Genomic DNA, 258,992 nt, shown 5'->3' with positions numbered 1-258,992 from the left:
TCCCGCTGGAACAGAGGACCTTGGTGGAAACCATTATGACAGTTGCTAATATTTAACACCCCTCCCCTCTTATATGGAATTAACCGACTCGTGACGTAGTCATGCAGGTAGGCGGGCCTTTTGGTGGCTTTGCCAGACCTGCGCAGTTCAGTCGGATGGTGTTCCTCGGACAGGTCGGATGGACCTGTTGGCTCTACAGCTTTGCCTGGTGGAAGCTCCTGGAACCTTTCACAGGCCGTGGCTGGAGCTTCTAGAGCCGGTTTGCTCGGAGCTCGCTGCGGGCCTGCAACACACCCAGATAAGTGCCCCGGTGTCTTCGGACTTGAGCTGTTTGTGGAAGGAGTGACTTCTTGCTCCTTTTGGGTAGGGCTTTGGCTAACTCATGCAGGAGTTACCTCTGGTTGCCTAAGAGAGGAGTTGGAGAGGCGACCACGGAGTTGGTCAATGTGCCTTCTCCAATTCCGACTGTCCTCGAGCTCTACGAGATAAGAGCAAGGCCCGGTGATGCCTATCACTGTGGCAAGAATCCACAGAGTTCCCCCGGTATAGTTGTGGGCGTAAACTGAATCCCCTATGCTAAAATTCTGAATTTTGCTTGTTGAGTCTGGGGGCGATGCGGCAGAATAATTTGGGTGTAGCCAGTCTAAGTGGGACCTTAGCCGGTGACCCATGAGAAGCTCGGAAGGGCTTCTCCCCATGGTAGCACTTGGCGTGATCTGCTGAATTAGGAGGAATTGGTCAACCCGTGTTTGCCAATCTCCCAGGCCCATCCTGGATAGGGCCTCTTTTGCAGATCTCACCATTCTCTCCGCCTGACCATTGGAGGCCAGATGGAATGGAGTGACCAAGGCATGTCTGATTTCCTGTGCTGCTAAGTAGGTCTCAAATTGCATGTCCATGAATTGGGGCCCGTTGTCAGAGACCACGACATCAGGCAGGCCGGGAGTGGAGAAAAGTCTCTGTACTGCCTTGATGACCGCTTCTGCTGTGGTAGAGGTCATGAGGACTACATCTAGCCATTTCAAGTAGGTTTCCACAACTACCATAAATGTCTGGCCATGAACTGGGCCAGCGAAGTCTATGTGCACCCTAGACCATGGTGCCTGAGGCCGCTCCCCCTCCTTAGCAGGCGCCTCTGGGGGAGCTGGTCTGGACTCCTGGCACGGTGTGCAGGTAGCTACCCATTCTTCTATCTCCCTGTCCATGTTAGGCCACCACACGTAACTCCTGGCCAAAGACTTCATCCTGACAATTCCAGGGTGCCCTACATGTAAAGCCTCTAATACTGCAATGCACAGTTTGTGTGGAACGATGACCCAGTCCCCCCACAGCAAACAGCCATTAATAACAGACATTTCATCTCTTTTACAATAATACATTTTGAATTCAGACCCAACAGGCCCCTTGGGCCACCCCCTCCACCCCCAGTTCAAAACTTGTTTGATCGTGGAGTCTCTTGCAGTGGTGGGCAGCATCACTAGATGAGACAGGACCAGTCTCTAAGCAGTCAATGATAAGGACTGGCATCTCAAGGGTAGGGTCTGCAAGCAGTTCAGGCAGTAGGCAGCAACTCAAAGCATTGGCATGCCCCAAGGTTGAGCCTGGTCGATGGATGAAGCGGTGGGTGTAGGCCATGAAGAAAAGTAATAGGCTATGGGTGCTCAGTCCCATTGGACATTCTGTGGCTGCGGATGGCTCCAACGCCAAATGGGGAAGCATCGCAGGTTAAAACAGGTGGCAGGGTCTGGCTGTACTGGACTAGGAAGGTGTCCGCTGACAGCAGTCTTTTCACCATGGCAAATGCAGCTGCCTCGGCGTTGCCCCAGAGCCACTTCACATTTTTCTCCAGGAGACAATGAAAGGGCTCAGCAACGGTGGCTTTCTGTTTAAGAAAGACACTGTAGAAGTTAAGGAGCCCGAGGAATACCTGTAGCTCAGTCTGATTGCGAGGTGTAGGGGCATCCTGGATTGCTTAAATTTTTTTACAGGTCGGGTGAATCCCAGAGCCATCGATGAGGTATCCTAGGAATTCAACCCTTGGCACGTTAATTTGGCATTTTTCTTTTTTGAGACAGAGGCCTCTGTCTCTAATTCTGGTCAAAACAGTTCTTACGGATCTGGATGGATGACAACCGACTCAAGCTCAACCCTTCCAAGACGGAGTGGCTGTGGGTACCAGCCCCCCGGTTCAGCCAATTAATCCCATCATTGGCCATTGGGGGCATTCATCTTGCCCCCGTGGAGCGGGCGCGCAATTTGGGCGTCCTCCTGGATGCCCGGCTGTCCATGGATGACCATGTGACAGCCGTGGCAAGGGGGGCGTTCCACCAGGTTCGCCTGGTGCGCCAATTGCGCCCCCTACTGGACCGGGATGCCTTGCGCACAGTCACTCATGCGCTGGTGACGTCTCGCTTGGACTACTGTAACGCTCTCTACATGGGGCTTCCCTTGAAATGCACCCGGAGGCTTCAGTTGGTCCAGAATGCAGCCGCGCGGGTAATTATGGGGAGTACTAGGTACTCCCATGTGACACCGCTCCTGCGCGAGCTGCACTGGCTTCCTGTGGTCCATCGGGTGCGTTTCAAGGTTTTGATAACTATCTTTAAAGCGCTCCATGGCTTAGGACCTAGTTACTTGCGGGATCGTATTCTGCCCCATACATCCCTGCGACCAATTCGCTCGCACAGAGAGGGGCTCCTCCAGGTGCCGTCCGCTAGACAATGTCGTGGGGCGGCGCCTAGGAGTAGAGCCTTCTCTGTGGCGGGCCCAGCCCTGTGGAATGACCTCCCCCCGGATATTAGGAATACCTCTGACCTCCGCTCCTTCCGTATTAAGCTTAAGACCCACCTATTCCAAGCAGCTGGCCTGGCTCAACTTTGATCTAACCATATCGCTCCTGACGGGTTTTTAACCGGGTATTTTAATTATATTTAATTTTTAGGGGTTTTATATTTTGTATTTTAATTGTTTTTATCAATCGACCTCCTCCTTGTGTATGTCTCAGTGTATGTTTTTGCTTTATGTTTGTTTTGTGTACATATTTATTTCGTATGTTTTGTTGTACGCCGCCCCGAGTCCTTCGGGAGAGGGTGCGGCTAAGAAATAAATATATTATTATTATTATTATTATTATTAAACGTTTGAAAAGTTGCGCCTGATTTGCAGCTCATACCAAGATGTCGTCAAAATAGGTGACGACTCCTGGGATCCCCTGCAAAAGCCGTTTATGTCACTTTGGAACAGTCCAGGGGCGATACTAACTCCAAATTGCAGGCGGTTACATTTGAATGCACCCTTGTGCGTCACAATGGTTTGGGCCTCTGCCATAGCGCCATCTACAGGCAATTGTTGGTATGCCTGTGCCATGTCTAATTTAGCGAATACTTTGCCGGGGCCTAAGGAGTGTAGTAAATGCTGTACAATGGGTACAGGATAAGCACTTTGTTGTAATGCTTTATTGATTGTGCACTTGTAGTCTGCGCAGATACGGACAGACCCGTCAGATTTGACAGGTGTCCCTATAGGGGTCTCCCAGCGTGCGTGATCTACCGGCTCTAGGATTCCCTGGCCTATGAGCTTGTCAATTTCCCGATCTATTTTAGGGCGGAAAGCTAAAGGTACTCCCCTGGGTTTTAGCCGGATGGGGACTACGTTGGGGTCCAAATTAAAAGAGAGTGGGTTTCCCACATACTTACCTAGACTGTTGCCAAAGATATCCTCGAACTCCTTAAAGAATTCTTTGGCGCTCTCATTTTTTAAAGCGTTGATACTGGTCACTTCTAGACCCAGGGCTTCGAACCAGTCAAGCCCCAGGAGGCTCTGCAGGTCACCACTGACCACCATCACTGGAAGCTGGCCACTGAAGTTTTTGAATTGCACCCAGAAGGTGTCATGATGGGGACTCGGTTCCCCTGGTAGTCATGAAGGTGGATGTCAGGAACGCGTAGATGCTGCTTCTTCAGGCTAGGGATAGCCTGCTTGAGTGTAGACCATGGCATGATGGTCAATGATGACCCTGTGTCGATCTCCATCTTGCATGGTGAGCCCCCGATGAGGACTGTGACTTTCAGCTTTTTTGGCCGCCTTGTGCAGACTTCACCAATTGAGGTGTGGTAGGTGACTCTGGTGTCGCCTTCTGAGTGCCGTGGTGGCAGCTGCCATGCCCCTTGGTTAGGCCTCTGCTGGCGATTAGGTCAGCTTCTGGGCTTCTAGGTTGTCATGGGGATGGGGATTTTGCAATTTCCTTCCCCCAGGAGTTGGGTGGGAATGGAGTTTTTGCAATATCCTTCCCCTGGAGTGGGGTTTTTGCAGTATCCTTCCCCTGGAGTGGGGTGGGAATGGGGATTTTGCAATATCCTTCCCCTGGAGTGGGGTGGGAATGGAGTTTTTGCAATATCCTTCCCCTGGAGTGGGGATTTTGCAATATCCTTCCCCTGGAGTGGGGTGGGAATGGATTTTTTGTAATATCCTACCCCTGGAGTGGGGTGGGAATGGGGAGTTTGCAGTATCCTTCCCCTGGAGTGGGATGGGAATGGGGAGTTTGCAGTATCCTTCCCCTGGAGTGGGGTGGGAATGGGATTTTTGCAGTATCCTTCCCCTGCCATGCCCACAAAGCCCACAGAAGCAGTGGTAAGAAAAAATTGAATTTCACCACTGGATTGAACCCCTTGTAGTTAACAGAAGTAGCCTGCAATATTGTATTCTAACCATCACAACTCAATTATGTCTTGATGCTAGCCAACTTTTGGCAACATCTGCTTGCTTGCTATCTATAACCTTCCCCCATCCTGGCAGCACTACATACAGATGGCTCCGACTGCAATTTGTTCAGCAACATATGCATGTTTTGGACCAATTTGTTATTAATATTGTAAGTCTGATCAAAATGGCACATTTCTCATCTCTTTATTCTTAGTAGTTAGAGTTTCCAACATTTGTTTACATAAGTAAAAAGAGCAACATGAAGCTATAATTGCACAGTTGATGGCAGCAGTTAAACGAGATCAGCTCTACAGAGCACTGATAGCAATCAAGGGAAATTAATGCCTGCTTGTTCTGACAGATAACACACACGCCTTGCGGGATTCTCTGCTTTGGTGCCAGTGCGGGGGACTCCTTTGGATGTATTCCCACAAAGCCTCTCTTTGTAATGATGCCAACAGTTCAACTGAGGACCTGCCAGTTTTATCTGCGGTGATTTTGGCAGGACACAAAATCCAGGAATCGGTGGGGGTCAAACGTCTCTGTTTGGGGGATGCTCAATTTCTGCATCCCCATCTTCTGTATGACAGTTCTAGAAACATTTCTTTCATCGCCAATCCCTTCGCTGACTATAGGCAGGCAGCCAGGGGTATGGAAGAGATTGTAAGTGAAAGAAGAAAAGTTGTCAAGGGAACACAAAGGGGTGGAGAGAAGTAGCAGTATTTCATATACAGTTCATATGTGTGGCCCTTCTGCTCTATGGACCAACTGATTCTCTTTCCCTGCTTAGCTGGGGCATGGAGAATGGGGAGTGGGGCAGGAGACATCTTCCCTAACTTTCACCTTCTGTCCTGCAATGCTCCAAGAGGAAAAACATGCTCACATTCCTTGCTCAACAATAGCAATAGCACTTAGACTTGTATACCGCTTCACAGTGCTTTCCTTTCTTTTCTAAGCAGTTTACAGAGTCAGCATACTGCCCCCAACAATCTGGGTTCTCATTTTTACCGCCCTCGGAAGGATGGAGGGCTGAGTTGGTCTTGAGCCAATCAGAATTGAACTGCTGACAGTGGGCAGAATTAGCCCGCAATACTGCATTCTAACCACTGCGCCACCATGACTCTTACAAAGGAGAAGGGAATAGCAACCAACCACAAACTTGCAGGGCCATTGGACAAATTTGTAAAAGGGGGGAGAAAAATATGTCCACATAACCCAGGAGATGTGTTCAGCATCCAGGACAGGCAGGTCTCTGAAAACAGAACACCAGAGACACCAGACCTCTTCATAACTACAGTATACTGGTCATGCAGGAAATGATTCAAAATGACATCTGCTAGACAAGAGAGGATAACAATTACCTCCTGCTAGTTGTCATCCTCAGTCTAGGGGTTTTCAGGGCAAAGGTCCTATTCTAATTTTTTGCTAGCCCCCGGGATGGCAGATGCCAAAGCATATGAGCAATTCTTCGCAGGACATTCTCATGACCTTCACAAATGTCATGCAATATTCAATAATCTGCCATGATCGCTGGAGACAAATGCTGGATGAGATCCAACTTGCCATCCAGTGCCCAAATACCTGCTCTACCAAACTGTGTATCTGGGTGTGGGTACTCAAAATATGCGCTGTTGCGGAGTGCAGTAGTAGCAGTGCTTAGTTTCTGTTACTCCAAGCAACTGCTCAACCAGCCTTGCCATGCAGAAAATCCCAAGTGTTTGAGAAGTGAAATGGAAAAGTCTGTGTATTAAACTCCAACTCCCTGAACCCGAGGTGGCCACTCAAAGTGACACCCAATATGTCTCTCACTATTCCAAGATGGATAACCTCATGGGAAAGATGACAGACTTTGCAAAGAGGGTAGAAAAACAGGTGAATTCACGTACAACCTGGAAGGGTGTGGATGGTGTGGTCTGAAAGACTTGATGAGGGTTATTCTTGTTCCACCAGTGATGGCAGGCAGAAGACAAGACGCTTGAAAACTTTGCACATTATTAATGAGAACACAATACTTAAGCAACCAGGGACAGTAAAGATTGTCATCACTAAATGATGCAGTCTAACTTTAGGACCACATCATTTAACAATGGAAATTCAAGGCCCAAATGCCATTGTAAATTGGGGCTGTATGTGGTGTACATATTATGTGTTCCGTGGAGGTGGAATAGTTGAAATTTGTTGCAGCTTCTTTGTTCCTGTAGACACTGCAAGAGTAGAGTCCACTCCCTATATTACTTTGAAATTTTCATTTATCACAGACAATCCCCATATTGCAATAAAGGGTAAAATTCCAATTTGTCTTATTTATAGTTAACTGTACATTTATCATAATCTTGTAAGTATTTAATTGGGATTACAGCTAAAGCTAAAAACCAGGAGACTGTGAATTCTAGTGCTGCCCTAGGCACAAAGCTGTCTGGGTGATCTTGGGTCAATCACTTCCCCTCAACCTTAGAAAACTTTGCCAAGAAAAATGCAAGGCTTTGTTCAGGCAGCCTCCAAGAACTGGACATATTGAACTGAAGGGGAAAAAAATTATTCCACTGAATATAGGAACAGAAGATCATAGTTTTAAGCATCAAAAGAAAAAAAATGCAACTTGATTCTATTTGTGTGTGTGTTTTTAAAACAATCTTATAAATTAACACCTTCCCTTTCACACAAGAACTTTTGGAAATATAATTAAACAATCAGTCAGACAGATGGACACTCCATTCCATCCATTCATTCAAACACATCAAACCTATTTATTCCTGAGCCATGGAATCGTATTCATAATCAGAAGACATGCAATAATCTTGTCGATGGCTCATCCAATGACAAGAGGATTGGAGTAACTATATCCCCACGAGATTATCCATTCTTCATGCTACAATTTGGTTTTTTTCAACAACCTCCATTGGCTGTCCAGGAAATCCTCTCTGCAAAGTGATTGGGTAAGGGTTCATGAAAAGCCTCCAACCAATAGAAAGGAAGTTCCTCTCCTGCCATACTCTCCAAGCAAGAAAAGAAATTTCTTGACCGAAAGAATGGAAAATCAATTGCAAATCTAGCTGAATTGAGAAAAGTCGGATATTGTAGGCTTCACTAAGAGAGAATGATAAGAATTCACTTTAAAAAATTATTGAGCACTTCACTGCATTCTTGGAACCCAGCAGTATCCTGGCTGGTCTGTTTCAAAGCATTATTATATCAGCTGTAAATCCAGCAGGATTAGATCTTTTCTTGTTTCTCCCCAGAATTGCAAACTATTTGTGCCCAGGATAACTAATCAGTGGCGGTTATGAAGAACAGAGTGGGAGAGAATTAAAAACTTTGGCGAGCTGAGTTATCCACATATATTGGGATAGCAGCTGAAACAACTGCAAGAGGCCAACTATAGAATATTGTGTTTGCCTTTTATATGTGGACAGTGTAGACTAAATGGTTCCCTTTAAAGAATGAGGGAGTCACCTTTGGATGAAGAATGGGCAAATTGGAGTTGCAGCTGCTATAAAAAGACATCTCTGAAATGTTTGCTTGACGTCACAAGGCATGATAGAAACACCTGCATTTGGATTAGAGAACAAATGAAACTATATGACAGTAAAAGAATTGAAATGGAAATGGGCTGGTCACATAGCAAGAAGAACTTGAAGGCAGATGGACCAAGGTAGTCATAGAATGGATCCCAATGGATAAAAGGCGTCCACAAAAGAGACTTATGGTGGATCAATGACATCAACAAGTATTGTGGGTCCAATTGATAAAAGAAAGCTCGGGACCACATTAGTTGGAAACATGCAGAAGAGGCCTTCATCCTGCAGTGGATAGTCAATGGCTAGTATATTGATTTAATATGGGTCATACATTTCCATACACAGAAGTGAACATTCTTATATCCAGTGATGGGATTCAAATAATTTAACAACAGGTTCTCTGCCCTAATGATTTCTTCCAACAACCAGTTCACCAAACTGCTCAGAGGGTTAACAACCGGTTCTGCCAAAGTGGTGCGAACTGGCTGAATCCCACCACTGGGAATATCACTATGCATCTTATCTAAAAGACAGAATTTTATACATTCTCTGTATAAGCTTCCTCTCCAAAACATATGCCATTAGTTCCAGGTCTATCACCAGCTGAACCACTACTATGGGGACCTTGGTGATCTCTGAGCTTGGTTGTTTTCTTGCAACTGTTTCATTACCCAACTAGGTAACCTCATTCATGCTATAAGAGAGTGAAATTTGCTTTCTATTTACATATTGGTGGTGTTGGTAGGAATGCTTTTTGTAGTTCCTTGATTAGATTGTTGTTTATTCTTACTTTAAGTTGGTGGTTCCTTGGTTGGGGTGATGTTTATTGGTCTAGTATTAATCTTGGGGTTAATCGCTGCCTATAAGGTTGTTGATTGCTGGTCAGGAGGTGTTGTAGTCTTTTAGCTTTTTGACCATCTCTTTTGAATGGTCTGTAGGTGTTGTTTAGCTCTATGTGCTTATTAATGGCTGATTTGCCAGACTGCCAGCAATTCTCCAGTGTTTTGGGGCCTAGCTTGGTGTAGCATGATAATAGTTTTCCAGTTGAAACTATAATGAAGTCTGTCCATGTATTGTGCATTTACTAACCAAACCATTACAAATCACTGCACTGAATGACTTTAGGCTGGTTACTCCCTTGCAGCCCAACTCACCTTGTGGGGACACTAAGAGGAGGATATATACGTTGGATATATACGTTGCTTTGAGTTATTTGTAAAATAAAAGCAGGATACAAATGAATAAAAATTTCATAGTAGGAGATGTTAGCTTTTTCTTTCTCCAGAAGTACATTTTCACTCATACAAAAGGAGCTCATTAATTGGTGGAAATGGTTGAGCAATGGGAAAAAGAAAGTTGACTTGCAAGTCAGGTTAATCTTAGATGTTCACATTCCTGAAGATTATGTATAATTATGCAAGCACAAACTTTCATCAAGATATACACAGTAGACAGATTCAGTGGAGCATCTCTTTGCTGCACAGGAAGCATGCACCATGCTGTCTTAATGGATAGACTCTTTACACATTCCCTGCGAGAAGACACACAGGAATGGTGAAGACATACCATAGAGATTAACTGGTTTCAGAATATTTTACTTGTTTACATTATTACTCACCTAGAGCCTGTGGGAATGGGAGACATGCAAGCAATGCAAACAATCATATAAATAAACCATAGTCATCTCTTTCTCTCTCTCTCCCTTCCTCCCTCTCTCTCTCTTTCCTCCCTCTCCCTCTCCTTGTCTGTCTGTCTGTCTGTCTGTCTGTCTGTCTCTCTGTGGTTAAAATACATTGAGAGTGAATAATACATTCCTGATAGGAAGCTGAATGGGAATTGCACAATAATTATACTTTTGCAGCCTACCCTGTTTGGTCCTGGGGTTGTAAGTTGGGGTTGTCAGACCATGCCCCTGTTCTTAATAATTTAGAGAAAGCCGAGGCAAAGTGATAGATACACCCGTAGGGAAGAAGGAGAAAAAAAGAAAAGAGTTTGACTGCATTCCAAAATAATTGAAGGGAAAAATAATTGGAAGAGTATCAATACAGTTTAGAGTAATGTTTCACAGGCTCTCCATTATCACCCTCTCCTGATCTATTTCCTTCGTGCATTATTAAGCAGGACTTGTAAATAAGCACACACTTTTTCTTACCTAAGCTTGTAGGAACTGTTTCAAGTGAAAAATGGCCAGCCTCACTTCCCCCAATAGTTTTTGAAGTGCCAAATAACCCTGCTCTCTATCTCTGCAAACAGTACATCTTTTCAAGCGACACCTTTGCTAGAGAATATAGGATGCATTTGAATGGACAAAGGAAGGAATGGCTGACAGGCTGGCTAATACATTGATAATGTATGAATGAATGTAACTATAGAGGTCAATGTTCCTCCCTATCAGAATTACACTGACTAATATTGACAGTGAATCAATAAACTGTCTCACTGTAAACAATGTTCTGGGATATAGCTGGAGGCTGTATCTGACCTCACACTGTTTAGAAGTAGACAACTGAATGAGGCCTGCTCATCAGAACAAGAGTTATTCAGAAGATTTCAAGTTGCATCCAACTGTAATCCTAAAAGTGCTTTTTCAAAAGTCAACTGGACCTTGTTTGTTTTTTCTTGAAGTTATTTTGCTTCTCAGCCAAGAGGCTTCTTCGGTTCTTGGAAGAAGATCTTCTGAAGATGTTTCTTGGACGAGAAGCGAACGTCCTTCAAGGAAAAACAAAGTCCAGTTGCCTTTTGAAAAAGCACCTTTGGGACAACCCTCACTGGGATGGCTGAGAATCTCCATAGACATCAAACTCTAATGTATTTGACCAATTCTCCAACCTAAATTGAATATATTCAATGGGATAACATTACAAAATTAGCAGAATATTAGATCTGAGTGACAGGGAGAAAATTGTTATGCTTCATCCCTTTGGATATTTTCATATCAATAGTAATAGGAACCTTAGGTGCAATCCCCAAACATCTGAATATCATTTGAACACCACCAGCATTGATAAAATCACCAGCATTCAACTTCTGTTCTGCTATGATACATTGATACAGTGGGGTACGCAAGTGTTGTTGTTTAATAATATTAAATGTTTTGTAGCGGAACGTAAGCTGTTCCAAATAAATCTGCCTTTTGCAATTGACCTGGTAATACCCCAGGTCCTTGAGGAGAGCTCAATACCTGGATAAAAATTGCCAAATCAAGTCTAAACATTTGGCTGGCTGTGCAGCCAACCTATAGTAACACTTAAGTGAAGTTTGTGCATCAGATAGGGTGGGACTTGGGAGTTTAAGATTCCAGAAATTCATTGGGTGATTTTCTCTTTTTTTTTCTCAGCCTGGTATACCTTACAAGGTTGCAGCACAGATAAAATAAGAACCCATCGGGGGTGAAATACAAGTATAATTATACAATGAAAAGACTCCCGATGCTTGAATGATAAAAACTGAGATTTCCTAAGCAGGCTGTTTTCCAGAACACCCTATCCTCTTTCCTCTTTTGCTGCTGAATTCCAACCCTGGATTTGTAGAATAGAATCGAGTTTTTTCTATGGTTCATTCAGATATCATTCAGATATGATGTTCCACATTGGCTAACAGTACTGTGGCTTTTGAAGGGACCCACAGTGGTGCAGTGGTTAGAATGTAGAACTGCAGACTACTTCTGCTGCCTGCTGGCTGCCTGCAATTTGGCAGTTTGAATCCCACCGTGCTCAGTGTTGACTCATCCTCCCATCCTTCCGAGGTGGGTGAAATGAGGACCCAGATTGTTGGGGTCAATATACAGTCTAGCAGCACTTGATTAAGGAGCATTAGCTGGTAGCCTTCACTTGCATTCCTATTAGCCTATATAATTAAATCTCTTATTTGGAGGATGACAACCTCTGTGCAGATTGAATATTTACAGAGATAGGACATCAGAAAGGAGACATAATGGACAGAATGAAAGTAATGCAGGTTGCTATTCCGTTAATGACAGAGAACTGGACAGAAACTGGTCACCAGCATCCACATATCTAAGAGTTTTATCTACAACGTGAGTTAAAATCCAGATTTTATATTTTTAAAATTAAGATATCAGCCATGTTTTCTTTCAATTCCAGTAGCTCTTGGGTGGGAGGAATCTTTGTCCAAACCTGAGTCAGGGTTAGCATTTGAAAGATATTTGATTATCCATAGTATAGTTCTCATTGAAATAAGATTGTAATCAAGTGTTCTGAGCCTGCTTTTTCCTGTACCTTGACTGATAAAACATTATTCAGAACTTGAAAGCCTGTGCATTGTTTCATGGCCATAAGCTGGCCTAAGAAGTACATTCACTAATAAGTGAGTTGGAATGTAACTAGGATTGTCTTCCTGACTCAGAGTGAAATGGCTTTTCAGAGAAACGAATGCTTCAAAAATGGAGACATTAAAAATAACAGCTTGCTTTTGTCTTTTTCAGAAATATTTCCCTCTCCAACTTTTCCTATTTCCTCTCGGAGCCTTTTGCATCGCTATGTTTCGGCAGGAGTTTTAACAAATTTAGAAACTGTTACAAAATGCTAAAAATCCTGTAATTTTCCTGCAACAGGGGCACGATTGTTCCTACCAGACCTTCTTGATCCCTCTCCTCGGGCAAGAGAGTTGGACTAGAAGACCTCCAAAAGGTACCTTCTAGCCCTATGATTCTATGATTCGGTCCTCCTCAATACTCTATTTGTTCGAGACAGTGGAAAGAGAGACAGTACAGGGAGAAAGTCAAACAGGTTTAGAGTGGTGCACTGGAGACCCAAGGGCTCTATATGAAAGGAGAAGATGGCTGGAGGGCAGTGTAATGTTCTCAAGAAGGTAACAATGGCTTTACTCTATGGTTTCAGTAAGGGAGTAGAATAGAATAGAATAGAATAGAATAGAATCATTATTGTCACTTTAAATGTACACTAATCAGCATTAAAATGAAAATTTGTTGCATTCAACTCTCGAAAGACAACCATTATACATATATGACACAGGGAAATATCACAGTCTACTGTAGTTCGAATGTATACATATACATGGTGAAAAAAGAATTTGCCACTCTTGTCAAATCATATGAGACACTCTTGGTGTGTCTCATATGCTTTGATGCTCTAGCTCTTCAGATTAGTGATTCCATCAGATCTTTCTTCTACATCCAGCAACCCACTCTTTTTATTAAATGTTCTTAACTTTGTTCCATACATCACCATGGAAAATTAATGTGTTATACATGGAGAATGTCAATGAATGTCTGGGAAAGGGGAAAATGCTATTTTAGTTATTCTACAGTAAAGACCTAATTTTTTAGTGAGCATCTGTTGGTTGATCCTTGTCTCCCCACACCTTCCTGGCTGCTTTTAATGAATAGTTTCTCTCATAAAATCCATTTTATTTTCTACATTGAATAACTTGACTTCCATAGCAGCCATTTTAGTCGGTGTTTCTCAACCTTGCCAACCCTAAGCTGTGTGGACTTCAACTCCCAGAATTCCCCAGCCAACCAAGCTGACTGAGGAATTCTGGGAAAGAAGTCCACAGGTCTTAAAGTTGGCGAGGTTGAAAAATACTGCTCTAAGTCTCTCTGAATTCCAACCATGTTCCCAATCCCAGAAAGATTGCCTACTTCTGGTTGACAAAAATTAGAAATATTTTAGTTACCTATTTCATAGTGAACTGTAGTGTATTTCTTTCCTAAGTGCCAGAGATTTCTTATTACTCTGCATTATCTATCTGTGAACAACAACCAGAAGTTTACTTGAAGCATGTTCTGCTTTCTTCTGAAAAGGACCTCCCATTTCTTTGCAGTATTGGAGACAGAAGTCAAAAATTCGCATCTTTTTGGAAACCCGGAAAAAAACCCTGGCTTTTTCCCTCATCCAGTTTGCAGTCATGGAAACATGAGTTACGGTATCATCACATTTTTGAATTCTCACCTTCTCATTCCTGTGACATTCGGTAAGGCATCAGGGCCTCGGAATTTGGTTAATCATAATCAAATGTGGCTTCTTTTCAACTGGTCCTTTTATAGCAGGAATTTTCACCAAAACAGACAATTCCCTATATTCAGGTCTGGAAAAGCTGCCTCCCACTACTGTGCGTTTGGAAAATCTGCCTGATGTCTATCTTGGCATTCCTTTTCTTAGAATCAAAATTATATTTGACTTTAAATACCTAGTATATAATCCAGCCTGTTGCATTTTGAGGCAAGTCTAAGTCTGAGACCTTCAACCCAGAATGAGCCCATAGAGGAGAGGTGGGGAACTATGGCCCTTTATGACTTGTAGACTTTAATTCTCAGAATTCCTGAACCAGCCATGCTGGCTTAGGAATTCTGGGAGTTTAAGTCCACAAGTCATAAAAGGGCCATAGTTCCCCACCCCTGCACAGAGCACGGGAAGGAAAGTTTATTTATTTTCCCTAGCTGAACTTCTTCCTGTCATTTCTCTGTGACAGCAGCTAAAGGGAAAATGGTGTCATCTGAATGCAGAAACAGACCACCTTTGCTGATCTCAAAAAGGGTTGGATCTGGTTACTATTTAGACAGGAGATCACTGGAAATTCTCAGCACTGTAGGACATGGGAAAAAGGATTCCAAATCAGGAGCTGTCCAACCACTTCTCCACAGTTACTAAGAGAACTATAGGAACATATCCATGATGTCACTAGAATTTGAGCTTGATCTGAGGGTGGCTTCACTTTTACTGCATTGTAAAGCTTGTAGATTTCTAAGTTTAAGTTCTGCCAAACCACTCCTCTGTTTTCTGAAAAATCTCCAATACTTCCTGCCCTGTCATTCTTCCCCTATATTATTGGACCTCCCCAATGTTTATAATTCACACATCCAGAATGTTGAAAGGGGACTGAAATTCAATCATTTCTGGAGGGTTACACATTCTTTATATTGCCTTCATAATAAAAGACCAAGAAGGAGTGAACTGCAGGGACCTTGAGAGAGGTGAACCAGTGTTTCAGAGTGGCCTTGATTCTTTTTTAGGAGAATTTGAGACAATGGAGTTGTCAGATCCGGAAGCCAACTTTTACATTGAGCCTTAAGGCCTGCCACATTTTCTACTGTGGAAAAATGAGAGGGGGGATTATATGGAGTATGGGAGATATAGAGTCTAAATAACATTCCTTTCTCAGAGAGTCAAAGACACCTTACCCTGCAGCTGTGATGGTGTGACTGGGGGCATCTCCAGTTTTGGACAGACTTGATTGGACAATGTGATGGACATGTAGGTGCTGAGCAGGGACTTGAGCTTTATTTTGGGTGGGGAAAACCTGGAAACTTTTAGGTTCGGGTTTCTCCAGATGTGCCAATATGACATCTAATAAAATGGAACTTTGAGGAAACTCAAGCTCAGAGACTTCTTTTGCTGGGGGTGTAACTTGGATCCCTGACAGGAGCCACCTAACAGACCATCTCAACTTTGACTTTTTGCTCTGTACTTTATATAAAATGAGGAGATGTAAGGCCAGTGGGTTGTCATTTCTTAAAGGGCAAAAGAAAAAAAAAGAATCTTTTGGATGATATATTAAAGAACACATTAGGATTCAGATAAATAAATAGCCAGAATGTATTAGAAAGTGTGCGGATATTGCTACATGATTAAATACAGAAGAACGAGGGTAGATGGAATCTCAGTTATGCCCTAATGTTCTTATGCAAACATTGACCTGTTCGGTTTTTCAACCAGGATTAAATTGCTCATCTGATTAAATCACATCCCCACAGCTGTTCAGTAACTCAGTCTACTACCAGAGAGGAAAGGAAGAACACCCTTAGGAACTGGAAAACTAACAGGTTTGACTAGATTGTGGATAAACTTTAGATTTATCAAGTTAGTTTTAAAGCAAGACTGAGAACTGAGTGTGGATTGCAATCCATTTACAGGCAGATGTGAGGCTTTGACCTGCTTTGCAAAGCCCTCCACGATGCTGCCATTTATTGGCCAAAGAGGGGGACGAACGGACAATGCAAAATGTTTTGACTTCTCTCTACCATCCATTACAAGGTATGAGCACTGGGCTCTATGTACTAGATTTGAAGGATATTCTGCTGCTCCTAAGAATAGGCTTAGCAAACTGAACCTGCTGGCGAGATTGTAAGACAGAGATGAGGAGGAGTTTGACTCTGTCCTTAAAGGACCACGAAGGGGTAAATAACTGCTCACCAGTCAGCTGCTCTTTTAGAAACTACAACTAATTAAGTATCTCAGTCTTAAGAAACTCACCTTCACTTTCCTTTTTGTACCACTAAAAATAAGAACAACTATGGTTCTGCTTAGCTGTTGAGTAGAACAGAAATTTATTGGGGAAATCCACAGATTCTGAGTGAAAATGGAATCAGTTTATGATTCAGATGTACAGCATTTTTCTTGTTGGATTGCGCTGTACTTGAATCTGGTATTGGGTTAGTGTATGGGAGTCTGATCGTTGTATATGGTTTTATTTTGCCATTGGGGGCTTGAGATTATATATAAACAGAAGTGCCATTTCAAGGCCTGTTAAATATTGTTTCTTAACTCTGCCTTTGGACTCAAGAAACACTTCTATTTAATGGAAATGGTTTTGTAACCCACATGTAAATTACATCACTAAATCATATCCTGCCACAAGCATTCAATCATATTTGCAGAAGGGAAGGGCACACTAGGAATTACAAAACTTGAAAGCAAAGAGAGAGAAATGGTATAAGAGATGCTGAATTATTTCTGGGTCATTAGTTCTTGTCTCAAGAAGTTGCATTTTGGAGGTAACCCCCCCTGTTCACTTCAGACTTTGGGCTGATCAAAACATTGAAGTCATGCCCCAATTGTGGTAAACATCTCCAGTCTGGATGAGGATAATAGAAATTCTTGGAGGAAAGCCTATAAAATGTGTTAATTATGATAGCAAAAATTAGAATTTTCATGTTCTCAAACAATATATCTCTGAATAGTAGGGCAAAGAATGAAGCGGTTCTATTTTTATTGTGTCTAGATAATTAATAAAACCATATGTATAACAGCATTAAGAATTTAATCTAACCCCAACATAAATAACCACACCAATTAAGAAAGGAAGGGGTGTTTAATTTAACTATGAAAATTTATAGTTATTTTCAACTATGCTGCTTCTTTGTCCCTTTCTCAAAATAAGAATAAGAATGAAATAAAAACAAAAAACCAACAATACTTATCAAAACTCATTGTTTATATCTAGGGTATATTTCTCCTTTCATATTTGTGTAATAGTTTTTTTTAATAAAACTTTTGCAGTATTACCTTTTTTATGTTTAATGAATTCAAAATTCTGCAGATGTAGTCAATAAACTACTAACCATCTGGCTGATTTCAATACAAAATATGGCAATGATAGAATGAGTCTGGATGATACTAAATGTGGGTATCCAATGCTGGTAATATATTTGGTTTGACTGTCGTCTTCCCAGGTTGATAATTTTACTTAATGTAGTCCCATTTCCCAAGTCTTTGGCAAGGACACTCCATACAGACTTGCTACTACCCTAATTTCTCCCTTCTTCTTGATGTGAAGTCTATGGAGAACAGAGACAAGAGAGCCTAGTGGTCTGTGGATAGTTTGTATTTGCAATTCAGCTGGCCCTATAAACTGAGGGTTCCAAGAACTGTAGCACTTGCTCCAGAGCTGGTCTCAGAAAGTTTACGAAGAAAACTGTTCCTGGTTTTTACTTTATCCATGGTTTTTCTTAAGTCTTCCCTATAAGTTAAGGACCAATCAAAGGATCACTCCTATGATAAATGCTTTGGATTTCAGTTCACCACTCGATCTCTCTGTTTTTTAAAATAATGTACTGCTTTGGTATTTTATATTTCGATACACCTTTTATATATTGTTTCTGTACATTTTATGTCCTATGCTGAATTTTGCTCCATGTGAAATAAAATAAACTGGGGTTTTTGTCCTACAAATAGCTATGATGATTGAAACACAGACATGTCCTTTTTGCATATAGTTTTCAAAGCACTTGTAACTTTCAAATAAAATCTATTCATCCCAGTCGTGGGATTCCCACATTTTTACTACCAGTTCTGTGGGCGTGGCTTGGTGGGCGTTGCATGGTTTGGTGGGCATGGCTTGGTGGGCTTGGCAGGGGAAGGTTACTACAAAATCCCCATTCCCTCCCGATCAGCTGGGACTCGGGAGGCAGAAAATAGAAGGGGGCGGGGCCAGTCAGAGATGGTATTTACCGGTTCTCTGAACAACTCAAAATTTCTGCTACCGGTTTTCCAGAACTGGTCAGAACCTACTGAATATCACCTCTACTTCATCCTAGAAAAACATTTGCCGGCTGTCTTTCGAAAGCACCAGCTTCTTTTCACCAGATATTCCACAAGGAATGTTGCCTGTGTGGGTCCCATTTTTATCCGAAATTACTGCATAGAATTATCATTAAAATAAGATGTTTTTTTCATTTCTGAAGCTATATTGCTAAGTTTAGTTATTTTGCCCCACACCAACCTCCCATTTTATGTACAATATTATTAAGCTGTATTCTGGTGTCTGGATTCTTTCCTCCGTTCCTGATTTCCCCAAAAGCTGTGTCTTCTCAACTTATTCCCAATATTTCCCCTTTGTTTTTTCTATCTTTTCTTTTCTTTTCTGGGCAAACTAAAGGAACATTGCAAGGTGTATTTGTTTTAACTCTCAGATATTCCCTGTTTCAAGCAGGGCATAAAGTTCACCAAATATTTCTGTTTCCTAATTGTTTAATAAAAGGGAGCCATAAAATGTCCCCCTCATGGTCTAAATGAAAAAAAAAAACCTGGGGAGAAGTGAAATGAAAAAAAAACTTTGGAATAATTAGGAATGTTTTGGGTACAAAGAGACTTTCATTCAGTTGTGGCACTAACAACAAATTCATGGCACACAAATTGCAGGTCAAGATGTTTATCTTTTGAAGCATTTCTCCAATTACGAGATTCTGATTTTAAAAAAAAATCACGTCTATCCCACAAGGCTAAATTTTGCTCACCCTTTTTCTGTTTTATATCTAAGCAAATATATATTGGAGAATGAATAGCGTTTTTGTGATTCTCAGTATTGACCTTCATAAGGCTATACTCTCATTCAAAATCCCATTGATAATTCTGACAGCATGAATGAGCCACAAGTAAAAAAAATAACCATTCACAGCTGTACTAATATGAATGGAATTGCAAGAGAGGCTCATAATCAAGAGTTTTGCCAATGCAGAACTGAATGAAAGTTGAAGAGCTGGGCACCCTTGTTTAGCAGATAACAGTAAGAATAACAGTAATAATTACAATTATACTAATATTCAGATGCCTTTGGGTAGAAGAGATTACTTTTTATCTTCAATATATGTCATGCATATACTTCAAAGAGCTGTTTCTATTAATAAGGCATTTCCACATAATGTGCCACTGGATGGTAAACTTCAAGATATTCCTTCCTGATTACTAAATTTCTACAAAGTCTGGGTGGAGAAAGAAATACACTTTCTAATGCTCCATTGTAAAGCAGCTGAATAGTACTATCCCATATAGAATAGAGTCATAGACTTAATTCCATTTTTAATGTTCATTTTAGCCCTAAGCAGATGGTTAGCTTCATTGCAGCCTTAACATGAAAACTGCATCAGGGGATACACACACACACACGTGCGCGCACACACACAAATGTAGTGCAAAATTCATTTAAGTCTTATTGCAACCAAGTAACCTGTCTGCCCACCTGAGATAACTCTGTAAGAAAACACAGGTGTTTCTCACACCAACAACTTCTGAGTAAATGAAAATGCTATTTTTTATGGACCTTTAATTACTAAAAAAGAGAAATGGTGTTCCCAATTCCCAGGATTGTGCTTCTGGGATTTTTGATAATGTGTGGGCATGTATGTTTTAACTGCTGGCGACTGCTTGGACGAGTCCCTGCAAATATCTAACTTGCATCAAGAAGCAATTAGGCAAAATGGTACTTACCTAGGATGTTTCCTATGAGAGCCACAAAAAATACAATAATGTAGCCAACAATGAGTACCCATTCATATTCCTTGGGATGCAGATATTCCTTCCAGAGGTATTGCAGAAATTCTTCCTCATCGTAGTCCGTCAGAGGGCTTGCAAAGGGTTCCCGAGTCCCATTCACTGACACATTAGAAGACCAGTTCGTGCAAAAAAGAAAGCCATCTTCCACTTGAGTCACAGACATAATTGGTTCTGCTCTGGGTCTGAATTCAGTCTTTCAGGGGTTTAGCCTACCTTTCTGCCTATTAGACATAACTGCATTCAGTAATGGGGGGGGGGAGTAGGCAGAAAGAGGAAAATGGGGGGGAAAGAGCCAAGTGTATCAATGGAACTTCCTCAACTAGCTTTGCATCAGGGATCTCCCAGTGGCAGGATGCTTGCTGCAGCTCCAGAGGCACCGAGGTCGTCGTAACACAGCAGCAGGCATGAGAAGCAATTCCTGCATATAGCTTCTTAATTCAGCCAGAGGGTGTGCAAAGCACATTCTTGCAGCGACAGGCAAAATGAAAAATGCAGCATGTTCCAAGGGACTCTAGAGATCATGAAACAAAAAGGGAGAGAGTGTGTACGTGTGTCGCTGCACACTTGCAACTCAGTGGGATTGGAAATCCACCAAGGACTTTTGAAGGTGCTCTTTTACTCTTTGATTTGACGTTTGTACAATCCATTGCCTTTCGTGATATACAGTGATGCTTTGGATTGGATGAATGAATCACAGATCTTTTTCTTCTTTTAAAAAATCTCTTGTAAGGGAGCATTTTTATTCTCAAAGAATGAAGGCTCTCCTCTCCTTTCAAGTATTTGATTCTGCCCAACTTTGGAAAATTTTACCATATCACATAGTACAAGAATAAAAGAATATTGGATGGTCCCTTCCCAATGGCTAGTGAACCATATAGAAAATTTCTTGGGTATTGATGAGAATGTGACCCTTACTTAAGTTCATGGACTTGAAGCAAGCATTCCATTCAGAATTCTTGCAGGAGTATTCTGTCCTTCCACGAAGGAAGGGAGGGAGGGACAATCCCATTTACCACTACCATAACGGTAAAGGTAAAAGTTTCCCCACTCCAGTCTTAGGGCAGTGGTTCTCAACCTTTCCAATGCTGTGACCCTTTAATACAGTTCCTCATGTTGTGGTGACCCCCAACCATAAAATTGGTGTCTTGGTTCCTAAGACCATCGAAAATATGTGTTTTCTGATGGTCTTCAGTGACCCCTGTGAAAGGGTCATTTGACCCCCAAAGGGGTCCCGACCCACAGGTTGAGAACCACTGCTCTAAATGATGGTGTTCATCTCTGTTTATTAGCCGGGGAAACCAGCATTGTCTGAAGACACTTTTGTGGTCAGGTGGCTGGCCTGAATATACATCGAAGTGCACAGAACACCTTCCCACAAAAATGATACCTATTTATCTACTTGCATTTACCTGCTTTCGAACTGCTAGGTGGGCAGGAGCTGGGGCAAGAACAGGAGCTCACCCTGTCACGTAGCACTAGAACTGTCAATTTTTTTGGTCCATGAGTCCAGTGTCTTTAATTGCATAAGGCACCAATCAATAATTACCCCAGATGAATGCATTTGTTGTTCACATGAAGGAGTGGACAAAAAAAATGCTCTGCTCTTCAAAGCTGAACAGGTCTTCTCATACAATTTTTGTCTGCACCAGTTGTGGAGACTAAATGTAAAATACAATTTCAAAATCTTAGCCAACCAATCCACATTGCCCCTCTCCAGCTCATCTTTTTTTCTTTAAATAAGAAACACGACAAATTCAGTCAGACCAACATGAACAAGTCAAGGGGAGCAGGGTTCCCCTAGGTGAAAGCCATGTTTTAAAATGCAAATAATAATAAAATGTAACAGCATGTAATAAAGTGTAGTCCATTTGCACCCATATAAAAGACCTGAGAGGTAAAATGTTGTTTAAAAAATGTTGTAAAAGATTTGGAGCAGAACAGAAGCAACAATTTACAATATCCCATGTAATTTGAAAAGCTGTATCCCAGTTTTATGGCACAATTAAATTTTAAATGAGACAAACTATCCATTCTATAGCAGCTGCTTCTCCTTGTGATGAATTTTATAAGGGAAAAACCAACTTTTGTCTAGATCATCTTGAACCTGAACTGGGTGATGCATTTTAGATTTTAATAGAATTTTATTCTATTATTTTTAAATTTTAATAGAATGAAGAAATAGATATCTTGATCTTTTTCTCACTGTAGCTCAGGGGTGTCAAATTCATGGCCTGCGGGCCAGATCTGGACCCTGGGGTGCTTAGATATGGCCTGCGGGTCTGCCCTGAAAACAGTGAAGAACCAGCCTTCGGTGCCTTTGCCAGTGAAAATGGACTCAGGAGCATCGCTTGTGCCCCACCCCTGGGCTCTGTTTTCATTGGCAGAGGGCTGCGGGAGGCCATCACGCTGAAAACAAAGCCTCAGTGAGTGACGTTGAGCTGTCCATGCCCACCCCAGCCACACCCACCCCGACTCCCAAGGTCAAACACAACCCTGATGTGGCCCTCAATGAAATTGAGTTTGACATCCCTGTAGGTTATCGTTAACAATTATTTCCCACTTTTCCCTTGTGCAGTTAGGAATTTTCAAAGCATATACTGGATATTAAATGAAAACGTTAGTCCAGAGCAACGGCACAAAATGGCTGCAAACTCTTTTATTTCATTGATTAATTTATAAATATTTATGCATTATTTATTAGCTCAAATTTTCTTTCACAAAGTTCCTTGATCATTATACTAAATTGTCAGAATTATATTACTTTTGCAAAATTAAAAGTCAAACATTGTAGAATGTTATCAGAAATAATTTCTCCAGGAAAAAAGGAAGTCTGCTTTCAAATTATCTTCTTTTGAAATGTTGTTAGTGGTATCCAAAGAATCTAAGATGAACTCAAACTTTTTGAAGGTCTGATATGAATTCTTTTCAACAGTGACAGGAAAGGCGGATTGGAATAATAGAATAGAATATAATTATTTATCAGCCAAGTGTGATCAGACACACAAGGAATTTGACTCTGGTATATAAGCTCTCAGTGTATTCCAAACATACGGTGTACATACAAACAAGAAAGTGATAAATCATAAGATATAAATAGGAGAAGGTAATAAGAAAGATGAGAAGGATAATAGCAATACAACCCTACCATATGGATAAATATCCTTAAGTATAAAGATATTCCTAATTTTTCTCTTCAGTATTTTAAGGACGTTTTTAAATTTTAGATCATTTTAGACCTTCTTATTGCTCGAGTCTTTTCATTCCACGTTTAAAATGGGGCAGATCTTGAGAGTGGTATTCTGATTATTAATGTTACTCATTTCTGTTCTGGGAATCTGTAGTGTTTAAATAGAGCTAACAACCTACCAGAACATGCCCTTCCTGGTCATTAGGTGAGCAAGAGGTGAGCAAAGAAATCTTAGCAATCGGTACCCAACTATCAGCCAGTAATTGGATTCAAGAAAAACCCAGTTGCTACTGCACTGCTTTTTCTCCTTACTTTGAAAAAACAGGAAAAGAATAAGACTAAGTCATGACCCGGTGAGATCACATGATCCCAGCTGTCATACCAACTGAGCTGTGTAGGTGAAAGAGACTGGATGCTCTGCCAGAAATCTGATCTTCCTTTTGGAATTGCCACAAGCGTCTGTCCTAGGTCTCCCCAGGTTAGTCAGCTAAATTCCAGCTGTCAGGCTTCTCAACACAGGTGGTTGTTTTGGGTGCAAGGAGGACAGTGATGCATCCTATCTTGTCTCAAGCTTGCTGCTTGGTAATGATATCTCATTAAGTTAAAGACAGTAGTCATGGGGAGAATTGCCACATTTCCCCTAGGAGATTAAGCACTCCATTGGGAAAGAGAAACAAACAGCTCAATGGAACTTTTGAGAATTTAAAAATAAAGCTAATCTATTGTTGTATGAGGTTTGTCATACAGGATGTTGCATTATGTGGAATCACATCGTGGGTTCTCCTGGCTCACTACAGTCAATGGTGATTGGGGTAGAGACAGGAGACTCTATCAATTCTACCTCAAAGGGGTTGAGGATCAATTGGGTCCAATTGCATGGAAGCAGATCCCCTACTACTCCACTATTGCCTTCAACCTTTGGGAAATGATTGTGATTATGTCTGCAATGTTGTGATGGATTGCATAAGAGGATTCAGGTCTTTTTTCTCCATCTCATTAAAAATTACGACTATGGTAGACTTTAGATTCAAAGGCAAAAAGGTGCTTCAGAGCCTGCATCTCTCCACAACTTGCTAAACCAAACATATCTTTTCGGAGGATAGTGCTGCAGCTGAGGATAGCAACACACACCTGGGGAAAAACACAGGTGGTTTTTGGACAGGTGTTATGGAACCTCTGTATCCTGCAAAACTGTTTTTTTTTTTTTTTGCATTGTGTTAGGGATATAACCTTAGGCTTGGCTTGGCAATGTATATAAGCTATGATTACGTATCTGTTACTTTAAATGTTAAAGAGATGTAATTGGTTTGTTACCTCAAGCAGCCATAAGAGGGAGCCAGAATGGCTGTTAGCTCTCTGTTTGTTAGACGCTGATCGGTGTATTGTGAGGTACTGTGATTTGCTAATGTTAGTGGTTTTTGTGTGCTAGACTGACTATTTGATAACTGAATGACTGAACCGGGTATGATTTGTACTGTTAACTGGACTCTGAATACCTCTATATTTCCACAAAGTAAACTACTATATTTTATACTATTCAGTGTCCCTGTATGCTGGTTAGTGCGTGTTCTTGCATACCACTCTCACTATGCTTCTCTGCACACTCACTCTCCTAACGGGGAGCTTATTTACTTAATACATTGGTATCTTGGCTCCATGCCACCCTATAATAAATGTAACGAGTGGTTCAGTAAAAAAAACTGATATCAACCTCAGATAGGCAGATTCCTAAATTTAAAATCTTCTGATTGCCTTCAATTAATTTATTAATGGAAATGGAATACAGTGGTACCTCAGTATTCATCGTTAATTGGTTCTGGGAGGCAAAATGGATTGCAAAAACAATGAGTATCAAACAAAATTTTCCCATCAGGAATAATGGAGTGAGTCACAAGGCAGCTGACGTTGATAACCTCTAGCTTGTGGGTTGATTACCAAACAAATGATGAATACCGGGAAAAAATATTTTGTGCCAAAATGCATTGAGTAACAAATTTGATGAGTTTCAAAGCAGTTGAGTACTGCTGTATTTTATTTGGCCAAGTGTGATTAGACACACAAGGAATTTGTCTCTGGGGCAGAAGCTAATTAACTAATATAAATATGAATATCTATTAATTAATTCAATCAATTGAGAATCAGTTTGGTCTAGTGGTTGAGATACTGGACTAGAAAGTGGAAGATCATGAATTCTACTTAGGCTTCGGAACCAGCTGGGTGACTTTGGACCAATTCCACTCTCTCAATCAAGCCCATCTTTGTTGTTGTCATGGAAAAAGCAGGAGGAGGAAGCATTATGTACGCTACCTTGAGTTGCACAAAATAAAGGTGGATATAAATCTAGTATTTAAATTTTTTTAGCCATTGTACCTGAGACAGGTATTCAATGCAATGGTGCAGGGGGTTCCCTTGAGATCCATTCTGGTATATTAAGCTAAAGGGCTGGACTAGAAGTAGGGAGACCCAGCTTCTAATCACCAAAACCAGCTAGGTAACCTTGGACCAACTTCCTCCCTCTTAGCCATTTTCAAGTCCAGATTTGATTTGTGACAAGCAGGTTGAAAAACAAAGGCCCTTGCTGCATCATGCTTTGCTGTGAGGCCTAGACAAACAGAACAAATCAAATGCTGAGCAAACGAAGTAGGACAAAGGCTAAGAAGAGGAAAAACAACAACAGAGAATAGATTTGCTTGTTCAGTTCCTGTAGGTTGCAGAGTAGCCTACGTTTCTACAGAAAAGAAAAGGCAATGTGATCATGCTCTATATAATCATATTACATACTATTGATTGACCTATTCATGCAAATAACATGGGCACCAGTGGTGGGTTCCTACTGGTTTGGCCTGGTTCGGCCAAACCGGGTGGTATGGCACTTTGGGTCGCTGGAACCAGCAACGACTCAGACCTGCCACATCCCCAGAACCAGTTCTACGGTTGGTGCCATCAGCACCGCCATCTTGTTTTTAACTTCTCTTCATGCACAGAACAAGTTTAAGTGAATTGTGCATGCGCATGCAGCTCACATCCAGCATGCACACGCAGCATGCATCCAGCATGCACATGAGCGAACTGGCAGTAAAGCCGGCCAGAACCCACCCATGCCCTACACCAGTGGTCGGCAAGCCGTGGCTCGCGAGCCACACGTGGCTCTTTACACATTTTAATACGGCTCTTCTGTGTGCCGGGTGCCCGCTCCCCTCCCTCCTCTCGGGCACTTCAAAACAAGCACCCCTTTCCCTTTTTTCTTGTGATGTCCCGGTGTGTGGAAGCCGTACGGGTCTGGATGGATGACAACCGACTCAGGCTCAACCCCTCCAAGACGGAGTGGCTGTGGGTACCGGCTCCCCGGTTCAGCCAATTAATTCCATCTTTGGCCATCGGGGGCATACAACTTGCCCCCGTGGAGCGGGTGCGCAATTTGGGCGTCCTCCTGGATGCCCGGCTGTCCATGGATGACCATGTGACAGCCGTGGCAAGGGGGCGTTCCACCAGGTTCGCCTGGTGCGCCAATTGCGCCCCCAACTGGACCGGGATGCCTTACGCACAGTCACTCATGCGCTGGTGACGTCTCGCCTGGACTACTGTAACGCTCTCTACATGGGGCTTCCCTTGAAATGCACCCGGAGGCTACAGTTGGTCCAGAATGCAGCTGCGCGGGTAATTATGGGGAGTACCAGGTACTCCCATGTGACACCTTTCCTGCGCGAGCTGCACTGGCTTCCTGTGGTCTATCGGGTGCGTTTCAAGGTTTTGATAACGATCTTTAAAGCGCTCCATGGCTCAGGACCTAGTTACTTACGGGATCGTATCCTGCCCCATACATCCCTGCGACCAATTCGCTCGCACAGAGAGGGACTCCTCCAGGTGCCGTCCACCAGACAGTGCTGAGGGGCGTCGCCTAGGAGTAGAGCCTTCTCTGTGGGGGGCCCAGCCCTGTGGAATGACCTCCCCCCGGATATTAGGACTACCTCTGACCTCCGCTCCTTCCGTGTAAAGCTCAAGACCCACCTATTCCAAGTAGCTGGCCTGGCTCAACCATAGTCTGATCATATCGCTCCTGACGGGTTTTTTATTTTTGTAATTTATTTAATTTATTTAGGGGATTTTTAATATTGCGATTTTAATTGTTTCCATCCATTTGTCCACCTCCTCTTTGTATACGTCTATATTATATGTATGTTTTGTCCATATTTGTATTTTTATGTGTTTTATTGTACGCCGCCCCAAGTCCTTCGGGAGAGGGTGCGGCTAAGAAATAAATATTATTATTATTATTATTATTATTATTATTATTATTATTATTATTATTATTATTATTATTATTATTATTATTATTATTATTTTCGACCCACAATGATTAGGGAGGATCCTGAAGTCGGGCGGGGACGAGAAGCGAGGAGGCAGAAAAAGAAACAGAGGCTAAAGAGCTTCCTCCCTGCCCCCTCCCAGCAAAAATCTAACCGGGGAGCTGGGCGGGCAGTAGCAAATTAGCCGATCACCCCACGTGCGTGATCGGCTAATTTGCTACTGCCCGCCTGGCTCCCCGGTTAGATTTTTGCTGGGAGGGGGCGGGGGGAAGCTCCTTGGCCTCCGTCTCTTTTTCTCCCTCCTCGCTTCTTGGGGCTCCACCAATGGGGGAGCAAGGCCTGCCCAGCACCAGGCTTTGGGCTAACACAGAGGTCTGCAAAGTTGGCTGTTATAAGACTGGTGGACTTCAATTCTCAGAATTCTGGGAGTTGAAGTCCACAAGTCTTCAAGCTGTCAGGTTTGAAGACCCCTTGGGGTTTTTTTCCTAAAGGGTTAGGGATGCAAGTATCTTGTAACTTGACAGCTTTAAGACTTGCGTGCTTCAAATGCCAGAGTTTATTGAAACTAAAAACAGTGTACCATCCTATGTATTTTTGGTTTTAAAAATGTGGCTCTCAAAAATAAATTTCAATCGTGGTTTTGGCGAGATTTGGCTCAGTTGAAAAAAAAGGTTGCCCACCACTGCCCTACACTATTTCTGACAGATGACTGTCCAGTCTCTTCTTAAAAGCTTCCAGTGATGAAGCTCCCACAACTTCTGAAGGCAAGCTTTTCCATTGGTTGATTGCTCTCAAGGTCAGAAAATTTCTCCTTATAAAACAGTTAACATATAAACAATTATTATTATTCAGAAAATAACAATAAAAATTGGAAAGTCTAACAGAGGGCAGCAGATATTAACAACAATGGAGCCACCTCAAGTACCTTGCCGGTTCCCGAGGGTTGCCAGGCCTGATGGCATAACCAGGTTTTGCGAGACTTTTAAGAAAATCAACCGGGATGAAGATGGACTCACTTCAAGGCAGGGAGAAGAACATTGCACAAGGCCGATGCCCACTTCCTGGGACTCATCAAGTGTAGCAGAGAGGACTCATTCATGCATCTTTTGCTGGGTATAATGAGGTGGGCTGATGTAATGAGGAGAGGCAATCCCTCAAATAACTCAACTGCATGTCATGAAGGGCTTTAAAGGTCAAAACCACCCTCTTCAATTGGATCCAGAGGGAAGCTGATAATCAATGCAGCTTGCAAAGCAGAAGCATAACATGTATCATTTTAGGGGCAGACCTAAGTGCCCACCTGGCTGCATTTTGCACCAGCTGAAGCTTCCAGATACTCCAGCAATGCAACTGAGCTCTTCATAGATAAATGTATTACCACATTAGATTGGAAAATGAATGCATGAATGACCACTTCTAGCTGCATCTGTGTATTCAAAATTATACGCATATCAAGGGTGGATTCTGCCTGGTTTCACGGCCAGTTCGCTCACGCGGTTGCAATGGATGTGTGCTATGCACATGCACAGTTCAATTAAAATTGTTCTGCGCATGCGCAGAACTAAAAAAACAAGATGGCGGCGGCAGCGACAATGAGGGAACCAGTTCGGGGTGTGGCAGGCCTGGGTTGCTGCCAGTTCCAGCAACCCAGGCTGCCATACCACAACCAGTTGGGCCAAACCGGTAGGAACCCACCACTGACGCATATGCTTCATCGGGAAAGCCTCAATTGGCTATTTACAATATCTGTTCCTTTTAAAAGATACATTTCTAAGGCAAGCTCAGATAGTTTCATTACTTATTATGTGAAAATGCCTTTTCTCCACCGATATCAAAGTCATTCCAGCAATATACAAACATCCCCCAATACTATGATGTTTTGAGGACCATAATTCCAATTAGCTTTCAATACCTAGCATTCTATCAGCGATGGGATAGGAGCATGATTTTGATCAATTTTCTTTTATTGGATTTTAAATGGATTTTAGAGTCATTTTTATATTTACATACAATCTGGTGCATGGGTATGCAGAAATAAGTCCAAGAAGGTGGGATAAGATTCCTTCCACTTCGAAAGACATTTTTAGGCTAATAATGAGATTTGAACTGCACACCTGCACCTAAGTTACAAATGCAGAAGGTGAGTTCATAATGCCTGCCGCATATTTCTGCAGATACAGATTAGCACACCGGTTTAGGCGATTCCAACACTAGGGTGGAGAATATGGGGATTGAAGAAATGAGAGTGAAATGATGGGAGAAGAAAATAGGACACGTCCCATCCATTCTGGGCATCCATGCCACCAACTGCAGTTTTTGCCTTCGCGCCAGAAGTTATTAAGTCTGGCTATTGTGTCTTAAATGACCTGGTTTCCCAATGGAATATTTCATCTTGTATGTTTTTTGCCATTTTCAAAGATCAGCAGGGGGGGATATTATAGCTTTTCCAAGTCCATAGAAATTGAGAATTGTATGCACTCAGAATTACAAATTTCTGGTAATACTGCCCATTATGTGCTTTGTAGCTTATAATAACAGCAACAACAATTGCTTTTCCTTCCACTTATAATTTTGGCCATTTTACTGTATATTTTGGTTCCATTTTATTAAGATTTCTTTAGTTTATTTTGTATTCACATTGCAGCGTTAATAATGACCACACATTATTTTAATAGTGGAGTCTAAGAGACAAATTCTAAGCTAACAAACTGACTCTGAGACGCAGCGCCTGTTATAGTGTCAGAGAAAACATAACCACCTTTGTCATGAAATGAAGAGCATAAAAACTGTCTATTTACCAAGGCTGGACAGGAGCCAGTCTTCCTTTGCAACATTAATCTGCAGTATTTGAACATGCAGATACATTTAATAGGGCTATAAAGGGGATTACTCATTTGTGTATTCATCCTGTTGTAGTTGGTGGTGATGCCAGAGACATTTTACCTCACCCAGCTGGCTAGAGACATTTGTATTTTAGCAAGGAGAACAGACTGTTGAGGCCAAGGGAGTAACAACCTAAAGGGTTTGCGAATAAAGAAAATAAATCCAATAACTATTGTTAGAATGCAGGATGTCCGTCCAAAGGTGAAATCAGTTAGCTGGAATTACAATGTACTATTGGTGCATTTTCTCATAGTCAGGGGAACACTTCCTTCTCAAACTGCCAGACAATGAGTCCATTTCTCTGAAAACAGTACAAATGGAGGTCTAGAAATTGATCCAGGTGTTCTTCAAGCTTATTTTTCACTTGTTGGTCTCCCCCACAAATTTTTTTTAATCACTTACTTTAATCATAGCAATCTGCTTTTATTCAAATGCACTTTTCTTATTTCTGATACTGTTTTGATACAGTCATTTTCCCACTTTATTCCAGACTTACTTACACTGGGTGTGATGATACCACAAAGATAGGGAAACAGATCTGGAGATCATTGGTGTCAATAAAAGTAAATTAGAATTGGAGCCTGTGTTAATATCATAAGAATCCAAGACTAAAAGAAAAATCACATTCAAAGCAGCTACCATATCTGGCTGCACTAGGTGATAACAAAGACAAACACCAAAGAGTGGTTGTCTTGATTTTGGCAGTTGAAACACTTACTCTCCTTTATGGAAACTCATTGGTGAGTCTTGGTGGCACAGTGGTTAGAGCAGGGGTTAAATCCAGCAGGTTCTGAAAGGTTCTGGAAAACCGGTAGGGGAAAATTTGAGTAGTTTGGAGAACATCTAGCTGGCCCCGGAGTGGGGTGGGAATGGAGATTTTGCAGTATCTTTCCCCTGCCACGCGCACCAAGCCACGCTCACAAAGCCACGCTCACAAAGCCGGTAGTAAAAAAAAATGAATTTCACCACTGGGTTAGAGTGCTGTACTGCGGGCTACTTCTGCTGCCTGCCGGCTGCCTGCAATTTTGCAGTTCAAAATTTATCAGGCTAAAGGCTGACTCAGCCTTCCATCCTTCTGAGGTGGATAAAATGAGGACCCAAATTGTTGGGGAAAATATGCTGACTCTGTAAAACCACTTAGAGAGGGCTGTAAAGCACTGCGAAGCAGTATATAAGTCTAAGTGCTTTTGCTATTGCTATGGGGTTACTCTGAATTACTTCCAGGGAGCTGAAGACAGCTTATTTATTTATTTATTTATTCACATTTCTAAACCGCCCCCTCTCCCAAAAAGGGACTCGGGGCGGTGTACAGTCCACAATAAATCACAGATAAAATACAAATATAAATAGAACTATAAATATATGTATGTATGTGGAGGAGGTTAAAATTAAGAGTACTGTACAGAAGAATAAATATGAAGCTAAAAGCCCTAAAAACAATTAAAACTAAAACATTACCCTTAAAATAACCAGATGAGAATATACTACCAGGAGTTCAGAGATGTAACATTTATAATCATGCCAGGCCAGCTAGTCGGAACAGGTGAGTCTTCAATTTTTGTCGGAAGGAGCGGAAGTCCAGGGTGGTTCTAATGTCGGGGGGGAGGTCATTCCAGAGGGTTGGGCCCATCACAGAGAAGGCTCTACTCCTTGGCGCCGCCCGCTGGCATTGCCTAGTGGACGGCACTTGGAGAAGGCCCTCCCTGTGGGAGCGGATTGGCCGCAGGGATGTATGTGGGAGGATGCGATCCCGCAAGTAACTAGGTCCTGAGCCATGGAGCGCTTTAAAGATAGTAATCAGGACCTTGAAATGCACCCGAAAAACCACAGGTAGCCAGTGCAGCTCGCGCAGGAGCGGTGTTACGTGGGAGTATCTAGACCTCCCCATGATAACCCGCGCGGCCGCGTTCTGGACTAACTGCAGTCTCCGGGCGCGTCCCAAGGGAAGCCCCATGTAGAGAGCATTACAGTAATCTAGGCGAGACGTCACCAGCGCATGAGTGACTGTGCGTAGGGCATCCCGGTCCAGTAGGGGGCGCAATTGGCGCACCAGGCGAACCTGGTGGAACGCCCCCCTTGCCACGGCTGCCACATGGTCATCCATTGACAGCCGGGCATCTAGGAGGACGCCCAAATTGCGTGCCCGTTCCACAGGGGGCAGTAGATCGTCCCCTATGGCCAGCGATGGAGTCAGCTGGCTGAACCAAGGTGCCGGAAGCCACAGCCACTCAGTCTTGGAGGGGTTGAGTTTGAGTCTGTTGTCCCCCATCCAGACCCCGACGGCTTCCAGACACTGGGACATCACACCGACAGCCTCGTTGGGGTGGTTTGGGGTTGAAATGTACAGCTGCGTATCATCAGCGTACAGATGGTATTCAACCCCAAAACCACGGATGATCTCGCCCAGCGGCTTCACGTATGCATTGAACAGAAGGGGCGAGAGAACCGACCCCTGTGGCACCCCACAAGAGAGTGGCCTCGGGGTCGATCTCTGCCCCCCTGTCAACACATATTGCATCCGGCCGGAGAGGTAAGAGTCGAACCACCGTAACACGGTGCCTCCGACTCCCATCCCCTCCAGCCGGCGCAGAAGGATACCATGGTCGATGGTATCAAAAGCCGCTGAGAGATCTAGTAGGACCAGGATAGAGGAACAACCTCTATCTCTGGCCCTCCAGAGATCATCAACCAACGCGACCAAGGCTGTCTCAGTGCTGTGCCCGGGCCGGAAGCCGGACTGGCGTGGGTCTAGATAATCGGATTCATCGAGGTGACGCGGAAACTGCTGCGCCACCACATTCTCAACAACCTTCGCCAAAAAAGGGAGGTTGGAGACTGGACGATAATTAGCTAGCTCCATTGGGTCGAGTGAAGGCCTCTTGAGTAAGGGCCTCACCACCGCCTCTTTCAAGACGGTAGGTAAGGATCCCTCACCCAATGAGGCATTCACCAGGCCCAGAAGCCAGCCTCGTGTCACCTCCCAGGATGCCAGTACCAGCCAGGAGGGACACGGGTCCAATGAACATGTGGTGGGTCGCAGCCTTCCACGCAACCTGTCTAAATCCTCGGGGGCAACAGAGTCAAACTCCTCCCAGAGTGGACTCACAAGACTCACTGTTGACGGCCCGTCCAGACCACTGGAGGGGGCCCATCCACTCCGGATCTGAGCAACTTTGTTCTGCAGATATTCTCCAAACTCCTCTGCTCTACCCTGTAAGGGTGCCCCCCGCGTCTCTTGCACCAAGAGGGAGCGGGTGACCCTAAACAGGGCGGCAGGACGGTTATCCGCAGACGCAATAAGAGCGGCACAATGTCTACGTTTGGCCGCTCTCAATGCCACAAGGTAAGTCCGTAAATAGGCTCTTACCTGTGTTCGGTCAGACTCGGAGCGTGAGGACCTCCACCTGCTCTCTAGACGTCTCCTCTGGCGCTTCATCACCCTCAGCTCCTCGGTATACCAAGGAGCCCGGGTGGGTCGCTGCCGTAGGAGAGGTCGCAAAGGCTTCACTGGAGCTAGCAGAACAAAGAGCCAGCAACAGATTGGTACCACTCTGGATAAATGGGAGGAACAAAGATTGCCCAGAAGTGCTCCTTAGAGATGCTCCCCACAAGGAGACCATAAAATAGTGGTCTCCAACAGGTTTCAGAGTGAAAGCCAGCTTTGTCCAGATCTTCCAGGTGAACAATGGATTCACCTACTTCCTTTCTTAATCACTTTCGGAAATGTCTTCTTTTTGGATACTAAGAACCTTCAAAATGACAAGTTTCATCACAGAAGGTCATTTTCCTTCTACCCTTAGCGAAAGAAACTTCATGTAAGTATAAGAACTTTAAAAAAAATATTTTGCAGTAAACGGTATAAGGGTAATTAGAACACACGGTCATGACTACAAACCACATTTGCAGTCACATATGTCAGCCTATTGTCAGGCCTCCTGGTGTAGCAAACCACTTCAAAAATCTTGCCAAAAGAGAGAGATGGTGAAAATGTTCAAAGTACAACTCTGGAAATGTCATCTGTAAAACTTCCAAGTATATTAAACTAAAGGAGAGGATGAAAAGGTCATTTCTATACTTCCCATTTGCAGTACAAAGAGCCTTTCCAGCCACAATGTTTTATGTAATAAAAAAAGCCTGAACCAAATTTCCAATTTGAGCCTTCTTGTGAACTTAGTCAGATGTTGCATTTACTTGCCAGAAATAATACAACAATGACTAAGAAGAGCCTGGGACAACAACATGGCTTTATTGAAATTGCAGAAAGAAAGTTGTCACTTGGGGATGAGGGAGAGTTTTAGCTACCATCAGCAGTTTCCAAGAAATGTTTATTTGTCAAACTAGAAAAGTGACTCTTTATTGCAAATATGATTAGTTAATCACTGAAGAAATGAAACAGGTTTCACAGGCCAGTGAAAAAATGGAATTATAGCTCAAAAATATTGTTTATTAACTGAGTATATTAGAAAAGTATACAGAATTATATAAAGAAGAAAAATAAAAATATACAAGATCTATACTACAGACGTACGTATATTGATAAATTAAACCCACAATTCATTACAGTCATTCACGGTTGATCTATGTTAATTAATTTTGCAAACTGCTAAATAGTTGGAGCCATATATTTGTGCTTCCAATGCTAAACAACAAATCTTCTAATTATATGTTCATTTTCCCATTTCAAAAGTCAGTACCCACCTGATTGAGACAAAGCTGAGCTTGAGTTAATATAAGTCATTGCTTTTCACTGAAATGGAACAATATATTTTAATAAAGCATTAGTTTCACTACATTTCCAAGAACATAAATGTAATATGGTCATTATGGTTATTTCTAAAATACTGGAGGGGGGGCGGTTGTTGAAAAGTATGTTAAAAATCTATTTTTTTTAACCTCTCCTCTTCTTGGTTTACATTTACATAAAATATTTGCATAAAATGTTCAAGCAAAAAAAGGGAAAAATAAATATAGAGAACATTTTGGTAGCCCACCTTCCTTCCTTCCTTCCCAAAGCAACACATTCTTAGAATTTTCTATCCCTTACAAGTCTTACTGTGATGTTTTGCTATCTTTTTATAGCAGTTCACAATGATCCACTCTAATTTGTAATATGTAGTTAGAATGCTTTGTAATTTTCTGTTGCTCATTTTCAATGAGAATTTAAAAATATATTGAACTGTTTCAGTAAAGTGACTTTTCCTCACTTTTAGAAGCACAACATATTCAGATAACACTAGACAACTTATGACCATTGGGTCATTGTTTTAGATGTGTCATCATTTCAGATAAATGATTACCTAACCAGATCAAGAGAATGACCCCAGGCAGGCAAAACAGCAGTGGGAGTGGGAGCAATTTCTGATTTTCTGCTGGCTTCCCCACTGACTTTGCTTGTGTGAATCTTGAAAGGAGAGTGTCAACGAGAAAGCCAGCAAGGAAGGTTACAAGTTGCAACTTATTTCACCTATCTATGCATCCTATCCTAGTCCCTCAGTGCTTGTGACAAGCTGATCACCCTCCCTGATTCTCACCATATCTTTCAGACATACCCTTGCATCTTTATGTACCCTCCCTGACCCATGGTGTGCACATCCCGGTGCATTCTCCCCAAATCTCACTGTGCCTCTTACACACCTCGTTGTTCCCTCCACCAGAAGCCACCACCTGCCTGCCTGCTAGTTTTCCTGCTGGCTTCCATACTGACTTTGCTTATGCAAAGTTGGCAGGGAATTTCAGCAATCAGAACCAAGTTTAGACTTCCTGCTATCTTCCCCATTGACTTGTGAGAAGCTGTTATTGAACACTGGAAATGTTGGTCATGTGACTGCAGGAGTGGGGCTGAAGTGGCCAATGTTCCCAAATTTCAATGCCGTGGGAATAATTGGTTCCAGATTTTGGACACATTTTGTAAATTAGCTCATCTGAAGCTCATTGTGAAACTCCCCGGAAGCACCTTTTAAACAAATTAAAAATTGTTGCCAATGATGCACCATTTCTCCCAGTTGAAGTTTAGAAACAGACAAACAGATACGAGAGTTTTAGTAGTATATAGATTGCCTATATGATCTCATCCTTTGCGGGATAGGAAAGTCAAAATAAAATCTCCTTTGAGTCAAACATAACTACTGATCATTGCATGGACACATATCTTGGCAATAATGCATAATACATTTTTACTGCCCTGTTCCTTTTTTCTTCTTCTTACCATTCTGAGATTTTTTTTTTTTACATTTTCCCCTTCAAAACATTAATTCCTACCCGATTTAGCTTTCAGGTTAATCAAAGCTGATTTGATGCTGCCACCTAGGTGGGCAGGGGGGGGGGGGGAAGCCACCCTTTTTTTCCAAATGCACACCTTTCATGACAGAGTTGATAACTGTGTCCAGCCAATCAAGTACCGTATATTTAATCAATGTCAGATATCTCATTTTAGAGAATACTCAGCAGGGTGCTCTGAGTTAGAGGACAGAGAAAGTGCCTGGGAGGAAGCTACTATTTTCTCTCCATCTCTGCTGCTTCCCCTGTCCCTGTCCCCCCCATCCCCACACACAGTTCCTTTCCCCTCTGGTTATGTATTTATTTTATGTAGCTGCCCATTTCATTTCGCATGTGACTCTGGACTACATACAGTACCCAATTAAAACAGAACCTAAACAATCACCAGAGTCTATCCTTTAAAAATTACAATTGAAAAAAGGCAGGGAAGAATAGAACACAATAGAAACGTATACCAGTCATTTAATGGGCTCAACGCTTCCATGGTATCCTCAGGTTGGATTTTCAAAACTGGTTTGCCCTCGTCTTTTTTTCCTAGGGATGAGAAAGAAAATGACTGGCCCAAAGTCACCCATATGACTTCGTGCCTAAGGCCGAAGTGAACTCACACTGTTCCATTTCTAATCTAGCACCTTCAACCACTACACCAAACTGGCTTTCAGTCCCTGTTTTGCTTTGTGTTAATTAGAGGCTTAAATGTTTTATAGCTTTGCTATGAGGCACGCAACGCAAAATGGAATAATTCGCATAAGCGCTTTAATATGAATCTTACATTTCACTTCTACGAGGAATGTTGACACATCTTGATTGAGTCGATGGGGATGAAAAAAGACCCAATCCAATTTAAATTCTTTTTCTGGAGTGATTTTGGTGCGGGATAGAAGATAGAAATGGTTTTTTTGAAAACTTTTTGAATGGCACTTCTTTTAGAGGAATTGCTGGATGAATGTCTTAAAGGGAATTGTGAGTAATATGAAACCAGTAGGTTGAATTAGCCTTAACTTACCTACGTTCCTCTGCTTGCAGCACAAGCCTAAACGTGCATTCTTGGAAATTAGTCTTGCACAACAAGTCTTGAACAAAAGGCATGATCAGCTTAAGGTCTGGAGTGGAGCCATTAGAGAATGAAATACTTGAAGCAAATGAAATCCTGATGTTCTGGGAAACCGTGTCTAATAGGATAGGTAGTCCTTGATTTTCAATCACTCATTTTAGTGACTGTTCAAAGTTACAACAGGACTGAAGAAAGTGAATGAGGACTGTTTTTCACACTTTTGCAGCACTCCTCTGTGGTCACATGATCAAACCACAGAGGCTTGGCAACTGGCATGTATTTATGGCGGTGGCAGTTCTTCTGAGAAGCAAAGTCAGTGGGAATCCAGATTCATTCCACAGCCGGCTTACTAACTTAACAAGTGCAGTGATTCATTCCATGGCTGCGGTAAGAAAGGTGGTAAAATGGGGCAAAATTCACTTAACAGCTGTCTTGCTTAGCAATGGAAATTTTGGGCTCAGTTGTGGTCATAACTTGAGGATTACCTGTAATTGAATTCATGTGCTTTAATGTAAAAAGGTATTTTCTAAGTCTAGAAAATACTATGGTTTCCTGTAATGCTTCTTAACAAAGCACTTCCAGGATCGCTATTACTCATTCGGGCAAGCCATATTATGTCAGCATCCTCAACAGCTTTCTGAGCAAGCAATCTATTTCCTTCGTCCAACAACATGCCCAAAGGATGCATTGGATTGTTGAATAGTGAGCTGCTTGCCACACTCCAGCAAGTGGGCATAGCCAGGAGGATAAAGAATAGAACAGAACAGGATTCAGTGTTATTGGAGGATTTTAGAAATAGTAAATGAAATGCCAGTATGTGGTTATGTATTAAATCTTGGTATATTTTATGATGAAGGACGTTTAAACAATTATAGTCAAATGAAAATGGAGGTATGCCAGTGGTAACATGTATAAATATCTGAGTTAAAATATTTGAGTTAATATGAATTATGCTTGTTGACTGTGGAAGAGATGCACGTAAGCCTTTTGTAACCAACTGATACACTTTCTACAGTATGCAAAAAATAATAAAAAAGAACAGAACAGAATAACAGAGTTGGAAGAGATCTTGGAGGTCATCCCCAAGCAGGATGACACCATTTCTGACATATGGCAGTCCAGTCTCTTGAACGTCTCAAGTGATAAAGATTTCACAACTTCTGAAGGCAAGCTGTTCCATTGGTTGATTGTTCTCACTATCTGAAAATTTCTCCTTATTTCCAGGTTGAATCTCTCCTTGATCAGTTACCATCCATTATTCCTTGTCTGGCTTTAAAGTGCTTTGGAAAATAGTGTGACCCTCTCTACTCTCTGGCACCTCAAATATTGGAAGACTGCTATCATGCCTCCCCTGGTCCTTCTCTTCACTAGACTCTCCGTGCCCAGTTCCTGCAACTGTTCTTCATATGTTTTAGCCTCCAGTCCCCTAATCCTCTTTGTTGTTCTTTGTATTCTTTCTAGAGTCTCAACAATTAGAGTCTCAAGAATTAAATCCATAGCAGGGGGAAAAAATAACTTATTGCAATAATTATGTCTCTTACATTAATTATGTTAAGATGATATTTAAAAACATCTTCCTTGCAAAATATTAAAAATTACACATTAGAAGAAACTTTAAAACTGCAGTCCAGCTGGGATAAGGAGGGACCCAAACCAGGGACATCTGCAGCAGTGGTGGGTTTCCATTTTTTTTACGAAAGGTTCGCTCGTGTGCATGCGCATGTGCAGTCATGCAATGTGACGCTTCTGCACAGGCACAGAAGTGCCCAAACCCTAACCCTAACCCTAACCTGCCACTGCTGCCACCATTTCACACAATCCAAGCCGAATTGGGAGCAACCCACTTCTGATCTGCAGGAGGTCAAAGATAGAGTATATCAAATTGGCAGGTATGATCTGTGTGACCTACACTGTTGAACTCTGTTTCATACACATTGCATATATGTAAGGGCTTTTTTGGTTGCCTAGTCATGCCCCCGTTTCGATGTTGACACTCAGCAATCCAAAATACAGTCACCTGATTTGATTCTTTGCCAATGCACAATAGAGCATTCCAAAGAGGATTCCCCTCCTTTCTTCCAGCCTGTAAGGGCGATTAATGTTGTTGGTAATTTGAGCACTATAACTTCCATTTAGAACAATTGCTTCAGGCAGCTGGTTCTCTATCAGCAGAGGCCAGTTAAGGAAAGGGAGGTCACTGTGCAAATCACAGTAAGATTCTTTAGCCTAGCATTCCCCGATCTTTCTGGGTTGGTGGCCCAGGGCAGGAGATGGGATGGTTTTGTGCAAGGGGCAGGCACACTCTCCCACCATTTGCACAGCCCAGTTCTGACCCATATCTATGGGCTGCAGCCCAGGCGTTGGGGACCAGTGGTTGGATTCAAATAATTTAACAACCAGTTTTCCCAGGGTCAGGTCAGCTGTTGTGGGAAGCGTGGCCCATTCCCATCCTTCAGCTCCACCACACATGTGGGATGATCCTCCTACAACAGCCAACCTGACCCTGGAAAAACCGCTTGTTAAATCCCCCCCCCCCCCCCCGCTATCAAAGTGGATCCTGGGCATTGCGCTGCAATGGAGAAATGGGGAATGGAGCAGCCAGCATGAGGGAAGGAAGAGTAGCAGGCGGAAGAAAGAGGGAAAGCGGCCTTCTCCTTCCCTCGCACCAGCTGCTCCATTGCCCGTTTCTTCATTACAGCGCAGCATAGCATCCAGGATCCACTTTGATAGTGGGGGTAGGGTGGGGGTAATTTAACAACCAGTTTGCCCAAACCAGTGCAAACCGGCTGAATCCCACCACTGTTGGGGATACCTGCTTTAGCCAACAATGCCCTTTGCCAAAATAGGATCTGAGCCAGAAAGCAAGATTAATATCTCTTTATGCATAAGTAAATGAGAGGTCTCTTTCAGGAACAAGGTGGAAAGGCCCTTTTAAAAGGGAGAATTCACTTTATACAGTATACAGTTCAAATTTATTGGGCTTGGAATGTGTTCTCTCATTGGCCATCATCATTTGAGTCATCAAAAGCATCAGAACAGAACAAAATAACAGAGTCGGAAGGGATCTTTAAGGTCTTCTAGTCCAACCCCCTGCTCAGGCAGAAAACCCAATACCATTTCAGACAAGACAGAATGCCCAGCAACTCTATATGTACCATGTAGCAGTTCATGTAGAGGTGGGTTCCTACCAGTTCGGACCAGTTCTTTCGAACCGGTAGTGCTGCTTTCAAACAGAGAGAGAACCAGTTCACTTGAATTGCCCCAGCTGTTTTCCTTTTTTTCTTATTAACTTTTGTTCAATTGTGCATATGTCTGGTGCGCGCGTGAAGCACGCAATCAGCAAACTGGTAATAAACAGGTTAGGAAACCACTACTGAGTTCATAGCATCCCATAATAATATCAATTGAATATTCAGGAGGTGTGTTTCCCACATTATAATGAGCTTTATTAAAGTTCAACTTTTGGGACCGTTCCTTGTCTGTTGCTGGTCTGAACCAGGTTTTATCAGAATTTCACATTTTACTTCAAAAAACTAAGAACATTAATCAAAGGCGCTCCTTGTTACTGGGCCCCCTTGTTATGCAACGGCCCCCCTCTTTTGCTCCCATCAATGGTCCTCAGTCCCCATTACAACAGAAAGCTCACCATCCAGAAATCATTTCAAAAGCCTGGATGATAGACACCTCTGCTTTCTTTGAGCTGGATTTTGTGCAAATGACAACGGGATGTGTGAACCGTTGCCACCTCACTATGCTTTCCTGGTTGCTTATGTTGAGTGTGACTCATAGCTGAATTTAAATATGTGGAATTTCTGCTATGATACAAATGAAAGCCAACTGAGATTTGTTTTTTTTAGTTCAGTACTTGAAAAAAAGGCTTTGAAACATGGTAGGTATTTCAGCACAAAGATTTTTTTAAAAAAACAGAAGAATGCAGATCAGACGACCTAGAAGAATTAGAATCCTCTGATGAAGTGTGTCGATTCAGATATCCTACTTATACATTTATTTTTCAAATAAATAAAAACTCAGATTGTTCAGAATATTTTTTTTAAATGGGGGTCAAGCAGAAGAAGAATAGTCATTTCTTTCCATGCTCATTGATTTCCCAAGGGAATTATCCTTTCTCTTATTTTTCCAGCTGGGTCTTATTTCTGTGTTCGAAGGGAAATTAAAAAAAGACGGGCTAAAATCAGCAAGGCATTTAGATTTATCTAGTACAGGTAGTCCTCAACTTACAACCACAACTGAGCCCAGAATTTATTTTACTAAATGAAAAATTTGATAAGTGAATTTTGCCCCACTTCACGACTTTTCTTGCCACACTTGTTAGGTGAATTACTGCACTTGTTAAATTAGTAACACAGTTGTTAAGTGAATTTGGCTTCCCCATTGACTTTGCTTGTCAGAAGATGGTAAAAAGCACATGACCCCAGGATACTGCAACTGTCATAAGTATGAACCAGTTGCCAAGCTTCTGAATTTTGATCATGTGACCCTGGGGATGCCGCAACGGTCACAATTGTAAAAATGATTATAAGTTCCTTTTTTGCTGTTGTAACTTCAAACAGCCACTAAATGAACTGTTACAAGTCGAGGATTACCTATACAGACATAGGAAACATCTGGCCAATGGGCTACCTTAGACCTCTGCCTTGTGGAGGAATCTCTTTGTGTCTCCTCTCTTCTCTCCCAGCATATAAAACTGCTTGGGCTAAAATGGGGAAGCTCTACCCATCAGGAGCTGGCAGATATAGCAGGTTTTCTTGGCAAAGTTTTAAAATAATCCCAACTACATTCATTTATTAGATTTTAATTTCACCTTTATTACTTTATAAGTAACTCAAGGCAGCAGAGATAACCAATACTCCTTCCTTCTCCTATTTTCCTTGCAACAACAATCCTATGAGGTAGGTTGGGCTGAGTGAAGAGAGATGGCCTTGCCCCTACCCCCAACCCTTGATGCTGTGATACTACTATAAAAACTGTTCAAAATAGCCTCTAAAAAGCTCTTTTGAAATCATGCTTTAACTAGCAGGAGTAAATGTAAGAGCCTATGTATTTTAAAACTGGGTTGGTGTGACTGTGGTTATACGCCCATGACTGCACCTGTGACTTCTTCAGCAAGGGTGTGGCATAGCATGTGTTCCCTCACATGTAACTCAACCAAGCCTGCTTGAACCCAGGTCAGAGGGGGGCTTAAAATTGCTTCCTCCTCTCGGAAGTAACTTCATGCCAGTGGTTGATCTATAATCATTGCATTAACCCATTTCAGAATTTCTTTAAATGCGAATGAGAAGGAGGACAGATAGTCCTCGACTTACAGCTGTAATGGAACCTGCCCATCATGGGCATAAGTCATGACAGTTGTAAAGGGGGAGGTGTCATGTGAGCAGACCCACTTTTACAGCCTTTTTTGTGCTGGTCATAAAGCAAACCTATTGTTCACTATGGGCTGTTTTTGCCCCAAAACTCTGAGCTGAAGAAGCTTCTTGGATGAGAAGCAAAATATCTTCAAAGAAAACCAAGAAAATCCTTTTGCCTCTTGAAAAACAACCTTTGGGACAGTATTAGGTACTAGATATAGAAGTGGGGGTAGAGTGCATCTTAGAAGAAGATGGTCAAATTTCTTATGCTATCCCTAATTTCTGTCTATGAACATGCCCAGAGGTATTCTTGGGCAAAAATGTTGTGATACTACTAATCTCTACCATCTCTGATGATAGGATGTGAGACCTCTCCAAAGTCAGTGCTGTTTTGTGTGAGACCAAGAATAGTGCAAATGTAGTTAGGAATCAGGGACGTGCGGTCAGGGGAGGCAGGGGAGGCAGAGCCTCACCTCTCTTCATGAAATAATAGTATATAATAATAATATATATTTCGTCCCATCCCTTTTACATGGCTCCCGCTAAGTTCCAGTAAGGAGAAGAGCTTTTGGGGAGTGAAGAGGAAGAGGAGGGAGGAGGAGGAGGAGGTGCGCGCGGGGGGCGGTGCCAGCTGGGCAACCGGCGGAGGCAGGAGGGTTCTCGGAAGTGCCAATAACCTTCCTGCCTCCGCTGTACTTTGTGCGCTCCTCGCGACTGCAATAGACGTCCAGAAGTGGCAGGGGCTGTTAGGCTGGAAGCCCAAACCCCATTAACCACAAAAGCCACTTCTGGACGTATATTGCAGTCGTGAGGAGCGCGTGAAGTCCAGCAGAGGCAGGAAGGTTCTCGTAGTTCCCCAGTCGCTTTCGTGGCTTCGTCATCCGGGAGCGCCAACAACATTTCTCCCTCCGCAGCTCCCGGGCGCGGCTGGACGGATGTAGCCAGAGCGACGCCGAGGCGGTCTGGGCGGACGAAAGAGCAAGCGAGCGAGCGATGGAGGATCAGGCAGCCTGATCCTCGGTCGCTCGCCCACCGGACTGCCTCGGCGCCACTCTGGCTACCTCCGTCCGTCCGCGCCCGGGAACTGCGGAGGCAGAAATGTTGTTGACGCTCCCGGATGACGAAGCCACGAAAGTGACTGGGGAATGACGAGAACCTTCCTGCCACTGCTGGGCTTTGCGCGCTGCTCGCGACTGCAATATACGTCCAGAAGCGGCTTTTGTGGCTAATGGGGTTTGGGCTTCTTCTGCCACTTCTGGACGTCTATTGCAGTCGCAAGGAGCGCACAAAGTCCAGCAGAGGCAGGAAGGTTCTCGTCGTTCCCCAGTCGCTTTCGAGGACTGCGGAGCGCGAACTGGCGGAGCACGCTCAGGAAGGCGGGGAATGGGATCATGTGTGCTGGAGGCTGAGGCAGCCTCAGCCTCCAGCACACGTGGTCCCATTCCCCGCCTTCCTGATGACGTCACCAGCCTCACCAGCCATAAACCTCACCGCACATCACTGTTAGGAATAATGTAAGAAATGTGTGCAAAGGTGTTATGGGATACTTTAGCTGTATCATATTGTAAACTCACTCTCCGTGTAACTTTAGCTGTGGCTTTATTTTATTTTATTTTTTTTGCTAAAGTGAGACATGAATGGAGAGCATGCAGTAAACCATTATCAACAGCTATTTGTTTCTAGGGAAGAAACTGTTAGCTGGGTGGGCTGAGTTAGGAAATGGAAACAGCCTAGAAACATCAAATTTATAACCTGTCTGAATGGGCACAAGAGGTCACTAATGCTGTAAATTGAATTCATTGACCATACAGAGAATAATTGCATTCTGGAGCCACCAAATTATTCTAAGCAAGTCGATAGCCCTTCTTTTATAAGGTGCCTGGTTTTGCAGACACATCTGCATCAGAGGACAGCATATAAACAGGTGGCAAATGTGTTTGCTATCATCATGCATATTTGCATCATTTTACTTTCCTTCTTTAAGAAGTGGTTATAGGGGGAAAGTTCTATTCAGCTATGGAAGACCAAAATTAGGACTCTGCACATCACCCCCTTAATTCTGTCCATATAAATACCTTGCCTTCTCCTCTCTTTTCACCCTGTCTCATCCCATTTTAAATCCTGGTAGCTACTCCATGCAACTCAAGGCAGCTTGTGACTTTAAATCAAAGCTATTGCTCCTCAGATTTTTGATTCTGACTAATGAAAGCTGTAAAACATGTACCAAGCTCCTTCTAATTTAAGTGCAGTAAGTATGAAAATATTTAAGCTGAGATATTTTAATTTTTGGCAGTGAAGTTGTGAACTTTGCTTTGCATATAAACTTCAGAGAGTACGCTACTAGCAATTTACTGAGGTGTTGCAATTGTACAATATAATTGAACTGGATTTTTTGGGTTGTATGCAAGCCTAAGATGAAGCCCTTCCTTTTGTGAACAAACTCACATTGCTGAATGGATGGTTTTGAATTTAGAGAATAGGCTTTACTGAAAGTTTATGAGCTGTTTTCCTGTTCTGTCTTTCAGATTTAATGTGATTTATTGCAAACATTATATTGTTATATTCAGACAAGTATAAAAACCCATTTATTTGTTTAGAATATTAAAAGAAAACAGTTAATTATCCAAATGACAAGCTCATTTCATGGTAAAGGATATGCCTTTCACTTTGAGGCATATCTATGCATTATGATTTTAAAATATGGTTATTGAATAAAACACAATTGGCTTGATTGACACAGCACTCCAAACCAAACCTAGAGAAATCACCTTATGGTTTAGCATGATGCATGAACCCTGCCGTACAAAAATAAATACATTTTCCAATAAGCAATTTAAAATATGTTCTGCCACCATAACCTTCAACAGCTTTTAATAATATAGCTAAATGTTGTGTGTTAATTGCTCTTAGAGGCTCTGATTACATTTTGAGAATGCCAAGTCAATAATACATTTACATTTCAATACTTTTGTTGTTTTAAAGTACCTTTGGTTGAGTATAAACAGAAACCATGATATATTTCCCCTGCTACAGGCAAAATGTCTTGTGGAGAAAGCTCACAATTGTCTTTGTTAAAATTTGCATTTCAAAAAGAAGGCAACGTTCACAGTCAGGATTAAGCAGGCTAATATAAAATGAAAGAGATAAATAATCACAATGCACTAAATCTTGCAATCTGTAACTCTTCTGGTTCTGATCTGGCTCTCTGGAACTACATTGTATGTTGTCTGGTCTTCTGTCCCCTGAAGCATGCTGTTACCTGTCTTTTGGCAGTCAAAACTTTCCACTAATCTCCATCCTTTAGGCCCCAAGCTGATTCTAATAATCTGCAGAAAGTGTTGGCCTATGGACAGTATGGCCATCATGACCTCTGTTCCCTAGAGGTGCTCCTTATTTCTGATGGGAAATGCCTACTTCATTTATCGTCTTCATTTCTGCCTGATTCCCACTTTAGCCATATTGGTACTTCCTTGTGTGAATTTATTCAGCCCTTGTAGTTTATTACTCATGATTAATAATGTAGTATAGTACAATAATGGCAAACCTTTTTGGCACCGAGTGCCGAAAAGGGCAGTGCACGCTCGTCTGGGCCACAAACAGGAAGAGCTGCCTAGGGGGCAAGAGCTCACCAGAAAATGAACTTCTGTTTTTGGGAGCATCCATGCGTGCCAGACAGCAAGTCTTCTGGTTACTGCCACGCATGTGCATGCGCTGATCAGCTGGCCAGCACGCATGCTCACACCAGACCAGCTCTTCCAGTTTCCAGCACTGCCACATGAACAAGGGCCAGCTGACTATCGACTGCTTGTGCATGCTAGAAACCTGGAAGAGGAATGGGCGAAATCGCACATGCCATGCAACATGGCTCCGCATGCCACTTCAGGTACGTGTGCCATATGTTCACCATCACGGACATAGTACAATGGTTCTCAAGCTTTTGATCTCTTTTAAGGAAGTTTTCCAAATCCTCACATTTCTCCCCCAAATGTGTGTGCATTTGATGCCTTTTTTCACTCACTTTAATATCATTCTCTGGGGAACTTTTACAGGCCTATCTGCAAACTCCTTAAAGCCTCATTTTGCATTCTGAGTGTTTTGTCACTCCTGATTGGAAACAACTAGCTAAGTGCATTGTGTGGTCTCAGACAGCTATTTAATGAACAATGTCTAAACAAAGCCTCTCAGAAACTTGACTGTATGACATAGTCAACTCCTGCATTGTTCACAGTTCCTGAAACATCATGTTTCTAACACATAAAATTATCACAGTAGAAATAGTCCTCTGATTGGAGACTGATCCACTGTAATGGAATTGACCGTGACATTGTGGTTTCCTTGAGTTGCATTAAGAGCATTGCATTTACAACACCCAAGGGGATTTCGTTAATAAACAAATTTCTTTAATACACGTGTTTGGAAATATGCACATAACCATGTTCATTTTACCAGTTTGTTTGGATTGATATGAACATTGCTAAGTAGGGAACTTTAAACTCAAATAAGTGGGCCATGGCGGCACTGTATTTGATTCCACTCCTATGTTCAGAACATTGTACTGGGTTTAATAAATTATTACTGCAATAGCAATTTAGCTCTGGAGTTTCAAAGTGATCCATTCTTTCCAAATGCCATTTAAAAATATATGAAGCTATTAAGAGTCATCTGATGCAAAACTTTATGTAAAGGACACGGAGAATGGCTTCGAAGGACAGCGGCAAGATCTGTTACCAAGGCAATGATCTGATAAATGTGGCTTCAGTCCGTTCCCAAAACCTAACTTCAGAAAATGCCTCAGACAGGCCCTCCTTAATTCACCTGAAGATAACATGAAAGAGAAGGAAAACCCATTCAGACTTACAGGATTCTCTTACTAGAGCTATTGTAATAAAAGTGGTTTTACATCAATACTGCATTGGTTTATTAGACTAGTCTGCCTTAAAGGCCTGACACTCAATTTGTATACAGATGAACTCTATTCTTCTATATCATCTGACTCGAGAATCTGGACATTGTAATGAATTGGAGGAACATCATAAACTGAGTCTGGAATCTGGATCCCAGTAAGATAGAGACATAGGCCATTCCCTGGTGCAGGAATTTAGAAGTTTCAAATGAAGTTTCATTTGAAAGAAAAGACACAAGACCTGAGGTGCACCTAGATCTAACATTACTTATGGAAGTGCAAAAAGTTCCTTTTTCTGTCTCTAGCTGGTTTTCCAGCTGCAGCTATTGGACAGCCAATGTAGTACAGCATTTAAAGTATTTGACAAGGACCATCAAAGCTCCTGCATGACTAGTTATTCTAATCATGACTAGTCATAGGCTAATCATTCTTTGTCTGAGCCCAATCTAGCACATAGCTTTGTTTAATGTGTGGGAAAATACAAGGAGGAAATCTGGTGTATGCTGCCTTCAGCTATTGAAGGAACCAGATATACAGTATAACTATATAAGGGTGTACCTGTCCCTATGTACCTGTTTGCTTTCAGTTTTAAGAATTTCACCTACCCGGTGAGAAATTATTCCATGACTTGAGAAAGGGCATTCCCAAGACCAGAATCCTTCAATTCTTCTTCCCTTCAGATAGAAGTAGAAAAGATGTGGAGACTCTAGAAAGAGTGCAGAGAAGTGCAGAGAAGAGCAACGGAGTGCAGAGTGCAGAGAAGAACAACAAAGATGATTAGGGAACTGGAGACTAAAACATATGAAGAATGGTTGCAGGAACTGGGTATGTTTAGCTTAAGAGAAAGAAGGACTAGGGGAGACATGATAGCAGTGTTCCAATATCTCAGGGGTTGCCACAAAGAAGAGGGAGTCAAACTATTCTCCAAGGCACCTGAGGGTCAAACAAGAAGCAATGGGTGGAAACTAATCAAGGAGAGAAGCAACTTAGAACTGAGGAGAAACTTCCTGACAGTTAGAACAATTAATCAGTGGAACAGCTTGCCTCCAGAAGTTGTGAATGCCCCAACACTGGAAGTCTTTAAGAAGATGTTGGATAGCCATTTGTCTGAAATGGTATAGAGTTTCCTGCCTAGGCAGGGGGTTGGACTAGAAGACCTCCAAGGTCCTTTCCAACTCTGCTATTGTATTGTGTATTGTATTGTAAGTTATGGTATTATAGTATCACTTTATTTGTATCTGTTCATTCAGGCATCTAGCTCGTTTCCTTTTCTGGTTTATATTGTCCTGGATTTGAGTTGGAATGGGTTTACATTGTTTTTATTTGAATTGTTGGGTTGTATATTAGCTTTCATTTTTTTCTCGCTGTTAAGAGGTTTTTAAAAATAATATTAGAGTTATTTTGAATTAACAAAAATAAATGAATGGTAAACCATAGTAGAAATTGTTCCTAAAATTATTCTAAGCTTGCCTCTTTCAGAGCCCTGGTGGTGCAGTGATCGAAATACAGTATTGCAGGAAAACCCTGCCCACTGCTTGGAGTTCGATCCTGAGGGGGCGCAAGGTTGACTCAGCCTTTCATCCTTACAAGGTCAGGAAAATGAGGACCCAGATTGTTGGGTGCAAAATGCAAATAATACTTCTTCATTGTAAAGCACCCAGAAAATGCTGTAAAGTACTAGATGGTGGTATAGAAATCTAACTGCTATTATTATTTTGAATCAAAATTTTCATTTTTTCCCTAGATATAAACAATTATTGCTTTGGACTATTCCTTTTTTATATTGTTTAATATAAAGAGAATCACTTGTTGAGATGGGCAGCTATAGAAATCAGAGTAAAAAGTATTAATGCAACACTGCTCCTAATCTTTCAGAAAAAAGTCAGCATTTGAAACACCTACTTCTGAGAAACACAAATGTCATAATCAAATAAAATGTTAATAATTAAGATTCCCTGATACTTTTCAATACATCTAATAAACAGAGAAAAGTGTCATTCTTTATTTCAGAACTTATTTAGCAAAGCAGTTATTATGCTTTGGAATGGAAGAGAAAACCAAAACTCATGAAAGGTTCTTTTATATACAAATGATTAGTCTGTTGCCCCAAATCTGCAAACCTTCCTCAACTCATTTTGGAAAGTTTTTTTTAAAAATCTAAGCCGATATATTCATTAGTTTCATTTTCCTTTCATTGACAACGCTTGAAAAATGCAAACTCAATTAATTGCAAACTGCTGAAATTCTCTAAACAGATGGTGATAAATCACATTGCTAGCCTGCTCCTTGCTCCTAATAATGTAAAATGCATGATTCCTTCTTGTGAAGGAGATATGTTCTGCTTTTATTAAAGCAGAGGGCAACCGCAATAAAGCAACAATAAAAGTCACAGTTTCACATTGTAATCTGGCACATGGCATCCACCCAAGGGTTCTTAAAGAACTCAAACTGAATATTTCCTGCCCATAATATGAAACTCAAACCAAAAGTCATCATGCCATCCTCCTAGAAGTGTTCTTTTAAAAGAATGTACAAGAAAATGGATTGAAGTAATATCCTGCTATAAACCTGGACATTCCAACAACCACTGCCACAAAAAACCCATAATAAAGTTCAAAGTAAAACTGAGTACTTATGGCATGAAAAGACCTATTCCTTTATGAAAAATCACACTAGATACTAAATGTACTTTAGGTTTAACTTTGGTTTTATCTGGCGATGTAGCCAACAATCATTTCTGTGGAAAAAAAACTTGTTTTGCTCTTAATTATGTCCTTGTATGTAGTTTTTTTCGTTTTTAAATGTGGAGAATTTTAATTTTTTAAAATTCTGCACTGTATTTTGACCTAGAAATGGTTTTCATTCCATTGATCAGACACAAGCATTTATAGTTATTTACATCAGACTAGACTCCCATCTCCTTTTTATGAAAAAAATTCATTAGCAAGGTTACATTCAATAGCCTCTTTCTAACTCATTTATATAACATTGTACTTAGTAGTGTTCAAATGCTGTCTCACCCCCCACCTCACCCCCACACTTCTATAATCACTGACTTTACATCTGGCTTTGATGTATTTAATCTTAGCAACTCCCTGAAAATTCTGATGTGGCAAGGAAATCATATTCCCCTCCCTGCTTCAACTTCTGGTCTGCAGCATTTTGGAAGCACAGCAGAGGTAGTATTCAGCCAGTTCTCTCTGGTTCGGGCGAACCGGTAGCAGCGGCTGTGGGAGGCTTCACCCACCCATCCCGATGTAATGCGCGAGCACTGCGGTGCACAGATGCAGGTGCAGTGCATGCACTCACATTTGCAAACTGGTAGGGAACCTAAGTGAATCCCACCACTGAAGCACAGCTATTATCATTGTAGTCGAACTCTGGCTGTTGCTGGCAGAGGTCAAAAGAAAGGTTACTTTTTGCAAGCAAAGACACGGCTAATCTAGCTAGTTAATTAATAGCCTACACCAGTCGCTATTTTATTAATAAGTTAAATTAACCTTAATAAGTATTGAGGTCAGGCAAATTTCCAGTCATCTTACAGGGTAATTGTCTTATCTACCTATGATTTATTTTATACAATTTAGAGGCAGCCAACTCCAGATGAATCTGGAAAACGTAACAATTTTTAACACTTGCTGGAGGGAAGATGTCTCAAAGCAGGTCTTGATTCTTGACAAGATTTGGCGGAGGCAAGGTTGAAGGGAGCAGTGCCAAATTGATTTCTTGTCAAGATTTTCAGAAGTGTTTTACACTTATGTTCTTCTTAGGGCTGAAAGAATGACTGGCCAAAGGTTAGTTACTAGGCCAAAAATTACCAGGCTGCTCTATGCTTAAGGCAAGACTAGAACTCATGATCTCCCAGTTTCTAGCCTGATGTCTTAACCATACCAAACTGACCGTTAGAGGGAAAAAAGGATAACTTAAAAAAAAAACCTCCGGATCATAAGCATCCAGAAGCAAACTATCAGTAAAATGCTCTACAGGCCAGGGACGTGCGGTCAGGGGAGGCAGGGGAGGCAGAGCCTCACTGCTCTCATCATGAAAAGAAAAAAAAAGGGAAAAGGGAAAAGGCACACGTGGTCCCATTCCCCGCCTTCCTGAGTCAACATGAAGGGGACCGTGGAGCACGCTCCGGCTCACGCTCCGCGGTCCCCTTCATGTTGACTCAGGAAGGCGGGGAATGGGACCACGTGTGCAGGAGGCTGAGGCTGCCTCAGCCTCCTGCACATGTGGTCCCATTCTCCGCCTTCCTGATGACGTCACCAGTCTCACCAGCCATAAACCTCCCCGCACGTCACTGCTACAGGCAATCAACCATCACTTTGTCCCAAAGCTAGCAGATCAGGCAAATTTCCAGTGATTTTCGGATCCGCACTGGGGTGGGGAGCCATATGGAACTTGAGCAACAGAAATGGTGCTCTAGAGAGGGAAGGCAGAATTAGCATTTTTCCTGCATTTCCTCCAAATTCATTACCAACCTTTATTTCACAATTAGGGATATAAAGGAAATGCATGTGATTTCTGTGGGAGCAGATTTGGGGGATCCACTGTATGGCCAAGAAAATATGGCTGAATTGAGTCTGCTAGGTCAATCAAATTAGCATTGTATTTGTTTATAAAAGTTTTGTCTGGAAGAGACATCTTGAGGTAAAGACTGCTCACTCAGTCCATGAGGAAACAATTCAGTATTGTGGACTGAACAAGGTTAGGTAGGATATTGTCAAATCAGCTGCCCATATTAGCATTTGTAATAATAATATTTCATTGACTATCGGAAAGGTCATATTAGACTACAAAATACAGTGCAATAATAAGCCAGTTTGATCTAGTGCAGGGGTGTCCAAACTTGGGAACTTTAAGACTTGTGGACTTCAACTCCCAGAATTCCCCAGCCAGCTGGGGAATTCTGGGAGTTGAAGTCCACAAGTCTTAAAGTTCCCAAGTTTGGACACCCCTGATCTAGTGGATCAGGTTAGAAACTGGGAGACTGGGAGTTTTAGTTCCACCTGAAAGGCAGCTAGGTGGCTTTGGGCCAAATCATCAGGAGACTTAAGAGTTCTAGTCCTGCTTAAGACATGAAGGCCAGCTGGGTGACTTTGGACCAGATTCTCTCTCAGCAGCACAATCCCACTCACTGGGTTGTTATTAGGAAAATAGGAGGAGGGAGCCCTGGGTGTGTTCGCTGCCTTGAGTTATTTATAAATATAATAAAATCAGAACATAAATAAAATAAAAATGAAAAAATAAATATAATAAAATACAGTCAAAGGCAGAACTAATAGGAAATATTAACATTTGTCGAATCCTCAATTGTCATTGCAACCTTTCTTGCTCGCAAATACCCAGACCTGCTCTCAGCATCTCATTGGTTCCTATACATTTGAGACAAAATATGGAAGGAGTTGAAAGTAATATACTGGAAGCAAGCGACATAACCCATATTTTGCTGAATATGCACAACAGAAATGTCTCTGCTTTCCTTCTCATGTGTCCAATGAGCAGTGAATTTTTCTGGAACAAAAACCAGTGCAATGACAGTGCTGCCTTGTAGAGATACTGTCACTTTCACTGGATCCTAGATCCTTTGTGGATTTCCTACATTGGGTGTGGTTGAGTTCTACAACACTAACACCTTGCAGACATTGTTGATTTACAAGTCAGGGATGGGGAAGCAACAAATCTACCAAAAACATCTAGCTGAACATTTATAAATCAAAGGTGAAGACCACCAACTCAATTTCTTTTCGGGAAAGGAACCCCTAAGCAGAAAAACAGATTTCAAAATATTTGAGGTTTGCTGTCAACTCTGGAGCTAACCTGGCTGAAGCCATCTTGTGCTACCTCATAGTTGTCACGAAGCCTGAAAGGGGGAAGGGAGGGGGGAAGTAGATATCCTGGCTACAGTCAAAACAAAAGTTTTCCTGTGGGAACCAAGGACATTGTAACAGGTGACTGTTGAAGAAGGAGAGATTTCCAGGATTGATTCCCCAACCTTATTCAAGAAATAAAGTTCAACAGACTTTGACTATGAGAGAAATAATTATACTGTGACTTTTGTCTTTGTAATTAGCCCACGATGCCATGCTTCATGAGCGATCCTGCCATGCCACTGGCATGAAATTTGGTGTTGCATTTTAAAATGTTGGCACGCATTTAGAAAAGAAAAGGCATCTGAGCAAGTACTGAAAAGGCTAATAAAACAGTGTCTGCATCAGGTTTCAGGGCTCAATCAAAAAAATGATTGAAGCATAATAAATACATGTTCTGACTGTGGCCTGTTGATGGCTGTATAAACACAAAGCAGAGCACTTGGTTGCAGCCATAAAATAGCCCATGCAATCTGCAATCATGCAACAAAGCTACTATCAGATAACCTTGTATATCTGGAAAAAGTGAAGAGAAAAACCAGAAGGCAAAGATCACATCCAGTCTCAGCAAGAGGCAGGAGAACAAACTCTTTTGTTTTCGCAAAGACAAAGAACTTTACTTGGATTCTCTGTGACCAAGAGGCTATCAATAATAGCCAACATTCAAGGAAAGTAAACAATAACCATGAGAGTTAAGGAGCAGTCTGCAAGTAATCTGGGAGGCAGCTTGAGAGACCAAAAAACCCCAACACCTCCTTAATTTTATATTCTATTTCTTGAACTGATGTATTAGCTGATCTAGCAACTCTTGTCAAATCACCAGCTTTAAATGAAGGTCAGCATTATGATTGCCTTCTTCTTCGTAATGCAAAGGAGGGGGGTCAAAGAAAAATGAGATGGGCAAATTGTCCCTTCTTTCATCATTCTTTCATTGTCAGAATCTGGTTTTGGTTTCAAATTTATTAACAATGTAAGCTAAATTGATTAGACTGCTGAGTTGCCTCCATTTTCAGCCGTATTTTTTAAAAAGGCTTAAAATACTCGAGTGAAAGAAAATAATATCCAGCACAAGAAGTAAAATCTCCTCAGTATAATTTAGAAAAGGATACTTTTTAATGGTACTTTCCATGTAAAATCTTGATTGCCTTTGTTTTCAAAGGCGGAATTAACAAGAGGTATGGTATAAATAAAATATATTATCGTAAAAGTTTTTGTGGTGCTACAAACAAGCTATTATTCCAAATCAATATACTATGTATATTTATAGTATGCACAGCTTACTATTCCCAACCCCTCCAACACACTTCCTATTGCTTGGTGGGAATATTTCACAATGAATAAAAATGAAGGTAGGCCCCGGCCCTGGGATTGTGAACCTTTTCACTGCATGATCAGTTATAAACAGTGACATGCGGTGAGGTTTATGGCTGGTGAGGCTGGTGACGTCATCAGCCTCCTGCACACATGGTCCCATTCCCCGCCTTCCTGAGTCAACATGAAGGGGACCGCGGAGCGTGAGCCGCGGGACCGCGGAGCGCGCTGCACGGTCCCCTTCATGTTGACTCAGGAAGGCAGGGAATCGGACCACGTGTGCCTTTTCCCTTTTTTTTCTTTTCATGATAGCGGTGAGGCTCTGCCTCCCCTGACCGCACGTCCCTGGTTATAAATCAAGAACTATCTGTAGACTACAGTAGCAGAAACTTGAAAAGATGACATTTTACCTCACCCCATTATACCAATTACGGTACACAGGTAGTCCTTGACTTGTGACCACAATTGAGCTCCGAATTTCTGTTGCTAGGCAAGGCAGTTCTTAAGTGAGCTTTGCCGCATTTTACAAGCTTTCTTGCCACCGTTGTTAAGTAGTTCACTGTGGTTGTTAAGCTAATAACATGGATGTGAAATGAATCTGGCTTCCCATTGACTTTGCTTGCGGAAAGGTCACAAAAATTGGTCATATGACCCCGGGACACTACATCCGTCATGAGTCACTTGCCAAGCCTCCAAATTTTTATCACATGACCATGGGGATGCTGTAACAGGCCAAAGTGTGGGAAATGGTCAAAAGTTACTTTTTTCAGTGCCTTTGTAACTTCAAACAGTCATTAAACGAATTTTAAAAGTTGAGGATTAGATGTAGTTGGTTTAAGTTTCTTTCTAAATTCTTTTATTTTCTTTTTGGTAACTACTGCATTCCTTACCAAAGATAATCTCCGTGGCTCTCGACAGTTGCATATTAAAGCAGAATAACCAGTCATATGACACCTAGAATTCAAATCTTACTTTATTTATGTTTTTAGTCTGTTTTTTTGGCAAAAAGTCGCTTGAAATTGTGGCAGTGTAAAAATGCAATCCATCCATCCATCCTTCAGGCAAGCAAGCAGCGTTTTCCCGTAATTATCAGTCAGCAATGCCAGCTATAGTAGTGAGAAAATGTCTTTAAGATGAAAAAGGATTATATTCCCTTCAGGCCTGATATCATCATTCAGTTCAATTAGATCTGAGCAGAGAAGATCAAGGGTCAAGCCTCCAGGTTTACTCCCCATTGAGCAATTATGGATTCTGAGGCTTTCACAGAAATTGCTTTCAAATATTTGTATTTCTCTCGACAGTCTTTACATGTTGAAAGTGCCAAGGCAAGGCGTGGTAAGCTTTGCACTGACATGCACCCAGTTCTCCTGTGTTATCTAAGTCAGCTGCCCAGACAGAGCTGTAACTTTCCAGCAGTTTCCAGCAAAATACGGAAGACGTTTATTGTATAATGGAAGGTTTTTGGGAGCTGGCGTTAACAGTCTTGTGACTGAAGCACCCTCTTGAACTGTGCAAGTTGCAGTTTTGATGACTCAGCAGGGAGTTTTCTTACCTAGATATAGTCATGCCAATAAACAGGTTTGCCACTGTCTTTGAGTGGGTGTGGCATTACAAAATCTTTTCTTGGCTAGGAAAAGGGTGAGGAACTTGCAGTTGCAAGGAAAGCAGTTCTCTATATTTCTCTCGCTTGGTGTGATGGAGACTTGCTGGCATGCTTTGCAAAAATAACTTCTACTTTTGAAGTGCAAGCATTGAATTAGATCTCTTGAGGGGTGTTCTTTTTAACAATGCCTGTTTCACTGTTGGTCATATGAAATGATGATGCAAATAGATTTCATTTGTAAGTCTATGGCTGTCCTCTATTTACCAGAAAACCATCTATATTTATTCCTGACTACCATAAAAGGGGGGGGGGGGCAGGAGAGGATGAGGAGGGAGGAACTGAAATTTTGGACAATGATTACCTTCCTTGCATTGGATTACCAACCCAATGCATGTCTCCTATTTGAGCGTCTCTATATACATGTTTGTTTATAGTTTCTAGAAGCCATATTCTTAAGATCAGGAAGAGGAAGTAATACTTCCTCCTTCGGACTGAAATTAGATACAATAAAATAAGTTGCTCATTTATAAACATGACTCCTCCTGTACATAAAAACCATTCTCTTACACACTAGTTGATGCTCCACATATGCTGTAGGTACATGCCGTGGCATACACATAACTGTACTTCCTTTGTTTCTTCTGAAAATAACTGATATGGAAATCTGCAACCATAAAAAAAACCTTGTCCGGATTCTTCTGCCTTTCTTTGGGAGAAATTTCTGAATTTCTGACAGTGTCTGTATCATTGCTGCTCACTATGCAGAACATAGTGTAGAAAAGCAGAACACTAAACCTATGGATTGCATTCGAATTGCTTTATATGGGAAAGCCATTCATTCAGTGTGGGATATCCATTGGAGTTGGGTGGCCAATAAGTTTTAAATAAATAAATAAATGTAGACATCCCTATTGCCTTGTGGGCTAATGTCATTTGCTAGAAGCTTCTTTGCAACAGGCATTTTGACATCAGAAGCATTTCAGAAAAAGGAAAAAAAATCTGCTGTTCCTTTTACTTACTATGTATGTTTTAAGTGGGTATTTAGGTGAATCTCACAGAAGATCAAACAAGTGCTCTTTGGCGCAATTCCTGCAAAACTATATACAGGCATTTGCAGCGTCAATCAGGATCAGGCATTATTCTGCTGATAGAGGCATTATTTCAGTGGAATAAGCAATGTCCTGGCATTTCTCTGCCCTCCTTCAGAGAGAAATGTTTTAGTGTCATTTTCAGATTGTTAGGAAGTTAGGCCAAGGCAAATAATAGCCCTGTAAGTGTGAAAAACGGTCTTAAGTCACTGTTTTCAGTGCCATTGTAACTTACAATGTCACTAAACAAACTGTTATAAGTCAAGGATTATCTGTAAAGAGATTTCTGGGAAGAGAGATGTCAAGAATAGAGAACATTCATGCATGTACCTATTTTTCTTAAGAGCATTTCTGACTTGGAGGTTGAATTTAAAGCTTGGCTCACTCACTGGTCTTATGCTCTACATCATGGTTTCTGAAGTTAGCAGGCGTATTCCTAACCTTTCCTGAGTTTATGAATCAGGAAAAATGCTGAATCAGATGAAAGGCAACTGATTTTATTAACCTTTTATTTTCACTTTGGGAGTTCTGATAATGGAATAATATAACAGAGCTCTGTGTGCATGCAGTTAAGTTATGCTTGCAAATATGCATGCCTTGGCGAAAAATGTTTCTTAGGCAGCAATAACTATTGGAAAAGTGGTCTAATCTCTGAATATCAAACATCTGTGGAAGCCAGCAGATGCAACTGTTGTAAGGCATAAACAACTGGCTAACTATGCAACCAACCATAATAATAGCAGCATTTCTCCCACGACTCCAAATCATTGTGTAAATCAAACAGATTCATTCACATCCTTATTCTCTATAATTGTGGGGTGGATAATTTCTGTCACCAAATCCTGATACTCTAACTTATTCATTTTTTTTATTATGTTCTATTAATACCTCTACCGCCTTCTAGAACCTAACGGACTCCAGGTACTTGCAGAACATAGTGTAAACATACAATAGAAAATCAGTATTACTCAAAATTAAGTAATTACTTAAAATAATAAAATCCAAATGTTAATTTCCAAATATTGAAAATGGTGAACAAGTTTCTCGGTATGACACTGTCTATAATTAATCACCAAAGGTTTTCTGGAAGAATCCTGATTTCATCTGCTACCAGGAAGCCAGGAGGATGGGGCCCATCCTTGCTTCAGGACAAGCTATTCCAAAGGTGAGGAGCTGCTACAGAGAATGCTGACATTCAGACCTCCCTCCATCATAACCAGTGTAGGTGAAAAGGATGTCCAAAAACTATTGGGGAGGCGATCTCCAAAATACCAGGATTTTTTTTTTAATGGCTGAAACCACAATCGGGAACCTAAGCAGATTCTACAGATTCTGCTGTATTCTAGACCAGGTAGTCTCCAGGTGGTCTTCAAATGCAATCCCATGTAGAGCAAGTTTTAAGAGCTAGTTTGGTCTAGTGGTTAAGGAATCAGGCTAGAAAGCAGGAGATGACTTCAACTCCAGCCTTAGCCATGAAATTTTCCTAGCTGGGCCAGTCATTCTCTCAGCCTAACTCACCTCACAGGATGGTTGTGAGGAAAATAGGAGGAAGAAAGAACATTAGATGTTTGTTGCATTATTATAGCATATATTTTATTATAAATAAAAATAATAAAGGCAGGATATAAATAAGATCAATAAAATTAAGGTTTATGTAGATGTTAATCAGGATGGCACAGAGGCCTGAGTCATTGGGCACTCCATAATAAAGTGCCCTCTCAACCATTATCGTGACCTAATCGTTCAGGTAGGAGGAAAAACAGTGTAACCATGTCCCCCAACTCCTACCCCTCACAGAGGGGCCGAAAGTATTATGGTCCAAACGTCGCTGAAAGATCTAGGACCGTGATGGCGAACCTATGGCACGTGTGCCACAGGTGGCACATGCAGCCATTTGTTAGGGCACGCGAGATGTTGCCCTGTCAGCTTCAGCGCACATGAAGTTCTGGAACTGACTTCCAGTTTGCGCATTGGGCCATTTTTCTCCCTCCGGAGGCTTCAGGGAAGCCTCCTAAAAGTTTCAGAGGGTGAAAAATGGCCCTACTGGCAACTTCCGGGTTGCCCATAGGACCATGTTTCGCCCCCTGGTGCCTTCAAGCTTCCCTGAAGCCTCCAGAGGGAGAAAAATGGCCCTACAGGTTGAAAACTGTTCCAGAACTTCTGGGTTCCCATAGGGGCGTTTTTCTCCCTCCAGAGGCTTCAGGGAAGCCTCCTAAAGGCTCCGGAGGGCCTCCAGAGGGGCAGGGGAGGCTGGTTTTGCCCTCCCCAGGCTCTTAGAAAGCCTCATGGGCCTGTGGAGGGCAAAAAACAGGTCAATCATGCGCCAAAAACAGGGGGAAAGCGGAGGTCGCGTGCACATGTGTGTGTGGGGTCGCACACATAGAATTATGGGTGTGGGCACGCCCGTGCACGACCCACCTGCGTTCTCCCCACTTTTGGCACGTGATGGGAAAAAGGTTAGCCATCATTGATCTAGGATAAGGAGAGTGGCACCTATACATCTTCTTCCCATCACAAAGCAGCTATAATTTGATTTGTTTTTTAAATTTATTTTTTTGAAGAAGTTAATGATGCATTTTCACTTCCATTTCTTGGGATTTCATTTGTGATTCTTTAACAACCTGCTTACTACATGCCCACTAAAATGAAACACTATAATGGTGTCCCAAATGTGGTAATTCAATCTGGTTTGTTCGTTTTGTTTTAGAAACAAAAACATCTCTTTTCGCATTTGAATCATTGTAAAATGAAAATGAAAATAAATTTTAAATTAGCATAAAATTTATTAGGGGAGTTTTGAATATAATGCAATCCTATGGGACACTGGTCTGGAAGATTAACATGGGAATGGCTGGCAGCATACTATTTATTAAGAAAAATCTGGCTTTTTTTATCAGGAACTTATATGATGGTTCCCCCCCCCCCCGTGCTTTAGAACTTCAGAAGAACAGTATCAATATTGACGTAGTATTGGATTAAAGAAAATACTTTAATTACAAAATATTTTAATGTAAACATGTAAACAATTTGTAAGTTGTTAATGTTTAAGCTCTGAGGTAATTGAAGGCCTTGTATTTAATGACTCGGTAAAAGTGTAACATGCCATTTTAAAAATTAAGTTTCTTTTGTTTCAACTAACTCAACTAACATCGGTGGACCTTGTGATTACAATCTTTGCTATGAATCATCCATCTGCACACATTGCTGATCTACATATGTAAGATATACTCTGATTTGAATACTGAACTTGACATTCTCATTCATAGACACAGGCACATAAAAACCTCAGGGGAGTTGAGATTATTATGGTAAAAACCAATCCTTGACTGCTTATGTTGCCAAAGCATCCAACATCCTGGTTTGTCTTATATCCTTAGAGGACTCACATGCTTTAAATTAAAACACATTTTCTAAAACACCTTATTTTTGCAATCATAAAACGGTGTCATTATAGAAAAAACTCTATGCTTGTGAGACTTTCTAAAACTAGAACTTTTCAAGAATCTGATTGCAGCAACAGCATCACTAGTTCATTAAGACAACAGAGATCATGGGCCATCCATTACAAGTAGCATATGTGTCTTATGACTGTGGGGTTGTGGAAGATAAAAAAAAAAAACCTCTGCCTTTTGCTACATAAAACATGTAAATACTGAAAAGGCAATGAGAGTAATTAAATATGTTGCACCATACCCAGATTTAATAAAACAATTGTCAAGGACTGAGAATCTTGTTTGGAGATGAGTTGGAAGTTACCTCCTTTACATATGGATTTCTTCCCTAACTTCCTATTTTCCTAACATTAGTTGAGTGGTGATTTGTAAAATGAAAAATTGTGCATGGATTTGCAAGCCATGTTATGAGGCATTAGAAGTTATTAGTTCCCAAAGTGACAAGTATAGTTAAAGAAAATCGTGAAATAGGGAATATACATGCACAAAGAGAAAAATGGCAAGCTCATGACAATTTCCTGAGCACCTAAGCCAGCACTATTTACATAACACATTTGGATCTTTTCCCATGTAAGATTGAGATTGTCTTGGCAACATTTCAGCGAGGTCTCACTCGCCATCCTCAGGCTGGTGTTTTCGGCTTAAAGCGTGATTACTTTAAGCCGAACGGCAGCTCCGATCACGCTTTAAGCCAAAAACACCAGCCAGAGGATGGCGAATGAAACCTCACCAAAACGTTGCCAAGACAATCTCAATCTTACACGGGAAAAGAATACAACAAGACCAGCATATGTGTGTATGTGTGTGTGTGTTACGTTACATATTTCCTTTAGAGAAGGAAAAACTAAAAAGGAGATAGACTGTGTGATGAACAAATGAGGATTTATTATGAAAAAGGGAGAAATACTGTTAAATAAGTGGTCTTTTTGTGACTGGAATTCCAATGTTTTCTTTGGCTTGCTGTGTCATATTTTTATTATTATTTTTAAAATATGAAGAATCAAAGTGAATTTGAGCAAATCTCAAATTTAATGTAGAAATACATAAAAACCCAATTCCAAAACTTCCATCCAGCCAATGTTTTGGAATGATTATTATATACATATACGGCAGTGTTCTGCAATAACTATACCATTAAGCTTTATGAAAGCTGCCCGTCAGTCTAATTTGTTAGGTATTTACAACAGGTTAGGTTTTTAAAAGACCCTCCCTATCCAGGTTTCATTTGTTTTTATACAAAAAATTCCCAAATTTTTGCATAATTCCTCGAAATTTGTTTTCGTTTGGATGTAGTGGGTGGTATAAACCAGGATTGTAAGTAAGCACCTGATTGCTCCTCCCATAATTATTATGGGTGGTCTTGCTATTTCCCTCTGGCAAATGACCGCTGGCTTTGGATGTGTTGCTCATTGGCTGAGCCGAGTTTTCCATTTTGCAGAATGGTTCAAAGCGACTGTAAACCCGCCTTTCAGTGAAGCGAGGCCTTACGAGCTCCTCGTGAGGCTTTGGGCTGGGCAGGCGAGAGCTTGGGCCACCCATCCTTTGTGGAGAGATTGCTTGGGGAGCAGGCAGGGATACTCGCTCACGGTTTGCATTGGCACGCAACTCTCTGGCATCTTGGTACTGAATTTGTTCTGTGTTAAATCTGGGGGCTGATGGGTCACCAGGAGGTACTTCTAACAAGATGCTCTCCAAGGGTTTCACGGTAGGACCTCTTTTAGTGTTTTCATCGGATGGAGGTTTGGGAGATCTGGGAGACTTTGGGGGCTTGGGAGACTTTGGGGGCCTGGGAGACTTGGGAGGCTTAGGAGATTTGGGTGATTTAGGCCTGATGGCAATATCTTCTTTACTCTTATGCAGGCTCCCTTGTGAATTTGATGAGGAGGTTCTTTTTTTTCTTGGAGAACAATCCGTCTTCGTTTCAGAGGTTTTGGGTTTTTGATTTTCATCACATTCTGATGTCAAAGTGTCAGAACTGCTACACATTCTATAAAAAGCAGCAGTTTTGTTTTTGGACAAAGTTTCTTTCTTTTCTGGTGTAAGGTTCAACAAAGATCTTAGTTTCTGCGATCCCTTTTTCAGGAAATTCGGGGAATTCTTATTTTCTTTCTTTGATGAGGCATCTTTATTAGGGTCTTCTTTGCTAGATTCAATTAGTGCAGCTACAGAAACAGCCTTGGCAGTAGGTGACTCCTTTGGTTCAGCTTCGTGGTTTTTATCCTTGTCTGACACGTGATTTGTCATACTGTGCAAACTTGTTGAGTTTTTAGAGCTATCTTCTAGAGGTGGCTTTGGATGCTTAAATCTATTCCTATTTAATGTACTGTAGATATAACTGGATGCCTCTTTGCTGTCACCGTGATCCATAACAGAATTTGATTGATTAAACATAGGAAAACTTCGCCTTTTCAATATATTTTCATTTTGATGATCCTTTTGAAATTCTCTTGGCTTGCTTCTGTTTAGAGATGAATACATATAAGGAGGTTTCTCCTTAGGAACAGGTAATGCTGCACTTGGTTTTATATCTTCTGAAATCTGCAAGGTATGATTTTGTACTATATCGGGCTCCAGTGGGATGCTAGGGCTCGGTTCGGCCCTAGTGCCATCAGTTTCATCTTTCTGTTTAAGGATATGATTGGGGGTTGCTTTAGGTGTTTCACTGCCCTCTGACCCAATGATCGTTGAATTGGAAGAACTTGTACAGCTGTTTACTTCTTTCTGTTCTGGCAATGTGGGCTTGAAAACAAAGGAGGAGCGAAGCCGAGAATGGGCATACAGGGCATGGGCTTTGATATTATCTGCTGCATCATAACTCTCGGCCCTATCTCCTAACCCTGAGCCATTTGAATCCTCCGGGAAATCCGACTGATCGTTTAAATATGATTCAATGCGCCAGTTGCGTAGAAAAGATTTTGTGGTGCGCTCGAGGGTTGGCATTCTCTGCTGGAGAAAACGGATATGGCTGTCAGTGCCGTTGAAAGATCTCCGTACAATCGAGTTCCTGTCTGCAATATTGAGCTTTGGCGGTGGAAATCGATCAGCTAAGCTCTGTTGAGGCACCTTGTGATTGGTGTGGCTGCCATGCAATGAAGATACAATACTGAGGCTATCAGAGGGTACTTTCCAAAGGTTTGATGGATTATTTGCTCGATTAGTTGTTCTATTGAGCATCAAATAAGGAGTCCTTTCTGGCTTCTCCCCTGCATAACTGTGCCTTTTCCAATGTTCATTTGCATCATTGGGCTGGTACTGCTGTATTCTATTCTGCATATGGAAACCTGGAGCAAATTGGGGTTTGTGAAGTAAATGATTTCTAGGATTGAACTGGTCGTTTTCATTTATTCCATATCTAGCAATACCTCGTGTCTTCAGAATGGTGGGATCTAAATTATGAATTTTGTCTTGCCATCCGGAAAGGTTACGCTGACTAGAAATGGAAGCTAAAGAGGAACGTGAATGCTGGTAGGCTTCATTTTCCCAGAGTGCTCGGCAGCTATTGATTCTAACTAATTCTGGAGCAAATGAACTGGGAACAGAAGAACGGGCATACAGTGTCCTAAATTCTTCATCAAATGATTCAACAAGCTGTCCTGTGATTATCTGGACCATACTGAGATTGGCTTTTTCAAATGACCACATAAAGCTGAAAGTTAAAAAAAAAGAAGAAGAAGATAATTAACCATTTAAATCAGGAATAGATTAAATGTGATATATTTGTGACAGTGTTTTGTTTTGTAACTACTACATTCAGACGGCAAAATCTCCAAAGGAAAGTTATGAAAGAACCCAAAACAGCAATCTGAAAATCTCCCTGGGAAAAAGATATCCCTGATAAAACAAGAGGCTGAAATATAGTTCGAATGTTAACATAAAAAAAATCATGTTGATAAAAATATGGAATGTACGATGGATATAATGATCACTTCAGAGATAATATATTTCAAGTACTCTAAAGAACTATCAAGAGTAAATGGGATCAATAATTATACTTATCATCAAAACTTCAGCTATATTTCCCAAAAGGAAGCTCTATTATCTGTAAAATATTGGCATTTTGTTAGATTTCATCTAATTAAACAGAACCTGCTCTGCAATTAATTTGCCTGCATTATTTAACAAGTGTATAAATAGCTCCAACATTACATTACTTCTACAATTTAGTTGTGAGACAGAATTTTAAAAATAATGGTTTTAGCCTAACTACTTAATATACTTAGCACTGCAAACCAAAAAATGTCCTTCTTTTTTGCAATCCAGCTTTGATGCATCAACTAGGCAATATGCCCTCAGTACGACCTGCAGAGAAGTCTATCTCTTTATTACTAATTGAAACTGTCAAATTCTATACCAGCCTAAAAAAGCCTAAAAAGGGGGGCTCCTATATAAGATGTTAACTCCTTAAATAATGCCTGAAAAAGACATTTTAGTTATTTTAACCTTAGGCTGACAACTTGAAATCTGAAGCACTACTTGCAAATCAGTTTTTGAAGGTTGCCCAGCCTTAATATTAGATGGCAAATAGAATTGAAGCAATCTTGTTCACTTTCTCTTCTTTGCAACAGCATGGGGAGTAATAAAAGTCAACATGAAAGTCATGACAGAGAAACTGAAGCCTCGCCATTTCATACATGTGTGCCACATAAAAACAAGAATTAAAATGTTTTCAGTTTCAGAATGTGGGACATGGAACAATGGGATTAAATAACAGGAAGGACTATTTTTTATTGTTTTCTTTTTATCTTTTTTATTCCTTTTTCTCATTAGATTAGGATCCTGAGGGGGGAGGACACTTTTAATTTTGATTAATTAGTGCAATGTTCTAGGAATCACTCTAAAGACCAGACTGTAATATTCCCACCCTGTCTGGATGACTTTGGGCCTGTCCTTTCTCTTAGGCCTTGTCATTGCGTTAAATGTTTGCTAGACGAGCTGAAAGACTTACTGCGCAGGTCATAAGTTTTTATCAGCAATGATTTATTGCGCATGCTTAACATGTTTATATACATCACACATTCCAGAGACTTCTTCCCTTTTGATCTTTGTTCATCTGCCAGGAAGCTTCTGCCAAAATGTAACAATTAGATAGATTTGTTTTATTTCCTTATTTCTTATTTTTGTATTAAAAGTTTGTTTTTAATTAGAACATGTTTCCGGGATTTTATTTTATTTTTCGCTTATTGGAGATATGCCTGTTTGGAAAAGCTGCGGTCTAAGCCTCATTTAGTTCAGGGTGAAATCTTCCCCTGACAGGCCTAGGAATAAGACAATGGCAAACCACCTCTGAAATTATTGCTAAAATAACTGCAGGAACATGTACAAGGATACTTCAAAGGTACCATATATATTATTTGTTTATAGTTTGCTCCTTATGCATATGAACTTCCTTCTTCCAAATAATTCCAGATGACAAGTACAGGATTAAACAAATAAGATGGGGACATCTAATACTGAGTGAGCAACCATTAAAGAAAAACAGATAATGCACTTGATCAGTTCTGCCATTGGAGAGTAGAGTAAAGTACAGCCACTCTGAACTTTCTAAACAATGCCTGTTAATTAGATTCACAGGTATTGCCACCATTTACCATCTATGAATTACCATCTTTAAAAGAGACATTATGTTAGGCGAAAAGACTACTTGCCCTAAAATACACACTAAACTTCATAGCTGTGTGAAAAATTGAAGTATGGTTGGAAACCATGTCAGAATCTTGTGTTTTTCATTCTTCTGTCTGTCTTGCCCCTGCCCTGCCTCTTAAGGACAGAGTGGACATAGGTAGCAGTAATATGGATGATACTACTGGATTGGGGTGAGTGGGTAAAAAGTGTATGGTTTGCACTGTGAGCACTGCAGCGCTAATTTCATCAATGTGACCTCCAATAGAAGAGGATATTTGTAGCTCAGGGTTGAACTGTGGGGTCCTTGGTGCTCTCACAATCTGACTTCCCTTCCCCCTCAAAAAAAAGCCAATGGTTCATTCATTTTAGTTTTTAAGCTCTGAAACCTACATCCCAAATAAGTCCTGCCCTCGTCCTCACTACAGTTTGGGTAACTTTTAACTCACAGAAGTTGTATTATCCTCATGCAAAAAAACCCAGAAAGAAATGTAGTATTTTCATTTATACTGAAAATAAATAAATAAGTGTATAAATTCTTACCTGTAGGTACCATACATAACTTTCTTACAGTCAACAAGAAGAAACTTTTGCTCCATTTTTCCATGAAATTTTGCCCCTGACTTGGAGAAATAATCTTGTCCTTTTACAGTACGTACTCTCATGTTCTATAAAACAAGGCAAAACATAACATAAAAAACTAGAATGTTGTATTATTGAAGCTGCATCCCAAGTGTATTCACTTAGAAGTAACTCCCCAGAGGCTTAATACTAAGCAGGTTTGCATACAATTGCATTTTAAGAATACATTATACACCACACACTTAGTCATGTATTTTCTTTTCCTGAGACAACTTTAAATGAGGTCAGTAAAACATATTGCCTAGTGAGCGAGTTTAGGAATACAGACTATTTTAAGTTCTTTTATTACATGCCCAAATTATTTCAATATTCATTTAGCCAGCGGTATGTGCATGCAGAAAACGGCTTCCATATATAATCTTTCAGACAGATGTGAGACATCTAGCAGCCATGGCATTACATAGTAATGCTGGTAGCATAGATCAACTGTGATTCTAACCCTAACTTTTATTTAATTTTCCATCTGTGAGGAATTATGCTCATTCCATAAAGATGGATATAAAGATACAAATGATCCCCATTCCAAGGCCCATACGTCATCAACAAGTACGATCAATGCCATCTCATTACTATAATCTATCTTAAAACCTGACTGAAAAGAATCTAAATAATCAGCCTCCTCCAGGCTCCTCCAGGCTCCTGCTTGCACAGCCTCTAGGCATGGGGACATGACTTAGATAGCATCACTTGGGTAGCCCAGGACCAAGATGCATAATTGGGTTTCATGTTGATACTTGAACCCAAACTGACAGATGACCTCACATAGTGGTTTCATGTAGATGTCAAACACAAGGTAAGAGCATCCAGCCTTGAAGTACTCCATAATTAAGGAATTGTTAGTTCAACCTCACTTACACCCTGTCGACACCAACTGAAATTGGCCACAAAGATGACAGAGATTATTGAGAGGGAAAATCGTCACCTTCTTCAAAGCAGGTGGAACATCCCCTCTTTCAAAGAAGCATTCACCACCATATGCATCTACCTACATTTCATCTTCTGGGAGGCCTAGTCAACCCAGAGGAACAAAGATCTAGGACACAGGTGGCAGAACTCTGAGGTGCCAAGTTCTCTGTCCCAAGAACTGACAGGCTCAAGCTCTTCCCAGCTAACCAAGCAAGTTCATATCTCAGACAACTCCATGGGAGCTGAACAGCCAGAATCTAACTCTGAGTGACTTTATCTAACAGTTTAATTCTCATAGTGACATTGCAAAGGTTGCCCTGGCTCCTCCTTACCTAAGAGGAAGCACGTTGCCTTAAAGAAGGCTACCAGTCAATGATCTGCAGACGCAATGAAAATGGAAATGTAAATTTCTGCTGCTGCTTTTATTGCCACAAAGTACTCCTTAATAAAAGCTCCTATGTGTCCTATGTATGGGATGTGGTGGCTCAGCGGCTAAGATGCTGAGCTTGTCGATTAGAAAGGTTGGCAGTTCGGTGGTTCGAATCCCTAGTGCTGCTTAATGGAGTCAGCTCCCATTACTTGTCCCAGCTTCTGTCTAGCAGTTTGAAAGCACATAAAAATGCAAGTAGAAAAAAAATGGGAACCACCTTTGGTGGGAAGGTAACAGCATTCCATGCGCCTTTTGGCGTTTAGTCATGCCAGCCACATGACCACGGAGACGTCTTCGGATACAACTGGCTCTTCAGCTTTGTAACGGAGATGAGCACCACCCCCTAGAGTCAGAAAATACTAGCACATATGTGCGAGAGGAACTTTTACCTTTACCTTTATTAGTGTTTGGTTGAATGTACTCTTTGTTTTCCTCCAGGGACAAAACTGACTTGTAATAGAATATAAACAATGGCTCATAGTAGAAGAATTTACATCTCAGTATATAATGGACTTTTAAAATATTCCATAATCTGATAGGTTTGTTCAGCCACCACTCTCACACCTGTGAACTACCTGTCCACGGAATGAATACTCCAAAGTAGAATATAAATTATGTTCTCTTTTAATCTCTTCTTACCATAAATCTCTTTTAATCATCTTCTTACCATACTTTGGAAAACCACTACACATTCAATATGTAACATGAACTGAAATATTTCCTTTTGGAATATTTTGCAGATTCTGCTATTAAATAATTTAATTATATAACACAGGATATGTGTTATCAACTTTGGTTTGGCATAAAAAAATGAGCTGTAGCTGAAAGTGCGAAATATTAACATTGGTACCCTACAGAACCTCACTGACACAAATAAAATTTACTTTTGAAATACAATTGTTGTTATTACTACTAACAGTAATAATAGCAGCAGTATTGTACACAGTATTATTCTTCCTTTCTAGTGGTGCGTAGGATAAGGCTGTAATCTTGTCACTGGGAAAAATGCTAGAAATTAATAACAAGACACAATTTCCAGTAGTAATCATCTCATCAATACAATCTATAATGTAATAAAACATCTCATATATTTGAAACTTCATTATCTCTACATGAAGCATTCATTATTAAGCAACTAGTGCACAGTTAAAACTAGCATGTTACTACTTGCCTAAATATTTGAATTGTCAGATTCATCAGCTTAATTGAGAAACATTTTGTAAATGAATTGTTTTAGCACCTTTTTTTTAAAGAAAGTAAACCACATTTAAGCATCCTCTCCAGAAGTCAGTCCCATGGTAGATGTTAACAAGCCTTGTTCCCATTATGTCCTTCTCCTTGTTAGGCTTAGGTTTTTCCACTGTTTTTAATGCATGGCAAATCATAATTTGTACTATCTTAAAGTGGAAAAAGAAAGGTTTGCAATTTTTTCAGTAAGCGAACTTTCATCCAAAATTTTAGGCTGTCCAGTGCTTCAGATTCAATCTTGCATCACAGTCTGTCAGAATGAAAAATAGCGCCTATCCACATTGCCTTTAAGTAACAAATATGTGGTATCGTGGAAGGATGCTATGCTTTACGGTATTGTAGAAAGGGACTATGCATGCACTGCCACATGCGCTAAAGCATCTTATACAAACTGAAACAAGTTCACACAGTCTACCAAACAGTATATTAAAGCATATTGTTCAGCTGAAAATAAGTGAGGAAATTGGACTCAGAGTGGAAGAAAGAAAAGATGGGAGAAGGAAATATTTACTGGTTTAGGGAAAAAAAAAACAAATTAAACTATTTCATAAGTGTTTTGAGATGGAGTTTGTAATTACAGTATAAACATGAAATGTGCATCTTTGACATTCTAGTAAACTCTACATTATAAAGCAAGAGAATGTAAAATTTTCATTCATTTGTTTGAATTCCCCATATATGAAACATTACACTTCTAGACTTACCCTGAGTCTTTGGACTTGGCAACCTTGTTTCTCTGTCATCTTAAGAAAATGGCTGAAGTTTGATTCATCTAGCAGAAGATAGACTGAAATTCCTCTAGTGGATGCTTCTACAATTTCTTTGAAAATATCTACATCTGTAAATATATCCATAACTATGGCAATAACCTAGATGAGGGAAGAAAGAGAAAATTGGACCACTTTACATGTTGACCATAACTAATGGTTAAAATATTACAGCTTCTTGTAATACACCATTCTGATACTGCACACAGAGTGACTCTATTTATAATGCACATAGGATGATATTATTTATTAATATGAAGCCTTACATATATACCTGTAAATAATCTTTAGGCACTTCAAGCAAAAATAAGCAACAAAAACGATAATAAAATTTAAATTTCATTTAAATCAGAGAGCATAATAAAATAACCAATTTTATTTATGACCAAAAGGTCCAAACTGTTTATCAAGTAAAATATTTAATAGATATTATATAACAGACTTAAACTTGAACTCATTGATTTGTTACTAAAAGCCTTATTTTATGGTTAAAATCTGGCTGTTGCCACTGTAATCTTAGGATTTTTATTTGCAAGAACACTTTTTATATACCCAAAAGCATCTTTTCCTAGTTTAGATTTTAAAATAAGCCAGACAACATTTTGCTGAAAGAATCTTATAAAATTCACAATACAACAAAATATGACCCACTGTTTCAGGATCGGCACCATTCCAGGGATAGAATCTTTGAGAAGTAGAATTTTTTTTGATATCTACTACATAGCATATTTGATGGTGACATATTTAATCTGGTTTTGAAAAAGCTATTCTGTATTTACTTAAATATAAGCTATTCAAATATTTAGGGAATTGAAAAATATATCTTATGATTAATTCCAAATGTTGCAGGTGTACACAATATTTTGACTTTGTCCATTAATTCCTGTACTGAATTATCTCATAGTCTTTGTCTGGTACTATGAATTGCTGAAGACATACCCTGGAGAATAAATAATAAGGAACAACTGACTAATTGTTTCAATCACCTGTTTAAAACATAAACCTACAAAGAATTCATGTGGGATTTCCTGAAGCAATCCTTCCTTGTTCTTAGAAACATATTACTTGTAATCAAAACATAGCAGTGCTTAACCAAACCTTTGTTATCAAATGTCACTGCCCAGTTTCCATGAGATTAACAGAATTCGGATCACGGCTTGGGTCATTTAAAAAATAGATTTAAAAATTCACCTGCAGCTGTGCTATGGTATTAGTAAATGTGAACTCCGTATAAAATTTGAGATATAATTCTGGCATTTAAAATGTTTATTGCTGCAGGAACAGTTTTCCTTCTTTTGAATAAAAATACTGAAGCAAGGCCATCATAGTAGATTATGCTTTCAAATGTTCTGCCTTACAATGCTATTGCCAAGTCAGAGCAAGGTTAAATAAAATGCCAAATAAGTAAAATTTTGTACTTATGTTATTATATGATCTTGAATTTTCCAAATAAACTTCTTTACTTTTCCCCCAAAAAAACCAAAATCTTAGTTGTATCATAAGTTAATTTGTAATAGATCTTCTTGGAAATACAATATTTCAGGTCCAATTTAATAGGTGAAAGAAGAACATTATCATCTGTAAATAACAAAGCACGAATCTTCCTTTTAGCTAATAATGGACAATGGCCCTCAACCTGACGTAGTGTGATCTCCAGTGCATCAATGGAAAGCTATATAATGCAATCATGTCTCAATCTGTTATTTCATCGAAATGCCATCTCTAAAGGAACCGTTTCTGTTTTATCTAAGTTGTATTATACTATCTTAATATAGTACCCTCATTAGATATTATAAGATGCCTGTCAAGAATCAAACCAAAGTTTGGTTCTGTTAACAAATCAAACAATCTGAAGGTTAGAGCAGTTAAAACACATACAAATAAAATACCAACTGTTCCTATGACTCATTAATTTTAAAAATGCAAATATAAAATATCTACTTCATAAAAGGTGCGACTGAAATAAATGAGTCTGTAAAACCTGTTTAAATATCTGCCACGACCAACTTTAAATGAGCCATAATAGATTGGTCTATTATTAAATAATCACTTTTTTCTTAAATAATAACAGAACAACTGTGAGATGATTTCTGAATTCTTGCATGAAAACATCAAGTGTATTTTTTTTAAATCGCTAAGAATTAATTCTTTTGAGCACTTTGTTATCATTAATTTGGCACCCAAACTGATGTTCATGTACATGGATTGCAGTATAAGCTTAGCCAGCTGACAAAGACAATATGCTTAGTTACTAAGAATATTATAGATTCTTAAAAGAGTAACATTACTATAATTGTTCGTTTCAAAGTATCAGAAGGCTCTTTAGATTAACACATTAAGACAACTCTCTTGATGATGTCATGCAATTCCATGGTTTTTGTTATGGGGCTGATAGGAGTAACTGAATTAAGCATTTTATGAAAGCAGAAAATTGCTGCAAAAATAGCACTATTTTAAATTATGGAATCGTAGAATGATAGGATTCTGGAAATCTTCTAGTTCAGCTTCATATCTATTACAGAAATCTTGGATCACAGTTTCCCAGACAAATAGTTATCAAATCTCTATCAACAATAGTCTACCATTTCCTGAAGAAGTCTGTTCTGGTGTAGAAAAGCAATTTGCATGGTGTGCTTATTGTAGTGGGTGATATTAATCAAGTTGATTTGAAAGCTACTCTCCCCCATTTCCATCAATATATGGATTTTGCAACCCAGAGTGGAGAATACACTGGATCTTGCTATTCTGACTATTTGTCAGTGCTGCTTATTCCAGCATATAAACCTTTATTACTCAGAGAGAAACCAACAGTGAAGCAGATGGGGGTTAAGATGGAGGGAGCTATAGAAGCATTACAAGATTGCTTTCAGTGCATGGATTGGGGCATGTTTAAAGAAGTGACAACAGATAACCAACATATAAATGTAGAGGAGTATGCCACCATTATGTCTGCATATATTCAAAATTGCATTGAAGCTGTCTGTGTTTTTAAAAAACGTTGTAGGTGCACATGGATGACATATGAGGTTTGCAAGATGTTGAAAGCAAGGAATGCGGCTTTTATAATCTCGCGATATACTGACACTTAGAACAGCCAGAGCTAATTTGAAAAGCACGACAAAAAAAGCAAAGCAAATCCATTGTCAGAAAGTTCTGACTTTTTTCTGGGCCCAACAAACACCAGGCGTATGTGGCAAGGTATCCAAGCCATTACAGGCTATAAGATGGCTCCATTGTTTTGTAAGGCCGACACAAACTTTTTAAATGAGCTGAACATGAAAGCTGTGCCCCAGCCTGATGAGCAAGTGCTTAGCTTTGTGGTTACTTCTGTCCAGAGGACATTGCAGAAAGTTAACATTTGGAAGGCAGCAGGCCCACATGTGATATCCCTGGGAGTTTTCTTACATATATTTTCAGTCTTTCACTGCAGCAAGCAATGGTCCCATCATGTTGTAAGGTGGCCATTTTTTTTTTGCCAGCACCAAAAAAAGTCTACAATTATGATTACCGTCAGGCTGCACTTACATCCATCATTATGAAATGTTTTGAAAGGTTGATAAAGGACATCAACCTTGTGAACTCTCAAGCTTCCTGTTTCTACTATGTATTCAAAATGGACAGTGATACTGTGTGTGTGTGTGTGTGTGTGTGAGAGAGAGAGAGAGAGAGAGAGAGAGAGAGAATACACACACATATGTATATATGGTTGTAGGTATATATATGTATATAGCATGTGTATAGGTGTGGGTAGTTATATACTTTCTTTTGAGAGCAGGCAATAGAATTTCATTTTTAATGTGTGCTCACAGTATCTTATCTTACATTAGAGGCTTTACCTTGATATTCACACAAAATTTGCATCCTTCTTATTTGAGTCTATTGGTTGTTGTTTTTTACCAAGTCTGCCCTATGTGTCATATGATAGTCTTCTAGGTACTTGAAGAGAACAATCATATCTCCTTGCAATCTTCTCACATTCAGTCCTCTAACATCTTGCACATTTTTCCTTCCAGTGTCCCTACCATATAGATAAGAAACTGGAGAATGTCCAGAGGAGAGAAAGCAGAAAGCAATACTTTTCTTTATTTGTAGAACTCTAAAGTTCTAGGTGTAGTCTGATCAACACAAAACAGACAGGAATGTTGATATGTATGATACTCTTTAACTGAAACGACTCCTTATCCTAGATCCTGAGATTACAGAATTCAAGTAGATGACACAATATTGCAAATTGTAGCACAAAACATTACTGAGAATCAGTCAAGCTTGCAAAAGAGGAACAAAAGTGCTTATCAGGTGCATTTTTAGGCATGAGTGAGTAAAGGGGTTGACAAGAAATAGCTGTCCAAATATTTCAACATTACCTGGGCAACCACACACTGCTCATCTCTTAAACTAAGGAAACAATTATGTATATTTAATGTCCAAAATGAAAGAAAATATATTAATGAGCAAATCATAGACAAAATGTCTGTCTCTAAACATCTGAATTAAATGGAATGATAGACTAAGGATCCTGGAAGCTGAAAAAGAACTCAAAACCAAATGACAATTAATTATACAATTCTACACACTGACTTCTGGAGGGAGAAATAGTGGTCTAAAGACATCTCAATGAAAAGCAGAGTCAGTGACCATGGTAAAAAATAAAGAGCTGGAGAGCAAAACAGTTTTTAAAAACTCTCTGGGCAAAAAGATGATGGGAGATTGCCCACGCGTGCTCTGGGCAGTTCCTCCTTGTAAGGAGACTGCAAGATAGCAGTCTCTGGTGGGTTTAGTGTAGGGAATAGCCATCTTGCTCAAAATGTATTAAACTTACTATTTTGAAAGAGCACATGTTGCCAATTCAGGAGGTCTCCAAAGTTGACAACTTTAAGATTTGTGGATTTTAACTCCCAGAATTCCCCAGGCCGAATGTTTTTGAGACCCCTGTGCATGTTTCTGTTGTTTGATTTTTATTTTATATTTTAATAGACAAACATTGTGCCCCTTAATGGGAGATCGGCATCTACCTCCCCATGCACAATTTGCTCCCTTCTTTTCTATTTTGGCCATTTTTAATTTAAATTTAATGTTTCTATTGTTTTAATATATTTATATAGTGTTTTTACTAAGTGACTGCAAGCACCCCAGCAAGATAGACACCATATAAGTTAATTAAATAAATAAGTGAATAAATAAGAAGATACGCAGGTCAGAACTCAGTATTCTGTTTTATTGCTGTTGCTGTTTTAATCCAATTTCTATATGTTGGGACATACATAATTTACCTGTGATTAGATCAGCTATAACTTTAATAAGTTGATTAGTAAATAAGCGTTGCATGACGATGATAATGGAACCCAGAAAAGGAAATGGAACCCAAAAGGAAAATATTTGAATAGAAAAATAGGAAAAAAATATTTAATGGGAAATGAATCTGCTGTCTCACAGATTTAAATTTGAGTCAATAAAATACCTTCCCACCACCAAAATAGCAGGCTCCAAAAACTATCATATATTTTATGAAGGTTCTTCAAATGTTGATTTCTATTAGCACAAACAACTATATAATCTGTCAGAAAAAAGATAATGAAAGTAGAATTACTGAGTTACGTTTTTAAAATGTGGTGGCAGAATAATATTCTGGTGTGTAAAGTTCTACTCAGATGTATGTAAGGAGTCTGTTTTATTCATAAATTATAAGTGAATATTCTATAGTAGTGCATTTATGGAATCATCACAGAATATATTTTAAAGCTTCAAAGGAACTTTATAAAGAAAGATGATGTATGTGGGATCTAGGAAAGAAGAATTTTTATCACATAATCAGCACAATCATCAAACAGCACATTAATCACAAAGCTTTCAAATATGGGAGGACTTTTATTTTTTGCTCAGTTACATGCTAGCAATAGCTGTCCTTGGGAAGTTGTCTGCTTTGTATCAAGCCAGAAAGCCAGTTTAGTGCAGTGAGTAAAGATGCCAGGCTAAAATCCAGGAGACCTTAAGTGCTAATCCTACTTTATGCATCAAGCCAGCTGGGTAACTTTGGGCCAGTCACTCTCACTAAGCCAAGAAAATTAAGGGGCTTGTCCAGGCAGTCGCCAGGAGTCAAGATTGACTTGAAGGCACATATAGTCACACAAAAGATGAGTAATAAGAAAATTAAAGTGCTAATAAGACAAACCCAAGTAATTCACAGGGATTGAATCAGTATTCACTGATCACTCAATATCAGCCATGAGTCAAACTGTTAAGCTGCTAACTTTGTGCTTTTAACTATCCTTGGGAAACAAGATAATACTTGAAATTACGAAGGAACGAAAACAGCACCTGGCTTTTCAGTATGAGGATTAACTTGTAAATGCATTGTGGAATGTTTGTTTGGTTTTTACCATCCTATCGTATCCTATCCTACCCCCTTTTTTCAGCCACTCCATTGGGTTCCATTAGGAATCCCAGAGTAAAAGTTCCTTCTTCGCAGAAAATTTAAAAAATGGAGAAAGAAAGAAAAAACAAAAGGTGAATGTGCTGTGTGACATCTTGGCTGTACAGATAGTCCTCAACTTACAACAGTTAACTTAGTGACTATTCAAATTTACAACAGCATTGAAAAAACTGACTTGCGTTTTTGACAGTTACAACCTTTGCAGCTTCCCCATGATCATGTGATCAAAATTCAGACGCCGGGCAACTGACTCATACTTATGACCGTTGCAGTGTCTCAGGGTCACGTGATCCCCTTTTTGCGACCTTCTGACAACAAAGTCAATGGGGAAGCCAGATTCACTTTACAACCAAGTTACTAACTTAACAACTGCAGTGATTCACTTAACTGTGGCAAGAAATGTCATAAAATGTCACTTATCAACATAAATTTTGGGCTCAATTATGATCGTAAGTCGAGAACTACCTGTAATTGTCTGTAAGAAATTCAAACATCCTGTGCTAAATGTGAAAAATTGAAGATACTTCTCCTTCAAGTAAAAGGATCAGAATGCTGTGATTCACTTGATCTGCATTGAAAATAAAATGGTTAAAACCAACTAAAGATGTTGCATTTCACTTCATCTTGTCTTTAAGACATTATAGAAGAATTCTTCAGGTTGCTGAAACTCAAAACACCTTCTCTCTTTTCCTCTAGGAAGCAGAAAGCAGATGTATTACTGGAGCTCTGGTATTTTCACAGAGTAGAAAGTGGCTCTTTAGATGCAAAGCAACCTGTTAAAGCATTAAAACAAATAAAAAGCTAATATGTTTGCAATTTGCAAACAGTTTTGAAGAGCAAAGCAAAAACATACTGAATTACAATAACCATGGTATGATTACTACTTCAGGAGATGATCCACTTGACTAGTAAGTCAGACAATTGGCACTGATGCTGAAAATCAGCAATGGCATTCTTGGCCACCACTACCACCTGATCATCCAGGAACAATGCTAGACTGGAGAATCCCATAATATGGCACAGAAATGCAAGACCGTCTACTGCCATTCTGTCTCACCTTATGGTTTATGTTGGAAGACACTGAGGTTGTTGCAAACACTGCTTTCAAAACCTCTTATCTATCCTGAGCAACATGTTCTTACCTGGGTCGAGAGGGAGATATAATATTCCCTAAGCAAAGTATTTTGCATTGTTAAAGAAGATGTGTCTCTTAGAGCAAATAGTTTTGGAGAGAAATGCTGAATAATTTCTAGTTTCTCCTAATTCACTCTCTATGGGAACTTAACTGGCTCATAAAATTGACCCACAAAAAGAAAAGAAAAGAGGAAATCCTAAGTCTTCTGAAAATGAACACATTCAGTATGCATAAAATCTTTTAATATCATTCACTTCATTTACATACATACCATATGTATGTAAAGAAAAAGAGATTATGGTAAAGGCCAGCTACAGTATTTATCAAAAATAAAAAAGAACACCTCCACTAGAAAATTGATTTCTACAACTTAGAAGCATGTCATTTTTAAGTATAACTCAGCATTAACACATGACTTTATACAGTCTTTCAGGATGTATTTAAGTTGTTTATTCATTCTGTGAATAAACTTTCTTTTAAAAAAAAGAAAGCTGTGATTCAAAATTGCAAGGCACCATTAAATATTATACAGAATTAGTCCATGTATAAAACAAAAGATTGAGGTTCCAGAATATAATGAAAGAACAGAATGAGTTCATTTCTTTAAATCATCACTGACTTTCTTTCCAAAGACTCCAGCAATTTAAATTTCATAAACAGCATCTACCAAAGGTTAATTAAAACTATTGTATTTCATTTCTATTGAAGCTATTGAAGAAAGTGGAGCGAATCCAATTTTCACATTGTGAAAACTTAGAAGATAATGAAGATAATGATAATGATAAATGGTAAGGAATTAAAAGAAATTTAGAAGCATATACATTCTCTTTTTCACTTTAGGCTGCATTTCATTATTCCATCTGTAGGCTTTGAAATTTATTGCAAGATGAACTTTCCAAAACTGTACACAAAATTAATTTACTTTCACAGGAACCCCTAAGAACACCATTATGCTTTATAAAACATTAGTCATATCATAAAGTACCCTAAATTTGACAAGCCATTCATAGGCACAAACTGTCTCTCATATATACAAAAACCTTTCCTTTGCACTTTGAGAAACATATTCAACTGGAGATAAACAAGTGTGTAGAAATCCCTTGACTTAAAGAAGGAAGAAGTAAGAGAAGGAAAGAGTTAGAAAATTGAGAAATCTAAAAAGAGAGGAAGAGAGCTAATTATTTCATCACAGGGGAGAAATGAGTGGAAAATCGTTTTAGAAGGCATTGGGCAGAAGATAGTATGTAGTTTGAGAAAAGAATTTTGTGGGTTTAAAAGAAAATTATTTGCATGTGTTATTTCTATTTGGAAGAAATACATTTAGAAGAATTATTTTTAGAATAATTTATTTAAAACTGCTAAAAAATAGACTTGTGTCTTCATGGCAAGGAACAATAGGCCTTCAAGAAATGTATTTCTAGCTTTCCTGATGCGTCTTTCTTTTTAAAAAGGGGATTTTGTTGCAATTATAAATATTTCATTTGCTTGTGATTGGTATTGTGTATCAGTGCTTCCATGCCTAAAAATCCACATGTAGCCACAGACCACCAAAACACAGAAGATCCATGGTTTAGATCCATTAATTTTTTTCAAATCTAAACGCTCTAAAAACAAGACAAACATATTATTCAATGTTAAACTGAAACATAGGTGTCTCTAAACTGTGAGCCTAGTGGTAGAAGTACTTCATGAGAACCATGACATGTGACCAGTTTAATTAAAACATTTAAAATGTCTTTTAATATATCATGCGCTACTTCAAATAAAAATATACAGCATCCAGCATTAGGACAATTCTTCCTAACACAGCACTAGATTAGCATTCCCATTAACTCTCCCAAATCAGCTCTTTTGTGCTTTTGAAAATTTTAAGAGAGGGAATGGAACATTTTATTATGAGGCCTTATATTTCCTGCCTTATTTCAATATTTTTCTATTGAAAATCACTACCAAATTCAGCCAAATTTCATTGTGTGATTGATTTCGAGATGTTGGGGAATGCCTTTAATCTGTGGACTCCAGGTTGGCCATTCCTGTCTAATACAAAGAACAATTTTAAAAAGATTTTTTTTTTGTCAGAGCTGCAACTATAGAATTAAAAACTCTGAGTTATACATTGTGTTTCAAATAAAGCACTTGTGTTAAATGTAAACACAAATTTAATGTCACATGTTTGTAGAATTGACCCCAGTTGTGCCAGTCACGTGATGGCCAAAAGCAAGCACTGCTGAACTTGGATTAAATTTAGTTCCATTCTAATTAGTACCTAAGAGATTTTGTCATATAATTGTTCAGTTCAATAGCAATCCATGTAACCACACAGCTAATTTACTTGCCTGTTTTATGCATAAACGGGATGTAACGTAAAGATCTCATTTATGAACATCTGGAAAAGTAAAACTGGCAGTGATCCCATTTCACTGCCAATTTTATTTTTCCAGGTGCTCCAACTTACAACACCTGATGATGGAGTGGACCAGGAAATATTAGAAAAGCACATGAGCATGAACAAGCTAGACTTCTAGCAAAGGGAAGAGTGTCATATTACATAGTAATGGAGCTACTGGTCTATAACCATGTTCTGGTTATTTAAAATGAGGAAAACAGGCTACAGAGCAAGGTTCTCATAATGGTCAATATTGACCCCCCAAGGGTCAATTGGACTTTCAAGGGGGTTATTATGGTTCGGTGCACAGTCAATCAGATGTTCAAACTGGATTTGGCATTTTTGTCCACGTATCCAGTCCTTCCTAAGGATTTGGATAAGGTGTGAATGTTGGATGATGTTACAGGTATTGTTGCAGGATGTTCCGAGTTAAGCTGCCTTTTGCAATTGACTGATGGTGAATTTGTCAATGACAATTAAGTTCAAGTGGTGCTCCAGTTGTTTTGGATTTGAACCCAAGGTGCCTATCACTATTAGTACCACCTTTGCTTTCTTTTACAACAATTGTCAAATATCCTCTTCTTGTTAGGCTTGATCTTTGTATCACTGACAATTATGCTTTTTATCAGGAAGCATGACTGGATCAAACTCCACTTGTGTAATTTTTTTGAATATATTGTTCTTCTTTTATGTCAAATATCTCCCATTTATTTTAGGATCAGTCAATAATTTCATAGCCACAGATGGCATACAAATAGTGTAATGTTTTCAAATTCTCCTTAAATGTATTTTCAACACAGCTACCCAATGGAACACATATATCCTAAAATTCAGATTTCTGCCATATCTTCCATTGCAAATAATAACCCTATTCTATTAGGATGTTTAAAATGTTTTAAATAAAATAAGTAATGTACATATAAAATATTAACTTTATAAATGTTAATTATAAATATCAGACAATTATTAAGTCCTCAAAATTCTGCAAGGAAGTGGGAATGAAGAATATAGAGTAAAATTACTGAACAAGGTTAGCAATTATACAGCATTGTCTCATTCTATTAACTTGGTTACACCAATGAAATTGCGCTCATTTATAAACTCTCTGACAATAAAAGATAAAAAAAAGCACAAATTTTATTTATATAGCATTCACTAACTTAGAACTCCAAAGAGCTATAAATCAGAATATATGATAATTGGTTGGGTCTTATAATACCAGACTCACACAAATGTCTGAAAGCTGATCAATAAATTTTTAAATTAGCTCAATTCATCTACATAGTCAAAATGATCTATGATAATGCCATATCAAATTAATTTTACCACTGTGTTGTGATGTCTGGCATATACTGAGCAAGCTTTTGATCTGTGGCACGTCTGTCCTTTGTTAACAATTATTAAAAATAATTGCACTGATGCAACTGTTCTTTTAAATTGCATGGCACTAAATAATATTAATGATTCAATCAAGAGTTCCATGTGGGGAAAAAAAGGTACTCACAATGTTCCATTTATTTTCCATGAAAATCTATGTACCATATGCAAATAAACCCCTGTAAATTCAATTTTCTTCATTGAAACAAATGGAGATATCTTGGCAGGTAAATTAAATTAAATACATGCATATAAAACAATATAGAAGGAAACGTACCCCAACGTTTAAAGTATTACATTTGAGGCAAATGGGGGAAGCAACAGTTGTTGTTAAAACCTAGCTCACCTAAAGAAACTGAATCACCTCAAAGATACAACATATTTTTATTGGACATATAAACAATACAGTGTAAACTGGAGACCTACAAAGTATTGGCAACTTGTTGGGCAGCTCTGAGCAAAGCAGAATCAGTTTTATATACCCTTGGACTACTACACTGCAAATGCAAGACCAAAACATGATAGACAAGGTTTAGATTACAGCATGCTATTGGAATGCTTTGATAAGCTCATCTGGGTGACCTTCTTGTTATTTATCCCTTCCTACTAGGTCAACATGTCAACTATATTGCCTCTGAGACAGGCTCAGTGAATATTAACAATTTAGTTTATTAGGTCTTAAGTTTAACAACTCTATTGTCAAGCTCTAGCTATTTCCTCTATGCTGTGGACTTTATTTAGTTTATACACCAACAGCTGTAATTAGCCACACAGCAGAAAAAAAAGATTAGATCTCTCTCCCTTATTTCAGTCACATTCCCAGTTCCACAGTTGCTTAAAAAAAAAAAAGAAAATGTATGTTTGACTAAGAACATTCTTCCTTTATTTCTATTTTTCCTGCTACTTCTTTCATTTTACCTTTTCAAGAAAGATGTTTATATTCTCAGAATTTTTAGAGACATTTTTAAGTCGCTTGAAAGATTATGAGGCAATTGAGTAGACTAAAAAATCATTTTTAATTTCGATAATCTTTGGTTGAATAATAGGTATTGATTCGACTCAAAATCAAAGTTATATATTCGTGATTGATATATATTTCATTTTTCAATAGAAAGAAGAAATGAATTTACCTTTCTTGCTTCTTTGATCATCTTCCTAATAGTTTCTTTTATTGTAAAAGGTTGTATTCGTGGTGGGTGGAAAAGAAGTTCAATATTTGTACAACCAGAAATTCCAGGCATTACATAAGGCCAACCCAAGTCAAGATTAGGTGCTTCCACATCGGATTCCATAGGCCAGTATGTTCCTGAGGAAGAGGTATCATCAACACTGTTGTCAGTAGCATAAACCATGTTTGGGGGGATTTTCTGAACAGTGTTTAATATATAATTAATCTCATCTTCTGCCAGAAACTCAGAACATCTTTCCTTAGCAAGAAATTCTTGGTAAGCCTCTGAACCACTTTCAATTAACACATCAATGGCAAGTCTGTAACATTCTTTGTAGTGCGGCTCAAGGTAGTTGTCGGATCTGCATTCATCATGCAAAGATGACAGCAAAGATGAGGTTTCCATTTTCAGAGTTATTTTGGATCAAAGACTTCTTAAACCTCCATGCATACACTTGGAATATATCTAAAAGAAAAGAAAAAAAAAGAATTCAGAACGGTTAAAATGTTGTAAGCAAATGTGAAGCATGTTCAATATTATTCAAACTAGAATGAATATTTCATGTGGGTTTGGATTTATCACTTTTTAACAAATAAGATATTTTATTAAGCGTATTTTAAAGTGATTAGAAATTAAATTAGCTTGGCAAATGCTACGACATACAAAATGTTTTCAGTACAATGCTTGATCATATATTATGCAATAGCCTATTTGTGCTTCTCAATACTGTGTTTCCTGGAAAATAAGACCTATCCCAAAAATAAGATGCTTTTGAGCACTTTCACTAAAAGACCTTCCCCAACATAAGACCTAGTGAAGGGGTGGGCATGGCCAACACAAGAAGCAGCCCTTCCCTTCCCCAGTCACCTAATGACAGCTGGGCCCCTTAATCACGACCTGTGCATCAGCTGAGCTGATTGGGAGCCGCCTCTCGTTCTATCTCTTTGGATGCTTGGAGATGTTTCTTGCATACTCTTGCCAGCCCCAGCTCTGTCATGGCACCAGGCAACTTCGGAGCTGAGGGTCCCTTGTCGAGTCCCAATCCGGGGCTCGCCATGCCTGGGGGTGGGAGCCATGGAGCAGCAACCATCGAAGCTGGTGAATCCAATGGTGGCGGGACACGTCAGGAGAGCACTGGCCAGCCACTCATCAGCAGGCCACTCTCCTGGCTATGAATGGCACCGGCAGGCAAAGAGGTACATGGCCAGCGCAAAGAACAGGGAGGCAACGGCGGTGAGGGGACTTCCGGCAGTAGCACAACACAGCAGCTCATCAGCTGTTCACCCCTGTAGCCGTGCACATGCTTTCAGCCATGCTTCTCAGGACTTTGTACCATGCCGTCAGCCCGGCCATGCCCCTGTGACTGCATGTCCCGTATGTCAACATATCCATTTGGTAGCTGACAGTAAGCTCAGCATAAATATCTATTTTTTTACTTATTTATTGATATTCTGCCTTTATTATTCTTGTAAATAACTCAATGCAGCAAATACCTAATACTCCTAATGCTTTAATCACTAGACCAACTGACTGTTATACCAGACAAAGTATGCAGTCTCTCAATGATGGTTCAAAAATGTATGTATTTATTTCTAGCTATTCAGTCCAAGTGGCTAAGTACCAGTCTCTTAGATTAGGTCGGAGGAACACAAAGGCTAGCAATGGCTACAAAACAGGTGCCAACTCTTCAAGGTAGACTAGACGAGAAGCACAATTCATGAATACTATCGCTAACGTTAATGCAAGTTTTTAGTAATAGAATTTTGCAAGCTTATCTCCTCTCTTACTTACATTTCCCAGAAAATTAGGGAAGGTCCTCTCTGAGGTGTTACCCACACCCTCTTTCCTTCTGTGGGCTGAGAAATCTTTTGTACATCTAGGCTGCAGCTTTTCACCCTGTCTCCCAAGGTCATTCTCATAGCTCATTACAGCAGAATTCTAAAGTCATATGCCTAAAAAGATGTGTTTAGCTTTGTCCAAGCACCTAATAATTTACATTCAATGAATTATGGCTTACCAAAGTATATAGACCCAAACAACTGTTGTTTAGGAAATAATGACTAAGCTAGCTATGGCTTTGAACTATGTCTGATTCCAACCAGTAGCCAGTAGTAGTAGCACTGTTATTAGATGCAGATGAGCTCTGAGTCAGGTCAACTTTAAATATTGAAGCAATGATTACCAAACAAACCACACAAAATACTTCTGAGTGACCTTGAGTCATGTCTTCCATTTTAAAAACAGGCCTACAAGTAGGACAGATAAATAGAGTTTAACTGATTGGTCATTAATAGAACAGAAAAATTTCAAGCTCCCTGTTTTAAATAGCTCACTTGTTTTGGTGACATAATCCAAAATCAATTTTTTTTAAAGGAATCGTCAAATGATTTACTAAAGTTCAGCCCATTTTGAAGATGTAGCACATATTCTGAGAATTTACTTTTCCTAATAAAGGTATCCTACATTTGTACATGATCCTCGTGTGGCCTGTTCTTGGTTACAGAATCACATTTGAATGCAATGAATTGCAATTATAGAAATACTATCCGCGACTGCAGCAGTGCTTTAATCCTGTGATTATGAAAGGAGAATTTGTGTGTATCATAAAGACAGTCAGTTTGAACTTGAGCCTTGCTGGTTGTGTCCTAAGAAGTGGTCTGCCTTTGCTTCCTTCAAAAATGTTTTTTTCAACTTCATAGCCTAGTTAATAGTCCTGAAATTTCTTGTGGTTCCCTCACACAAGTATTAGACAGGCCTGATCTGGCTTAGCTTTCAACCGATCGTGGAATTTCTATGTGGTTCCCTCATCCAAATGTTAAACAAGCTTGATCTGGCTTAGCTTCCAAGTCCAGACAGGTTCTGCTAGGTGCTGTAATTGGTTGCATATGTTTATCCTGGTAGCTGCTTTACATTACATCTATTGAAATGGGTATGTGAAATTCCAACTCTGCCTCTTCAAGCTCTTTTCTTTTTCATACCTTTTATATGGAAATATTATAAATATTATACCAGTGTGTTTCAAACCTGAACCCTCCAAATGTCTTTGGACTTTAAATCACAGGTCCCAAATTCCTCACCCAACATGCTCTTCATAGATATTGTAGTCCCAAACTAGGAGAGGACTTATTTCCAGTATACAGAATCTGAGTGCTTATTTTATTCTTTCCCACTACTGATCTTCTGCTTGCATACCCCATCAGCCTATATCACTTCCATATTATGTTGATTAATTAAAAGGCCAACCCTTAGGAATTACTCCTCTCCCTCACATTGGAAGATATTAAATCAATAAGCTGATAATAGGTTGAAACACCAATTTAAGATTTCAGGTTTGTTTTTAATCAAAATGTGTACATTGTGAAAGATTTCTATGACTGAAAAACATTTTTGCCACTAAAAAGAAACTAAAAGCATTTAGTCAAAGAATAAACAACCTAACCAGGTATTTAAAATTTCAACTCGCTTCAATCCAATCAGTTCATCCAAAAGCAAGGGATTATGGCAGAATTTGACAAGACATCTGGATGGTGCTAGATCAACTAAGATATATCAGTAAATTGTGTATCTGCATAGACAAGGTGGTTTGTCGGGTATTTGGAATTGCTGTTTTTGCTACATGTTTCTGTGGAGGAAAATAATCTATGTGCAAATTTCCAAAAGATAGTGCTTTGCTGAACTAAAACTTAAAACATATTTCTCAGACAGTAGGCTATTTGCAGGTTTAAAAAAATTATAGCATCTTCACTAACTTTGAAATTGAATTCCATAAATGATGGAATGTTCTATTCATCCTTGTCAAAACCAATATTATATTGTTGCATCTCTACAACTGAAAGCAATACCTGCCATCCTGTTATTTTAAAATAGCACAAAATGTTATAAAATGGAGATAGTGGATACTTGATAACTTTGATAAACTATATCCCCAGTAAGAAATTTAAAAAAATCTTATTAAAAGTGTGCAAATAGTTGCTGACAAGAGCTGCATACTTATCTTTTAACAGATTCTCCAAAATTTAAATGTTGAAAGATGAAGTATTAAAGGTATACAAGTAAAAACATGAATTAACAGATTTCACACAGTTTGTACTAAATCTTTTAATTCATGTATTTACTTGTATACACAATTAACAGTTGTCTTACCCTTTGTCCCTCAATTTTATACTTTATAACTGTTTCTACATTATTGATATTGTTACTTTATATTATTGTAACTGATGATATTTGGGGGGGGGGTAGTTCCACAAAGCAGACACAAGAACAAAGAAGACTTATCTCTAAGGAACCATTATATGACACAACTTTAAAGAGGAGATGCCTCTCACCGCATGCAACTTTGTGGAATAAGCAACGCGTTTCAAGGTGTTGATTACCATCTTTAAAGCGCTCCATGGCATAGGACCTAGTTACCTGCGGGATCGCATCCTACCTCATACATCCCTGCGACCAATTCGCTCTCACAGGGAGGGACTCCTCCGGGTGCCGTCCACTAAGCAATGCCAACGGGCGGCGCCCAGGAGTAGAGCCTTCTCTGTGATGGGCCCAACCCTCTGGAATGACCTCCCCCCCGATATCAGAACCACTACCGACCTCCGCTCCTTCCGACAAAAACTCAAGACCCACCTGTTCCAATTAGTTGGCCTGGCCCATTTATCGTCCCATTTTTAAACCTCCTGGCAAACATTTTGTTCTGGGGTAGTTTTTAGGGGTAGTTTTTTAATGCATTTCTAATTTTAATTTTAACTACTATTGTACAGTTTATATGCTACCTCCTCCATCTATATCTATATTTATATTTATGTATACTTAACTATATCTATATGTATTTATATTGTGTTTTTAATATGACTGTACACCGCCCCGAGTCCCTTCTGGGAGAGGGCGCGGTTTATAAATTGAATAAAAGTTAAAGTTAAATGCTAACTAGAGAGAGGCAGTCCTATAACAACCTATCTCTATGTCTTTAGAGCTGTCTAGGTGATAATCAACACCATGAATTGGACCCTGAAACATACCAGTCTTCAAAGGTAGCTCCATGTAAATTACATTGCAAATGTCCAACTGGGAATTGACTATGGCAAGACTGACTATGAGTAAAGCTTCCCATTCTAAAGGTGAGTACAACTGGTGCACAAGATGGATTTGTGCAAAGATCCACCTGCCTATAAATGTCAAACAGTAGCCATGAAGCCAAGAGGAGCTCCAAATGGTACAACAGCTCCAAGTAGGTGCAGCCTTACTTAAAATCACATGGGGAGAATCTTCTGATCCATATCCTTGGGAAAAACCCACAGCCACTTGGTTTTATTACAGTTAGGTCTACATGTGTTCTTTGTTATCCATACTCGTGTCTAGACAATGGGAAAGAAACAAGATAGCATCAGGGGTAGAGATGTACACTGTATACATTCCATAGTGATGATATTTAACCCAGTGCTCACAAATGACTTCACCCAAGAGTTTCACATTAAACAAAAGTGGTAAGAATGAGAGACATTTGGCAAAGCAGGAGGCTACTGCCACTAGCAGGAAGTGGCCCAGGAGAAAGGGGAAGCATTACAGCACTGTGCTTTCCACTTCCAATCCCTTGAGCTAGTCCAGAAAAATACCATTGTTGATGGTACAACCAACCAAGCAATTGAAAGCCAAGTAGTATGTACTTCCTCCACTCCTGAATCCACTATACATCATCAAAAAGGGCAACCAATGCAGTTGCAGTGCTATATCCTGGTTTGAAACCTGGGGTCCAGATTTCCTATTGTTTTAGTCTTCCTCACAAATTAGTACTGTATACCTTCTTTCACAAGCTGCGTTAGAGTTTTAAACAATAAAATTGACTTTAACTGATTTTCTTTGATGCTTGAGTACCTTCTTTTATACAGTGTGCTGAATTTAAAAATTTTCTCATTCCTTAACAGAACTGTCATCTTCAAAAATCCTCAAACGTTTAATCTCAAGTAACCATGAATTGTTTGATAAGTTGCTTACAAATCAGTCAGTATTCAGTTCTTAAATTAGGCTTTCAGTTCTGGCCTGCAAACATCAAGATGGCAGCAATTATATCCATGGTGAAATTCAACTTTTTTTTATTACTGGTTCTGTAGGTGTGGCTTGGTGGGCATGGTAGGGGAAGGATACTGCACAATCCCCATTACCTTCGCATTCTGGGGCCACACAGAAATGGTAATTGCTGGTTCTCCGAACTACTCAAAATTTCCTCTACCGGTTCTCTAGAACGTGTCAGAACCTGCTGAATTTCACCCTTGAATTATGTACAGAAAACCCTAATACTCCAAAGTATGTTTTATCCATATTTTTGCAGTCAACATCTATTACTCCTTACTTAAATCCTTATTTTTTTAAGCAAATATAATTTCAATTTCTTAACAATCTTGTTTAAACACCTAGTTCTAGTAAACCCATGTTTAGTAAACCCATGTTTAATATACTTCAAAATTAAGTTACTTCAAAATACGTATAAAAACCTGATCAAGGGAATGAGTTTAAAATCCTACTATCCCATCTTAGACAAATCTTAGAAATGTTCCCTTTTCAGATAATCATGGGTTCTTGTGTCTGTCAAGCTAGAGCAGGGGTGTCAAACTCAAGGCCCGTAGGCCAGATCCAGCCCACAGTATGTTTAGATCTGGCCCATGGGGCAGGCCTGGAAATAGCAAAGGACTGGCCCGCAGTGCCTAGCGAAAATGGCAAGAAGCCAATCAGGCCATCCCGCACCCTGTTTTGGCCAGCAGAGTGTTGCAGGAGGCATCTGTCCCATCTGCTGTCCATCCTGTCTTCCCCCATGGCTGGCCCACAGAGGACAACTACAATGCTGATCCGGCCCTTGAAGAAATCCAGTTTGACATCCCTGAGCTAGAAGATATGATATATCCTCTGAACTAGAGGATATGTTATGGGTAGATCCGAAATAAATTAATTTCAAATCATGTGATAGCTAACAGGAATACTAAAATGTCAATGAACACAATATAGATAGTACTTGACTCATGACAATTGAGCCCAAAATTTCTGTTGCTAAGCAAGACAGTTGTTAAGTGAATTTTGCTCCGTTTTACCACTTTCCAGTTAAATCAATCACTGAAGCTGTTAAGTTAGTAATAAGATATGAATCTGGCTTCCCCTTTGGCTTTGCTTGACAGAGGTTCGCAAAAGATGATTCCAGGACCCCGGGATATTGCAACTGTCACAAATATGAGTCAGTTGCCAAGAATCTGAATTTTGATCATGTGCCCATGCAGATGCTACAACGGTTGCAAGTGTGAAAAACGGTCATAAGTCACTTTTTTTCAATGCTTTTGTAACTTCGAACAGCCATTAAATGAATTCTTGTAAGTGGAGGACTACCTGTACTTACATAGACAGTGAGGAAGAATTTGATAGTAAATTTGACTATTGCAAAAACAAGGGGCAGAGGGGAACATGGCCCAAAAAAGGGGAGACAGGTAGCCCATTAGGTGGAAGCAAAAAAAAAAGGAACACAAATGTTTGATTTCTACAAGTGCTAGAATTATTTCACAGAATTTCATAACTTCAGTAAAAGGCTTATTGGAAGTTCCTAGATTTATTGTCTGCTTGGCGCCAATTCTACTTGCTAGGTGGAGCCTAACAGCCGTTTTATCTACTGAACAAACAACATTGAGCTATACGGTATAGTAAACTGTCGTCCTTTCTTGGTGCCTGGAGGCTGCAGGAGTTTGGATGGGGAACAACAGGTTTCAGCTGAACCCTGGCAAGACTAAGCCCTTTTGGATTTTGAACCTTTTGTATATGAGGTTTAGCATCTTTAGTTCTGAATGGAGTTGCACTGCCCCCAAACAGACATATTGCGAACTCTGGGAGTCTTCTGGAACCCCAATTCCTGCTTAAAGAGCAGGGGGCAGTTGTGGCCAGGAGAGCCTTTGCACAGCTTCAAGCTATACACCAATATACCTCTTTCTGGACCTGGAGGCTTTACTCTGCCACTCATGCCCTAATCGCCTCCCAAATGGACTACTGGTAATACACTCTATCTGTGACTATCCTTGAAGACATGCAGAAGATTCAGCCATACGAAACATGGCAATTCAGGCAGTTATTTGTGCCCCACGAATGGCACATGATATGTATCTGCTCTGTGAGCTGCAATGGTTACCAGTTGGTTTGTTGTCCAATACAAGGTACTGTGTTTGACATTTAAAGACTTACATGGATGGAGTCAGATTATCTCACCCCAATTATACTGAACCATCCCATCAGTTCCAGCAGGCAAGATATATTAAGGGTCCCATAAGCCACAGAGCTTCATTTGGCCATACCAGAAGGAGAGCCTTTTCTTTTATGGCAATCTTTTGGAATATCAATCTTGCGAGGTGAAGATGGCCTCAGCCCTCTAAGCCTTGCCAAAGGCCCTCAAAATTTGCCTTTGTCATGGTGTCTGGGGATCTCATGGAAATATGGAGTCCATTAAATAGCTGGTATAAGTTTGATTGCATTCTTTCCTGTCTTTTATTATTATAGTGGTTTTTTGTTTGTTTTAATATATAGGTTATACTGTTTAGTTTTGTTTTACTTGTCAATGCTGCTGTGCATAATCACATGCCTGTGAGATGGGCAGATATAAAAACTCAATTAATAATTTTTTCTAGAGCAAAAAGATCACTAATAATGTTCTGAAATGATTCAGATTTGATCCCAAACAAGTGCAAGGGTATGAACAATTCACAGCAAGGGTATGAACAATTAACACCTCTTAAAAGCAAATGCATATTTTTCCTGGATTACTGGTCAGCTGCATAATCGTAAAAAAAGAGAAATAATCCTAAAAAAAGAGAAAAATTCTGAAAAAAGATTTAATAGATTGCAGCAGATAGTTGCTTTGTTCCCATTCCTACACGCTCCCAATTATCTTTTTGGAATTCAACCTAAACTAACGAACAGATCTAATTACTAACAGGTGTTTTTATTGTGGCATTTAAGCACTATGAAAAAATATACTTTATTATTTCAAATATATCTCTTTACCATGCTTAAGGCAGCTAACAGACATCATTGTCATTAAGGTTTTAAGGCAATTAAAATCCAATTAAACCAGCAACTAGAATTATTAATTCTCATTCACTTCAAGACCTTTAAGTACAGGTAGTTCTCAACTAATGACTGTAATGGACTATGAGATTTCTATTGTAAGTCATGCAGTCATAAAATGTGGCACCCATATGACTGACACAATTTTACCAACTTTTTTTCAATGGTTGTTAAGCAAATGTGGTGATCATTAAATGAGTCAGTGTATTACTATAGGCATTTTTTTTTTACTGGAAACTGCTGGAAAGACCTGTTTCTGGGGGGGGGGAGTTGTAAATCACATCATATGCAGAATACTGCAAATGGCTGTAGAATTGCAGTGATATAACCATTAGGGTGTGTATACTGCTATCAGAACTCTGGAACCAGCTCGTAGGTACCTTTTGGGGTGCTTATTGTAACTTCAAACAGTTGCTAAGCAATTAGTCATTAAGCAAGGACTGCCTATCTGCATAAACAGGTAAGTGGCAGATTTGATAGAAGAGATTCTAATGAACCTCAACAAGGGCTTTCAAGAATTCCTTTAACCTAAACCTTAACTCTCATACAGAAAAATTATCTAAAGATAATCCATAAAGATGTCATGATAAATGCAACTCCATCTCTTTATCTGGCTCTCATATTATGATTTCAAGATTTTCTGCTTATTTTGCAGTAAGTGAATTAGTTGAAATTGAATTTTAAAAAGTGTGTGATAGTGCACATCACATTACTTTAATGTAACAAAAGGAGTGTAGATTTTGTGAATAACTTGAAAAGAAAATCTCTATACTTTTATATCTCAGAATATCAGTATTTTATTAGTGTAACATGTTGTATGTTGGACTCTCCATGAAAATCACTAAGAACTCCAGCTGGTACCGAATCTAATCAAGAGTCTTTTTCTTTTACAACACAAAGGCACTGTATAAATTAGTTTGGTTTGGCCTCAATTTTTAACCAATCTGCTCTGTCTTAACATAGGATAATCAAGTTATTATGGTTTGTTAAATGAATAATGTTTTTAAAATAACCTATTTTAGAATTATGTGTGAAGTCAGCAATAATATCAGTGATTGCAATCACTAATTTACAATAAGAAATACCATAATTTATCCATAACTTTATATATATATATATATTTAATAATGCACTAGTTCACCAAGGACATAAAATCACTTGATAGAAAGATGGGCAAGATATATATTTAATTAATAAATAAAATGCGCAAAATATTTGGTTGGATCTTCAAACAACAGCTGCTAGACATGATTTTAAATTGATCCTCAAAGCTTTTGAGACAAAGTCTGTAAAACTACATTGTAAATGACCAAAACCTGGCAGCTGAAAAAAATATTTGTAACATAATTACAAATATATACTGGCTAATGAAAAAACTTTATTGTTCTGAAAGAATTTTATTGGTTTTTAAAATTTTGTGGGGAAAAGGGTAAGTGGATATACAAAAAAAAAAAAAAAAAAAATTGGCAGCTCCATCGTGCTAGAGGTAGGAATCTCTCCAATTCTCACAACTTTTTACAGACAAAAAACCAAAAGATAAAAGATAAGCAGAAACAGCATCTTATTATACATTGTATCAACCATGTGTTCAATCATCTCGTTTGCCACTTTCTAATATATCAACAATTAAAATGATATTCCAGATATATTTATTTTTGTGACCTGAGTCTTTCCGTTATTATTCCCTCCCCCCTGTCCCCAGGTGGAGCCGCAGCCCCTCCCTCCTTCTTGTGTTTTGTCGCCTTTTTCACTACTTCTTATATTTCCGCCTTTTTCACTACTTCTTATATTTCCGTCCTCTAGGAGGGCACTATGTTTTTTAATGGAGGCCTCTGCCTCCACGACTATGTTAATTCTAATTCTGTTTCCCTCCCAGAAGATCAGCATTCCTTCTGGCATCCCACCTGTGACATAAACATTTTTGCAGTTTTAGGCAATTTATAATACAAATTCTCATCCTTAGCTGTTATTTACATTGAACCGTTACATATATTACAATCATTGTTTGTGGATGACATGTTTAAATGAATGCAAATATTAAATAGCCTGTTGAAACACTGGGTTCCAGAGTAACCCTTTCCCTTTCATGATTCATTACAATTAAAGATTTCTGTTCTATAAAGATCCACTGTGTATAACTCTGGTGGTGATTACTGTTTCTTGCTTTGCATTGCGCAATAATTAATCCTGTCAATTATCTTCATCACCTCCACCCTTCATGAATAGACTACTTCAATTAATGGGTGTGAAGCTGGGAGTTTGGCAAAGCAGTTTCACATACACATAGACGCACAAACGCATATCATTTTACTTACAGTTATAACTATTTTAGGTCCTTGTATCCGTTACATCAAGATAGTTACAACAGAATAAACAAAAATTCTCTAATTTGTTGTAATTTTGGCTATGGAAAAAATATTAATCTTTTGCTAGAGTGTAGTTTAATATTTTTGATATTTTTTCCAATGAACCACAATAAAAACACTGCTTTCAATACAATATATTCTATTCAAACAGATTAATAACTTTTGCTAAAACAAACAAATTGTAAAAAGCTTGATATCCATTGTGCTAGAATTTGTTCTATTTTTTTCATCCTTTTTATGCTGTTTGCCATGGGGGGTGGGGGAGAGAAATATGCAAACTTCAGGGCTGGTATATTTCTCTTCACCCCCATACCAGAAGAACTGTAAGAAAATGGAGTTTGGGATCTACTTCCAATCCCATTTTAGTATATCAGTGGAACAGCACTGTATGTGGTGCATCTTGTACCTTAGCAAGAAGGTCTCCATTGGTTAAATAAATGCTATGTCTCATGAATTCTGGGAGATTTTTTTGAGAATTACAGGATTGCAACTTTTAGCTGCTTTGTGCTACATAAACCCCTTTTGATGATTAGTGCAATATAAAATCCTTACACCTGAGTAAAACAGAGTGTTTCATTGTGAATTGTGACATTAAGTACAATTCAAAGGTACTTAGCAGAATACTTTCTGTAGGGATTTATGAGATAGATCTCATGGGTATAAGGGGGAGGGAAAGACAAAATCTATCAGTCTTCGGGATTCTGTTACTACAGTATAGCCTACCAATAGAGTCCTTTGGGAGAAGGGCGGCATATAAATCCAATAAAAACAAAACAAACAAAACAAACAAGTTCTAGTACTTCTTGCAGTGTCTGGCCTGGTCTGACACTATCCATGTTTGAGATATTAAAATTCTTGTCGAGTACATTTGTTTCTACTGAAGCTTTAATGCACTGCAGTCCAATAACAGATCTCTTCTAGTTTCCTGTAATTTTGTGCTTAATATACCTTTAGATGATTACTGCCACATATAACTCTCACAGATGAATAATATAGAATTTTTAACAAGAATGATATTATTAATTTGGCTCCAAGGGAGCAGAAGACTGTATCATCATAGAGAAGATATTTGAGATAGATTTTAAAAAGTCTAGCTTCCTCATTGGTGTACAATATTCTAAATTATGAAAGCCTCAATGAAAGTCTTTTTTTTATCCTGAGTTTTCTTCCCTAAAGTAGTGAATATGTTGCTTGAGAGAAAAACGTACTTCGATCCGTTTATTCCCTTCATAATCTTTAATGGATGATTCAGCTTCTCAAGTATAACTTTCTAGGTTATGTCATTTGAAGCTATGTAAATAAAATAGCTACACAGGACACAGGAATGAAATGGAGCAATTTCTAGAAATGTTAATGCAAGTTGGTCAAAATGTATAAAAGATAGAATAAAATTATAATTATCATCTTGTACAGCCCAACTTGTCAGGGTTCTACACAATTTAACTTGCAATCCTTTCTAGCATGCCCCAAAAATAAAATAATATTAAATATATTAAAATAATAATCATAAATTGCAAAACCTCATCCTATCATGAAATGATTTTAAAACTATGGTTTTTAAATGTTGTGTTTTTGAAATAGTGCGGTATTGGGAGCATATACATTGCCTAGATTTCCATCCACTTTAATATTTTGATGTTATAACTTTAATGTCTGATGTTTTAACGTTTCGATCCTGCAATTGTTTTATTCTGTTATTTATGGTCTTGTGAGCCAACCAGAGTCGCTTGATAGAGATGGGCAGCATACAAATTTAATAAATAAATAAATAAAATCCTCCCTTTCATACATGAAGTTGCAGTGTGGCGCAAAGCGGCAGTCCTGCCGTGGCAGACGCATGACTCAAGGCTTACTCTGCTCCTATCACGTGATGAGCCTAATTTTGAAAGCAAGGGAAGCAGAGCCCAAAAGCGCGATATCGTCCCATTTAGATATTCCCCCTTATCTTTTCTTTAAATGGGATGAATTGTCCTCAGTCAGACTCGGATGGGGTGGCGGGGGGAGGGGGAGAAAAGGGCCGCACGAAGAGAAAAAGCTTTAAAAACTCTCCCTTCCCAAAATGAAACTGGATACAAAACCTTAACGTCCCGCGGTCGCTGGAAGGTAAACCTGCACAGGATGTACCATTCTTTCAAAGTTTCATCCCTCTCCACCGTCCGTGGGGAAGCGAAGAAAGAGATGGCCAGATTCGGGCTGAAGTCGCGGTTGGCTTCGCTGGGGGAGCCTTCCATCCACCCAAAAGTTTCGACCGGTTTGTTTGGCCTCTTAAGGGCCCCGCGTCGCCTTCCTCCTTCTTCCCTTTCGCTCGCTTAAACGCTTAAGGTGCGGAGTCATTTCCCCTCCCCCTCCCCTAAAGTTTATGAGGCGACTTTGAAGAACTCCATCCCCTCCTTAGACACCAGCAAAGCTCCCCCCTCTCAGAACAGCCTCAAATAACCCCCCCCCCCCATATTATTCATTCCTTGCCTCTTCTTCATTCCAAGCTAGGACAGAGCCTCGCCTTATCTCCCCCCCCCCCTTTTAACCCCAAACTCCAAATACGACACGCATTTTTTTCTTTCTTTCTTTTTTCCCTCAGCTCTGGCTTGGCAACCCAATCCTGGCAATGGGAGCCGTCCACCTTTCCCTCCTTAGAAGAGAGGGAGGGCGTGCGTGCGGGGGAAGAAGCCTCCCTCCAGCCCTTCTCCGCGACGCAGAGCTTAGAAACGAAGCCAGCCGTAACAACAACATCACCAAAGGGTGTCTGCTGGGGCTCGTGCAAGGCAGTAAGTCCCACGACCGCCCGGCCGAAAGCCTCCCACCCCTCCTCCCCGAAGTGCGAGGGAAAGGCGGCGGGACGCCCGATATACACACCACCACCACCCCCAAACTTACTTCGCTGAGTCCCAGCGAGCGAAGATCCCCCGAGCTTTTCCCGCCGCTCGACTGCGATAAACCGCCCAGGTCTGTTGGGGAAAAAGTGCTGAGAGTTTCAAGTCGGGACGCTGTTCCGTCTTCCTCCCAGGTATTTCCCGCCCTTCCCTCTCTCGGGAGCGATTGTGGGCAGGAACGGGCGTGGAAACGAGTTCCAGCACGTTGGGGGAAAAGGGTTGCACATCAAACCCTCCCCTGACGGCTGCCGCCGAAAGAGCGGAGCAGGAACCTGTTTGAAGTTTGAACCCGGAGGACCCAGCCCTTCCCTTCCTCGGACGAAATAAAGGCATGTCGCGTTGTGCCGTTGTTAAAAAAAAAAAAAAAAAACCCGCCGCAGCTACTGCTCCTGTTTCGGAACGGCAGCCGCTCGGGATGGACGTGGGAAACGGGAAGCCCCGGACTTCGCCTCGGCGACGGGAAAGTTAGAAGCGGAAAGAGCAAACTTAACTCCAGACAGCATGTAGCAACTTCTCACAAGAAAGCAACCCGGGGAATGATCTGGATGAACAGGTAACTGCTGGATGGTGAGTAAGGAAATAGAAAGACAAACCTCGATTTTAATGAAGAATGTAGGTTTGTGCTCATTTAACGGCCGTCATTAAATAAGTGCTGGGAGCGGGGAGGAATGCCTAGGTATTTTTTTTAAAGATGATATTACTTTTTGCATGCTACTTTTTAAAAAATAAAATGAATGAGCAGTAACATCACAAATGTAGCTCTTTTTTTTGATGGATAGGTAGGCCCCCACTTACAACAATTAGCTTAAGTGACTGAACTTATAGCAGTGCTGAAAAAAGGGGACTTATGGCTGTTTTCCACCATTGCAGTATTCCCCAGAGCCTCGTGATCAAAGTTCAACCACTTGGCAACTGACTCTTATTTATGATCATTGCAGTTTCCAGAGGTGGTGTGAACACCTTTTGCAACCTTCTGATAAGCAAAGTTGATGGGGAATTCAGATTCACTTAACAGCTGTTATTACTGACTTAACTGCAACAGTTTACTTAACAACCATGGCAAGAAATGGGGCAAAACTCACTTAACAACTGTCTCACAAAGCAACAAAAATTTTGGCCTCAATTGTGGTTGTAAATCGAGGACTACCTGTACTTTAGGAATTTAACCAGGACCATCTGTTGTCCATACAATGTCACAGCATAATAGCATTGATTCAAGACTGGGATTCACTAGGATTCTTTAACAAAGACTTAAATAGCATGGTGAGGGAAGAGTAACAGACTAATGCATAGGTAGTGAGTAAACCACAATTGGATAGTTCACATTGCATTCTAATTTAAATAATCCAAGCCATCAGGATTTAGCATTTCCTGTGAACCTGCATAGGTTATTATGCCTACAGTTTGCTTCAAAAATAACATGCTTTCAGTACTTCATATTGGGATCTGTGTAAATTCATGAGGATCCACATAGATCTGATCCTCAGATTGTAATGGCATCCTCCCCAATCATGTTCAGTTTTATCTATGGTCACAAATGTGATCAGTGATTTGTTTGTGGTTTTAGGTGGATCCCTAATTCAGAGACTGAGAAAAGGATGAGGAAGTTCCTGCCTTTTCTTACTTGTTCACTTGCATCTGACGGAAGAAAAGAGAAAGAGATATTAAGGGATTCTCCCATTCTCCCTTATTTCTATAAGCCTGTACTAAGAGGAAAATAAGACAAGACTGACAGTTTTAACATTTGGTCTCTTTTTACCCATCCTATAAACTTCTTCTGAAACCATTATTTGTTTTAACCTTGGTTAGCTGAACAGGTCATAAGCTGGTGTTCACAATTCATGCTTAGCTGAAACCAAGCAGAGCACTTACAGTTTATTATAATCTATAAATCCAATTATTTTCTCTTTTGGCAGATTAGAATTTACCACACTTCTCAGTACTACTCGGACTAGATATGAATGCAGTAGAGGCCTATCTGCTCCTGAGAATGAAACAAGAACTGATTAGTAGCAAAGACCTTGTTGTGATGCTGAACTCAGTCTAAACTGCCAAAATTGGATGTTTTAAATCTCAGAAATGTGCAAGGCATGTGTGCTCCTTATTTACACAAATGCAATGTAAATAATGTTGTTGCTCAAACTTGGTAACAATCCATTGTAATGATGTTCTGGGCAAGAATAAATTGGGTACCTGGCCATCCTCTCAAGGATCACCTTTTTGGTTTATTTTTTGTTTCCTGCTTCCAAGAAAGATAGCAGGTATTGGAATGACATAGTAATGTCAACATAATTGACACAGCCGATATTTTCCTCTAAGATCTGTGATGTTTACATTAAAAAGGTGTGTTAAGTTTCCCAGCGGTTTAATACAAAAGTTGTGTATATGTTGGTTTTGTATTTTTTTTAAATTTACAAGGGTGTCATGAATTTATCTTGTGAGGTTGTATTACGGTATATTAGACAATTTAATTTTAAAACTAGACACTGTTACCTTTTGGATCATCATTTCAGAGATATTTCTTTACCAGATTTCTCAGTGCTTTCAACAGTGGCAGAGTTTCTAATGTACCTGGAAAAAAATCTAAAAATTAAAAGACGTATTTACCTTGAAAGTAGCCTCTGTTGAACTATATAGCACAGTTGAACATCAGGAATTGACCACAGGAATTGACCATTGGCCCTATAATGCACCATTTCGCCCAGGTTAAGGTTAAGACATGAGAAGTTTAATAGCATATAGATAACAGATATATTTTCAAATATAAAAATATTTATTTTTTTCATAAATATTTTGCATTTTTTTTGTTGTATGTGTTGAGTTCAGTTTGATTCCTGTTGATTAAATGAATAAACCTATGTTGTTTTCTTGTCAAAGGACAGAAATGATTTGCTGTTGTCTTCTGGAAGATACTTTCTGTTTACTTCCCAGTTTATGCTTATAGCTTTGAGAAAACAAAGACAATCTGTCTCACACATGCATGGTGTAAGTTATTTATTTAGTTTACAGTTTCTATAATTCACTCAATCAAAAAGTGGGTGGGGTTACAATATGTTGAACTGTAAAAACAACAATTGCAACAAATTATAACATAATAATAATCCAGATACCGACAGTATTAAATTAGTTATCCCAATCAGCCTTCTCTCAAAAGGAATGCCAATAAACCTAAAATTGAAGACCCTGTGAAATAAAACGATCTTTAAAGGTGTGGAGGAGTAAGCTTCAAATGTGTAAACTAGGCTGACATTGACAATTGCTGCTATAAGTTGAAAATTAACTGGACACAGAATTAAATATCAAATGATGCCTTCTGGAATAGATAATAGGAAGATAAGTTGTTATGCGCCAAAAGACATGGAAAAAATCCACCAAAAGACAACAAAGGAAAGCTGGGTACAAAGTCCAAGGAAACTTTAATGCCACTGACAGTTGCCAAATTTACAAATCCCTAAAACAAGGATCTAGGGATAAAAAGGGGCACTCCAGTTCTTTGATTAGTTCTAAATATATATTTGGTGGCTCCTATTCTTCTTAATGCTTGGCCAGCCTAGTTGGATCGCATTTGGGTAAGTGGGGTGTGAACAAGAAAAAGTGAATGTGGCAATGATTGTATACAGTACTTTAAATCAACAAAGTTTGCTATAGCTTTAAATTCAGAGAGTCTTTGTGTATTCCAATAACACTGATTGCCTCCATGCTTGGTTGAAAGTAGTTTGTGAGAATTACCAATTCTTTTTTCTGTGATCTGCACACCTTGATAGAGTAGATGATTGGAGCAGTTGATTTATAAATAGAGCCTATTATAACAGACCCAGAGAGGACCTGTTCAAGAAAGGACATCAGAGTAGTATTAGTGACTTGCTGCCTTGCCTTTTGTGATCATAGGTTTCCACCACAAAAAACTATGTTTTGTGATGAGCATGACTTCTTTTTTTAAAGGAGAAATGTATCAATTCCAGTCATCAAAAGAATGTTATGGATGTGTAGCTATGGAGATAAATAATGGATAATGAAGATACAAGAGAAATGGAACTGCAGAAAATATTTCATTCATTTAAAAAAAAAAACTGATCTGGTTGAAAAGTTCTGTTGAAGACAAGGGCATCCAATGTGAGGGATGCTAAAAAGTGCCTCCTGATGTTGCAAGGTAAAATCTGACCTTTTATATGTGCATCACAATGTTAATGTAAAGTATGTAAGTATGTGAACTATGTATAATACAGAGTTTGCATTCTAACACAATGCATGTTAACTCATTTTGATGAAATCTTAGTTTGCTTCAGATGCTGCTAGTTGAACACAGTATGTTCTGATGAAGAATGCTTTTCTAAGGGTCAACCTGATTTTTCTGGAAAAGAGAGCATTTGATCTATGACAATCAAACTTAAAGTCATATCTTAGATTTATTAAATTGAATTAAGCTTTAGCATATACAGGAAGTGATGGCCATGGTTAAGAGGGCAGAAGTAGAATACATTCTCATTACTGACTGTCTAGGAAGCTTCCAGTAAATTCATTGAATATTTTTAATACACATGAAAGTTAAACAATTGTACTAGATATTGAAGTGCAGAAATTGCTCTCAAGTATTTCCATTTTAAAATTGATTTATGAAACATCTGTCAACAAGGTTGCAACTTCTTAACTATTGAGCCCTAGCAAACTATGGTTTATGAATTATAATACGATGTAAATCTAGCCAATTATAATTTATTCCATAAATGATTAAACTAATTGTGTTGTGTGCACATAAGGGCAATCTAAGAACCTGAATGAGCACAGTAGGAGATAATAGCATTACAGCCTCAACTTTTGTATTTACACAGTAATATATAGTAGTTATTTCTATAACAATAAACCTATTGGCAAAACCCAAAATCAAAGTTTCGTTTTGCCATCTCGAGCATGAAACACAGAAGCAGTTTCCAAGTAAAAACAAAATTAGAAGTGTTCTTTTCTTTGAATAAAAGCAGTCCGTTTAACCATCTCTACTTTTTTCCTTGTTGTGAGAAGTAATATATATTTAGCAAAGTAATTCTAGATAAAAGGCTGATCTAGGCTATAATTTAGGGGAAAAACAGTTGCCTAGAGCTTTTCAATAGGAGAATAAAAAGGAATAAAGGAAAGAAAAGCAAACAGTAACTGTACCTACAACTGTCATCTTAAAAATAAAATTTGAAGAACAGATAATAGTCATTTAAATCATTGTGTCTACTGACAGATGAAAAGTAAAAAGATGATTGCCAACCAAAAATTTGTAAAGAACTCAGTGACTTGCTGATATTTTGATAACAATAGGTAAGCGCATCCTTTGACCTGACCTGTGGGTTAGGAAGTTGCCAGTATATTAATTTAAAAAATTAAAATTGAGGAACTGAAATTATAGTTGGGTTGGTTTAATGCCTGTAAAATAAGGTGAGTTTGATGAAAAGCAACATGAATAAAATTGCATAAGTAAATACTTCCTCATTGAAAAAGCCTTTTTTTATTTATTGGTTGATTGGCTTTGGTAGTAAATATAGTTTACTTGTTTTTCAAAATTCATTTACCAAAGACTGAGAAATATTGCAGCTATGAGTAAAGAACAGAAAGCAGCACAGAAGGAAAAGTTTTCTTTCATCTATTTTATTTTCTTTTCAATTTTGCCATTTGGTTATAAAGTTCTTCCTTTAGGTAATTTTTCTTATGTAAGTTATATTAAAGAGTGGTTTATATACTTTAGATTGCAACCATCATAAAAGGCTAAAATTATTTCTGCTGTAGACCATTTTTGCTTGCCTCCGAGTAAGTCTCAACTCCTGATGACAGCCTAGGAGACTTGGTCAGTATATTTACAGCTGCTGGTAGTGCCTAGTTAACCTTGATAAAAATGAGAAAGCTAAGCATCACTGCTCCAGATAAGTGCTTGGATTGGAGACAACCTTGGAATTCCAGTTCTGTAGACTAAATTGGACAATTGAAATCAAAAATACAGGTAGTCCTTGACTTACAACTGTTTGTTTAGTAACCATTCAAAGTTACAACAACACTGGAAAAAATGACTTATGACCGTTTTTCACATGATCTGTGATCAAAATGCATATGCTTGGCGACTGACTCATGACCATTGCTGTGTCCCAAGGTTATGTGATCACCTTTGACAAGAAGCCAGATTCACTGACTTAACAAATGTGAAGAGTAACAACCGTGGCAAGAAAAGTTGTAAAACACACTTAACAAATGTCATACTTAACAACATAAATTTTGGGCTCAGTTGTGGTCATCAGGTCTACCTGTAATGGCATCCTGGAAGGCAAGTGACTAACGTTTCTTTATTATTGCTTAAGGAAATTGCATGGTGCCTAAGTATAGTGTCTATGTAATCACTAGGAAAAGAACATCCATTTGTTACCTTTTTCTTTACCGTATTTATGTTTTAGTTTTAATGCTGTGCAGTCTCTTTTGCACAACTTCTTGTCTAAAAGTTTTCCTTGTTTCATAGATGTTTCTTTTAGTCGTTTGCAAGATTCCTTGGGAACTAATTTCATTGCAAACTGGAGAAAGGAACACAATTCATTAGTGAACAGACCAGATGATTAATTAAACAAGTAAACAAATTTGCCCTTTATGTGCTAAAAATGGAATATTATAACTTCTATTTGCATCAAATAGAAGACAAGCTTTATGTTTGGACAGATAGACATTACAGCAAAAGGAATGCATGGAGAGAAAAGGTTAAAAGTATAGTTTTACAAATAAAGTATTCTTGAGACCGATGCTTGCTTGAAAATATATATATACATATAAAATTTATATGAGTGCGGTGGCATAGTGGGTAGAGTGCAGTACTGCAGGCTACCGTATTTTTCGGAGTATAAGACGCACCAATATTTTGAAGAGGCAAATGAAAAAAAGTTTTTGCAGTCCGCAGATCTCCCCAAAACGGCCCATTTTTTTGCGAAAACGGGCCCATTTTTTTGTCAAAAAAGGGCATGCATATCCTTTAGGAGGCTGGTAAAGTGCTCCTAGGGGGTGGGGGCAAAAATGAGCAAAAAAACCAGCCCGTTCTTCCCAAAAACGGGCCTTTTTTTGTCAAAAAATGGACATGAATAATGGCTCATTTTTGCCCCCCAGCCCCCAGGAGCACTCTGGAAGCTTAACGGCTATGCACCGCCATTTTTGCAAAGTGGGCAGCATTTCAGGAGGCCAAAAATGCTGTATTCAGTGTATAAGACGCACCCAGATTTTCAACCTCTTTTTTGAGGGAAAAAGGTGTGTCTTATACTCCAAAAAATATGGTACTTCTGCTGACTGCCAGCTGACTGCAATTTGGCAGTTCAAATCTCACCAGGCTCAAGGTTGACTCACCTTCCATCATTCCTGTAATACTGTAAAGAGTTAAATAAGTCTAAGTGCTATTTTGGAAATACCTTACCATGGTGATTGGAAAGCCTGGAATACTGAGGTCTATTTACAGCCAAGAGCTTGGATTCTCTCATGGAGAGCAAGCAAATTAGGAAAGTACTTGACCTACACAGATCAGAGACAGAAGAAGACAGAAATGAGAAAGAATTCTAACCAAGTCTCCCAGTTACATAGAGATATACAAAGAAAGTCTGTTAAACAAAGAAAGAAAATAAAAATGCATTGCTAGTCAGTTCTGCAGCCAACATCCCTTGTGATCAACAAGTTATAGATGCAGAGAGCCCGTGCATGCAAAGAACAAACTCCAACACTTCAGATTGCTGAAAGCGTTTTGCCTCCCAAGCATTTAGGGATTTATGATGGGAAGTTGTTTTAAAACTCTTATTAATTTTCAATCTTTGCTTATACTGGATTGCCTATTTTGATGGAGTTAATAATCAGTTAATAAATATCACAGAACAAACTATTGGTTTTGGTGCAAAGCAGATGACTTGTTTCCTCTGCTTACAGGGTCTTCAATGCGGTGCAAGCTTTATAAGTCATCTTGTGATTTCAGCAAAGGATTGAAAAGATAGATCTGCCCTAAGGAAAAACTTTGTCCAGGTACCAAACCGTCCTGTAATATGTTGTGTTTTAAATTAATTTGTGTTAAGGCTGTTTGTGGGACTAAGGCTTCCAAGATTCCCAAAATATTTCTGACAGTCACAATTTCAGCACTTAGCCAGTCAAGCGGTAGCCATTTTCTTTACGCAAAAGCATTATATGAAAACTTCAACTGATTAAGGCCTATCTGGCAATAACCATAGCCTATGATATGGGAGGTTATAACTTGGAATTGCAGAGGAATAAATTTGAGAGATTGATACATTGTGTCTTTGGAAAAGGGAAATGAAGTAATAGTTATGAGGTTTAATCTGGTGGAGTATAAAATTATTCAGATACTGGTAGGGGTTTTGTGAAGAATTACAACTTTCTGAATTAATAAAATCCATAGAGGAAAGCTATTCTGTAAAGCAATAGAAATGCATGTGAGAATGAGAACGTACAGGACAAATAATTGAGCCAAAATAAATTAGAATGTTGACCACTGAGTATTTATTTATGAAAAGGTGTTTCCTTCATATACTTGATTTAAGACTAGCTTTGTTCATATGTGCACATTACAAGGAAATGAATTGAAAAGAATGATTGATTTGACTGCCTACAAGACTACAAAGACTGTGAGAATTAACGATGTATTAAAAAAGGGATAAAATAACCTACATTTCTATCAGCATTACAGATAGTCCTTGACTTACAATCAGTCACTTAGTGACTATTCAAAGTTATGATGGACCCCCCCCCCGGACTTACAACCCTATTTTAAAGTTATGATATCCTCTCCCACAGTCATGTGACTGCATTTTGGACACTCAGCAACTGGTCTGCATTTATGGTCATTTGCAGTGCCCCACGTATTGTCCACAATTTATAACACAATGTATAACATGGCAACATTTACTTCCAGTTTCCAGCAAAAAAAGGTCCATAGTGAATGGTTTGCTTAATGATCACAGTGCTCACTTTACGACCACTACATTTGCTTAATCTGCCGCAAAAAGGGGGACCGGTCACTTGGTGACCCACTTTATAAACATCATGACTTACAACTGTAATTGCCATGCTCAATTGCAGTCGTACATTGAGAACTACCTGTCTATGGTAAGATCAGGATAAATCTTAGGCGAAAATGGGCATTAAAGAAAGTGAGAGAAACTAGACTAAAAGAACACTTTCTTCAGGAAGTGAAAATGTAAGTCATCTATGAGAATGTATTAGAAGACAGATTAGGCACCCAATCAAGAATAAATGGAAAATGGTTGTAAATAAAGAGGATTTGGAAACTGCTTGGGATAGAAAGATAAAAATTGTATTGTAAAGGATTCAGTTGCTGAAACTATGCAATTTCCTGCTGTCCTGAAGCCAGGGAAAACTTCTGTCATCCTAAATCTGTTGTCCCTCCAGCATACCCTCTATCACACAGTTGGGTTAGATGGTGCTATACTGTTCTTTGTATAGCTGTACTCTGCAGGTAGTTTGGAGGCAGTGATTGGAGGCTTCGAAATATGAATGTCACCAACAACAGGAAAGGCCATTATCAATTTGTATATGTAAAACTTCTCAAGTTCCCTCCTACATTTGCCTGAAGCTGAGATGCAAATTGTAGAAACCAGTCATTCTGTTCCTGTTTTGAGATTGAATTTATTATTGAGCAATGCATTTCATTTCCTTTTGAGCAAGTGCACATGTTAAGAGCTAAAACTACTGTAAAATAAATCAGTATAAAATTACATCTAAATATGTCACAGAAATAGAGATTCATTTCTTAATTCATTTAGCAACAAGCATCTTGTTTGCTTTGCATCTGCTGTATTTCTGAACCAAACTGGCAAGGAAGGCACTTTCTACCATCCAGGGTTGTCTGTGAGGAAGGGACAAAAGAATCAAAATGGCAGTCACAGGTGTGCAATAGAAGCCCAGCCCCTTTTTTACATGCAGGGCTTCAACTACACGACTGTGGTTACCATCTTGATCCACTTCCCATGGATTTCCCTAATGGATTATTTTCCTTTTGCAACTTTGCATCACAGGCCGTATTTGGAGTAGTAGCATGTACATAAACTAGTTGATCAGTGTAATTCTATTTGCTGGAACAGTATATTCAGTTTATATGGCCATTTAAAAGAATGCTGTTTTCAATCCAGAGGTGGTATTCAGCAGGTTCTGACCAGTTCTGGACAACCGGTAGCAGAAATTTTGAGTAGTTTGGAGAACCTGTAAATACCACCCTCTGACTGGCCCCGCCCCCATCTATTCTCTGCCTCCCGAGTCCCAGCTGATCGGGAGGAAATGGGGATTTTGCAATATCCTTCCCCTGGAGTGGGGAGGAAGTGGAGATTTTACAGTATCCTTCCCCTGCCACTCCCACCAAGCCATGCCATGCCCACCAAGCCATGCCCACTGAACCAGTAGTAAAAAAATTTGAATCCCATTACTGTTTTAATTATATTCAGGGCCAGATATTTATCATATGTTTAAATATATAAGTATTCAGAGCTGATCCTAAATATCATGTGTACATTCATTCATTCATTCATTTATAACCACAGAACTTCTAAAAAGGAATCACATCATGTAGATACGTTTAAAAGCTTGTTAAGTAGATCAGTTCATTTTTTAAAATTATTTTTATTCCAATCTTTGCAGATACTAGAAGAGATATGTTTGGACCTCAACGTCTACAGAACTCGGTCAATTAGAGAACAAATTTGGGTAATTTCAAGAGATTTGAAATGCCCACAAACTGCAACTTTTAATGAGGTAGAACGTTCAAATTAAATATATGAAGAGTAATCATCTCAAATTATTATATTTCTGGGCTGATTAAGTTCTTCAACCCAGCTCAGACCCTACAACTTAGCCAATTCAATACATGGCATACTACTTCCAGGCCAAGAAAGCCTTCAACTTCAAAAAAATTGTTATTTCTGCACCAAGGCAACCAGCACTGAATTTGAAATATCTCAATCCTTTGTGGGTGAATTAGTGCTTGGGAGAGCTGCACCAAGACAGTTGAGTGTCTGCAGAAATTCTTTATTTTTCCATAGTTGTAAAAGATCAAGGAGTCCGGCACTGTGTAAATCTAATCTTAGGGAACAGTTTAAGGAGGTAATTCATCATTGTTCTTTAAAAGAATGAGAACTGAATAAAATATAATCCTATGATGAAGCCTGTTTTATGTTTTTAGTTTGTACTCATCCTCAACTAATTTTTGTAGGGATACAATTTTGGAGACTAATATGCTTCCAATTTTTCTCTAACCTAAACCAGCCCTTGGATCTTTTCTTAAATCTTTCTATACTCCTTCCAGTTCACGTCTAGCACTTAAATACTTCAATAGTCACTGTTTGGGTTATGTGTTAGAATTTAATTGCATCTTCCTTTTTATTTCTACTCTAGTCTTGCATACATAGTTCATTGCCTCGATCACGAATCTCATTTTTCTATATTTTCATTTTTATTATTGTTTTAGGTTTTTTTAATATAATACATTATATTAGTAGAAAGAGAAAAAATGTATAATTAAACTTTTGTGTTCTCCTGCATTATGTTGTAATTCACATCAATATTCTCAACATCAATAAAATAAAAGTAGCCTATATTATTAAATGCAACAGATTAGAAACTTTTTCATATCAGTAATCTAAGTGCATGTAAGAGAAAATCACAAAGCTATGTGTCCAGACCTTTACATTTTTAACTTACTTTGAAACACTGCATTGGGTCATTCTGGGGATTCACTGATAAATTTTACTATAATTTACATGCTTTAAAAAACAACCTCATATTTCAATGGAAAGTTCCCAACACTAAGCAGAACTGACACAATTTTGCCTATTTTCACTTTTATTTAAATAAGCTTAATCTATCTCATTTCTCAGTTTCTCATCATCTCTTTATCCAGATAAGAAACTATATGCATGTTTGTCTGGGTCTGTTTGGGTTTTCTCATCACATTTCTGAAAATTGGATTATGGGTGTATATTCTTAAAGAATTTGGCAAGGGGTTACAGTCTGATCACAGCTGGCAAAATTTTGCCACTGGAATAAAAAAGCTATTCTGTTTCTTTTTGAAACAGAAGCTTCAATGGTTGCCAACCTGGTTGTAGAAATGAGAAAAGTCACCTACTATTTTATTTAGGAAAGAAGAGAGGCATATTTATGTTATTCAAATTTAAATGTGTTCTGGAATGACATTTGTGGGTTTTTTAAAAAAATTTTTATCTGTAGCTCTTAGTCTTAGGCCGTGTTTCAGGAATAATGAAGATGCTGAGATGACAATGTCTTGCTTATTTGCCAGTTTTGATTACATCTTTTCCTCATCCCTTTTGAACCAAGAGATGTCATTTCAATTCTTGCCCTATGTAGAATTGAGCTGGTTACCCAGTCATGGCAAAATGTCAGCCACAATATGGACCAAACCAATAAATTGACTCCACAAGAGAGCTCAAACTACTCATGTTAATACTGGCTACAGTAACAGAATCTTGGAAATCTGATTTTGTTTCAATTCCCACACTTATATGCATGTAAATTAGGGAGGTGCCTGTCTGAGTCCTTTGCACATGCCTTCTTGTTTTGCACCTTTTTCTCCTTGTTATTTTGATAACGGATCAGGCCTACCACTGTAAAGTGATCTTCCTTATTTTTGGTTCACGTCATAGTGTTGCAGGGGGTGATTGTGTGACCCTGGGATACCACCCACCCCCCAACCCCAGAACCCCTACAAGTTTTTAAAAGACATTTAACTAAAAAACCCCTGAGCCTCCGTTTCTTTTTAAATGTTCAGTTGACTTGAGTTTCATGTTTAATAAATAAAAGAGAGGGTAATCATCAGCATCCTTTTGTATTTGCCACCAGGATTCCAACATGTATTCACTGACTTGGAAATAAGTCCCATTAAATTCAGCAGACAAAGTTCTGAGAAAGAGAAAGAGAGGTGTTTGTGACATATTCATCCAAATGAGTCTTCCTACTGTACTAATAAACTTTTCCTTCAAAGAAATTACTTTCAGTTATCCATGTTAAGAACTTGTGGACTCAACAGAGAAAATTAATGTGCAATATAGACGATTAAACATTAATTTTAAGGTTGCTTGCTTGTTTTAACAATTATTTATTATTTTTTTGGCTTAGAAAGAACACTAAAATGGCTTATAGTCCTATATAGGTGAAAAATATTAATATGAGAGGAGGGGAAATAAGGATAAAATATAAATAATGACTGATTTAGATTTCTATTGATGAGGAAGATTATAGCATTACTAATTTAAAATAGTTACTGTACGCTTTAATTTCAAATGTCATGGTTCAGTTGTGTTTTAATATATATAGCAGAAACATTAATTATATTAATGCTCCAATGTCCTTAGCATTTAATAAGTTTCTTTGCCTTATATTTAATATTTTGATAGACATATTCAGTGTAAAAAAATCATGTTCAATAATACTGCTCAAATTTGGGTGAAATCCTCATTAACGAAGCAGCTTCATTGTGAATTAACTTCTCAGTATTTGGTACAGCTGTCTGTGAAATATATTGCTGTTAGAGCAAGCTACATATTTGAAAAGGATGGTATTCATATTATTTCTGGTATCTAGAGGCAATGTAAAGAGGTGGATTAGAGAAATAAGATGATGATTTAACAAAGTAATTATATAGTATTATGAGATTGAGGTAAGCAGCTACTTCTCCCATTTCAAATTGTCTCTTATCTATTTGTGGATCCTATTCAGATATTACTGTTTTTGTATTTTGTATTATAATAAAAATTTGATAGAAAAGGAAAAAAAGAAAAGAAAAATGGACATCTTTTTCTGCAACTAGTGGCTATGAGTATGAATGCTCAACCGTTTACTAATCATTGGGTTTTCAGTGCAAATTATTGCATGGCTACTTCCTATATCCCTCTGTTTATGTAAGTACAATGATGGTAATGGAAGGGATTGACCTTTGTTGATTTTTTTCTTCCCAGGAAAGCGGAACAAAAAAGAAGCGAGGAGAAAAAAGACATAAAGTAAGCAGCAAATAGATTTGCAACCATCCTAAGATTAAGTAAATAAAGTACACATTGTCAGAATGAAGTTGTAGTTCTAATTAGAATTAAAGAAAGAGCCACCCTAACACCCACTGGCTGGACACTATAAAGGATGATACTGGGATGACCATGCCATATCTGAAAAAGGTGGTGTGAGACAGAGGGGCATGGAGAGAGCTGACCCATAGAATGGCTGCGGGTCAGATATGACTGAATGGCTGATGAAGACGACAATGAATTCTCGGATTTAACTATCTTGTGTCGTTTTAAAACTAGAGATAATTACTAAATTTAAGTGAATATGCAAACATTAACAACAATAAATTCCACAGTATGAAATAGAAGTTGAAGTGAAAATAACTTTCTCATCTAATGAATAAGAAATCTATTTTTATTTAACAAATAATCCATGACTAGGATAAACTCACATTTCAGGTGTGGTACAAGCCTGCCAGTAGAATTATAGTCCCCCCAAATTATTCCTATGTTAAATTAAATTCTGTGTCAAATTTATTTTTAAATATAAGATTATTTTAGATATTGAGGCAAAACCTCACAACTTAGTTTGCCATTCTGAAAATGAAGAAATTGTATGTACTATCCAGTGAGAATATCATTTTTCAAAACTGATGGGATTTACAACGTTAGCACTCAGTATGAAACAGCAATCCAATCTGAAAGTTACATTTGTTGGATTTTCACTAGTGTGTGATTATTTATTTATTTTATATGCCACCCATTTCACTCTGCAACTGGACAGCTATACTAGATTATGCTATTACATTAGACTTTCCATTTTTGTCATCTTTCATTATCTATGTTCCAGAAAAATGCAAAACAGTATCTAAGGTACTCAAATAATATTTAATCAGTTCACTATTTACTGATGTGTTGATCAAGTCAAGCCTTTTAAATGGAAGCTAAATGTTGACATAGATAAAATGAATTAAGGAACAAGAGAAAATGTTAATTGTTCTATTTGTTTATACCATTGTTAAAGAATTAACTATTCTAAAACTATTTGATATTGTGGTTACCTCTTGTTATGTTCTGTTCTGCTGACAGAATTTAACTGCTACTTACTATAGTATTTTTTACTAGAAAAAATGATACTTCATGTTGTATCTCATTGTGGGATGAAAGTACACTGTGTTTTTCTAGAATTCCTATAATATTATTTAATATTCCTGTATTTTACCACTGGAGTTTTTTTCAGGTAGAACGAATTCATAAACTCTCTAACGTAATTCCTTACTCTTTATTTCACTGAAAGTCCAAGTTGCAGTTCCTCACACTTGACTTCATAAAACATTAAAAAGAATAATTCTCAGTAGCAGGTTTTGTTGTTATCTTGAAAGAAGGAATCTGTCAGGGAGGTTCTAAATTATCCTTCCTTCCAAGTTGGTTGTTTTCTAAAAATTGGCCTCCAATTGCTAATTTCCAGTCCTCTGATTCTTGAGTCTGATTTAAGGAACAATAGAATAATTTCATATTTGATCTACCTTTAGTTAACATTTCTATTTTAAAAACTAGATTACACAATCCAGTCTGTTTGGTCACCAGGATCAGAGGTTTTGTCTTCTGAGCTTTTGGAGTCATGCTAAAGATGGGCTCCAGCACGAGTATGAAAGCTTGAAAGACAAAAACTCTGGTCCCGGTGACTGACCCAGATTGGATCCTGCAGCATTAATCCTGGGACACATATATTTGCCTTCATTCATACTAGATTGCACACACAAAGAAAGTTGGGTGTTTATTGGGCTTTCATTGGATGTTTCAAAAAGATTGGCTATCATACTATTTATCTGAAGCTCTAATACATGTGAAGTCGTTGGTCTTATCCATCATTCGTTTTTGGAGTATACATTATTACTGTGGTGAACCAGATTGGAGAGAAGAAATTAATTCAAAGATATTAAATTGTTGTTGAATTATGTCTCTAAATTTGAAAGTTATCTATTTGTGAAGACCTTTGGATGTAACATGATTCCACTATTGCAAAAAAAAGAGGTAATTGTATGTTCTTGGAAGGACATACAATGTACATCAACTAAGTCTTCCAACACTCAGCCGTTGAACTAGCTCTTTATTGATGGAGGGTAAGATTGGGCAATATAATTCCATATTGTCTCAGTTAAATTTTCTTTTTAAAATTTATTTATACTGATTTATACCATTGCAATAGTATTTATTTTCTTCTATTAAAATAGAAGAAAACTTTAACAGCAGGTGACTAAGAAAGAAACACTTGATTCTTTTGAGGATTTAATTGATAAGCCAATTAGAAATCCAGAAAATGTCAAAGTTGACACCTGTGAATAATTGGTTTTTCGTTACACCTTTAATTGCTTATTCAGAAAGCCAAGAGAAAATGCTATTCTGAATAGTCGGAAAATCTCAGATTTTTTTCTGCTAAGATGAAAAAATTAGATTCTCAGCATTTCCCAAAAGACTGCATTTGCCTGACATTTGTGAATAAGGTGGGAAAGGTTGAAAATTAATTTTACTAGAAGTCTAAACAGTGCAGTTTCTGTAAATTCAATCTAAAATAAATTCCAAAATAAGCCAAATGCTGTGGAAGCTTCGCAAACTATGCATAATTACAGTCAAGTGAGTGGAGGTAGATCCTGCACAACCCAAATGGTGCACAACAGATTGGACAGAAAGGAAGACGTTTTGAGTAAGATAGCAAAACAGAAACAAAAACTTCTATAGGATCCATAGAATTGGCACAATCTGATTCTGTGGAGGTCTTTCTAAAGTAATTTTAAATCTATTTATGCAACTTGTAGAGGGTTTAAGACTGAGATTTCCGGAAAGTACTGTAAGTGGGATACTTTGAACATAGATGTATAACTCTGATACGATATATTTGCAATTGCTATCTCATAATACAGGAGTTAACTGCATCCAAGTTTCTTCTTGATATCAAGTCTCATCCTAGCAGATAAATGCCAACAGCCTGGGAAAGTAAACAGGTTTAACAGGCTTGGCTGTTTCTTCTCTGTCCTAAAGGTAAGGCTAGGTAATGTTGGGCTTGCCCCATTTCAGTTTCATTACAGTTTCAAAAGATTGGCTTTTTAAAAGAATAATAACCTTCCTATTTCCATTCACTGGCTTAGACGTCCAGCAATCTCAATATAACTCAGCCACACACTCAACACATGTGTCTGATAAGACACAAAAAGAGTGAGGGAGATCCTTTCCAAAATGATGGACATGTGATAGCTTGAAACTAAAGCCTCCAGTTATTTCTTTCATTATTTACTCATTTATTTATAAATGACCTTCCCATTAACACTCTCAAGATAGTAGGCCTCAATAGAAACCTTTTTAAAAAGCTGATGTGAGATATATTGGAAAAACATAAATCACTTAATTTAGCGTTACCACCAGATAGAGCCATGGAAATCCAGATTACCAGTAAATGGGAGCAAATGCATAGTTTTAGCTGCCACCTAACACCTAGGTGGTCTCTCATAGCCCAGGGTTGATAGTTTTGCTTAATTAGCACATATAACCAATGACATCAAAGCTATGGTTATACTATGCTGTTGTTTCCATCCTTTAGCTTTGTGGGAGGGCATTACATATTTTTTTTTAAATTTAAATTTATTAGCCGCTCCCTTTCCAGACAGGACTCGGGGCGGCGTACAATGGAGTATCTAAAACATAAAACATGTATATAAACACATAAACATACATATATACAGGACATACATGCACGGAGGAGGTAACAAATTACATCACATTGGACAATTAAAAGTCACCATTAAAATACCCCAATTGTAAAAACACAATTTAAAATTTAAAAATTTAAAAGAACTGTCAGGAGGAGTAAGAAAAATTTACGGTTGAGCCAGGCCAGATAATTGAAAGAGGTGGGTCTTCAACTGTACACGGAAGGAGCGGAGATCGGACGTAGTCCTGATGTCACGGGGGAGGTCATTCCATAGGGCTGGGCCCATCACAGAGAAGGCTCTGCTCCTGGGTGTCACCCCCCGACACTGTTTGGCGGACGGCACCCGAAGAAGTCCCTCTCTGTGTGAGCGGATTGGTCGTAGGGATGTATGGGGCAGGATGCGATCCTGCATGTAACTAGGTCAATGCCTAGTATGCCTATCATCTAAGGCAATTCCTCACAGCTTTGCCCGATGGTGGAGAAGGCCCTATGTTCAAAGAACTAATCCTTTGAAGATAGTAGTACATAGAGTGCAATGGGAATATATGGTCTTCAAGGACAGACACCATCACGGGGAATGAAATAATTCCTCAAATATACAGAATAACAGTGTTGGAAGGGACCTTGGAGACCTTCTGGTCCAACCCCCTGTTCAAGCAGGACACCCTATGCCATCCTGGACAAATGACTGTCCAAACTTTTCTTAAAAGCCTCCAGTGATGGAGTACTCACAACTTTTGGAGGTATAGTTTTACACTGGTTAATTTGTTCTGTCAGAAAATTTCTCTTAGTTCTAAGTTGGATTGCTCCTTGATAAAATTCCATCTGTTACTTCTTGTCTTGCCCTCAAGTGCTTTGGATAATAGGTTGATCCCTTCTTTTTTGTGACAATCCCACAAATATTGGAACACTGCTATCATGTCACTCCTAGTCCTTCTGTTCATTGGACTAGACATGCCCAGTTCTTGCAACTATTCATCATATGTTTTAGCTTCCAGTATCCTAATTATCTTTTTTGCTCTTTTCTGCACTCTTTCTAGAGTCTCAACATTTTTTTTGTATTGTGGTGACCATACATATTGAGTGATGCGGTGGCTCAGTGGCTAATGCCTAGTGTGAGTGTATCTAATTTGACTTCAGTGAGAAAGAGAAATAAATAAATCATGCATTTTGTTTATGTTATGTTTCTTTGATGCACTTACACTGAAGTAAATCCAACTATGTTCAGGATAAGTTAGGCAAATGTGTAGTGTCACAGAACACGCTTATACATGTTTACTCAGGTGAAAATACCACTGAATTCATTAGAATTCCACTGTTATAAGATTACAGCCTCGGGTTTAATATTATTATTAAAAACAGCAAATAAGGAGTATTCTCTCTTCTGCTTCCTCACAATATTATAAACTGAGATTATCTCATGAAGCTAGGTTGTCAGAGATTCAAGGTGATAAAAGGAATTCGCGTCAATAAGATGCACAGAAAGTCATAAACCTGAATGGGTTTTTAAAGAGGATTAGATACGTTCATAGACACAAAGCTGCTAAACCCAATGATGTCAATATAAATCATAAATCATCCTCCTCCTTGTGTATGTCTCGGTATGTGTCTCTGTTATATGTTTGTTTTGTCCATATTTATTTCATATGTTTCATTGTACGCCGCCCCGAGTCCTTCGGGAGAGGGTGCGGCTAAGAAATAAATATTTATTTATTATTTATTATTATTATTATTTTCAATATCGCAAGCAGCAGCTACTAAGGAACAATATCAGAAGGTTTTTCTTAACATGTTTTTCTTTTGGCTACTTGTTCTGATTATGCATTATGGGAATATATTTTTAAGGTAGATTGGTCTGATCCTCTGCAGTGTGTTTGATGGTCAGTTATTAAATTCTATTCCCAAGACATTATATCTGAACCGACTGAAGTGGTTAACCTGAAATCAAATGGAAAATCAGTATTATAAAGAAGATTCTATTAATGTAATGTTACAATAAAGATTAGAATTCGTATTTCTGAGCATTCTTCTTACCTGGATTATTTCACAAGGTCAACTGAGAAAGCAATCCAGATGTAGGACAATCAGAGCATAAACCTGCACAGCCCTAGAAAGACTAATTGAGTCATAAAATTAACCTGTCTATGCCAGTGTGATATGGAATGACTATATTGAAGTTACCCTCAATTTATGTGTACAGGGACTCTATGAGTAGTCATAGCATTCTCTCTCTCTCTCTCTCTCTACCTCCCTCCCTCCCTCTCCTCCCACCTCCCTCAATGAAGCTTTCATTTTCACACCAAAAACACTTGCTTTTCAAGTAGTTTTTTGCATGAAGATGTTTATTTGACTTCAGCCTTCAGGGCAAATGTATATTTGGGGTGTCTGTTGTAAACTGTAACACCCTCTAGTGACTATAAGACGATTCACCTCTAATAACTCAACAGAACTACTGATACTTTGCTGACTGTACGGCTCATGTGGGTGAGTTTGAATGCTGACAATTCCAAATAAATATTACACTTAATTGGAAACGTGGACATTTGCCACATTGGAAGAATCTCTGGAAAAATCACTGGAGCTGGCAGAAATGGCCAAATTGACGACTTTAATCAAAGAAAAGAATGCATCCAATTTCATTTCTTCTTGGAAACCGCTTCTAGATTTTGTGCTTGAGATAGAAAAAAATATATATGAAATTCTGACATTGGGATTTGCTGGTTATATAAATTTGGTGTTACAGAAATGGCTAGTATATACGAAGTATGTAAAAGTAAAAATTGCTGTAATGTTACTACCTTTTTTTTGCTATGCTGGAAAGAGTTCAAAGTTAATACTTGTCTCCCCCCCCTCCAGTTTCTTTTATCTTACCCCTCTCTCTTCTCCTTTATAGAATATAGAATAACAGAGTTGGAAGGGACCTTGAAGGTCTTCTAGTCAACCCCCCTTCTTAGGCAGGAAACTCTTCACCACTTCAGAAAAATGGATATCCAACATCTTCTTAAAAACATCCAGTGTTGGAGCATTCACAACTTCTGGATGCAAGTTGTTCCATTGATTAATTGTTCTCACTGTCAGGAAATTTCTCCTAAGTTCTAAGTTGCTTCTCTCCTTGATTAGTTTCCACCCATTGCTTCTTGTCCTACCCTCAGGTGCTTTGGAGAATAGTTTGACTCCCTCTTCTTTGTGGCAACCCCTGAGATATTGGAACACTGCTATCCTGTCTCCCCTAGTCCTTCTTTTCAATAAACTAGACATAGTCAGTTCCTGCAGCCATTCTTTATCTCTTTTATCCTTCAATCCCCTAATCATCTTTGCTCTTCTCTGCATTTCCTAGAGTCTCAACGTCCTTTTTTCTTCATGGCAACCAAAACTGGATGCAGCATTCCAAGTGTGGCCTTACCAAGGCATTATAAAGTGGTATTAACACTGCATGTGATCTTGATTCTATCCCTCTGTTTACGCAACCTAGGCTTTTTTGGCAGCTGCTGCACATTGCTTTTCCTCTCCCCCACTGTCCCACTACCTTTCTTTCACTCGTACTTTATATTTTGATAAGTTTTAATAAAAATATTTTTATAAAAAGGAAAATTAACAGGTATTTAGTTTTCCCTTTTATAAGTCAATGAACATATAGTAAGTAGAAACTTAAACATGGGTGTTTCATAGTAAAACTCAGTTCAGTAGGGCTTGAACACTGATTTAGTGCATCACTGATTTTTTTTAATGCAATAGCAACATGTCAAAAAGTCATTTTTACACTGCTTTGGTTAAAGTAGCCTTTATAATTCATGAGTACAGGAGGAGAAAATGGGCCAAAAGATACCGGCCACTTATTTGTGCTGCATTGGGAAAGAAGTTTGAAAAATTGAAAAAGAAAAAGACAACATGGCACTGACACTCAGATATCAGCTGGAAAACTAATCAAACACTTTGCAAAATGAACAGCCAGGAGAAATGTGGACTGGAGAACTTGCAAAGTGTGCCTGTTTTCAATATTCAGTAATCTCAATGCAGCAATTCCCAGAAGATTTGAAGTGCCTGACTTTCTCCTGTCCGATCTACTTTTTCATTTTTATCTTGACACTGCAGTGAAACATTTTCACAATTAGCTGATTACACCATGTGTCAGAAAAAATATATTAGTCCTAGTAAATATGAAAGGACGCAAATAAAATAAACACTCTTGGCCAGCACAATAGTGTTTAAGCTAAACTTTCAGCAAACAACTTGTACAAGTTCCTAAAATGATCCATGCCTGCTCTTTCTTTTTCCCTTCTTTTCTGCACTCTTCCCTTCCCCTTTCATTCCCCTATTTTCCCTACTATTTGTTTTTGTATTTTTTGTATTCTATATTATAAACACACACACACACACACATCCCCTGCCTTCTCTCCATGTGTATCTTTGCCCCTTCTCTGTCAATTTTAATGTAATGTAACTATTTATTGTTTGATATTGGTGTTTTATTGATTGATTGTAAGCCACTTAGAGTCCCCTTGGTGAAATGGGTAGCATGTAAGTTGAAATAAATAAATAAATAAATAAATAAATAAATAATAAATAAATAAATAAATAAATAAATAAATAAATAAATAATTAAATAAATAAATAAATAAATAAATAAATAAATAAATAAATAAATAAATGTGTCCAGTGATCCAAAAAGACCGAGGAATCCTATTCTATAGAAGGAAATGACACATAAAGAGTTCCATCTGGCTTTCATCCTATGCTTTTTAAACTTAAGTTGTATATACATTCCACCTGTCTCATTTTCAAACCAATCTACTAGGCAACTTTATGCTGCAATTTGACAGTCTAAATTTGATTCCCTGGGCAAGATAATGGCAATCCAATGCTATATTCCAGCAAGAATACCAAATAGATATTAATACCCAAAGCAATGTAAATATGTACAAAGAGAGGTTTGATGCTGGAAAGACGTGTATCCTTTGAACCTGGAATATAGGAACCATGAACTAAAACAAGGTTTAACATTGTCATGATTGCAATCAATAACCTGAAATGGGCTGGGAATAGGCGACTTAATTTCAGAATTACTGTAGATAAGAAAGTAATAGAAGAAATAGAGTAGCCAACATTATGAACAAAACATCATCAAATCAATGTTCAGAGACAACCGCCACATATTTAAAATGATCTCGGTTGAAGTCCAAGCCAAGTTAATTAATCTACAAGAAGAACAAACCATTCAATACTATTTGAAGTAAAGCTAGACAGCTCACTAGGAGCACTAGGAGTAAATCTTTTCAGTTTGGGGCAATCCTTGGAAAAGGCTCTGAAGGCTAGAAAAAATCAGGGCAATTGAAAAGGTGGCTGACAGAGTGAAAATGTGTGGGGAGTAGTTGACTTGCATGGTGTTATCGTTTTACAGTTGTCCTGGAGACATGCAGTGCAAAATTATAGACTGGGTGTCATGTTTTTTTTTAAAAAAAAGAATAAAGGAAGGCTTCCTAGTAAAGCAGTTTAAATTAATATAGAAGCCTCTGAACCTTTGTTTCAGCACAGAATAAGACAGATCAAAGACTGCTTAATTCTATTTTTGGAATTATCCCAGTTGCTAATTTTATTGCTTAAATAAGCCATATGATCAAAACATGCCTGTAAAATTAGATTGGGTGCAGAATATTTTGGTAAGTACTACCTTTATATGGTATATCCTTTAATTACCATCCTGCAATTTAATGCAGATCTTGCAAAGATAAATTTCAATATGCATCTTCATACATAACATCTGTTTTTACTTCGAAAACAGCAAAAAACACAGTGATGCTGATAACACATATTAGACATATTTTTCTGTTCAAGTAAGCAGCACTGCAGTTGCCATTTTCTGAGTTTCTCCAAGCAAACCTTACTACTGTTTGTTTATACAATGACTTTTAAATATTAATTAAAAAGAAAACCTGTTTCAAGGAGAAGGTGTTAATGGCCAGAAAACTATGGACATCCCTATAGGAATAAACAATTATTTCAAATACAGTATTGGGATATGAGGATGAAGCTTCATTCTCTGAGCTGGTGGGTTGGTTTCCAAATGTTTTGTTACTAGGGGATGTCAGTGTCAGTATTTTTCTGTTTATATGGCCTTCAGGTGTCAAGTGAGGATCTTGTGATGGGTCTTGTGTGTGAGTCATCAGTGAGTCTTGTAATGGGTCTTGTGATAGGGAGTTAACATCAAGTGAGGGTCATTGGGAGATGAAGTGCTGGGGGGGGGCTTGCCTGAGTTGGTTGAGGATCAGTGCTGTCTCTGGTTGGCTGTGCGGTTGATTTGTAGGCTGAGGGGTTCGTAGGCTGGTTATAGCGGTAGCACTTAGACTTACATATTGCTTCATAGTGCTTTTACAGCCCTCTCCTAAGTGGTTTACAGAGTCAGCCTATTGCTCCCAACAATCTGGATCCTCATTTTACCCACCTCGGAAGGATGGAAGGCTGAGTCAACCCTTGAGCCTGTGGGAGTTGAACTGCTGAACTGCAGCTAGCAGTCAGCTGAAATAGCCTCCAGTTGTGCACTCTAACCACTGCGCCACCTCCACTTGGTTACAGGTCAATGTGTCTGTTGATGAAATTGCTTGTGGAGTGCCAGGCTGATGATTTTTATGTTGCTCCAATTGAACTGCTGCTGTTTGATGTCGGTGTGGGTAGAGATTAAGGATTTGGGATCATTGTGTTTGACTGCCAACCAGTGTTCGTGGATCCTGGTTTTTAATTGATGCGATGTTTGTCCCACATAGAATTGGTTACAATGGCCAGGTCTACATCTCGGTCAAAAATAGGCTGGGATGGGGGGGGGGGTTAAAAGCACAATGACTATATATGCACACACACACACACACACACACACACACACACACACACACACACACATATATATATATATATATATATATATATATATATATATTCCTCTCTTTTAAAAAAAGGAGGAAGAAGATATATGTCAAAATTAAATATGTATATTGAAAAGGAATTATAAATACCATCAACATAAAATGGAGCTCGCTCAGAAGCTGAAATACACCAAGTAAATGAGATGAAGTGTGAAGTAGAGGAGAGAGGTAAGGGAAGAAGAGAGTGATAGGAGAGAAGGCGGGGGGAGAGGAGGAGAGAAAGGAGGAGTGGAAAGGGGAGGGAGGAGAAAAAAGAAGGGGAAGTAGAGAAGAGAAAGATGACAGAGGGAAGAAAGGAGGTAGGGAGGGGGAGGAGAGAGGGAGAAGAAAGTGATGGATAAGTTACAAATATGGTGTATGGAGAGCAGAAGAGCCAATAATTGTTTTTGGGAGTTGATGGTAAGACGAATTGATGTAAACATTTAATAATACAATATGATGTTGACTATGTAATAGTATACATGAGGTTATATGTTATGAAAATGGAAAAATAAAAAAACTTAATAAAAAAGAATTGGTTACAATGGTTACAATTGATTTTATAGATTTCATTTTATAGATTACATTACAATACTGGGACATTTAATGGCTGTATGGTAGCAAACATAATTTAATCATAATTATAGGTAATCCTCCACTTACAACCATTTGTGTAGTGACTTTTCAAAGTTACAACAGCACTGAAAAAAAGTGACATGCCATTTTCCACACGACCATTGCAGCATCCCTGTGGCCACGTGATCGAAATTTGGGCGCTCAGGAACTGGCATGTATGATGCTTGCAGTGTCCCAGGGTCATGTGATCCCCTTTTTCGACCTTTCCAGCTGGTTTCTCACAAGCTAAGTCAATGGAGGAAGGCAGATTTGCTTGATAACCACACAATTCACTTATCAACTGCAGTGATAACAGTTTAACAACTGTGGCAAAATGTCATAAAATGGGGCTCAGCTTACTTAACAACATAGCAGTTGTGCAAAATGCCTCCAGGAAATAGTGGCTGCCTAGATTGTCATTAACAAAGTTCACAATGAATTTCATGTTCATTATTTTACTGTGTGATCAAGCTCATAAGCTACAAAAGTGGAAATGTAAAACTGAAAACTCAATGAATTGCCTTCTTCACAATTTACAATCTTGTCCAGTGAGGTGCAGCCCACTAGAGACTCTATGAACGTCTTTCTGCTTCTTATCTGGAACTTGAAAGACAAAAGTTGTGTTGATAGCAATAGCACTTAGACTTACATACCGCTTCATAGTGCTTTTACAGCCCTCTCAAAGCAGTTTACAGAGTTTGCCTCTTGCCACCAACAATCTGGGTCCTCATTTTATCCACCTTGGAAGGATGGAAGGCTGAGTCAACCTTGAGCCTGGTGAGATTGGATCTGCCAAATTGCTGGCAGCTGGTGATCAGCAGAAGTATCCTACAGTACTGCACTCTAACCACTGAGCCATTGCGGCTCAGTCAATACTTGGAAGATGGCACAATTAGAATGAGAATGGCAGGCTATATCCTAGTAGTTCATCAAAGATTCCTGATAACAATTGAGTATAGGTAGTCCTTGACTTATGACCACAATTGAGACCAAAATTGCTTAGTTTATAGAGTCTCTAGTTGGCTGCCCTATAATAAAATAATGAACATGAAATTCATTGTGAATTTCATGTTCATTGAAGCCTTTACTCCCAGGAGGCATTTTGCACAGCTGCTATGTTATTACAGAGATATGAGTATGTCATATTTCATTTTTTCAAAAACAAGCTGTGCATTTCAGCCTCTCATAATCACGAAGTGTTCTTTGAAAAAATAGTAAGACAGCAGACACTGAAGGAGCTAATGGAAATGAGATCATGCCCCAAATTTTACATGTTAATACTTTTTGGACAATTTAGCCCAGATTTCTCTCTGTCCAGAATTCCCTAGCAGGCATGGATACTAGGAAATGAAGTCCACACATTTTAACATTTATAAGGTTGAGGAAAACTGATTTGGAGGACTGACATTTCAGAAACTTTCCTTGATAAAGCTTAGTTACGCCTGGAGTGGCATAGAAAATCAGTGGAAGGGTTAGAATATGGGCATGTTTTCATTTGGGCTAAGAGATATTTTAAAATTAATTAGAAAATGTCCCCGCATCCATAGATGATAGCGTATTTTTAAAACACCCTAAGCAGCTCTAGATATTCTAGTTGAATTGGGTTGTTTCCTTTGAAGTCAGTAAAAGTCTGGATAGTCAGAAACTTTCTAAGGTTCCCTTTTCCTTTTTTTTCCTTTGCTTTCTGCCCTTAATGCAAAGCACCTCGTTGTGACAGGAGGGGAAAAAAGTCTCATTCCCATTCTAAATGACATGGATTGAAATGCTTCCTGCTTCTTCTCATTAAAGAACAAACACAGAAAGTAATCGTTACAAAAAAAAATGGATAGGAAGGAGGAGCGAAAGGTAATTTTGTCAGCTTTTAGTTGGATCTTATGCTTCTTTTCAGTTCACTGCATTGGTGTTCAACTTTCTAGGATTCGTTTTGACAAAATAATTGCTTGTAATGCTGAAGACTCACATCTCGTGGCTCGTTTGAGATACGGCACCGTATTTTGGAAGGGATGCAGCGATGCCAGATGCTGTATGCAAATTTCACAGCGCAGCTACTTATGGCATCTCTATAATTACTCTTTCTAACATACCTATCTCCCTGACACACATCACACAGATACATACGCTAATTGCTATGCATACTTGGTATCTTAATGTCTAATGGCACACAGTTTTCATTGTATGGCAATCAAAGGCCCTCCCGAAACAACAGCAGGAAGATGTCATCTTGTCTATTTTTTTTCCTTTGGGAAAGTTTTCCACTATTTAACATTTAACCAGAAAGGGGGCGGCAGTGCAAGGGGGTGGGGCATGCTTCACTGCCATGATTTGGCAGCCAAGGTTTTAAAAGGGAAAGGCATTTCTTCTCCAAGAAGAGACTTGTAAGTGTTCCTTGAATAATTCCATTCAACTCTATGACATGTACAGCTAGTCTTCGACTTTTAATGTTTCGTTCAGTGACTGTTCAAAATTACATTGGCGCTGAATGAATGGTGGTTACAGTCGGTCCTCTGAATGATGTCAATAACCCAACTTGTGCTTATAAACTTTACTTATAGGACCAAAGAATGTCTATGAATAGCACCTTCAAAGAATGTTTGAGATTTCTGCTTCTGTCTGAAGGGGGAGAAAATGGTCTGGCATTTCGTGCTCTTGATGAGTCTATTTAAGCATGAAAGTGACAGAGCAAGTTCTCTTTGCTTCTCTTACCTTCCATGGATTACATGTAATCCTCAATCTATGACTGCAATTGGGACTGGAATTGCCATCATTAAGCATAGCGGTTGCAAAGCACGACTGCATCACGTGTTGGCAATCCCTGCTGTCCTAGTTGTCAATGGTGAAGCCTGCAGGAAATTGCAAGTTGCAGGTAAGAGGCTGCTGCCAGGTGGGGGAGGGAGAGAGGGGATGCATAGGGGTGCAGGGAAGGGTCAGGGAGGATCCATCTAGATGCGTAAGGGTGTGGAGGAGGATCAGGGAGGAGGTGTGTGAGAGGCATAGGTTGGAAAGGGTGCAAGAGAGTGCAGGGTTATGTGAGGAATATAAGAAGTGCACAAGAGGCGCAGTGCAGTTTAGGGAGGGTGTGTGTGGGTGCAAGGGTACGTGTAAGAGTGTGCAAGGGTCTGGCAGGGCGCAAGTGCAGACAGGCTGGGTGAGGGCGCTTACCTCAGCGGTGTGTGATCTTCCATTGGCTTCACTTGTCGAAAATCAGCTGGGAAGGTTAGAAATTGTGATCACCTGACCCTGGGATGCTGCAACCTTCCTAAATACACACCACTTGCCAAGTGCCTGAATTTGATCATGTGAATGGGCTGATGCTGCGATGGCCATAAGTGTGAGGCAAGTCACTTTTTTCAGTGCTTTCAAAATCACTGTTGAATTGTTGCTAAACAAATGGTTGTAAGTTGAGAGCTACCTGTATGTAAACGAAGGACTGCATAAAAGTTTGACTCATGATTACACTTTGACGCAGTGGTTCTCTTTACATCAATAATATCTTTGAACTCTCTAGTCTAAGCCCTTGAAATATGTAACCATACTAACGTTTAGTGAGATTAACTCTCTCTAGGTTTTACAAATTGGCTTTTCTTAACAGCAGCGAAGGCTGTGGAATCTTTTTATATGCTTTATTATGGGTAGATAAAAGTAGAACATTATGAACTACAAGGAAGTCGTAACAGAATAGATATGCCTGTTAGACATGCACAGTGGGAAAATGTGTTTTCTTTCAGTCCCAGAACAAACAACCACACAGTAGAAGTTCTGCCACATGGACCTTCTGGAAGACTTCTGCACATGTGTCTATCAGCTGATCAGTGGTGTAGGGTAAGGGATGGGGAAGAGAGAAGGGGGGAAGAGGAAGGGAAGGGAAAGGAGAAGAAAACGGGAGGGGAGAGAAGAGAAGGGGAAGGGAAAGAGGAAGGGAAAGGAGAAGAAAAGAGGAAGGGAGAGTCTTATTTTCTTTTGACACCCTAAATAAGTGCTTGGCCTTATTTTCAGGGAGATCTTATTATTTTTGAGGTGCAGGAGGCGATGAGTGTGGTCGCCTCATGGCTGCTGCTGTGTTGCAATATTTTGGGGGAAGGGCTTATTTTAGCGCATGTACTCAAAAGCATGATTGGGTTTATTATCTGGGGAGGTCTTATTTTCAGGGAAACAGGGTAGTTTACCCACAGAAGAGAGCTAAGGGTTTTCCTTAGAAAGTACAGGTTATCCTCGACTTACAACCATTTGTTTAGTGACCAAAGTTACAATAGCCCTGAAAAAAAGTGACCTGACTTTTTTTCACGCTTACAATCATTGCAGCATTCCCATGGTCACATGATCAAAATGTGGTCACTTGGCAACTGGCATATAATGATGACAGTTGCGCTGTCCTGGGGCCATGTGGTCACCCTTTGTAACCTTCCCAGCTTGGCTTCTGACAAGCAAGGTCAATGTGGGAAGCCACATCTGCTTAATGATTGCACAATTCACTTGGCAATGGCAGTGACCCGCTTAACAACTGTGGCAAAAAAGGTCATAAAATGGGGCAGCTCATTTAACAACTGCCTTGCTTAACAACAGAAATTTTGGGCTCAGTGGTGGTCATAAGTTGAGGACTGCCTGCATTCTCAGGCCCTGACAAGGAAGGAAGGAACGTCCTTATATGGAATGGTGGGAGATAAGCAATAAGGGGGTGGTACTCTATAGGTGGAACTGGTTGTAATATATATAAACAGGGATCAGTGACATGCAGTGAGGTTTATGGCTGGTGAGGCTGGTGACGTCATCAGGAAGGCGGGGAATGGGACCACGTGTGCTGGAGGTTGAGGCTGCCTCAGCCTCCAGCACACGTGATCCCATTCCCCGCCTTCCTGAGCGTGCTCCGCTGGCTCGCGCTCCGCAGTCCTCGAAAGCGACTGGGGAACGACGAGAACCTTCCTGCCTCTGCTGGACTTTTGCACAAGTCCAGCAGAGGCAGGAAGGTTCTCGTTGTTCCCCAGTCGCTTTCGTGGCTTCGTCATCCGGGAGCGCCGACAACATTTCTGCCTCCGCAGCTCACGGGCGCGGACGGACGGAGGTAGCCAGAGTGGCGCCGAGGCAGTCTGGCGGGCGAGCGACCGAGGATCAGGCTGCCTGATCCTCCATCGCTCGCTCGCTCGCTCTTTCGTCCACCCGGACCGCCTTGGCGTCTCTCTGGCTACATCCGTCCGGCCGCGCCTGGGAGCTGCGGAGGCAGAAATGTCGGTGCTCCCGGATGACGAAGCCACGAAAGTGACTGGGGAACGACGAGAACCTTCCCCCAGTCGCTTTCATGGCTTCGTCATCCGGGAGCGCTGACAACATTTCTGCCTCTGCAGCTCCCGGGCGCGGCCCGACTGATGTATATAATATTACTATATTATATATCTGTATAGTATATAATATTATATACTATTATTTCATGAAGAGAGGTGAGACTCTGCCTCCCTTGCCTCCCCTGACCGCACGTCCCTGTCAGGGATGGAGGGGTCCTTTGTGGCCACCCATCTAATGCAACTTCCTGGTTTTTTTGACTCCAGCTCAAAAATGAACCCGGTAAGAAATTTCACTAATGGTTTTTCCTGCCTGCATCTGATGCCCCCTATTGGAATCTACTTTCCAATAATCAATATGTCTGGACAGAACCAGTTGTTCACCTCCTGAAAGAGCTCAGCAAAACGTCAGGATGAAATATGGAGAGTGGAACTATGGATATTAGAAAGAAGGGCAGTAGTGCAACTATCAGGAAAGGCACGGTAGCTTTATCTAAAATCAGCAGTGCAAATGCCATGTCAGCAGAGGTGGGTTGCTCTAGAATTTGGGCATGGGTCGCCAAACCGGTAGGGATGGCAGGCTGGCCCAGCCCCAAACTGGTTCCCCGGTCGCCCATGCCTTTGCCGGAATTATGTTCATTCATTTTTAAATGTGCTGCCCATGCGCAGAACAGTTTACAGGCAGCTGCGCATGCGCAAGCAAACAGGCAGTAACGCCAGCAGCAACCCACCCCTGGATGTCAGCCTGCCCTCAACGTCTCCTGGTTCGTTTTAAATTAATGTTGCTGCCTCTCTTTCTCAGCTGCTGAGGGAGGGTCTGGACTTCCCCCTGGCCTGCTGGATAGGAATTTTGTGGGCCACAGTGGGCAGTGTCCTTTCAGGCACCAATGCTAGCCTGTTGGGGTCAAGGGAGGCCCACAGTAGCTCCCTTTGCTTTGCTGCCTCCTTTTCTGTTTCTTAGCTTTGATTGTTGGTGTTGGTCACCATGACACAAAAAAGATGTCGAGATTCTGGGAAGAGTGCAGAGAAGAGCAACCAAAATTATTAGGGGACTGCAAGATAAAACATGCAAAGGACAGTTGCAGGAACTGGGGCCTCCTGCTTCAGCAGGGGGTTGGACTAGAAGACCTCCAAGGTCCCTTCCAACTCTGTTATTTTGTAAAAAAAAAAAGTTCTGCCCCTTAAACCTCCAACTCTATGTCACTCGTGGGGAGGTAGAAGGGCGTCTAAAGCCCATTGTCTATGGAGATTCTCAATCATCCTCGGAAGAATAGGCCTTACATGTCCCAAAGGTGCTTTTCCAAAAGTCAGCTGGACTTTCTTGAGTTTTTTTTTCTTTGAAAATCCTCCGCTTCTTGCCAAAGAAGCTTCTTCAGTTTCAAGAAGAAGCTTCTTAGATGAGAAGGGAAACATTTTAAAAACCACCTTTGGGACATCTAAGGCCTTTCTTCCTGGCCTTAGTACTTCGATGCCTGCCAGTAATTCTGGCAATGATGCTTAAAACTGCTCCAGGATGGGTCTAAAATAGCAGAATCCTAAATCCTCAAGGAAAAAGCTTTTTTTTGCCTCTGTTCCTGGGAAGGCCTGGCTGGGGGAGATATGTATTCGTCGGAAAGGCGGGTGACATTTTTACATGCACAAGGAAATACATGCTTGTATGGTTCTGTCTGTGCAAAGTTGATGTGGAAAATATCTTTGAATCTTTTGGTTAACCAAAGTGTCCTGATTTAATTTAAGGGAAAATTTATTGCAGGGTTTGCATAGAAATCACTTTAGTGCAATTGCTAATATGGTTGTAAAAGGAAATGGGTTTTTTTTTTTTTTAGAGAAAAGGAATTCACGCTGCATTCATGAATATGTATAATTTTGCCTCTGGATGCAATTTAATCTTAATACATTTATTGTTTCTCACAATTGAATATACTTTATTTTGCGAATGGACAGGCTGCCGTGCCAGATTTTCTGCACCCGGGGCAGCCATTTGAAGAGGGTGTTCCAGACACTTTATTAGAAACAGTAAATGTAGCTGCAGTTCTGAATCAAAAACATTTTTGTGGACCCCCTCATGACTCCCTGCAGCTAATAGGACCTAAAATCATGTTGCTGAAGATGCAATGAAATTGTTTCATTTAATGAAGTGTCCAACAAATTGTTCCCATTTGGGATATAAGGGATTACATGAATTACCTCAATTGTCAGTATTTCAATATTTTCAGATGTTCATATACTTCTGAAGTTTATTCCTACCACATGGATGCTGACATCTGGACAGAGATAGTGGTTTTCCAACATTCTTCTTTCAGCATTGGAAAGGGAAACATATGGCCCCAGATATCCAATACACTGCCGAATTGATGTCACCAGCAATTTATGAACGACTAAGTTATCAGTATAGACTAACTCTGGATGGCTCTAATAAATTATAGCTTCCATTTATTGAAACATTTATTGTAAAATCTTAATGCATGTATATGTGCCTGTGAATATATGCCCTGTATGTTTTTGTTTCTTTTCTTTAGCTTTCTTTTTTTAAATTATTTTATACTTTTCTTTTTCTTTGCTTTATACCTGGGGAGGGTAAATACAGGTAGTTGTCGACGTACAACAGTTCATTTAGTGACCATTCAAAGTTACAATGGCACTGAAAAAAGTGACCATTTTTACACTTATGACCATTTCAGCGTTCCCACGGTCATGTGATTTATATTTGGATCAGTGGTGGGTTTCTGACGGTTCGCACCAGCTTGGGAGAACCGGTTGGTGAAATTTACTGATCCGGTGAGAGGAGGTTCTATCGGTGGACCCGGGCGTAACTTCCGGAATGCCTGCTCTGGCCCTGTCGCTCGCTCGCCTTGGCTGTCCCGTCGCAGCCCGCTTGCTTCCCCGCCTATCCCCACTAAACTAACCCAGCTCGCCACTCACTGATTGGCTGGAGTCCAGCCAATCAGTGAGCCAGCTGGAGGCGACCCATTTAAAAGTGTGGCGCCAATGGTCAACATTCCTCTTTCTTGTTCCCTAGCAGCTGTCGCCTTGTGTTTGCTGATCGGTCTTCCCTTCACTTCAATTCGCCTTTCAGCAGCTTGCTGCTTTCCTCAGGTAAGCCACTAAGTGCAGGGAGGGAAAGCCGCGAGCTAGCATACGCTGCATGGCCAAAAGCAGGTGGGCAGTGGTGGCGGCTTTCGCACATGGATGAAAGCGAGTGGGCGGCGGCAGCAGGCTAGCTTTTGCAAGGGAAGGCCTTCAGGCCTTGCCTCGTGAAAGCCACGAGCTGGCGTACACCGCGTGGCCGAAAGTGGGTGGGTGGCGGTGGCGGCAGGCCTTCAGGTCTTCCCTCGCAAAAGCTGCGAGCTGGCGTACGCCACGCAGCTGAAAGCCCCCCACCCCTCCTCTCCAGCCTCGCCTGGCTGGCTAAGCCTGCCAAGCGGCATGCCTAGCTAACCAACAACCCTTGTCCCTCCAGTCCAGTAAGTTTACCTGTCCTGCTGCCTCGTTGCCTGCCTGCTCCCTGTTGCATCCATTGCATTGGAGAGCTGCTGATTCTGCCTGATGGTAAGTGACCTGTTTTTTTTTTCTTTTATTCTTTTAATGTTTTTAAAAAGAATATTTTATTTATTGTGCATATAATTTTTTTTAAATTGTTTTACTTAAAAGTATTTAATATAGAATATTTTAAAATTGTTTACTTCAATTTATTGTGTGTGGATTCTTTTTTAAAATTGTCTTAGACTATTTAAAAAAAAGATTTTATCCAAAATAAATTAAAATAAACCATTTTTAAAAATTCTATACTCAATGCTTTAAAATTTATTGTGTATAGAATTTTTTAAAATCGTTTTACTTGAAAGTATTGAGTATAGAATATTTTAAAATGGTTTACTTCAATTTCTTGTGTGTAGAATACCTTGAAATGGTTACAGTATAAATTATTGCTGGTAGAATACCTTGAAATGGATACAGTATAAATTATTGCTGGTAGAATACCTTGAAATTGTTACAGTATAAATTATTGTGTGCGGAATACTTAACAATGGTTTTTAAGGATTTTTTTATTTATAGAATATTTTTTTAAGATTATTCTTAGGGAATTTTTATTTTTTAATTGTTTATAAATATATTTACTACAAGAAATGTTATTCCTTTTTGCAAATGTTTTCTTTGTGATGCAATATGTTGCTTTTAAGTGTTCAGACCAGGTTTATATGTCTCACAGTGGCTGCTTTTCTATGGGCAGGCCAGGTTGGTGCAAGGCAGCTTTGCCAGAATTTGTGGGTTTCACCCTCGTTTATGTAATTCTGAGGTGGTTGATGGTTCTGTGAGCTTCCTGGCACTGTCCTTTATAATTTCCCACAATGCCTTGATGGTTTTTATTCCAGTGGCTTTGTCTTTCCTGTCCTTAGGGTTAGGGAAAATAAACTGGTTTCATTTGCAGTCTTTTTTGGGGGGGGATGTTATTTTTTGGTGTTTTCCTGGCACTGTCATAGTTTGTGTGGGTGTGGGTGTGTAATGTCCTGCAGTTATCTACACATTAATAATGATCAAGAACTAATAATATTTCCTTATACATTTTAGTGACCTTTCCTTACATAATTGGTGTTTTCTTTCATACTTTTGGATTTCATTCATTGGGGCAAAGAATTCAGTGACATCGTCTTGGCCACTTCCACCCAGTCACATGGCTGGCAAGCCACTCCCACAAAGCAGGCCACATCCACAGAGTAGGTTCCAAAAATTTTTGAAACCCACCACTGATTCGGATGTTTGATAACTGTTTCTTATTTATGACGGTCGCAGTGTCCCAGGGACAAGTGACCCTCTTTTGTGACCTTCTGACAAAGCAAAGTCAAAGGGAAGCCAGCTTCACTTAACAAGAATGTTACTAATTTAACAGCGTCACATTTAACAAATGTGACAAGAAAAGTTGTAAAATGGGATAAAACTCACTTAACAGATTTCTCACGTAGCAACATAAATTCTGGATTCAGTTGTAGTCGTAAGTCAAGGACTACCTGTATAGGCCCTTTTCGATCTGTGGACTTCAACTCCCAGAAATCCTAATATAGGAATTCTGGGAGTTGAAGTCCGCAGATCATAAAGAGGGCATAGTTGTCTACCCTTGCTTTATAAATATACTTCCGGGGGGGGGGGGGGGGAGAAAGTCATGAAAGTATTCCTGCACTGCTATATTCAGAGGCATGAATAAAACAGCTAGCTATGATTACTTTTAGCTATCAATAGGCCTCTCTTTCTAACTCCTTTGAAAGACATAGTCATGCAAGAAATATGTTCAAGCAAAGACAGGATACAAAGGTATGTGATTATAAATATAGTTAAATAATAATATTCATCTGCTCTTTTTGAAGCAAGCCAGTTCTGTTTTTTAAATGCATTTCCCTCAGGGACTCTAGTGGTTAAAAATACACGATCTCACAAGACTACGATTGATCACAATTCAGAAGAAAAGAAAGAGACCTACCCAATTGTTCTCATTCCGTGTTTATTGCATTTGGACTGTTCCAATAATGAATATAATCATCTAAATACCAGTAGAAGTGAAGTTAAGTCCATGCTGGACTCACATTTAAATGTTCACCAAAAATCTTACATCTGACATAGAAATGCAGCATATTTAGAGAAGAGAAAATAACAACTATAAGTATGCCATATTGAGGTTAGAGGTTATATATTCCATTTGTAGAAAAATATGTAGAACAAAATAGTGGTCATAATGAAAATCTCTTAAAGGTGACATTTGGTAGCTAGGATCAGTTTTTCAATATCACATTCATTTTGTCCTCGTAAAATCCTGAAATAACCGTTTTCTCCCCAGGAAATTCCCCAGGAATTTGCAGCAATCTAGGAATGGAGAAGAGAACATATTTTATTATAGCAAACATAGTCAAATTATGATAAACGTGAAGAAAAAGAAAGCAAAAGAGGAGCTGTGATATTCCCTGTCCTTTCCTGTTCTCATCCAGTTAGATTGTCACTTCCAAATATTTATTTTAAAGAGCTACTTAAAAACCTCTCATAACTATATCTCTGGCTGATGAATAATTAGCAATTAATGGGCCTTTTTTTATAATGCCAAGTAGATCATCTTCATCTGTATTGCAGTAAGGGGAGGGGGTGTTAGAGACAGTTTAAATTTCCCCTTCTCAACTGAGGGCCTAATAAAAATAGACTTCTTCTTGTGACACTCTCCAGACCTTATGAGACAAGACAAGGTGTTATTAACAACACATCCTTTTCCAAAGGGGTTACTTTCGTATAGTCTGTGTGCTGATTTGGAGTGGCCACTACATGTCCCATGTTACCTCATTCTTTTAGAGACAAGATGTTGCAAAGGGAAATACTGCAAGATAACATTCTAGCAATGTTTTTCAAGCTAGGCAATTACTTGCTGTCTGGGGAATTCTGGGAGTTGAAGAGCACACATCTTAAAGATGTCAAGTTTGAAAAAAACACTGCTTTAAGCAGGGGTCTCCAAACTTGGCAATTTTAAGACTGTAGACTTCAACTCCCAGAATTCCCCAACCAGCATGACAGCAGAGACATCAAAGTTCCCAAGAACCTTGGAGTTGATTAAATGACAAAGTCTAATCCAAGACTTCTAAAATTATATTCCTAAAGTGAATCTTCCTGAAGAGGTTAGCTGCTGTTGGACAAAACTGTGATCAGTTCATGATATCTTTTTTAAAAACTTGAGTCACCTAATTTTTTTTTTGCTTGTTTCCCTTCCCCTCCCCCTGCTTTGTGTTAAGAATAATAAATAACTTTTTTAAAATGTTCAAAAACCTTATCAGCAAACAAGCAAGGCAATAACAGGGATTAGGGTTGATGCATGTACTGTTTTTCAGAATGTGTAATCTGCTTTGACTCCTTAGAATAAAGAGTTTGAGCAACAACTGTTGAAAAAGTCTGGTGGTTATTGACCTTGATACTTATCTTTTATCCAAACAGAGCTATTAAGAATGGGGTAGAGAAGCTTACTTTGGAAAATCAGTGCAGGGGCAAAATGTCATTTAGACTAATAAGGATTCTACCCCCTGGTAGTCTAGTTCCATCACAAGCGACTTTAATTGCGAGAACTGAACTAAAGAGGGATTAACAAAATGGATGCTCTGAGGGGAAAACCTGTTTTAAGGATATCAGTAATGTGTCCCTTTTGGTTAAAATCTGTCAGGAAAGTGCATGAATTGGGACGCACATAAAAAGTGAGCACTTAGCCCTTAATTCTGGGTTTATTTGTGTGTTTGCTTTGAAAGTTCAAAATCAAACTTTTTGATGGTTTTTTGACCCTCAAACTTTCCTGATCGAGTAGCGTGCAAAGAATAGTTTGACTTTGACCACAAAATGACGAAAGGAGAAACTTAAATAGCTTCTCTCCATATGCCTTCCATAGCTGATTTAGGTAATTAAAAATGCAGAGCTGTGTGGGATAGGTACTTCGAGCTATAAAGTGGAATGGGGTGTAAAATACATTCTGTGGACCTTTCACTTATTTAGTTGAACTGCAGTTGAACAATGATTACTATTATCTAGTGAGAAAGAAAAACTAACATGGCATTTTTGTCCCCAAATTTGGTATATACTGCAAACTCAACACAATATCCCCTGTATTGATAGTGACAAGCAGTTAAGGCAATACACTATAAGGCTCAAATTACAAATATACTGCAAATAAATAATAAATAAACAGTCCATTGAGGTTAAATCAAAAAGGGGACTTACATGACTCTGTCTTCACTACAAAGTAGTTTTGTATATATATAGAATGACAGAGTTGGAAGGTACCTTGGAGGTTTTCCAGTCCAACTCCTCCTCAGGCAGGAAACTCTATACCAGAGGTGGTATTCTGCCAATTCGCCCAACCCACCCACCCAGACATCATCAAAGATGCTCTGCACATGCACAAAAGGTTCTGTGCATGCGCAGAAGCACCTCCCCCCGCCCGTGCGCTCCCAATTCCGAACCAGTAGCAGAGATTATATTATTTCATGCCTGCTCTATACCATTTCAGGTTGTCTAATCTCTTATAGAAAACTTCCAGTGTTAGAGCATTCACAACTTCTGGAGACAAGTCGTTCCACTGATTATAATTGTTCTCACTGTCAGGAAATTTCTCCTTATTTCTAGGTTGGTCCATTCCTTGATTATTGAGTCGGTATATGTTTTGCTGAAAACTGAGTGTGCTTCTTAATTACAACTACTTTTTCTACTGATTTCAAAAGCAAACAAACACAAATAACTGTATTTGGATTAGAGGTTTGCTCCTAAGCACTTACCCAATATTTTTGCCATTGTCCTTCGGCATCTTCTAGCATACCCCACCTATTCAAAGAGAAAGCATATATATATATATGCCTGGGGGCAACTTTAATGTTACAATTCAAATCCTTTTTTTATTTTGTTCCCAAGAGTGAATATGTTGCCATCATTCTGTGAGCACACAATAACCCTTTTTTTTCCATTACTTGCTTTACATTTTAGAATATACCCATTATTGAACAACGTCTGTTATAAAGCATTTGATTCTGGGTGTTTGGTTTATGGGCAAATAACACTTTGTATTGCAGGTTACCTTGTGTTGTAGCCAAGCACTATGTAGGGAGCGCAAGTAATTTCATTTAATCTATTAGGCTGAAGGATTTCTGTTCCATGTGAGTGCAGCTGTGGTTTCCAATGACTTATTTCATATTGCTCTATCTGTACAGAAATCAGAATGCATAACCTTGGCCTTATTTGTATTCTCAGTCAACCCCACAACTGCATCTACCCAGCTTGAATTACCAACAATAAAGCACAACAACAAAATAAATCATGGAGTGCCTTGCTTTGTACTAAAACTGATCTATTACAAAACCTAATAACTAATATTTCATCTTATTATTAAAAAAGAGACACAGACCAGTTCATAAGGATACTACTTTTTAACACAGACATCTGCTCCAAGGATTAATTTCAGAGGCAGAACACAGGATCAATGGCAACACGACATCCTATTGCCGTGATGGCGAACAGGACGCAGAGCCATATTGGTGGGAGCATGAGCTCAGCTCTGGCGCACATGCGTGCACCAGATAGCTGATTTTTGGGCCTTCTGGGCCCACCAGAAGTCAGGAAACTGTTTTCAGCTGTTTTCGGCCTCCGGTGGGCCGGGGGTGGGGGGACAGGCCGTTTTCACCTTTCCCAGGCTTCAAGAAAGCTGTGCGGACATGCATGGGGCAGAGGGAGGTCCTGTGTACATGCGCAGAGGGCATGGCAGAGGAGGCATTAAATTATGGGGGTGGGCACACATGTGTGCGTGCTTTTGGCACCTGAGGCGAAAAAGGTTCAATATCACTGTCCTATTGGATTTGTCTAGTCTAGTGCAAAGAAGGACTGGGTGATATGATAGCAGTGTTCCAATATCTAAGGAGGTGACACAAAGAAGACAGGGTCGACTTATTTTTCAAAGATGACAATCCTTCTTGTCTTGCCATAGAAGGCAAGGATGGAAACTAATCAAGGAGAGAAGCAACCCAGAACTAAGGAGAAATTTGCTTAGAGTTAGACCAATTCATCAGTGGAATGCCTTGCCTTCAGAAGTTGTGGGTGCTCCATTACTGGAAGCTTTTAAGAAAGCCACTTGTCTGGAATGGTCTAGGGACTCCTGCTCAAGCAGGGGGTTGGACTAGAAGATCTCCAAGGTCCCTTCCAAATCAGTTATTCTGGGACAAAATTAGTAATTACCCTTGTCAGCACTAACAGTATTAAACTCAGTAAACCAAGCGCTTGACTGAATAAAAATATATTTCCATTTCTATAGTTGTAGCTCATGTAGGATAGTGCAAAATGTAGGATCAAATCCTACAATAGTATTTCAATTTCAACTCAATTTCTAAGGGGACGGGGGAAGCATCCGAGGTAGCTCGGGAGTTCATGGCTTCCATGACAGCCATGGACCTGACCCAATTAATTCAGGGCCCCACACACGAAGGTGGCCACACTCTGGATCTTGTTTTTGTATCTGAGCAGTGGACGAGTGATCTGGGAAGAGGGGATGTAATCATCACTCCCCTGTCATGGTCAGATCACTCATTTCTCCGGCTGGACTTCCCTGGCGCTACCCCCCACCGCGAGGAGGTGGAACCAAACTGCCCAAGCTGGTACCGCCCCAGGCGCCTGATGGAACCGGACAGGTTCCAGATGGAGCTTGGGCCATTCCCTGTAGCCCTGACCCGCTCTCGCTCCGAGGACCTAGTGGCCGCCTGGAATAGGGCGGCCGCTGGGGCCCTGGACCGAGTTGCGCCTTTGCGGCCTCTCCTGCGGCGACGACCCACCCGGCCTCCTTGGTTCACCGAGGACCTGAGGGTGATGAAGCGCCATAGGAGACACCTAGAGGGCAGGTGGAGGTCCTCACGCTCCGAATCTGATCGAACACAGGTAAGAGCCTATTCACGGACCTACCTTGTGGCATTAAGAGTGGCCAAACATAGACATTGTGCCACTCTTATTGCGTCCGCAGATAACCGCCCTGCTGCCCTGTTTCGGGTGACCCGCTCTCTCTTATCACAGAGGACACGGGAAGCCCCTTTACAGGGCAGAGCAGAGGAGTTTGGGGAATATCTGCAGGACAAAATCGCTCAGGTCCGGAGCGGATGAACCCCTTCAGTGGACCAGAGGAGCCGTCAACAGTGAGTCTTGTGAGACCATTCTGGGAGGAGTTTGATTCTGTTGCCCCCGAGGATTTGGACAGGCTGCGTGGATGGCTGCGACCGACCACATGTTTAATGGACCCGTGTCCCCCCTGGTTGGTACTGGCATCCTGGGAAGTGACACGAGGCTGGCTACTGGGCTTGGTGAACGCCTCTTTGGGGGAGGGGTCCCTACCTACCGCCTTGAAAGAGGCGGTGGTGAGGCCCTTACTCAAGAGGCCTTCCCTTGACCCGATGGAGCTAGCTAATTATCGCCCAGTCTCCAACCTTCCCTTTTTAGCGAAGGTTGTAGAGAATGTGGTGGCACAGCAGTTTCCATGACACCTTGAGGAATCCGAATATCTAGACCCACGCCAGTCCGGCTTCCGGCCCGGACACAGCACGGAGACGGCCTTGGTCGCGTTGGTTGATGATCTCTGGAGGGCCAGAGATAGGGGTTGTTCCTCTATCCTGGTCCTATTAGATCTGTCAGCGGCTTTTGATACCATCGACCATGGTATCCTATTGTGCCGGCTGGGGGGGATAGGAGTTGGAGGCACCGTTTTGCGGTGGTTCGGCTCCTACCTCTCCGACCGGACGCAATGTGTGTTGGCAGGGGGGCAGAGGTCGACCCTGAGGTCACTCACTTGTGGGGTGCCGCAGGGGTCGGTCCTCTCGCCCCTTCTGTTCAACGCATATGTGAAGCCGCTGGGGGAGATCATCCGTGGTTTTGGGGTGGAGTATCATCTGTACGCTGATGACACTCAGCTGTACATTTCCACCCCAAACCACCCCAACGAGGCTGTCGAGGTGATGACCCAGTGTTTGGAAGCCGTCGGGGTCTGAATGGGGGACAACAGACTCAAACTCAACCCCTCCAAGACTGAGTGGCTATGGCTACCGGCACCCCGGTTCAGCCAGTTGATTCCATCACTGGCCATAGGGGGCGAGCAATTGCCCCCTGTAGAAAGGGCGCGCAATTTGGGCGTCCTCCTAGATGCCCGGCTGTCAATGGATGACCATGTGGCAGCCGTGGCAAGGGGGGCGTTCCACCAGGTCCGCCTGGTGCGCCAATTGCGCCCCCTACTGGACCGGGATGCCCTACGCATGGTCACTCATGCACTGGTGACGTCTCGCCTGGACTACTGCAACGGCCTCTACATGGGGCTTCCCTTGGGACGCGCCCGAAGACTGCAGCTAGTCCAGAATGCAGCCGCGCGGGCTATTATGGGGAGTACTAGGTACTCCCACATAACACCGCTCCTGCGCGAGCTGCACTGGCTGCCTGTGGTCTTTCAGGTGCGTTTCAAGGTGTTAATTACCATCTTTAAAGCGCTCCATGGCACAGGACCTAGTTACTTGCGGGATCGCATCCTACCACATACTTCCCTGCGACCAATTCGCTCTCACAAGGAGGGACTCCTCCTGGTGCCGTCCACTAAGCAATGCCAACGGGTGGCACCTAGGGGTAGAGCCTTCTCTGTGATGGGCCCAACCCTCTGGAATGACCTCCCCCCCGATATCAGAACCACCACCGACTTCCGCTCCTTCCGACAAAAACTGAAGACTCCCCTGTTCCGTTTAGCCGGCTTGGCCCATTCATAGTCCTATTTCACCTCCTGGCAGATATTTTTAATTGGGTATTTTTTAGGGGTTATTTTTAAACATTGTTTTTAACTACTTTACTTGGGTACAGTCTTTTATAGCCTCCTCTTTTAGACACTTAGTATTTAACTATGTTTGTATTTTTATGTATTTATGTGTTTTAATCTGACTGTACACCGCCCCGAGTCCCTTTTGGGAGGGGGCGGTATAAAAGTCCAAAGTAAAGTAAAGTAAAGTAAGGGAAATTGAAATTGGAAATAGGAATAGAGATGTGCGATAGCCAACAGAACAAAGAAAACCTGAGCTTCCTATTTAAAGAGTGTCCTACAAGCCCTGCTCTTCGCAGCTCCCTATTCTGCGCCATTAACTCCATTCTCAACATTCACACAAGACAAGGCATATATAGACAGAAAGACAATTTCAAAACAGAATGGGATGGGAATTTATGGCCTCCAGTAGTCTTCCTTCATGGTGCACTAAAATGGCTGCATCTCTAAACTGCTAGAACAGTCATGATGAACCTTTTTCTTATGGCGTGCCAAAATTGTGTGCATGCACCCAAAATTGTGTGTTCCTGAAATTCTTGTTGCCCCTTTGGGCCTGTTTTTTGCCCTCCCCAGCCTCTGGAGGCTTTCCTGAAGCCTGGGGAGGGAGAAAATGGCCTCCGGCGGGCCCTCCGGAAGGCCGAAAATCAGCATGCGTGCACCGGAGCTGATGACTGGCATGCCAGCAAATATGGCTCTGCGTGCCACCTGTGGCACACGTGCAATAGTTTTGATGCTAGAATAACTTTCCAGGAGGGCAAAGCATGGGGTATTTCAAAAGAAGGTGTGTTGTTACTCTTACTCAAAAATTGTCCAATTTATAAGGAAGAATAAGCCTGGTGGAATCGTCAGCTAGATTGGAGGAAGGAAGATGAGCGTAGAGTCCTTGCACTGCAGAAAGCAGCATCGAATGGACCTCCCCCAGAATACATGAAGCCTAATCTGACTATGCCTAAGGGAATATAGTCAGTTTTAATGAGATTCTTGGAACATAGATAACTAACAATAAAGCTTCTGCTTGAGAACTAACTACTCAAGAGTAGTTGTGGTTCCTTGTGTCTGATAATAAGGCAATGGCTGTCTTAAACAGCAGAAAAGGCAGTCTTTTGTGAGTTGTTTAATATTATCACCATTGTAGTTTTTGTACAAGAGGAGAAGTATCTCTGGAAGTTCCCACCTCACATAGCAGAATAATTTAGATAATTCTTTGTGTAATTCAGATTAATTAAATCAAGGACCATTTTGGCTTTATCTCAGGCAGAACAGAGAAGACAAAACATGTATAATGAACTATTTCTAATTTTATAATATTGTATGAGTGTGTACTCATGTCTTTTAATTACTTGTTTGTCGTATCTGTGTACATACAGGATATGAGGTGAAATTTCTGCCCTGCTTCAGGCTACAAAAGACTTTGCCACCTGGGTAATCTCTATTAGCACTGCAACTGCTACAGAAAGCAGAGAAGATTATCTTTGCAATTGATATTCCCACCTTACATGAGGGATGAAACATTCTTGCATTTTAAAAAGCACCACAGTGAAAGACTGAATAAGCCTTAAATGCATTGGAAATGTCTTTTAAATATGTGTATAAAATGTAAACAATATTTTAATAATCCATAGAGTTCTCTTTCTTCTGAAAATCATTAAAGAAAACAATCACTTCTTCCATTTTTTGCGTATTCATTAGAAGAATCTCAAGTTCTAACAATAAGACTAAAATAGTGCAGAAGGAAATAATAAAAAGTAAATATGTTGGTTCAGAATGCGGCCGCGCGGGCAGTCTCGGGAGTCGCTAGATACTCCCACGTAACACCTCTCCTGCGCGGGCTGCACTGGCTACCTGTAGCTTTTCGGGTGCGTTTCAAGGTGCTGATTATCATCTTCAAAGCGCTCCATGGCACAGGGCCTAGTTATTTGCGGGATCGTATCCTGCCCCACACATCCCTTCGGCCGATTCGCTCACACAGAGAGGGACTCCTCCGGGTGCCGTCCACTAGGCTGTGCCAGCGGGGAAGGGCCTTCTCTGTGATGGGCCCGACTCTCTGGAATGACCTCCCCCCTGATATTAGAACAACCACGGACCTCCGCTCCTTCCGTAAGAAGCTCAAAACCCACCTGTTTAATCTAGCCAGCTTGGCCTAATTCCAGCTCTCCCACCTCAGTCTCTATTTTTAAATTTCACGGGTTGGTCTTAGGCTAAATTTTTAATTTTTATAAATTTGTACAGGGGTTTAAAGTTTAATCCGATTTTAACTATATTTATGATTATTTGTATGATTTTTGGTTTGGTACCTGTACACCGCCCCGAGTCCCTTCGGGGAGAGGGGGCGGTCTAGAAATCAAATAAAATAAATAAATAATAATAATATAAATTATAATATCAACTTCAAGAAATTCAAGTATTATTTTGGAGTCCCCAACTAAAGTTGATGTGAAATTTGCCACTAATGTCTATAAATTTGTCCTTAAATTTCAGAGTAGCAAGTTTCTTCAATAAGAATTTTTATAGAAAGCAATGCAGGTAATTCCCGAATTATGAATACGATTGAGCCCAAAATTTCTGTTGCTAAGCGAGACATTTGTTATGTGAATTTTGTCCCATTTTACGATCTTTCTTGCCACAGTTGTTAAGTGAATCACTGAAGTTGTTAAATTACTGTAGTAGCATGATTGTTAAGTGAAGCTGACTTCTCCATTGACTTTGCTTGTCAGAAGATCACAAAAGGCGACCACATGAACCCTAGACATTGCAACCGTCATAAGTATGAGCCAATTGCTAAGCATCTAAATTTTGATCACGTGACCATGGTGATGCTGTAATGGTTGTAAGTGTGAAAAATGATCATAAGTCACATTTTTCAGTGCCCTTGTAACTGAATGATCACTAAATAAATTGTTTTAAGACAAGGGTAGCCTGCAGAGAAAATACAAATACTAAAGTAGTCTGATTAATCAGAGAACAGTTGGAGAATGTATAACAAACTAAAGATGGCTAAGACGCTGAACTTGTCTATCAGAAAGGTTGGCAGGTTGGCGGTTCAAATCCCTAGCGCCACATAACGGAGTGAGCTCCCGTTACTTGTCCCAGCTTCGGCCAACTTAGCAGTTTGAAAGCACGTAAAAATGCAAGTAGAAAAATAGGAACCACCTTTGGTGGGAAGGTAAGGGCATTTAGTCATGTTGGCCACATTACCACAGAGATGTCTTCGGACAGTGCTGGGTCTTCAGCTTTGAAACGGAGATTAGCACTGCCCCCTAGAGTCGGGAACGACTAGCATATATGTGCGAGGGGAACTTTTACCTTTACCTATGCAGAAGCAGAGTCAAGGATTGCTGCAAAGACCAAGGAACTGCTCAGTGGACCAGTCCCCTGGAATCTCCCAGGATAAGTTTTAAAAATTAAAAAGAAATACAAATTCTAAACCAGGAGAATGACCTGGAAAATGTTTTTATTGGTTCTACAAAAGAGGCTTGTTAAAGCCTTGAAGAAATCTATGCAACGGGATAAAGAAGAATTGGAGAAATATCAAATCCTATGACAATATTTGATTGAATTGAAAATTAAGACTACAAAAGGAAGGAACATAAAATTGGCTTATTTGATTTTACAAAGTAGTGGCAAACCTTTATGGACTTTTTGCTGGCACCTGGATTGGAAAAAAATATCATTTTATGCTTTTGCTTCTAGATAAAGGATATGAAATGATAAGATCTCTGTTTAAACTTATAAGAGGCGGCGAGTTATTACATTTGTTTATACTTGTTGTGATGAAGGTTAGAAGTCACTTCATATATTTTTCATATTATTATATTCTTTTCTTTTTTTTTCCCCTTAACCTTTTATTCTTTTTTTCATTTCTTTCTAAGTTTAGTTTGAATCAGTTTTTATAATTATAATTAAAATGCTTGATAAATTTTTTATTTAAAAAAACAGGATAGTAAATCAGAGTATCATGGGCTGCAAGAAGAACAAATCAGAAAGCCCTGGAAATTGAAAGCTGGCTGCTCCTTTGATGAGATGATCAGCAAGCAGAAAGCCATATATTTTGGGCAGGTGCTGTGAGTACATAATGGATTTCTAACATGCACAGCTAAAGGACACCAAGGTTGTTACTAATTTAACAACTGCAGCAATTCAATTAACAACTGTGGTAAGAAAGGATGTAAAATGGAGCAAATTTCACTTAATAACTCTCTTGCTTAGCATTTAATTGGGGTGGTAAATCAAGGACTACCTCTATCTCTTTTGACTCCAGCCTACTCTGTACAGCTACTCACCCAACTCATTCTTTCTCCATCAAGAAAGATAAAAAACCTGTGATTTCTAATTTATAGATGGACTTAAGTAACTCAGGATTTCATATCATCACAGTTCCAAAGGTGCTTTTTCAACAGGCAAGTGGACTTTCTGGTTTTTCTTTGAAGACGTTTCGTTTCTCATCCAAGAAGCTTCTTCAGCTCTAAGCAGAGAAACGAAACGTTTTCAAAGGAAAACCAGAAAGTCCAGTTGCCTCTTGACAACCATGACCTGGATGACTGAGAATCTCCACAGACATATCACCACAATGTTTTCTAAATCAGGCTTATCTTTATTTTTCTTTCACACAAGAACATCTATCCCCACACATTCTTTCCACTGTATTTAAATTTTCTGCTGGTCAAGAAGATAAGTAATCCATCACTGCCACCTCACTACACAGTTGGAAAACACACACAACTGGCTGTGGCCAGTTGTGTGGGATGCTAGTTTCATCCCTCAGAAAAGAGGATCCACAGCAGATCACCCTCTCACTTGCACAAGGGGAAGAACAGGAAGGAATCTTAAGGAGGAGGTCTGAATGAAAATGTGATTTCATTTTCAAAAGCTAAACTCATCCCCTGAAGCGTAACGGAAAATAAAATAGAAAAGTGAACCAAGGGGATAAAAGAAATATTTCTGATGAAATTGATACAAGTTAGAATGTTCCGCATTTAGCATAGAATTAAACCCTAAAATAAAGTACTCAAAGTCTGATTTTGAAGCTACAGCAGAGAAAATTTCAAATTAGCCCATATCCTTTCTTGAGTGCTCAGAAGGGAGCTATGAGTGGAAGAAGAAGAAAAAACCCAGAAATTTATATTTAAAGCATGACAAAAATGTTTCTGAGTTAGTTTTCTTCTGTGGTTCTATAATCTCTCTCCCCCCCCCCTTTCTCTCTCACGCACAAAACAAGTAAACAATAACTTTACAGGGAATAGAAGTATTTTTAGTTTTTGAACTTCAAACCATTTCATTAGAAAGATAGTTGTAATAGCTTACAGAAGTAATTCGTGTTTTTGAAGACATTATAATGCAAGGAATCTTGCCTTATTTATCTTTTAGCTATGTATTTATTTATATCGCATCTTTATAACTCAAGGCAGCAAACGTAACTAATAATCTCCTATTTTTCCCACAACAACCCTGTGAGGTGGGTTGGACTGATTAAGAGGACCTGTCCCAAAGTCACTCAGCTATTTTCATAGCTAAGGCAAGACTAGAATTCCTGGTTTATAACTGGGTGCCTTAACCTCTAGACCCGTGATGGCGAACCTATGGCACGCGTGCCACAAGTGGCACGCGGAGCCATTTGTCAGGGCACGCGAGGCGCTGTCCTGTCAGCTGACCAGCGCGCATGTACGCGCTGGTCAGCTGAGTTCACCTTTTTAAAAGCTATTTTTTGCCTTCCCCAGGCTCCAGAGGCTTTATAGGAGCCTGGGGAGGGCGAAAAGAGCCTCCCCGCCCCCCCGGAGGCTTCAGGGACCGTCCCTGAAGCCTTCGGAATGCTTAAAACCACCCTCCGAGCAAGCGTTCTGAAGGCTTCAGGGACAGTCCGAGGCTTCCCTGATGCCTTCGGAGTGCTTAAAACGACCCTCCGAGCAACCCGGAAGTCACTTCCGGTTTGCTCGGAGGGTGGTTTTAAGCACTCCGAAGGCTTCAGGGAAGCCTCTGGACAGTCCCTGAAGCCTCCAGAGGGCCTCCGGGGGGTCAGGGGAGGCTCTTTTCGCCCTCCCCAGGCTCCTATAAAGCCCCTGGAGCATGGGGAGGGCAAAAAAACATGTACAAATGGGGGGGTAGTGCCTTTTGCGCGCATGCACACTGGAGGGGGTTTCGCACGCTGCATTATGGGTGCGGCACGCCCGCACTTGACCCCCGTGCGCTCCCCCCAGTTGTGGCACGCGAGCCAAAAAAGGTTCGCCATCACTGCTCTAGACCAAAGCGGCCCTTCTTGCCTCTTCTAGTAACCTATCTGTTCTCCAGAAATATCTTCTCCCAACTTCTTCAGATATACGAAAAAGTCCACCCTGCTGGCTTTAGGAAAGAGTTTAGACCTGGTATTTGAGTAGAGACCCCTTTTACTGTAGTATTTTAATTGTTTGGGTTTCCTATTTTCTATATTAAAAAATACACATTAGATGTATTTTTAATGTTGTACAATTTTTTACTTTATTAATATTTATTTTTGTCGTGCATCATTCAGAGTTACCTTGTTTGAGTTTGGTGGATTTACACATTCTCAAATTAAATCAACAAATAACCTCTTATCAAAATCAGCATCATTGGATTATGCTGTAAACATTACTCTGAATAAAGATTCAGATAAGAGATAATTTAGCTCTGCTTCTGAGGGATGGTAGTATTGCCTCACTTTGAAATGTAATTATTTTATTTATGCTGTGCTATAGGAAGCACTCCAGCATAAATAGCTCTGAGAGAGGTAAAACTAAATCATTTTTCTTATGCTGGGCTGTTTGTTATAATACTTAAAACACCAGGCTAGAAACGGGGAGGCTGGGGGTTCTAATCCCACCATGGGTACCATGCCAGTTGGGTGACCTTGGTTTGGTCATTCTCTTTCAGCCCTAGGAGTGAGACAAGGCAAACCACTTCCAAAATTTTGCCAAGCAAACCATAGGGACTACTCTAGTGGGGCTTTCAACACTTCAGTTTGTCATCTGCAGGATAGCACTAGCACTAGCACTAGCACTTACCATATATACCGCTTCATAGGGCTTTACAGCCCTCTCTAAGCATTTTACAGAGTCAGCCTATTGCCCCCAATGATCTGGGTCCTCATTTTACCCACCTTGGAAGGATGGAAAGCTGAATCAACCTTGAGCATGGTGAGATTTGAACTGCAGCTAGCAATCAGCTGAAGTAGCCTGCAGTACTGTACTCTAACCACTGCCCCACCTTGGTTCTTTTCAAGGCTTCTGACTCTTCCTACTGAGCCCCTCCCTCTCATGCAGTCACAACACCAGAAGTCCAGCCTTCCAGTTGAAATAGGACATTTCTCAAGTGCTTGCCATTTCTGGTTAAAGCACTATCACAGACGGTGTTAACTAGTATGCAGGCAAACATCATAAATATTCTGAGAGATAATATAAGGAACATTCTTATGCATTTCATTTTTTAAAATTTTATTGATAAGGTTGAAAGATTAATCAATTCATAAAGTCTTCTATTCTATTCTTATATGTTGGCTGTTTTATCACCGGCCAGATAGTAATATAACTCATATTCCCTCTCTGTGTGGAATCAACATGATTCATTTGGTGCTCAGTTGATAACCTCTAATCTAGATTCTCTACCTCCACTTCAAGAGAGAGAAAATGGAGCTTAATGCGTATGTCTTGAGAAAGAAGTCACTTGAGAGAAGTTGCCTTTGAAATTCTGTGTGGAGGAAAAGAATATGCCCTTATGAAGTTTTTTCTTTACCAAATTCTCCCTTAACAATGTGCAGCCTGCTGGGTTTTTTTTTAACAGAAGTGAAACTGCTATCTTCACCTTATTACTGTTGAGTAAGGAGGAACTGGATGGATATGATTAATGCCACGAAACGGGTGTGTGTGTGTGTGAAATAAATTCACAAATCATTGGGCATTATCAGCAATTTATAGGGATAAGTAAAATGGGCAAAAATGTCTTGCATGAAACTAGCATCAGCCATTACATATGGCCACACAATTGCCTGAAGAAGGACCAACTATACAAGCACATATGCCAATAATAGCAATGGCCAATTTGGTCAAATTGAAATGGTACTAGAAGGAAGTATAAAGCACAGATTATCAACTAGTAGCTGGCTCAGTATGCAAGCAGCACAGTTCTTTATAATCTATTCCTCATCTTAGTCCCTGTTTAAGTGGTAAAAACTCAGCATGTGGCATCTGTTTGCTTTGTGCCATGCCTTAATGCATCTCATCAGTTACTTTTCACAATCTGCATACTGTAGCTTCATGTATAAGAATCTACCCATCCTATTATGAGATGGCATTGTGTAGATGAAATTTGACAGCTGGATTGCAATAGAAAGAAAAGTGCGAAAACACGTGTTGCATTTGCTGAAATCCAGTTGTACAGCATGTATCCCATTATATAAACCACTGTCACTATTCTATAGTTGTGGTCAATTTTAGCCTCTTAAGAAAGCTTCTCTCAGCTTAACCCTAACTTTCAAGCATCAAGAGAAGGAAGTCTTCCGTTGTTCCTATGCAAAATTCATTGTCTGCCTGTTATATACAGGCAGTCCTCGACTTACGATCAAAATTTCTGTTGCTAAGTGAGACAGTCGTTAAGTGGGTTTTACCATATTTAATGACTTTCCTTGCCACGGTTGTTAAGTGAATCACTGTCATTATTAGGTTAGTAACATGTTTGTTAAGTGAATCTGACTTCCCCATTGACTTTGCTTGTCAGAAGGTCACAAAAGGGGATCACATGATCCCGGGACACCACAATTGTCATAAATACATGCCAGATGCCAATTTTGATCACATGACCAGAGGGATGCCGCAACAATCGTAAGCGTGAAAAATGGTCATAAGTCACATTTGCCGGTGCCACTGCAACTTCAAACAGTCACTAAAGGAAAGGTGGTAAGTTGAGGACTGCCTCTATTATGGAAAGGACAAGGAGAAACAGCCATGGATTCACTTACCCGACTAATTTGACGGAATGGAGTCCCTCCTGGCGCTCATGCTGTGGTTTTCCACTGGTGTGCCTATAAATCCCGCTCTTATAAAGGAAGAAATCATCGTATACTTTCATGATGGCTGAAGGGTAGCAGTGAGTGGAAAAGGGCAAAAAAAAAAAAAAAGGTAGCTGTAATTCTAATTTGTGTTCGTTACAGAGACATCTGTAATCGTTTTAATATATGGAAATTATTTTGCAATCCTTCCTAAGCCTAAAAGCTTTAAATATAAACAAATAATTCACAGGAGACCTCGGTGTTAGCAGAAAATCAACAGTAAAAGTCCCAGGCGAATTCCAGCCTGTTTTCCCCAAATTTAAATATTTTATGCAGGAACATGAGTCCCCTGTTTCACTTGATTTCTTCCACATCTTAGGTTACCTTGTTCAACTGTTCTGACGTATTCACTTAGAACACAGAAACCAGTGAGACTCCTATTCTGACTGGTAGATAAAAGAGTGTGCGATAAAAAAAAATGTTGTGGGAAGAAGGGAAATGATGATATGTCCATCTGATGCCATGACACAAATGATGTGGTTGATGTAGGTCCATCGGGCATCATGACACGAGTAGAGTAAGTTGCTTGTTTTGCATGATAATGGCACAACACAGGTGTCATTAACTTCATATCAAACTTGGTACTAAAATGCCGCTGTCTGTACACCGCAGCCTGATGCAAGCATATAAGGAAAGGAAAACTTGCACTGCTTTCAGACAGCCAATAAAGCATCATTCAATCATCATCATCATCATCATCATCATCATCATCATCTTTTAACGAGCCCTTGGGGGATGGAGTCTGGGCAACTGAATGGAGCTAGCAGAGTGTTTAATGGCCAGATGCCATTCCTGCTGCCAATGCGGAGTTTTGTTGAGCAGATATATTCTCATTGTGTCCAGAGAGAGAAATATCTACCTCTACCTAGGATCAAACTCATTGTGAGGCGAGAGCTCCACCTCTGGGCCACCGCACCATAACAAAGCATCATTCAATCAATTTGAAAAAACAGATTATTTGTTTCTTTTCCTTCATTTTCTTCCTTAATTCCTATCCGGTCAAGATGGAGTGTTACTCTTTTTACTCCACCTTATTTTTATATCTTGGTTTTTGCTACATCCCTTTTGGAAACATCTGACTCTGTCTCATCCAATCCCTCTCACACCTACAATCTGTTCTTCCTTACCATTCCCTCGAATCTCTCATGCTAGAATCTCTTCATTTCTTTCATGTTAGGATTCCTATTGAAAATCATTAGAATGTAAGAGAAGACCTGGCCATCGGTCTGTCTAGTCTTGTATTATATGTCATTCAGCCATCATTGAAAAAGCTCCTGTGTGCCTAGACTGGACAGTTATTATCCCTGTTCCTTGTAATAGAATCATATCGTAGAATCTGAAGGCTGGAAGAAACCCAAGTGTTCTTCTAATCCAGTGTTTCTCAACCTTGACTGGACAGTTATTATCCCTGTTCCTTGTAATAGAATCATATCATAGAATCTGAAGGCTGGAAGAAACCCCAGTGTTCTTCTACAGTGTTTCTCAACTGTTCTAGTCCAATTCCCTGCCCAAGGCAGGAGTCCTTATACCATCCTGGACAAATGGTTGTCTAATCTTTTCAGGTTGTATCTTTCTCTGACAAGCTTCCACCCATTGCTTCTTCTCCTCCCCTCGGGTGCTTTGGAGAATAATCAGATGCCCTCTTCCCTGTGATAGTATTAGAAAAACAGTTACCATGTCTCCCCTGGGCCTTCTCTTCATTAGGCTAAACATACCTAGTTCCCTCCCCACCAGTCAGTATTTAAGGCATGTTGCCTGTAATCTATGTAAACTGCCATTAGCATTAGACATCATAAATTTCCTCATCCTTCAAGAACTCTTCCAGTCCCATTTTGCAATCATCCAACCTGGCTGCCATTATCTGACCTTCAATGATAGGGAATTCCAAAGTTTAACAATGTGAAAAAGCATGTTTATTATTTCTGAATCTCCCTTCATTTTAAGAACTTATATGCTAACATGTGGGAGAAGGAGAAAAATATTTGCACAGGTGTCTGTGGGCGGACAGGGAGATGGCAACAGCTATATGCAGAAGCTGTATTTAGTAAATTTCTAAGACTGCTCGCTCATCAAGGAATCTGATCAGATAGGTACGCATGAGACATTGTGATGCAAGTACATACTTGGCATTTGTAGAATGACTCATGCACAGATGTCATTGTTTGAGCATAATTGTTATGGATGTCCCTTTTGTGTTTGCCACGAATGATGTCATATGCCTTCACCATTCAACCTCTGACTCAACTTCATCCAAGCTAAAGAGCCTCAGCTATCCTAACCTTTCTTTGTAAAGCAGCCTTTCCACCCCATGGAAAGCTTTGAATGCTCTTTTTCTCCTTTTCTCCAAGTCTCTAATATCCACCTAAAGATGCAATGGTCAGAGGTGTCCATGATGCTCCTCAGGGTTTAGTTTTTTTTAAAGTGTCACTTCTTAAATCTCTCTTTCGGAGGAGCCCAAGTATGAAACGACTTCAGTAGTTCTATGGTTGATTTTTCCCTCCCATCAGCTTGTTCGCCAAGCTAAGGTGGCATCCTTCTAGTTCTATCCCTCAATTTCAGAATTTAAAATTCCTCTGAGAAACTGGTGGGTTTTCCCATGCCCAGTTCAAAACCAAAGAGGACTCCTTAGCTGTTACTTCATACAATAACACATCATTTCTATTCCACCATTTCTCCAGCACTATTTGAATCCAACCTGCCTGATCTCTTTTGTAGCTCCTGCTCAGTGGTGGGATTCAAAAATTTTTTACTACCGGTTCTGTGTGCGTAGTTTGGTGGGTGGGGCAGGGGAAGAATATTGTAAAATCTCCATTCCCTCCACACTCCAGGGAAAGGTTACTGCAAAATCCTCATTTCCTCCCAATCAGCTGGGACTCAGGAGGCAGAGAATAGAATAGATGTGGTGGTGGGGGGACAGTCAGAGGTGGTATTTACCGGTTTTCCAAACTACTCAAAATTTTCACTGAATATCTCTGCTCCTGCTGGTCTCAGAATGCTGAAGATGTCAAGAACCAGCCAGCGCTTTCCAGCAGACCAATACAAGAGGCAAAAAATTATCATTCTCTCTTGTGCTGATTGATGGTTTCTAACACAAATCAGGAGCCAGGCCTCCTGATTCTTCAAATATTGCCCACTCCTATCTAATATGATGGTATTGAAGCTTCTTTCTCCCACATTTAATACCCATAAATATAGATCTAGGCGTTCTTGTTTTGGAGTGATATAGTTATGAACGATGAGTTTCACTGAACCTATGGCACTAGCTTCTGAAGGGACATGTGGAGGAGTACACTATAAATCAAGCTTTGTTATTTTGTTGTACAACATCTTGGTTTAGGATTGTGATAAATCATCTAAAGCAAATACCAGGCAAATTGAAACTGAGTCATGTAGTAGAATATGCGGAACCTTCGGAAGAATGAGTGTTATTTTTGTTATTCCCCCCCAAAATAATAACACAGACAACTAATATTCTTAAGAATTGTCTGTGGTAAGAGTTTGCTTTTATGCATGCCATGCTTATTAATTTATTTTAAATCAAGCTTTTCTTTACCTTGCACTGGACCATTTTCTCTGATTTCTCTCATTACATCGGCCTCCTAGAATTGGAAATCAAACAAAAATAATGGTATATTTATTTTTTCCCTCATGTCAGGGTTCCAAAAAAGACCCCCAATGAAATAAAACTGCAAGGCTTGTGTTTCCTCAAAGTTCTATTTTATTAGAGATGTCATGTTGGCACATCTGGGAAAACCCAAATCTAAAACTTCCAGGTTTTTCCACCCTGTTGAAAGTTCAAGATCCTGCCCCAACACACACAAGTTCATCACATGGTCCAGTCTTTCACTGCCACGAAGAGAAATCCCTCTCATCCACATCTGGCCAGGTGCAGAGACAAAAGCGGCCTTGACTTTTCTAAGAAGAATGTTATTATGGCTACATATCACCCAACTCCATATAATCCCCCCTCCCATTTTCCCACAGTAGAAAGTGTGGCAGGTCTGAAATCCAAAAAGAAAAGATGGCTTGCAGATCTGACATCATATTTATGTTTCTGAATTGGATATGTTATTTAGAGAAAAGGGCGCACTGCATTTATTAATTAGAGCAAACAGTTTGATCTGGCTGCATCCTGATTTTACTACATTCTCCTTAGGGAAAGGATTTCAATTCGATAGCTTTACCCAGTGATGAATCCATTTTTAGAAAGAAACTTCTGCATGTGCAAATATCTGTATTGACGGACTTTGGGAAAAACCAAGAAATTGCCAGCGTTTGAAGTGACAAATGTAAATTGCAAAAGAGTTGAAATTTACTCACACTGAGCACTGACCTTTGAAGAGATTCGGTAGGGAGAGCCACACTGATAAATGTGGTTTGATGTTTCAAACTGATTTGGACACGGCTTTGTAGCCCGTCTTTTCCCCTCAGCATCAAACACGCTTGTAATGGCACAAATCATTGGGTGAAGCTGGTTCCAGAATAAAGGGTAGCAGGCATGGGATACCAGCCTATTTAGATTAAAATACAAATAGATACATTTTTTAAAAAATGTTTTAAATAGCCAGGATTCCTGATTTTATCTAAGGAATTGTTTGTAAGGAATGCCTATCTTTTAGATTGCTGGAAGGCAATTTTTTGTAGGTTTGAAAATACACTTATTATACTTTATTCATTAAACATGAAACTGTCAACTGAACATTCAAAAATGCATCACAAATGCCATTGACTGGTGCTAATGGTTGATACGGGTTGCTGCCAGCATTCTAGGTATCAACCAAGTACCTTCTTAAGATGTATGATATTCCAGGTAGCGCAGGGTTGTTGTTTTTTTGCAGTTCTGCTGGAATTATTGCAGGAAGCTACAATTTCTTTATGTGTTTTGCGAAATCCTTGGACATGGTACCAAGTGCCCCGATGACAATGGGTATCACTGTTTCATCCATAGCCGTGTAGTTTCGATAGCCAGGTCATGATATTTTGTGATTTTTTCCAGTTCTTTTTCTTCCACTCTGGTATCTCCTGGTGTATCAATAAACCAGGGACGTGCGGTCAGGGGAGGCAGGGGAGGCAGAGCCTCACCTCTCATCATGAAATAATATATAATAATAAATTATAATATATATTTCCTCCCATCCCTTTTACACAGTTCCCACTAAGCTTCGGTAAGGAGAAGAGCTTTTGGGGAGTGAAGAGGAAGAGGAGGGAGGAGGAGGAGGTGCGCGCACGGGGCGGTGCCAGCTGGGCAACCGGTGGAGGCAGGAGGGTTCTCGGAAGCGCCAATAACCTTCCTGCCTCCACTGTACTTTGCGCACTCCTCGCGACTGCAATAGACGTCCAGAAATGGCAGGGGCTGTTGGGCTGGAAGCCCAAACCCCATTAGCCACAAAAGCCACTTCTGGACATATATTGCAGTTGCGAGGAACGCACGAAGTCCAGCAGAGGCAGGAAGGTTCTCATCGTTCCCCAGTTGCTTTCGTGGCTTCATCATCAAGACGAAGTCCGGGAACGCCGACAACATTTCTGCCTCTGCTGGACTTCGTCTTGATGATGTCGCCGCAGCTCCCAGAATGGACGGAGGTAGCCAGAGTGGGGCCGAGGCAGTCCGGCGGGTGAGCGAACGAAGATCAGGCTGCCTGATCCTCCATCGTTCGCTTGCTTGCTCGCTCTTTTGTCTGCCCTGACCGCTTCGGCGCCGCTCTGGAGGTCCGGCCGCAGCCAGCTGCTGCGGCGATGTCATCAAGACGAAGTGGCTTGGAGGCGAAGTGCTTTTCAGTGCTTTTCTGTGTGTCTGGCATTTAGATAGATAGCTGGATGTCCTAAACGCCAGACGCTCAGAAAAGCACTGAAAAGCAGCTGCTGTTGGGGACTGCGGAGCGTGAGCTGGCGGAGCGCACTCAGGAAGGCGGGGAATGGGATCACGTGTGCTGGAGGCTGAGGCAGCCTCAGCCTCTAGCACACGTGGTCCCATTCCCCGCCTTCCTGATGACGTCATCAGCCTCACCAGCCATAAACCTCACCACACGTAACTGCAATAAACTGTACGCTTCGGCCCTTGACAACCGTGATATCTGGCGTGTTGTATTCCAAATACTACTACTACTACTACTACTACTACTACTACTACTACTACTATTATTAGCAGCAGCAGTAGCATCAAAAGAGGATGGGGGGGGTGGAGAGCAGCTGTAACTCAAAGTCATCTTCAGCAGCTCCAAGAGACAAAAATTTGGATTCTTCTTTGGGAATATTTTGAATGGGGATTAGTCAAGTGGGGGCTTCATTACTGGAGATTTTTAAGAAGAGACTGGACAACCACTTTTCTGAAATGGAATAGGATCTCCTGCTTGAACAGGGGGTTGGACTAGAAGACCTTCATGGTCTCTTCCAACTCTGTTATTCAGTTACACTGTTAAGTAAGCATAATATGTCTATTGGAAACTTATACATTATATATATATATATATATATATATATATATATATATATATATATATATATATATATATATATATATATATATATATATATATATATATATATATATATATATATATATATATATATATATATATATATATATATATATATATATATATACATATATACGTGTGTGTGTGTGTGTGTGTGTGTGTGTGTGTGTGTGTGTACGCCTATGTTATAATATAGAAGTTTGGAAGTAGTTTGGAATCCATAGAGCCTCTGGCAACAGTAAAAGAGATTTGCATTCACCTTCCATGTCATCGGTTGCATACATGCCAGTGTTAGAATATGGATTCGATTCCTGTTCATGCTAAGGCCTTTCAAATTAATTTATACCTTATAACTTGAAGGAAAACTATTTTTAACTTACAGCGTAGCTACCTGGAATTAAATATGAGCCCATCTTGATCAGCACTGTGCAAAAAGGAGGTTAAGCTTCTTCTTACTGCCAGAATCTAAGCCCTGTTTGAAACCAGGTGCTAAATCCTATTTGCACCTCTGAAAAAGTGAATCCTGGTGACTGAAGCCACGTTGTGTTTGTCCCTGGCTCTGCAATCACTTTACTGGTACCTGTATGAAATATCCCATACAAGGTGAGATATATCAAAATGGAAAAAAATTCTGATCTTAGCAATAAGTTCAAAAGATCAAGCCTGTATCTTTTTAAAAAGAAGATAGTCTATACCTTATTATATTCATTTTTTCCTACTCTTAACTTGAAAGCATTTATTGCATTACTTATTCTTTTTTTCTGAATCACTCAGAAGTCAGGAAAGCTTTTATATCCCACAGTTCAAAATGTATACCCTAGGAATCCTTTTTATCTTAAAGAAACAGACTCCTTGCAGCCATCATGTCAGATGGGATTGTTCTGCAAAGCAACAGCTCTGGAATTCTGTCCAAGAAAGTTATTTCCTACAAGCTATTTTATTAGGTTTTGTTGGCTACTTTGCTCGAGCCAAGATAAGGAAGCTACACTGTGAGTCATGCTAGTACATGGCTGAAGCAGTACAGGAAGTAATTGACTTAATTTCCTGAGTTAATATTTTGTGGATCTTAATCTTAGTTAAATAGGATGCACAAAAAATGTAGATCTTATACTTTTCAAGTCTGTGCTCTCATCTTAGAGATGCCTTCTTCAATGCTTCAAGATGTTTTGTCATACAGTTCCTATCATGAATGAGGGGAAATCTACCTGTGTCCCAGGATAATGTTGCAGGATTTAATCTGGGTCAGTCACTGGGACAAGAGGCTTAGTCTAGCAGTTCCTATCACCCCTGACTTTTACCTATGTTGATTGCAACTGAAGGAAGTAGACTGTGATGCCTAGAAAGTGTTGGTTGAGGAATCTGGGAGTTGAAGTTGAAGCTCAACATTTTAAAGTCACTGACATTGACTTTAAACACTGATTTAGATAATTCTTCAAGCACTATAAAGGATTTAAGGCCTAAGGCAAAGGGCATGATAACATCTCATACTATTTACACAGCAGAAGTTGGTCTAGACTAAGAGTTGGTTTTTATTTTAGAACCAGCGATGGTACAACATCCTGCATCTCACGTAAAGGGCACCTATTGATGATCTCAGGGACAAGGGCTAAACTTTCTGGAACAGAGAGTTTGACCTTCAAACAGAGGCTGATGTTCATTATGCTGTTGATAAATGTTTATGGAGATTCTGGGTCATCCAGGTCACGGTTGTCTCAATGATGTTTTGTCAAAAGGCAACTTTGTTTTTCCTTGAAGATGTTTCACTTTTTATTCAAGAAGCACCCTCAGAACTGAAGAAGCTTCTTGAATGAGAAGAGAAACATCTTCAAGAAAAAACAAAGTCCAGTTGCCTTTTGAAAAAGCATCTTTGAGATGCTGTTGATAAAACTGCTTCCATGCCACCCAAAGTCACCATCTCACTCTAGCTAACAATAGAACTAGGCTTTTCATGATCCCAGTGACTTGTAGCCCCGTGGAGATGCATACATATTTTATGACATTTGTCCTGCACATGTCAAAGCTTCATTCTTTGGCTTCAGAAATATTTACAGTTTATTTACAGCCTCTAAATGGCAGATTCTATATTATACTGTCAATGTGCAAGCCAATATATAAGAGGGTAGATTCTTTGAAGAAAGAAACAAAATCAGTAATTCCCTTTTCATAATACCAAATAAATAATTATCTGTGAAGTACTGCTAACAAGATTCCTTTCTTCCTTCCATAAATGAATATTGAAAATATTTAGAACTCAAGATATAAAAGTGTTAAGGCTTCCTATTGTTATGCAGCTATTATTCTTTTAAAACCACAGATGTGGGAAAGTTCTGATTCATATCTTGGCCCTTCTTCATTTCAGAATTAACCACCAGGAATTATCTGTGAACAATTTTGAGGGGGAAGTTGAGAAAAGAGAAAACAAACCCTTTCAGAAAATCTTTAGTATCTTCGTTCCGCTTTGGTGAATAATATGGTGGCTTCTGATTTCCTTAAGCTTCAAATACCTTTTGAAGTAAACTAACTAAACTATTGAGAAAGGCATTCATAAGCATCTTCCTTATCATTTGTTTATTTTGCTCTGCTTAAAGTGGCACAGTGTCATGGAAACACAGAGAATCCCCCCCCCTCCACACACACACACAGGCTGTAGCTGGAAACTGACCATTCTGAATAATGCTAAATGTTTGTTCTATATAATTACAAATCTGTAAGATTTAAATTGATATATATTTGATAAACTATCAAATGCTGCAGGTAAATTATAAATTAGAAATTATATAAACATAGCAGTTAAGCTTTATCAAAAAACTAAGGGAAGCAACAGCAAAGCAATTCCACTCAAATAAGCCAATGACTTGAGAGGAGCCTGGGGAGAAGAGTTATGGGGGTCAGAAAAGCCAAGATGGCAGCCATGGTTGCATGACCGAGCCCCAATGAGGGTTCAAAAATTCTTACTATTGGTTCTGTGGGCGTGGCTTGGTAGGCATGGCATGGTTTGGTGGGTGTGGCAGGGGAAGGATACTTCAAAATCTCCATTCCCTCCCCACTCCAGGGGAAGGTTACTGCAAAATCCCCATTTCCTGCCAATCAACTGGGACTCGGGAGGTAGAGAATAGATGGGGGAGGGGCCAGTCACAGGTGATATTTACTCTACTCTTGACCCCTTAATAATAATAATAATAATATTTAATGCTTCTAGACCACCCCCTCTCCCGAAAGGGACTCAGGGCGGTGTACAGTTCATACAAAATATAACAAGATACAATAAAATTAAATATGTACAGTTGACAATTGACATGGAGGAGGTTAAAAAGCAGTTAAAAGAACTGTACAAAGCAGATATAAGATAAATTCAAACCCCTAAAAACAAATACAGTAAATTAAAAAACCCTAAAATAACCAGATATAACACATTTGCCAGGAGGGACAGTTGAATTATGCCAGGCCTGCTAATCGGAACAGGTGGGTCTTCAGTTTTTGCCGGAAGGAGCGGAGGTCAGAAGTGGTTCTAATGTCGGGAATGAAATGATTGATAAATTTGTGCAAAGCCTTCCCTTCCTCCCATGAATAAAACTAGTGATTTATTTAGTTGAGGTTAAGATGGGATCAGAAACAAATCTACTACATGTAGTCCTTGACTTATGACCACACTTGAGCTCAACATTTCTGTTGCTAAGCAAGACCACGATTAAGTGAATTTTGTCCTATTTTTATGACCTTTCTTGCAACAATTGTGAAGTGAATCCTTGCAGTTGTTCAGTTAGTAACACGGTTGTTAAGTGAATCTGGCTTCCCCATTAATTTTGATTGTCAGAAGGTCGTAAAGGTGATCATGTGACCCCGGGACATTGAGACTGTCATAAATAGGAGTCAGATGCCAAGCATATGAATTTTGATCACATGACCATGGGGATACTGCAATGAGTGTAAAAATAGTCATATGACACTTTTTTTCATTGTAACTTTGGTCACTAAATGAACTGTTGTAAGTCAAGGGCTACCTGTACTTCCTTTTAATATCTCAAGGCTTCTCAAACATTGTGGATGGGCTCATGCAGGCTAAGCATGGAGTAAATGTTGACAGTGCTGAACTTTTGTCTATGCAAGCCTAAACAGTTTAAATGCTGATCATGAGCCCTGAGTTCTCACAACCCATAGTGAGCCCTGAACTAAGCTTTGAATGAAGCCTGAAAAAGAATGCTAGAACATCCAGACAGTTCTGAAATTACCATGATGCCAGATTGTCTTCCTTCTTGATCAATAAGGGGGAAGCCAATCTTTTTTTTCCTTTAGAAAAAGTTGCAGAATTGGGGTTCTATTGGAAAAGCTCTGCATTGAATACCCAACAACCTCCCTTCCTGGGCAGTAGAAGAACTAAAGGAATAAATTCCAAGGCTGCCATGACAAGGAGCCAGTTTGACAAAGTGCCACCTTTTGAAGACCTGCAATTTCCAGTTTTCATGGATGGTCTTAAAGGAATAGGTGATGAAGGAAATGAACCACTATTACCAATTCATGATGATGATGATGATAATGATGATGATATCCATTCAGTCAAGTATGACTCTTGACGATTCTATGGCCAGGTCTCTTCATATCTTCATATCTTGCACTATTTTGTGAGTTTTTCTATGCTCTGGCTGGTGTCAGCTTTGATGGTGGTCCAGCCCCCATGTTCTTTGACTGCCTGGTTTCCTTTTATCACTTACAGCCAATTCTTACCTGCTCACAAAAGGATGCAGCTGGCACCCCAGATGATCCTGAGCTGAGCAGACACGTTTGCAACTGCTATCAGCTGAGAATAGCACTGGACTCACAACTTCCCTTTCATGTCCTTCAAAGGCATACAGTTTTAGAAGAAGGTTGTACTCTCATGCCAAGTCTGGGAATATATAGATTCCGCTGACCTCTATCATGTCCTCTCACTTGTCTGTATATCGGAAATTAACCGGATCTGTCAATAAGGACTCAGCAGACAGAGAGCTATCAAGAGCTGGAAGAATTATGTAGAATTGTTGAATGTGTTTTCAGCCAAGGCACAGCTGAAATGCACAAGGGCCTCAGGATTTTTTTTAATAGATGAGAGTCTTTATTTTCCCCGAACATCAGAAACATGAGAAATGAAAAAAAAAAAACCGTAATTTAAAGTTTAATTTCCTAATGACTCTGAAACAAAAATACACTTGCCATGTAAACCGTATGTCTAGTGGTGGAAAGAGGGAAAGCAAGTGAATGGAATAATAAGAGAGAGGAAAAGGTGCTTCCAGGGACTTCTAACTTGGCACTGCCTAGACCAGCATGTGGTCTTGGACAAAGAATTCCCAAGAGAATGTACACCATAACCCCAAAATGTTTCTGGTCCTTGCTCTGCTATGCTGGCACGATGAACTTTCTAAATCTTTGGTTTTTTTCCCAAATAGCACATGACCAGTCAGCTGCTGTCTCTGTTCCTGCAACTAGAGAACGATACTTAAACAGCCCTGCATGTATCTGCTGAGAAGCAAGTTCTACTCATTATGATGGAGCTTGTTCTCAGATGACTATCGATTTCAGCTATCTAAATATTGAAATAGGATGAGACTTCCAGGGAAGAAATGGCAAACCGAAGACATCTCTACTAAAAGCAGAGCCAAAGACTATGGCAGAACAAAGATTGGCTTTTTGAAATTCCTCTCCAGACAAGATAATAAATAACAAGAGGGTGATTAAAACATTGGAAAGGTAAAAAATGGTATAAGGCTCCAGATGGATTTTAAATAAGATTTTGAAGTTACCGGTAATTATAGGAATCTTTCCCATGGGAAAACAAGTGTTGTTGTTTTGAATTCTTGAAAAATGATTGGATGGGACATTGAGTAAACCAGGAGGAACTAAAGTTTACAATTAAAGGAGAAGAACACTTGAATTTGATTTACTAATAGAAGCTGGAGCAAAAGACTTCAACATTGGATATTTGTGAACAATGAACCAAGAACTTAATTTTAAGAGATTTTGCCTATATAAACAGACTGCATTTAGATGTTATGGAAGAGGAACTAGCTTTACCAGATAAGACTGAGGCTGATCTGAAAGTGGATTTAAACATGAGAGGTAACAAGAATGATATGGAAAAGATGCCACACAATAATGAAAAGAGCTATAATAACAAATCAAAAGTGACCTGGAAACTTTCCTACCTTGAATTTACCAAATAGACTTGTTAAACTTTTGAAGAACTCTGTGAGAAGATACAGAGAAAAAAAATGAAAAGAAATTGAGTTTTATTATTTGAAGGGATTAAAGTTCAAGTTTGCTAAAAGTAAAAGGAAGGAATATATAGTTGGTTTATTTGATCAAGGTTAACATAGATACCTTGTTAACTTGGGTAAACCTTAATGGACTTTTGCTGACCAGAACTGAATGACAAGGCTTTAAGGATTTGTTTGTAGGTAAGATATGAGACATGGAAGGAAGATGTTTTTGTTGTATTTTAAGACAAGGTGATAACTTACAAAAATAGTTTACACTTATTGTGATGAAGGGGAAAGACATATCTTTACATATTTCATTTTTTCTTTACTATATTTTTTAAAGCTTTCTTTTCTACTTTTCCATCTTTTCTGCATTTCTACTTTTTCTATTATTGTTTTATTTTATATTCGTTTGTAATTTTTAGTTGTTATATTTAATAAAATTAGTATAAAAATAAACATTTCCTGTACTTTTTATGCCTGGGAGAGAATGAGTTATATGTCCTTAAGAACCTTGCCAAACCAATTTTGAAAATAAGTATGTCATTGGCATAAACTCTATTTTCATGTCCATCACTGTGAATAGTTGCATAATTACATATTATTCTGTTTTATTCACAGCTGCAATAGAGTATTTAGCCTACAAGGAACAGGCAGAATTCAAATCTGTTTTTGAATGACAGCTATAATTTTCTTCATCTACAATCTTCCATATCATCCCATCATGTATAATTGCAAGCACTGATGAGGTTTTGTCACTGTTGCGGGACTACTTTCTATTTAGATCAACTAAAAATATTTGCTACAAGAAATCTTTTTATCATATTTTAGATATGTTACTGTTTGGATTTTTCTTTCTCATATTATTGTATGTACTTTCACAACATGGACAATACAAAGGATTTAGGATACTTAACATTTATAAAGAGTAGTGAAATGAGTTACAGTTGGAGAAAAGCTAGTATGTAATTATTTTACAGGATGAATATAAGCTTATAGGCTTATTATACATACTCACATTTTGTAAATATTTAGGTATATCTTGCCAGCAGTTTAGACATTAATGGCTGTATGTTGCATTATACAAGCTGTATAATCACTACTTTACATGGTAGCCAAATGTCATTTCTTCAATATTGTCACATGAAAAGATATACTTAAATATTTACAAAATGTGAGGGGGTGTACTCACTTCTGTGATACACTGTATAAGTGTTTGTAGGTTGATCTATGCATTCCAAATACCTCCATTCACTATAGGTAATTCCATATCCACATTTTGTTGACTACACACAACATATAAACCCATAAAGCGTGGTTTACAAATCACAGAGGCTCACTGTGATTTGCAGACAAACACTATATAGGAGCAGCTATGACTCTCTGTGCCAGTTTTTTTTTAAAAGCAACCTTTTGCATAGCTAGAGATATATTGCACTCTTTGAAATGCTAGGGAAGGGCCAGCCTAGCTCTCTTCCTGCCTACCAGACATTCGAAGCTCCACTGTCTCTTTGGAACGTCTTATATCTCGAAAATGGATGGTGTCTGTATCATAATATTGTTTTATTTGATCCTTTCTTACTTCTAGGAATAATAATAACAATCTTACTTACCCATATTTTTTGATATAAGACCAAGCGTTGCTTATGCTTCCTCCTTTGCAGCCATGCTGATTCTTGATGGCACAAGAGACCAGATTCTGAGGCGAAAGGTTGTCCGTGAAACGGCCTTGGGAATGAATTGCTATTCTATCTGCAGCCACACCTATCCAATGGAAAAGCATCAATTATAAAGTTCCCTGTGTGAGAGGTAGTAATAAATCATTGAAATGGAAGACATGGAACCAGCTAGCATTCATTAATTTCGGTAGATTACTGCGAAGATACAACAGCTTTTCAAAGGATTCTCATAAAATTGGGGATATTCTTTTATTGTTGTTTAGGAGTGCACAGGCAAATAGAATCAGTTTTTTTTTTACAGAACTATAGAATGACAGAATTGGAAGGGACTTTGGAGGTCTTCTAGTCCAACTCCCTGCTCAAGCAGAAGACCTTTGGCCAATGGATAGTCAAGAATGAAACCTATGTTGCCCCAATATGGTTGCCCTACAAGAAATGCCATATATTTACTATATCTAACAAAATACTCTATTGTTAAAACTGGGTTACTTCAATATGGATGAGTTAAGAAGTTAGTTCCATTCAATTTTTATAAGATCTTATCCATAGTCACAATATTCTTTATAAAGAACGTATACTTCTTGTATCTGATTGCATACTTTTATTGCATATTTTTTATCATACATAAAGAATCTACTGAGTTTGAGGCTAGCATTTTAGATTTTTCTTTCTCTGAAGGGTTATGGGGGAGAAGTACTCTTGACATTCTTATTCAAAAGAAAGAATCTAACAAAGAAGAAGAAACAGAAAATAAACTGGAATTGCTGTCTTTTCAATGCACCTAGCAAGAAGTCATGGTAAGTTTAAGGCGGGTGTAGTTCAATCATAGTTCTAGGCACCAACATCAATGTAGCCAAAAGAGCACATTACTTGCAGTGGAAAACGCCCAAGATGCTGCACAGTTTCTTTGGTCCAAAGGATCATGAATCCAGCCTGGCCATTCATAGGAAGCCACAAAGAATTCAGGGAAGTCTTCAACAGCTGCTGTGTTTTCCTAAAGAAATGAAACATTTGGCTTCAGAACACTATAGGACTCAAGGCTGATCCACTGTATCAATGGGCTACAATGAAGTGCACATATAATGGCACTCTAAAAATAGGAAATAGAGGAAAGTCTACATTTCATTACAAACATTTACCTGAGTAAAAATAATCAATTGTGGGGAAAAAACAATCATAGATTGTGGTCTTGATTATCAACTGCCTATAAATGATACATTCTTTGGGTGTTGCATACAAAAAGATCTCTTATCTACAGCATGAGTGTCCAACATTTGGCTTGCCTGGGCTGCATTGAGTGAAATTACCTTGTGTCACATAGAAATATATACAATATACTTAATGTACATAAATACATAACAATGGTAGAAGTTTGTGGGGCTGCATTACTAGCTATCCAGGGCCACCTGCTGCCTGTAGGTCACAGCTGGGACATGCCTGATCCTTAAGCAGTGATGGGATCCTCCCGGTTTAACAATCAGTTTGGTGGTCGTGCAATTTGCGGGCGCACATACACAGTTTGAAGAAATCTTCACTTCTGGGTTTCTTCAGAGGAGTAACCCAGCTGATTCACAGGGCAATCTGTTCTGCCGCACGAATCAATTGAGAAGATAAAGGTAGGAAAAGAGGGGGGGGGTGGGCCCATCTGATCGTCAAGGCGAACCGGTTTACTCCCAGCTGACCATCAGAGCTACCAGTTCACCCGAACCAATCCGAACCGGGAGAATCCCAACCCTGTCTTAAGTGATGTTTGCACTTTGAATAGAAAAGAGAGAAAATAGAGCTACCATGATAGGTCGCATGTCCAGCAGGGCAGCCGATGGATGAAATGTGCCAAGGCGATAATTGAAACCTTCTTTCAAGCTCATTCCCCAGAACTGACTGTAGTTATCAGCTTTCCACCTGTCTCACAAATAGATAGAATGCATCAGGTATGTACCTGTATTTGTATTTGTATGCAAAGGTGTGTTTAAAATGTGGCTGTTTTAAACTCTGCATACTTCAGAGGTGCTCTCATTTACAAATCTTTTTCCAAATTTCATTTCAACTTGATGCTAATGTCAATGAAGATGATTATTTTTTCCTGCAATCAGTGCGCTTGGAATCAATTATTTCAGGATTCTGGAACTTACGAAGCATGATAGTTGATAATATGAATCTGCCCCATGATTTTACATTTTTATTTTTCATTGATAGTTTTTTGATTTGACACAGACCTTAGTTGTTGTTTTTTTAAATGTGACCCAGGGGAGGGATGGAACCATCCAGGAATCCTTAAAAAGCCAGTTTCAAAATTCTATTGATCCTAAAAAATTCTAAAGATTCCTTAATGATCCCATCCTTTCGCATACTAATCAACTGGTGAATGTTCTTCAAATAATAAGGAGAAAAATGGGAAAGCTGAGATGAAATGCAGGATCTCCTTCTCCTCCACCCCTATCATAGCCAGAGGTTGTGTTAAAGTGATCTGCTTAGCCAATCAATTAAAATTCAAGCAATTGCATTCATTTGCACCATATGTTGAGCTTGGTTGATTTGAATTTTTATTAGGGATGTTTTGGATACAGGTAGTCCTAATCTTATAACCATTAGTTCAGCAACCCAGGGCTTTCCCCACCTCTTATGGCACCACATTTTCCGCATAATGACTGCAATAGGGAGAGCTACACAGGTGCCTTGCTTAACAACAACAACAACCTAATGGCCCTAGTTTTGGGCTTTTAAGTGGAGAACTACCTGTATGTGTTTGGCTTAGAACATTCTGGGAACAAAGCCTGCTTGGTTAGTTCAAGATTCAGTATAGTGTGTGTATTCAAAAAAATGATGTCATTCAGTCACAAAGTTGGCCGTGTTGTGTGAACCTAACTGATGTGAGGGTTGTTGGGGTTTTTATTGCCTTTTTGAAATTTAAAGTGCCTCACTCAATGTTGCATATTTTGAACACCGTCTCAAACAGGTCTGCCTTGTGATAAAAACTGCTCAAGTTTGCAGCCACAATTAGCTATGAAAGCCCCTAGTTAACATATATAAAAAAGGAACAAGATTTGATTACCAGTTGTGGTTGTCACCTTGACTTTTTCTAGTCCCCTGTGGATGCCCCTGATCTGATGGCACCTTATTTAAAAAGTTGGTGGCAGTATAATCTTTCATATTAATAAATAATAGAACTCACTTCTTCAGATATATGGATGATTATTCTCAGTTAATAGTTATAAATTCACAAGGACAGAGTATTATTAGAAAGTGAAGCCAAAAGAATTGTTAATTTCTGATAAGAATTTTTTTTTTTGTAATGATGGTGCATAAACCTATCAAAGAAGGCTGTTATCACAGCAGAAAACTAAAATTACGATTAATGTCAATGCTTTTTTCCTCTCCTGTGAAATCAATTAGATCAGAAGGGTGGGTGGCTGGGAAATCTTGGCAATATGCCTGTAGCACATTCCATCGTTAAATTAGGAGGACCACATAGACTCCTATCTCATGGAATGAATAATAAGGAATAAGAGTTGTGGAAACAGGAAACCGTTCCTTTTTGAAGTCATAAATTGCAAAATTCTAATATTTGCAAACCTAAAACTCTGGATGGTTCAGCTTTGTTGCTGTTTGGTGATTAACTAATTTTGTAGATTTATTTCTAAAATTAAATTATGTTAAAAAAACATGTAGCGGGGTGGGCTTCAAAAATTTCAGCAACGGGTTCTTTGTCCAGCTGGTGGGTGGGTAGGGCCAGGATGGGCGTGGCCTAATCAGCCTCCTGCCTCACACCAGGGGGGGAGGGCATTTTCGCCTTTCCAAGGAGGCTTTCCTTGAGCCTCTGGGAGGATGAAAAGTGCTTTCCCTGGGCTCCGGAGGCCTTCCAGGAGGCCCGTTTTCCCCCCTCCCCAAGCCTCTGTGCGAGCCCTGCACATACCTCGCATCCAAAATGGGCCATATGGAGACTGCTGTGAGGTGTGGGGCAGGGTGGGTTGGGTAAGGCCAGCCAGGGGTGGGATTTGGAGGTTCTCTGAACTGGCCATAATACTAGCTATGGCCCACCCTTGAGCTATAGCCCACCCCTGACCTGTATGTAGGTACAGAAATTCATATGTAGCATTCACAAGAATTAGTATATCATGGCAACAATCCACTTGATACTTTCTCTGTTACTAAATAATAATAATAATAATAATAATAATAATAATAATAATAATAATAATAATAATAATAATAATAATAATAATAATAATAAATATTTATTTCTTAGCCGCACCCTCTCCCGAAGGACTCGGGGCGGCGTACAATGAAACATATGAAATAAATATGTGGACAAAACAAACATATAACAGAGACATATACCGAGACATACACAAGGAGGAGGTCGGCTGATAAATAAAACAATTAAAATACAGTATTTAAAAACCCCTAGATAATTAAATATAATTAAAATACCCAGTAAAAACCCGTCAGGAGCGATATGGTTAGATCAAAGTTGAGCCAGGCCAGCTGCTTGGAATAGGTGGGTCTTAAGCTAAAGGGGAAGCTATCTGTATCAGAGTCACATAAATCAAGATGCTTACCCATAGATCCCACTGTTGATTTTCTCAATTAATTTGGGCTGAATGAGGCACGTTTTATCTGTGCATCTCCAATTACTGTTTATACACTCGCTGAAAGGAAGGGAACAGAGAATAGTTTTTAATGAAAAAAACAAAATTATGAAGAACCAAACACTGTAGATGAAACAAGTAGATGATTCTCAAGTGATCTGCTTGTGAAATTTTCATGCTCACAAAGCAATAGCAATAGCACTTGGACTTATATAGCATTCCAGAGCATTCCAGAGTGCTTTACAGCCCTCTCTAAGTAGATTACAGAGTCAGCATATTGACCCCAACAATCTGGGTCCTCATTTTACCAACCTTGGAAGGATGGAAGGCTGAGTCAACCTTGAGCCCATCAAGAATGAGCAGTGAGTTAGCCCTGCAGTACTACACTCTAAGTACTGCGCCGCCACAGCTCTTGTGTGCCACAGACATAAAACCTAGCCAGGAAATCTAGTGCATCTTTTGGAGAGCAACTGTCCTAGTTGGGAGGAGGCATCGAACAGGGAATTAGCCTAGACTTATTACGTAAACACAAGAGGGCAAGATCTGACACCCCCAGAATGCCTTTGAGCTTTATCTAGGAGAACCTGCCAGTCTGGGAAGATTCCTATGAAATAGGTAATAGAACAATAAAGTAGCTAACTTAAACTCTTTCGTGTGTGGGTTTGGCTGATTGTGCCTGACAGCACCTTACTGGTATTGGTCTCCACATTTCTTTTTCCAGTGTAAATATTTATCAAGTAGGCAGTTCCATCTTCAAACTCCGTAAATGTACTCCTACAGTACCAGTTTGTCCACATTGTAGCACCAGCAGTACAGCAACATATTCATAAGTAATTCATGGACTGTTTTGATGCAGGCTGGCAATCTTCTATCTATCTATATAAAAATGGCCGTGTGTGTATGTTCCAGCATAACTCTGGAACGCCTTGAGTGATTTCACATAAACTGGTACACAGATGACTTACTCTCTGGGAAAAAAATATTGTGGGGGTAAGACACCCCTAAAAGCCCTCAGGTTGTGTGTTTTGTTAAGATATAGCCTGTTGTGCCTTAAAATGGCTTCTATTGTACTGCCGTAAAATGGCTTCTACTGTACAGCACAGCAGAGTTGCCATGGTAATGGCTTCACAGTGCTCCATAAGGGGGCTCCCTCTGGTAAGAGGGAAAATCTAACATTAGAAATTACGTTTGATCCTGACATTTTCCCCTTATAAATAAATACTCAGGCAATGGCAGGTTATCAGCTAATCCTTTATAAAATGCTTTCTCTTTGATTTGCATAAATGAGGGGAGCATTCGTTCAAATTAATGTGAGTTTAGGATGACAGGTGTTTTAATCACTTGTGTCAATGAAGATTTTTCATTCCTTTCTCCTAGGGACATTACCAACTGTTGCAGTTATCTTTAAATGTTGTTCCTTCTTCATGATGCTGGCCATCTTTGAAGCAACCTGCCAACATAATACATAGAAAAAGGAGGGAATAGTTAGAAAATTGCTCCCACCCTCAGTCACGTCAAGTGGAAGGCTTAATTTTTTGCCTCAGTGAACTGAATTAATAATTCATCCTTGCAGAAAATGGATGATTTAAAGAAAAGGAATAACTGTAGAAGGTGTTCAGAAGCATGCCCAATAGTGCAACTCTTGTAATGGAATTTAAAAGTCATTCTACTTTCCATTAACGTTGCTTCTATTTCATTCCTGAAGTACCGTTTTCTGAAAATAACTTTTCCTTCTCCAATTTTATGCTTTGCACTTCTTTTAAAAAGCCAGTTTGGTGTAGTTAGGGTACCCAGCTAGAGACTTGGAGACCTTGAGTTCTAGTCTCACCATAAGCGCAAAGCCAGCTGGATGACCGTGGGCCAGTCACTCTCTCCCAGACCTAAGAATCGGGCAATGGCAAACCACCTTCTGAAAAACCTTGTTAAGAAAACTTGTGCAGGCAGCCTCCAAGAATCAAGACACATTTGAATGGGAAAAAAATTCTTGAAAGAAAGCCTTGAAGATATTTGCGAGCAGGGCTTAAAACATATTTATGTCTTGTTTAATGGTGGGTGCAACATAGTGGGCAATGTAATCTGTTTTCTGGGGCTCACAAAATATAATTATTAGCACAATCTGAACTCCAGCATTTAGCAGCTAGACATAAAGTAGGCAGTTGCTCTCCTAGTTGTCTTTTTATCTTTTTCACAGCCCAAACATCTAGAGAAATTGCCTAGAGATTGGATTATCACCTTCCTTTCCAGACCGGGTGGTTCCATTTGATTAAAACTGTCCAAGGTGAGATTCAGCTATACATGTAGGAACTAGATAACTTGATTTTCCCCACCTCTCTCCTGCTTAACCATGAAAGCCAGCTGGGTGACCTTGGGCCACTCATTTTATCTCAGCCCAACCCGGCTCTCAGAGTTGTTGATGTGTAGGAGGGGTGTGTTCGATATATTTGCTGCCTTCAGGTATTTGTAAAAAAAAATACTAAAGACAGGATACAAATAAATAAAATTCTACAGTTCTCCCCATTTAGCAGGGAGTTAAGTCATGAAACTTCCAGGTTCCGCATTTTGCAAAACAGCCCATTTTTTCTATTCCCTAAAAAAAAACAAAAACTGCTCCACCTCGTAAGATTTTATATTAGTCCCTTCATCTCTGCTCAATATTCTGCCACCAAATAATCCTATCTCTCCATCAGAATTCCCAGCACAAAACAACAATATCAGAATAATGGTGTATTGGTGTGGTGGTGTGGTGTATCTGTAATGATGTTACAAACACATTAACTGAATCCCCCTTCGCCAGCACACTCAGATGCTAGCCTCCCCAAGTAGTCTCCCAGGCATCTCTCTTGTCACTCTGATCATAATTTCTTCAATTCACGATGGTAGTTTCTGGTTTCTTTCTATATTTAATTTAACTGGGTCAGATTTTCATTCCTCCAGCCCTATCATTGTTCTGTGGCTGAAAATCTTGTGTTGTCTTTCAGCATCCTCTTCCTTTGCACATTACTATGGTTATTTCTCAGTGGTGAAATCTAAAAAAAAATTCCTACCGGATCTGTGGGCATGGCTAAATGGAGGTCATGTGACTGGGTGGGTGTGGCTATGTAGTCATGTGACTGTGTGTGTGTGTCAAAAGACAGAAACTCACTTTAACTATGTCCTGCTGGAGAAGGGGTTTGGACTACATGACCGCCAGGTCCCTTCCAGCCCTGGATTGCTGTGCTCTTTCAAGGTATCCTCTGAAGCTGTGTCTAGTGCCAGGTTTGTGGTCCTCCCTCCCTCTCCTTTTTTCCTCCCTCTCCTTTCCCCCCTTCCTCTCTCTTTCACAACACCCCCACCTCTTTTTAAAGCTTTTTTCCCTGCCTATTCGCCTGAACCAGCAGGGGAAAAATGCTTTAAAAAGCGGGGGGGGGGGGGAGCTTCTGATGATCATGCAGCTCACAGCTGAGCCGCGCAATCCTCAGAAGCTTTTTTTTTCTTCGCAGAACCAAGGACAATTGTCCCTACTGGTTCTGCCAAACCAGGCCGAACCAGGAAGATTTTACCCCCGTTATTTCTCCATTATCAGCTTACACCATTTTCGACAATTATTCAACCATACCTCTGCAATCATGAGGACAAGTGTCCCAATATCTAAGGGACTGCCACAAAGAAGATGGGCTCAACCTATTCTCCAAAGCACCTGAAGGCAGAACAAGTTACTCCAGAGGATTCTGCTTAGTTCCTAGAGGTTCATATAGTCTCATATGTAGATTTCAATTGGTGGAATATGTGAAAAACTAATAGGGGTTGAAAGGAAGTAGGCACTTTCATAAGTGTTTGAGAATCAGTCTGGTTTCTTTCAGATTAAAAAAAATGAAGTTGATGTGGATCGAAAAGTATAAAGTTTCTGAACAGTATTGGACTAGATACATTATTAGAGGAAGATTCACTGCAATTTACAAATCTTCTTTATTCTAAGCATTCTTTGAATTTTGAACGGCAAGATTACACACAGTCATTATGATATAACTTGATGATCATATGATGCAGCTGGTTATAACTGTTAACAATTAATCAGTGGAACAACTTGCATCCAGAAGTTGTGGGTCCTCTAAATTGGAGATTTTAAAGAAAAGATTGGATAACCATTTTTCTGAAATGTTATATAGCTTCTTGCTTGAGCAGATGTTTATACAATACAATACAATAGTAGTAGAGTTGGAAGGGACCTTGGAGGTCTTCTAGTCCAACCCCCTGCCTAGGCAGGAAACCCTATACCATTTCAGACAAATAGCTATCCAACATCTTCTTAAAGACTTCCAGTGTTGGGGCATTCACAACTTCTGGAGGCAAGCTGTTCCACTGATTAATTGTTCTCACTGTCAGGAAAGTTCTCCTCAGTTCTAAGTTGCTTCTCTCCTTGATTAGTTTCCACCCATTGCTTCTTGTTCTACCCTCAGGTGCTTTTGAGAATAGTTTGCCTCCCTCTTCTTTGTGGCAACCATTGAGATATTGGAACAATGCTATCATGTCTCCCCTAGTCCTTCTTTCTCTTAAGCTAAACATACCCAGTTCCTGCAACCGTTCTTCATATGTTTTAGTCTCTAGTCCCCTAATCATCTTTGTTGCTCTTCTCTGCACTCTTTCTAGAGTCTCCACATCTTTTTTACATCGTGGCGACCAGAACTGAATGCAGTATTCCAAGTGTGGCCTTACCAAGGCATTATAAAGTGGTATTAACACTTCACGTGATCTTGATTCTATCCCTCTGTTGATGCAGCCTAGAACTGTGTTGGCTTTTTTGGCAGCTGCTGCACACTGCTGGCTCATATTTAAATGGTTGTCCACTAGGACTCCAAGATCCCTTTCACAGTTACTACTACTGAGCAAGGTATCACCTATACTGTACCTGTGCATTCCATTTTTGTTGCCTAAATGTAGAACCTTACTCTTTTCACCATTGAATTTCATTTTATTAGATAGTGCCCAATGTTCAAGTTTGGACTAGAAGACCCCCAAGGCCCCTTCCAACTCTGTTATTCTGTTAAGAAGCAATGGGTGGGAACTAATCAAGAAAAGAACAAACCTAGAAATGAGGAGAAATTCCCTGACAATTAGATGAATTTTACTGTATATCCACTTACAGCTGGGTGATACTTAAGAAAATGCTAGACATCATCAGTGGGAAATGATATTTTTTTTCCTCTTATTTCCATCAGATCCAGTCTCCTTCTATTCTTCATACAAAACAATTGGCTGAATTTCCTGGTTTAGGAAAAGCAACTTGTTCTCCTTCAAGTGCTTTGGATTACAGTTTGGACAATCTGTTCCCATTGACTTTTCCTGGTAGTGTTAACAATAGTTGAAGTGCCAAACATGAAGGGAAACTCATTACTTATGCCTGTTGTAGATTTAAGACCCAGTGTGCTGTAAGTTCATCAGAAACTAAACTTAAATTCATGCTCTTGTTTATTGCTTCCCTGTTTATATTGCCTATGTGCTGCTATTATTTCTCCTATCTAAATTTTTAGATTGTAAGCACTCAGGGAATCAACCAGCTCTGGGCAAAGCAGCTTGAAAACTGATAGTGTGAAATAAATGTGTGGAGGAATACTGTCTCTAATAGAATCGTTTTAGCTGGCCCAGGATCTTTAGTGGTAATACATTTCTAATCATTTGCTTGCCACTGTGCAACATTTGTAGATATTGCAAAATCAAAACAATAATAAATCCCTGACCTCCACCAAAAACATTCTCTTGTTTCTTGCTTGAATAATTTTACATTGTTCCTTTTTTAGCATTTTCTTTTCAAGAATCATGATTTTGTGCCCACGCCTTGCTACAGGTCTTCAGGAATTGTGACATTCTTTAGGAAAGTAAGTTCCACTGAACTTACTAAACTTACCAAAGATCTGGACAGGAATCTTCTGATATGCTTGAAGTCACACCAGGGAGCTTCAGCCCCAATTAATAGTAATTAAACGCTCTTCAACCTCTTGGCAAGGAGAACTGCACAGCAGATTGCCAGCTTGAAGTAAATGCGCTGATGAGGTTGGACTATCATGCTTTGGAAAACTGCCAAATGCAATTTGTACTCAATAGGGATTACAGAGCTTGATATATGAGGAGAGAAAATACTTTTTTTTCTTGCTTTTCATGAGAGTTCTGTTGTGGCCGAATCAAAACTCCCCCGCCCCATTTATCACGAGCAACATCTGATATGTAGAGCTTTTCAAATATTGACCAAGTTTTTATAGTTTTAACATGCAGGAAGAAAGGTACTCATGCAATTCTCATGGTGATTTTTCCAATCTGATGTCCTTCAAATGGAATTATAGCGATAGAAATAGCCCCTAGACTTACATACCGCTTCATAGTGCTTCACAGCCCTCTCTAAGTGGTTTACAGAGTCTATTCCCCACAACAATCTGGGTCCTCATTTATCGACCTCGGAACTGAGGCTGAGTCAATCTTGAGCCAGTCAGAATTGAACTCCTAGCTGGGGGCAGAGTTAGCCTGCAATACTGCATTCTAACTACTGCACTACTATGGCTCCTATGGAGTGAGGAAATTGTGGCATTTCATAACCATAGCTGAAAACTAACATACTTTGCTTAAAATGCTAATTAGTGTAGACCTGCTTACTCCAACATTTCTTAGAGTTTATTTAGAAGTAAATCCTGCTATGTCCCATTCATTTGAATTGGTTTCAGATTGCAGGCCCACATGGAAACCTGCCTCCCTTCATTTGGTAGAAATCCACAATCAGTCTTATTGAAGTAAGAGCTTCTAGAATTGCAATTTGTTGGTATAAGACTTTATCGGAAGCCATAGACAATATTTGAATGAGAACCTATAGCTCCATGTCAAAAGCCAGTTTGGTTTAGTAGTTAAGGCAACAGGTTGGAGACTGGGAGGTTGAGAGTTCTAGTCCTGCCTGAGACACACAGCCAGTTGGGTGACCTTGGGCCAGTCGCTCTTTCTCAGCCTTAAGAAGCAAGCAAGTGCATACCACTTCTGAAATGTCGCCAAGAAACTGTAGAGTCCTGTCCAGATAGTTGCCAGGAATCAACACTGGCTCAAAGGCACAGAAAAAAGAGGAGAGGAAAGGAGAGGAGACAAGACAAGACAAGATGAGCTCCATGACCGAAGATATTTTCGTGCAAAAGATTTCGGATTTAACTACCGTAGTAAATCAAGACCAAAAAAAAAGCCTTCACTAAAACTCTTCTAAAATAAAATAAAAACAAATTTTAAAATCCCAGGAAATCAGACCAATGGCCTGACTCAGTTTAAATATGTCAGAGCTGACAAACTGCAGCCTTTTAATCTTCAGGTGCCAGGTGAAATATGTGGTCAGATGATATCGCTGTTACTAATCCTGTTATCTTGCTATCTATTTGGATTTCAAAACAGCTGACATAATGTCAAAAGAATTCTCTTGAAACCAACAGGAAACCTATCCAGCAATATTTAGTTTTTAAGTTAAAAACAAAAGAGAGTGGAAAAAGGGCAGTTTAATAGTTAAGTTAGACATGCATAGGAGCAAAGACATTCCATCTGTTACTATTCATTTTGGGAACAGTTGTCTGGCTGCTTATAGCCTTCAGTCACTTATGGAACTGAGAAGATAGAGCTGCTGTCTCAGAGGAATAGCTCTTTTTTTAGCCCTTGCTAGGCACGTTTTTGATTTTCTTTTTTAGGAAAGCGAGAAAGACCCAGCTTCCCAAATGAGCAGAACTTATTAAAAGAACCGAAATAAAAGCTTCAATAGTATGCTAATGGCAGATGAAACAGTCGTGCATGGTGATACTGAATTTTAAACACTTTATTAGCTTGTATTAATAATGCAATTTATCCTCTTCCATTTTCCCAATGCTGCTTTTATAAAATAAAGAGGAATGATTGGTGTATTTTCTAATAAATGATATTAGTATTTTTTAAAAAAATAAATAAATGCAGGAAACTATAGTATAACTTCCTCTCTCCCTTCCTTCTTTCTGCACATTTACTGCAAGCTCTTAAGAATACTCATAATAGAGTTGGAAGGACCTTAGAGCTCTTCTAGTCCAGCCTCCTGCTCAAGCAGGAGGCCTTATACCATTTCAGGTAAATGGCTGCCCAGTTTCTTCTTGAGAACCTCCAGTGATGGCTCCTTCAAGACTCCAAACCTTTTTACAGCATTCAGTCGGTCACATTCCAGAAGGACATTAACTCCTCTGCCTGGTAGAAATGGAGGTGGGAACACTTACCCCATTGCTGTGCCTGAGGTCTTAAATGCTCTGGAGCATGCTTGTGGCAGACCAGCCAGAAGTCTGGGCAGCAGTCAATAGAATCAGGCGGCTCTGTAGTACAAAATTCATCACAGTAGCATGTGGCATTTCTGTCATTGTATTGAAAGATGCAGTTGTCATCTCTGCCTGGGCAACAGCCTCTCAGCCAGCAGTAGCTTCTTCTGAGGGGGATTCTTCTGACTCTCTTCCTTCCAGAACAATCTGGAGAACAGTCCTTGTGTACTAGGGTATTATTTCTGGAGGCAAATAGTTCTTCCATACAAATCATGATTGCAAAGCAACATAAAGCTAAACTCCAGGCCCACATTCTTGAGTATAAGAGCAAATCGCTGTCAGGATGGCTGCCTCAGATGTTTTGAAACTCGGAGCAGGACTGTCTGAAGTGTTTATCTATGTCTACATTGATGTCAAAACTCCTAAAAAAGAAGCCACACAGATTCAGCCAGCCGTCTGGTGTTAGGGAAAACATTTGTACTTTAACCATTAGTCAGAGATGCTATAAAATGCATTATTTACAAAGTTAAAAAAAACACAACTTAGGCATCATGAGGATGACAAATCCAAGCTGTCTCTGCAAATGGCCGGGAGTCTTTTTAAGATCATTTGGAACAAAACAATTGAGCAAATCCTTACTATAAGGCCGTTATATGTGAAGTTTTGTATCAGTGTTTCTTGAGTTTTATCTCTACTAAGGTGACCAACTGTCCTCCTTTAGGGAGGACAGTCCTTCTTTTGTAAGTTCTGTCCTCCCTCGAAAAGTGTCCTCCTACATGTCCTCCTTTTCGATATTTGAAGACTAATCTCTTGCGCGTTATGTGACGTATTTGTATTTGACATGACAATTCGTCAAGACTCGGTATAGTGCGGTATAAGACGTGATTATGAGACGCATGCGCTCCGCACGGGAGACCTTGAGAGAGAGCGCCACGTGCAAGTGGCTTTGTTTACTTCTTACCGAAACACAACACAGCACATACGCATGCAGTAGACTCACGGCACGTCAGCAATTGAATGACTCACGGTAATTATTTCTTTCTCAGTGAATATTCAATTATACAGAGGTAAGTACAATTCACGTTTTATTAAACAGTTTTTAATGGTGTTTTTTTTTTACTTCATCGCAAGTATATTGAACAGATATTAAATCGTGTGTTGAATTTTTATCTAAAGAAATGCTAGACATTAAAATAGACGACAATTGTCTCTTTGAAGAAATTATAAGACTGAATGTATGTTTAAATTCTGAGAAATTAATACAATGGGAAAATCAACATGTTGAAATTGATAAAAGATGGGTGGATATTTTCAGCCATTTCAAAAATGAACATATTCCATGTGAACATTTATTTATACTTGTTCAATTTACGTTGTGCTGCCCTGGAACTAATGCAGCAGTTGAAAGGGTTTTTTTCAATTGCCAATGATTTTTTGACAAGTGAGAAATCGAGATTGAATGTTGATACTCTAGCTGCAGCACTTGCCGTAAAATTCAATATGAAGGATATTTCTTGTTCAGATATTTCCAATATATTGTGAGAAGATGATACATTGACAAAAAATATTAATTCAATGGAAAAATACTCATTTAAATAATAATTAACAGGCATGTAAGCCTAATTACAATATAAAATGTTGCAAATGTTTTTATTATGCATATATCATATTTTAGTGTATTATTGTTGCAATGAATAAAAAATTTCTTTTATTTACGATATATTTTTTCCAATTTATTTGTCCTCCTTTTCATTGTAAAAAAGTTGGTCACCTTAGCATTTTGGACAATAGAACGTGTTTTGTCCTCCTTTTCATTGTAAAAAAGTTGGTCACCTTATCTCTACGTATGACAGCATAGCTTAAAGTATATGAAATTATGGAAATTAAGTCAAGGCCTAGGGGTACAGGACTTCACTTACAAAGTCAGTTTCAAAGGTTTTGCTTACAAGGAGAGGAGAGGGTGTTAGGGATTTCCTTGTCAAAGACCAGTATCGGAGGTGAAAAACATCCTATTCAACTTCTGGTAAGTAATTGTTATGTTACGTGTAGCAACATGGCAGCCATTTTGTGGCATATATTCAAAATTCTGAGTATGTCCACTAAAAGTCTCACATATTGGCAACTGATCTCTTTCTTCCCCATTTTATTTTTCTTTTCTGTATTTTTTCTATTGTTTTATATACCATTTTTGTTCTATTAATAAATAAAGGAGAAAAATACTCATACTGTTATTTAAATGATTGTTTGAAGGATCATTTGCACTTGTATGGAACTATGTGGATGTTGTGATAAGTGAGGGAAGTTCAATTATGTTCCCACTAGTGAGAGGCATCTGGTTAGCAGTAATGAAAACATTAATCAAAGGGAGGGAGGAACCAGAGCAGGGACCCTACACTTCTGCTGAAGAAATTAACCCAGGGTGCAAAAGCAGACTAAACACAGAGGACTGTTACATGAGATGGGAAAGTTGTGCCATGAAGACACAGGACTAGAGACATGCCTTCTTCACTATGTAGTCCTCCCAGGACAGTCAACTGTTATTTGGGTTGACCTAGGTCTTTCTCCAAGCCAGCAAATGGCTGAAAACCTGACAGGTACAGTATTAGAAGAAAGCTCAGTTTGAAAGAATCTGGTTTAGAGCTTTAATGGAAGAAGTGTTCCTGTGGCAGCTTAAAGTGATCGATAGATTATTTATTTCTCTTTCTCTCTCTTTAATCAATCAATCAATCATCAATTAAATCAATCAATGATTCTCATCTCCATCCATGCATTTATCATCTACTAATCTCCCTAGATGGGCAAAACTGCACCACTGACAAAATATGTATCTGGTTGTATCCAAAACAATGCCAGACTCTTGATCGTTTAACTCATGTTCTGATAAATTTCACGCCAGATATGACAATAAATGGAGATTCACCAAACCCGTAACTCAACAAGCAGCAAAAGTTCACAGGCATAACATATTCATATGGATTGCTTTATTGAACATAAGATAAAACCGTGGCTTTATGTAAAAGATCTATGTGCTGAATATGTGTGTTTGCTCCATGATTTAAAACCTAGGCTTTCTTCACCTCCCTTCCTTTCCAAATAAATGGATATTTTGCTTTTCTCTTCAAAGTCATGGGAAGCAGGCTTTTTTTTGCTTTTGTTGACATAACAGTTCTCTCTAATCTGGGAAATCCTGGTACCTACCTCACCAGTGGTGGGATTCACTTACTTTCGCTACCGGTTCCCAAATGTGAATTGCATTTCAGAGAGCTATTGCTAAAGATAATTGAGGCATGGATTGGGGATCATATGAAATCAATCTCATGTGGACACAGCAGACAAAAAGGATTGCTAAGCATGTATGGGTTGCACTAAGTGCAAATGGAGAAGGACCTCTTAAGTGTCAAGTGTAAAAGAAAATCAACTTCTTTTAGATCACATTTCATTTTGCAGATCATATCCCTCTTCTTCCCCCTCATACGTGCACTACTTGCCTTTTTCCCCTTAAATTAAAAATGAAACATCTTCATAAGTGCTAATTTTAATTCTGAGGGGTATAGTTCCTCTTCTTTGATCATTTTGATTCTCCTTTTCTTCCCCTTTTCCAGGCTTACATAAAATCTGTATTTTACACTTTCATCAGAAAAGTATAGATGAGAAGACACAGAAGAAAGAGTAACTGCTTGTTGTAGACTAGACTTCCTTTATTTTATTTATTGGCATGGCCAACTCTCTTTTTAAAAGACACAGCATCATTCAAATGTAACAAGAGCAACATATCCAGCTGGGTGCTTAAGGATTCCAGAGAAGAGGAGCTCTTCATATCGATGCATGAGTAAACACTGCCCCGGACTATTTAAACAAGATGAAATCCCAAGACCACATTTTAAAACCAATGGTCTAGTTCCAAGAATTACTATGTTTAACAACAAAGCAATACATTGCATCTTCTCTCAGAATTGTGTCATTTGACCTAGCTATTAAAAAGCAATTCGGTCCAAAGACAAACTTTACAAATGGACAAGTAAAAAGGGGAGCCATGAATGCATGCCAGTTCTTGAAGTCCGTTGTTGTTTCAATGTTTATCCTAATTGTATTTTGGATTAACTTTCCCTATGTTGGGCAACTTCCTTGAATCTCTTTGTTCTGAGGGAGTTTCCTCAGCCTTCTTGGCCATTTAATACAACCTCCTCCCCTCAAGGCATACTATTATAATCCATTTTTAAATCACAATTCAACATCAGTTAACATAATTCTTCCAACATTATATTCCTTACGTGTACTATTCCTTTCCTTTCGGGTTATTTGTACACTTTTTATGGGCCAAACACTGAGGAGAATATGTAGGCCAGCCAGTGAAGATAAAGGACTCCCAAGGTAAGGGAAGAAAGCTTCCTGAACTGGTACTTTGTTTCCAGTGGTGGGTTTCCAATTTTTTACTACCGGTTCACTCAAGCGCACTCTCATGTGTGCAATGCTTCATGTGCAGAAGAGTCCGGGTGGGTGGGAGGAGCCTCCCACCGCCACTACTACTGGTTCACCTGATCTGGGCCGAACAGGGAGCAAACCACCTCTGACTGTTTATCTGAAAATAAGACCTCCCTGGATAATAAGCCCTATCAGGGTTTTGAGCGTATGTGCTAAAATAAGCCCTCCCCTGAAAATAAGCCCTCCCCCAAAATATTGGAACACAGCAGCAGCCATGAGGTGACCACACTTGCTGCGTCCTGCACCTCAAAAATAATAAGATCCCAAAGATAAAGCTAAGTGCTTATTTCGGGGGTCAAAAGAAAATAAGACCCTGTCTTATTTTTGGGGAAACAGGGTGTGCAATCAGTCACAACTTCCATGTTGGGGATTTATTTTGTTCTAATGCAGTCATTTTCCAAATATTATGTCTATAGTAAACCTCCATTTTAGATATCTATTGCTGAAATCATGATTCAAGTAATATTCTTATTCAGCTGTTCCCATTATAGAAACATGAGTAGTATAAAAAATAGGGTTGTGGCAATTCCCTGTCTGCCCCACACCTTGCTTCTGCCCACTGGAATGTGGCACATCTGGTTCCTTATGAGGTGATTGTCCAGTTGTGGAGCTTCGGATCTGAGGGAGAGCCTCTACCTGTGCTCTTTTTGTGCATTTCATCCAATTTGTGGATCAGTAGGAGAGGCAATGCGTGTCTCTACTAAATACTTCTTCCTGAAGTATTTAGGAGAATGCCTCAATGAAGCTTTGGAAAAGGTCCTAAATTACTATGCTCATGAAACACAGGAATCAGTTTTTTTATTCCATCAGGAAAAACAATCCTTGCAGGAAAGAAGAAAATGGTGGACGTTTCTGAATACTTTTAGAAAATACTGGGCACACAACTTGAGGCTGACTTACAGCAATGATAACTTCTGGATACCAAAATTCAAATGCGAGAATTGCTGGCCAATTCTTCTAGCCAGTAATCAATAGACATAACAACACACACAAAAAACTTTTTTTTACAATATATAGTTTCATTTTATTTCTTTTGAAAACATTACATGATTTTTCCAAACAAATGATTTTTTCCACTACAGATAATAAATGCTCAGTCAACAGTCTGGGATAAATATTTTCCTCAGTCAATCCACATCTTTTTGGGACTGCTGTATTTTTGAGTCTGCTTGCCATGTGCTACCCTGTTTCCTCCAAAATAAGACCTCGCCGGATAATAAGCCCAATCAGGCTTTTGACTGCATGAGCTAAAATAATCCCTCTCCCACAAATAATCCCTCCCCGAAAATATTGCAACACAGTAGCAGCCATGAGGTGACAAAGCTCGCTGCCTCCTGCATGTCAAAAATAATAAAATCTTCCCGGAAATAAGGCCAAGCACTTATTTCAAGGGTCAAAAGAAAATAAGCCCCTGTCTTATTTTCAGAGAAACACGGTATCAAGAGTTTTTAGTATACACAGAGAAATAATGTTAATATTGAAACACTTCTACTTATTTCAGCATGGGTTGTGTGCTAGTGTTGTGCCAGGCAGATAAGTAATTTTCTACATATCCTACATTATGGTTAAAAAAGAAAAATAGATGCACATTTATCTCAACCCCAAAGAAGGAATATCCTATATACAGAAAGCAAATCTCCAACTACAACAACTTAAATATTTGCAGTTCAAATATTATGTACAAACATTTTTTGTAAATACTCTATATAACATTTTTGTGATCAGAAAAAAAAAATCATGGCACCAAACTAACATTTGAAGGTAGATCTAACTGCCTAATACATTTGAAAGTAGCTTGAACACATTCTTTACTCAGAAATGATATGCTTTCTGAACAATACAGATGCTTGTTCCGGTGACACTGTTCTTTCCCGCCTCATTTATTCAGATGAAAATTCCACAGTATTCAAGATGGCTGAGTTTATGATCCTTGCCATCCATCTGAAATTTCCATTTCAAAAGGCACAGCAACCAAATTCATTATACAGAAACATACCAAATTCCAGATGTGTCAGGGGAAGTTTCACCCTGAATTAATGAGGCGTAGACCGTTGGCTCTCCAAGCAGCATATTTCCGAATAAGCAGAAAATAAAACGCGGAGCATATTCTAATTAAAAAAACTTTAATATAAAATAAAATAAAATACAAATCTTGCTAACTCAATTAACTACATTTTTGACAGAGTTAAGTGCCTGCGTCCTCTTGGCAGGCAAACGGAAGATCAGAAGGAAAGTAAAGAATGTGTGACGTATTATGTGACATGCGCATTAATCATTGTCAGATAAGAAACAATTCAGTCTACTGTATAAGTCAGAATATAAGCACAAGTTGGCAAACTAATTAACGCAGTGACAAGATGATCATCTGAATGGTGTGATGGTAAAATACTACCATCTACAGGTAACCCTCGACTTACAACAGCTCATTTAGTGACCATTCGAAGTTACAACAGCACTGACAAAAGTGACTTATGACCATTTTTCATATTTATGACCGTTGCAGCTTCCCCATAGTCACATGATTTGCATTTGTATGCTTGACAACTGACTCAGATTTATTACGGTTGCAGTGTCCCAGAGTGATGTGATCTCCTTTTGCAATCTTTTGATGAGCAAAGTCAATGGGGAAACCAGATTCACTTAACAACAGTGTTACTAATTTAAGAACTGCAGTGAATCACTTAACAAATGTGGCAAGGAAAGTTGTAAAATGGGGCAAAACTCAAATTTCTCACTTAGCAACATAAATTTTGGACTAAATTGTGAACTTAAATTGAGGATTATCTGTATAAGCAACTTTATAGCTTCACCCTAACCCATTTTACAATGTATATAGACAATGTCGGCTATTGGTTCTTTTCATAGCATAGTCCAAAATAGTACTTTTGATTGCCTTAAAATCTAGTTTGGATTTATCCTTATAAAAAGGAACATTTCCTCTATTATTCTTCTACCAGTCTCTAAAATTTAAGTGAGAGAATCATCTCTGTATCCTTCCAGAGCTGGAGCAAGGATGACCGAAAGAGTTTTTCCCTCATAAAAAAAAAGATCCTAGGAACATACTTTGATGTAAGGTAGTCAGAGTCACCTTCATGGTTGGCAAATAAATTTGATAAATAAATAAAAAATAAGCCCCTTCAGCCACTTCTCCCTGTCTTCTATCCAGATTAGTTTGGGTTGCTGCTTTTATTTTTAATGTTCAATCCCAATGTTTTTTTTTTTCTTCTATTGTGTTTTATCTTTTATCATTCTTTATTTTGCTATATGGCAAATGATTCTTTTGCTTTGTTTCCACTGTGGGAGAGAGATGTATATCTTCTCTAAAATAAAGTAGCATAGACTGTAACTAATGTGTAGAACAGCCATGCATTTTTAGCTGGATTATCCTACTCGTTCAGATTTTTATTGATAATGTAATCAGGCTGTTTCAGCCATAGATTTCTCCCTTTTTTCTCATTTTTAATTCAGACTTTTTTTTAAAATCCGTTACAGTTGGTTTGCCAGGCCTATTGAAAAAATTAATCCAGTTTTCTGTGTACCTTCTCAATGTTATCATACTTTTTTTTTAAACCAATCATGTCATTCTATTTTCAGTGCCAGGATTTTTCACACACCGCAATCCAGAATCCGGTTCACCTTTCTCCCCTGCTGATTGAATGTTAAAAAAACAGAGTGCAGGCAGATCTATTTCCTACAGTGAAGTAATTATAAAATTCATCTTTTAGGATGGACAGTCATGGAGCACAAACCATTTTGAATTCAAACCAGTGTGAAATTGGAAAGAGACGATTTTATTCAAAATGGGCTCTGTTGGTCGTTATAGAACCATTTTGAACTTGAAATCAGCTCTGTCAATTGTCTTTACCTTCAGATGGTCCCATTGCCAATAGAGGCCAGCAACTCTGTGTGTGTGTGTGTGTGTGTGTGTGTGTGTGCATGTGTATATATGTTACGGTGAAAGACCGAAATCTGGTGAATGTCGACATTCACCGGTGAAAGACCGAATATTTCATTACATTGTTTTACATTCGGACCTTCACCGGTGAATGTCGACATTCACACAGTCGCTTGGTGTATGTCCGAAAATACCCTTATCCTCTCGACACCCTTACCCTAAATCCCCTTACCCTAATACCTCGGCTCCTCGCTTCCTTTTAAGCGTCTTCTATTCGCGGAGTTTTTTTTAAAAAAACTGCGATCCTTAAGAAGACGCTTAAAAGGAAGCGAGGAGCTGAGGTATTAGGGTAAGGGGATTTAGGGTAAGGGTGTCGAGAGGATAAGGGTATTTTCGGACATACACCAAGCGACTGTGTGAATGTCGACATTCACCGGTGAAGGTCCGAATGTAAAACAATGTAATGAAATATTCGGTCTTTCACCGGTGAATGTCGACATTCACCAGATTTCGGTCTTTCACCGTAACATATATATATACACACACTTCCCTTTGAAGGGCTGCTTTCCTGTTTCCTCTTTAAGAACTGCCTTTCTCCTTTTGTCCTTACTGTTGGTTTTTTTTAAAAGATAAGGTAACAATTTTTCTTTTTCTGAGTTGGTTACTTTGCCCTTTTTTAAAACAAGTAAATAAATAAGTCAACCTATATCTGCCATATTTGTCCAGTGGCTGTAATGTGAGGGGAATGGGGTATTAAGAAAAGTGTGAAAATTTGGCGCCTCGGGGGAGAAAAGATATAGATAGATAGATAGATAGATAGATAGATAGATAGATAGATAGATAGATAGATAGGTAGGTAGGTAGGTAGGTAGGTAGGTAGGTAGGTAGGTAGGTAGATAGATAGATGATAGATAGGTAGGTAGGTAGGTAGGTAGGTAGGTAGGTAGGTAGGTAGATAGATAGATGATAGATAGATAGATAGATGATAGATAGATAGATAGATAGATAGATAGATAGATAGATAGATAGATAGATGATAGATAGATAGATAGATGATAGATAACCAGGTTTCAAACAGCCATATTCTCTGAGCAAGGAGAGATCTTCAGTTGCTATGCTATGGAACCTCTGTTCTTTATTTATCTCTGGAAGACAAGAGGCATCAACAGGGCTGCAAGAAAGCTATTCTTATTTTAATCCTGGTTCTCATACCTACATTATGAATTCAATGTAAGTAATTTTTGATGGCTTGACTTTGCATATGTTCACTCAAATTACCCTTGTACATCAGTGATGGGATTCAATTATTTTACTTCCAGTTCTGTGGGCGTGGCTTGATGGGTGTGGCATAGCTTGGTGGGCATGGCAGAGGAAGGATACTGTAAAATCTCCTTTCCCACTGCACTCCAGGGGAAAGGATACTGTGAAATCCCCATCTCCTCCCCATCAGCTGAGACTCGGGAGGCAGAGAATAGATGGGGGTGGGGTCAGTCAGAGGTGATATTTACCGGTTCTCCAAACTACTCAAAAGTTCCGCTACCGGTTCTCCAGAACTGGTCAGAACCTGCTAAATACCATCTCTGTTGCATATGTATATGCATGTATATTTGTGTGTGCGCGTGCTTTTCCTGAAGTCTGGGGAAGGCTCTGTTGAGGGCTCTGTGTTGGAGGCAGAGAGGAGACCAGAGCTGTCTGCCATTTATCAGCTCCCTTCAAGGTCAGACATCAGTGAGGCAGACAAACAGCTGGAGCTTGTTCCCAGTGTGCGCATGCACAGGGTTGCCAGATGAAGGAAACAGCTAAAGAACAGGGGTCGACTTGGGGGTAAGGCTACAGATGGACGATGAATGGCCCCTCCCAGAGGAAATAAAAAAGGAGCGAAAGGGGAATGGACTTTGCAGGAGACAATTAGCTCGCTTAATTGGTTCGTGATTCTCCTTGCCAAGTTTTGCAGATATCAGCCTGGCAGCTCTCCAAGCCAGATAAGGTCTGTGACTGTAAATCTTCCCTTGAAAGACTTTGTTCGACGAGAATGAGAAGAATTCACAATAAATTAATAAAAGGGTTTTTTGTTTTAAGTTGAAGACTCACTGTATCACTTTCCTGAACTAGAAACTGGAAATCATCCAATGGGCAGATAAATGTAGTCAAGTCAGCATGAACAAAGGACAGAAGCAGCTTTAGAGTGCAACGCCCTCTAAATATTTCTAAAATGAGGGACACTGTGTCCTGTGAATGTAGAATCACTCTTTTGAATGCAGAATTGAATGTTTTGAATTTGTAATGGTTTGTTTTTTTAAAAAAGTGCACAGAGGAAAACGTCCTCTTTAAGTCTTAAAACACACATAGGCCTTTTGTGGAATTGGGTTTTAGAGCTAACGACTAAAAATTCGGTCTTAATACGTGGTAACATGCATGCATGAAATATTTTTTTAAACTCCCGGGTAATATATTAAACAGTTCGAATGTAACTAAAATAAAAGTAGCAATTAAACTAAAGTAGAAAATAAAGGTAGTTGTCAACTTGCGACCATTTGCTTAGTGACCATTGGGTTTCAACAATAATGAAGAAAGTAACACCATCAGGGCTAGTAAGGAATGGGAGAGGAGAAACTGCACTCCTTACTAGCACTGGTACCTAGTTTGGGTAATAAATGTCTGCAGGGAAACAACCAAGCCCAGAGAGCACCAAGGAGCCCTCAAATGAAAGGTGTTTAGGATTAGGGTGTAAGGCAAAAACAGCTAAAAAGAAGATAAAATAAGACAGGAATTTGGCCAAATGACACGAGAATAATTTGCTTTTCCAGCAACTGATTCTAACTTGTTTCTTGCAAATTAGCCAAACTGCAATTAAAGCAAACCAGTGCTAAGCATGATGCCTGCAGTAGGTTTATGATGGGACAGTCTTTTAGAGAAGGCTGAACGTGTTTAATAATACAGTTTTGAACTGTTATAGAGTTCAGGTTCACCGGTATAATGTCTAGGAGTATTAATATCTTCCTGGACATTTATTTCTGCACCCTCCACATTATACCTATTTTACTGGGCTTACAGCGTTTAAAACATGAAATATGTATAACGTTCAAGAAATACTTAACATTACCTTGCTATTTTTTAAAAAAATAATCTAAAATGTTAAAAAGCAAAGTGACAGTCTCCAGCACCTTCTTTCGTTTGAGCAGCCCTCCAAAAGACCCCAAGCATTATTAGAAACTCAGAACAGTACCTTTATTAACATCTATTATTGGATCAAGTCACATTGTCCCACATACGTTGTTACTGAATTGCCGGCTGGATGCATTTTGGAGGCTCACAAATATGGAGATACTTTCACCAGAGCAGCTGGTATTTAAGGCACAGTGATTCCAGGGCCTAAAAACTATCCCAGGGTCACAAGACGTAGTAGCTACATGGCATAAATAGATGTCAGAGCTTTATGGCTATACCTTAGCTGAGATTTGCGAAATCATTTCTTGAGTTTCCACTGAGTGGAGAGTGATCTCTTTGGTATGGACTTTCAGTGTCTAGAAAATTTAGGTCTTGGTAGAGTGATTTGTCCTTTCTTCTAACCGAGGAAAGCTGAAAAGAAATAATATGTCAAATGGATACTGTGTGAGCACAGCCAAGGGACTTGTTGATTGATGGTTTTGGCTAGCAGTCAAGAAAAGTATCTGATTTGCTTACATCACAAGGTATGTTTGTTTTTGTGGGAATTATAATACAGATTTGACAACAAGGTAGTAAGAGTACCATAGACTGAAAGAAGAATCTATTAAACAGTCCTGCACCAAATAAAATCTTAATCAGGGTTGTCCAACATTGGCAACTTTAAGATTTGTGGACTTCAACTCCCAGAAGTTGCCAGGGTTGGACACATCTGGTCTAATTAGTCCCTTGAGGTTTTTATCAACATGCAAAAACAAATGTACCTTACGCATATGAGGCAAGCAGATGATTACACTTTTTTACAAAATGATAGATTAGCAAAAAAAAAAAAAACTTTATTGGTTTATTGAATAAGAGGGCCTTCGCCAGGCAGAACCTGCTTCCTTTAGCTATCGCACCAATAAAAGCACAACCAAACTAATATTCATTCATTAGACTGCATGCTTTCAGAACTGGAAAGTGGTTTACCTCTTTAGAACTGAGTGCTTCATTTTCAGGAATAGGCACAATTGGATGAATGATCTGCAAATGGAAATGTCAAGAACATTAAAGGGCAACTGAAGTAGCCATGACGACATAATAATGGCATAACATTAAAATAAAAAGCACAAATTGAAAACTAAAGGCAATTTGCTCCTAATAGCCTCATTATGAATGACTATCTGAGGACTTATTGATAATGTTATCAGGAAAATGCCAGATGGTGTATTTGTGCAGACAGCAGACTAGAGTTCTTGGAACTTTGACTTCTTATGTGCAGAAAGAAATAGTTTTGCCCATTTCCAGCAATAATTAACACTGATTGAAAAAAGGACATTATTTTTCTTTTCATTGGGGTAGCGTCTAAACAAGAAAAGGTAAAACGTAAAGGTTTCCCCTGACCAGTCGTGTCCGGCTCTAGGGGGCAGTGCTCATTACCATTTTCTAGCAAAGGGCACCAACATTGTCCAAAGACCCTTCTGTGGTCCTGTGGCTGGCATGACCATACACGAGGTGCATATAATGTAGTTACCTTCCTACCAAGGTGGTACCTATTTATCTATTCACATTTGCATCACAGGTGGTATTCTACTGGTTTGGACTGGATAGCCAGAACCAGTAGTGGAAATTGTGGATGGCTTCGCCCACCTGCACCCAGCTCTATGGCATCCCATTTAAGCCATTTTTTCACCCAAAGTGCATGCGCGGAACATTTGCGAACCGGTAGGGAAGGTAAGTGTACAACACCCCTAATTTGCATGCTTTTGAACTGTTAAGTTGGCAGGAGCTGGAGCAAGAACAGGGTCTCACCCTATCATGCAGTACTTGGGTCTCGAACTGCCGACTTCCTGGTCGACAAGCCCAGCATCTTAACCGCTAGGATACCGTGCCCCTTTAGATCTAAACAAGAAGCTTTTCCCTGAAAGACAACAGAAACTGAAAAGAAACATGCACTTTAGGGTCATCAATGTCACTCTTCTTGGAGAATCAAGCAATTTTATTTTCGCTCATTTGAAAGCTAGACTCCAATTGCAATACTTCTGTTTGTGATTTGTGATCCTGAAGTTTTGTGAGGTTTAGATGTGAGAGGCTGTTTGCCGATCTATCAGCATTCATCCCACCTCGGCTGCTTGAGTTTTGAAGCTTTATAATAGATTTCACAGGGAACCTAGCCAATAGATCTGATCTTAACCTTAAACCTTCTAAGTCTCCTTTTCATTCCCTGTTTTTTTTTAAAAAGATGTTTATAAGAACTGCTGAATTGATTTCTCCTGTTTATATAACTAATATTGTAAATGACTTGCCTCGTCAGTTTTCTCAGGCTTTTTGACTCATGTGAACTAAATATTAGTTATATTTTCTCACCCACAAAAATGTTCATATTGAAGATCAGGCTGTAATCTACATGCCTAGTTGCTGTTGTTAGGGAGAAAATTCTGGCTGTAAAGTACAGTGTCTCTTGCTCCTTGGATTTTGGAGGAGGTAAAAGACAAGAGAGACTTCTAGAGCAGAGTTGGAGAAAAGAACAGACCAACCAGGCATTGCTAAGAGCCCATATTATGGATTACATCATTGGAATAAGAGTAGAAAAATGTAGTTATCCACACATAACCACTGTTTAAAGTTACCCATTCCCTGCTGGGAAGGAATCACAAGACTATCTGCAGGCTGTTATGAAGACTACTCTGGGCATCTAATGGATAAAATTGTTCAGATCCACTGAGGTGCTAAGATCAGGTTGATGTGATCAAGGCATAGATTTGTTTTGTTGTGTGGGAAATGCTTGGCTCTGTGACTCTTGAGGGAGAGGACAGGACATGCTATCCAGTCACCTGCTTATGTAAACGATGTCCCTCCTGATCTCTTGAGAGGTGGCATGTGGTTAAATCCATGCAACAGTAAATTTATCCTTGAGAAGAGGATTGTTTCACTTGGCTTGAAAGAGGCAATAGTGTGCCCACTTGCCCTCAGGAAGCCATAATTGGATTCAATGGTTCTAGACAATTTTTATCCAGAAAGGTGAAGAATGTTGTCAGACTACAGTTCCAGGCAGACTGGAAGAAATGAATTACCTGGACTCATTTCAATTGGATTTCAAGTCAAGCATAGTAGAGAATTAGCATTGATCACACTTGTTGGTAACCTCTGGTGGAGCTGGGGCAAGGGTGGTGCAACTCTCCTGTTTTTTCTTATATCTCAGCAGTTTCAATATACCAATTACAGTATTCTTCTAGACCATCCATGGAGTTTGAGAGTAGGAGTGCTGGTGCTGGAATGTTATTTCTTTCTCTGTGGTCAGTTCCAAATGTTGACAGGTGTCAAGGAATCTAGTTTGAAGCCACTGGGTAGTGAGATACCTCAGGGCTCAATGCTCTCAACTCTTCTGCTTAACTTCTAAGTGACACCCTTGAGCAAAGTCATCTGTTAATATTGGATATAGGATCAGGTACAAAGAATTGAGGCCTTTGAACTATGGTCCTAGAGAAGATTCCTGCAAGTTCCTTGGACTGCAAGGCGATCAAGCAGGTCAGTCCTAGAGGAGATCAACCCTGACTGCTCTTTAGAAGGCCAGATCCCTAGGATGAAACGCAAATACTTTGGCCACCTAATGAGAAGGAAGGACTCACTGGAGAAGAGCTTAATGCTGGGAAAAATTGAAGGCAAAAAAATAAGGGGACGACAGAGAATGAGGTGGCTGGATGGAGTCACCAAAGCAGTCAGTGTGAGCTTAAATGGACTCCAGAAGATGGTAGAGGACAGGAAGTCCTGGAGGAATGTTGTCCATGGAGTTGCGATGGGTCGGACATGACTTCGCAACTAACAACAACAACAAACCATAAGTATGTTAACGGTTCTCAATTAAACATTATAATCTTTGGTCACTCAAATAAGATGATTGAGATATTGTACCAACCTGGGAAGACAAGATTAAATACACCATGAAGAGACTGGGTAGCTATGATTGCATGATTCTTTTGATGTCAGTGAATTTTCAACTTTGATTCTAAATGGGGTGGCACTTCTCCATTCAGAACCAAAACAATTGGCTCCTGTTCAGTCAGCAGGTAGCAACTTTGCCACGAGGACCTTAACAAAAAATCATCTGGTGTCCAAATTGCACTACTTCCTGGGTCAGAAGTCCATTATCATAGTCATTCATTCCTGATAACCCCACATGTAAATTATTGCAATGGCTTTAAATGGAGTTGCCCTTGAAGAACACTCAGGAGCTACAGCTGGTTCAGAATACAGCAGAATAAGCAATACACCTCAGAATTACCACTGCTAGTCTAGCTGTAATGGTTATCATTACATCAAGGTTATTAAGGTTCACCATGATTGTTCTAGAGTAATATCTCACCAAGAGTTCAGACTGTCTCACTATGAAAATCTTTAGACTAGATTTTAAAAGCTGGGTTCCTACCCCCTTACTTCCAAAGTTCTGGGATAGCTTGGTAGTGTGCCAAGTTGATCTACAGTCATATGTTGTATTTATTTTGTCTATATTATTGCAGAGGCGGGTTCCTGCTAGTTCACACCAGTTCGGGCAAACCGGTAGTGGATTTTGCGACTAGGTCGCCGAACTGGTAGGGATGGCCGGCTGGCCACGTCCCCGAACTGGTTCCCTGGTTGCCCATGCTGTTGCCGGCATGTTTTTACTCCTTTTTTAATGTTCTGCGCATGTGCAAAATGGCTCACGCAGTGAACCGACAGTAACGCCTGCAGCAACCCACCCCCTGTATTGTTGGTATTATATTGGTTTTAACTGTATGCCACTTAGGTTGAGTTGCGCAGCCATAGAAATCTAAATTTTAAATCAATCAATCATACTTCTTAATGCATATATATATATATATATATATATATATATATATATATATATATATATATATATATATATATATATATATATACACACACACACACACACACACACATACATACATACATACACACACACACACACACACACAGGAATAAAATTAATGGAGGTTCCTTATAACTTAGCTCAAAAATGACAAATATAAGCAGCAGTAATTTCATTGAGAATAACGAGGATAAATGAGAATAAATTTTATCTGGAATACAATCGAAACACATTCTTTATACTAATCGTGCAATAGTCATGGTCTGGAGACTCAGAGCCTAATGCATTGCTGATGGATGGAGCAGGCACTTATTATTGTTATTCATATTTTTATGTTCTTTTTATCACTGATCTAGTTATTTGGGGGGGGGGTCGTGTTTGTATTTTATTGGGTTTTTTAATGTTTGTGTTTATTACCTTGAATGGCCAGAAATCCTTATTGATTTGGCAGTATGGAAATATGCCCACCAAACAAAGAAATCCTCTGCAGTCCTAAGGTTTGTTTTTTGTTTTTCTACATAACTACACTGAAGTAATTTTTTTTCAAAATATATTATTATGAATCTTCAGGGACATGGTCTGCAGATAGGTAAGCAAGAAATCTAAGAATGATACATGTGACAAAAGAAAGGCCTGGACAGCCTTATAAGTATGGTTAAAATTGAGAAATAGGACAAGAAAAATTGGAACAAAAGAGAGAGAAAAGGGCAACATGACTACAAAATCTTAGGAAGAGAATAGGGAGTCCTCTTTAACAATGGATGCAGGAGAGAAATTCTGCTGAATTATGGAGTAAAAAAATCCACTTTAAGGACTGAGGTAAATTCCAATTGCTTGAAAACGGTATTTAGATAATTTCTTCTACTAAATATCACTACAGTTTGTTGACTAGGAAAAGTAAAATCTAGTGATGAGGAGGAGGAGGAGGAAGAGGAGAAGGAGAGGGGGGGAAGGAGGAAAAATATAATTATGCTGCTTTCTTTTAATTTAAATCTGTTTTGGTATAACTCTATCTATTTATCTATCTATCATTAGATTTATTTATTAGATTAAATCCATTTACTAGAAAAGATGTTTGAGCAAGTCTATTGCTGTACTGAATCTCTTTGCTCCAAAATGAAAGGAGAAATACTCTAAAACTAGAAATAGAAAACAAATGTAGTACCATTTTATTAAACGTATGCTGCTCAGTTCACTAGAGGCAACTCTAAGTGACTTACAGACATTCAATTAAAATGCAATATAGCACATTAAAACAATGCAGCATTTGCACTATGCTCTTCTCTGTTTCTGAACTTATAAAATCTTCTGCTGAGCTGATGCAGGCTTGTTCCCATTTTAAGATGATGCTTGGAAGCACCTGTAACAGAGAGAGAGTTTGTCTCTACTGATCATGAGTCAACGAAATGCAGAAACATGATCAATTAATTCTGTATAAATCAAGCATGGTCCAAAAGACAATGACTTCATAAAAATGTATCAAAATAGCAAACACTATTTTAGACATAGAGCAAGCTTCAGGTTTCCCAAAATTGCAAGAGTTTCCAAATGTAAAGAAATGCCTTTTTTCTTGGAGAATACGAGATGTTTTTGTGGGAGAAGAAACATTTGGAGCAACTATTTGACAGGAAAGTAATAATGGCATCCAACTGTTAACCCGTGGAAACTGCTGGAACCTTTTCTATGAGAAAAGCCAATTAAAAAGCTGATGAAGACCACATTTCAGACTTTTTTCCTGTCTGGACTTGCAGATGTCATACAGTGAACAATTATTTCCTGTCAAAGTTCTGCATAAAGCAGAATCATTGAATGTAAGAATTAGAGATCTCCTGCTCCAATCCCCAGTATCCATTACTGCAGATACAATCTGCTTTTTTAAAAAGAAAGAAAGAAAGAAACTAGATAATAAATGTGCAGACATTCAACAGCCAGCTTCAAATATCTTCAAATGTCCACAAAGAATACCAAAGAGCATAGTAAAACGTTACAGAGGTAGTCATGCCAAGAAATTAACTCTGAACATGCTGGCATTATCCCTGATGTGTAATGGCACTATAGATTAAACTCAAATGGACAAAATTGATGTACTGGTAAAAGTCATAACAAAATCTGCTAATGAAGAGCTGAATTCTCTAGAAGCATGCTGCCTGCCTAATGGAGTATGCATTAACACAGGAGGAAAATGGATGGATTTCTCCCTCTTTTTTCCCTAGTCAAAATTTCATGATGACACCACATCACCAGCATCCTATTTTTCTGCAAAATGTCTAGCATGGAATCCATAGGAATAATATGACACAGCTGACAAATAGTTTAGTCAATGAAATTAAACATACGTTTCAGCAATTTGTACATCTCAGGACATATTTCTAGTTTTGAGGCCTAAGGCTACAAAATGATGTACAAGCCAGGAACTGCTGTTCTCTCAATTTAACAAATTCAACACTGATGTTCGAACATCCCTTTAATCCTGTTCTAGCATTCCTTTAATCCTCTTGAAAAGAGCCCAAATGACAGGATGTAGGCTAAATGTACCAAATGAAATATTTTGCACACACTATATAAATGCAAATATACCTACATGCCCATTTTGTTCAGTTTTCAAGTAAGCAACATTATACAATTGCAGAAAGGGAATAAATGCATACATTCTTTGGTAAGCTAAAGACTTTTTTAAAAAATGTGAAAATAGAAATGCAATGAACCTTGCAAAGCATGATTACTTCCCACGTGTCTATACATCAGTTGATATATTGCTATTTAAGCTTTAAACTTGCTACCTTTCTGTTTTTGAGGATATCATTAACTGCATCCAGCCATAACTATCACAATCCTTCCACCTTTCTCAACAGTTTGTTCTTCTTTCATATATTTGTTCTGGAAATCAATCTTTATTCATTCTCTGGCCTAGAAACCGGGAGATGGTGAGTTCTAGTCCATTTTAGCCATGAAAGTCAGCTGGGTGACTCTGGCCCAATCTCTCTCTCTCAGCCCAACCCACCCCAAAGGATTGTTATGGGGAAAAGAGAAGCAGGACAGAGCCTTAGGTATGTTTGCTGCCTTGAGTTACTTGTAAATAATAAGGCAGAATTTTTAAAAATCTAATAAATAAATTCTTCTTTAACACTCAGTTCTGTATTTTGTCCTTATTCATTCAGCAGCCATTTATTCTTGGGTCCCTCTTCCTGTTTTGCTATGCATACTTTTTAAATCAAGCACTGCTACTCATCCATCTGTAATGATTCTATCAGACCCTTACTCTCATATCCAAGCATGGTCAAAACCACAATATTACACACCCCAGTTTTGTGTTTTTCTTAAAACAAACATTCATTTCTCAGCAATTCACAGGCAGCAGCACTCCACTACATCTCTACCAGCAACTGCCATTACTAGAATGTCTTCATCCATTTCTCCACCTTTAGTAAGTTCTGAAGTCAATTTTCTCTCACAACTACTAATTTTGCTCATAAAAGCATTGGGAAAACGTGTGATTGGAAGAATTGAAATTTACATTATGTTAGAATCTTAAAGATAATTTAGAAATTTAGGCTGTACTTCAGCCAGGGCCTGACTTATTCCTAACCAGGCCTTTGTGTTAAATAGAACATAGAACAACAGGGTTGGAAACACTGGTGGGTTTCAATTTATTTTACTACCAGTTCGTTGTTCCATTAATTAATTGTTCTGTCAGTAAACTTCTCCTTGGTTTTAGGTTGGATATCTCCTTGATAAGTTTCCGTCCATTACTTCTTGTCTTCCCTTCATAGTTTGACCCCTTCTTCTTCGTTGCAGTGCCTCACATATTGGAAGACTGCTATAATGTCACCCTATCTACAAATGCTTTGGAAAACCAAGCACATGTACAAGAAGATAAACTCATCTTACCTTTTTCTGTCTTTGTTTCACATTCACATTTTATTATTTATTATTGCATCTATCCCTGATGATCCCTACTCTTGCAAAACAGATTAATTGGGGTATTAAACTGGGGACAATATTTGCTTCCATATTTTTTAATTGGACAAGAGATTGTATAATAATAAGGCCTTTGAGGGGAAAAAAAATAGTATCAGAGTCATCTTAAATCCAAAGCAGAGCAGAATCACTTGACAATGTAATCACTGGCTAATGAGGGGGAGGGGGAAAACATAGCAACAAAATTTGGAGGAACTTTAATCTTCTTGACTTTCCTATCTTCCTAGTTTAAGGATTCTCTTCTTCGAAAATTAATGTACTCATTGGCATAAGCTGCAGGTGCACTTATAAAGGACCAGTTAGAAACTAATAGATATTTTTATATCTATTAGCACTATTAATAGCACTGTTTTAAGTAATGTTTTCTTTCTCTTTTGTTTATATTCTTAAAAAACAAATAGTGGAGATTTGGGCATTTAACTCAGAGATTTAAATTCTAACATATTGCTAAACAATATAATTGTAAAATGGAATTTATTTTTTTGTGGTTAATTTCTAATCAAATACACACTCAACACTAGCCTTATGGTAGTTCTTTTGTCCAGTGAAAGATACTATCTGTAACAACCTTTACTTTATTTCTTTTCTCCTTTTGCCTGTTTGTTTGCTCCTTTAAAAAAAAAACATCATTAAAAAAAATAAACAAAGACTAATTTGCCTAGCAAATTTAAGACAAATTGTTTCATCCTTGTTTAATTGGATTTGATTGGGAAGCATGGGAACATTTCGACTCTATACATTAATGTTAATTATTTTAAAATAATTTAACACCATTTTCTTAAAAATAATATAATGCTATATTTACACAAAAGGATTAAAAATTATTTTCCCCTAAGAAAGATTAAAGATGAAAAACTCATACCCAATTATAATATTTTTGCATTTCAAAACTCTGGCATTTTCAAAAACTGATTTTAAGTTTATTATGCTCTAGGATGTTCTTCTGAAATGGCAACAAGAGATAAAACATTTTGCAAAAAATAAACGCAGAAATTAGATGTGAAGACAATAAAAGGCATTTTTAACTTCCTATCTATTATTGACATTCCATGCTGTCTGTCTTTTGACTGGGGACAGATAATCTCCTGCAGGTGAATACATGAATCAGCCTTCAGGATGGAAATATTCAAAGCTTAATATTATACTTTTTCTAAAGATGGCTTGCCCAAGGGCACCTGTTTTTCTTAACTGATGGAAGCTAATCCAAGCCAGTTCTATGGAAAAGCTGCTTTAAACTTAATTTGAAATGAAACTGATGTTAAAAACTGATTCTATTTTACATGGCTGGTTTGTAGTACCAAGATTCATTGAAGAATCTTCAAACAGTAATCTTCAGAATTAAGATATGAAAAGCAAAAAACGCTTGTCTGTATTAGATAGGCCATAATGGTCATTTTACTCAGCAAATCTCGTTCCCTAGTGGTAGAAAAGTACAGAATGCGTTTTTTGGCTGGTTACCTCAGGCATTTGAACAAGCAAGAGAAAAAAAGTAAGTTACTCAACTGAATAATTAAGATAAAACCTGACTATTTCAATGAGGCTGGGGGAAAAATCAATCCTTCCTAAAAATGCTGCAAGATAATCCAAGATAACAGTGAAATTGTAACAATAGTGTGTGACAAAAACTCCGTAGATTTCCATACGAATGGTAAAAGTCAGGTTATTTTAGGCTCCTGAAATTCGAGAAGATAGGCCCAAGAGAAAGTAAGACAAACTTGTATTACATTAATTGATTCAGAAACAAGTGTGTTTCGATTTTTCGGCCCATATGTTGAACCCTGGTTTTGGCACTGAAACTAGCTTTATTATTGTAATGGACTGACATACACTCTACAGGATCCAGCAGAATTATCTAGTAAAATATATCATAGTAAAAAAGTCCTATTGTTACATTTAACAATGTTTCCCCTAAAGTACTTCTCACTACCAGCAGTTCAAAGGTGCCTTCCATTCTTCTGAGATTGATAAAATGAGGACCCAGACTGTTAGGGGCAATAAATTGCTTAGAGAGAGCTGTAAAGCACTATGAAGTGATATATAAGTCTATTGCTATTGCTATTGCTATTGCTATTGCTATTGCTATTCCTTCCTTCCTTCCTTCCTTCCTTCCTTCCTTCCTTCCTTCTTTTCTTCCTTCCCTCCCTCCCCTTTCTCTGGAATATGAAGAAATGAAATTGCTAATGTGGTTATTGTCTATATTGTGGGCAGTCACAAATGCTATAGCGGCAGAGAAGAATTTCACAAAAACTAATGGTACTATACATTTTTATGAAGTTCAATGATACATTCCTTAGTAGAGTCAATAACAGTGGTGGGTTCCGGACGGTACGCCCTGGTACGGGCGTACTAGTACCTGCTGGGAGCAGCAGGCACCATACCAGAATAGTGCTGCGGAGGGCCCACCTGCCCGCCTGCCCTCCTTACCTGTATTTGACCCAACTGGGCCATTTGCGCACACGCACGCAGTGTACGATGCCTGCTCGACGCTCCACCAAGCACCTGGAGCATCACAGGGCGGTGGGTGCGCATGAGTGCACAGTGTGCGTGCACATGGTTGACCCCCAGCCCCGTCGCACCGACGGGATCCGAAACCCACCACTGGTCAGTATCTTCAGGCATCTATAACTTGTAAATTATTTAAGTCAGTATACAAATGCAAATACAAATCTGTCTGACTATAATATTGTCTCAGAAAAAAAACCTGAATCTGTCCTGAGACTTCTCTCTTATTTACTTGGAAGATTTGCATCTTCAGCTGAACTGTTTATGAAGATTCTTGGTCATCCAGGTAGAGTTGCTTAGAAGTTGAGTCATGACAACTATATTTTTATTTGTTTGTTTGAAACATTTCTCTGCTTATCCAAGTAACTCCTTCAGGATAAACAATGAAATATTTCAACCCAAAATGAACAGAAATCTAGTTGTTATGACTCAACTTCTTCTCAATGTAGTTTGCGACTGATAACCCTAAATACCAGTTTACAATAAGCTCATCTTATTCCACACATAGAGGCTGGAATGAACAGCTCAGATAGAGAAACCAAAATGTGCCATTTTGTGTTTTTAGGAGAGCTGTCAATAGACTCCTAGTACTGCTTGTGAGAGGCAGAAACAAATTTCTAATTTCATCAGCTTTAGAGCACACTTTATGCATATGATAGAAAAGTGAATGAAGGCTTAAATCATAATGGCAATTATGATTATTTAAAGCCCCATTGTATTTTATGTTATTTTGACTACAGCAAACTATAAAAGTATATGTGCTTGACTCGGAGTATTGTTATGGTTAGTGTTATCTTTTTAAGCCCTGTACTAGCCTCCAAAGGCATTTTAGTATGCAAGTGTGGATTGATATCTTTTGAAAAGAACATTTGGTTCAGTCCTCTATGTAGCAACACTGCTGGATTTATTTTTTAAGTTTACTTATTGCACTTACATCTTTTCCTCTTTTTTTCTAACCCTAACCCTATGTGAATACCTTTGTGTATTATTCAGATAATAACCCTGTGAAATTTGGCTATTCTGAAAAATAATTATCACAGAATCTGGAGGCTGAGCCTTTTTCAGAAATCCACTCCAAACAGTCAGAGGACCTCTGGATCGGTCAGAGAAGGAAGGAAACCACTTGTTTTCTGCTCACATAGACCTCACCCTTACTATAGGATGCTGGGGAGTAGGAAATGGGCAGCCACAGAACAGAAAGAAGACTATCTTGTGCCATGTGTTTTTAACTTCTTTTTTTCTAATCTTGCTCATAGGTTATTCAGAGAGCCAAGTGCTGAAATAGGAATGGGGACAGTCATGTGTTAGTCCCCCCTAAAGCCCAGAATCTGCCTGGATGGCCTTGGGACAAACACTCCCTCACAGCCCAAATCAGGACAGGGCAATAAGGCAAGCCAGTTGATAAACAAAATCCTTCATTGCATTGTGCACTGTGGTGTTGATTTGAGAACTAGGCAGGTGTAGTGCAAAACAAGTGAACTCTGCCAAAAATCCAGGAAAAACAAACATGAAGAAAAATAGCCACTGTGCATTTATGTTATTTGCACCTCTATTAAATGATCACCAAGAGGAGCCTTCGACCAACTCCTCTGTAAAGGTCCACACAGACAAGAAATCCTGACAAAGGATGCAGAATTAGAAAAGGAAGGGGGAAACTCTACCTGTTTGGTCTGAAGATCACTTCTTTCTTCCAAATATTTTCTGAATGGGTTTGGCTGGACAGGCTCGTCTTCTTCTTTTATTATTATTTTTGCTTTTACAGTAGTTGGTCGGATTACCCCAGGCTTTGTCTAGTAGTGAAGAGAGAACATGATCACAAAAATATTAAATATGTCACAGGCCAGAATGACAAATATGCAATGTTTGAACCAATGCGAAAGCATAGAAGAATGTTTCAGAAAGAATGAACGAATATGAATATATATATATGTGTGTGTGCGTGCCAACTTTAACAGAGATTACATATAGTACAGAGAGTTTGGTCTACTAGGCAAGAAGTTCTAATCCAAATTTTTGAGATCATGTGCCAAAAAGTGAATATACTAGCCAGAACTGTTTCCGCCTTTCACATTCTTCATCAGTGGTTCAGGTCATGGGAACCCTCAAACTGGCTTGTTCGTTGTTCCTATATGGTAAATCACATGCTGGCACATGCCACCTTCTATGCTGGCACTGAAAACAAAGCACCTTAGCCCTGAGAAGCTTCAGTGTAGCATAATGGTTAACTGATGGGGTTTTAATTAGGGAGAGCCAGGTTCAAGTCCACCCTCAACCATGAAAACCTACTGAATGACTTACTTTTAGCTCATCTCTATCCCTCAGCCAGACCTACCTCACAGGGTTGTTGGAGGTATGCCCCCTTCAGTTCCTGGAGGAAAGGCGGGATATACATCTAATGAATAAATAAAGTAAAATGAAATATGTAATAGCTATAATGGTGCTTCCATGCATCCTGGGCATTAGGGGGCTATTACTGATGGCCTGGGCATTCAAATGAGGCTAGGTCAGAACTATGACTATGGGAAAGAAAACGAATACAATCCTTAAAACCTGAGAGTTTCTCTCTACCTCCCTAATTAGAATTTTACAATACAATAAAAGCATGAAAAATAAAGAATAAAGTGGGGAAACAAAAGAAGTGTGGGAAAAAGAAAACATACACTCTGTCCTTTCTATCAAATATTTGCCATCTTAGCCTTTTTAACTTTAACTCTAACTCTTTCTAATCCCCAATTTTTAAAAAAAAAATCAATTCTGCCTTTTCTCTTTTGGCAAAACATTTATATGAGTGTTCTGTTTACATCAACAGAAGCGCCTGGGACCTTAGTGTTTCTCTCTCTACCTCCAAGACGGCCCTTATTTGTATCATCCAGCAGTGCAACAGAAGAGAATACAATTGGATAGGAAGTGGAGGACAATGGGTTTTGTTTCCAAAACCCATACTTTAGTTTTTAGGGAGATTGAACTCTATCATGAGAACGAGACCTTATCCCTCCTGTTGGAGTTTTGTTTAACTTGTAATATACATGTGTTTCTGCTGGAGTTTTTGTTACCATAGCTATCATAATTAATCATGGTTGGGGAACAGGAATGATCAAGAGTGATAAAAAGCAAATGAAGGCAAGTATATGTGTCCCAGGATAATGTTGCAGGATCCAATCTGAGTTGGTCACAGGGACCGGAGGTTTATTTTTCCAAGCTTTTGGGTGCACCCTGGAGCCCATCACCATATATTAACATATTCTGGAGAGAGAGAAATTGTCTGATGATGGGCTCCAGCATGAGCCCGAAAACTTGCAAGTATCGGTCTTTGGTCCCAGTGACCAACTCAGATTGGATCCTGTAGTGATAAAAATATCTAATGTGGCCTTACTGCCATAGGTTGCCCAAGATACCCGCTGGTGATGCCCAAAGTTCATTGCACTGCCATACTTAGGGCTGGTTTGCCAAATATTGTTAGTGAAAAAGTATCACAAATCATCCCTTCCTTCTCCATCAAAAGCAGTTGTTTAAGATATACAGTGCAGAACATGTATGTGTGAGTTCTGGGGCGTAAGGGAGAGAACTGGAATTGGATTTCAGCACAAAAATGTCAGAAGTGTGCAGATCTCTATTGGAACCAAACTAGTACAGTTCTTAGCACACATTAAAAATTGAGGGCTTCGCATATCAGGTAGGACAATACAAAATAACAGAATTGGAAGCCCCCTTGGAGATCTTCTAGTCCAATCCCCTGCTCAAGCAAAAGACCCTATATCAGTGATGGTTAACCTTTTTGTCATCACGTGCTGAAAGTATGCATACAAGTGCTCACACTCATAATGCAATGCGTGCACGACACCCCCACGTACTCCCCCTACACATGTGCATGTGCCCCCTGCCCCGTGCATATGCACATGACCCTCCTGCCCCTCGTTTTGGGCCTAGCAGGCCTCCCTGAAGCCTCCAAAAACAGGGCAGGGAGAGAGCGCTATCCCCCCCTCCTCACTTCCCTATGAATGCACATGTAACCCCACATCCCCCCGCCCATTTGCGCACATCTCCTGCATGCGCCCCACCCCCAAGCATGCACAGCAGAGACCCAAAAATCAGCTGGCCAGCGAGAGGTACGCATGCATGCACAGTGGAGGTGAGCTGGGGCAACGGCTCGCATGCTCGAAGAGAGGGCTCCGTGTCCCACCTGTGGCACGCTTGCTATAGGTTTGCCATCACGGCCCTATACCATTTCAGATAAGTGATTGTCAAATCTTTTCTTAATTAGGGATGGCCCTACACATATAGTCAAGCATATAGTTTCCAGCGGAGCCAAATTATTTCCTTTTGACTTGCACATTCTTTCTTAAGAGAGTTCTGATATTAAGAAAAACATTTCCCCAGGACTTTTTCAATATAAGGATAATTCTGTGTGCCTGCTTTGATGCTACATCTTTATTGTTGGGTCTGCCACCATTGTGTATTTATGTGAAATTTTTATTCAAATCACATGAAGTTTGAGAATGTGATTCACTCAGTCACTCAACCTAATTAATATTCTGAAGAGGATAGTAGTGAACTAGAAAGGTACCTTATGTGTCCCAGTCACTGCAGGAGCCGTTAAGTAGAGATTGGCCTGGAACAAAGTATTTACAATATTAACTCAGTGAAAAGAATCTTCCTATTAAATCAGGGAGAGTTACTTATGTTAAGAAGAGAGGATTCAATAGTACACACTTCTGTGTCCATCTTTGTGGGGGGGGGGGTTGTTTTGACTTGGTTTGAGCATTTCTTTTGTCTTGAGAAAAATAAACGGGTGACGTTCAAGCAGAAAATTAACTGAGGGGCCAGCTGTTCTTTCTTTCCTTTTTTAATATAAACAATCAAAAATCATCACCATATTGCAGAACCATTTGAAATGTAAGCAAAGAGGAAAAGGTGCTAGAAAGAAGTATGCTCAGTAGCAATCTAAAGTATTCAAAGTATTTACCCAGTATTTATATTATAGACATACTAACGATGAAAACTATTCAATAGAAGCTTCCACATTTATAGCAAATAACCTGCAATTGCATATGTCTTACCCAATGATGGTGATAATATTTCAGCCGAGTGACAGAATAACCACTTCCATGCTGCTAACTGATCCCAAAGGACTGGCATAACATGGGCAGACCAAAGTTTGTTATTTCTCTGTTTTTGCTTTTATTGACTATATAGAACAAAATGAATCCACTTTCATTGTTTCTCCTTGGAATTGTCCATCAGAAAAATCAAGAAGCCAGATTATAAATAGGATGACCACGAGGTTCATTTTATAACCGAAGTCCCTCTATTTTGAGGATATCCACTGCTTGAATGTGCAGACCACATTTGGTGTAAAGATATGAATAAGAAGTCTTGGTATAAAATTAATAACGCATGTATGCTGGATTTTCTGATGTTACCTAAACATGGAACATTAACCTATCTTGAAATAGTCTTCACTTAACATTGATAATTGGGACTGACAACTTCATTTCTAAGTGACCTGGTCATAAAACGTGACATCACATGATCCTGCCAACTCACAATGACAGTTGTGGCAGCTCTAGTTGTCATCATTAAGTGAATCCTGCATGATTATTAAGCATGATGTTTCATGATCATCATTTGCGACTTCCTACCATCGTCCCCATTGACTTTACTTGTCAGAAGCCAGAACAAAGTTTGCAAATGGAAATCATGTAACTGTGAGACACTGCGATCATTGTAATTGCACATCATGATTGCCCAAATTGCAATTATAGAACCACAGGGATGCTGCAATGATCGCGGTTAGGAGGATCAGTCATAAATCTCCTTGTTAAGCACTGCTAGAATTTTGAACAATCACAAAAGATTGTTTTGTGAACAATCACAAAAGGACAATCACAAAAGAATTTTAAACAACCACAAAAGAGGAAAACCTAGAGTATATATGATTTTCTGTTTTAACTCACCTTACCATAAGCACTTGAGTGCTTATGTAGGTGACAAAGGAATCCATACTTCCGTAACTTGCTCCAATAAAACTCTCTTGCTAGACTATAGATTAATTATGATATATTTCTTGGAAATAAGCATAGGGACACAGATGGATATTAATCATATTGGCAGAAGTATGAAATAAAGATGAATTTGAGTAGGTTTATAATCATTATGTCATCCTGGAAAAAGTTGGTAAGAGTCAATATTGACTTGATGACATTTAATCAATACTTATAATCATGATGAGATTCTACATTCTTTTCTCCTAACTTTCATGTTATCCACATTGACTCCTGATGACTACAGGAAGTGGCACAAATAGCTTCTTCCTAGAATTTCTCTTAGTTCCTACCCATCAATCATTTACTAAGTAAACTTTCACTACAAAGCTTTAATATAAAATTAGGACTCCTGTTTCTGTGATGCAAAATTTCAGCCAACCTCTCTAGGACAGCAAATTGAGTTTTCTGCAGGTTTTTTCTGGTATCTGGATTTTTGCAGCTCTAGTTCTAGATTTTTGTGGTAGCCCTGAAGAATGAAACTCATTACCAATGTGTAATACAAAGTACATCAAAGAGAAATTAAAACATTTATTTATTTATATTGATTTTTTCCACCTTGTTTTTCAGCAGTTTGTTATTGATATGAGGGGGAAATGCAATTACTATCCTTTTATTTATCCTTATTAAAATGAAGTAGAAGGAAATCCAACTTTGTATCAGCATGTCTCCTCCACAAATCTTTATGATGACAGCTGCTGGGATAGAGATGAATAAAATCCAATGCTTTCCAATCCAAGGTTTTGATTATGATCTTTAAAGCGCTCCATGGCACAGGGCCTAGTTATATGCAGGATCGCATCCTGCCCCACACATCCCTACGACCAATTCGCGCACACAGAGAGGGACTTCTCCGGGTGCCGTCCGCCAAACAGTGTCGGGGGGCGACACCCAGGAGCAGAGCCTTCTCTGTGATGGGCCCAGCCCTGTGGAATGACCTCCCCCGTGATATCAGGATTATTTCCGACCTCCGCTCCTTCCGTGTACAGCTGAAGACCCACCTCTTTCAATTATCCGGCCTGGCTCAATCGCAATCGTAATCTTCCCATTCCTCCAAACTGTTTTTAAACTGTCTGTAAATATTAATTTTTTGGGTTTCTACAATTGGGGTATTTTAAAGCTGATTTTTAACTGTCTATTGATGTAATTTGTTTCCTCCTCCGTGTATGTATGTGTGTATGTATGTGTGTTGTATATGTATGTACATTTGGTGTTGTTATATATTTTTTATGTTTTATGCTCCATTGTACGCCGCCCCGAGTCCTACTTGGAAAGGGAGCGGCTAATAAATCCAAATTTATTATTATTATTATTATTATTATTCAATCTGATAGAAGCCAAAATTATAGCAATCGCAACTCACAATGTCGATTTGAAGGCAACATTCTTGCCTCTAACAAAATTGCAAGATGCTTTGATCAATGCTTAATTCAAAATGAAAAGAGAAAGGGAGGAAGGAAGGAAGGAAGGAAGGAAGGAAGGAAGGAAGGAAGGAAGGAAGGAGGAAGGAAGGAAGGAAGGCTATTCTCAGCTCTGCAAGGTCTCAGCCTAAAGCGCAGTTTTTGGAGACTCACTTAATTATTCAATCATTAGATGCAGAGTTCTCACAAGTCCTCTCAAAGGTGGAGTCCTGCTATTAAAAACAAATGTGAAGACCATATTATGAAGATACTTACATATTTGGTTTCCCGGCCAGCTGGCCTCTGTGGAGCAGTAGACACCTGCAAGGAATCCAACAACTTCATGTTAGAAAAGTTTGGCATTGTGCAGAAAACTTTTTTTTTTGCTAAATTGTCACATTTGGGCACTGCTGGAATTTGTTTTCCATTCCCACCCAACAGCAAAGACAGTAAGGAAGCTGTGGGTTGTATTAGAGGCGTGCAAGAGTAACTGTGCTCAAACAAACCTATCCCTTAACTTACCTTTTAACGCATTTCTCTTATCCTCGTCTTGCTGTTATGCTGTTTTTAAAGTTTTATGAGTTTTATTAAGTGTACAAGGAACCAAAAACACCAACATATCTGGAGGAAATACAAATAGTAATGCGACAAAGGCAACTAGCACAAAGGGCACAGTGGTGGAATTCATTTTTTTTTACTATCGGTTTGGTGGGCGTGGTATGGCTTGGTGGGCGTGGCAGGGGAAGGATACTGCAAAATCCCCATTTCCTCCCGATCAGCTGTGAGTCAGGAGGCAGATAATAGATGGGGGTGGGGCCAGTCGAAGGTGGTATTTACCGGTTCTCTGAACTACTCAAAATTTCCGCTACTGGTTCTCCAGAACTGGTCAGAACCTGCTGAATACCACCTCAGAAAGGGCTGAAAACCCATTGTAGAAAAACCTCTGAACTCAAAAAAGATAAGCAACCAAAAAACAGGACTCTCTGAGCTACCAAAAAAAAAAAGGAACATAAGCCTATCCTACCTCGTCAATCAACAGTTGATAAGTACCATATCTTATTTGACTGTGATTCTGACAAGCTCTCATCCCCTGATAAGTAATAGACAAAGACAGAGAAGTAGTGAGAATGGAATCTGAAACGGATGAACTGGATTCCAACCTATTAGAGGCCAACACAGAACTGTCTTTAGCTGCAAAATAACGGCTTGCTTATGGCCCACAAGGTCATATCTATATATTGATCAGCTGTCAGAGGCAAAGAAAAGCTAGAGGAAATAAAAAGGCTAGGAGAAGAAGGATTCCCTGGCTTTGTAAAGGAAGGTGGTGAGAATGCCAATACTGGCTAGTACACACACACACACACACACACACACACACACACACACACACAGAGAGAGAGAGAGAGAGAGAGAGAGAGAGAGAGAGAGAGAGAGAGAGAGAGAGAGAGAGAAACACACACACATACTGAAATACAATATTCTATGATACAGACAATGCAAACCTTAGCACTGGAGGGCCATTTGAAACATAAGTACTACAACTGGGGAAAAAGCATGTTATACAGGTAGTCCTTGATTTATGGCCACAACTGACCCCAAAGTTTTTGTTGTTAAGCGAGACATTTGTTAAGTGAGACATTTGTTAAGTGAAATTTGCCCCATTTTATGACCTTTCTTGCCTCAGTTGTGAAGTGAATCTGGATTCCCTACATTACCTGCAGTTGTTCAGTTTGTAACCTGGTTGTTAAGTGAAATCTGGCTTCCCCATTGACTGTGCTTGTCAGAAGGTTGCAGAAGGTGATCACATGACCCCGGGATGCTGCAACCGTCATAAATATGAACCCGTTGACAAGCATCTGAATTTTGATCACCTCACTATGAGGATGCTGCTAAGGTCGTAACTGTGGAAAATGGTCATGAATCACCTTTTTTTCCCAGTGCTGTTGCGATTTTAATGGTCATTGAATGAGCTGTTGTAAGTCGAGGACTACCTGTATATAGAAATAATCCACATAAATAGCCAAAAGAGAAAGCTCCTCCTGAAATCTGTCACAGTTGCTTAGGTGTAAAAGAACACTGACAGAATTAACAGAGATAACAAGACTCCCACACCACCAAGACTTTAAGAGGCTCCTGCTGTTGTTTCAACAACTCGTATTACCCCAAATGCTCTTAAGCTTTTTCTACACAGCTTTGGGATTCTGCCAACTGGAATATTTTAAAATATCTGTGCCTGCCACTCCTGACTCCTGGGAAGCTTGCCAAGGTGTAACGGGAGGGTACCTCCAGGAAAGTTTCTGATAAGATATATTCTTCAGGGAAAATATCCAGAAGGGCTGAAGGAGGGAGAGAAATTTGACTCAATGCACCCGTTACTATGCCTTCTCAGGAGGAGCTAATGAACTCAATATAGGACCTTGATGACATCAAATCAAGTTTGCCAAACATGACAATAACCACCAATTCATTAAAGGAGTTTCTACCTCTGCATGAAGGGGAGATACCTCTGCACCCAGTTAGCCAAACATCTGGATCATCAACAAACTCTGTGGCTGAGATTGCTCCATTAAGCAAGAAGAGGCGATGCCTCAGTATAAATCATGGGGAATTAAGAGTCCCTACAGAATCCTAAAATACTGATCAGGGGTCAAGAGGTGGAACTCTTGCCGAATTTCCCATGCAAGTCAGTTTAAATCCAGATGCCTTTGGTGACGAAAAAAGATTCTACAGGGCCGGTTAGATCCTTCGACCATCATCTATTATTTTCATGCAAATGATTCCATTTCTTTCAAACTGACTCCAGCATATGTAAAATTGGGGTAAAAACTACATTCATGTATAGCTCTTGTCAAAAAGATCAGAAGATGCTTCTTCATCTTTTTTCTCTTCCTGTTTTATTATTATTCACTGTTCTTCCTCATTTTCCACTTTTCTAATATTTGCATCGTTTTTATCTTTTTAAAAATTTCTTCGGTAAATGTTATATCAATGTTTTTTTAAAAAAATCAAATGCTGTTCTATGTTGTCAGAGTGAAAGCAAAAGAAAAGGTAAGGTAAGGTGACCAACCGTCCTCCTTTAGGGAGGACAGTCCTTCTTTTGTAAGTTCAGTCCTTCTTTTGTAAGTTCTGTCCTCCCTCGAAAAGTGTCCTCCTACATGTCCTCCTTTTTGATATTTGAAGGCTAATCTGTTGCGCGTTATGTGACGTATTTTATTAAACAGTTTTTAATGGTGTTTTTTTTACTTCATCGCAAGTATATTGGACAGATATTGAATCTTGTGTTGAATTTTTATCTAAAGAAATGCTAGACATTAAAATAGACGACAATTGTCTCTTTGAAGAAATTAGAAGACTGAATGTATATTTAAATTCTGAAAAATTAATACAATGGGAAAATCAACATGTTGAAATTGATAAAAGATGGGTGGATATTTTCAGCCATTTCAAAAATGAACATATTCCATGTGAACATTTATTTATACTTGTTCAATTTACGTTGTGCTGCCCTGGAATTAATGCAGCAGTTGAAACAGTTTTTTTCAATTGCCAATTATTTTTCGACAAGTGAGAAATCGAGATTGAATGTTGATACTCTAGCTGCAGCAGTTGCCGTAAAATTCAATATGAAGGATATTTCTTGTTCAGATATTTCCAATATATTGTTAGAAGATGATACATTAACAAAAAATATTAATTCAATGGAAAAATACTCATTTAAATAATAAACAGGCATGTAAGCATAATTACAATATAAAATGTTGCAAATGTTTTTTATTATGCATATATCATATTTTAGTGTATTATTGTTACAATGAATAAAATATTTCTTTTATTTATGATATATTTTTTCCAATTTATTTGTCCTCCTTTTCATTGTAAAAAAGTTGGTCACCTTAGGTAAGGGAACTTTACATCTCCCTTTTTACTACTTAAGTTTAGCAGTCATGTTCACATCCCTGTTTCAACAACAGCAACAAAAAATACCATTGAGACTTGTGGGGGGGGGATTCATTAGCAAAAGTACTTAGACTTATATACTGCTTCACCGTGCTTAACAGCCCTCTCTAAGGGGTTTATAGTGTTAGCATATTGGCCTCAACAATCTGGGTCCACATTTTACCCACCTCAGAAGGATGGAAGGCTGAGTCAACCTTGAGCCTGGTGAGATGTGAACTGTCAAATTGCAGGCAGCCAGCAAGCAGCAGAACAGTGGTGGGTTCCGCATTCTGTTGCAACCAGTATGGTTGCAAAGGGGCCCGGCGTCCTCCACATGAAATTGCGGAGTGTGCACGCACACGCGTGCAGCGCACACATGGGTTTTACCTTCCAGCGACACCTCCGCAAGCCTCCGCGATGCTCCAGTTCCTCGGCGGAGAGTCACGCAAGCGCTGTATGCGCCATACACGTGTGCGGAAGCGCCGAAGGCTTTAAAGACAGGTAAGGAGCATGGGCAGGCAGATGGGCCCTCGGGAACACCGTACCAGAACGGTACCCGGTGCTCCAGGCAGGCTCCAGTATGCCCGTACCACCTGCAACCCACCATTGCAGCAGAAGTAGCCTGCAGTACTGCACTCTAACCACTGTGCCACCGCGGCTCATTTTCATTAGCATTCTTATTCACTTACTTTGCCCGTATTTGAATCGAGTACGCTCTTCAGGGAGCCTGGAGAGGAATTACATTGGCGCTGTAAGAATGGATTGAAAAGAGCAGGTGTTCAATTACAGAAGGCGAAAGGAAGCAACCCAAACAATCAAGTGGCTGTAGACGTTAGCCTACCCTGGCCAAAGGCTCTTGCAAGACTTCATCAATAGCAGCGCAAAGTTCTTCCGTTTGTTGCCTGAGTTGGGCAGGCGAGCACATCTATGGGGTTTTTAAAGAGAGAAAATGATTTCCTCTGATTCTCAACTCCAGAGATTAAACATCTTGTTAGCACCGCTTCTTTCTCACAGGACCTGCTGCAGCAGCTGGTCCTTGACTCACAACCACAACTGAGCCCCAGATTTCCATTGGTAAACAAGATGACGTGAGCTTCGCCCATTTTACGTCTTTTCGGGTCACCATTGTTAAGTGAATCCACCGCATTGGTTAAGTTAGTAAGCACAGTTGTTAAATGGGTCTGGCTTCCCCCTTGACTTTGCTTGCGAGAAGGTAAACAAAAGGGATACTGCAACCGTCGTAAATGGGAGCCGGTTGCCAAGCTTTCTGATTTTGATCCCATGACCATGGGAATGCTGCAATGGTCGTAAGTGTAGGGGGAAAGGGGCCAAGAATCAGATTTTTTTCAGTGTCATTTTAACTTTGAATGGCCATTAAACAAATGGCTGTAAGTCAGGGACTATCTGTACTGAGATGAGTTCCACTTTGCGGAGCTATTTGATCAGCACTGCACTACTTTCGATGACCACTAGATGGTGCCTAGAATTTTGTGTTCTCTCTCTTGCTTTCTGCTTAGTGGTCATCAGAGTTTTGCAACCCAACCTGAAGGCTCCTGGTACTGGGGAAATTCCTTGGCATTCTTCTCTTGATAATACCCTTTCTCAAAACATAAAGACTGGGTGGTGCTATGCAGAATTTGGAAAGCTGAAGACATAAGTCTCTTATTTCAACTTTTTTTCTAGCTGAACACTTCCCTCTCCCTCCAACTTGCCATATGAATTTCCCACCAAGAAAAACGAAAGCCAAGGAGATCCCTTGTTGGTGCGCTTTCTGCATTTCATCCTGTTAAGTATATGGTAGTTTGCACAGTCCATGGCTCCGCAGTGGACCCCATGTCACTCAGATCATTACTCCATTCCAGATTTCAAATAGCTGCTTTGAATCAGATTCATTTTAGCAGCACCCTTGAGCCAAGAGGTTGCCGAATTTATGTGCAACAAGAGATTTTAGACTGTCTCAGAAGGTCTCAACAACCACAATGGGTTTTAACACATTGTGTTTGCTAATTGATAAAGTTCTTGCAATCTTGCACACATGCAGCCAGCATCTGCACAGGCGTCTTGTCTTCCCCACCCGTCCCCACTCCAGTTCATCCCAATTTAAACCCTACGTCATTTTTAGCTCATCTATGCAGTTGATGAAGACAGCTGGAGCTCACTAAAGCTTATACTTTTAAATAAAATGTATCCATTGGGAAAGCTGCGAAAAATTAAACCTTATTTGGGACCCTCCTTCTCCTTCTCCTCCTCCTCCTTCCTCTCCTCCCCAACCAGATTATTTACCAGGTGTTTCTAAAGTTGTGCAGCGTTTTCACTTCAAAGGCCAAATGGGGCTTCAGTGCTCATATGAGCTCACCATGAAACCAAAGGAGTCCTATAGGATTTGGCTCGATAGAGATTGAGGGGAGGAGGCATTTTTTTCTAGGATTGTGCAATTCCTTTAAATAGTTGCACAAGTTGCTCTGAAAACACTAATCCGTTTCCTGAAGTGTTTTTTTTTTTCACTTTCACATGCAAAGCATTGCACAGCCCAGTGTGTGTCACCTCCACGACATCCATAGCAGGGTGCAGGCTGAAGCAAATAATTCCCAGTTATTTCAGTTCTGATTGTGGAAATTTGATGAGAAAGCAATACAGCCAAAACGAAATGAATAAAATAAGAACCAATTAAACACGGAGAAATTAATTGTCACCTCTGAATGGGTATCCAGAGTTCTGTCCTCAACTTCCAGTTCTGCTTGGGTTTCTTCATCAAGTGCCTATGAATGAATTTGCATAATTCTGATATTAAGACAAGAATAACAGTAATAATCCACTTATGTAATATCTGATAAAGTAATTTATATCATAGACTAGTCAACTGTGACAGATAGTCAACTATCTAAGCATCATAATATAATTAAAATAAGCTCTTGTCTAATTTATGTCGTTGGTTAAGCAGCTGATTTTTGAACACACACAAATTTATGGGAGACAGCTCCAAAGCAGTGGTGTTTTTAAAATGTACACCTTAAAGTGTCCAATCTTCAAGTGATGACATGTTCTGGAGCATCTGAAGTTTCCAAGTGCTTTTCAAGAACACTTCCACGTAAATCATATGAGAACTGTTCAAAGGAAAGATGTCGTAAGAACTAGGTAACCATGAATAGTGCCTCCTGATCTCGAAACAGGCCCAACTGGTGCACAAAATAGAATTGTGCCAAGGGTCTCCTAGCCATGTCTACCACCTGTCCTTCAAGCAGTGCACCACCTGGAAGAGTGTGACACACACACACACCACCCAGGGTCATTAAGATGCACTGTTTTCTAAACCCTGCAGCAACTTATTATTTTACAAACACAACATCTGAGAACCCTGGAACCGCCTAATATTGCTTTTGACTAAAGAACACTCAACAAATGCCATGCTTGCAACCAAATTCCTGATTCCTTGGGAAACTACTTGTCACATGATGGATTCACAAGCTTGTTGAACTATAACTTATGCTTCATATAGTAAGCCATAAATCATGATTTGCAAATTTGCTGGTTCCATACATAATACAATATTAATGAACTGCATTTTAGCCGAGCACAAGGAGAATGCCACACACTGAGTCTAACTATGGTATCCTCTAGTACTGCCTAAAACAGTGATGGCGAACCTTTTTGCCATCACGTGCCAAAAGCGGGGGGAGCGCAGGGGGAGTCATGCACTGGAGTGACCACACCCATAATTCTATGTCCGCAACTCCCCACCTGAATCCCTCCCCTCCAGTCAGCTAGAACTGAAGAAGCTTCCTGGGTGAGAAGCAATACACTTAATGAAAAAAAAACAAACCAAGAAAGGTCAGTTGCCTTTTGAAAAAGCATTTTTGGGACAGCCATGACCTGGATGATTGACAATCTCCTTACATACCAACTGCTTTCTTTTCATTTGTCTCACCTTAAAAGAGGAAGGACAGAAGTAACCATCAGTGTTGTGCCTGAATAGGACGCGTCAATCTCCTTTTTTGCAGCCTCAAAGGCCAGCAAACAGTTTTAACAGAGTTATCTGCTTATGCCCTTAATTTCAAAATTAATATTAACACCAGCTCATATCTTTGGGCACCCAACTAACCTTCTGTTCCAGAAGCAGTGTGTTTGTTGGGATGGCGGCAAATGTCTTGTAGCTTGCATTGATCTTGTGTGACTGTAAATCATAATTAGAAAGGGGAAAGATGTGATAGCGTTCAAACTAATTCCTTTAAGACTTCAATATGAATGCTGTCTTAGTATAAGGGAGAAAAAAGTTACACAGTAAAATGATTTTCTGCCTTTTTAAAGTATCCACCTCAATGCCATAATTTATGTCATGGGGTTCCCTTTATAATTTATTTCCGAGGCTGGATATCTATTCATATATTTTAGTCAACACAGATACTTTTTTCTTTCTGTCCCTAGATGAGATATATTCAGTTACAAGCTCACTGAGACCCTTGTAAAAAGAGATAGATGACTACCTTTATGGGGTAATTTTTCTTACGCTATCTCAGTGTGAATCCCAAACTTGTTAACCAAGTAAAAGTACAATATCCAAACTGAGAAGGAAAGGATATTCAGCAAAGAAGAAGAAACTTTTTTGCCTTGTTCATTAGCTCTTCCGCTATTTCGCTTATTAGGCAATACAAAACATTAATTAACCAAAACATCTCAGAAACTGCTTGGAATAGTTTCACTCTCAATGTCATTCAACCTTCAGAAAAAGTGGGAATTCTTTGACCATCCTTTAATAAGATTCAATGCTCTTTTTAACAACTCATAGGATGTTCTGCAAGGCAATTGTAACAAATTACATACATTACATACATGTTTTCCTGTTGTCCCCGCTTTTTTAAGTTAGGGCAGGGGTGTCAAACTCGATTTCATTGTGGGCCACATCAAGGTTGTGTTTGATCTCGGGTGGGCATGGCCAGCTCTGCATCACTCGAGTTTGCAGTGGCCCGAGCGCTCTATCAGTGAAAATGAGCTCCTGAGTTCTGCTTTTGGCTGAGATGGCCACCTGCAATGCTCTGCCAGCAAAAACAGAGCTTGCGAGGGCCACACGCTGCCCTCCCAAGCTCCATTTTTGCTGGCAGAGGCACCGTGGGCTGTCCCTTCGCTATTTCCAGTGGAGCCCCATGGGCCCGATCTAAGTACTCCATGGGCCAGATCACTTCCTTTTATTTTTTTCTGGCATATTGTAAAGCTTTGAAAGCAGAGGTGGTATTCAGTTGGTTCTCTCTGGTTTGGGAGAACCAGTGATGTGCAGTCAGGTGAGTCAGGGGAGGCACAGCCTCACCACTGTCATCATGAAAAGAAAAAAAATGTAAAAGGAAAAAGGCGAGAGCTGAAGTCAGGCTGAGCTAGTTGCTGCCTCACCGTGGATGACTCTGCTTAACTGTTTAAAAAACCCACTAAAAAGCGCCCTCTACTATGAGGCAGGAGAACTGTATGCCTCATCTAGTCTGACTTTAGGCATTTTATGATCACTCGAGCAGAGTTAAGCAAGGGTTAAAAGCCTAAAAATTCCTGACATAGGTGGGGCATGCAGTTTTCCTGCCTCATAGTAGAGGGCACTCGTTTGGGAAGGGCTTCTTCAGAGTTGAAATCCTCTCTGAAACAGCTAGAAAAGGTACTTGTGGGTCGGAGGGAGGGGAAAGAATTCAAACTTCATCCTCTTGGTTTTGGGCAAAGGCTGGAGGGAAGGACCCTGGCTCACTTGTGCTCTCCCTCCCCAGGTGTAGTTTGATTGCAGGCAGAGCCACGTTGCCTTTTCAAACCTGTAATCAGTGAAGCTGGGCTGGATCCTTCCGGGACTGGGGGGAAATGTGTGTGCTCTAGTATGGCTCTTTGACTGGCTTCCTGCCTCCTCCTGTGGTCTCCTCGCTGGTGCTCTACCTCCAATCCAACTTTGTGTGTGTGTTTGTTTGAGAGAGAGTGAGTGAGAGAGAGGGAAGGGGGTAGGAGAGATTGTCCAATCCAACTTCTCTCTCTGTGTGTGTGAGTGTGTGTATGTGTGTGTTTGAGAGAGGGGGGAGGGAGGGAGGGAGGGAGGAAGTAGGGAAAGGGAGAAGAAAAAGAAAAAGAAAGAAGGAAACTTCTTTCGCAAAGGAGAAAAACAAATGCTGTCGCAAGTCTAAAAAAATTTGAAACCCACCACTGTGTCAGTGCCTCACCAGCCATAAACCTCACCGCACGTCACTGGGGCGAACCAATAGCAGCAGCTGCAGGAGGCTCCACCCACACACCCCAATGTAATGTGTGAGCCCTGCGCATGCACAGAAGGTGGTGCACATGCACAGATGTGGCACATGTGAGTGAAGTAAGCGTGCACACATGCTTACATTTGCAAATCAGTAGGGAAGGTAAGTGAATCCCACTGCTGATTGAAAGACAAATTTAATTTCTCTTAAATCATCACTATTCTCGTCCTCACTTTCCTTGCTATCCCACAATTTGCATCCCCAGCATGACAAGAACTTTAGTTATCTAAACCAAATGTGAGTAACTCTTACGAGACAAAGTGGATCTGGCAGCTCACTGATCTCCCTTGTACAGTCATTTGTCAGCATTAAAATTAGCACTAAACGCCATTTGTTTTACTTTATTCTTCGCTGCTTGCATTTCATCCTGTCCCCTGAGTAAGAATTTTGACTCTGCAGGGTCCCTTTGAATAAAGTTGGAAAGCTGGGATTTAATTAGGGATTCTGCCTGTACATGCCCAGCTGCAAATATGACAGGAGGGCTTCCATCATCGCCTAGCTCCTGCCCACCTAGCAGTTTGAAAGCATGCAAATGCAAGTAGATAAATAGGTACCACTTCAGCGGAGAGGAAACAGCTGTCTGTAACATCCTGGTGGCCACATGACCATGGAAACATCCTCAGATAGTGCTGCTTAATGGCCCTTGAAATGGAAATAACCATCGCCCCCTATACTTGGTTACAACTAGCAGAGTAAAATCCACAGAGGCGCCTTTCCTTTTTTCTTCTGCTTGTGTAGAATTTCAGATAGTAGAACTGTACCTTTGACATGCCACATGTATTATGTGTACTGTCACAGAAGAACTGCAATAGTACTCACAGACAAGAGTTCAACATGCAGCAAGAGGCAGTATCATTATTACCACTCTCCCGAGTCATGGTGTTTTACTGTTCAGATGACAATGAGTTAAGTATGGAGCTGGAGAAGGTTAGATCCTACTATGGATCCAGAGGTGGGTTCCTACCAGTTCGGACCAGTTCAGCCGAACTGGTAGTAACTTGGCAGCCTGGGTCACTGGAACCAGCAGCAACCCTGGCCTGCCACGCCCCCGAACCGGTTTTCTCGGTGGCGCCATAGGTGCTGCCATCTTGTTTTTGCCTTCTGCGCATGTGCAGAGCAATTTTTGTTGCACGGCGCAACAAAACCAGCAGTAGCGGCAGTCGGAATCCACCCCTGCATGGATTCTATCAGCAAAGGAATTTCAGCTGGTAGGATTGAGCAGAGGAGCCTTTTCTGCCATGGATCTTCTCCCTTTGGAAGATCTTGCCACAGGGGGTTCAGCCTTCAGGAAAAGTTTTAAGACTTGGCTATGCTGGTTGGCTTGGAGTCCTGAAGGGGAAGCTGTTGGCTGGAGATGGTTGGTGTAGTAAGGCACCACAGTTTTCTATTCTAAACCCAGAGTTTTTAGTTAGTTAGCTTGGGGTTTGGTTGGGTTGATTTTTGTTTTTGTAATTTTAACCTATTTTATATTTATAAGTGTTTTTATATTTGTATATTTTATCACATTGTAAGCTGCTCAGAGTAGCCTCAAACCACAAAATGGATGACAAATAAATTTAATAATAGTGGATGAAAACCCAAAATAACTGGAGCGGCACTTGAATACCATTGGCACTGACAAATTCACCATCAGTCAATTGCAAAAGGCAGCTTCACTCGAAACAACTTACATCCACAGTGATACCTCTAAGACCACCAAACATCCACATCTGCCTACCCCAGGTCCTTGAGAAGGACTCAATAGGTGAACAAAAATGCCAAGTCCAGTCTGAACATCTGGATGACTGTGTGACAAACATAAAAATAATTATTCATGGCTGTTCAACCCTGTTGTGGATTTAAGACTTTTCAGTTGCACCACCAGTCATTCTTCAGGTTTACACTGGATCTAGGCCAATGGGGAAATTCAAATGTTTTTACTACCGGTTCTGTGGGCATGGCTTGGTGGGCATAGTGTGGCTTGGTGGGTGTGGCAGGGGAAGGATACTGCAAAATCTCCATTCCCTCCTCACTCTGGGGCCAGCCAGAGGTGACATTTGCCGGTTTTCTAAACTACTCAAAATTTCCACTACCGGTTCTCCAGAACCTATTGGATTTCACCCCTTATCTAGGCATGCTGTTCAGCCTGTGACTTATTTTGCAAACATCTAGATCACAGCAGATTGGGAGTGGCAATTGACGTAGAAAACGAGCAAGCAAGAAATGTGTCAACCAGACGTTTTCCCCACAAGTACTGTAACATTAATTGCCTCAACCTGAAGTGTATTTATTTTTGTAAGAAAGAAATCTGAGATTTGATGCAGACACTGGAAAAGTAACAGGAAGCTCTTCCTTTAGGGCTCATTTTCTAAGACCTATGATAGGTGTCCTTCACAAAAAGGGTGCCACAGTTGGAAGTACTCTAGTCTTCACAATGTAGAGGGCTTAAACTGATGGAATGTTTTAATTACTGAAATAGGACTCAGAGCTCATTTAAAAAATACCTGTGGCTGTATGTCTGAAGAGAACAGACTAGTTGCATGCTGTTTCCTGGTGTAAATGTAAATGAAATAATTAATAGGATGTATGAAGTGTAAGCACTACGTAAAAATTGCCCACCTCAGGGAAAAGGAGTGGAAACCATATAAAACTTCATTAAGGGACAACATATAGCATGTTCTCTCTAGTCCTATGTAGCATTGTATCTCTCTAGCCTCCGAGCTGAATGAAAACAATAGAATGGTCACCTTACTCTGTGTGTGTGTTTGTGTGTGTGTGCGCGTGCGCGTGGGCGCAAGAGGGTACTATCCAGGGGTGGGCTTCAAAAATTTTACCAAGGGGCTATTTGCCAGGTTGCTGGGTGGGCGTGGCCATGGTGGGTGTGGCCTAGTCAGCCTCCTGCACGATGGCGCGAGCAGGGCGTTTTTGCCCTCCCTGGGCTCCGGAGGCTTTCCTCGAGCCTTCGTGAGGGCAAAAATTGCCTCCCCAGGCTCCGGAGGCCCTCTGGAGGCCGGTAACAAGCTTGTTTCTGGCCTTCCTGAACTTCCAATTGGCCCGTTTTTCGCCCTCCCCAAGCCTCCATGCGTGCCCTCCACTTACCTGCATCCGAAATGGGCTACGTGGGGACTCCTGGGAGGGGCGGAGTGGGTGGGGCCAGCCAGGATTGGGATTTGGTGGTTCTCTGAACTGCACAGAATCTTAGCTAGAGGTTCTCCCGAACCCCTGCGAACCCCCAGCAGCCCAGCCCTGGTACTATCAGCTTGCACTGATCTGGCCTGCAGACCCACATAAATTGAGGAAGGTTTCAGATAAGGCACTTAAGAACATTTCCTGCAATCACAGAGGAACCTGTTGTCACCTGGAGTGATGTTATTAAAACTGAAAGTTAACTGTTCTCCTATATTATAATTTTAATTATCCCTTATGCTGTCCACAATGCTTGACGGTCTGCACGGTTGTTGAGCATCCTTATCAATGAAAGCTTTAACCATCTACAAAACAGATACTGGAATGGAATAGCAACCAGTGCCAAATCACTACATTGCAGTTAAAGGGATTTCTGAAATTGCCTTTGAGAGAGAGCTGCGTGCTGAAATATCATCCTAAATGGGGAGATGAGTTGTTTGTATGCATGAAAGAGACATTTGCATCTGCAAATTTGGCTCAAACAGAATGTAAAAACATCCTTTACAGATGGGGGATGAATGTAAAAATAGCATGTAATTATTAGCAGTCTTCATACATGTGATTTATTATAAACTAGCATATGCTATGATTTACACGAAGAACTGATTTTATATGTAAATATTTGTAACCAGTAACAGAACTGCTGTCTGTTATACTGAAGTTAATTTTAAGCATTTTCACAGATCAAAGTTAATTCCTACCAGCAGCAATCATTGGTTTTGATTAAGGGGGTCTTCAAACCAGCCCACTCTTACCACAAACCTGATTGTTACCATGAGGTAACAATTAACAAGGCCAGTTTGTAGCATACTTAAATAAATTAAACCAGTGCAGCCTCCTCAGTTCTTTCTTGTACTGATGAACACAGATTGAATTGTCAGACTCTCATGAATAAAATACTAGAGAAATACTCTCTGTGTACAGGTAGTCCTCAACTTATGACCATAATCGAGCCCCAAGTTTACGTTGTTCAGTGAGAAATTTGTTTAATGAATTTTGCCCCATTTTATGACTTCTCTTGCCACATTAGTTAAGTGAATCACTTCAGTTCTTAAATTAGTGACACAATTGTTGATTGAATTTGGTTTCCCCGTTGACTTTGTTTGTCAGAAGATTGCGAAAGGAGATGACCTGACTCAGGGACACTGCAACCATCATAAATGTGAGTCCATTGTCAATTTACATTTTACATTTACATCCAAATGTAAGCCATGTGATTCTGCAACAGTCATAAGGGTGAAAAGTGGTCATAAGTCACTTTTTTCAGGGCTGTTGTAACTTTGAGCAGTCACTAAATGAACTGTTGTAAATCAAGGACTACCTGTAACTCACCTGTTTGTGAAATGTAATAATTCTGAAACTTTACAAGCATGCTAAAAGATACTATCTCAGGCTGCAAACAAACAAAAAAAGTTGATTTGGAAATTTGGAAAATCAAATGCGGAATTTAAGCTTTGCGAATACATCCCTACATATCCAGATTGCCATAAATCTCTTTAGCATATAAGATCCCCCCCGCTCTAATTACAAATGCAATTATGTCTATATTTACAATTTTCTTTTAATTGGGGTGCCATTTTCCTGGAACAGAAATGGAAAAGGATTAGAGGAATAGAAAGAAGCAATCAGATAGAGTACCTGAGGAGTCTTATTCTCACAATCAGAAGGCAAGGAAAAGGACAGCGGTGAGCTAGTCTGCCTTGATCTTGACAACTGTGGGCAAGGAGAATGCTTTCTGGCCAGGGATCCGGGTGGTGTTATCGCTGGTGGGGACTTGTGTCTTGAGCAGGGCGAACAAGCTCTGAAGTTTGAATGAAGAGAGGATGATGCGTTTGTCTGAAGCAAAGGGGAGTTGATGTCACAGCCTGGAGGAATAGATGATGGTGAGTCTTGATGATAAAAAGGCCAATGAGTTGATAAATTTGCACCTCGGTCCTTTGCAGAGGCACATAGCAAATGTTCTTTAGGCTGATTACTAGAATGCACAGGAGCTGGAGAGTAAGACAGTTTTTGTGCTGTGGGAGAGACTGTGGGCCTTTGGTTGACCGCAAGAGTTGGCGCTGGATGGGACTTGGCAGTGAGAGTGGGAGACCAGGTGTGTACTTTTGTAGACTTCTCTGGCTCTCGTGTTTTGATGACCCTTTGCCTCAAAACATGGGGAGATAAGGAAAAGCTGGTCACTTTGGGTTTTAACAGAGGAGAGACGACTGTTTTCCTGTAGGAGGAAATTGTGGGTGACAAAGGACGCAGTTTGTCAGGGGAACGTGCCCCGGTATCAAGCGTCCATTTAGGGGACAGAGACCAGGTTTGAAGGGTAGGACTGGACCTAGAGGAAACCATCCTATTCCTTGGCGCATTAGAAAGCCCAGAAAAGTAACCTTCACTTTGGTACGGGGAATCAGACCTAAAGATAGAAAACTGGGAAGCAGCTTTCTTGGGAATGGGAGGGGTAGTTTTAAATTTCTGCTCAGTTGCCAGATTTGAAGAATCAAAGGAATTGGGAGAAAAAGTGGCAGGGCAGGATGCGGGAGAAAATGGCCTTTTTGGAGAAGACCCTGACTTCAGAATAGCAGTCAAAAGAGAAAGTCTAGTTGGAAGAGGAGATTTAACTCTAGACACTGGCGGGTTCCCACTAAAGGGCATTTGGCTACAGTGGCTGTTTACATTATATATATTTGAGGAGGATCCATGTAGAGAAGGTGGCAGTTGGGTGGGACTTGGTGATAAGACGTGTGTTGTAATATGAATGGGAGCCTGGGGCCAGGGGACCAGTTTCTTGGGAGGAAGAGGAGAACAGGCCTGAGGGGACGAGCCCTGAAGAACATCTGTTGAAGTGACAACCTGTGAAGCAGGACAGGGATCCTTGCTTAACGACAGCGACAAACAGGTGGGCTCCTTTTCGGGTTTGTGACCTTGAACATTGTGGGGTAACTGACCATGATCTACAAGGGTCTCAAATGAGGAAGGAAGTATTTTCAGTGTGGAGGAAGGTAAACTGGAAGAAGAAGTAGTAGACTGGAAATAGGTAGATGTCTGGTGGATGCAGGATCCATTGGCAGACCTCCACTGGCTATGAGATTCTTGCTGAGAAGAAGCCTGGTGGCCTGAAACGGCCAGTCCGTGTTCTACTTTCAGATTAGTTGGAGAAAGTAAAGGAGCAGCAGGTGATTTATGGGAAAGATGATCAGAAGCAGACAGAGGAGAAGTTAACTGGAGGGGGGAAAGAAAAAGAAGAAAAGATTAGAATCAAATCTGGAACGTCTACTGAGTTCTTTACCTGGGAGTGAGGCTGTCTTAATTTTCAGAATTAAATAGCAGAGTGAGATGCTAAAGCTCTGGTATTTAATTTTAAACTATTCACGTCCATTTTTATTGGCATAAAATAAATTATCTGTTTCCCACAGCTGTTGCCCAATCGTATCATAACTTTGCAAAAATATGAATGAAAACAATTCTGAGAAGTGAACTGAAAAGACCCTACTCGCCCTTTCTGTCAATCGTCCTTCAATTTGACCAAATAGCTGAAATCAATGGTACATGCAGCTTCTCATACATACATGCCAAGGATGTTGATCAGCCAATGGGCATGTCCCTTAGTCTTTCCTGGCTATTTAAAAAAAAAACTTCTTTCAATGAAATCAGATGTTCCACGGGGGTTTCTCAAGCTTTTTTTATCAGAAATGTTTTTAAATACCAATTACTGCCCATAAATACCCATTATGGAAAAATAATTTACATGGGATAATACCAGCGGTGAAATTCAATTTTTTTTTACTACTGGTTCTGTGGGCATGGCTTGGTGAGCTTATCAGGGGAAGGATAATGCAAAATCCCCATTCCTTCCCCACTCCTGGGGGAAAGATATTGCAAAATCTCCATTCCCACCCCACTCAGGGGCCAGCCAGAGGTGATATTTGCTGGTTCTCTAAACTACTCAAAATTTCTGCTACCAGTTGTCCAGAACCTGTCAGAACCTGCTGAATTTCACCCTTGGATAATACACATGCGTTGCCATTTCTCAGGGAGATGGGAAACTAGAAAATAACCTTCTAGGACTTCATGAGCTCCATTTGTAATAATTTGATCACTTTGATATTGGTTGTGGCCCAGGCTTGATTCAGATACAACATTCCTTCAGCCATCATGTGGTCTACAGGTAACAGTCCCTGACAGACCAACAACCAAAAAGTAAACAATACCCCAATCAAGGAACTGCCAAACAAACTAACAGTAAACAGCCCAGCCAAAGAACTTCCAAACCCATTCCATCCAACATTGATAGGATGGGTCACTAGAATATAAATTGAGACCAAATCCTACTTCTAACTAGCACTGATGATGTTACCCTGTTTTGGTAGTGAAATATCTGCAAGAAAATAAGCTCAGAGAGCATCAAAGACCCCTTATTTCAATCCTGACCTACAAATATTCTCCTTTATTGGTATCATGCCACCCACTCTCTCCCTCTCTCCCCCTCCCTCTTTCCTTCTCCCCAACCCTGTGTTTGTGTGTGTGAACCACTCATAGATCAGACTGTTTCCTTTCCTGAAGTATGGAAATGAAAAAAATATTATGTATTCAATTTGCATAACCTCGATGACCCTGGGCATTACCTGAGAGGGTTTCTGTGAATTGGCTGAACTGCAGGGAAAGTCAATGTGTTGTGGCATCTGTGGCACATTCTCTTGTCCTTTGCACTCATCACCACTGGACACATGGAACGCAGCTAAACCCTCGGAACTTTCATGTCCGTAGCCGTTGCCTAAAATAGCCTGTGTATCTTCATCTGAGTCGGTGATGAGAACGAACTCAGCTTTGAAAAGATCCTTCCCATCCATTCTCCCTCCCTTTGCCTTGTCTTCTTGGAATTTGAAAAGTTTGTGCTTATCGTTGAGGCAACTGACAGCTTCACCAGTTCCCTTGTTTCCACTTCCTATGGCAGATGACTTCTCCACTTCTTTTGTTCCAGCAATTACTTCATTCTGAAGGAAGGGAGGAAGGAAGGAAGGAAGGAAGGAAGGAAGGAAGGAAGGAAGGAAGGAAGGAAGGAAGGAAGGGGGAAGGGAGGGAGAGAGGAGAGAGAGAGATGACTCAGTGTTATGTGCTGCTATGCTTCTCTCCTTGCATAATGAATTAAAATTCCTACAGAAACCATGACCAGGACAAATAAATATCTGAGAAATAAAATACCTACAGTATGTGTGGAGAACTGAGGAAACTAGTTATTGAAGGGATATGCATTCAATTTTTACCACCTCTATCCCATTTCACAAGCACATTGTCTGTCAGAGGAGGACAGGGTCTTAATCAGCTTCTGGTCCCTTTTGAGTGACACCAAAGACAAAACTGGAAGAAATACTTCATTTAATATCCAGGACAGTGCAGAAATCTGGAACAGCTGCAGCCAGGCAGTAGGGAACATGGAGCACTTCAAAAACAAAGGCCAAGGGCAACAACTGGAATTCCCATGATTATCAGAGGGATAAATTTGGAATAAAATCCCATAGGTATGAAAGAAAACAAAGTTTCAAACCAAAACCTTTTCTAGCAGACAAAACAAAAAAATTGTAGCTGCGAAGTTCTGCTTGTGGCTCAAGACAGTTTAGGTTATATTTCAGCCACATCGGGGGTGGGTTCCTGCCGGCATTACTGCCAGTTCGGTGCCTGAAAAATTTTGCACATGCGTGCTCACTTCGCTCAGAACAGAACAGAAAATCAAGATGGCGGCCCCGAGGATAGAACCAGTTCGGGCACGTGTCCGGCCGAGTTACTACCTACTCAGCCAAACTGAATCAGTCCGAACTGGTAGGAAGCCATCTCTGAACCACATATGACCTTCTTGGAACCCTTGCAAGACAGACCAAGAATGAAAGACACAGTATATCTAATTCTTCTGCATGTTGCCCTTCTTAAACAATCTCTCCTGTTGCTCTGGGAGGTTGCATTTTAATAACATACAAACAAAAAATGGCAAGAGAGTAATTCAGATTTCCTGGCAGATTGCAGTAGATTTCATCTTTACATACGATCTGCACTTTTCCTCCTCTTTAGCACCACCTCATACTGGGTATAGTGGAGGATGGTAGCTGTTTCTTTTTCCTGAGAGCCAGATGTTTTGGGTTTGGCTGCCAATCACCTTTGTACTTATTTAATTTTCTCTTTTAGCCAACAGACCTTGAATCTGCCTGTTCTTCACAACTCAGTTCCCAGGCCTTCTGCTGCGCCATCCTGTATCTTAGCTAGCAGCTATCTTGTTTGCAGAAGGGACCCGGTGGCTCAATGGCTAAGATGCTGAGCTTGTTGATTAGAAAGGTCAGCAGTTCAGCAGTTCGAATCCCTAGTGCCGCATAATGGAGTGAGCTCCTGTTACCTGTCCCAGCTTCTGCCAACCTAGCAGCCTGAAAGCATGTAAAAAATGCAAGTAGAAAAATAAGATGTCTTCAGACAGCGCTGGCTCTTTGGCTTTGAAACAGAGATGAGCACCACCCCCTAGAGTTGGGAATGACTAGCACATATGTGTAAGGGGAACCTTTACCTTTATCTTGTCTTCCTTCCCTTTTTTATTTCACAATATAAAGGATTCAACATACATTAGGGTTCTAGCATAGGTATCTTGATCACACTGGACTGGATTTCTTCACCCACAAATTAAATTAATAATTAAAATGGTCTAAAGGGTCATTGTTTGGAAACAGAAGCTGAAGAAAGGGACCAAAGGAGAAGCTAAAGGGATTGGCCAATGAGGTCTGATATCCCTTCCTATATCCAAGTCCAAACCTAGTCCAAACCTAAACTGGTTCCCTTTTTAATCTGTCCCAAAGGTTTGTTTTTTTCCAAAAGACAGCCGGACTTTCTTACCTTTTTTCCCTTGAAAACTTTTAGCTTCTTATCCAAGAGGCTGTTCCGATCTGAACATTTTCAAGGAAAAAAAGCCGAGAAAATCCAGTTGCCTTTTGGGAAGAAAAAACATTGGGAACAACCATAACCTGGATCAGGGGTCAGCAACCCATGGCTCTGGAGCCGCCTGTGGCTCTTTCATCCCTCTGCTGCAGCTCCCTGTTGCCAGTTGGCTCCACAATTGATAGGGCTTTTGGTTAGGACAGGTAGAGGAAAAAGGATGCTGTGCTAGGAGGAGACTCTATGGTGGGAGAACTGGATTTCCGGTCATCTCCAGAATTGAATGGGAAGCTTCCGGTCAGGACCTTTGTGGCTCTTTGAGTGTTTAAGTTTGCTGACCCCTGACCTGGATGATTGAAAATCTCCAGAGATTCCCTTCTTAATGTTCAAAGAAAAGGAGGAAAGTAACTGGTAACCATGTCTTTAAAGTTAAATAGCTTGGCTCATCTTTTAGATTCTCGTTGCTACTTGCATATCTGAGGTTCTTAGAATCAACCTTGCAGATATTCTGTTCTGGTGAACATTTTAATCTCAGATATTGAGCTGGATGTGTACATGCTTAGATTTACTACAGGCACTGGGAAAAAAGACACCATTTATTTTAGGCTATAACTGCTTTTCTGCCTATTGTACCCAACCTTTTATTTCCAGGCTAGACACATTTTGAGACAATTCTCTCCATTCCCCACTCCAACATAACTGAGACAAAGATTAACATATAAATTAGCAAAATAGATTTGTTTAACACTCTTCTATTCAGATCCTTCTGCAATACTCACGCAGTATGTTGTGCAGTCAGCAAGGTAGCATTGAGTTGGCAGTCTTCCGAGGGAAGGCACAAAAGTGAACTTAAGAAATCCAGATTCCAAAGGAACCTACAATAGATGCAGATACTATATAGCAAGGAAATTGAACAAACATAGCATTTTGCTGTGTGCCCTGCCTATATTACATCACCCAACAGATACTGCTACGGTTCGTTCAAAGAATTGAGGAAAGACAGACTCTAATTTTTGATCATTCTGCTGTAAATTATTCACCAATTTATGTTGACTTTGGCATAGTCATAAGCAGTTATTGTGTTGGAGTAGGAAGATCCCAGTTCTTTTCCACCCATAGGCACAGAGTCTCATTAGGTGACTTCAGAACAGCTGTTTTCTCACAATCCAACTGTACAGGCCTCTTGGGAGGAAATGAGAGGCAAGAACTCTACGTAGGTCACCATAGGATGCTGAATTTCTGTCTGTCTGTCTGTCTGTCTGCCTGTCAGTGTATGTGTATATCTCTGTCTTTGTATCTAGCTACCCGCCCGTCCGTCTATCCATCCATCCATCTATCCATCCATCCACCTACCCACCTACCTACCTACCTACCTACCTACCTACCTACCTATCTACCTACCTATTTATCTATATCATCTATATCTATATCATCTAAATCTATCTATCTATCTATCTATCTATCTATCTATCATCTATCTATCTATCTATCTATCTATCTATCTATCTATCTATCATCTATCTATCTATCTATCTATCTATCATCTATCTATCTATCTATCTATCTATCTATCTATCTATCTATCATCTATCTATCTATCTATCTATCATCTATCTATCTATCTATCATCTATCTATCTATCTATCTATCTATCTATCATCTATCTATCTATCTATCTATCTATCTATCATCTATCTATCTATCTATCATCTATCTATCTATCTATCTATCATCTATCTATCTATCTATCTATCTATCATCTATCTATCTATCTATCATCTATCTATCTATCTATCTATCTATCTATCATCTATCTATCTATCTATCTATCTATCATCTATCTATCTATCTATCTATCTATCTATCTATCTATCATCTATTTATATTTCACATTTTAAACCTCCCATCTCCCTCAAACATGGAATGTAACATGGAATGTAAAACAAAGAACAATTGTTCTCAGGGTGCTCTAAAGCATTTTTTTTTTAAAAAAAAAAACCTATAATTGATAAGACCAGAGAAGCATCTCTGAATACATCCTGCCCATTAAATCTGCTGTTACTTTTCTCTTTGGCAGCACATTAGACAAAATGGAATGAGTCACTTGGCAAGGCCAGTCTAGACTGCAATGTGCATATGTCCTCTACTTCTAAACAGTCAAAAACTCCAGGAATTTATCCAGCAGTTCTCTTTCTTTGTAGAAAAAAAAGGAGTACCAGATAACGATTCTGTGCTATTTCAAAACTAAATGCATCTGAACTGTATTTTCTGAGCATAATAATGGGAAGTCACAAGGCTCTGGAAGATTTCTGTTTCCCATCAGGTTCTTAGAGGAAACTGTATCAACTCAGAATTTTCCACAGTGAAAATCTTCTGACTCATTTTCAGATCAAGTTGCAGCACAAAGGTACTTTTCTGCAATTACACAGACTGATTTGTCTCTTCTGAGCACTATAAAGGGAATGAAAGCACCAGATCTTCTTCCCTATAGCTGTAGCCCAAGGCTGTATTTACTTTTTTAAAATTTATATGCCGCCCATCATACTATTGAAATAACTCTGGACTCTACTGACCAACTGGCCAATCCATTTTCAGCAAAAGGGTGGCACAAAAATAAAACTGGATATTATTTTCATAAAGGAACTAGAGGGAATGCTCCAACATTGGAAGGTTTTAAGAAGGTGTTGGATAACCATTTGTCTGATTTGACTCTCTGGAATTTTAATAGATATGAACACTAAAAGGATATAGTTCAATAAAATTTAGGCAATTTGCAGTGTAAAAATCACATGTCATTTTTTTAATTTAAAAATATACATGTGTCAATATATCATACAATTGTAACGATTTTTTTAAAAAAAGAAGGATTTGGTTAAATGTGTATATTTATCTCCTAAAACCTGGAATTTTAGATTCAGGTTACAAAGTCAGAGCCAATTCAAGAACACAATAAAATTTATCAAAAGAAAAATCAGTTCCCAGGTATCGATAATTACATTTTTACTCAAATTGTTCAAGGTAATTTTCAGAACAAGAAATGCTGATTATAAATCAAGTACCACAGCCTTCACAGAACAACACATGATGCTAAATACTGAGATTTTAAACTGAGTTACCATACAAATATTCTCCTGTTCAGTTGCATAGTTCCCAAAAATGATTTTAAAACTTTTTCTCTTGACACTAGAACCTTCTATGGAAGCAACCAGCTTGCTTCCAAGAAGAAAAAGAAGAAAACAAAATACAGATCAAATTCCTGAAACTGTGTGAAAGCTGCTTAAAAGTTATTCCTATGAAGAACCATGAGGCATTTTTTACATGTTGAAATAAATGTTCCCATCATAGGAATAGCTTTGTGACTCAGTTCTGCCAGCATCTCCCACCCAAGTGTGACTTAAGGACAGAAAGTTTGAGAATCCACGTTTTATAATATGAGCCAATAAATATCAGTTGTAATAAGTTTATTGGCTTGTTTTTTTTAACAAGCCAGAAACCCTAGCATGTAAACCATAGTTTTTAGCTCAGGGTTATGTGTAGCCCTGGCCAATGTGCCTCAATAACCACAGTATCTCTAGGGCTGGATTATTTGATCTCAGCCCTAGAGATATTACAGTTACTAAGGCACAATGGCCAGGTTTACACATTATCCTAGCCCTAAAAATATGTTTCCCTCCGCCCTGGGTATTCCAGTGGAATCCAACCAGATTCCAGTGTTTACCTGAGAGGCATCTACCTACCCTAAGTTGAGTTGTCTCAATGGATCTGGAGCACAATTCTTTGCATTCCAATCTGAATGGAATTCCATGAGTTGTAATCTAAAAGAAGTCCATGCTACAAAAGAGGTCGCCAAGAAGAACACGTTCACTAAAGCACAGCCCCTTGTTGCCTGCTGTGCACACCAAACTAGAGAGAAGTCCTGGTGTCAATTAAGGCTGTAGGACAGCATCGTACTATACAAAGCAAAAGTGAGTCACTAGAAAAGCACTCAGTAGGAGCAGAGGCCACTGCTTTTCCTTCAGAAGTGCTGCTCAGAACTTTCAATACAGAGGAGCCATTCTTCAAAAGATACCATGGGACGGTCACAGAAGCACGTAGACTGTGAATTCTTGAAGATGTATGCAAGAGCATTTTACTCACTGGGAGAGAAAGGGCATCGAAGGCTTGCATGTCAGCATGATTTGGTCGTTTGAGCAGCATGTGTGAATTTCTTACCCAGGTCAAAGTTCCCATCAATTATTTCACAAATAGTAAACATACTCACACCCTACCCCTATAGCACATTAACCAATTTTAGAAGTTGAAATTCATGAATATTGCACTAAAAGGTGTTTAAGGCAAGAGAAAGACTCTTAAAGACTAGGTGAGGGGGGGGATTCTCATGAAGAAAATCTATGTGGTCACTAAGAACTGACAATGATTTGATGGCACAAAATCAATCAATTAATTGCATTTGGCAACTACGTGGACATAACCCAACCCTACAGTTTTCTTAGTCATAGAAAATTTTTCATTACCTTCTTCTGAGATGTTTTCTAACAATTATCTTATCATTCCTGGTAGCCTCCCTTCCAAAGGCCAAGAAGACCTGGACCCACTCAAGATATGCCCAGTGAGTTATTGCTACTCACTGAATTCACTCAAGATATCGAATAACTATGAAATATTTATACTTGTTCAATCTATGTGGAAAGGAGCACCAGGTTTACCTTGTTCAATCAATCAGTTTTTCTTAAAATAAACAGTTGTCTTTAAGATGTTATAGAGGTTCTACTGGACAACACTTATATAGCAGAAGCTGGTGGGAAACACATGGAACCATTTATCCCTAAAGAGAAATTGAGGTTATTGTTTCAGCAGAAGCAAATGTTAACATATGGCAATATCTGCCTTCCAAATGAAACTCTCCTCAGAGAGCTGCACCAATTGACATTTTCAATCCTGCAGATGGGCTTTAAAGTCTGCATACATCATACTTGCTAACTAATCTGTGATATTTACAGTTGCACAACTGGCCCAGGATTTCACAGACCTATGAATAGATCAGGCTCACATGCTGCAACAATTTATACTTCACGGGCTCATTCAGATGGCTTCTATTTCGGTAAACTCAAAAACTAAATTAGTCATACAGAGTTTCGTAGTCCATAATTAAAAAGTCTCCCAACTTCTCTAAATATCTTGCAGGTAACAGGACCAGCATAAATTATATATTCAACACATCTAACTCGCCATAGATATAACTATGGCTTTCAGAGTAGTTATTGCAGTTTAAAATTCATGCTGCATTGCAAACACCTGTAAGCAATATCTAGTCTTACAGCACCATCTCTACAGTACGCCATATCTTTCTTTTTTTAGAAAACTAAATCGTACCTGTCCTCTGTCAAGCAATTCCTTCTGTTCCCTGCTCTTTTCCCCGCATCACATGTGGAGATCAGGAACTCCCAGATGTCTGCTATGTAAAGCTAATATGGACACCAGGTTTTAGAGAAACAATGCTTGTTCCAGTCACAAGTGAAATTCCTTTTTTGGGATATTTGGAAAGTAGGCGGCATATGTGGGCACAAGAAGCATCTGGAGATAAACGATCTCTTTGTACAACTTTCTTGCTGCTAAAATGTGCCATGGTTAAAACAATGAGGCTGCTTTCAAGAGATGTTAGTGGATTTTGCTCATTAAACCAGTATAGCATTAAATCATATGTCATCTTAATATAAAATATATTGCATTTGAGAACAATGAGTATACTTATTCCTGGAAAAAGTTTTCTTATGGATTGGTGAATACTAAGCCAAAAAGTCCAAATGACTAAACTGAAAATGACTAAGCCTTTCCTTTTTGGGGGGTGGGTGGAAAATCATCTTCCCAACCATGATGATTATTCTTGTTGAGGACAAAGGACTCTGTAACATGCATAAGACTCTGTAAATATTTCTCTGATGTGTGGGAATTACCGCTTAGGGTTGATGGAGATGTGTAGATCGAGGCAACGTATCAGGGGTGGGTTGCTGCTGGCATTACTGCCGGTTCAGCGCACATTTTATTTTACTGCCAGTTCAGTATCTAAGGATCCAAGTGAAAGCAGCAGATTTCTCAGCCTCTTAAACATGCAGCGCAGGTGTGTATTGGGGTTACACGGATGTAGTTCCTACATGGCTTCTTGAAATGGAGGACAACTGTTATCTGGGATCCATTTGCAAGCTCTGTGCTATCAATCAAGTGTCATGGGGAAGAATGGATAGGATGCAATGACAATTTTCAGTGGCAAACAGCCTGCCTTGGAAACTGTTTTATCATTTCCAATGATTTGATCAAGCTGGTGACTCACTGTTGAATTATCACTGACAAAAGATCAAAATAGTAAGTCCCATTAGAGGATAGATGAAGAAATAATCGACAACAGTGTCGGCGAGAAAGCAAAAGGATTGTCATAAAAACATTACGTTTCTGAGATGATGTATATGCCAGAGCTGCGGATGTACTAGGAAAAGCTATAATTTAAAGAATCACAATACGCAAGTGGGCAGGTTGAAAATGACATCAAAGTAATTTAAGCTGAAGTATTACTCAGAACCTCTAACATCTTGATAACTGCAATTCGCCCTGTTGATTATTATAAGGAGCCATTGTGTCCATTGTCATTTAGGCAACCCTTTCAGCATGCATGAGGGCTCAAAATTGAACAGACCTCTCTCAACAGAGGGGGGGGATACGACATCATCTCTCTCCAATCTACAACACAGTCCTTTCAACAGTTCCAAGAAGGCTCCACACCAATTTACACCACTCAGGTGACCATGATAACACAGATAAACCTCCACCTTAACAACCTGCTAAAAGGATGCAAATGGCAAGCTGTCTGCAAGGAATATAAATCCTTCCATTCCCCACTATCCAGTCAAAGCTGAAGAAGCTTCTTGGATGAGAAGCAAAACATCTTCAAAGACAAACCAGCAAGTCCAGTTGCCTCTTTAAAAAAGCACTTTTGGGACAAGCATGACCTGGATGACTGAGAATCTCCATAGAGTTTCAGCGCACATTTTCCCAAACATTTGTCTAGTATCTCTTGAGCTTAGACAAAAAGTCTATGCCCAAAGTGAACAGGAATCCAGTTCCCACATGCACAGACTTGAAACAAACAGGGAGGATGGAAGGCTGTAACTGCTACCTTAAACTCATGGAAGAGAAGCAAAATATGCATCTAACAAACAGTAAACAATAAATGGGGCTGGAAAATGTGGACAAGCCAGAGGGTCATCAGGTTAGTGCAGAGTTGTCAAGCTTGCGGCCGCAGGCCAGATGCATCACGTGCTGGCCACGCCCACGCCCGGCTTAGCAAAGGAGCGAAAAGTTGCAATACATCATGTGACAATGACATGATGATGCAAATTTGACACCCCTGGGTTAGAGGAAAGCAAATCACTGCAATTAAATAATGACATATCGACTTCGCTTTTTAGACTACGCTCTTTTGATCCGCTAAAGTACAGTATGACGTTGAACTGTGCAGCAATGAACAGGGGAAAAAATGATTTTCCAACTCTATGGTTCAAGTGTCTCAAGAGCCCTATATGAGAATGAGATTCTGCTTCTCCAGGAAGAGTCATGTTTCCAGTGGACCTCTGAAAAGATAAGGACAGGCAAGAAGAGTTTCATTCTTTCTTCCAGGAAAAGAAAAGTTTCATTGGAGGAAACATCCCAACACAGATTGTATGAGAATATGCCAATTCTGTCTATGAGATCAATTGGAAAGGGCAGCAGATTTGAGGGGGCCAATATTATCATACAAACAGAGAAGTATTATTTTCTACCATTATCCTTCCCATTCAATGTAACAATAACAATACTGCCCAAGGAGCTGCTGATTCAGTTCTACAGGGGTGGGTTCCGGCAGGCACCACTACTGTTTTGATCACGTGCTTGATGTGCGCTGCTCGTGCATGTGCAGTGCAATAAAAATTGAACTCTGCATGTGGAGAAGAAAAAAACAAGATGGCGGTGCCATACGCCAGAGAAAGGGTTCAGGGTCGTGGCAGGCCTGGGTCGCTGCCGACCCAGGCCGCCATACCATTACCAGTTTGGCTGAACCAGGCCGAACCAGTAGGAACCCACCACTGCTCTGACCATGCTGTCATCAACACTATCTTGGAGGCACCGTCAATGTTAATACAGCAAGGTTGATATTGGAAGAAGAGGCCCATTATTACATTGTTTTAACAGTAGAGCAGCTAAAGGCAACTTCAGCTGTCTCCACAGCTGGCTAGAGGCAAAATTCTGGTGATGTCATGAGGACTGTTGCTTAACAGTAGTTAACAGTGTTTAGTGCGGGTCTTCATGCTTTGAATAGAGGGATATGAGGATGAACTACCCGATTAGATTCACTCTAACTATCTACATAAAATTAGCTTATGGGGTCCAATGGAACATTTGTTCCTGATAATCTTTTTTCCCATAACTGGGAAATTGCCTATACGCATCTATCTTATTAACCAGACCAAAAATGCTAGATAATTCCTGGAAGCCTGGCACACTAACGAATTGGTGATTAATAGACACATAGACATAAGCAACTTCTACATACTGTGCAAAAGAGACAACCAACAAGCCAAAAAAAAAAAAAAAGAATGAAAAGACCAAAATACCTCCCCACCAGCAATCAACACTTAGATGTGTATAGTTTAACACCAAGGTTAACATCGAAACAATAATCCAGAAGTAGAGAAGAGTTAGAAACAATACACTTTCTTTTTTTAAAAAAAATGGATACAAAATGGTAAATTACGCACTGTAGCCTATGAAAATCACACGAATTTCCACACAGACACATATCATAAATGAAAAAATAAACAAATAAAAACCCAAGCAAATTTAGTTTTAGCTTGAATCACATCATCCTAATTTAACTTTACAGAAAGCAATCTATTATGTGCCACTAACATTTCCAGAAATATATATATATTTCTGAAATAAATAAATATATATTATAAATAAATAAATAAATAAATATTATAAAGAAATATATATATATATATATTTCTGAAATAAATACATAAATACACACACACACACACACACATACACAAACAAACAAACACATACATATACAAACCCATACACAACACACACAGACAGACAGACAGACAGACAGACAATCAAATTTTAATATAGTTCCTTCCAGATCCCCATTTTGAGATAAAATAGTTTCTTAGAAGAATTATATGCATTTGTTTTCAAAACTCTATTTGGAGCTAGAGAATTTTTATTCTTACAGATTTTTAGAAACATAGGGAAGAACATAAAATAATTATTCTCAGCAGCTTCATTTGTAATCAGCCTGTTTGCTGCTAAAAATCCCAATTCACTACATTTTGTCCCAATTACAAATATCAACATTTTTCTTAGGGAAGGCATCTATAAATTACTTTGAAAACTAGGATGTCAAGATGCCACAATGTAAGATTGATAATAGATTGATGTAGTTACCTTCCTTTTCAAAAAGTGGCTTTACAGCCAAACCAATTTGCCAGAACTACTGCAAAGTGCTTTAGAGCTAATGGTCAGAAGGCAGCCAAAGTGCATTGCAACTGGATATGATTCCAGCCTTAAATAAATCTCCCTCCATCATTATCAATTTCTGGAAAATTCAATGAAGATGTGTTAAAAGTTGGGGAAGTGTAGCTTGGAAAAAGATGAAGGGAAGGCAGGACAGATCTTTCTTTAATAGCACTTTGATCTATACTACTTCAAGAATGAGCTTAATTCACCCCTTTGTCTTCTTTTGGCAGTTCTTTCTACAAAAATATAAGAAACATCAGAGGGACAAAAGTGAATAACTAATCACATTATTTGTGTGGGTACCTACAGAAGGGGAAGTATCAAATGCCATAAAATCAATGAATAATACCAAAGCTTCAGGAAATGACTATGTTACAGTTGAAATGCTGAAAGCTGGTGGATCACAGTTTACCCAAGCTACTAGTAAAACTGTAATCAAGATGCCTCAGAAAAGAAAAGAAAATAACTGATGCATGGAGAAATGCTGGAGTGATTCTTATACACAAGAAAAGGGCCCAAGATTATTTAAAGAACTATTGCCCAATAAACCTTCTTTCAGTCATCTACAAGATTTTCACCATGATAATAGCAAAAAGAATGCTGAGAACATTAAATGATGCACAGCCAAAGGAGCCAACAAGGTTCAGTAGTGGTTGCAGCACAATGAATCCCCTCCAGATTATTCAGCAAGTCATTAAAAGCCACAATGAGTACCTCTGCATGGCTTTCATTAATTATGAAAAGGCATTTGACTCAGTATTCCAGCAAGCAGCAATCAATACATTGCTCAACCAAGGCCTAGACACTGCTTGCATAAACTTACTACAATCAATATATGAAAATGCCTTAATGATCTTAAAGTGGAAATCAACAAAGAATGAGGATATGACAAGGTGATACAATATCACCTATCCTTTTCTCACACTGCTTGAAGAAGTATTTCGCAAACTAGACTGGGCTAAAGATGGAATAAAAATCAATGGCACCTATTTAAACCACTTAACAATTGCAGATGATGTTGCTCTCTTCTGACAAGACCCAGAAGAATTACAAAGGCACATACAAGAGTAGCACAAAGGAGGAGAACCATTTGCCTTAAAAAAAATAAACCTGAAAAAGGGACAGGTTATGTAGAAAGAAAGAAAGAAAGAAAGAAAGAAAGAAAGAAAGAAAGAAAGAAAGAAAGAAAGAAAGAAAGAAAGAAAGAAAGAAGAAAAAAGAAATAAAGAAAGAAAGAAAGAAAGAAAGAAAGAAAGAAAGAAGAAAGAAAGATACACACACACAAACATACACACACACATCTACTACAGAAGAACTAGATACAGTACACTTTGGCCAATGGATCTCAATGGAAATTGATACAAAAAGGGAAATTGAACAACTTGTTAAATGTGCTTCACAATAATTCGGCAAGCTAAGTGTAATTTTCAAGAACAACCTCCCAGTGTGCCTGAAGAGAAATGTTTTCGACCAGTGTGTGCTACCTGTTCCAACATATGCCAGCAAAACATGGACACTAAGCTCACAATCGACACAAAAGCTCACAAAAGAGTGGCACATAGAACCATGGAAAGAGGCATGCTCGGCATCACAAGAGAAGATAGAAAGAGCTGCACGTGGATTAGAGAACAAACTAAAGTATACTATCAAAAAAGTAAAAGAATTGAAATTGAAATGGACTAGTCACATAGCATGAAGAACTGGTGGCGGGGTGAACTAAGTCAGTCATAGAATGGGTTCCACTTGATAAAAAGCATCCTCAAAAGAGACCTGAAACAGGATGGAACAACAACATCAGCAAGTACTATGGGCCCAATTGGCAAAGGAAAGCTGAAGACCATATTGGTTGAAAACATGCAGAAGAGACTTTCATCCTGTAGTGGATAGACAATGACTAGATGGATGGTGATGATGATGCTCCTGAAAAAAATGTTTTTGGCATCTCCTTCCCTTCTGGAGTTCAAAGTGACAAAAAGACTTCCAGCAATGTGAATGCCAGGCAGGATGATCATGCCCTGCAGGTTTCTGTCCTCAAAAGTTGGGGTGTTAAGAAAGAAAACCTCAATAATGCCCAGGAGAAAGAGATGTCAAGCCTTGTCAGCCAAGTTAATACATTTCATCTGCCAAGTGGGAACTACTGCCAGCAGATTTGCCTAGTTGGTCAGCAACAGCTGAGGAAGACTTCCATAGATGAAAATCTTAAAGGGGAAAGCAAGTCACGAAAGCAAGGAGACTCTGAAAAATAAAATTATAAAAGACCACTGAGAAAAAGAAATAAACCCCCAGAAGAAACCAGCAGGGCTGCATAAAGCACTCTATGAGAAATTGAGAGACAAAAAGAACAAGTACAAAAAATTTCCATTGTACCTAATTAAAACATACTACCAGAGAAAAGTCAGAATGGAAAGCTACAGATCAGAGTGAACTAAGATTTGTAACAGATTTTGATTTCCTGGACGTTTGATTAAAAATGGGCTTTGGAACACAAGGATGCTGGCTGAGTAACCAGAGCCTGCAGCCTTGCCAGAAGTAAATCAAACTGTAAAAGTAACCCGGGGGGGGGGGGGGGGGATTTGCAGTAGAAGAAGCCAGCACAACTAGTGAACTGTTTATATTCAGAAAGCAGGACCCTATTCTTTGCCTCAGAAACAATAAAATTCTCTAATGAAAGAAATAGAAGAATTGAAACAAAGAATCCCCGAGCATGTAAAACAGCACAAAAACACAGGATAAGGTGGTCTGCATTGAAGCTTGTCCCAAAGAGAAAACTACCACAAACATTAAAAGATGCCAATACCTTTTAAACACCTTTTCATCAGTACCTGTCAAAATTTTATCTAACTCAGTCATTTTATCATGGAAACCTTCCATTTTAAGATCTTTATCATATCTAGAATGTATTTGCACATCTGAAAACCTATTCATCTTTATACCTTGCATAGATTTAAGTTGCATATATTCTTGCATAGATTTAAGTTCACCCTCTGCATTCAATATTTCACCATATCTAACTGTTTGTTCCTTTTTGTATGTTACTGGGTATGAAAATGCTTCAATAGTTGATAACCAGACTGTAATTTTTAAATAATGTTGCCTTTTAGTCTTTTCCAGTTTAATAGCATAGCCTCACGTATATAATGTCTTCTAAAATACCCCTGTGTTTTAGTTCCCTTGTATCATAAGAAAGTGTGCCGTTCTAACAACAAAGCATGTCCTTCTACAGTCAATAATCTAGAATTTCTTAATGTTATCCACTCCTTAACCCACCTCAAGCTTGTTGCCTGATAGTATAGCTCCCAGTTTGGTAGGCCAAATCCTCCTCTTGTTCTTCTAGCATCTTGCAATAATTTTAATTTTATTCTTGCTTTCTTTCCCTGCCAAATATACTTCAACACTATTTTGTTTAAGTCATTAAAATAAGCTTTACCTAGTCTAACTGGAAATGTCCGGAACAAATATAAAATCCTAGGTAATATATTCATCTTGATTGTAGATATTCTCCCTATTATTGATAATTGTAGATTTCCCCATTTTGCCAAATCTATCGCAATCTGCTGTTTCAGTTTATAGTAGTTCTCTTTAAGTGTACTACATCTTGCTGTCAAATATGTCCCCAAATACTTGACCTTATTTGTGATTTTATTAGTTTAAAAATTTTTACAAGGAAAAGGGGTTATAGGGTTATAAAACATTTTGACAGCTACATTGTGCTTGAGGGGAGAAGCCCCCCCAGGTCTTGCAACTTTTACAAACAAAGATAGAAAAATATCAACATTTACATAAGTATTAGCAGTTTTAAGTTTAACACAAAATCATCCGTATGTTTCAATCGTTTGTTTTGTATCACTTCCATGAAAGTACATTATAGCAACAATTGCAATAGTGTTCCAAATCACTTTTGTGATCTGAGTCTTCTAGCTGTTGCGTCCTCCCTCCCGTCCACCGGCTGAGCCTCAGCCCCTCCCTCCTTTGTTTCTTGTGTAACATCCCCCATTCCACCTAAGAGAGCACTGTGTTTTTTAGTGAAAGCCTCTGCTTACACTACTGTGTTGATTCTAATTCTGCTGCCCTCCCAAAAAATCAACATGCCTTCTGGAAACAGCCACCTGAACCAAACCGCATTATTATATAATTTTTTTTGCTAAGAAGGAATATTTCCTTCTATTATCTCTTACTTTCTTTGGGATCTGTTTAAGAATGGTTATTTCTTTATCTTTATATTTTAATGGTCCTCCCCTTTGAGCTCCTAGAACCTCATCTCTTGTAGTTTTTCTAAGAAATTTGACATTAACTTCCCTTGGAACATTGTGTGTTCTTGCATAGGCTGAATTAACCCTGTAGATCAGATCAATGTACCACCAAAGCTGTTGTTTATCTCTATTAATATATTCTGCTAGTATTGTGGTCATAATCTCCTTAAGAGCTTCGTTCTCAACTTCTGGCAAGTTTTGGAACCTAAGAAAAAAAGGCATCCTTTCAAATTCCATTTTTAACATCTGATTCCCAAATTCTGCATTCCCCCTTTAGATTGTCTTCATCTCATCTCTCATCCCAACCGCCCCCTCCTCCAGCACACCTATCCTCTGTTCATTCCGTGTGGTTTGCTGGTTAGTCTCTCTGAGCTGTTCATTTAAGTCCTGCAGTTGTTTTTTAATTTCATCCTGTCCCTTTAAGATGATCTGAAGCATCTGTTGAGTAGACAAGTCCTTTGCACTCTCTTCAGAGGCTTTAGATTGTAGAAAAGATCCCAGTTGTGACTGGTGTGCGGGGCTGGACGTGGAAGATGTTGGGGCCGATGAGGCCTTACCAGGTGGTAATTTCTTTGGACCCATCATGAGGCTCAGAGATAGTTATTGTTCTGTACAAAGAGATGGCGTCTGTGGGAGAGCACAGCCGGTAGGGATCACCAAACAAACAAGTCCAAAGGAGAATAAGTCCTCTAGTAGAAAACTAGAGCAAATAGGTGGGTCAAAATATTCCAAATCCAGGGGAATAACGTACTTGAAGAGGCTCCTGGAAGTCTCTGGGGTGGAAATTAGTTGAAAGCCATAAAGTTTTCCAAGGGAGGAGTCTTATTCATAAAGACAAAGAAGAAGGAGGAAGTTGCCATATTGGCTCAGCCAGTACAGGTGGTCAGGAAACAACAAAGTCAAAGTTCCCATAAGTAGTTTAGAGAAGAATCAGTTCAGCCATCCTTTCTCTCACAATTGTAGCCAAGAAGAAAAAAATCCCCCCCCATTATTTAAGGGAAGTGAAAGTAGTTTTCAAACTTTCTCTCTCCCCCATAAAAGGGAGAGATTTTTCAAGTGCCGCTTTTCCAAGGGAGGTGGAATTCCCCCCCCTCCAATCTAAGCTCCTCCAGAAGTTGAAACAGACAAAACAGGAAAACTGCAAAACAGTCAAAAGTGTAAGAATGGTAAAAGACCTGGGGAGACCCCTCGGCTCACCGCTCTTCAGCTGTTTCGTTCCAATTAATTATTTCCTTCCAGGCTGTGTTCGGAGAAGTGTGCGGTGGCATTCCGCATGCTCCCTATGCTCCCCGGCTCCTGAGGCAAAGCTGGAGACCCCCCGTGGCAGCCGCCGTTCCAGGGGGTCCCAGCAAGCCGCCCCTATGGCAGGGCGCCACTCCAAGGCACCCTGTGCTCCCCCTAGACTTCAGGGGAGCCCACCGGAGCAGCAAAAAGGCGGACATGCACGTCCGTCTCCTTCGGCTGCCGGAAGTCGTCTCACCTTATTCGTGATTTTGATCTTCAGAGTTTCTGCCAATTCTTCCTTTTGTCTTGATAACATATTCTTTGTCAAAATCTTCATTTTGTCTTTATTTATTTTCAAACCTGCTACTTTTCCATATTCCTCTATTTTTTCAATCAATTTAGGTGCAGTTTCTAATGGATACTCTAAGACAGTGGTTCTCAACTTTCCCAATGCCGTGACCCTTTAATACAGTTCCTCATGTTGTGATGACCCCCAACCATAAAATTGGTGTCTTGGTTCCTAAGACCATCGAAAATACGTGTTTTCCAATGGACTTAGGGGACCCTCGTGAAAGGTTCGTTCGACCCCCCAAAAGGGTCCCAACCCACAGATTGAGAACCACTGCTCTAAGATAAAGACCAAGTCATGCTTGCAATTTATATTCTTCTTTTTTAATTTTCATTCCTTTTATATCTTTTTCTTCTCTAATATTTCTATTTAAAACTTCTAATATTAAGATGAATAACAGAGGGGATAGTGAACAGCCTTGTCTTGTCTCTTTCCTTATTTCAATAGAATCTGTCAATTCTCCATTTATCATTATCTTTGCTTTTTTTTATGGTATATAGTTTCTATGGCTTGAGTAAATTTCTTACCAAAGCCCATCTGTTCCAGCTGTAACAACATAAATCGCCGGTTTATGTTGTCAAAGGCTTTCTGTGCATCTAAAAACATCAGAGCCATTTGTTTTTCAGGATGTGCCTCATAATATTCCAAAGTGTTCAGAATTATTCTCATATTATCTTTGATTTATTCTCATATTATCTCTGATAAACTATAAGGATATCTAGTAGAGGTTAAATTAGAAGAAGAACAAGTTAAAGAATCTATGATCGCTTGGGGGAAAGGTTTTGGGCATGGGATTGATTTAGAGAATTGGCAGAAATTGTGGTCTCAAAATTATAAAATGACAATGTCAACAGCATATAAAGAAAATTTGTATAAGATGTTTTACAGGTGGCAACTACCCCCGATGAGAATAGCAAGAATGTTCAAGAATAAATTGGAAAAGTGTTGGAAATGTCATCAGATATCGGGTTCATATTACTTGCATGGACTTGCATAGAAGCTACAGTAAAAGATATTGGACTAAAATCCACACTTGGTTAGAAAAAATGATACAAAAACATATTGACTTTAAACCAGAAGTTTTTTTATTGGGAATTATATCGGAAACGTACAATAGAAAACTGAAATATTTGATTGTAAATGTGTTAACAACAGCTAGAATTGTATTTTCTAAAAACTGGAAAAATGAGAAAACACCAACACAGAAGGAAGTTATTCATAAAATAATGGAATGTGCTGAAATGAGTAAGTTGGCTTTTGAAATTAGAGAACAGGAAGATAAACAATTTTATAGGATATGGGATTTATTTTATCAGTGGTTAGAAAAAAAACATGGAAATGAAAATTATTAGGTAATGTTATCAATATTAGAATAGAATGATTTAGAATATGACATAAAAATACTTTATTATTGGATACATTGAAGATGATGTAATGAATTATTATAATATAAATGAACCCATATTTAGCAAATCTCATTTAAAATGAAGAAATAATAGTGATAATCAAACAAATGAAGTACTATAATAATAATGTATATAAAAATATTTGACTGATAATTTGTGATTTTATATAAAATGTAAGTGATGACTATGGAAAGGATGCACAAAAATCTTGTGACCAATTGACTCACTGTATATAATGGAAGATGTTTTTATTTTACATGTCTTGTCTATGTTTGTTTAAAAAATAAAAACTTTTATTAAAAAAAAGAGATGCCAATACTGTTATAGCAAATATAAGCACTAGCTCACTGCAAGAAACAAGCCAACTAATATATAGCAGAGTTGCAGTTAAAACTGAATACCTGGGATGCAAAATCAACAAGGGGAAAATAACCAAATAGTACATCACCAAAATGGAAGATCAGGCTGGAAAATAAGAACATCGAACTTAATCCGATACAGGCAGGGTAGAACAGAGAAAAGAAAAGAACTTGAAGAACAGAAAGACCAACTAATACTGGATGAGGAAATATCACCTTGATAGAAGGAAGACTAATGTAGCACTGGAAATAACAAAGCAGTAAATAACTCTATAGCCAAGAAGATCAGCAGATACAAAGCTTGAATTGTAAATTATAGTCAAAACCCCCAATTTCAATCCAATCCATCAATGGAGAGACTGGAGTGAATCAATCAGTACCTGAAAAGGAAAAAAACAGTGCAGTTCTGATTGCAGATATAGGATTACCCAAAGAAGCAAAACAAGGATGCAGCTTGGTTAAAGGTGATGAATTTGTAATAATAGCAGAAATGGTAGAGAAAAGAGCAAGGGAGAAAAAGAATTGGCCAGCACCAAGTTTGGATGAACTTCATGGTTTTTGGTTGAAACATCTAAAATAAAATTTCTGTTCAACAGCATCCATATATATAATCAAAATATTGTGATGGAGTTTGGATGAATATGCCATGCTTACTATGAAACGGGGAGAAACAAAATGGACAGAATCAAGAAAACCTATTGAATAGTATCAAAAGTATGGATGAAAACAATCACTATAAACACCTTGTCATCCTTCAAGCTGACAACATCAAACATAATGAAGTAAAAAAAAAGTTCGAAAGGATGCATCAATTAGGTGAATGAGATCTTAAAATCCAAACGAAGTCAACTAAGACTTGCAACAAATGTCAAAAATTATTTTTAAAAGTGTCTTTCAACCTATAAAAATAAGAAAAAGGTCAAGGAACCAGTCCTCTACTGGAAGAACATGGCAAGGAGGTGATGGGTAGCAGGGTGAAAGTGGAACTGTTTAATTATTTCTTTCTTTACAGAAAAAGAAAAAAAAATAGTCCAACCTATCAAAAGCAGTTTTGTAAAAGACAATATAGGATTACAAGTCAAACTAGACAAGGAAATGGTAAGAGAACACCCATCAACTGTAGATGTGTTCAGATCACAGCCAGACAAACTCTGTCTTTCCCATTGAAAATATGGCGACAGATGATTTACAGAACACATACCATCTCAGTCATTGCCAGAGTTATAATACAATACAATACAATAGCAGAGTTGGAAGGGACCTTGGAGGTCTTCTAGTCCAACCCCTTGCCTAGGCAGGAAACCCTATACCGTTTCAGACAAATGGCTATCCAACATCTTCTTAAAGACTTCCAGTGTTGGGGCATTCACTACTTCTGGAGGCAAGCTGTTCCACTAAATAATTGTTCTGTCAGGAAATTTCTCCTCAGTTCTAAGTTGCTTCTCTCTTTGATTAGTTTCCACCCATTGCTTCTTGTTCTGCCCTCAGGTGCCCTGGAGAATAGTTTGACTCCCTCTTCTTTGTGGCAACCCCTGAGATATTAGAACACTGTTATAATGTCTCCCCTAGTCCTTCTTTTCATTAAACTAGACATACCTGCAACCGTTCTTCATATGTTTTAGTCTCCAATCCCCTAATCCTCTTTGTTGCGCTTCTGTGCACTCTTTCTAGAGTCTCCACATCTTTTCTACATCGTGTCGACCAAAACTGCAGTATTCCAAGTGTGGCCTTACCAAGGCATTATAAAGTGGTATTAACACTTCACGTGATCTTGATTCTATCCCTCTGTTTATGTAGCCTAGAAATGTGTTGGCTTTTTTGGCAGCTGCTGCACACTGCCGGCTCATATTTAAATGGGTGTCCACTAGGATTCCAAGATCCCACTCATAGTTACTACTATTGAGCAAGTTACCACCTATACTGTACCTGTGCATTTCATTTTTCTTGCCTAAATGTAGAACCTTACTCTTTTCACCATTGAATTTCATTTTATTAGATAGTGCCCAATGTTCAAGTTTGTCAAGATCCTTCTGTATCTTAAGCCTGTCTTCTGGAGTGTTGGCTAGTTCTGCCAGCTTGCTCTCATCTGCAAATTTGATGAGTTCCCCATTTATTCCCTCATCCAAATCATTGATGAAGATGTTGAAGAGTACTGGGTCTAAAACAGAGCCTTGGGGTACTCCACTGCATACTTCCCTCCATGTAGATGCAGTTCCATTGAGGACTACACATTGAGTGCAGTTGGTCAGTCAGTTACGAATCCATCTGGTGGTGATGCTGTCTAACCCACATTCTTCTACTTTATCTAGTAGTAGATTATGGTCTATCTTATCAAATGCCTTACGAAGTCCAAGTAAACTATATCAACGGCATTCCTCTGGTCCACTAATTTTGTCACTTTGTCAAAAAATGCAATAAGATTAGTCTGGAATGATCTGTTTTTGACAAACCCATGTTGGCTTTTGGCTATTACTTTGTTTACTTCTAGGTGTTCGCTAATTTGTTGTTTGATTATCTTTTCCAGAATCGTTCCTGGTATTGAGGTCAGGCTGATAGGTCTGTAGTTTCCTGGATCTATTTCCCCCCTTTTTTGAACATGGGAACCACACCAGCTCTTTTCCAGTCTCTGGCAGTTCCCCAGTACTCCAGGATCTCTGAAAGATATAGTTCAGTGGTTCTGAAATCTCATCTGCCTGTTCCTTCAGAACCCTGGGGTGTAATCCATCTGGTCCTGGTGATTTGAACTCATCTAGGGTAAACAGGTTCTCACTTACCATTTTCTTCCGTATTTCAACTTGTGTTCCTAATCTGATTTTTGTAGTGCTGTTTTTGATAGGTTTTATTCCTTTGTGTAAAGACAGATGCAAAAAATGAGTTAAATAGTCATGCTTTCTTCCTGTTGCTTGTCACCTTCTTGCCACTTTCTCCCAGCAATGGACTAATTGTTTCCTTAACCTTTTTCTTGTTTTTAACATGTTGGAAGAAGCTTTTTTTGTTATTTTTTACTTTTGTGGCAAGCATTTCTTCATTGTGAGCCTTAGCTTTTCTCACTTCATCTTTACAGGCTCAGGCTATTTGCTGATATTCTGCCTTAGTTATGTCCCCCTCTTTCCACTTTTTATACTTATCTTTTTTGTCTTTCAATTTGTCAGAGAGTTCTTTATGCAGCCATGCTGGTTTCTTTTGGAAGCTGTTATTTTTCTTATTCATTGGTATTGTGCTAGACTGGGCTTTTGTAATGTCATTTTTCAAAATTTCCCAAGCTTCTTGAGTTGTTTTCCCCTTGAGGATTTTCATCCATGGAATTCTTCCCAAGCTCTCTCTAAGTTTATTGAAATTAGTTCTCTTAAAGTCCAAGACTCTAGTTTGACTTTGTTCCACTATTTGTGTTTGCATAATGTTGAATTCCAATATTGCATGGTCACTTGCCCCTGGGTTCCTGTGGCTTCAACACCTTCTATCATTTCCTCTCTGTTAGTGAGAATTAAGTCCAATATGGCTGATCCCCTTGTTCCCTTCTCTACTTTTTGAGAAACAAAGTTGTCTGCTAGGTTTGTTAGGAACCTGTTGGATCTTCCACTTGGTGCAGAGTTTGTTTCCCAATTGATGTCAGGGTAGTTAAAATCCCCCATTACTACTGTGGTGTGCTTCCTACATACCTTAGTTAGCTGACTAGCAAAAAGTTCATCTACTTCCACTGCTTGGTTGGGTGGCCTATAGTATAGACCTATGGCAATGTCATTCCCCCCCCCCCAACCTTTAATATTGACCCAAATGCATTCAAGGTAGTTCTCAACATCGTTGTACTCTGTTTCTGTAGAGATGTAGTTATTTCTTATATATAGTGCAACTCAGGGACTTGCGGTCAGGGGAGGCAGGGGAGGCAGAGCCTCACCTCTCATCATGAAATAATATATAATATATAATAATAATATATATTTCCTCCCATCCCTTTTACATGGCTCCCACTAAGCTACGGTAAGGAGAAGAGCCTTTGGGGAGTGAAGAGGAAGAGGAGGGAGGAGGGGGAGGAGGTGCACACGCGGGCAACCGGCGGAGGCAGGAGGGTTCTCGGAAGCGCCAATAACCTTCCTGCCTCCGCTGTACATTGCGCGCTCCTCGCGACTGCAATAGATGTCCAGAAGTGGCAGGGGCTGTTGGGCTGGAAGCCCAAACCCCATTAGCCACAAAAGCCGCTTCTGGACAGATATTGCAGTCGCGAGGAGTGCACGAAGTCCAGAAGAGGCAGAAAGGTTCTCGTCATTCCCCAGTCGCTTTCGTGGCTTCATCATCAAGATGAAGTCCGGGAGCACCGACAACATTTCTGCCTCCGCTGGACTTTGTCTTGATGATGTCGCCGCAGCTGCCAGGCGTGGATGGACAGAGGTAGCCAGAGTGGCGCCGAGGCAGTCCGGCGGGTAAGTGACCGAGGATCAGGCTGCCTGATCCTCCATCGCTAGCTCGCTCGCTCGCTCTTTCGTCCGCCCGGGTTGCCTCGGCGTCACTTTGGCTACCTCCGTCCGTCCGCACCCAGCAGCTGCGGCGATGTCATCAAGACAAAGTGACTTGGAGGCAAAGTGCTTTTCAGTGCTTTTCTGTGCATCTGGCATTTAGGTAGATAGCCGGATGTCCTAAACACCAGACGTACAGAAAAGCACTGAAAAGCAGCTGCTGTTGCGGACCACGGAGCGTGAGCCGGTGGAGCGCGCTCAGGAAGGCAGGGAATGGGATCACGTGTGCTGCAGGCTGAGGCAGCCTCAGCCTCCAGCACACGTGGTCCCATTCCCTGCCTTCCTGATGACGTCATCAGCCTCACCAGCCATAAACCTCACCGCACGTCACTGGTGCAACTCCACCTCTTTTATTTGGTCTGGTTCATTTAAATAATTTAAATCCTTCTAGCTGTATGTTCCATTTGTGAGTTTCATCCCACCAAGTTTCTGTAATGGCAACAATATCGTATCTGCCCTCATTTACTTGAATTTCTAATTCACCCTGTTTATTCCTCATACTCTGTGAATTGGTGTATAGACATTTGAGTCCATTTTGATTGACCTTATGTTTACTGTCTACATAACCTGTGGTATGCCTGACTGCCCCTATTTTCTTGCCACTTGTATGATTCATGCACATGGTATGGCACTCACTATTAACTGCTTGGTTTTGTTGACAGCAGGAGTGATCATCTTACCCGCACAAACATCTATGTTACCTGCACTGATAACCCTATGAGTTTTAGATTGCTGGGGATAGAAATGTTCTGTATCAATTAATTCTCTGTCTCCGTTGTTCAGTTTAAATGTTTATCCAGAAAATCTGTGAATTTAATGCCAAGTAACTCAGTCCCTTTCTTGGATGAGTGTAAACCATCTCTTTTGTACAGTTTTTCATGGACCAGCTGCAGACATCATGACTAATAAAACCAAAGCCTTCCCTTTTACACCACTCCTTTAGTCACACATTAAACTCTGCTACACTCTGGCCCTTCCCTTTTTGTTCATTATATACTAATAAAACATCTGAAAAGATAAGCCTACAACCTATACTACTAAGTTTATATCCCAAGCTCTGGAAATCATTCTTCACAGAAAGTACATCTTTTTGGGACAGATCATTTGTGCCAAGATGCATCAACGTCACAGTCCTTACTTGCATTCTTGACTATCTTAAAAATACACCTCTTGTCTCTGCTGGCAGTAGCACTTGGCAAACACCTGATCTCTTTTAAAACCTCCATATCTTTTCCTAAATTTACATCCCTTACGATTGAATCACCAACCAGGTGACTTCTCTTTTTGCATACCTTGATCTTCTTGTGCGACTGATGTGTGATACCTTATTCCCCATTTCACCTTTCCGAAGGAAGTTCTTCATTTTGGGCCACGATCCCCTGCTTATTTGAGTCATCATTATCACAACTACCTTGAACTGTCTGTTTAGTGTCCCCATTAAGGTCAGCAAGGGCGCTATATATGTTATGTTGGGTCACAGCAAAAGCTTTGTGTTTATGGTTCACAGCTGTCACCCTGCCAGATCCCACAGTTCTCCAGACTACTCTTCTCCTGCAGGATCTTTGCAGTAGAGGGGGCTGATAGCGTGGCATCTCCATAGAGTGGAATGGCCGAATTGGACACCTAATTTCTGCTTAGAGAGCACAGATTAGAGATTCTAGATAGGTTATCTGTCTATGTAGACTAGTAATTTGTTTACAAAGGGGACAGTATCCAAATTTGAAAAGAGTACTGCGAAAGACAGGTGCAAAACAGCTATTACATTGAACTAAGCCAGTCATTTTGAAATAAAATAAGATCACAATCTCAAGCGCACTAATCCAAAATGTATTATTGATATTTTGGATTATAGATATACAATTCACGCGCCATTAGGCGTGCGGGCCACTACCTTAGTCCTTTTTGTCTCTCTGACTCCCCCCTTGTATCCAGCAGCTCTAATCACCAGCCTCAGGAAGGTTCAAATGAAATGGCTGCTGACTGAGTAACCAGACCCAGCAGCCATGCCAGAAGAAAATCAAACTGTAAAGGGAAACCAGGGGAATTGGCAGTAGAAGGCAGCACTGCTATTGAATTGTGTGGTTTTTTAAAAAAAATAATCAGAATTTTCATACAGATGTTTGAGGAGTGAGGATCATTTTTCCCAACAAAGAGGTGAGTTCATTTCTGCTTATCTATCCATGACTGCCTCATTGGATAAGGCAACCAAGCCTCTCACTCTGGATTTTACTTTTTTTCCCCTCTTTATTATGGTCATAGTTCAGCAAAGGATTTGACTTTACAAAAGTCCAACTGCTTTTCAGAACATCTATAGTTGCTCTAAGATCTGGCAACTCAACGAACATTTCAGCAAGGGGAAGAAAACAACAGGAGAAATAGCCCTTTCTGCTTTCCAACACCCCGTGAGAATGTCTTATTGACAAATCGATAAGCTACTTAGTGCCTACAAAGAGCCCTCAAGGCAGCTGTTTATACAAATTAAAACTGGACTAAAACTGAAAACTCTACTAAAAGGTGTAATAAAAAACACTCAGGGAATCCCTGATTTCATTACTGTTTATTCCCCTCTGTCAAGTCTGCAAGCTGCAATCTTTAGCGTAAATAAAAAAAGGTTGTGAACATTATTTCTCATTTCCTCCCTCATCTCCCAAAACGGCAAGTATTTCATACGAACCGAATAGCTTCATCTCATCCAATTGCTAGAAGTAAACCACAGTGTTACCCAACTGTTAAATGAAATATATACCTCTTTAGAGAAAACCAAGAGCCATACAGGACCTTTATAAGTATCGTATCAGGGGTCATATGTCCAAGGTGGGGCAAGGGCAAAAAAGATTAAATTAATTATTTTAAATTAGATTAACTATGAATTGATAAATTACATTGATTCAGCTCCATAAGGTAGTCCTCGACGTACGACCACAATGGAGCCCAAAATTTCCATTGCTCATTCCCATGACCACGGGGATGTTGCAACAGTCATAAATGTGAAAACCAGCCATAAGTTACTTTTTTCAGTATAGTAACTTCAAACAGTCCCTACATGGATAGTTGGAAGTTGAGAACTACCAGTATATAATACTTTTTTCTTCATTTATTGCCTGAAAACTATTTGGAGGGGTACATGATTCTGACCCTAAAAAGATGCTCCATAAATTAATTTGCAAGAGTTCAGCTTAGCTGTAACAACTAATAAAAGAACGATTGATTTAAACAAGACAAGATTGTGTGGGGCATTTTTGGCCTCTGTCAAAAGGACTCTGCACCAAGGTTGGGTTAATAATATGCATTCATAAGAAATTAAAGCCCTCAGTCACTCAAGGACCATTTCTACAATAGTGATTTTTAATGCCTTACACTATCACTCAGGGACGCGGTGGCTCAGTAGTTAAGACTCTGACCTTGTCGATCAGAAATGCCGGCAGTTCGGCGGTTTGAATCCCTAGCGCTGCGTAACAGGGTGAGCTCCTGTTACTTGTCCCAGCTTCTGCCAACCTAACACTTCGAAAGCATGTAAAAAAGGCAAGTAGAAAAATAAGAACCACCTTTGGTGGGAAGATAACAGCCTTCTGTGCACCTTTGGCATTTAGTCATGCCAGCCACATGACCACGGAGATGTCTTCAGATAGCGCTGGCTCTTCAGTTTTGAAACAGAGATTAGCACCGCCCCCTAGAGTTGGGAATGACTAGCACATATGTGCAAGGGGAACCTTTAACTTTACCTTACCTCAGCCCTCACAGAGATAATATAAAGCTACTTTTTTGGCTGATATATTGCCAGAATGATGACTAGCTATAAGGTGCTGTAAGTTACAAGTGTAAAAATTGCTAAAGTCCAACATATAAAACCAGTTACATAAACTGATTTTATATCAAATGACCCTTCCTTGGGGATAATATTAAAGTAACTCAAAATCTAATCTCTGAATGACAAATTCAGGACCCAAGGATTCTTTTGTCTCAATCAAACATCAAATGTCCAGGGTTGGAGTGGACAAAGAGAACACTCATTTGTATAGATGATAGAGCTAAATGTAAATATGGATATAAATACTTCAAAGTTTTCATCAAGTCTTCTGCCTTGTTCCACCACTACCTCGAAAATTAATATGGAATTCAACTTTACAAACTTCAAATTGTCAGAAAGTCTTTTTTGGCAATGGGAGACAGGAAAAGCAGTGAATATATAAACTAGTCAAGCTATTCTAGCATCATCTGGTCTATGTTTGTCTACCTAAATGTTGGAATATATGTTGGAATGTATTTTTATTGCAACAACTACAGCCAACCAGTAGATGGCAGTGCTTATACTTTTGCATCTGGTTATACTCTCTGTCCTTTTTTATTCTGAGGAAAGTTTCCTGTTATAGTTTAAACTGTTAAGAACCAAGGACCAAGGACCACAGCTAAATAAACCTGATGGACTTGGTTTGGGTACAAATCATAATTCAGAACAACACTCATGGGCTTAACAGAACTGAGCAAGGGCAATCAAATATGTGGGGAAAGATATTCCATTTTCACCAGTGGCTCACTGGACATCATCTACTTATGAACAGATACATTACAAGTTTTGTTGTGGCCCGCCATTGACCAGTGGAACTGGCAGCAGATTCGGACAGTGAGGAGGTTGGGGAGGAACATGGGCCAGTCCTGGAGTCTGGGGAAGGCTCTGATGAGGGCTCTGTGTCAGAGGCAGAGAGTGGGGTCAGAGCCGTATGCTAATTATCAGCTGCCTTCGGAGTCAGACATCAGTGAGGCAGACAAACAGAGCCTGTTCCCAGTGTGCGCATGCGCAGAGTTGCCAGACAAAAGGAACAACTAAGGAACAAAGGTTGACTTGGGAGTAAGGCCACACGTGGACAGTGAATGGCCCCTCCCATAGGGAATAAAAGAGGAGAGAGAGGGGATGGGTGTTTTCAGGAGACAATTAGTTCATTCCTGCATTCTTGCCAAGTATTGCGGCATCTGCGGTAATTGTGAATTATCTTGAAAGACTGTGGAAGAGGAAATACTTCGCTGGCGAGGAATTCACTGTAAATTAAATCAAAGGGGTTTATTGGGATGAGGACTCAGCTTCGTGCTGCTGGGGAAGCCTAGGTCAGAGCAAGTTTCTAGATTTAAACTGCACCAAGCATTGCAGTCATTAATTAGAGGGAAATTGACATTTTATAAATATGCAGAAAGCAAGCATATTAACTTGCAATAAAGTGAATCCGTTAAATTAACATTTCATTTTTGTCCTGGTCTCACCCAATTCTTTGTTCTGGACCTTTCCTCCTTTGGGAGAGCAGCTTCAAAGATCAACGGTTGTCCAAATCAGAAAGAAATGGTGGGTGCTCCTGTTGCTGATTTGCAGCAAGCAAAGTAATATATTTATAGCAGACTACCCAGTAGCTGTACATTTAGGCAAATAGTGATGACCTTACATTTTGAGCAACTTGGATGGATTTATTGGTGTCCTTGATATTCTGCACCTTTTGGTCCCAATCCAGAGATTTGTTCCACCAAGAAATGTGTGCTTTGAATGAAAGGTATGCATTAGTTTGCCCAGCAGAGCAACATTACAAACGCCTTACTACTCCCTTTTTGTGGTAGCGTCCAACAACCATGTTGTCTTGAATGTTTAGGATAGATGTGCCAGACAGTAACTTTATCTCCAACCAAAGCCTGCTTCAGTTCGTTCCTCAGTCATCCTAGGAAGCCTAACCCAGTTACTTAGTCATGTGAAAATGCAGGGCAAAGAAAATATGGAAAATAATCTCACGGCATTCACTGGATGCAACACATAAAGTGGAACTTTCATATTTAACTCTTCTTTTACCCCAACCTCTACTGGAGAAGTTCAGTTGCAAAATAGTCAAACCTGGAAATTATTGACCCAGCACTTGCAGTCATGACCCAAAGTTTGTTTAGAATCAAAAGGGAGATTCGAATGGGAAGCACTCATTTGGCAGCAAATGTACAAGTAGCTCTCGACTTACTGTTGTTTATTTAGTGACTGAAGTTACAACGGCACTGAAAAAAGTGACTTATGACCGTTTTTCACACTTATGACCATTGCAGCATCCCCAGGGTCATGTGATTAAAATCCTGATTTTTGGCAACTGTATTTATCACAGTTGCAGTGTCCTGGGGTCATGTGATCACCTTTTGCGACCTTCTGATAAGCAAAGTCAATGGGGAAGCCAGATGCATTAATAACCACATTACTAACTTAACAATAGCAGTGGTTCACTGCAGCAAGGAAGGTCATAAAATGGGGCAAAACTCACAACGGTCTCACTTAGCAACAGAAATGTTGGGCTTCATTGTGGTAGTCAAGGGACGAAACAAGGATAAGATCATAGCATTTCTACTGGAGAAAACCCAAATGGGGAATGGTGTTTGCTGTCTCTTAAGAGAACTCGCACCATCAGCCATTAGGGAGTTATGACAGCAGAAGCTCCCTGCCACAGATGAGGTCCTAATTATCCAAAAGAGATTAAAATATCACAATTAATTTCCCTGGGAGGGCGAGATGCATCAGGATTGACAAAGAGAACCAGTCGCTAGAACAGATAAAGGACTCTTTGAATTAATATTCAGACTGAACATTCACGGTGCACAACTCTGCTTGCTTGTTCAAAGATGTCGACCGTTAGTGTGTTCGGAATGCTAATTTCTGGCAAGTGTCCTGAATCCTGATTTAGTATAGAAAGGTCAGGCATACATTGTAATTCATTTGTGAAATAATAATTTGCACTCCACCTTCTTCCCCACCCCTGCAAAAAAGGATAACCTGCTAAATTGGGTATCAAGAATTCCTAAATAAATGAGTTAAAATATGTCAGTTTTATAGTCTTTGGGATTTAGTGATCAATAGGAACTCTTGATATTCTTTAATATCTTGGGGGGAAAACAGTAGTTTTATCTTTAAGAAAGACTATAGTATTTGTATTTATTAGTTTGTCAAACATGTACAAGATAGCAGGTATAAATATAAACATGGATATAAATGAAAGAAATGAATACAAATAGATGGGGACTGTAGGATAGGAACATTAGACACGCTGGTGCGCTTATGCATCTACCTTTTACTTACACACCCTCTTAGGAATGGGGTGAGGTCCATGGAAGATAGTTTTAGGTTGAAGCTGTGAGGGTTAAAGGATGTAACAAGGGAGTCAGGTAGTGCATTCCAGGCACTGACCACTCTGTTGCTGAAGTCATGTTTTCTGCAATAGAGTTTGGAGTGTATGTGTATGGTATTAATAGTGTATGGTATTAATGATAGAATCTCATCAGAAAAAAGCCACATTTCATGAAAGAATTGCAACTGCCCCCAATTCCACAAATAGAAAACAATCTCACTGGGAGTTGAATCTTTGTTTCTATTTCAGCAGTAGGACAGTGTCCTTAAGAACACCTGACAGGGGAAGTCTACCTTACAGGATGTAGGACTGATCACGATTGCCTGAAATTGCTACCCTGCAACTCTGAGGACAAGGGATTCGGTCTCTCAGTTCAGTCGGAGTCGCTGAAGTTGTCCTAAGACAACAAACCAGGGTAGCAATTTCAGGCAATCGTGATCAGTCCTACACCCTGTAAAGTAGACTTCCCCTGTCAGGTGTTCTTAAGGACAGTGTCCTACTGCTGAAATAGAAAGAAAAAAATTCAACTGCCAGTGAGATTTCTTTCTATTTGTGGAATTGGGGGCAGAGGATGTGGGTGGGGTTAGGGTGGGGGGGATGCCTTCTCTCCTTGGCCAAGAGAGCAAAATGTTTATCTGCTGTCTTTGGTTGCATTTTGAAAGGAACCATGTCTGTACCCAGTGGTGGGATTCAACCAGTTTGCACCACTCTGGGAGAACCGGTTGTTAAGTTTCTGAGCAGTTTGGTGAACTGGCAGAGAATCAGTTGTTAAATTATCTGAATCCCACCGCTGTCTGTACCCAAAGCCCAATTATCATAGCATGCTCAGAAATCTTAGTCTAACATCATGCGGGCATTATTATTATTTTTCTTTAAATGATCTCAGGATCACATACACTAAGCTGGGAAGAATGGAGATTCAGATGATTTTATAATGCTAAGAATCTGTTTGCATCGTTTCAAGTAGAAACTTAAAATGTTCGACCTGTGAATAGAACACAGTGACAGCCACAGACAAGCAGCAAGGAAAGGTCTTAAAGTCTGGTTCACGTGTGCATTTCCCTTATTTTCATTCTAGAGCATTAAAGGCCAACCAAACCATTAAGTAAAATGCAAGTCCCTGACTTAACAATAATTCATTTAATGATCATTCAAAGTTACGATGGCAATATTTAACAGTTGAGGAGAAAGCTTTCAATATATAAGGAACAGATGTAAAGTGGCCCACTTCCATTTTCATATTTAAATTGTTGGAGTCTATTAAAAGTATTGAAGTAGGAACAACTGTTTTATTAACCTATACATTCTGAAAAGAGCAGTCCAGGATTACACATATCAGGTGTGCAAAAACCTGAGCAACCAGTAGGTGGCAGTAAAGTTGTTTATCTGACATCTGCTACTATCTAGCGTTGTTTGGTGTTTTGCAGCCCAGACATAGAGGCAGGCAGTTCTGTTTATAACAGAAAACCAATAACTCCAGTGCTTATTATTATGACAATCTTATTTAAAAATGTGATACGATTTCTAATTTGTCATTCAATATGAGTGACTGCAAAGTTTCTCCCCGTCTCCCTCTCTCTCACACTCTCTCTCCCCCCATCCCCTTTCTCCTTATCAATTTCCAGTGTTTAGGAATAACAGGGTGCCTCCTTACTGCTGGAAATAACAATTATTGGCCCAAGCAAATTCTGACTTTCTCACTGAAGTTGCAATCAGGAGGTAGCATAAACAAAATGAAACAAGACTTTTTGTCATGCTGCTTCTTCCATGATTCTTTTTCTCATACCCTTTTGCATAACACTGAGCATAATGCAATTTAGTATTTAGTAAATTACAGAATTGTTTTAGTAAATTATAGAATGGTTTTATTTTTAGACAACCCTACACACTCAGCATCAGCAGATCCAGGATTTATCATATGAAAAAATCATATCCAGGTAAATATTGATTATATAGTTCCTTAATCCTTGCTGAAAGATTATAGCATAATTAGTTTCAGCACCCCATAGCTGAACCTGTTAATCATTAAGGTCACTGGAGGAAGTATAAAAATAGCAACTAACTAACTAACTTTTCTTTCCAGCCTCTAGTATCTTAATATTGCATAATAACGCTAAGGAAAATTGCATCCTACCTTCAGCTTCTCTTGGGATAACATGTCTTTTGCTGAAGAGACTCTTTTACATTTTCCTATCTCCATTTCCCAGCAAGAGGAAGATTTAAATCCCAAAAAGAAGGAGCTTAGATGGCTAGGTGTTAGAAACCATGACTGCCCACACTCGAGTGGTGAGACTGGGCTGGATCAGAATGCCTGGGTGATAATTTCTTCCCGGCAATAGTTTCCATTTATAGCTTTAGAAAACTCACAAACAGGAGTCCTCTGGCAAGAAGGCGAGACTCGGGCTTCAGATAACATGAAATGCCCTGTTGGCATTGAACCCTTCGAAACCCAGCATAATTTTGATTACCTGGAGCTCATTGTCACCACCTTCACTAGAACTTCCTCGGAGAAGTTGGAAGGAATTAGGAGAC

The 258,992-nt window shown here is 39.7% G+C and overlaps 4 protein-coding genes and 1 long non-coding RNA gene across 10 annotated transcripts in view; 1 reads left to right on the top strand and 4 right to left on the bottom strand.

Annotated features, from left to right (window-relative positions):
- HCRTR2 (hypocretin receptor 2) overlaps positions 1 to 20,414 on the bottom strand; it is a gene marked incomplete at its 5' end in the record, with an annotated part of 41,456 nt that extends 21,042 nt beyond the window's left edge. The window contains one exon of the mRNA XM_081943883.1: positions 20,186 to 20,414. Within this exon, the coding sequence (XP_081800009.1) occupies positions 20,186 to 20,414 (229 nt within the window). The remainder of the gene's footprint in view (positions 1 to 20,185) is intronic.
- Positions 20,415 to 62,557: 42,143 nt separating this feature from the next.
- Positions 62,558 to 98,479, bottom strand: FAM83B (family with sequence similarity 83 member B). Of its 3 annotated transcripts, none has more exons than XM_081944024.1 (5): positions 97,985 to 98,479; positions 83,622 to 84,125; positions 71,101 to 71,265; positions 67,714 to 67,838; positions 62,558 to 65,197 (listed from the first exon to the last, which is right to left on the bottom strand). In XM_081944024.1, the coding sequence occupies exons 2-5, from the start codon at positions 84,063 to 84,065 to the stop codon at positions 62,773 to 62,775; spliced, it is 3,159 nt and encodes a 1,052-aa protein (XP_081800150.1). In that variant the 5' UTR covers positions 84,066 to 84,125; positions 97,985 to 98,479; the 3' UTR covers positions 62,558 to 62,772. The 3 variants fall into 3 exon arrangements, with proteins under 3 accessions (XP_081800150.1, XP_081800151.1, XP_081800152.1); XM_081944025.1 differs by lacking the exon at positions 97,985 to 98,479 and adding an exon at positions 97,189 to 97,438; XM_081944026.1 differs by lacking the exon at positions 97,985 to 98,479 and adding an exon at positions 97,235 to 97,438.
- On the top strand, positions 98,394 to 113,543 carry LOC309387521. Of its 4 annotated transcripts, none has more exons than XR_014174606.1 (8): positions 98,394 to 98,533; positions 99,897 to 100,068; positions 100,858 to 100,965; positions 101,923 to 102,130; positions 104,105 to 104,275; positions 105,898 to 105,990; positions 108,634 to 108,747; positions 111,963 to 113,543. It is a non-coding gene; the product is annotated as an uncharacterized lncRNA (long non-coding RNA). The 4 variants fall into 4 exon arrangements; XR_014174607.1 differs by having other exon boundaries at positions 108,634 to 108,998; XR_014174609.1 differs by lacking the exon at positions 111,963 to 113,543 and having other exon boundaries at positions 108,634 to 109,573.
- A 20,458-nt stretch (positions 113,544 to 134,001) lies between these two features.
- Positions 134,002 to 177,452, bottom strand: TINAG (tubulointerstitial nephritis antigen). The gene is made up of 11 exons (XM_081945560.1): positions 177,065 to 177,452; positions 170,223 to 170,286; positions 168,807 to 168,896; positions 166,035 to 166,149; positions 165,118 to 165,241; positions 164,182 to 164,332; positions 154,199 to 154,376; positions 153,419 to 153,464; positions 149,776 to 149,890; positions 136,771 to 136,816; positions 134,002 to 134,338 (listed from the first exon to the last, which is right to left on the bottom strand). The coding sequence occupies exons 1-11, from the start codon at positions 177,411 to 177,413 to the stop codon at positions 134,222 to 134,224; spliced, it is 1,395 nt and encodes a 464-aa protein (XP_081801686.1). The 5' UTR covers positions 177,414 to 177,452; the 3' UTR covers positions 134,002 to 134,221.
- Positions 177,453 to 186,028: 8,576 nt separating this feature from the next.
- Positions 186,029 to 258,719, bottom strand: MLIP (muscular LMNA interacting protein). Its single transcript, XM_081945557.1, has 14 exons — positions 258,595 to 258,719; positions 228,453 to 228,548; positions 225,390 to 225,758; positions 222,415 to 223,986; positions 215,448 to 215,519; positions 214,042 to 214,107; positions 212,190 to 212,273; positions 212,038 to 212,097; positions 207,689 to 207,733; positions 204,536 to 204,580; positions 202,304 to 202,363; positions 201,633 to 201,761; positions 189,612 to 189,665; positions 186,029 to 189,056 (listed from the first exon to the last, which is right to left on the bottom strand). Exons 1-14 carry the CDS (start codon positions 258,658 to 258,660, stop codon positions 188,925 to 188,927), a joined length of 2,850 nt encoding a protein of 949 aa, XP_081801683.1. The 5' UTR covers positions 258,661 to 258,719; the 3' UTR covers positions 186,029 to 188,924.
- Between the last annotated feature and the right edge of the window lie 273 nt (positions 258,720 to 258,992).

This window comes from Natrix helvetica, assembly GCF_964273705.1.
Source record: "Natrix helvetica genome assembly, chromosome: 2".
Taxonomy (NCBI): domain Eukaryota; kingdom Metazoa; phylum Chordata; class Lepidosauria; order Squamata; family Natricidae; genus Natrix; species Natrix helvetica.
The sequence above is the reverse complement of the archived record's forward strand: the minus strand, read 5'-3'. Positions and strand labels throughout refer to the sequence as shown.

Coding starts and splice junctions, on each gene's coding strand:
- FAM83B (XM_081944024.1), bottom strand. CDS start 84,065: ATGGAAACCTCATCTTTGCTGTCATCTTTGCATGATGAATGCAGATCC. Junction 71,266..83,621: donor TGATCAAAGAAGCAAGAAAG/GTAAATTCATTT, acceptor TCCCTCATCTAG/GTTATTGCCATAGTTATGGA. Junction 65,198..67,713: donor GTTATGTATGGTACCTACAG/GTAAGAATTTAT, acceptor TTTAACTTTCAG/CTTTATGTGGTCATTTGAAA.
- TINAG (XM_081945560.1), bottom strand. CDS start 177,413: ATGTGGGCCTGGAGTTTAGCTTTATGTTGCTTTGCAATCATGATTTGT. Junction 166,150..168,806: donor ATCAACAGTGGGATCTATGG/GTAAGCATCTTG, acceptor TTTGTGAGACAG/GTGGAAAGCTGATAACTACA. Junction 149,891..153,418: donor AGAAAATGGTCCAGTGCAAG/GTAAAGAAAAGC, acceptor GCTACCCTTCAG/CCATCATGAAAGTATACGAT.
- MLIP (XM_081945557.1), bottom strand. CDS start 258,660: ATGGAGATAGGAAAATGTAAAAGAGTCTCTTCAGCAAAAGACATGTTA. Junction 225,759..228,452: donor CTGACTGCACAACATACTGC/GTGAGTATTGCA, acceptor CCCTTCCTTCAG/AATGAAGTAATTGCTGGAAC. Junction 215,520..222,414: donor GTGAGAATAAGACTCCTCAG/GTACTCTATCTG, acceptor TATGATTTACAG/TCACACAAGATCAATGCAAG.